The following is a 210,030-nucleotide window of genomic DNA, read 5'->3' on the forward strand; positions in this document are numbered from 1 at the left end:
TTATGCAACTTGATTTCTTGGCTCCTTTTGTTATGGCTGTTCAGATGTAAGCTAAGGGAAACGTGATAAGGCAGACTCATGTGTGGAATGCTCAGACCTTGAGTCCTTTGCACAAATATTTTTCTGTTTGCTAAAACAAAGCATGCTGTTACTTGGTTTAGTAAAGCTTACTTCTCAGACATGAATTAGTACAAGGGAATGAAGAGAACATTTGTCTTCCACATCCCCCCCATTTTTTAGCAAACAAAAAATATTTGATCAGGGAGAGTTGAGTAGGAAAGGGTAGGAGAGGAGGATGGAGTGGAGTGGGCGGAGGAGTGTGGGGTGGCTGTGCTGATCTGAAGCATTTTTCTTTGTGTAAAAAGTAAGCCTTTGCCATAGAGGCAGTAAAATACTTGGATACAATGTATCTTATCAAGGAACAATACAGCAAGCTACAAGCAGGAGAACGATTAAAGCAACTGTAAGAGAGATGAAAACTGATTTAAGCCATTTAACCAGGTTGAGTGGAGGTGTGTTCTGACTCAGGACCCACAACAGTGGCTACAGCTCAGCTAAATGAGCCACCAGAAACCTGCAAACAGGAACAAAGCACAAGAAGTCCCCGGTGACTTGAAAATAAATCACCCTAAAATGTCCAAATATTGCTGTTCTTATAGCTGAAAGTGCATACAATTTTACTATTATGTTCTAGAAAATAATCTGTAGGAAGAACAAAATCCAGCTTTCTTTCAAGCGTGCTTTATATAGCGTCTTTCATACATTTATCAGTCCATCCATTTTCTAACCCACTTCAGTTCAGGGTCATGGTCATCTGGCACCTATCAAAGTTGTGGGCACTGGAACCCTTGAACTGGATGCCATCCTATCACAGGGCACACTCGTTCACATGTCCATAAGAAACACCAGGCAAAAGTAAATTATCCAGTTAACCCAGTATTTACATCTTCAGGATATGGCAGCAAACAAGGATACCACAATCAAGGGTGCCATCTTTGCAATGTGAGATGTGAATCCAAGCAGGCAGTCCCTCAACTTTAACAGCATGTGGTGTCTACAGCAGAACTTGGAACGGTCCTCTCCACCGAGGGTGATGCCAATGTTTCCTTCGAGTATCTCTAACCAGAATCCAGGTTCCTAATGGAATCGGGGAGTCCTTTGATGGAGGACTAGTTCTCCAGGCCTGATTCACCTGCTCGTGGACTTCCTTCAGAGAAGCTCGGAGACCTGTAAGACTGGAAAGAAGATCATTGTCCACAGTATGCAGTGTAACATTACCTATGACCATGCCGACTGGCATGGGCCATCCGGTCAGAATTTCGAATGGCAACAGCCCTAACTGCCATGTGTTCTTCCCCTTAATCCCATCAAGGCCAGAGGCAGAGCATCAGGCCAAGTTAAATTTGTTTGCTCACAGATTTTAGCCAATTTAGATTGCAAGGTACCATTGCATCGTTCCACAATACCTCCACTCTGGGGGTGGTATTTGCAATAATGATGCACATTTATCTGGAGCCAGGTGGTTAATTCATTTATAACGGAATTTACAAAGTGGGTGCCATTATCAGTTTGTAATTTCTGTGGTATTCCCCATCTAGGAATGATTTCCTTTATCAAAGCTTTTGCCACAGGTTGGCATCTGCATGTTTGGAAGGAAAGCTTCCACCCATCGGGAGAACACATCAACAATTACTTAACAGTATCGGTACCCTTTGATGGTGTTAATTCAATGAAGTCCATTTGAAGGTGTTCGAATGGACCCATTAGGTTAGGTGTAATGGCGGGACTTACCTGGGTGCCCTTTCCTACATTAAACTTTTGACATAATGCACAGCACCTGCAGAACTGCTCTGCATATGTAGAGAAACCTACAGCTTCCCAATGTTTTTCAACATCTTGAACCATGGCATCTTTTCCAGCATGGTCTAGGCCATGGGCGATTTTTCCATACCTGGGAAAGAAGCTTTGGGAGGAAAGGTTTGTTAGTTTGCTTATGGGTCAAGACTCCATCAGAGAGGGACCCTTCTTTGGACCATTTTCTCTTCTCTGTGTCCGTGGCTGCATTCTGTAAAGAAATAATTTGATTATCAGTGTCCTGGTCATTTCTCTGTTGGAATAAAAGATTGGTGTGTTATTATACGCAGCCCGTTTAGCAAAATGATCAGCTAATTTGTTTCCTTTGCTGACAGGATCCTGTTTTCCTGTGTGAGCTTGACATTTAACGATCGCTAGCTTTGATGGTTTCGTTATGGCCTCTAAGAGGGATTCTTTAGTTTTTATGTTGAATGGGCTTGCCAGTACTGGTCTTGAATCCCTGAGTTTCCATAATGCCCCATGATCATGGCAGACTCCAAAAGCATATCTAGAATCAGTATAGATAGTTACAATTTTTCCCTCTGACAACTGACAAGCTCGGGTGAGAGCTATCAACTCAGCTGCCTGCACGCTTAAACTTGAAGAAATTGGTTTGCTTCCAGCAGGTGGTCACCTTTGACCACTGCATAGCTGGTTGAAGGTGTTCCATTTTCCAATCATAAAGAACATCCATCCACAAAAATTATCTCTCCTGTTCCTAAGGGTGTTTCCTGTAGGTCTGGTCTAGGTTTTATAACCTTAGTTATTTATCATGACAGTTGTGGGTTCCCCTTGATTTTCAGTTGGAAGCAATGTAGCTGGATTTAAGGTGGAGCACCTTTCTATGGTAACGTTTGACAATGTACAGAGTACATTTTGTAGTGTATTGCCCTAGCAGTAGTGAGATGTGAGGTTTTAGCCTGTACTAAAATGGAGTGTACGCGTGAGGCACTTTTACCACTAGGGGCTCATGAGCACTATATCTGTACTGGCTAGCACGGCCTCTGTTGTGGCTGCTACAGCTCTGAGACAGGTTGGAAGTCCCACAGCCACTGGATCCAATTTTTCAAAAATAGGCTAAGCCTTTGTTTTTCTCCATGGAGTTGTGTAAAACTGCATTCATATATCCCCTTTTCGTCCACAAACAGAGTGAATGGACGAGATAGTCAACAGTCCCAAGCATGCAAACAGTAGGGCACATTTTTTTTTTAAGTCACATAGAGCCTTCCCAGCTTGATCATTCCATGCCACCTGACCAGAAAGGGGAGATCAGGGTGACCGCTAAAGTTTGCAAAAGCTGTGCTCTTTCATTGAAGTTTAAAATCCATTGCGGCAGTATCCTATAATGCCTAATACAGACACAACCTGTTGCTTTGTAACAGGTCTAGGAAGATTTTGAATGGTGTTTATACGATCGCTAGAGAGAGAGAGCTCTTGTTTCACAAGAAATGTCATGACCTGAATATTTCACAGTTGTTTGAATTAACTGCAGTTTTGTTTTAGAAACTTTGTGGCCATTTTCTGCTAAATAATAACAATTGCTGAGTATCCCGTGCACAATCTGCTTCTGTAGTACTACACATTATATCATCACATACTGTATCAATACACTGTCTTTATCTGGCCTTCTAAATTTTGAGCAAGAGCTTGTCCAATACACAAGGGCTACAATATATCCCTGAGGCATAACGGTCCATGTCCAACGGCGGTTTTGGAAAGGAAAAGGCAAACCAGAATTGAGAGCCAGGGTGCAAAGGAATAAAAATAAGTTAGCAAGTCAATAACAGAGAAATAACAGGCGGACGGGTATCGTAGAAAGAATAGTGGAAGGATTAGTAACAATAGGTGCCCTAGGAAAAACTGCAGAATTAACTTGTCGAAGATCTTGAACAAAAACGCCATGAACCGTCAGCCTTTTAAACAGGTAAAACGGGGGAGTTGACTGGAGAGTATTTAATTTGAATGATTGCTCCACGCTTCACGAGATCGGAATGTACGCGGAGATGCCAGCCTCTGCTTCTGGAGACAGAGGACACTGGGCGCGATGCGGGCGGAAGGACAATTTTGGGTAAATCACCAGTGGCTCACAGTGTGCTATCCTTCCATAATCATTTTTCCCCTAGGACCAAAGTGCATCGGAAGTGAGGAAAGCCAAGAGGGATATGAAGTCTGAAATGAAAAGTGGAGAGGGTGGGATGGCATAATGAAGGATAAAAAAGGTTTTGAAGCAAAACTTTAGTTATCAAATGATCTGAAGTATCAAAATACAACATGCAGCCAGTCCGTCCTATTGAGACATTGTTCCACCCATTCCCCAACTTCGACTCAGTGAACGGTGCTAGAATTGGCTAAAGAAACATGGGGAACCGAACCTCCTAAATAGAAAACACTTTGTGAATATGTGAAGTGCACTGACAGCAGCAACTTTGTTGGATGAGAAAAAATGCAAGGGATATGGAGGGTCTCTGGGCTAGTGCCTGAAGAGAGAAAAGATTCTAACCAAGGTGTGTCCACTTCAGAAGGGAAGTACTGGGCAGTGCAGTGGAGGGTGTTGGGGACTTGCAAGTGGGGAAAAGAATATGAGTGTAGGGCTTTAAGGAGAATGGTGTGTGAGGAGATGTTAAGGGTCCAGGCTGCAAAAGAGGGCTTAGTGTGGGGGGAGGTTTGGCACAGGATTTAGGAATAGAATAGTGAAACCCTCGTTTGGTTAGAGAAATAGAGAGGGAGAGCTTAGTCATCATCCCTTCCTAACAGATTAACAGGGCAGAACTGATTTAATTAAAAATGGTGCTTTAAAGTGGAACCACTGAAATGAAGCTGAACCGAAGAGGTTTAGACACCAGCAAAACATGAGGTTGTCCAGAAGCAGTAAGAACAGTCACTGTATCGTTCGAGGCAGACTAGAAAAGCAGTTTCAGTGCCATTCACCAGCAAAGTCAATAAAGGATCTGTGTCCGCATGGCAAGTGAGCAAAGGCAACTGAAGAGAGTGGCTGGGGTCCATGTGAAAGGAATATCCTCAGGTTCAGGTAAGGAAGGCGGGGGAGGAAGCTGATGTGGGCAATTGCAGCAGAAGTGTCCCATCGTAACAGGCAAGATGTAGGTGCTTGATCTGAGGGGAGAGGCGGCTGAGCAGATGAAGGATTCGGATTAGGAAGTAAAAATCCACGTCCTTCACGTCCTTGCCCCCTGCCTGAGGCAGCTCCACCTGCATAATAATTCATTTGTGCCGCGATTAACTTGGTCTGAGTGTCTGACTCTTTTTGTTTAGTCTGTCGTTCAGCATGCTCCGCGTGTCTTTTAACTTCATCAAAAGTGGCACTTTCCCATCCAAAATACAGGACGCGTACTTTATTTTGGATATCACTTCTGAGTCCTGACACAAAAGGAGGAACTGCTGCCTTGGCACGGTCGTCTGGGCTGTCTAAGCCAGAATGGTTTGTCATCAAGTCCTGAATGCGGTGTGCCCATTCATCTACCGTCTCATCTTTCTTTTGTTTGGCAGCTGAAATAAGGTACCAGTCGGTGCCCTTTTTATATTTTGCAGCTATTGCAGTTTGCACGGGTTCCCATTGGGCAAGGGAAGGACCCTCATTATTTTGTCCACGAGGCAATGCCTCATTCCACTGCCACTGTACTCCATTATGCTGCCCATGATTGACAGTAGCCCAAGTAGTGCCCCTCTTTCTGTGTAGCACCTGGGTCCATTCGGCCGCACTGGGTTTGTACATGTTGTCTAGTTGCCACACCTGTTCCATAAACTTCAACCCACTGATTACCTTAAGATCAGGCAATTCGGGCACTACGTCTTTCAGCTCTTGAACATCCCATTTACGATGTATCATTACAGTAGTGGGGTTATTGTTTCCTGTGGGTTGTGTGGGATCGTTTCGGGTGTTAGGGACCTCAATTAAACGGCATGAAAATGTGGGTGCTAAAGGTTTAGGGGACTTAAACGGGGTAAGGTTTTCAGGGGACTTATCTCTGAGGGTCTTGCTTCTAGCACGTTGTGAAATGGAGGGTTTTTTGTGTGAGCCTCCCATAGCCCCTAACAAGTGGCTGTCAGTCTCATCATCCGGATCTGTAAGTGAGGAGGGGTCGCACTAATATTGTTCATCAAAGAAATCATCAGTAACTGGGGCATCGGTAACCACAGGAGCTGTTGGGGCAATGAGTGAATGTGGCGTTGGAAGGGGTTGTGGGTAAAGTGTTGTGGTAGAAAGCACAGGATATGAAGGGTCTTTTTTATCACTCCTCTTCCTCCTTCCTTCATACTGGGGTCCCCGATCAGCCTGCACTTTCTGTAAAGCTATAAGCAGCACTTCCTTTTCTTTTCTATTCTTAAGTTCAGTAACTAAAAGCTCATTCCGTTTCTGTGCTGCTTCCAACGTACAGTCTTTAGTAACCAATTCCCATCTGTCATACATATCCTTCCGATAAGGACCTCCATTACAACAACCCTGTGTATTTCTGCACAGTATTTTTCTAATCTCCTTTATCTCACTAATATCCCCGGTTCCTTCCACTACGCCATCTACCTGCACTGTCCTTATTCCACTTTCTACATGCCATTTTAAAATCTAAACTTGTCTTCTTTTCAATGAGCTTTCTCGTGGACCCGCCTTTCGATAAAAAAATAATCCTCCTTACGTTAGGTTTTTAGGACTCTTGGGGGACTGTTTGGCTGGCTTACTATTTGTTTTTCCCATAGTGAGCGGCAGGATATCAGCAGAAAATGACTCAGCCCTCGATCAACCCCGTTCCACCCACCGTCCGCTCCTATTCCCGGATTACAGCTTCAGGTGACTTCGTGTCCGTTTATTCGCATTGGCAGAATCCTACATCAATACACACCGTGGAGTCCAGGATATAGAGGTTTTAACCCCGATCCCTTCATCAGACGGTTTGTATGCGTCAGTCTGCCAGGGTATTGTCTCCGTCACCTTAGCAACCCATTGAAACAAGAGTATGACCAGACAGCGGATGAAAAACTCGACCTCCCGTTTATTTAGACACACATTCTCTAAATACACCCTTTCACCCCCATTCCTCAAATTATTATAGGAGCGTGCCACTCGCCCCTTTCTATTCCACTTCACAGGGGTGACTAGCTAACATTCACACTGTGCCATATTCCATAGAGTCCCAAAGCCACTTTCCGTGAGTCCCTAGAACCCTCCTATGGGTTTGATACAGTATGCTCTCTTATTCTTTATTTTGCATATGTTTTTTTTTTCTTTTTCTTTCTATATTTGTATTACTTCTAGCACACCAGTTAAACTCAAACTAACAGGAATCCCCTGATCTACTCACCGTGACTCCGTCCACCTGCCTGGAAATGCCTGTCAAGTCTGCGAGGAGGAGATCAGGGACTCCCCACGCAGGAAACGCCCAAGGCAGGCCAATCCTACTTTTACCGAAGCTGGACCTGACCTGGCCGGAATCGGCTCCACCACGGTCCTCTGGACGATCCTGCCCGAGGAGCCGTCTCCTGCCCTACATTGGGCGCCAAAACTGTGAAAGAAGACTTCAGACCAGACAGCAGGTGGAATTATAAAGCAGCTTTATTTTTCAGTGTCACAGTGGGGTCCAGTTTTATACCTCTAGAATGCGTGATTTAATATCATTATAAAATGTAACAGTCAACACATTTATTATACACAATCCTTGAGCCCCTTCAACGGCCCTTATGCAACTCGATTTCTTGGCTCCTTTTGTTATGGCGTTCAGAAGTAAGCTAAGGAGCAACGTGATAAGGCAGACTCATGTGTGGAATGCATAGACCTTGAGTCCTTTGCACAAATATTTTTCTGTTTGCTAAAACAAAGCATGCTGTTACATGGTTTTGTAAAGCTTACTCCTCAGACATGAATTAGTACAAGGGAACGAAGAGAACATTCGTCTTCCACAGTATACGAACACGCGAGTTTCCCTTTCAGTTTGTGCGCGCCGATGATTTACGCACGTGTTCAGTCTCTCTCTGTGCATTCCCTGTGTAGCGAGCGAGAGAGAGAGAGAGCACATGAGTGAGACACACACACACACACGTGTGTGCGAGAGAGAGACACACACATGTGAGAGAGAGAGAGAGACACACACACACGCAAGAGAGAAAGACAGAGACAGAGACACACACATGAGAGAGACAGCAAGCGAGAGAGATACCATATTGTTTTTGTTGACCCTCTTTTCCACTTACAAAGCTAGTTTACTGTTTTTCTTTTAAATAAATACTCAAAAACATTTAACCTACTGATGCATCAGTTAATGTATGGTAATTTTATTGGTATTTATTTGATTATTGAAACTTACCAGCAGCTGCTGCATTTCCCACCCTAGGCTTATAATCGAGTTAATAAGTCTTTCTAGTTCTTGTAGGTAAAATTACGTACCTCGGCTTATATTCAGGTTGGCTTATACTCGAGTATATACGGTATTCTAAAATGTTATTGATCAGGTCCTGCCAGGTTTTTAAAAAGTGAGAATTTCATTTTTTCCTATTTCAGATAATATATAACATCAGTTACCCACTGATTTAAAAGAGGTGAGTTAGGATTCTTCCACTTGAGCAGGACAAGTCCTACGTGCCAACAGTGAAGTAAAGGCCACACAAAAACAGTATTGTACAGATACTGGACAGCAAGATTCTCAATAAGCGTTAGGTATGAACCGCAATGAGCAATATGCCAGCGTGTTTACAACGGAAAAAAAATTACTTAACAACGCTTTTGGACTTATCGTCAGGTTGCTTCTTTCGTTTTTTTATTTTCCTCCAGATGTTCCACCATTTGTTTCAGGTACAAGCCTCCAGCGTGATATTTCACATTTACCGACCGACAAGTGTTTTAAAGGTGGCGCTGAAGCTAAATGCAGTCACAGGTGCATGGGAAGGTCGAAAGAGAACTATAGGGGAGTCCATTTTGGATTAGTAGTGTAGGTGTGCCGTAATGTTTCCGTTTGTATCCTAGTAACCTCGAGGTTAGGTATAAATGTTTTTGTTGTTTTGTTATTTAGTGTTTTATTACTGTATGTGTATTTTATTGTTGGTTATTTAGATTTTTGCTCAAAGTGTATGATTTCCCCGTCAGGCCCATAGTAGTATCTCCCTGTGTTTAGGTGAGCTGACCATGGGAATTGAGAAGCCTTTATAAGTACAGTTGTGGCCACTAGAGAGGGAACGATGATTTGAGAAGAAGGGTTACGTTGTGGGTGGACACCAGACTAAGAGGTGCCTGGTGGCTGAGCTGTTGGTTGATGTTCAGGAGTGGGTTAGGCTCCTGAGAACCAAGAAGCTCCTGATTTTGTTTTTTTTTGAGGAGTTGCATTTATGATAGGAGCTGAAACAGAGTTCAGTTTTGTTTTATTTTAAGGCTGCTGATACCCTAACATGGAATAAAAGTGACTGCGTATATATCAGGGTAAGAGCCTCTGTATTTTACATATTTTGTTTTTTCTTCTTTGCATTTTCATAATTAGATTTGTTTTGTCACGGGATTATATATATTTTTTTTGTGCAACAATTTATATCGTTTTTTTTTCTCTATCTTGGAATTATAAAATTACCTTTTATTCTTGAACATCTGCGTCTCTTGTGCCTCTCTTATTACCCCCTCAGTCCTGGTCGGTCCCAAACTACTAGCATGCCATCTACTTTAGTAGATGGTTTGTGACAAAGGCTATTGCAGTTTATTTGTCTTTCTGCACTTTAAGCCCCTCTGTGAGGCCCACCAAACACAGCTGTTCGTGGATTAGGAGGGATTGGGACACCAAGGCTGTCTGAAAGGCACTTAAAGATTTTGATCCAGAATGATGTTAATTTGGTGCAGGCCCAAAACATGTGATGCAGTGAGGCTGGAACTTGATTGCAGTGTTCGCAGGTTGGATCTTATACTGGAAACATTTTGGACAATTTTAAATGAGAGAGATGTGCTCGATGATTTTAAGTTGAATGATTGTGTGCTTTGTGCCTATGGAGCTCGAGTGAATTCTGTGCATTGTTTCCAATCCTTTTCTGAGTTATAAAGTGAGAGATCCTTTTAAATGCTGTCTGAGTCCTTAAGACTGATCAATATTTTTTCTGGAATAGAGGGAGGTGGGAGGTGAAGAAAATTGGCCAGGTTTTGTTTAACAAAGTTTCTAATTTGAAAGTAGTGAATGAAATGTATTGCTGGAAAGTTACATTTGGAGTGTAATTGTTTGTAGTATGCAAAGACATCTATGTACAGATCTCTAAGTGATTTAAACCCAAATGTTTTCCAGACATTAAAAACTGCATATGTTTTGGAGGGTGGAAAAAAGGTGGTTTTAGTGCAGAGATGCCACAGATAAAAGCTTCTGTATCTTAAAATACTTTCTACATTGGTTCCACATTCTGAGTAAGTGAAGCACAATTGGATTTTTAGTATATTGGCGATGACTTGAACTTATTGGGGTACAAAGCAAGGAATATAAAGAGGTACTGCAGCATTTAATTTCTTTGCAGACCAAGCCTGTGTGTGTTTATCTATATGTGTCAATGTCCAGGTTTTTATAGTTTGTATATTTGCTGCCCAGTAATAAAGTTGAAGTTAGGTACAGCCATGCCACCTACTGCCTTAGGTCTTTGTGGGTCACCCTTTGCATACGTAGACATTTTGAATTCCAAATAAATGAGGTTGTAGTTGAATCTAATTTCTTAAAAAATGATTTATTGATGCATATAGGAATGTTTTGAAATAGAAAAAGAAGCTTAGGAAGGATGTTCACCTTGACAATGTTAATTGTTCCAGCTAAAGTGAGATGAAGAGTAGACTATCTATGCAAGTCTTGTTTATTTTTTTCCATGCAGAGCAAAATTTTGTTGATAAAAGAGTGTGATAGACAACCGGCAGCTCAACCCACCCGGGATGCCCACATAGTGGAAGGAAAGGGGAAGGCAGCCTCTTTGGGACACTACTTCCCCCAAGACGCTAGATGGCTCCCCTTGAGTGTAGCGGTGCCCCAGATTCCCACAGGGCATCCTGGGACTTGGAGTTCAGGTTCTCAGCCCTGTTGAGTGCCATGAGTGCTGACAGGGGCAATTGTTGAATCAGGCTTTCCCGGTAGCCCAGAAGTACTAGTGGATCATGAAGACAGAAGTCCCAAAGTACTTCTGGGCTGATTAAAAGAACTTGGCTTTTCCAGATGACCTGGAAGTTCTGGAAAGTCACGTGGGTGGAACAATGGGAAAACTTCTGGGTCAAAGACTATTTAAAGGACTGTTGGGAACCAAGCAGGCAAGCTGGTTGGGAGGTGTGGAGGACCTAGAGATAGAGAAAATTGTATTGATTGTTGTATTTACTTGCCTGTGTTATTGTGGCTGTGGTACTTAGGGCACACTATTTATAAAGGAAAAAAGTATTAAAATACTTCTTAGTGCTTTTACCATGTGTCCTGAACGTCTGTCTGTTAGGATTAAAAGGGCAACAGCGACTCCTAGTGTCCACAAGAGCTTTTGTTTACTAGTGATGTTTACCCCTCAGTATTTAAACTGATCTGCGTTGATAAAAGTAATGGTGTCCAATCTAATATTGTGTGCCTGAGAATTCACTGGAAAGAGCACACATTTAGTCAAACAAATTCTGAGACCATAAATCTTTTGGAACTCTTTAAATGCTGTTAGAACTGCAAGCACAGATGTTTGTGGGTCTGATATATACAGTACCATATCATCTGCATATAGAGAACTTTTCTGTTCAAGTCCTTCTCTGATAATCCCCTTTATCTCATAAACATTTCAACCGTGAACTCCCAGTGGCTCAATGGTGAAAGTAGTGGTAACAGGGGGCATCCTTGTCTGGTACCACGTTCTAGTTTAAAGTAGTCTGAATTAATTTTGCTAATACAAACTGAAGCTTCTGGATTGTTATATATCAGTTTGATCCATGCACAAATGTTCAGGTCAAACCGAAATTTCTCCAATGTAGTGAAAAGATACTTCCATTCAACCATTTCAAATTCTTTTTCTGAATCCAATGATAATAATATCTCCGGGGTGTTAGACTTAGTGGGTGAATATATTATATTAAACAGGCATCGAAGATTGGAAGCTAAATGTCTGCTTTTAATAAATCCAGTTTGGTCTTGTGATATTATCAAAGGCAGCACTTTCTCCATCCTTCTAGCTAGGACTTTGGAGAGAATCTTTACATCATTATTCAGAAGTGAAACTGGTCTGTATGATGCACATTGTAATAAATCCTTATTTTGTTTAGGAGAGATGGTGATTAATGCTTAGCCGAAAAGTTTGAGGCAGAATTTCTTTTTGTCTCTAGCTTCTGTAAATGTTGCTAATAAAAGGGGAGCTAGCTTAAATGAGAATTCTTTATAAAATTCGGAAGGGTAGCCATCAGGGCCTGCTGCTTTCACACTCTAAAGTGAGTTTATACCATCTTGTAATTCTGATAATGCCAGAGATTTATCCAGTTCCTCTGCACTGAGAGTATCTATTTTTGGTATCTGTAATGCAACCAGAAATGCATTAGATTGTGTCTTGTCTTCTTTAAACTGAGTAGAATATAAGGATTTATAATAGTCTCTAAATGTGTGCATCATATTTTTATGATCAATGATTTTGTCTCCATCTGTGTTGGTAACTGCTGAGATTGCATTGTAAACTTCCTGCTTATGCATTTCTTAGCCTTCTCTCCATGTTCATAGTAATGATGTCTTGATTTAAAAATGAGCTGTTCTGTTTCTTTAGTTGTCAAGAGGTTGAGCTCTGTATACCAGGCCTGTCTTTTCCTATGAAGTGCCTCATTTGGACACCTGGCATGTTCTTGGTCTGTTCTGGCAATTTCATTGGTTAGCTCTGATACCTTCATGGTTTCCAGTTTGTTTCTGTGGGAAAAACTGAGATAATCTGTACTCTTAAGAAAGCCTTCAGGGTTTCCCAGAGTATTCCTGCAGAAACTTCTAAGGGTTTATTTGTCTCTAGGAAAAATTAAATTTGCTTGGATTTAAATTCTGTATAGTTCTTGTCTGCTAATAAAAGTGGGTTAAGATGCCATCTGTGAGAGGATTATGTGGGGCATTGTGATTTTAGCTCCATGATCAAAGGGGTGTGGTCGGAGATAACAATAGCGTCATACAAGATTCAATTGTAGGCAAGAAATTGTTTTCTATAAAGAAATAATCAATTCTTGAGTAGCAATGATTCACTGGTGAGTAGAAGGAATATGCTCGAGTTTGGGTTTAGAAATCTCCAGGGATCTGATAAGTTGTGATCGGTTACAAACTGTGTAATTGTCTTTGAAGTGTTAGATGTAATTGCCTCTGTGGCAGGAGACCTATCTAGGTCTGGATTTAAAACACAATTAAAGTCATCAGCCATTATAATTTTATGAGTGTTCACATTGGGATTAGATGCAAATACATTTTGGATGAAGTCCATATCATCCATATTGGGTGCTTAGATATTTATCAAAACCACTTTACACTTAAATAAATTACCCATGATGATCACATATGCCCCTTCAGGATCAGATACTTCATGTGATGCCACCAATGAGATTGTTCTATGTATAAGAATTCCCACACCTCTTGTTTTTTTTTTTTGTAAAGCTAGAATGGAACATTTGGCCATTCTAGACTCTGTGCAGACAAAACTGATCCTTGCTTAATAGGTGGGTCTCCTGTGAAATACTAATTTAGCTTGTAGACCTGTTAGGTGAGAGAATACTTTCTTTCTCTTCAATGTGTGATTGAGACCTTTAACATTCCAGCTCACAAAGTTTTTTTATTTTATTTTTTTATTTTATTAATTTTATTACAATCAATACATAGCAATCAAGTTTTTACAAAAAAAAGAATTATGTTAAGAACAGATCGATCCCCACCCCTGAGAGAGAGAGCAAGCCAAAGGTGTAAAATTTAAGGCTTGTAAAATACCTAAATTAATAAATTCTCTGTGCTTTATAAACTTATTTTAAAATATTACTGATTAGATCCTGCCATGTTTTGAAAAAGTCTGTACAGATCCTCTAACTGAGTATTTGATTTTTCCAATTTCAAATAATATAACACATCAGTTTCCCACTGACTTAAAGAGGAGAGTTTGGGTTCTTCCAGTTTATCAGAATAAGTCTGCGTGCCAACAGTGTAGTGAATGCAATCACAATTTGTTTGTCCTTCTCCACTTTAAGACCCTCTGGAAGAACCCCAAACACAGCTGTTAATGGGTTAGGAGGGATTGTGAGTCCAAGGCTGTCTGAGAGGTAATTAAAATTTTTGTCCAGAATAATGTTAATTTGGTGCAGGCCCAGAACATGTGACCCAGTGAGGCTGGGACTTGGTTGCAACATTCGCAGGTTGGATCATGCCCTGGAAACATTTTGGAGAGTTTTAGTCGAGACAGATGTGCTCGATATATAATTTTGAGTTGTATAATTGTATGCTTTGCATATGGAGCTTGAGTGAATTCTCTGCATTGCTACTTTCCACTCCTTTTCTGATATATTAATTGAGAGATCATTTTCCCAGTGTCCTCTTGGATCTTTGAAAGGAAGGGATTGTAAAATGATTTTATATATTGTAGAGATGGAGTCTAACTCCTTGAAATTGAGCAATATTTTTCCAGCGTGGATGAGGGTGCAAGATGAGGAAAATCTGGAAGGTTCTGTTTAACAAAGTTCCTGATTTGAAGATAGTGAAAGAAATTTGTAGCTGGAATGTTAAATTTGGAATGTAATTGTTCATAGGATGCAAAGGCGTTGTCTATATAAAGATCTCTAAGCAAGTTAATTCCAAATTTTTCCAGATATTAAAAACTGCATATGTTTGTGAGGTTGAAAGAGGTGGTTCTCTTGCAGGGTGCCACAGAAGAAGCTTCTCCGTCTTAAAATGCTTTCTACATTGGTTCCAGATTCTAAGTGAGTGGAGCACAATTGGGTTATTAGTGTATTGCCGATAACGTGTGTTTATTGGAGCACAGAGCAAGGAATACAAAGAAGTACTGCAGGATTTTACTTCTATTGGGTCCATGCCTGTGTATGTTCTTCTATTTGTGTCCAGGTTCTTATCGACTGTATATTTGCTGCCCAGTAATAAAACTGGAAGTTAGGTAGAGCCATGCCGCCTTCTGCCTTTTGTCTTTGTAGGGTCGCTCTTTTGATGCGTGGATGTTTTGAATTCCAAATAAATAAGGTTATTGTTGAATCTAATTGCTTAAAGAATGATTTATTAATGTATATTGGTATGTTTTGAAATAAAAAGGAGCTTAGGAAGAATATTCATCTTAACAGTGTTAATTCTTCCAGCTAGTGTGAGATGAAGGGTTGACCATCTATGCAAGTCTTGTTTAATTTTTTCCATGCAGACGACAAATTTTGTTGATAAAGAGCTTTATGTTTACTTGTGATGTTTACCCCGAGGTACTTAAACTGTTCTGCAATGATAAAAGGAAGGGTATCTAATCTAATATTATATGCTTGAGAATTCACGGAAAGAGTACACTTTTATTCAGATTAATTCTGAGACCAGAGAGCTTTTGAAATTCTGTGAGTGCTGCTAAGACTGCAGGCACAGAATTTTCTGGGTCCGATATATACAGTACCATGTCATCTGCATATAATGAGATTTTCTGTTCCAGTCCTTCTCTGCTAATCCCCTTTATCTGATCAGTATTTCGACAATGTATTGCCAGTGGTTCAATGGCAATTGCAAACAACAGTGGTGACAAAGGGCATCCTTGTCTTGTGCCACGTTCTAGTTTAAAGTAGTCTGAGCAAATGTTATTGATGCAAACTGAAGCTTCTGGGTTAGTATACAGTAATTTAATCCATGCACAAATGTTGGGCCAAACCCAAACTTCTCCAAAATAGTAAAAGGTATTTCCATTCAATCATGTCGAATGCTTTTCTGCATCCAATGATAATAATATTTCTGGGGTGTTTGATTTAGTTGGTGAGTATATTACATTAAACAGGCGAAGATTTGAAGATAAGTGTCGGCCCCTAATAAATCCAGTTTGGTCTTGTGATATTATTGAGGGGAGCACTTTCTCCATCCTTCTAGCTATGATTTTAGAGAGTATTTTAACGTCGTTATTCAGAAGTGAAATTGGTCTGTATGATGCACATTGTAATAAGTCCTTATTTTGTTTTGGAAAGACAGTGATTAGTGCTTGGCGAAAGGTTTGTGGAAGAGATTGGTTATCTCTGGCTTCTGTAAATGTTGCTAATAGGAGGGAGCTAGCTGAGCGGAGAATTTCTTGTAAAACTCTGCAGGGTAGCCGTCAGGGCCTGCTGCTTTTCCACCTTGGAGTGACTTTATAGCATCCAGTAATTCTGATAATGACAGAGGTTTATCAAGTTCCTCCACACTAAAAGCGTCAATTTGTGGTATCTGTAATGTATCCAGAAATGCATTAGATTGTATATTGTCTTCTTTAAACTCAGTAGTATATAGGGATTTATAGTAGTCTCTAAAGTGTACATTATATTTTTGTGTTCGATGATTTTATCTCCGTTCAGTGTTAGTAATTACGAGATTGCGTTATACATATCTTGCTTGTGAATTTGTTGCCCTAAAAGCTTATTAGCTTTCTCTCCATGTTCATAATAATGATGTCTGGATTTGTAAATTAGTTGTTCAGTTTCTTTAGTTGTCAAGAGGTTTAATTCTGAATGTAGAGCCTGCCTCCTCTTATGTAGAGTCTCGCTTGGTAGTCTGGCATGTTCTTCATCTATTTTAGTAATTTCGCTTTTTATCTCTGCTACTTTCTTCGCGGATTTATTTCTGTGGGAAAGATATGAGATAATCTGTCCTCTTAAGAAGGCCTTAAGAGTTTCCCAGAGTATTCCTGCAGAGATCTCAGGGGATGTATTTGTCTCTAGAAAGAATCGATTTGTTTGGATATAAATTCAGTACAATTCTCGTCAGCTAATAGAAGCGGGTTGAGGCCATCTCTGGGGTGAGTGTATGGGGCTTAGTAATTTCAGCTCCAAGATCATAGGTGCATGATCAAAAATAACAATAGCATCGTATTTACAAGATTTAATCTTAGGCAAAAAGTTATTATCTATAAAGAAGTAATCAATCCTTGAGTAGCAATGATGTACTGGTGAGTAGAAAGAATATGTTCTTGAATTTGGGTTTAAAAACCTCCAGGGATCTGATAAGTTGTGATCAGTTATAAACTTTGTAATTATCTTTGCGGTGTTAGTTGCCGTTCCCCCTGTGGAGGAAGTCTTATCTAAAAGTGGATTTAAAACACAATTAAAGTCCCCAGCCATTATAAGTTTATGAGTGTTCAGATTGGGAATGGTGTGCTGTTATGGGTCCACAGCTCGTTGAGCAAAGGCCATTCATTTTAAATAATCACCGCACCAGGCGCTTCGTGAGGGGGCGTTGTTGTAGCGAGCAGCGGGGCAGTCGTCGATGTGGGCGTTTCTCACCGCGGTGCACAGGTGAGGAACTGCCACATTTGTGATTGCTCCGTGGCTAATGCTACAGCTGTGATGGCCCCTCACGTTTTAAAAAGAAGCGCGAGTCGGTTGTGGAGGGGTAAAAAAAGGAGATGAGGACGGAGGTTACAGGGAGCGAGGAAGGAGGCGGTGCGTGAGTGTGGTGGCTGCTGATCGAGCGCTCGTGGGCAGCTGCAAGGAAGCTGGGTGTTAGGCTGACACCGAGGCGTTTGAGTTGAGGTTGCTCCCGCTGAGTGACCAGGTAGCGGGAGTGCCTAGAGGAAAGCGACGAGCCGCAGAAGGCCGTGGAAAAGCAGCGGAAGTCGGGAGGCTTGGTGGTGGAGTCCCCAATGTGTGCGTCCTGGCTATTGGGGTAATCAAGTCTCGGGGACTGGGATGAGTGCCATACCGAGCCAGGGATCGGGAGGTCTCCAGTCTCGAGTATGTAGAGGAGGGCAGCTGCAGAGAGCGTCTTGCCTGCTGCTAAGCCCAAACGGGATAAGCAGGTGAGATGCTAACAGAAAAGAAGCACCAAGCTTATTTGTTGTTGTTTTTAAAGACAGCTTCCTGATCGTTTTAAACCTCGTTGTTTTTAAGAAGACTTTTTCTAATGGTTTTGAATCTCCACGTTTTCATTTTATGGATTATTTATTGAATGAACTGCACTATTTATGAACACTTTTTTTTGTTGACTGTTTTTAATAAAAGCACTGTTGCACTTTTACCTTCCCCTTGCTGGAATTATTTTCCTCCACTGACTAGCTCACTCGGTTACATTATCGATGGTGTTGGGTTCAAGGGTTCCCAAACAGCCATGGGAGCGTGGAGCCTGAACCCACATCATCACAAATGGATGCAAATAAATTTTGTATAAATTCCTTATCATCAACATTAGGTGCATAAACATTTATCAAGATCATTTTACAGTTAAATAAGTCTCCCATGACCATTACATATCTCCCTTCAGGATCCAATACTACATCTGATGCTACAAATGGTACTGTTCTATGTATGAGAATTCCCACCCCTCTAGTTTTCTTTGTAAAACTAGAATGGAACATTTGGCCAGTCCAGTCTTTTTGCAGCGGAACTGATCCTTGCTTATTAAGTGGGTTTCCTGTAAAAATACTATTTTAGCATTTAGACCTGTTAGGTGAGAAAGTACTTTCTTTCTCTTTAATTTGTGATTCAGGCCTTTAACATTCCAGCTTACGAAGTTAACTGTCCCATCATGGAGACACTGATTCTGAGTTTTTGATGTCATTTTATAGTCTTAACTGGAAGTGAAATAGTTTAGGTCTTAATTTCCTATTTCCTCAAGAGTTGTTGCCATGCAGCTTATTATTACGTTGATAGTTATAATTATAAAGATTGAGATGATAGATTAGGTATAGATCAAGCCTGCTCTCATTCTCTCCCCCCCTTAACCCCCGACCCTCCCTTTTTGCCTCCCCAAGTGAGGCTAAAACCCACTTCACGCAGTCCCAGTCCTCTGACTTACCCAGAGACAGAGTATGTCCAAAGCACAACAAGCCCCCATGCAGTGGCGCTTTAGGGTTAAAAGATAGAGATATCTGTTACCAATATAGTCTTTAAAAGAGGAAAAAAAAAATGTTTGCACTTAAGATATATATATAGTCTTCAGCAATTTTAGTACATTAAGATGATACCCCAAGATAATAAACCCAGGTGATGGTGTTAAAGATGTGTCCAAAATAAGCATAACAAGTCTTAATGCAGTAATAGCAATAACAGTAAACCAAGGGTATGATATAGAACAGTCTCGTTTAGGGTAGAGATGAAATAATTAGAAAAGAAAATGAGAAAAAAAAAAGGGAGGAAAAAGTAATTAAGCACAATAAGACATAAACATATAGCGCCCTAGTAATAATAAGTAATAATAAAAATATATGAGAATATATGCTGATAAAAAACCCGTATTTTAAAACGAATAGATCAGACAGTAGATTATTAATCCTAGCATTATCATTTACCGCCATGACTCCCTATTATGTATCAGAATAGTCCCGGGATCAGCTTTCTTAATTCATTTTCTGCTCCTTCCTTGCTAGTGAAGACATAGAAATGACCCTGCCATTCCACTTTCAGTTTTGCCGGATACAGGAGGCCGTATTTGACATTGGCTTGCCGAAGCCGCTGTTTAATATTATAGAAGGCTGCGCGTTTAATAGCTGTTGCCGGAGAGAAGTCAGGAAGATACGAATGTGATTATTTTCATATATAATATCTTCCTTGTTTCTGAGGAGTGCCATCACCTCTAGCTTAAATGATAATCGTTCAAAACGAACTATAAAAGATCTTGGTCGGGGTCTGATGGTGTTTGATCGCGTGCGTAAGCGCTGCTATCTCAGATTCTGCTTTAAAGTCGCCCCCGATTATTTTAGAAAAAAGTTCAGCAGCGAATTTCACAGGGTTTGAACTTTCTCAATTCTCCGGCAGGCCTTCAATTCTGACATTATACCTTCTACTCCCATCTTCTAAAGCAGCCAGTCTGTCTCCATGTTTTTCTCCGAGTTTTTTACATTCGGAACTGACATTTACTGCTCTTTCCTCGGCACTGACAGCTAAATGTCCGGCCTTATCGATCCGATTCGTGAATGTCTCCTTAAGATGCTCCAATTGATCAGCAAGCGAGCTCAGTTTAACCAAGTTTTCCTGAATGCGCTCTTCAAGTTTACCCAGCACCTGTCGAAGTTGCATCTCTTGATGTAGCCATTCATTGGCCTGTTGGATTTCCTGTCGCTGCCATTCATTGGCCTGTTTCATCTCCTGTTTCAATTCCTGTTTCAGTCTCTCAAGTGCCTTTGCCGTTGCTTTCTCATTAGCCTTCTCGCTTTTCTTTATATCTTGCGTGAGCTCAGCGAGCAACACTTTCAATTCAGATAGCTTAATTGTGTCTTCTTGTACCGTAGATGAAGCAGCAGACTTTGCTGAAGCCGGTGCCCCTGCTGCTCCAGGCCCGCGTAATTGCGTAACTGAAGCCGCGGACTTCCCGGCCCTTTCCAATTTCAGGTGATCTTCTCCGATCAGCGAGCTACCCACATCTGCACTCACAATCGCACCTTCGCTCCCCCTTTCACTCTCAGCCGGCGACGATGTAGCGGACCGTGGTCCCGAGGAGTCTGTACTTTCGCCCATCTGATCCAGGTCCGTCTCTGATCTTAAACTGGGGCTTGCTGATCGCAGCTTGGATGTAGCTTTAGTTTTCGATTCTTTCGATCCCCCCTTCTTGTTGGCCATGTTTATATGTGCTTACATATACTGTAGCGGTCCCTCTCGAGTTGAATAAATACAGGATATCTCAGAATAATAAGCAAATAATATGAAAAATAGCACCACTGCTAGCGGAGCTCCACTTCAGACGTCCATCTCTCGCATCGGACGAGACCAACTCCCAGCTCACAAAGTTAACTGTTTGGTCATGGAGACATTGCTTCTGAACTTCTGCTGACATTTTGTAGTCTTAATTTAAGATAAGACAGCTTTGTCCTTAATTTCCACTTTTCCCAGGAGTTATTGCCATGAAGCCTATTGCTATGTTGGCACTTAAACTAATAAGGATTAAACAGACAGATTAGAGATAGCTTGCTCTCTTTCTCTCCCCCCCTAGTCTCCCCAACCCCCTCATTTTGTCTCCCTACGTGAGGCAATACCACACTTCACAAATTCCTCTGACATACTAGAAACAGAGCACATCCAAAACATAACGAGCCCCCAAGCAGTGGAGTATCAGGATTAAAATAGAGATATCTATTGACAATACAGTTCATATACTATAAGCATAAAATATAATCTTAAACAGTCTTGAGAGAGTAAACCCGGGGAATGGTGTTAAACAGTAGCCCTGGATAAGCATAGTAAGCCCTAATATAATAAACCAAGGGTATGATGTTAAACAATCTCCTTAAAAACATAAATATAAAAAAAAAAATAAAAAACAATTTACACATGCATACATATACGCATATAATTGTAATTAAAACATAAACAAAAAGTGGCCAAGAAGGAAATAGAACGTATAATTAGGATACCAGTATCATTGCAAGCAGATCAAACAGCCAGTCAAATCTTCTTTGCCATGTCAGGACAGAATGCGACTCACAATCGTGTTTCAAAAAAGTGTCAGGATCAGTTTTCTTAGCTTTTTTTCCGCTTCCTCCATAGAAGTAAAAATGTAGAGCTTGCTTTGAATGTCCACCTTCAGTTTGACAGGATACAAGTGGCTGTATCTGACCTCAGCTTTCCATAAGTGCTGTTTAATGTTGTAAAATGCATCGCGTATAGCAGCTGTTGAGGGTGAGAAATCAGGGAAAATATGAATATGGTTATTTTCAAATATAATCTATTGTTTCAGTCTGAGAACACTGTAAGTTTTTAAAACGTACAATGAGAGTCCTAGGTTTAGAGGTATTTGATTCCTGTATGCTGTAAGCTACTGCTATCTTGATGTCTAATTTGAAGTCCTCTCCAATTATTTTAGAGAATACTGTAGTTCAGTTATGAATTTCACTGGCTTTGGACTTTCACGATTCTCAGGGAGATTCGTTTCCAAAATTATTCCCTCTGCATCTTTCTTCCAGTGCAGCAAGTCTGTCTCAGAGTACTTTGCATTTGGAATTTGCAGCCATTGTTTTTCTGTCAGCGGTAGATGCCAGTTATTCAGCTGTTTCAATACGAGTTGTGAATGTTTGCTTAACGTCTTCCAACTGAGCGCCAAGTGCTCTCAGGTTATTCTCAAACTTAGGTGCATTTTCCTGTATTTGTTCCTCATTTTTTTCTATCATATCTTTAAAGGTTGCCTCAAAGCTATTACTTAAATGTTTTTTCTGGTCTTTAATATCCTGAAGCAGCTTGTCTTGTGTATGTCCTTTATTTCTTTCCTTATATTATTTATGTCCTTTTTCCTTATATCTTTTATATCCTTCTTTATATTATTCTTGAGCACCTTTATGTCCCCTCCAAGAGTGGTGGCTATAGAGGTGATTATTACCTTCAGCTCAAATAGTTTGTTTCGGTCTTCTCTGTGCTCAGCGGGTGAAGTGGCAAGCCCAGTTAGAGTCGATGTTCCCAGTTTATGAAAGGTAAACCAGTTACAGTTTCAATTAATCTTCTGGAATCGCCAAGCTTTTCTGGCCCGACTCGCTTGCACATTCGTTCCTACTTTCAGTTTGGGCTGGGGACAATGCAGCAGCATCAGGTCCCAGGAAATCTATGTTTTCACCTATCTGTTCCAGGTCAGACTCTGACAAGCCGTACCTTCAGCTTGGACTTGATTCCTGTCTATGGTTTCAATAAATCTTTAGCTGTCTTTTCTGCTTCTTTCTGAGTCCTTTTTCTGCCACTCATGTTTATATATGCTTGCATATACTGTAATTGAGCCTCCTCAGGTTGAGTAAATACATGATACTTCGGGATGATTAAAAAAAAGAGAAAAAATAACACCGCTGCTAACGGAGTTCTGCTTCAGATGTCCATTTTCCATAACGGACGAGACTCAGACAATGAAGACTTTGATGAGAATACCCATCCAGCACCCAAACTGAAAAAAATGTGGGAGATATACCAGGCCATGGTAGTAAAATTTCAGAGCATTTACATTCTGGACTGTAATGTCAGCATCGATGAAAGTGTTATGGCTTATAAGGACAGACTGTCATGGATACAGTACATCATGTAAAAAAGAGCAAGATTTGGCATAAAGTTTTACAAGCTTTGTAAATCTAAAACAGGGCACATTTGGAATTTGGTTGTGGAAAGGGTTTATGTCTGCTCTGATGTACAATCAGTACGGCGTTGCTATGTCATCAGTGCCGTCTTTGATAGATGCTCTGCTGAATCAAGGTTACTGTGTTACCATGGACAATTTTTATACTTCACCAGAGCTATCTGACATCTTGCTGCAAGGAAAGACTGGCGCATTTGGAAAAGTGCGTCCCCACTGTCATGGCATGCCTGAAGACTTTGGCAGAGCTAAATGACAGTGAGGTGCGCTAGTAGCTTGGCAAAAGGGTAAAGTGCTTGTGCTAAAATGGAAAGACAAGAAAGATGTTTGTCTTCTTAGCACCGTACTTAATGCAGCTACAGTCACTGTACAGGCAAAAGGCAACAAGTCGGTTACAAAGTCTTGTGCTGTGCTCAAATACAATAGCACGGTGGACGGTGTTGATCGTGCAGATTAAGAATTGACTTTCTATCCTGTTATGTGGAGGCAACAAAAGAAATACTACAGAAAGAAATTTCATCATCTGGTGCATTTGGAATATATTCATCTTGCACAAACAAAAATCTGGTAAAACAGTGTCTCACGCAAACTTTCATGCTAGCTTGTAGAACAAATCATTGTCACACATCCACCGTCCACACTACCGCCAAAGAGATGCAGTCCACCCAGCACATCGTGGATCAATCCAGAGCGTCTTAATTGTAGACATTTAATTGATTATATATCTCCAACAGAAAAAAGAAGAATCCAACTCATACCTGTGCAGGGTGCTGTTCAAAAATTGATACATTTGGAAAGAAAATCTGAAAAGAAACAAGATTATTGTCCTAACTGTGACGTGGGATTGTGACTTTCACTGTGCCTTAACGTTTACCACACGAAAGACTCCTTTTGAGATTATATACTGTTTTGGCATTATTAGTAGTAGTATTATTACTGTTATTATAGTTTTTGTTATTGTTCATTTCATATAAAAATGGCACCCTGCATGGGATTGGATTCCTGCCTTGTGTCCTGTGTTGGCTGGGACTGGCTCCAGCAGACCCCCGTGACCCTGTATTCAGATTCAGCGGGTTGGAAAATGGATGGATTACTATATAAAAATGTATATTTTCATGCAAAATGGGTTTTATATTTTTTTGGAATTAGATGCAATGCGAAGAAGGTTAATTCCTGTTGAAAGAACACAGAAGCACAGGTTAAGGGTTGGGGAGCATCCCTGTATATCGTTGTAGCGTCCAGTTCAAAGTAAGGTCAAAAATTAATCAAACATTCAACAAAATAAAGATCATTCCTTTTATACAGACAGTGGAGGTGCAATTAACAGGGAGGAAATGCGGAAAATAGTGGAGCTGACTTTGATTGTATTGGCCGAAGATGATGTCAGAAGCGAAGGTACAGAACTGAGGTCATCAAAGGGAAGTCTGGAAGTGTGGTGACTCCACCGAGCTGGATGAGGAGTCTTTTGTACAGAGAGGATGTGATGATTGGTAGGACTGCTTTATTCGGTTGTTTTTCTGCAGAATTGGTTGGTTGTTAAGAGTGTATAAAAAGACGTTAATGTCAATATTCATTCAAAGCATGTCAGAGTATTTCCAGCCAGTGACTAAACATGGAGTTCCTGAATATGTGACTGAAACAAATGTGAGGAGTGTTGTCAGAGATGGTGGATGATGACACTTTCAGAGTTTTAACTCAAGTTTTAATATGAGCCCATTTGGGAAATGTTTATGACTTGAATTAAATCAGCATTGATCAATGCATCAAATTGAAGTCTTGATTGTTTCATTTTAATTTTGCTGCTACTCCACTGTAGTAATAGTAGTAGTAGAAGTAGTAGTATTAATAATAATAATAATAGTAAACTGAGAGCTTCATCACAGCCACTTAAGACCAGGGGCATCACTAAAACACAACAGAAGTGAAAATGTGCATACGCACAAAAAATTCAGATGCACAAAACTGTGCGTAAGTCAACTTCCACGCAACTTCTGCTAAATAAATCCCAGTCAGAATGAAATGTAACACACATGCACATGTCTGCCACCCCACTCTGACTCCACCCAGAATTTAGCATATTTTAATATGCAAATCAATATAAATATCACCATCTGTTCAGTGTTTGGTTAAAAGACAATGCCAAAAGCACGTAAAAAAAGAATTTAAACAAATGTGACATGGAGGCAAGGAAAAACTTACTATTTGTTGGCTTAAGCAGTGGTACAAATGATAAAAGAAAGTTGATTGAGTGATGCGGAGTGGCAGAGACACTTGAAGTTTAAAGTTCATAAAGTTGCACAGTGCTCGATATAAAAAAAGAAGTAGGCAGATATTAAAGTCGCAATGAAAATGTGAGTTATAGCCCACGTAGTGTCATATGGCAGCATATTAGGTACAGAGGAAAGAAAAAAATTGGGACACAGTAAAGAAAAAAAGGTTGAAATGTCGACCTTAATCTCGAAAAATCCACTTTAATCTTGTAGTTTTATTTTGTCATTGAAGTTGAACATCGTAAACTTCGTCTTAAAATCAATGTTTAATTTACTAGAGTTTCCCAGATCCCATTGTAACTAAAGTAGCACCTTAAATGTTTTGTACTTTATGTGTTCTATGTGTTTGAATTACTATGTGTTTCTTAAACAGAGTTTCTCTTTTTGAGCACACAGGCACTGATCTCCAAATGAAATACATTGCATTCAAGATATTACAGCTCCCTGAACATTTTAAAATACTATGGTGTATATTTGATATCATTTTCACGATGAAATGCAAAAAAGTATATATTGAACATGTGGGGGTACAATGGCACACCGGTAGTGATGAGCTGGCATCCCTGTCAAGGGATTGTTCATGACTCTCGCAAGGTGCTTGCTGGGATGTGCACAACCCTCGATGAAATAATTTATTGCAACAGAACTGTGTCTGTCAAACTTACTAACCCCCAATTCCTGTCCTTACTTTTCATTCTCCAAGTACCCAATCGTCACACGATCAGCTCTGTAATAGATGTTAAGCCATCTGTAAACAAATCACCAGGCCCAGATAATATTTATCCTCGTGTTCTTAAGGAGGCTAGTGAGTTCAGATATAAACCCTTGACACACATTTTTAAGAAGTCACTGTGCACTGGAGAGATTCCAAATGACTGGAAAATGGCAAATATCATCACGTTATATAAAAAGGGTGACAGGGCAGATCCAAGCAACTATAGGCCAGTAAGCTTAACATGCATCACAGGAAAATTAATGGAAGGAATTATTAAGGATAAGATTGAGCAACACATGGCAAGGACAGGAGTTATTCTGAACAGTCAGCGTGGGTTCAGAAGAGGGAGGTCGTGTTTTACTAACATGTTGGAATTCTATGAGGTTGCAACAAAAGCATACAATCAAAGTGGAGCAGGTGAGATTATTGATGTGGACTTTCAGAAAGCATTTGATAAGGTGCCACATGAGAGGTTGGGCATCAAGTTAAAAGAAGTGGGAGTTCAGGGTCATGTTTTTAGATGGGTGCAGAATTGGCTCAGACACAGGAAGCAGAGGGTGATGGCGTGAGGAACCTCATCAGAACTGGCCAATGTTAAGAGTGGTGACCAGCAGGGGGCAGTGCTATTTTTACGCCTTAACGTGTGAAGTACAAGTCACAGGAGGTTCTGCTGAAGTCTTTATAATACACTGGTGAGGCCTCATCTTGAGTACTGTGTGCAGTTTTGGTCTCCAGGCTACAAAAAGGACATAACACCACTAGAGAAGGTCCAGAGAAGAGCGACTAGGCTGATTCCAGGGCTACAGTGGTTGAGTTATGAGGAAAGATTAAAAGAGCTGAGCCTTTACAGTTTAAGCAAAAGAAGATTAAGAGGTGACATGATTGAAGTGTTTAAAATTATGAAGGGAATTAGTCGAGTGGATCAAGACAGTGTCTTTAAAATGAGTTCATCAAGAACACGGGGACACAGTTGGAAACTTGTTAAGGGTAAATTTCGCACAAACATTAGGAAGTTTTTCTTTACACAAAGAACGATAGACACTTGGAATAAGCGACCAACTAGTGTGGTAGACAGTAAGACGTTAGGGACTTTAAAAACTCAACTTGATGTTTTCTTGGAGGAAATAAGTGGATAGGACTGGCGAGCTTTGTTGGGCTGAATGGCCTGTTCTCGTCTAAATTGTTCTAAATGTTCTAAATGTTTAAATTAAGTTAAAATATATGTATTTTGATGGAAACCAGGGCATCAGTGAGCCCAAACCCTGAAATGAACATACAAACACAGTCCCGGGTTCAAATAAAGGTGGGTTTATTCACCAAAAATCCTTTTCACAATTGCAAAAGCACAAAACACAGGTTTCTCTCTCCAATATACACAAAATCTCTCTCCTTCCACTCTTACCAATGTTCTGCCCTCCTCCAGTCGAGTGCTGCTTCTCTTCCTCCCAGTTCAGACTTGCCTGACCAAGGGAGTAAGGTCCCTTTTATTAAGAACCTGGGAGTACTTCCAGTGCCAGCGTCATTACCTGATGGAAACACTTCCAGGTCATTCAAAAGTCCATCACAGCAGAGAGAGTGTCTCCCTGTAGCGCCCTCTTGTGGCACCCAGTGACTCTAGCAGGGCTGCTCTGCCAGACTACATCTCCTTGAATGCACTCAACTGGGGCCGATATCCGGGGCTGTTGCTACCAAGCATGCTGGGGGAGTAACAAAAACCCAGCAATATTTTTTTCCTTTAAATGGGATATCTGTCCATCCCTTCTGGTTCTTCCTTCTGTGCTTGCTCCTTTTCTTGTACCTGGCCAGGATGCTTATCTGTCCATTAGGAGTCTCCCATCCAGGCAAGGAACCATCCCCTCTGCTGGCCAGGATGCCCATCCAACCCATGTGGCATCTATACTGCATAATGTAATGTACATACTTTAATGCGTTTCATCTTAAAAATTATATCAAGTATACAGTACATCCTAGTATTGTAACAGCACAGAGCTCAAAGAAGATGAAATGTAAATCAACTTAGAAGTCAGTCGTCATCATCTGTAAATATGCACATTCTTCTATTGAATTGAAATCCTTTATTGTTATTGTATGGTACAGTGAGAGTCAATATGCAAATCCTCCATAAACTTATTTTCTTATAACATGATAAAATAATAACTAGCTGATTGACCAGTGGCTTCGCTCACTGAATGTAGGAGCTGACGGGGCACTTGAAGTGTCACAAACAGTCCAAGAAGAGAGGACGCCGCCTGAAACTGCAAAGCTCTTGACCCAGCGGAGCAGCCCAACATTCCGCGCCTCCGAGCGTCCACTTTGTTCTCACGACTCCTCGCCGCTGAAGGCGATGTCGTCTTCACATTGTTTACAGCTTGCCGCAGTTAAAAAGTAGAAAGACATGAAGCTGTTTTCCTCATCTCTTCTACTATCAAGTACTGCCAATTAAAAGAAAGTTAGAATGTGGCAGTTTCCGCGACAGTCACGCGGACGAATAAATAAAACCTCTCTGTCAGAACATGCCTGGCAGCAGACAGCTGAGCGCTGGAGTCCAGAGAGGAGGGCTGGGAGAGGGCGACACGTGACGTACTTCTATGGGATAGATCGGCTTGTTTGTGTAAACTTCTTTTCAATATCAGTAAAATAACTCTCACATAAATAATAACAATTCGTAAAGACGACAAAAATGGCGTCCACAAACGAAATGATTAGATCCTGTATTATAATATGCTCTGTGATCATACGTAATTTCCGTTTCGCGTGATCATACGTAATTTCCGTTTCAAATGCGAAAAGAATTTTATATATATAGATAATAATATGATAAAAAACAATGAAAAATATACAATATGAAAAGTACAATATACATGTACATATAGTGGAGATACTGCAAATGGTTCATAAAGTGGTTCAGCTTGTGCAATATTACAGCTCTAGTGCAAGTTTACAGTGAGGTGATTGTAATTCTAAGTACAAACAGTTCTACCAGGAGCACCTGATGGACTGATTGAGTGCGTTTAGAGCTCTTGGGGTGAAACTGTTTCTGAACTACGAGGTACCTGCAGGAAAGGCTCTGAAGCGTTTGCCAAATGGGAGAAGTTCAAATAGACTGTGCGAATGGCTGAGGTGGCGTGTGCTATAAATGTTGTCCAGGGAGAATGTTGTATCGCAATAATCCTCTACGCTCTCGACACAATCTGCCATAGAACTTTCCAATCAGCTGCTGTACAGCTGTGATTCAAAACTCAGATACAGTGGGTTAAAATACTCTGAGTGGTGCACCGAGAGTAACAACACTAAAGCAGCTGTGGTATTTGGAATAGCTTGGCCATTCCATGCACCATTATATTGTTACAGGTTGATTACAATTAGGTCCCTTAAACTTATAAACGATATTCGGTTAATTTCAGTGTATCTGATAAAGCCTACGTCATTGATGTGAATCTAAAAAAGAAAGGGAGACCACATAGAAACGGTACCACCGCTGTAACGCTGGGTTCCGCCAGTCTGCAAAACCGAGCGGAAAAGTGCGTACGCATGATTGGGCGTGGCATTACGCCAAGTTTAGTTTTTATACTTCTCGAAGTGTGAGAGGAAATGGGCATACACAACATTTTTGAGCTTGAACACCCAGCACCATCAGAAGCATGTGGTGGGCATATCAGTCAACAGCAAATGCCACCTGTGCTACATAGTGTTCATAGTGTAATAGTTACACCATGGTCTGTACATACAATTATTTGGCCAATATCTGAGTGTTCCAATGGCAGACATGGTTTTTGTGACTGGAGAAAGTGGTCAGGTGGTACAAGGCTGTTCACTCATATCATATCATCACTGGGAATAGGCCAGATATCGTATTCTACGAATGTTTCCAGCAGGGGGCGGACACTCCCTGCGAGTATGTTTGTTAGTGATTGTAGCATTTTTACTTAACCAAAATCCATCTTGGTGGGCGGCAGGGGCCCATGCCCGGCCGGGACACCCCTTCAATATATGTTCCGGGGAAGCAAGCATGGGCTACCCAATACCTCCCCCAGGACACTAGATGGCATCCACCCTGGGTTGCAGTGGTGCCTCAGTCTTCTGCAGGGCTTCATGAGAATTGGAGTTTGGTGCAGCCCTGTTGGAATCCGCAGGTACTGCCAAGGGGTGCTGCAGCAGGAGCTGCTGAGCCCTTATGGGCAGTGTTTTCACCACACCCGCATGTGCAGCCAGAAATGGGCAAACAAGCACCTGGAGCACTTCTGGGTGCCTTATAAAATGAACCAGCAACCACCACTCAGGGGTCAGAGTCAGGAGAAGAAGGACAATGCTTGCCGGGAGGAACGGTGGTGAAGAGAGAAGGATTTATTTTGTGTTGGTGTTTTGTGGTGATTGTGCTTGTGGGACTGTGTTGTGTCTCTGGGTGTGGGGAAGACATAGTCCACAAACAAAGAAAATAAAACATTAATTTGGTTTTATTAGTGTGCCTCCCACGTCTGTGTCAGGTCCAGCGCCTATATAGTGCCTTTTGTCACACCATATAGACATTGTCTAGGTACAAGTAGTAACAATGTCATCCATATGTCAATAGATTAGCTTCCATGTTCAGAGCAATTGAGCTTTAATACTTTCTCTACGGTCCAAGATTCCCAAAATAAGATCCTGCAATCTCCAAACATGAACACAATCTTTTGAGGGCATAGTTTAAACAGAAGCCATGATACAGTCACTGCAGCATCATAAACTGATCTCCGGAGTTGTTTCCACTTGTCTCCTTCCATCTCCCTGTCAGGTTTCTTACATGGTAGTATTAATCTCTCTCTTTTAGCTGGTTTGAAAATTTTGGATAGTTCAGCTGTGTCAGTTCATGGCTTTAGTTTTTTGGTGAAAATCACATACTGTGGGACAAACTACACAGATCGCAGTGACGCACTTCAAACCTTTAGCTACAAAGACAAGAAGAGCAAGTTATGCATCTTCATAAATGTGACGATCCCATCAATGTGACAATATCCTGAGCAAAGGAGGCTGAGAAAATGGTCAAATATAAAGTCCTTAAATCAAAGTCAGACAAATGTGGAACATGAAGACAAGAGTGGCTCCAATAGTAGCAGGTGCCCTGGGAACCATCAAGATTGGGTTTCAAGAGCATCTGGACAAACACCCATATAGAGTCAGCGTGAAAGAGATCCAGAAGATCACACTTCATGGTATGGTCTGTATTCTTAGATGAGTCCTTAGCTGGACAATGAACTGAGTTCAAAGCCTAAGAGGTCTGGATGACCTCTGGCTAACATACCAGCATGTCTCCATGCTCGGAGAGGAGAGTGGTAATTATTATTATTATGTTACTGCTCATGAAAGAGGAGTTTGACCAACTGTTTAACTGTTTAATCAGTCTCATAAGATTAAAAGTGCCGGCTACAAACAAAAGGGCTTCCATGGTGTATAGATTTGGCCTTTTATCTCTTTTGATTGCGTTTATCTAGTTTCTTCATTATGTTTCATCAGTTGGACAGCTGTTGGGACTCGGGCACGGATGTTTTTGAATTTGAACTCAAAAGGCCATAACAGAAGCTCTTCTCTTGTTATTCTGCCATTGTTTAAGGTAACTGGGAGAGAGTTTACTGGTTTCACAGAAGTGCAAAAAGGGCTAATTGGTTCTAAAATTACTTGAATGTAGGTGAGGTAATTTAAGAAATGGAGACAGGCAGTCAGACTTCTTAATTCTTTTTGCCATATTTTGATTTAACTGTAAATCAGTTAGTGAATGATTTGTTCAGCATGACCATGAAATGTTACAATAGTCAACTGCGATGAAATAAATGAATGAAGCAACTTTTCAAGATCCCACAGATTCACAAAAAAAAAGAAAAACTTAATTTTCTAATATTCTAAGCAAAGGAATCATTTGAAAAACCTAGAAATGTGACATCCAGAGCTGAGGAATTATCTTTTAAACAGATTTAAAGTGTGGATGAATTCAGCCAAACTAAAATTCAGGCCTTTCTGGATCATCGGAATTGCCTTACCGTTCATCAAGTTACTACCCAATATAGAAAACATTTTTTTTAGATTGAAAACACTTTTCTCTAATCTCAATTCTGAATCATTTAATTGGTAACATCATTTCAGTGTCCTCAACATAAAATGAAATCACACTCCAGAATAAGCTCTCTTAAAGAGAACACAGTGCTGGAGACCCTGCACATCCATCAGATCACCCCCTCTTGTTTATTGCACAGAAGACGTTTGCAGCAGACAGTCTAATAAGATGGTAAAATCTTTTCGTCCTCATATGCCAAGGGTTCCAGTTGTCTTTCCCATGGACAGGTGAGCACAGCAAGACACCAAGAAGAAACACAGAATAGAGAAGCGTTAGTAATGGCTCATATTGTACATTCTTAAACTAATGACTACCAAACAGAGTTACTGTATGCACAGCTTATGGGCAGCTCTAGTCAGGGTATGCCAGACTAAAATTGTGAGTTTTCAGCCTGAAACAGAACTGGCATCTCTTAGAGAAGGAGGCAGGTTAATCAACAGCTCCTACTCTACTGTTTGTTTTAGTAATCATTAGTAGGATGCCATCTTGAGATCATAATTTGTGCTCTGGTTTGTATGAAAAGGTCAGAAAGAAAAAAAGTAAGGTTTCAGTTACTTTAACCTTTACATGTAAAGAGGGGTATTTTGAAATCAGTTATGTGATTTTCCCAGCTGCACATCAAACAGGTTGAGCAGCCTATAAATAGCACACCTTACAATATTAGAATAATTTTCAGGAGAAATGTCATTCAGCCTAGTAAGCGTGTCATTCCCTTTCACCTCATTTTTCAAAACTGATATCCATTTGAGTTTCGAAGGTCCCTTCAGTTCTACTAGCCATCAAACTGTTTGGCCACTTATTCAATGCATCTTTCTAACATTTGTGTAGATTTTAATGTGCCCTAAATGAGATTCTGTCTGTGTTATTATTGCTATTATTCTTGTGTCCTTATTTAAGAACTCATTTCAATTTAACAGCCATCTCCTTTATAATTTTAATGGAATAAAATTGGCTAGCCTCCAGACCTTAGGAATTACCCCCATGTACAGTGGTGTCTGAAAAAATACAACAAGGGTATCTCTCCGTACTCCATAACTCCCTTAGATGTTTTGTGATAAATATTATCTGGTCCTGGTGATTTGTTTGATTTCAGCCTATTTAATCTCAGCAGCTCTTCTCTCTCTACAATTTCCAGATTCCTCAGTACCTCCTTAGTAGTCCCTGTTACCACTGGGAGGTTTTCCACTTCCTCACATGTGAAAGTTTCAGAAAAATGCGAGTTTAAAGCATCTGCTATTTCATTGTACATTTTATTTCACCCTTACCACTCCTAATACTCTCCACCTAGTCCTTAACTGTCCTTAACCTCCTTAGCATTACATTTTTTCTCAAAAAGTCATGTAAAAAGCATTGCCATGAAAAGTCGCATAATTATTAAATCTGATCTTTGTACTGTAAAATGTGCAAAACACTAAAAGTCAGAAGGATAGGACATATAATGGTACAAATAATAATGAATAATAATAATACAAATAATGGTAATACCATATATATTGTCAACATGTGACGTCTCTGTGGTATGTTTTGAAGCCCAGTGAAATACACAATCCAACAGTAGCGCAATTCCTTGCAGATTTTCTTTCCAGTCTGATCAGCTGTTGAACAACACATAGCACACATTCGACTGACATGAGCATTATTTTTGGATTCATAAGACTCACTTTTAATTTCACTGCCTGAAGACAGATTCACTTTGTCATCACTGCTTGTGTCACTGTCAAGAGCCTGCAACACCTGGGCTGCTGAAAATCATTTCTCGCAAGATGCTCTTATGAGACTAGCATGAGATGTGTCTGCACCATTGCCCAGGTATCACTCTGGCCTGTCACTTATACAAGACATGCCCATATTGTTTCCAGAGCAATGTTCAGCACTAACGCCAATGGCACTTTTACAGCTCGTGTAATCCTCAGGTCTAACGCTTGTGCGAGATGTGTCTATACAGTTGCCTGAGTGATGCTCATGTCAATGCTAAGGTTAACTGTTCTCTTTAGTTGCCTTTTGTATTTTCTACTATGTTTCTCCTAAACCATCTTTTTCTCTTTCCCATTCTCCTTTTAATCATTTGTTCTCATGCTTACAAATGCTCTGTGTTTACCACAGATGTTATTAGTCTTTTACACCTTACACAGCTCTTTTTTTATTTGTAATTTATTTTTAGCTCCTTACTTGTCCATTGAATATTCCATATAGCCTGGACCGTCCCACCCTTAGAGGATGCCATATTTCTTGCATTTCTTACCATCCTGACACATCTGAATAATAAACACTGTTATGTCTGTTTATAGACTATAGCTCGGCATTTAACACTGTTGGACTGTCAAATCTGACCACCAAACTCCTCAATTTAGGATCCTCTGCAGCTCACCCTCTGCAGTTGGATTTCCTAACCAACAAATCTCAGCCTATATGAACTGGCAGCACTGCATTGTCCATGCTGACCCTCAACACTGGCACTCCACAAGTTAGTGTGCTGAGCCTACTTCTGTAGTCTTTGTACACCATCAACCGTGTATCCAGACTCTGCTCCAAATCCATCATTATATTTCCTGGTGACCCCCATAGGCCTTATTACCAACATCGACAAGATGACTTACAAAGAAGAAGTCTGCCTGCTGAATCAGTGGTGCCAGGACAACAATCTGACCTTAATGACAACAAAACCAAGAAGCTGAGCAGAGACCTCAGAAAGCAGAAGGAAGACCACCCTGCTTTCTACATCTAAGGGGATGCTGTTGAAAAGGTGGGCAACTTTGAAGTCCTTGAAGTGACCATCACCAATGCCCGGAAGTGAGCACAACACATTTTATCTCTTGTCAAAATGACTGCACCTCTTCTTCCACAGATTTCACCAGCTGTCCTCATGAACCCCCACAGGTGCAAAATGAAGTCCATTTTCGACACATCTTGTAAAGTACTGTAGTGAGTGGACAGGGTCGCTGCTGGCCAAATGGGTGCCCTAAGCAGAAATTTACTTTTGTGCCCCCTCCCCCAAATATTACGGAAGTAAAAATAAGATAATAAAAAAAACACCTACTATAGGGGCCAAAATAGAACTTTATTCAAATAAAAGTAAATACATAAATAAATTGTATCATTTATAAATTACAATTGTAGCTCTACAGCAAAAAATACAAACTAAATACATATACATACTAACTAAACATTTATAATAAATAAAATAAACAATAATAAACTGAAATAAAATCAACACTGTCATCTGCTGGAGCTTTCCAAAAGTTCAACATTTACAAAGGCACACTTCTACTTTTTCTTGAGGCAAAGTCGTAAATGAGCTCTTCATATGATAAAGCCTTTGCTAATTCAGAGTTGATGCTGACAATTGCCAGACCACTCATGCACTCTTGTGCCATAGATGAGCCCAAGGACGTTTTGATGAGATTCATTTTAGAAAACCTTCGCTCAGCAGAGGCAACAGTTACAGGGAGCGTCACTGCTATGCGCAGAGCAATCCAGAGATTTGGGTACAACTCTTTTAGGTGGTTGTCATGGAGAAGTGATAGCATCTCCAGAGCTGTTGTGAGTGGTGGCAACTGTGGAAGGTTTATGATTTCTTGAGCTAGCTCTTGACCATCAATATCAGAACCTCCTTTTTCCACAGCAGTCAATGTCTTCTCTACCTCAGTGCAGTGTTTCTGTAAAGTCTCTTTTGACATCCCTTGAACTTGGCTGAAATGAAGCAGAACTCCAAATCTGTCTTTGACCTGAGTGAAAATTTAAAATCTCTCTTGAAGTGATGCCAAAGCAGAGTCCACTACACTATTGAAAAAGGTAACCTCAAGCTTTTTGAGGGCATCACTGATAGGCTCATCTGCAGCCTCATAGGCAAAATGCCTTTTAGTGCTTCTCAGCCTTTTCTCCTTAAGTTCAGGCTCTGTGTTTAGGATTTCACAGAGTTCCTTTGCAGTTGACTGAGCATCCACAAATCTAGACTGTCTGTATTTCATGAGAGAATGTTTTGCACTCTCAATGAGTCGAACAGCAACATCCAGTTGCATTAAACTGGACTGAAGCATCTTGTTCACCTGGTTAATATGTGTTAAGATGTCAAACCATACAACAGTGCATATCAGAAACCTAAATGAAGCCATTTCTTCTGCAAAGGCTTGAGCCTCTACTTTGGCAACTGGATCATTCACAGCTTGCCTTGCCTCAATAAGAGCATTTCTGATCTCCTTCACTTGGTGTCTGACAGCTGTAATGCTTTGCAGTCTGCTTTCCCATCTTACATCACTCCAAGACTTCAATGTGAGATGGACATGCTTCAACAAGATGTTCCATCGTTGTGTAGCTCCTGAAAAGAATGTGAAGAGTTTCTGCACATAACCAAAGTAGCCAACAGCATCCTTAGATGCCTTTGCTGCATCTGCTATCACACGATTCATTGAATGTGCTCCACAAGGTACAAACAGAGCTCTTGGGTTTTGCTTTAGCAGTCTCGCTTGCACTCCTTGACTTTTACCTTTCATATTAGCACCATTATCGTAGGCCTGTCCTCTGCAATTTTCAAAAGGAATCTGAAGCCCCTGAAGCTTGTCCAGTATCACATTTGACAGATTCAAGCCAGTGGTTTCGAAGATCTCCACATATACTAGAAAGTATTCTTTAACCTCTGGCTTTGGCTCCAAGGCCACAGTCCGCAATATAACTGACATTTGTTCTTTATATATTAACAGAGGTGAGGGCACGCGCGTCATCACGTGTGCTTAGCCTACTCTGCGTTCACCGTAAAATGCAATATATACGTTTATATTTTTGTTTATTTGTATATGTATATTATTAATATTCATTTATTATTATAATATATAAAAACAATTTTTGAGCAGCTGGGATGGTGCCCCCCTGGGAGTTGGTGCCCTACGCAGACTGCGTACTCTGTGTATAGGGAGCGGTGGTACTGTGAATGGAGTAAGCCGCACCGAGTTAGACTGGCATCCAGCCACCTTCTATTCAGGACATGTAGAACACTCACTGCCTTAGAAAGGCAAACAGGATCATTTAAGAGCTGTGCCATCTTGCGCCAACGCTTTTCTCAGCCCTCACAATTGGCACTCACACCACTCAAACCACAAGTCATAACTGAACAACCAATCAACAGCACTGTAACCAATATTATTACATAACAGATGTTGTGAATATAAACAAATATTTAGAAATATGTCCTGGGTATAATTGTATATATGGGTTCCAGGCTGTGTATTATTTTTGTTGTGGGTATTTATGTTTTTCTCGTGTTGTATTATTATCAGCTCTTCTGAGGATGTACAGTATAGAAGTAAGGATGTCATTGTACCAGACACACTTGACAATAATCTTCATGAAAAAAAAAAATAATAATGTCAGTAAGGAAAATTGCATAAGTTAAAAAAATCAAACAATTCAGAATGGATACTAAAGTAAAATATTTAAACAGTGGAACTTTTCAGTCTTTGTGTATTTTTGTCCTTGTTTCTTGTTATTTGCTTGTGACTACATATAGCTTCCATCCATCCATCCATCCATCCATCCATCCATCCATCCATCCTCTTCCACTTATCCGAGACGTGTAGCTTCCACAGATCCATGATTGTCACTTTAATTCACTTATAGTTACTTGCCTCCAGTTCCTTCTGTTTCTTCTCCCTCATCAATACTTGAAGTTGATTACATGGTGTGTAATTTGAAATATTTTTTGGCTGAAGTACATGGTCAAGGACTTTAGGTGATTTGCTTGGTTATGACTTTAGTCAGATGTTTAGATTCTCAACACAACCCGCTTCACTACAGCCTCACATCTCCCAACCACCAACACAGTAGTAGTGTGAGCCATTGATCTGACACCCAATGATGGCTTTTAGTCAACAGCTGGCTGATGTGATAGAAAAAGCTGGTGGAACTCTCTGCCGTTTCAACATTTTTGTCCTCCTCCTCCTCTGTTCCAGACACAATCACAATATTACAAATTCTTCAGAGGGCAGGAATGTGAGGAGATTCCTGTCCTAGGGTGTCCAAAAGTGTACTGGTGTATTGAATTTATTCTGGAGACAGGGAGGCAGCGGTTCCCCTTGGAAGTGAACGCTTGTCGTGAGAAGTGGCGGTACGCACTAGTAAGCAGACATTAACTGCTGGGAGCCCTAATGGCAGAAATGAGACTGTTATGAGTTACTGTAATATTTCACATAGTGTGTCTTACTATTGTTATAACGTTTCAGATTATAGTCTCTGAGAAAACAACATGATTATGACTAGTGGTTGGCTTTCATATTAGGATGTTAGAACTGTTATGTATTAAAATGTGCTTATGTGTTTCACTGCTGGTTTTGTTGTCTTTGTATTATTATTTTTCATATTTTTGAGAAAGCCCTGAAGTCAGAGATCATTTTTATTATGTAATATTTATAAGCTTTTACTTCTGTTTAGATTTTCTGTTTTTTTGATTGCTTCTTGCCTTGTTCTTTTGGATTCTGCCTACAGATTGTGTATTTGGGATTGGTTTTCTGTGAACTGTGAATCCTTTAGCATTTTTTTTGGTTTGCTAGTACATTTTGATCCTTTTTGTTATAAGGCAGGTGTAGATAGTTATCTTCCCCCTTGTGGGGCTTTTTCATAGATTTTTAGACATATCAAGTTGTTTTGCTAGCTCTCCATTTTTGGGGCCAGCTTCAGTTGAAGCCAGTAGGAAGTATTAAGGGCCCAGCTGTGTTAAGGTGCTCCTCTGCTGAGCAGGTTAGTGAAGGTCCCGGCCTGGTCCTTGGCTAATTTCCACCCCTTTCATGTCCATCCACCTGGACTCTCCCCTTCCTGCCAATTGAACTCATAAGCCAGAGATGAGCCATCTTAGTCTGTAAAGACTACTTCACATTTACTGTGTGTTTAGTTTGTATTTTCTCATTCAGTTACATGGAGTCACCAAGGTAGTGCCCCAAATCTTTATTGTTGTTTGTGTCCTATTTACACATGTCAAGAACTATTGTGATGAGAACAGGCCATTCAGCCCAACAAGCTCGCCCATCCTATTCACCTAATTGCCAAAGATGACATCAAGTCAAAATTTAAATGTTCCTACTGTCTAATACACTACTTGGTAATTTATTCCATGTGTCTGAGGTTCTTTGCATGAAGTAAAACTTCTTGACATTTCTGCCAAATCTGCCTTAACAAGTTTCTGAATATCTCTCTGTGTTTTTAATGCAGAGTTTATTTTAAAGTAACTGTCTTCATCAACTGTAATTATTCCTTTCATTATTTTAAACACTTCAAACACATCCCTTATTAATCTCTGTTTACTTAACCTGAGAAGGCTCAGCTCCTTCACTCTCTCCTTAAAGCTCAGACCTCTTAGTCCTGGATTGAGCCCAGTTGCTCTTATCTGGACTTCCTCCAGCGCTGCTATTACTTTCTTGTAGCCCTGAGATGAAAACTGCATGCAGTACTGTAGATGAGGCCTCACCAGTGTGTTAAATAACTGAAGTGCAACCTCCTTTGTAGTGGAAAGATTATGATATGTGTGGAAGAATAATTTTAGGGCAACATAGCATTCATCTTAAAGAAATAGCATAAAAGGTTAATAAATGTTGAAAATCAGATAAAGGTCAAGTGAACAACAACAAGTGCACTGAAATATAAGAAGTAGTTTAGGAAAAATACTGAGATGGTCAAGTAAATAAAGAATGTACCAGAAGAAAGGTGGATGTGATATACAAAATGTACTGAAGGATGACTAAGAGATCAGCAGATGTCCTATAAACCAGAATGAACTGTCTTTATATGCACAGAAATTTCAAGAGTCGTGTTGTAACTCAAAGGTATAAGAAGAACCAGAATAGAATATAACAGACTTATTTTTTATAAATCATTTGGGTGTAAACCAGTGAACAAACCAGAGTAAAATGTATGTATTGATTAACACATTATATGTAAATTCAGTAGTTTATAAAATGAACCTCTATTCTGTGTTTCTCTGACCATTCTGATTATTCTGACCAGGCTGTAACAGACTGTCCATCCATCCATCCTCTTCCGCTTATCCGAGGTCGGGTCGCGGGGGCAGCAGCTTGAGCAGAGAGGCCCAGACTTCCCTCTCCCCGGCCACTTCTTCCAGCTCTTCCGGGAGAATCCCAAGGCATTCCCAGGGCAGCCGAGAGTCATAGTCCCTCCAGCGTGTCATGGGTCTTCCCCTGGGCCTCCTCCTGGTTAGACGTGCCCAGAACACCTCACCAGGGAGGCGTCCAAGAGGCATCCTGATCAGATGCCCGAGCCACCTCATCTGACTCCTCTCGATGCGGAGGAGCAGCGGCTCTACTCTGAGCCCCTCCCGGATGACTGAGCTTCTCACCCTGTCTTTAAGGGAAAGCCCAGACACCCTGCGGAGGAAATTCATTTCAGCCGCTTGTATTCGCGATCTCGTTCTTTCGGTCACTACCCATAGCTCATGACCATAAGTGAGGGTAGGAACGTAGATCGACTGGTAAATTGAGAGCTTTGCCTTACGGCTCAGCTTCTTTTTCACCACGACAGAGCGATGCAGAGCCCTCATCACTGTGGACGCCGCACCAATCCACCTGTCAATCTCACGATCCATTCTTCCCTCACTCGTGAACAAGACCCCGAGATACTTGAACTCCTCCACTTGAGGCAGGATCTTGGAGAGGGCAGTCCACACTCAGCTGCGAACCGCTCCAGAGAGAGCTGAAGATCACAGCCTGATGAAGCAAACAGGACAACATCATCTGCAAAAAGCAGTGACCCAATCCTGAGTCCACCAAACCGGACCCCTTCAACACCCTGGCTGCGCATAGAAACTCTGTCCATAAAAGTTATGAACAGAATCGGTGACAAAGGGCAGCCCTGGCAGAGTCCAACTCTCACTGGAAACGGGCTCGACTTACTGCCGGCAATGCGGACCAAGCTCTGACACCGGTTGTACAGAGACCGAACAGCTCTTATCAGGGGGTCCGGTACCCCATACTCCCGGAGCATCCCCCACAGGATTCCCCGAGGGACACGGTTGAACACCTTTTCCAAGTCCACAAAACACATGTAGACTGGTTGGGCAAACTCCCATGTACGCTCTAGGATTCTGCTAAGGGTGTAGAGCTGGTCCACTGTTCCGCGACCAGGACGAAAACCACACTGTTCTTCCTGAATCCGAGGTTCAAATATCCGACGGACCTTCCTCTCCAGAACCCCCGAATAGACTTTTCCAGGGAGGCTGAGGAGTGTGATCCTCTATAGTTGGAACACACCCTCCGGTCCCCCTTCGACGTGGTCGAAGTTCTGCCGAAGGTGGGAGTTGAAGCTACTTCTGACAGGGGACTCTGCCAGCCGTTCCCAGCAGACCCTCACAACACGTTTGGGCCTACCAGGTCTGACCGGCATCTTCCCCCACCATCGAAGCCAACTAACCACCAGGTTATGATCAGTTGACAGCTCCGCCCCTCTCTTTACCCGAGTGTCCAAGACATATGGCCGCAAGTCCGACGACACGACCACAAAGTCGATCATCGACCTGAGGCCTAGGGTGTCCTGGTGCCAAGTGCACATATGAACACCCCTATGCTTGAACATGGTGTTCGTTATGGACAATCCGTGACGAGCACAGAAGTCTAATAACAAAACACCACTCCTCCCAATCACGCCCTTCCAGGTCTCACTGTCATTGCCTACGTGAGCATTGAAGTCTCCCAGCAAAACGAGGGAATCCCCAGAAGGTATGCCCTCTAGCACCCCCTCCAGAGACTCCAAATAGGGTGGATACTCCAAACTGCTGTTCGGCGCATACGCACAAACAACAGTCAGGACCCCTCCCCCCTCCCGAATGGCAGAGGGAGGCCACCCTCTCGTCCACCGGGGTAAACCCCAATGCACAGGCTCCAAGTCGCGGAGCAATAAGTATGCCCACACCTGCTCTGCGCCTCTCACCGGGGGCAACTCCAGAGTGGTAGAGAGTCCAGCCCCTCTCAAGGAGATTGGTTCCAGAGTCCAAGCTGTGCGTCGAGGTGAGTCCGACTATATCTAGCTGGAACCTCTCAACCTCGCGCACTAGCTCAGGCTCCTTCCCCTTCAGAGAGGTGACATTCCACGTCCCAAGAGCCAGTTTCTGTAGCCGAGGATCAGACCGCCAAGGTCCCCGCCTTCGGCCACCGCCCAACTCACACTGCACCCAACCTCCTTGGCCCCTCCCATAGGTGGTGAGCCCATGGGAAGTGTAACAGACTGTTTTTGATGAATGCTCCCTTCAAGGCATTTTGCTGAGGAGTAATTAAAAGATACAATGAACAGCTTTTCTCCTGCCTGATAAATGATTTGTGCTGTTAGGGGATGTTTGTTTCTTTCTTTAATAAGATGTTAAATTTTTACCACATATGTAACCTAACATGTCTTCTGTACACTCTTTGGATGTAGACAGTGACCAGTCCACTATGAGTCCCAGGTCCTTCTCATGTGGTGTGCTTTTAAGCTTCAAACCTCGTATTGTGTATTCAAACCTAACATTTTTACTTCCTACATGTAATACTTTACATTTACTGACATTAAATTTCATTATCCACAAGTGCCATAGTCTGTATGCTCTCCAGGTCCCTCGTTAGTTTAGCTGGTTCTCCATTATCTGCATGGTATCATCTGCAAACTTAACCAACTTATTGATTTTATTCTTGTCTGATCATTTATGTACAGCGTATTAAAAAAGAAGTGGCCACAGCACTGACCCCTGCTGGACACCACCTTCACATCACCTAATCCTGATAATTTTCCTCTCACTGTCACCCTTTACTTTCTGCGTTTGAGCCAACTTGGAACCCATCTACTCACAGCACCCTGAATTCCTATGTGTTTCCTTTAACTACTAGTCTCTCATGGTAGACCTTATCAAAGGCTTTCTGAAAATCTATTAATCTATCATATATGCACTGCTCTGATTGTAGCCTTTTGTTGGTTCTTTATTGAATTCCAGCATATTAGTGAAACATGACCTCCCTCATTTGAACCCAACGTTTAGTATTTGCTAACACTCCTGCTCTTCACATCTGCTGCTCGATCTTCTCTGCAATGATTCCTTCCATTAATTCACCTGTGATGAACATGAGGCTTACTGGGCTACAGTTACTGGGATCAGCCCAGTCACCCTTTATACAACACAGGATGTTTGTTTGTTAGCCTCCAGTTCAGTCAAATACAAAGGTCTTCTTCTTTATATGATTTAGAAGTGAATTATTCTGTTGACATTGTAACATTGTGTTTCATGAATGTTACAGGAAGAAGAAATCTAACTGCTGTCAACGTGTACTGGAAAGTGGAGATCAAAATAACTTTTTGGAGATGATGGAATTTGAGGTCTACGTGTCCTTACACTGGTATAGCGAGACACTGAGGACACTGGGACGCTTGATGAAACAGTCCGTAGAGAAGGTTGACGTCATATTGGATTCAGTATTCAGTCGTGACTCGCATGAAACTTTCATCTGTTTTGTTTCAGAATGCCTGGAGAAGATGGCTTCCGTTCAGTGAGTAACGTGAAGTATTTTTGTGTTATTCTGCTCACTCCCAAGTAATTAAAACACAGTAATTTAGTAAAATGACAATTCAGAATGATGGAAATAAGTTTCAAACACGATTTGTCCCCAAACAAAGGAGTCACTTTGTGTTGTGGGCTCTCCAGTCAAAAGATCCATCACAGCACAACACAAACCGTTCACTCTGTAAAGTGGGTTTGGACTCATGAAACTTGCACAGGAGAAGTAAATCAATTCAGTGTGTTCAGTCAGGCTGGGGTCACAGGGCATGCTGGGTAGCGACTGTCTCTAAAGATCTTCTACCTTGATGACAACAAAATGGTGAAGGAGAAAAAGCTGACAATGCAGGACAGAATAAGAATTGAAAGAAATTAAAAGTCTGGCAGTGGTCTTACAATGAAACCCACCGCATAACCACAGCATTCTGCTGATCATGTGATCCTTCACCATCAGGTGGCTGATATCAATGGCCAAACTTATGACGCACAGGGACAAACAGTCAGACTGCTGCCATCACAAGCACATATGATTTTGTGCAGAAAACATCAAAAATAAATGTAGTAAATTTAAAGTTAAATAGGAACATAGGAATAGTCAGTTTAATAGTTCAGGTACCCTATAAGACAATATTGTTCATGAATAAATAATTATAAGGACAAAAAATATGTTCAAATGATGCACAAGCAAGCAAAATACAAATTGAAAATCAATAAGAGACTAAAACTGTCAGGTTTTGATGCCAGACATAATAAAATGAAGCAGTTGGTGTGGTGTCCTGCCTAAGGCCCTGGATTGGACGTTGAGGACATCAGCTGTTCAATTGCTGCCTGTGCCGGTAGCTGGATCTGCATGTGGTGGTAAATAAAAATATTAGCATTAACAAAAATTTGGATTCCCAGTGATGGAGATCAGCAAAAATAAATGGATACACACTACTGAAAAAGTCCATTGTGATCAAATAGCTGGACCATTTGTATAGAAAGGGATTTGAGTCCCCTTAGAACGGAAACAAGTCAAATGTTACTGAGGAGATCTGAAACTGAGAGAGACGTGAGACTGAGGGTGTGCGAAAGACCACCGGTACACGTGGTAACATGACAAAGAAGTTGAACTGCAGGTGTTCTAGTGATGGGCATCAGCTCAGTTGTCATTTATGTATAATTTTGTAAATACAGCACCTTCATAAAGTCTGTGGACCCTTTTTTACATATTCTGTTATGTTGAAGACTTGTGCTAAAATCATTTAAATTTGTTTTTCCCACATCAAGTTACACTTCATCCATCCATCTATCCTCTTCCGCTTATCTGAGGTCAGGTCGCGGGGGCAGCAGCTTGAGCTGCCGGCTGCCTCCAGAGACCCACAGGACAAAAAGGTCCTATAGGACTCCTTCTTCCGCTTGACAGCATCCCTCACCGCCCGGTGTCCACTAATGGGTTCGGGGATTGCCACCTCAACAGTAGAGGCACGGAACATGGCCCATTCTGACTCAATGTCCCCCACCTCTCTCGGGACGTGGTTGAAGTTCTGCCGGAGGTGGGAGTTGAAGCTACTTCTGACAGGGGACTCTGCCAGATGTTCCCAGCAGACCCTCACAACACGTTTGGGCCTACCAGACCCGACTGGCATCTTCCCCCACCATCGAAGCCTACTCACCACCTTGTGGTGATCAGTTGACAGCTCAGCCCCTCTCTTCATCCGAGTGTCCAAGACATGTGGCCGACACGACCACAAAGTCGATCATTGAACTGAGGCCTATGGTGTACTGGTGCCAAGTGCACATATGAACACCCTTATGCTTGAACATGGTGTTCGTTATGAACAAACTTCTGAGCACAGGAGTCCAATAACAAAACACCACTCAGGTTCAGATCGTGGGGGGCCATTTCTCTTCCAGGTCTCACTGTCATTGCCCATGCGAGCATTGAAGTCTCCCAGCAGTACGAGGGACTCCCAAGATGGTATGCCCTCTAGCACCCCCTCCAGTGACTCCAAAAAGGGTGGGTACTCCAAAATGCTGTTTGGCCCATACGCACAAACAACAATTAAAACCCGTCCCCCCACCCGAAGGCGGAGGGAGGTTACCCTCTCGTCCACCGGGGTAAACCACAATAAGCAGGCTCCAAGTTGGGGGCAATAAGTATGCCCACACCCGCTCTGCGTTTCTCACAGGGGACAACTCCAGAGTTGTAGAGAGTCCAGCCCCTCTCAAGGAGATTGGTTCCAGTGTCCAAGCTGTGCGTCGAGGTGAACCCAACTATATCTAGCTGGAAACTCTCAACCTCGCGCACCAGCTCAGGCTCCTTCCCCTTCATAGAGGTGACATTCCACATCTCAAGAGCCAGCTTCTGTAGCTGAGGATCGGACCGCCAAGGTCCTCGCCTTCAGTCACCACCCAACTCACACTGCACCCGACCTCCTTTGCCCCTCCCATAGGTGGTGAGCCCATGGGAATGGGGACCCATGTTGTCTCTTTGGGCTGTGCCTGGCTGAGCCCCATGGGTGCAGGCCTGGCAACCAGGAGCTCGCCATGGAGCCCCACCTCCAGGCCTGCCTCCAGAGGGGGGCCCCGGTGACCCACATCCGGGCGAGGGAAAACGGCATCCAAATTTTTTATTCATCATAGAAAGTCTGTTGAACCGCACTTTGTCTCATCCCTCACCTAGGACCAGTTTGCCTTGGGTGGCCCTACTAGGGGCATAAAGCCCCGGACAACAGAGCTCCTAGGATCATTGGGACATGCAAACCCCTCCACCACGATAAGGTGACGGTTCGAGGAGGGGCAAGTTACACTTAACACCCCAAAATCACAAAGTGAAAATCAGATTTTGGAAATTATTGTCAATTTATTAAAAATGACAAACTGAAGTATCACATGGACACAAGTATTCAGTCCCTGTTCTATGACACTTGCAATGTGGCTCAGACGCTTCATGTTCTATTGATCATCATTGAGATGTTTCTACTCCTTGTTTGGAGCCCACTTGTGGTCAAGTCATTTGACTGGACATGAGCAGGAAAGGCACACACCTGTCTATAAGGGGTCTACAGGTGAGCAAAATCCAAACCATGAAGTCAAAGTAACTGCCTACAGAGATTAGGGACAGGATTGTGTTAAAGTGCAGATCTGAAGAAGGCTGCAGCACTGGAAGATCCCAAAGGCACAGTGGCCTCCATAATTCTTAAATGGAATGAGTTTGGGACCACCCTGATTCTCTTACCAAAGTGAGCAAATGAAGGAGATGGGATTCAGTAAGACAGATGACCAAGAACTCGGTAGTCACTGTGGCTCATCTCCAGAGAATTGTGTGGAGATGGCAGAAACCTCCTGAATGTCAACCATCACTGCAACACTCCACCAATTTGATAGAATGGCCAGAGAGAAGCCTCTCCTCATTAAAAGACACAAGGACACAAAAAGCCAAATAAAAGACTCTCATACTGTGAAAAGTAAGATTGTCTGATCTGATAAAACCAAGGTGCTGTTTGGCTTCAATTGTAAGTGTTACATCTGGAGGAAACCAGGTGCTGCTCATCAGCTGTGCAATACCATTCCAGTGGTTGAGCAAAGTGGTGGCAGCATCATGATTTGGGGGTACTTTCAAAGGCATAAATAGGGAAGTTAGTTAGGGTTGAAGGAAACCTGAAAGGAGCAAAGTACAGAGATATCCTTAATGAAAACCTGCTCAGAGCACTCTGGACTTTAGAGTGGGCTGAGGGTTCACCATCCAGCAGGTCAATGACCCTTAGAACAAAGCCCAGACTTGAACCCAATTGAACATCTCTGGAGACACCTGAAAATACCCATCCATTGATGGTGTAAATGTGTGGACACTAGGGGTCACCCTCGCCCCTTTAACCCCAACAGACAGACGCCGGACAAAGGTTAAAAATACCAAAAAGTTGTTTAATTTCTTTTTTTCCTTCTATGAAGTGCCCACAAACACCACAGCCACAAATAAACAGGCAAGAGAAACACCAAGTACAATAATATTGTAAATTCTCTCTTTCTCCACAACACCTCCCAGCAAGCTCTGTCCTACACCTCCCGACTCCTGGCTCACCTGCTGGTTTCCTAATAGTCCTTTAAATAGTTCTTGACCCGGAAGTGATTCCGTTCTTCCGATCACATGACTTGTTTGCACTTCCGGGTCAGATGGGAAACTCAAGTTTCTTCTTCAGCCCGGAAGTACTTCAGGGCTTCCATCCTCATGATCTGATTGTACTTCTGGGCTATATAGAAAATAGAGGTCCTTATAAGTTTCTGCAGCATCCCCAGGTGGTGCCAAAGGCACCCAGCAGGGTTGTAATACCGAACTCCAAAGTCCATAATGCCCTGCTGGAGTCCAGGGCACCATTATACTGTACTCTGTCATCTTAGGGGAAACAGAGTCTCAAATTAGTTACCTTTCCCCAACCTTCCACTCTTGGGGCATCCCGTTGAACTGTCGGCCATCCCTCACAATGGTTTCCACCCAACTGAAGAGCGTGAGGGAATCTGCATAGAAGAATGGCAGAAAATCCCCAAGTCCAGGCGTGCAAGTTTATCATGCCAGACCTAAGAAGACTTCAGGCTGGAATGGCTGCCAAAGGGACTTCAACAAAGTACTGAGGTCTGAATATTTGTGGTAATTTGATATTTCAGTTCTGTTTTTGTTTGTTATTCTGAAGTATTCAGGAAGTCTGTTTCCTTTGGTTAGGTTTTTTTTTATTTTGTAATATTTTTCCTTCTTTCTGTTTGATATTTGTGACTTTAAGGGCCTTATCCCACTTTGGAATCTCTACAGAGTGTAAGCCTGCCTTTTGATTTTGGGCCACGCTACCTGAGGTGTTGACACAGAACATAAATCAGAAATTCTTTTCCATAATCAGTGACTGGTTTGTAACAGACCAGTGAGAAGAGCTGCCTGTCATTCTGTGGACAAATGGGAGTGAGTAGAGGTGATTGAATCATTAGGGTCTAATAATCTGAGTAAAATACATTTCACAGCGTTGACTACACAATAGGGCGAATTTAGAGGGGATGTTTTAAAGTCTTAAAGAGAGAAACGACGCAAAGTGCAGAAACTGTTGACGAGCAGTGGGATCAGTTTAATGCTGAACTTCATAATGTGCAAGGCAAACACATCTCAAAATTTAGAAAAAAACAAAATCAGAGTAAGAGCAAACAAGAATTCAAAAGAAGAAATAACAGAATATAAACAGGTTCTGTTGTTCATACAGGTCAAAATATTTAGTGCTAACTGTAGGATGTATGAGCACATGAGGGGGAAGAGAGGAGGGAGCGGGGAAATTAGAAATGAAAAATGACCAGAAGCTGACTGAACTCCTGAATGGTTACAAGAAAATGGAGCGAGTAGCACTGCTAGCACAAGGGGCGAGTAATCAGAATTAAATACTATATGTTGCACATTAGGGCGGCGCAGTGGTCAGCGCTGCTGCCTTGCAGTTAGGTGACCCAGGTTCGCTTCCCAGGTCCTGCCTGCGTGGGTTTCCTCTGGGTGCTCCGGTTTCCTCCCAGTCCAAAGACATGCAGGTTAGGGGCATTGGCGATTCAAAATGGTCCCTAGTGTGTGCTTGGTGTGTGGGTGTGTGTGTGCCCTGAGGTGGGCTGGCGCCCTGCCCAGGGTTTGTTTCCTGCCTTGCGTCCTGTGGTGACTGGGATTTGCTCCAGCAGACCCCGTGACCTTGTAGTTTGATTATAGCGGGCTGGATGATGGATGGATGTTGCACATTATCTTGACAAAGTGAAGATTTTAGAAAGTTTTTGTGTATGTGAACTGGTGTATTTAATAGACTAAATGGGCCTACTCTCATTTGATGATTTTTAAATTCTTATGTTGAAGATCAAAGGCACATTCACAGTAAACTGAAAGTAAACCCTTGGACTGTGACTTTAGACAAAATCCTCTGTTATTGTCCACTGTGAGCGTCCACCACCCTGAGGTGGTGCATAGACCTCTGATGAAAACAAACATTTCTAGTCACTCTGTCGAGATTATTGAAAGGTTCTTCAGTTGATGAAGTTGTTTTCATGTCAGACCTGCAGCACGATAGTTTTGCCATAGTTAACATGCAAGAAATGTAGCCTGCTGGTGGCCTTGCCACTGTCAGTGCTATGTGGGGACATACATACAGGGCATGTGGACATACATATCCTGTAAGGTCAGGCACGTCACTGCATCACTGCTCATTGTAAGAAGGAATTGAAGCCCAATTTTGGCCCCAGCATCCCCAGATGGTCCAATTCATGTGTCAAGTTGCCTGTGTCACAGCATGAGTTGTTTATTGAGACCCAGTTTCAGAGCCAGAGATGTGAGAGTACATGAGTAAGCTGTGCAATTCCTTCATATGTAGATAATAATAATAGCAGTGACATAAATAATGAAAAATCAGCCTCAGCTTACCAAGGTTGTGTGTTGAGTTTTGTCTGCTCTGCTCATCTGTCACCACTGCCAGGCTCTATAGAGTAAGGCCAACTTCTTAAATTTCTGCTCAATAAAGTCTTGCATTGAGAGGATCTCTTTGACTTTAAAGGACTTTATGTTTTCAAAGTGGACGTCCATCACTCTTGTGCTGACCTGCTGTCTCCCTGTAAAGAAACTGTCACACTGCTGAGCATTCATACTGCACTTTCTGACAAGCACACAATATCTTCCTAATGCAGGGTGTTATGCTATCTGTACTTTTAAAAAAACTTCTGAAGAAATAAAATTATAAACTGCTCAAAAAATTAAAGGAATACTTTGAAAACACCTCAGATGTCAAAAGGGAAAAAAATCCTGCTGAATATCTTTACTGCTATGGACTGATATGGTAATGTGTTAGGAACAAAAGGAAGGCACATTGTTTGATGGAAATGAAAATCATCAACCTACAGGGGGCTGAATTCAAAGACACCCCAAAAATCAAAGGGAAAAAATGAACAACATTAGAACAATCTAGACGAGAACAGGCCATTCAGCCCAACAAAGCTCGCCAGTCCTATCCACTTGTTTCCTCTAAGAAAACATCAAGTCGAGTTTTGAAAGTCCCTAACGTCTTACTGTCTACCACACTACTTGGTCTCTTATTCCAAGTGTCTATCGTTCTTTGTGTAAAGAAAAACTTCCTAATGTTTGTATGAAATTCACCCTTCACAAGTTTCCAACTGTGTCCCCGTGTTCTTGATGAACTCATTTTAAAATCCAAGTCTCGATCCACTGGACTAATTCCCTTCATAATTTTAAACACTTCAATCATGTCACCTCTTAATCTTCTTTTGTTTAAACTGTAAAGGCTCAGCTCTTTTAATCTTTCCTCATAATTCAACCCCTGTAGCCCTGAATCAGCCTAGTCGCTCTTCTCTGGACCTTTTCAAGTGCTGCTATGTCCTTTTTGTAGCCTGGAGACCAAAACTGCACCCAGAACTCCAGATGAGGCCTCACCAGTGTGTTATAAAGCTGAGCAGAACCTCCTTGGACTTGTACTCCACACATCAAGGCGCTATATAACCTGACATTCTGTTAGCCTTCTTAATGGCTTCTGAACACTGTTGGGAAGTTGATAGCTTAGAGTCCACTATGACTCCTAAATCCTTCTCATAAGGTGTACTCTCGATTTTCCGACCGCCCATTGTGTATTCAAACCTAATATTTTTACTTCCTATGTGTAATACTTTACATTTACTGACATTAAATTTCATCATCCACAAATCTGCCCAAGCCTGTATGCTATCCAAGTCCTTCTGTGATGATATAACGGATTCCAAATTATCTGCTAATCCACCTATCTTGGTATCATCTGCCAACTTCACCAGCTTGTTACTTATATTCCTATCTAAATCATTTATATATATTAAAAATAGCAGCGGCCCCAGCACTGCCCCCTGCTGGTCACCACTCTTAACATCGTCCAGTTCTGATGAGGTTCCTCACACCATCACCCTCTGCTTCCTGTGTCTGAGCCAATTCTGCACCCATCTAAAAACATCACCCTGAACTCCCACTTCTTTTAACTTGATGCCCAACCTCTCATGTGGCACCTTATCAAATGCTTTCTGAAAGTCCAGATAAATAATCTCATCTGCTCCTCTCTGGTCGTATCCTTTTGTTGCCTCCTCATAGAATTCCAGCCGGTTAGTAAAACACGACCTCCCTCTTCTGACCCCATGCTGACTGTTCAGAATAACTCCTGTCCTTGCCATGTGTTGCTCAATCTTCTCCTTAATAATTCCTTCCATTAATTTTCCTGTGATGTTTCATGTTAAGCTTACTGGCCTATAGTTGCTCTGATCTGCCCTGTCACCCTTTTTATATAATGGGTTGATATTTGCCATTTTCCAGTCCTTTGGAATCTCTCCAGTGCACAGTGACTTCCTAAAAATATGTGTCAAAAAGTGGCAGACAGGCTAGTCCATTTTGCCAAATGTTAATTGCAGCAACTAACATGGTACTCAGTAGTTTGTATGGCCCCCATGCGCTTGTATGCATACCTGACAACATCCTAATGAGATGACAGTTGGTGTCCTGGGGGATCTCCTCCCAGATCTGGACCTGGGCATCACTGAGCTCCTGGACAGGCTGAGGTGCAAGTAAGGGTTGATTTGATGTGAGGAGGTCAGTTAGATGGACACTGTGCTGTTGCAGAGGCGGATTTTATTCTTGTTTTTTTTATATTTTATTGTCATTTTCAGAAACACTGTTTTTTGGTTTTTTTTTTACTCTTTCTTTTCTTGCTTCATTCTTTTTAATACAAATTTGTTCACAAACATCACAGCATACATCCTGCCTTCTGAATTCCGTGGATTTCTAATCATTTCTGTTTCTTTCCAGTTTTTCAGGTGGTTGGAATGACTTTACATTTTGGAGTTTATGTCGCTTATTTCAACAATATGAAGCTGAGAAAGGAGACAGCAGCCTCCCGCACCTCATCTCTTTGTTTGCTCCTTTTCCAAACGATGTGATCTCAACAGAGTTGGACTGGATTGATAGAATTAACTTCAGATTTATAAGACAATGTCTACAGAATGAGGTCGTAACCCCACAGCACAAAGAGGCTTTACAAAGTCTTGAGCAACTCATAATCCTCAGTCTTGAGGAGGCTGTAAGGTACGTTTTAATTACTGAGCACTAAGATGGAGGCAGAACTCATTTGAAATGGTGGTAGATACTGTATACGGTGACTGAGCAGATCTGTTGTTTCGTGTCACACTGTGTGTGTCTTTTTGTTATCGATGTCTTTTTCATTCTCATATTCTCATCTTTTGTTCCCCTCCACCACCCTGGTGTTATTTTCATTTAAAACCGGCATGCTCTGCACTCATTTTTTTTTCTTTTTTCCTTCTGTCCCTTGTAATCTCAGTTCTGTCTCTTCACTCTTGTTGGAGATGTTACAAACATACAAAGCTGTTTCAGTTCCCCTGTGTCTTCTTTATCATCTTCATTTCTTTTGAGTTGTATGCCATAGCCATTCTTTTAATCTTATTAAGTTTATTCATGAATAAGTCTAAGCCAACACTTTTATCCTCCCACTTTAAATAAATTAAATTTAACTTGACTCTGCCCTTTTCTACACTTTTCTTCATTTATTTTCTGTCCAGAGGCTTTTCCATATTTTTACAGCACCAAGAAAATGCAAAACAAAAAGTCAAAGAGACCCTTCCGTCTGTGAAGAGCTCAATGTGAAGTGTGACGGTTTCATAGTCAGTCAGTCTTTCCGTAATGCAAAGTAAAATCTTGTTAGTTTACTTCTGTTTTCATCTTGGCTCATATTTCTAAGAGATGGTCTTCATTTATGACCTCCCATCTCATGGAATTTGTCATGACACATTCATCAGGAGTCACTTGATGAAAAATAAACATACCTTGTACTTTCTTAACCTTTTTACTTTTCTTCACATCTTTATTTCTCTGTCTTAAAGGAGTGGTCTGTAAAAATAATAAACTTAAGGACAAAGTCATGGTGTTTCATGTTTTACCTAACCATCTGCATTGTTTTATGAGACAATAATGTCCACTGCTGAACTCCATCAATACTTGTGACTGTATGGCTGTTCCTGACTCTAACATCATTGTCAAGTTTGTTGATGGCACAGCTGAGGTAGTCCTGACCTCTGATAACAATGAGTAGGAGAGTCTGTCACACTCGTGTCGGGAGAACAGTCTTCTTTTGAATGTTAGCAAGATAAAGGAGATGATTGTGGAAGCAACAACAGAGGCACTACCACCCTGTCAGTGTTAACAGAGCTCAGGTGGAAAGGATGGACAGTTTCAAATCTGTCAGTGTTCACATCACAGAGGACCTAACCCTGTCCAAACACAACAACATCCTGGTAAAGAAGGCCACCTCAGACATTTCAGAGATTTCAGGCAGTCCTACCAATTACTAAAGAACTTCTACACATGCACCATTGAAAGTTTTCTGACAGGAAGCATTACCTCCTGGTTTGGGAGGAGCACACAACAGGAAAACAAGGCTCTCCGTAGAGTGGTGTGGTCATCTGAAGGCATCATTGGGTGTGCACTCTTTATCTTCCAGGACATCTACACCAAGTGATGTTGGACCAGAGCAAAGAAAACTATCAGTGATGTCAGCCAGCCCAACAATGGCCTCTTTTCTCTGCTGCGATCTAAGACGAGACAAAGACCTCTTGCACTTTTGAGTTTAAGTTACACTTAGTTTAACCTTTGAGTTACATTCAGTCCTATTCCTTCTGTTTACTAATTCATCCTGTTATTACTTCATACACACACAGACACAGACAACCACTCATATATATATAGTGGTAAAAAGCACACATCAGACTGAAAAAGGTTTGGGGATGGCCACCCTGTATACTGCAAAATATGCAAAAATAAAGAAAACACGTCTTTACAGGTGGAGTTCAAAATGGAACTGGCTAACAAATTAACAACTGAGCCTTAAATATGGTGGAGAGAAGGAAGAGGTGGAGTCAAGATGGCTGGAACAGGAACTGATATGGTGGTATGATGGATTCTGGGTATGGGAACTGCCATCATCAGTGTTGACCAGAAGTGACATCAACAGTGGGTGGACTGGTGCTGATGTCATCAAGAGGCTGGGTCTTTGGGTGAACTGCAGATAAACAAGAGGGTAGAGGATTAAGTGAGACTGTCAACCCCTGGTTTAGCTGACAAATATCAGTATTTGAACCTGTTAACTGTCCCCAGATGTGTACATACTGTATATTGTGACAGATTGGGCCCGCTATCGCTCCCTTGAACCCCTGTCCATGACTCCAGACACCAGATAAAAGTCCAAATGATGACTTTATTAAATTGCCACAGTGCACAAAGCACCCTCTCCTCCACTATACTCATACAATAATCAATAACAAATACAATAATACAATCCTCCAACTCTAAGACGCGTTGCCACCCTTCCACCCAGCTCAGCTCGCCGTCTGGGAGCTCCCACAATCCTTTTATATTCCCTGACCCGGAAGTGTTCCCAATCCCCAGTCCATGTGATCTTGTATCACTTCCGGGTCAGGTAAAAAGTCCTTTTCTTCACCCCAGAAGCATGTCATTCCCCTTGTCCATGTGACTCAGACGTACTTCTGTGGCGTAGGGTAAATAACTGTTGTTTCCCCCTGCAGCGTCCCCTAGCAGCGCCCATGGCATCCAGCAGGGCTGCATATAAAAACTACAATGTCCATGATGCCCTGCTGGTCTTCGGGGGACCTCCATACTGCAGGGAGGGCTCCACCTGACGGCATGGGGGTATTGGCCGGGATAAACGGCCGGCCATACACCACAATATATATATATATATATATATATATATATATATATATATATATACAGTAATTTGATAAAAGGCTCACACTGAGGCACGTGTAAAATATAACACAGACTTTATTTTTTCTTCACCTGTGGGGCACGTCTTCCCCCTGAACCCCACAGGCATAACACAGTCCCAAAAACACTAAATACTGAAGTAAACACACTCCAGTTTGGCAACACCACTCCTCCCTGGCAACCTCCTCCTCCTCCTCCTGATTCTGGCTCCTGAGTGGTGGTTGTTGGCCCTTTTTATAGCCCACCCAGAAGTGCTCCTGGTGCTTGATCACCTGCCTCTGATTGCACTTCCTGGCGGGGCTGTAATGTTGTACAGGCCGGCTCAGGGACCCATGCAGCGCCCCCTGGAAGCCACCCCAGATCCCAACAGGGCTGTGGAGAACTCCATCTCCCATGGAGCCCTGCGGGAAACGGAGACAGCATCGTTAGCCAGAGAGGCTGCCACCAAGTGTCCTGGGGGAGGTACTGAGGAGCCCATGGTTGCTCCCCCGGAACATACGTAGAAGGTACCTGGCCAATTGCCACTATATATATATATATATATATATATATATACTTGTAATAAATTGTAAAAATATATTATATATGAGCTAAAAATTCTGTATATTTTCTCCCTTTTGGACTTTTTAATGTCCCACTGTAACTTTGAAGCTGATCTAGTTTATCCATTTTAACCCTGTCTGTTTCTAATTGCATCAGTCATGTATGTGGTATTACATTTTTCCCTTCCTAAATCTCAAAATTGTTCCCCATAACTTCATAAGTTCTAAGTATAATTATCAACAACTACTTGATCAATGTCCTATTTTCCTGTTTTTAAATAACTATGATTTCTTTCTTATGCAATAAACATTAGCTATATTAACTTATTAAAAATGTTCCTAGCACTGTATCTCGTCTTTGATCAGATCATTTATTATAGCGTTTGTGGTGACACAGACAGCACAAGTATTTATTTCAAAACTTCAACAGTTAGTACTTTATATTGCAAATGACGTGTATAACAATAACCAGAGACAGAGTCCTACTACAAACCACTATGCTTGAAGTCGCAAACAATATTTCACTGCTCTTTCTAGTATCATGGACTTCTTCTTGCACTGCCTTCACATCTTTCTGCACTCTCCATCTCACACTTACTCTTTGTGAGGTGGGTTCAAGTTTATTTTCTGGCTGATGTAAAAGCAGAGAAGAAGAGAATTTAGAAATGGAGCAAAGGAAAGAGAAAACTGTAGTCAAACATTTGGGCTGAGACAAAACCAGAAGAGGCAAAAATCAGAAGAACAAAGTCCAATACACTAATCAATACTCCAAACAGTAGCCAAGTGTGGGACGTAAACCTTAGAAGGAAAGCTTAGAAACACTTGGAAAATTGTTTAGGAATGTCCTGAAATGTGGAATGTTGGTAACATCTCTACAGTCTTTCTTTTTTAAATCCTCTACATGTTTGTTTAAAAGTGGAGAAGCGCCATTCTGTGTTCTTCTGGTAGTTTGTCATTGTAGACCCTTAGTGTTGCATGTCCTATTTCATTTCTTCTTTATGTACTTTTTACAAATACAATAAATAAATAAATAGAAAAACATTATTATATGTATAAAAGTATTTTCAAACTTTTCATAGTTAGCAGATTTAAACTAATTTTTTATTCTATGAACATGTGGCCATTTGTAAAATAAAATATATAAGCCTTGCTGGTGTTGTCAGTTCATAAAAGAAACTTCAGTGGCTCAGTGTGACCAGTGCTGGTGTTTTTACAGAGACGTTATTTTTTAAAATAAGAACATGTGTAATATCTTTATATCCTTTACAGGAAGGGTTTCCTAAGTCACGCTTGCTGTTACAAATATGTCATGGACTGTGGAAACCAGTGGAACTTCAATGAATATTTGAGGCTCATGAACAATGAGGTCCACGTGAACCCAATCTGGTCAGAGAAGACACTGAAGACAATGAGTGACTTTATTAAACACTCCTCAAAAAGAGTCAACATGATACTGGCCTGTGATGGTTACTGTGAGATACGTGAAAGATGTATTCACTTCTTGTCAGACTGTCTGGGTTGGACGTCCTCTATACGGTAAGTAATGCAAAATGGCAGTCTCCCTGCTCTTCTCACTTCTTCTTTTTCATTTTTTTTGTCATTTTTGTGCTTCAGCCCAGCTCCCAGGTGCACAGTCTGATGTACACCTGCACCATTTAAAGATACAGAGCAGAATTATCTGGTTGATGCTTGACTGAGGCGATCTTCTTTAATATTTTATGAATTAATTTAGCATCTATTTCATATTATTTTTTGTGTTTTGGAGGATTTGGCAATTTGGAGAATTCATATTTAGGGTTTACATTTGTTAAAATACTTCACTTCTTATTGTGATATCATTTTGTTTTTTGTCAGTACCTCCCTTTTGGATTTAACTTGTATGTGGTTTCTAGCTACATTGCTGTGAAGAACAACTGGAGGTCGTGACCTGTGATGTCACTGTGTGAGAATATAAAGGTTAGGGGTCATGCACTTCCCAGTTATCTAAGGAATCTTTCTCAGTGCTGGTCCTTTCTGTTTACTGTTAAAAGCCGAACCTCCATGTGTTGGTGGTGAGATGCATCCAGTATCAGACTTGGAGAAATGATGAGTCAGTGCAGCACTGGGTTCAGTCTGCAGGCTGGGCCACATTCGAAGGCTCTGTGTTATTGTGGTATTTTCCTCTACTTGCACTTTACATGTTTTCTTTATGGATAAGTGCACTCATAAGATTCATTACTGTGTTGGTTTACTGTCACTCCTTAAGATTAACACACACACACACACATACATAGATATAAGCATACACATACCTCAACAGTGCCCTATGAATGGCGCACACACAGCTGGTTAATCTCTAGCACTTTAAACCACACAAGTCCCTTATGAATAACACACACACAACTTTTCACTCTCTTCGCGCTTCAAGACACTTACTTATTATTGGCACAAACAACATACAATGTTTTAAATATATCTCAGACCTAAATATTACTTTTGTCTCAAGGAATATATTCAAACATAAAAAGGATCAACATCCCTGATTATCGGCCATTTATCAACCAAGAATGCCTTACTTGATGTCCTGTTCCCCACTACTGGGTGGAGCTCACACCCTCATCCTTAATAAACCTTGCATCACAAAGCGTATGGGAAACCTCCGACTGCCCCAGGTGCTGTTAATAAAAATTACCTTATTATTTTAATCACTCTAGATATGAAGACACAGTATAGAAAATTAAAAGCAACATAGTATTTATTAAAGAGCAATAATACTAATAGAGTGAGCATTAAAAGGAAATGTGATAGCAAACTCTGGATATATATATATTGTAAACTGGAGGGGTGATCGCAACCCAAGAGGACACAGACGCCCCTGGGAAAACCCCTGAAACACAGTCTACCTTCACATTGCTCCTTACCCTTCTCACTTGCGCTATAATGCGTAATAAAGCCCTCAGGCGGTACTCCGCTTATTTAAAAGCCTTGTGCAGCGCCTGTCAGTTTTGAAATTGATTGTTTTGCTTTTATCTCTCTCTGACATTCTCTGTTCCTAGCGGGACTGTCATCTCTGACTTGTCATGGAGTATGTTTAAGTTTTTAAAAAAGAGACAAATGTTTGTTTGCAGTGTTTGAATAAAATTCCTGTTTTCTACAACCTCCTGTGTCTCTGTGCAAATCTGTGACCCAACCGTGACAACATATATATATATATATATATGTATATATAAGTCTTTAGAGTTAAAGATGTCAAAGATGAATGTCTCAGACAGCTTGTGATCTAGCACTCGAAGTTGTTTAAGAGATGCTTTGTTGATGATCAGGTGAAAACGGCTGCATGTTACTGGCATCCTCTTCTTATTTCGCTCTTCTGTCATCGCTGTTTCCTCTTCTCCTGTTGTGCTTTACACAAGGCATATTTATTATAAAATTCTATGCAGGGGTTTTGAAACAAATGATTTTTAGATATTCCTATTGGCTGGCTGTCAATATGATGGATGAATTCACTCAGACTCATATTTGAAGAAAGTTATTGCTGATAATCTATGTCACTATTGTAGCTGCATAGTCATCTCTTATTTTAAAATAGTCCGTCAGTCAGTCAATTTCCATCCCGCTATGTCCTAACACAGGGTCACGGGTGTCTGGTGGAGCCAATCCCAGCCAGCACAGAGTCTTTGCTTAATTTTTCATACATATAAATAAACAATTCAATATGATTTGGAATGCACTGAAAAATTAAAAAAATTAAATTGGGACAGGATTTTAACACTTATTTGTAAAACTTGCGGCTGCATTATCACCCCACTATGGCTTAGCGCCTGCTCAACAAAGTAACTGATGCAGGTGCTGCCACTTTGAACAACAAGTAAGAATCCATTTGGTTTGAGGCCTGTTCTGACCATCGCAAATACCCAAGTAGCGTTCAACTTTGATCTTTTGTGTGCTTTGTATGGCATGTGGCAAACAGCCCTGATGAGCTGCATAAACTACAGTCCTCATGTCTGTCTATTTCAATTTAGATTTTCTGTTTAATTAAAACATTCAAGACCTGTAAGGTGTTATTTATTTTTATTATCTCTACTGTATTTCAGTAACAACCCCCAACCCTGGAGTGTATTAGGCAGAATGGAGAGTGCCTTGTTATGTTACAAATTTCAGTTATTTTATTTTACATTTTAAATTGGCTTGCAGTACTCAAATTTGAACTGGGTTAAAAAAAAAAACGTCTTGCATGAGAGAAATTTCTTGCACATACCGACAATAAATTAGAGGGAACATTGGTCACAAATGTACTATAATGTTAGGATATATCCATTAAGGAAAGGGAATCAGGCTCAAGAGCTGCCTGAGCATTTGCCATTAGAAGACTTTAAGTGTCAGAATGTCCAACAACATATTGCACCAGAAGCTCTTAGAAGGGCAGTATAAAGGGTCTCTCGTACTCGTCTTTTATACACAAGCCTAGGGGGCATTTCCCTGCTACTGATGAGGTATACTAGACAGGGAAGGATAATAAGGGGACACACTCAGTTGCTACCTTTCACTGTTTCCCTTCAGAGTGGAGGAAGAAAGTCCAGCACACCACTGATGTCATTTCCCCCCATTTATCATAAATCCCACCCCTTCCAGTCCTCTCAAGATATAAACAGCCTGTCAAAAGACCAGAATTCAAAGTTAAGATGAATAGAAGGATGACTGAAGATCCAAAGAAAAGTTGGGGATTGCATTAAGCAGGAGACACACACTACCTGGGAAGATATTCATTAGAATTGTAGCTATATATATAAGATATCTGTCTATTATAATAAAAAAATCTTGGGTCGATACGTGATCTTCTCGGATGACACTTTAACATCCTGCAAGACAGGGCAGTGAGACAAAAGAACAGCTGCTGTTACAGGCTTTTAAATGATCGAACACGCAGCTCAGCAGCAAGAAAAACAAGCCAGCAGCTGATCCATCCACTTCTTCATATTGTGTGTTCAGTCTCCCCCATTCACAAAGCGAGTGGCAGAGACTCAAAGTGGCTGGCACGTAGCGCGCTCCTGGGGGGGGAGAGGGGATGGGCATAATTGTAATAATATATAATTGAAGCTGTGTTTTCCCAAAATTACCAGAGTTCAGCAGCTCTAGCATACAAAATGGGATTCAGCAAAAGCCTGACACGTTGAAATGATTCCACAGACAAAATATCTTCGTTTTTAAAAGCTTTAGTAAAAATTCAAAGTACAATAGTTCACACAAAAAAGAAAAAAATTAAATAGCAAAAATCAGAAAAGTCCTTGTTTAAGAGAAGTTCTGTTCAAAGCTTATAAATCCTTTTTCATTTCTAATCGTTACAAATTACTTTGAAACATTTCTGAACCATTTCAAAACGACGGTCAGAAAACTGTATGCCTTTCCCATTTCTAAGTTGAAAATGGGTCTTTTAAGTCCCTGAGTACTGGGACCTGTTCTAAACAACAACTGACTCACTTATCACACTGTATCTTAGTTATAGCAAGAAGTTCTATCTCTTATTAACTTACAGGGGGTAAAAAGCTAAACCATTGTCTATGACTATGAAAGAAATGTATATTCTATTCAAATTAAACAAATGCGAACTTAAAGCTTTAACTTTCTAAGATTGGCTCTTACATTTCCGGCCCCTAATAGGCTATGCAGGAGTAGAGACAGTTACTTTACTTCAGTTTGAGCCAACTAACTCTATTTCTACATTAACGTTAGTTTTCAAATCACTAGCAATAACCCTGCAAACAAACATTTAAAAACGTCTTATTTCAAACATTGACTGTTTCTTGAAGCAGGCACAGTTTATTCACGGGTCTGTCCAGTGTGCTGGTTTTTGTCTGCACACAAGCTCTTCTGACTGCACCTTTGGCATCTGCCATTGTCTTGATGACTCAACCCATTACCTAGTGTAGCAGTAGGGGGCGCTATTGCTCCCTCAAACCCTCAGGTACCACGCCAGAAACCAGGTAAAAGTGCCATAATTATTCTTTTTATTATAATAATAACATGCACCAAGCACCCTCCACTCCACACTATTCATAAATAAACCAATCACAAATACAATACTCCAACAATAAATCAATCCTCCTCTCCCAGACGCATTGCCCTCCTACCACCCAGCTCAGCTCGCCGTCTGGGAGCTCTCACAGTTCTTTCATATATCCTGACCCGGAAGCGTTCCCAATCCCCAGTCCATGTGACTCTCAATCACTTCCGAGTCAGGTACAAGTCCTTTTCTTCTCACCCTGGAAGCACGTCGCTCTTCCTCTGACGCACTTCCGGGTTATAGGGCACAGAGAAGTCTTCGGTCCTCCCTGCCGCTCCCTCTTGCAGCCCCTGTGGTATCCAGCAGGGTCTTGTATAAAAATTACATAGTCCATGACTCCCTGCTGGTCTTTGGGGCACCTCCATACTGCAGGGAGGGCTCCATCTGGCGGCTTGGGGGACATGGCCGGGATAAACTGCCGAGCACAGTCCACACTAGGAATTGCCAGGTGCAACATCATCTTCAATTAAAACAAGTATTTGCATATTTGAGTATTGGCAGATACACTTTAGACCAGGGCGGCACGGTGGCGCAGTGGTAGAGCTGCTGCCTCGCAGTTAGAAGACCCGGTTTCGGGTTGGCACCCTGCCCAGGATTGGTTCCTGCCTTGTGCCCTGTGTTGGCTGGGATTGGCTCCAGCAGACCCCCGTGACCTTGTGTTCGGATTCAGCGGGTTGGAAAATGGATGGATGGACTTTAGACCATCTTTTCCAAAACAGATCAGCCATGTACTGGACTTGCTTCCAGCGTCTTTGAGTGTACTGGTCATTTCTCGAAAAGAGTCCAGAAGGCATGTCGGGTTGTGTCTTCAGTAACAGCAAGTTATTGGGTGTGAGTGCTCCAAGTCTTTTGGGTCATCTGATGTCTTTGTGAGGGGTCTGTTATTGATAATTGATTCCACTTCCCTCATCACTGTTTGATGACTTTCATCATCAAATGTTTGTCGGTTAAGTATGGAGTTTAGAATCTTTCTTATGTTTCTGATTTGTCTCTCCTTGATGATAGACTGATGGTGGATTGAAAATCATTTTGATTTCTTTCTTCATCATAGCTTTGCTGATTTGCTCCAACAAAATTTGCTCCATTATCTCAGTGCATGATTTTAACTTGTCCTCTTCGGCACATGAATCAGCATATGGTATGAGTACAAGAATCAGTGTCTAAGCTGTGTGCCATCTCTATGTGTGCAGCTCTGGTTGTTAGACAAGTGAAGATTACTCCGTACCTCCTGACCAGACCTCTTCCTCTTTTGACGTGAAAGGGACCAAAATAATCCACTCCAACATTAGTGAATGGTGGTTGGTTGGATACCAGGCAATCTTCTGGCAAATGTGCCATTTTTTGCTTACCTGCTTTTGCATTGTATCTTCTGCATGTTGAAATGATTTTTCTGATAGCTGAGTTTGCTTGAGGTATCCAGTATTTTTGGCGTAACTGTGCGAGCACATAGTTGCGCCCAAAATGTCCGATTTGTTTATGAATGTGCTGCAATTTGAGAGAAGCAACATGTGAATGCTTGTGAAGAATTGTAGGATGTTTAGCTTCTTCTGGCATTGGCAGCTTTGCAGAGTCTCCCTCCAACTCTCGGTATACCATCTTGTATGATCGGATCAAGTTTATAGATTTGGCTGTTCTTTTTTTACACAAGCCTTTTTCTTTAAAGACTTTAATTCTTCTGGAAATTCTTGCTGTTGACTGAGATGTTTAAGCTCTGTTTCAGCTTTAACTAAGTCTTCTAGAGAAATTGGGCTTGGTTTTAAGGTCAGTTTATATCTTTTCATGTGCTTTGTGATGAGTGATTTTTGTTCGTCTGGATTATTTTTTGATTGACTGACTTCTAGCTGAAATGTGTAGCAGTTTGTCTTTAAACCTGAGGAGCCAAGCCACTGCTTTCTTCAAGCGATGCCAATCTGAAAAGTGGGTTATTAGTTTGTTGATGGGCTTGGTCGCCTCCTCTATTCTTGTCATGTTAACTGCACAAGTTTTAACTTCTGGATCATCTTCAAAGAGTGAATCGTTCAGTTGATCTGGTCTTTTTGTCCTTTCATGTTTGGGTTTCAATAAGAAACTTGGGCCCTGTGACCATGTGGTGCTTTTGAGAAAGCTTTCTTTGTTCAGCCCTCTGGATGCTTGATCAGATGGATTAAGAGTAGATGTGACAAAGGTCTTAAATTGAGTACTTTCATTTGAAATGTATTTTAGCACTGTGGTGCTGTCAGGCTGAAATGTAGATTCTTGTAAGGACAGTTGAAGCTCACCTTTTAGTATTTTGTCCATTTTGACTGCCACAACGGCTGCTGTCAGCTCCAATTTTGGAATCGTGACCTTCAATGGTGTAACTCTTGATGTGCCCATCAGGAATAAACAATGCTTTTTGCCTTCTTCATTGCTCAAGACAAGGTATGTGACAGTGCCATATCCATCTTTACTGGAAACCTGAATTTTTGCCCAGTTTTCTCTTGAGACCAATAACACACTGTCCAGCTATACAACGGTTATTCAGCATTTTAAGTGTTTCATCCTTCAAAGGCAAATTTAAGCAATAGTGGCCACCTACCAGACTTGTAGATTCTGAGGCTATGTGCACGAACCTGATGTCCTCCTGTGACATCTCCTCTTTTTCTTCACAGCTGCGCTCTGGAAAATCTGTGTTATACTGCTGCAGCAACATATCCTTAATTTCTGTTATTGACACACCCATCCAAGTGCAGTCTTCATAGCGTGAGGTCCACCTCCTTGGCTGGGTTTGATTCTCGACCACTTGAAGATTTCTGGGTAATTGATTCCTATTAAAAGATCAACTTCAGAGTAAATACGAGATAGACATACCTCTTTAAGATATGCCCACTTATCGATATCCTCTTGTAGTGGAATACTTTCTCTGTTCACTGGAATGGAGACCTGGGTATAGACCTTTGGCAAATCAATATATTCATCATCATTGAGACCACAGACTTGAAAGTTTATATATATATATATATATATATATATATATATATATATATATATATATATATATATATATATATATATATATATATATATATATGGAAGAGAAGGTCTATGATACGGTTTGCATATTTGCAGCTGGAGATCCACAAAGGGAGAAAATGAATCACGTGTCATAAAGTAGTTTTCTATTCCTGAGCTTTCAGCCCCTGCCAGGAGCCTTCATCAGAGGATAAGGCTTAGACTTACAAAATCAAAGGCAATATATAGCAAAAGATTGCGTTAAGTCATTGTGGTTTGGGGCGGTATTGGGTGTAAAGTCTTGTTTATTATGAACATGTTCTTCTTAAGTTTGCATATGCTGGATTTATGTCCAAGTGTCTGTTGATGGCGTTCTTATTTGATAATCAGGATTCAGCCAGCTCTCTGGCACTTTTCATACTGGCCTTGAATTTTACTTGTACATTGTCCCAGTTAAATGTATGTCCTGTTGATTTAGTATGTGTATAGATCAATGATAGTGAGTCCTTTCTTCTGACGGCGTTGCGGTGTTCCTGTATGCGTGTTGTGATTCTTTTTGATGTTTGCCAATGTATACCACGAACTACATGGAATGCTGTACACTGCGTTTCATGTTTCTGCTGTCGATTTCTTGTTTTTAGCATTGAAGAGGACCGTGCGCAGATTGTTCGTGGGTTTGTGTGCCATTCTGACGCCTGACTTGGCCAGGATGCGCGCTGCACCTTCAGACACCTTGTGGTGATAAGGGAGTGAGTGCCAGGTGGGGTGGGGGTTCTGATTCAAGTCGATTGTTTGCTGAATTTTTTGGCGTCTTCTGTGTAGGCTTCGATTAATAAATGTTTTTGAGTATCCATTTGAAGTGAAAAGATGGATGAGAGATAGCGTCTCTCATTCATTTTTGTTTCCTTCGTATTACAATGGGTGTGGACTCTTCTGAATAGAGTTTTAGCACAGCTCCATTTATGAGATACTGGGTGGTTGCTGGCGAAGTGTAATAGATAGATAGATAGATAGATAGATAGATAGATAGATAGATACTTTATTAATCCCAAGGGGAAATTCACATAATCCAGCAGCAGTATACTGATACAAAGAAACAATATTAAATTAAATAGTAATAAAAATTAAAAGAATTAAAATAAAATTAATGTTAGCATTTACTCCCGGGTGGAATTGAAGAGTCATAGTGTGGGGAGGAACGATCTCCTCAGTCTGTCAGTGGAACAGGACAGTGACAAAAGTCTGTCACTGAAGCTACTCCTCTGCCTGGAGATGACACTGTTAAGTGGATGCAGTGGATTACTCATGATTGACAGGCGTTTGCTTAATGCCCGTCGCTCTGCCACAGATGTTAAACTGTCCAACTTTAATCCTACAATGGAGCCTGCCTTCTTAACAAGTTTGTCCAGGCGTGAGGCGTCTTTCATCTTTATGCTGCCACTCCAGCACACCACCGCGTAGAAGAGGGCACTCGCCACAACTGTCTGGTAGAACATCTGCAGCATCTTACTGCAGATGTTGAAGGATGCCAACCTTCTCAGAAAGTAAAGTCTGCTCTGAGCTTTCTTACATAGAGCATCAGTATTGGCAGTCCAGTCCAATTTGTCATCCAGCTGCACTCCCAGATATTTATAGGTATGCACCCTCTGCACACAGTCACCTCTGATGATCACAGGGTCCATGAGGGGCCTGGGCCTCCTAAAATCCACCACCAGCTCCTTGGTCTTGCAGGTGTTCTGGTGTAGGTGGTTTGAGTCACACCATTTAACAAAGTCTTTGATTAACTTTCTGTCCTCCTCCTCCTGCTCACTCCTGATGCAGCCCACAATAGCAGTGTCATCAGCGAACTTTTGCACGTGGCAGGACTCCTAGTCATATTGGAAGTCTGATGTATATAGATTGAACAGGACCGGAGAAAGTACAGTCCCCTGCGGTGCCCCTGTATTGCTGCACACAATGTCAGTTATAATATCTTGTCTGTGTAGCATTCTTTACGGTAAACACTAGTGGTCAGGGTGGCGTCATTGTTTCTTTCGATGTAGATGTCCAGGAAGCTGATATGTCGCTAGCGTAGCAACACCGTGTCCTTTAATTATTAACAATATACTGTAGATTATTTAAATGAAGTTAAAGTTTTATCTGTATAATATAATCAACATATTTTGCTGCCTCCCCGTGTCTGCGTGGGTTTCCTCCCACAATCCAAAGACATGCAGGTTAGGTGGATTGACGATTCTAAATTGACCCTAGTGTGTGCTTGGTGTGTGGGTGTGTTTGTGTGTGTCCTGCGGTGGGTTGGCACCCTGCCCAGGATTGGTTCCTGCCTTGTGCCCTGTGTTGGCTGGGATTGGCTCCAGCAGACCCCCGTGACCCTGTGTTCAGATTCAGCTGGTTAGAAAATGGATGGATGGATGGATATTTTGCTGCATTTCACCTTAAAAATGATATCGTCATCATGTGTAAATACGCGCTTTATAAAGTGGCCCAGGTTGTGCGATATTATAACTGTAGTGCAAGTTTACAGTGAGGTGATTGTACTTATAAGTCCTAACAGTTCTACAAGGAGCAATTGATTGAGTGCGTTTATAGTTCTTGGGATGAAACTGTTTCTGAACCGCGAGGCCCGTACAGGAAAGGCTTTGAAACGTTTTGCAGTGGCTGAGACAGCGTGTCCTTGAAGTTGTATACCGATAATGCTTTTTCCGATCAGCTGCTGCTGTGATTCCCCACTCAGATACAGTGATAGAAATACTCCGAGTGCTGCAGTGAGAGGAATATGGAAGAAGATGATCTGCTGTGGTAACTCCTAATGGGAGCAGCTGAAAGAAGAAGAAGAAGAAGAAGAAGTGAGAATAACAACACTAAAGCAGTTATGGTATTTGGAATACTATGGCTGTTCCCTGGACCATTATATTGTTACAAGTTAATTACAATCAGATGCGTTACAATAATAAACAATATGCGGTTAGTTTCAGTGTATTTATAAAGCCGCGTCAGGAAAATAAGGAGTAACCACACAGGAACAGTAGCACTGCTTTGACGCTGGGTGCCGCCAGTCTGCAAAACCGAGCAGAGAACTTGCGTACGACAAGGCATGAGGTACCGTGGAAAAGTGCGTGGCTTTACGCCAAGTGTAGGTTTTATACATCGCGATTTGAACGTGGAAACCTTCTTATGCAACATTTCTGTGCGTACGCACCGTTTATACATGAGGCCCCAGGTATTTTTGAGTTTCTGAGTTCACCAGTGCTTGCTTTCTTTCTCAGGATGTACCAAACTATAGATTTTGCCACTCGTAGTATTGTAGCAATTTCTCGGGTGGGTTTTTTCTGTTTTCGCAGCTTAAGGATGGCTTCTTTCACCTGCACGGAGAGCTCCTTTGACCGCATGTTGTCTGTTCACAGCAAAATCTTCCACATGCAAGCACCACACCTCAAATCAACTCCAGGCCTTTCATCTGCTTAACTGATAAGACATAACGACGGACTTGAACACACCTGCCCATGAAATAGTCTTTGAGTCAATTGTCCAATTACTTTTGAGCCCCTGAAATGAAGGGATTGTGTTCATAAAATGCTTTAGTTGCATCACATTTTTAAGCAATCATTTTGTTCAACCCACTGAATTAAAGCTGAAAGTCTGCACTTCAACTGCGTCGGAGTTGTTTCATTTAAAATTCATTGTGGTAATGTACAGAACCAAAATTAGAAAAAGTTGTCTCTATCCAAATATTTATGGACCTAACTGTACATTTTAGACCAAGCATTCTTTTCATTGCATCTACTTTTAAGAGTGAAAAACATTATTATTATTATTATTATTATTATTATTATTATTATACTTTCTGAGAAGGTTGGCATCCTTCAACATCTGCAGTAAGATGCTGCAGATGTTCTACCAGACAGTTGTGGCGAGTGCCCTCTTCTACGCGGTGGTGTGCTGGGGTGGCAGCATAAAGATGAAAGACGCCTCACGCCTGGACAAACTTGTTAAGAAGGCAGGCTCTATTGTAGGATTAAAGTTGGACAGTTTAACATCTGTGGCAGAGTGACGGGCACTAAGCAAACTCCTGTCAATCATGAAGAATCCACTGAATCCACTTAACAGGATCATCTCCAGGCAGAGGAGCAGCTTCAGTGACAGACTTTTGTCACCGTCCTGCTCCACTGACAGACTAAAGACATCATTCCTCCCCCACACTATGCGACTCTTCAATACCACCCGGGGGAGTAAATGCGAACATTAATTTTATTTTAATTCTTTTCATTTTTATTACTATTTAATTTAATATTGTTTCTTTGTATCAGTATACTGCTGCTGGATTATGTGAATTTCCCCTTGGGATTAATAAAGTATCTATCTATCTATCTATCTATCTATCTATCTATCTATCTATCTATCTATCTATCTATCTATCTATCTATCTATCTATCTATCTATTATTATTATTATTATTATTATGTTATTGTTAGTATTACTTTTTCCAGTTTGATTCAGAGCTCTTTATATTTAGACATTTTTTTTGTGCACACAAACTGTTCTTTCATTTTGACCAACTGCTTATAGAATCAGTATTAATTAGTCATTTACTCAATACACAATAGATGACTTCAACAATTTCTTAGTTTTTTCCTTTTATTTAAATATTACCCTTAGGAACAGCTTACTAACAACACACTTTTTGGTGTCTCACATTAGTGTTGGGAGTGCATTACTTTAGTTTTTTTTTTGTGTGTCAGCTGCACTGTAAGGTAAATGCGGCGCAGCCCATGGCGGTGCTTTTAACAGATGGACAGATTTGCATTATGTTGAATTGTGGTGGGCCACTGCTCGTCGGTGCCAATGGGTTATTGAACTTTTATATTGCTCTTTTGGTTAGCACAGAGGTTATGTCTTTGCAGGCTTTATTGACAATAAAGCTGCTCATTTAACTGACTGAATGCTGGACCCTGTTTGATTAGTGATGAGGTGTTATGTGTCCACGTAAGTTTCTCAGTTATGTGCACACCGAGGAACTTGGTACTCCTAACACCCTCCACATATAAACCGTTGATGCTGACTGGGATGTGGGCAGGATGTGATCTTCTGAAGTCCATGATTATCTCTTTTGTCTTGTCGACATTGAGAGATAGATTGTTGTCTTCACACCATGCGGACAGCCATTCCACCTCATCTCTGTATGCTGTTTCATCATCCCTGCTCATCAGGCCCAGCACCATCGTATCATCTGCAAACTTGATGAAGTGGTTGGTGTTGTGCATGGCTGTGCAGTCGTGAGTCAGCAGGGTGAAGAGCAGTGGACTAAGCACACAGCTCTGTGGTGCTCCAATGCTCAGTGTGATGATGCTGGAAGTGTTGCAGCCCATCCGAACTGACTGGGGCCTCTCTGTCAAGAAGTCCAGGATCCAATTGCAGAGGGTGGTGTTCAGGCCCAACCTGCTCAGTTTTACAACCAGCTTTGGAGGGATGATTGTGTTGAAGGCGGAGCTAAAGTTTATAGCATCCTGGCATATGTGTCTTTTTACTCCAGATGTGTCAGGGAGAGGTGAGGGGCAGAGCATATGGCATCCTCAGTTGACCTGTTTGAGCGGTATGCAAACTGAAGAGGAGATTAGTCTTTATGTGTGACATGACTAACCTTTTGAAGCACTTCACGATGATTGCCGTGTGTGCAACTGGTCGGTAGTCATTCAAGCATGTCACTGATGACTTCTACGGCACTGGTATGATGGAGGTCGACTTGAAGAATGCTGGGACTGATGACTGGCTCAGAGATGTGTTGAAGATGTCTGTGAGGACACCAGCCAGTTGACTGGCACATTCTTTGAACACATGACCAGGTATCTTGTAGTTTGTAATTGTCTGAATGCCCTGCCACATACGACGTGTGTCTTTGGTGCTGCTGAAGTGTTTGTTAATCCTCTGCGCGTATGCCCAATTAGCTCTCCTTATAGCGTGAGACAGGTTGGCTCTTGTCTCCAGATCTGAAGGCAGCATTTCTTCTCTTGAGCAGCTTGTGCACTTCTCTTGTCATCCAGGGCTTTTGGTTGGCTCTTGTGGTAACATCCTTGGTAACAGTAACATCCTTTATGCATTTGGAGATGTAGCCAGTCACAGAGTCTGTGTACTCCTCCAGATTGATGAAGTCACTGTCCATAGCAGCCTCCCTGAAAATGTCCCAGTCTGTGAATTCAAAGCAGTCTTGGAAAGCCGAAACAGCACCAACCTGCCACACTCTTATGTTCTTGCAGGCTGGTTTAGTGCGCTTCAGTAGGGACTTGTATGCAGGAACCAAAAACATGCTGATATGATCTGGGTAGCCGAGGTGGGGTGGGGTAGGGCCTTGTAGGCGTCAGGAGCGCTCGTGTAAACATTGTCCTGACAGCCTCCTCCTCTAGTAGCAAACTTCACATTCTGGAAGAATTTTGGGAGAACTGACTTCAAGTTGGCATGATTGAAGTCTCCAGCAATAATGAAAAATGCCTCAGGGTGCGTCATTTTCAATTTGCTGATGATCTCGTAGAGTTCCGCAAGTGCCTGGTTAGCATTTGCGCTAGGCGGGAGGCAGACTACAACCACCATCATGCAACTGTACTCCCTCGGCAGGTAGAAAGGTCAGCACCTTACCGATAAAACCTCTATCAGTGGGGAGCAGTGTCGTGCAACTGAGGCAGTGTTTGTACACCACTCTCTGTTCACATAAACACACAGTCCGCCACAGCGTGTCTTACCGGACAAAGAGGCGTCTCCATCCGCTCAGAAGATGGTCAGTCCGTCTAGCCGAGTCTGCAATGTTTTCCTGGAGCGATGTCTCAGTGAAAATAAAGATGCAGCAGTCTCTTATTTCCCACTGCTTGGCCCGCTGCAGCTTTATGTAATCCAGCTTGTTGTCCAGCGATCGGACGTTCACAAGCAGAATGGCTAGTATCGCAGGTCTGGTTGGGTTAGTTTTTAGCCTTGTGCAAACACCGCCACGTTTTCCGCATTTCTGCTTCTGATTGCTGCACTTGCATTTCCTCCAGCTCAGCTTCTCAAGCTGCTGAAGTAAGCAAAGACTGTGGAGCGCCTCTGTAGCCTCGCTGGATATTTTGGCGCAGTTTCTTCAGAAATCGAGCAGGATTTGCCGCTCGTAAATGTTTGTCTGTGTACCACTATTGCTTAAATCTACTTTTTTTCTTATACTAGTTGACAAAGACGAACAAAGATTAACACTAAACACCACGGACTCGGGAGCTCTGTAAGTCGCAGCAGCCTGCACGGGCGCTGCTTTCTTAATTTGATTTCACTATGGGTTTAGATATTTGTGATTCTGCAATCCTAATTTGATGTTGTTTCTCAAATTCATTATGTATTGACCTACTCTCACATCCTAAACTAAAGCACATATGCAAACTCTATCTATTGAAACAATGTTTAGGAGTAATGACTGCACTACCTGGGTGTAATGACACATCGGTGTCACTGGATATAACAAGACCTAAAGGCTGACACACCTTGGTCCCCGAGAATAATCTAGACCCATGGAGGCTGATAAACCTTGATTAAAGTTATTTTACAATTCCTATAATGATGTCCTCTTTGCTGAGGTGTCCCCCTCAGCCTGCTGACCCTGTGGGCAAGACAATGGCATTCTCTCCATATTAGGTGCCACGTAACTACTTTATTAATCAATTTCAAAACAAAATCTTATTCAAAAACTGGGTGCGAGCCATGGTTAGCCTAACATCCATGACTATGACTATTATTGTATATGTACTATCATTACATGACTATGCCAATTATTTTATTGTAGAAGGTGCCCTATTGTGTGCCTAATTTCATTTTCATATTCTTTATTACTATACAGTCCATAGACCTCAACACAGTATTGTTATCATTTGGATTGTTTATAAATTTTAATACCTTCAGGAACGTTTTTAAAAACATTTTTTAATCCTGTTAAGGTTTTGGATCCTAAAAATTAAATCGCACCAAATACATCATAGATGACAGCAGCTGTACTAACTAGGAGTCTTAGCAGTGTGTCTGGACTGCCACTTATCTCTTTCATCTTAGTAAACTGACTGGCCTCTGACCCGTCACGGTCTCTGGACAGATGGAATGAAAGAGTCAGAAAAAGACTTTGAGTTTCTCAGAATGTATGGCAGTCTTGGGCCAATGGGACATGACAATGTAGAACTGACTCCCCCACCATGTTCAGGTGTCATGCCCTTTGACCTGTTTAGGCATGACTTATAATTTTGTGACTTCTATCAGCTTTTTCCTGTAACCCACCGTTAGGTCAGACTTAATTTTTTGTCTCTGTGTGTTTACAAGTGGCATGTTGAGGTTCTTAGTTCTTAAATCCCACCATCCTTGTGTCAAGTGTCAACAGAACTTCAGACACACCAACATGTTGGTTATTTAGTGCTTTTGTAATAAACTGGGACTGCATGATTGCTTTTCCAGTCATCCAGACTGCTGCTCTTTCTTAAGTAGTCCTCCAATAATACAACCTGAGGTGTTCCACCTTGGTTATGGATATTTTAATGTTCCTCACATTAATTTCTTATTTTTTTGGACAACACATGGTTAGCAGCCTGAATTAGAAGCTCTGTAAGAGAGCTGTAATGAGAGCAGGGCACCAAGCTCAGTGTAATTCCTACCGATGAACTCCTTTGATAATCACATTGACTGCACACCTACATGTCCACTTCTACTTCAAGTCTATCAGACTCCAGGTCACCATGGTCTGTTCTCTAAGAGGTCTTATAGAAATGTCTTTGTAATGCATGTTTTTATCATTTCTCATTTCAGTTTTTTTTTTTCTTTTTTCTTAGTTTTTCTACAGGATTTAATGAGAAATCATTCATAACCATGATGGAGTTGTGTCAAACGTATGATGGAATTACAGGAGGCTGCAATCTGTATGAATTTGTAAGACTCTTTGGACCCTTGCCAAATAAGGTGGACTTCAAAGACACATCTTGGATTAGTCAGGTGGACTTCAGATTTTTACAGAAGTATCTTAATAAGGATGTAACACAATGGTACACGTACAGTGACAGTTTGTCAGCCCTGGATCAGTTCATTATCAGAACCCTCTTCAACATTTCAAGGTAAGTCAAAATGAGTTCTGATAATGTACTATGAACAGTTTGAGCCTTAACCCACCTACTTTTAAGACTGATTATTACAAACTGCTCACCTGGTGAGGGGATATCAGGGGTAGAAGGGACATCACTGAAAGGGTCAGTAGTGGTCACTAATTAACTGACAGCCCCTGCAAAAAGAGGACTACCGAGACACCAGTTGGAGTCCTCTGAGCCACCACACGACACCTCAGCTATCCGTATCTAATTAGTAATTGAGGGACAGTATGTGTGAGGACATGTCGCTCTGTCATTATGGATGCTGCTAGTTATGACAGACATGCTGTTTATAGTTCACCTTCATAGCTATCAGACTCCTCTTCATAGGCAGGGCTGAATGACACTTTGAGGTGTTTATCTGTTTTCTGGACCTTCTGGTGATGGACATTGACTGATTTTAAAAACAGAGGCAAAATCAGAAAGGTGGAGGAATGTCATCTGCATAAGAGAGAATTTAAATAGTAACAACTTCATGTAGAAGATGAGCCACATTAGCGAGGAGATGTGGGTTCAAGTAAAAAACCTGTGGGAAAATATGAGGTTTGTAGTGTGCTGTAGACTCCCAAAACATAGATGATCATCATACATATTTAGAGCAAAACAAAAAATACGTCTAAATGATGTTATTATACTGATGGGGGCCTTAAAACCCTACAAGTAGCACAGAATAGAGTGCAGGAAGTAGAAATAATAATACATTACTGTCATTAATGCTTTAATGGTTAATCAATATGTGACATGTGTCTGGTCACACTTACAGGTAATTTAACCTAGACACCATTTAATTATCCGACTACATCACCCAGTTTTATTAAGAGACTGGGAACTCCTGAAATTTACCAATAATAGCACACAGGTTTATTTAAATTGGGCGGTGAGTAAACACACAATGAAAGACACAATAGTAATTTCAGGAAAAGCAACAGTAACTTCTATTACATCAGACAATAATAAGTACATTAAAAAGATAAATGAACATAAACAAAATCTAACAGTATCAGGAAGAAAATTCCTTTTTTTAAAAAAAGGAAAACACACAGTCCACACTCTAAAAGTCGTCAAAAAACAGAATTGGAGGATACAACCTTTAGTGGTGCAGAGTCCAGTTTGCGCATTATGATACCCCAACACTTAATTGTTCAGCTGTCCACCGATGCACTCTGTTCACCAGACACTCGTTTCCCAACAGAAGTTGTGTCAAATTGTTGAATCCCTGTCAGCGTCTCTTCATCGTTCCTTTTTTTTTCCACCCTGGGCTCCTTGTGTTGCTGTCACCTAGGCACACCTCATTTCTCGTCTGCCAGCTTTGCTTGGTCCTTTCATGCGGCTTCCCTCTGTCGCTGGAACCACAACTGGCATCTCCTTGTGGAGCTGTCTGTTCTTCCCTAGAAGTAAGTGCTGTCGTCCTTGTGCCTCACGTCGTGCCAGCCAAGTACCCGAGTCTGCCAGTGAGCCTCTGTGCTCTCTGCAAGTCTTGGCAGTGTTCTCAGTGGACCGTCCCTCCTTTTGCCTTCTCCTGGCCAGATCTTAAATCTCCTTCAGTCCCTGCAATTATCAGTTCTGGACAATCAGATTAAACAATGGCACATCTACATTTCCTGGGTTTAACAGATAATGAAAACACAAGTCAACAAAATATATTGTTACCAACCATTAATGAGAACAGATCTGCTGTTTAGAAACCAATATTGTCAAACATGTTAATTGCCAAGTCAGGTAAATACAGACATCCTCCAAGGAAGGAGCAGTTCTGTTATTACAATTTTGTATTCTTTGTAATCTCAACCAGCCAAAAACTTCAAAGCGGTGACTCTTTTGCAAGACAGTAAATACCGATATCCTGTGGACAGCAATCTCACAATAATCAGTTACAGGATAACCCAGGAAATTTGCCTTTAACTTCTCGCCTCAGTCCAAACAATGGGTGCCTATTGCCTGTTCATCTGTTGGGCTTTAAATGTAATATTGACATGTTTCTTTTCCTAAGAGAGAAATGGAATGACACAGTGTACAAAAAATGTCCCCCTCTGACAAATAGACTTGCAAATAGCAGATGCCCTAAACTTACATTTTTCTGAGGTGTTCACAAGTGAGCAAGTGGATAACCTCAGAGCAGTAACAGGGACTACTAAGGAGGTACTGAGGGATTTGGAAATTGTAGAGGGAGAAGTGCTGCTCAGATTAAATAAGATGAAATCAAACAAATCACCAGGCCCAGATAATATTTATCCTCGTGTTCTTAAGGAGGCTAGTGAGTACATATATAAACCCTTGACACATATTTTTAGGAAGTCACTGTGCACTGGAGAGATTCCAAAGGACTGGAAAATGGCAAATATCATCCCATTATATAAAAAGGGTGACAGGGCAGATCCAAGCAACTATAGGCCAGTAAGCTTAACAAGCATCACAGGAAAATTCATGGAAGGAATTATTAAGGATAAGATTGAGCAACACATGACAAGGACAGGAGTTATTCTGAACAGTCAGCATGGGTTCAGAAGAGGGAGGTCGTGTTTTACTAACATGTTGGAATTCTATGAGGAGGCAACAAAAGGATACGATCAAAGTGGAGCTTATGATATTATTTATCTGGACTTTCAGAAAGCATTTGATAAGGTGCCACATGAGAGGTTGGGCATCAAGTTAAAAGAAGTGGGAGTTCAGGGTGATGTTTTTAGATGGGTGCAGAATTGGCTCAGACACAGGAAGCAGAGGGTGATGGTGCGAGGAACCTCATCAGAACTGGCCGATGTTAAGAGTGGTGTTCCACAGGGGTCAGTGCTAGGGCTGCTGCTATTTTTAATATATATAAATGATTTAGATAGGAATATAAGTAACAAGCTGGTTAAGTTTGCAGATGATACCAAGATAGGTGGATTAGCAGATAATTTGGAATCCGTTATATCATTACAGAAGGACTTGGATAGCATACAGGCTTGGGCAGATTTGTGGCAGATGAAATTTAATGTCAGTAAATGTAAAGTATTACACATAGGAAGTAAAAATATTAGGTTTGAATACACAATGGGCGGTCGGAAAATCGAGAGTACACCTTATGAGAAGGATTTAGGAGTCATAGTGGACTCTAAGCTATCAACTTCAAACAGTGTTCAGAAGCCATTAAGAAGGCTAACAGAATGTTAGGTTATATAGCGCCTTGATGTGTGGAGTACAAGTCCAAGGAGGTTATGCTCAACCTTTATAATGCACTGGTGAGGCCTCATCTTGAGTACTGTGTGCAGTTTTGGTCTCCAGGCTACAAAAGGACATAGCAGCACTAGAAAGGTCAGAGAAGAGCGACTAGGCTGATTCCAGGTCTACAGGGGTTGAATTATGAGGAAAGATTAAAAGAGCTGAGCCTTTACAGTTTAAGCAAAAGAAGATTAAGAGGTGACATGATTGAAGTGTTTAAAATTATGAAGGGAATTAGTACAGTGGATCGAGACTTGTATTTTAAAATGAGTTCATCAAGAACACGGGGACACAGTTGGAAACTTGTTAAGGGTAAATTTCACACAAACATTAGGAAGTTTTTCTTTACACAAGAGCGATAGACACTTGGAATAAGCGACCAAGTAGTGTGGTAGACAGTAAGACGTTAGGGACTTTCAAAACTCGACTTGATGTTTTCTTGGAGGAAACAAGTGGATAGGACTGGCGAGCTTTGTTGGGCTGAATGGCCTGTTCTCGTCTAGATTGTTCTAATGTTCTAAATGTTTTAATTAATTATTGTCACACGGTCATTTTGAAACAGAAATATCCAGAGTCAGACAACAAACAAAATTCGAGCAGAGGGCCATATTGAGTGCAGGGCTGCTACACAGCAGCAGGGTAGAGCTTTTCTTGGGTGTAATTATGATGAGTCTAAATTTCATATTTTGTTTTTCTTTATTACAGGTTTCCAACGTTGACTTTTTCCTTTAATGATTTATGATTAGGAAATTAAACTTCTGACTCTTAAAACAATGATGCTAATGAAGTCGGTATTCTAATTGCAGGTTTTTCTTTACAGTCAGGTTTGTACTTTTTCACTTTGTATGACTTTCTGGTTGCTTGTTCTTTCTGATATAGAAGTTCTGACAGTCACTGGACACAGTGGTCCTTTTGTACAGTTTTATTATTAAACGTGTCCTGTTCTTTTCATCGTTCTCAGGTGTTTAATGTCTCCTTCAAGAAAAACTTGAGTGTCACTCTCTGTGTGTGGTGGTTTAAGTCAGTAAGACCCTCATTGATAGACACGGCCACATTTAGATCAGCAGCACCGCGGTGGTACCAAAGCTCTGTGGTGTCCACCTCAGTGTCGACTTGTAAGCCATCACAATAGTGAATACGTAGATTAGGTATGCATGGACCCTAACCAATCACAGTGTTTCTAGTGGCAGGTCTTCTATGATTGACACATCTAACTTATTAGAACAATTCTTATCTTAAACATGTCTTTTGAGGAAGACAAAATATTATTTGTAAGAAAACAACAAAGCATATCAGCAGAATCATTATAAGGTCTGAAATGTTCTATTAACCTTGTACTAGTTTTTTTAGCCCGCAAAATATTAATTTCAGCAAATATGATGTCATTATTGCTACCACAAATAGAATCAGTCCTAATAGTTGCATAATGGGGACCTGCAGGAGCCAAAGTAATATGTGTGTTGGAGTTTGGAGAGTGTGAGGAGTACTGAAGTAGCGAAAAGGAGGCAAATCATGCCAGTTTATTAAAGGAAAATGAAAATGACTACCATCTTATGCGGAATAAAACAAATAATGGAGAAGAAAGTGGTCTAAAACTGACAAGAACCTCACATCCAGTGTCCAAGTTGAGGGGGCACAAGGAAGACTGAGTCTGCCATCTGTGATAATCAGCCTGACCACAGACAGACAGACACCGGATGTCAAATGCCACACACGTTTATTAAAACTATTTACACGTTCCAAACAGTCCTGCACACACACTGTGCTCCAGCACCAAACACCTTTAAATACGGGTCTTTAAATGTCCATGGCCCGTCTTTCCTCCTCTCGTCACTGGAGCTTCGTCCACCTCCAGCACCCGGCTCTCGCTCCCCGACTGTAGGAAGGTGGCCCCCTTTATAGTCACCCAGATGTGCTCCAGGTGCTTGCTGATGACCTTCCGACGGCACTTCCTGGTGTGGCGGAAGTGCCACACTAGCACTCGGAAGCACTCCAGGCGTCCCTGAAAGGTCCTTCCTCCACCTTCCCAGGTATGGCAAAAATGTCGATCTCCTGGGCTCTACGACGCTCGGGGAGCCCCCTGGCAGTGGCCATGGGCCCCAGTGGGTTTGAGCCTCCTTGCTCAGTCCCCGTGGTCCCCTCATCTTCCAGGGCAGTTGTCCCCTCGTGGCCCGGGGCACGTATAGAGCACCTTACGGTCCTTCCAGGCGTCCTGGCTCGGTCTGGCCCCCAGCCTCCTGCCACACATCCTATACTGTTTTCTCAATCATCTTTAAGTTATTACTAACAGAACAGACATATGCGTGCAGCAGTCCTCAACCTAGCACAACCTCTTCCTTGTGCTGCGAAAATCACGTATAGTGCCTTGAAAATCTAAAATACCACAATATGAGGAACTGCCAATCCATAGGAACTTAACAATATTCAAGAAATTCAAGAAACGAGAGGAGGCCATTCAGTCCATTTGTCACTCATTTGTTTAGCTAATAGCTCAGCTGTCCAAACATCTCATTCAAAACCTTATTAAAAGTCGTCAAGGTGTCGGCTTCATCTTCATGGCTCAGCAGTTTGTTCCAGGATCCCACAACCCTTAATGTAAAAAGTTCTTTCTGGCTTCAGTCCTAAATGCACAATTTCCCGGGGTGTCCACAAGTACACGAGTCTCCATTTAGTCCTCAGAATTTGGCTGCATCTGCATTACTGATGTCTGTGAGAATTGTGAAGACCAGGATGAGGTCTCCATGTCATCTCCTCTGCTTGGATTAGTCAGGCTTATTTCTCTGAGTCACCTCAACTCTGCTCTGTTGTGTATTCTTTTTAGTTGAAGAAGCTAGCATGTATTTCCATTAAGACTTTATTTATCTAAGATGGTTTCATTTATCTAAATATAGTGTTGGTTCATTTTAAATTTCTTCTGTCTTATTTGTTTTTGTCTGTGTGTTTGGTCAAGTGTCAGATTGATGCTGGCCAAGTTTCGCATTAACTGAGCAGCAGTACAGCACAGACTCGGAGTGACTTTGAAACACGCGGCTTGTTATAGTTGACTGAGATGAACAGATCTGTGACACTGGTTGGCGTGTGACCACAGAACTCGAGTGCTCGTCACTTCATTGACTATAAAGACACAGCAACAGACACGGGACAGAGAAATTCAGTGAGGTAACAGAGAGCCAAAGTGGGCAGCAGCATCCTAAACTGCATCCTCTACCTCATCAGAAGACAATGGAGAGCGGTGAAAACTGCCAGTATACTGACCCTCATCACAGTACCCGTGACATCCCATCAGCTGCACCCTGGACTAACTGTAACCAAGATAAAGCAGACTGATTAACATCCAGCTTTAGTGCATTACAGTAATCTGATGGTGAAGTAATGGAAGCATGAATGGCTACATAAGAGTCCTTGAATCTCCTTGGTATTAACCCCTAGAATTGCTCGGGCTCAGAATTCTATGCAATTACGGTTATTCCTGAGTCAGAATTGGGGTGACAGTAATGTGGATAAAATTACATCATGCTGAAGAAAAAAAAAAAAAAAAACATTACTTTTAGGTAATTCATCAATATTCATGAGTAAGGCGGATCCTTCAGCTAAAGCACAATGGCACATAATTGAGAACCTGTAAAGCCAGCTTTGGAAGAAATTGAAATGGACTATTAGTTGAATTAAGTGATAGTGATGGTCATGAGACGTAGACATGGATTAGTGAAACTGATGCATATGGTACTCTTTTGACCGAACTGTCATGATATGCCTGGTGACTTTTTTGTTGTTTTTCCTGTTTTTAAAAAGGACCTTTACTTTGGCAATAAAAGGGTTGTTTATTCCAGTTGTATACCAGACCTTGGCGTAGAGTATATCCATATATTGTAAGGTAATGCATCTATCCAATGTTTATTTGATTGCATCAGACTGTTCTTAAATACATTGAAGCCCATGTTTCAGATAAAGCAGGTGTCAATTGAATTTGTCTCTGGACTCCTGTTAATTGTTGTGAGTGCTGCTCTGCATCAAGTCTGCTAACCTGAGACACAACAGTGACTGGAGTCAAGGATTGGGATTGCAGGTCAATGTGAAAATGGCTAATGTTGCTACTACAGCTTTGGAGTTTATAGAGTTGGAGGAAAGTTTTGTAATTTTGAAGAGAGGCTTGAAAATTTCTTTGTGGCAAATTCTATTGCTGAGGAAAGGAAAATGGTGGTGTTCCTGAGTGTAACTGGAACAAAGATGAAAGATGTCATAGCACTATAAACCACAAAAGAAATTAGCTTAGACCAGATAACTGCCATGGTAAAGGAACATTTTGAAACAAATGGAAGATAGTGGATGAATGTTGTTTTTTGCAGCAGAAAACAGCAAGGTATGGAATCTGTATCACAATATATAGCGGCTTTAAGGGGACTGGTGGAACATTATAAGTCTGTCACAACCTTAGGAGAACAGTTGAGAGACCAGCTAATCTGTAGGTTGGCTAACAGGGAGCTGCATTGCTAAAAGACGCTTATGAAGAATTGTTATCCTGGGTGAAGATGGTGGATATCTGCAAAAATTATGAGTGCACCATTGCCAGCATGAAACAGTTTCAACTGGTAAAGCCATTTAATACTGACAGCTTGGTTGCCAGGCTAAGAATAAAGGAGATGTGTTACTGTTGTTTTGAGCCATAAGCCTAATATGTGCCAGTTCAAGGGTTTTAAGTGTAACAAGTGTGCAAAAGTGGGACATTTGGCTGGCGTTTACAGAAGCAAGTTGGTGAACGAGCGGCGTCATTTCCAGCTCTTCGTGGGTGGAGTTCAAATGGTGTGAGAACGAAGATACAGCAGCTTCATTGCCATTGGACTCTCTCTGGGGGGTCGGAGAACATGATGGACTACCGTGAGATGAATAACAGGGCTAATCATAAATCGTATGCTTTTCCTGAAATGGCAGGAAATGCGAATGTGAGGAATTTAATTACTTCCAAGGGTACTCTCGGCATGTTTCTTCTGAGAAAGCAGCACATTAAGGAATGGACTGAAAATGGACATAAAGGATGGTTACCCGTGGTGCATGAATTGTTTGTAGTGTACAGTAAGTATGCAAAACACTATGATGTTCTGTTAACACTAGAATCCCTGAAGTCTACGAAAAAAGTCATAATCCCAGCTCACCTTAAATTCCTTCGCACCTCCTCATCAGCTTCTTTTGTTTTGCAAATGTGTCGATCAGCACAAGCAGCAAACAGCCCGCCATCCCATCAAGACGGAGCTGAGTGTGTTGCAAAACTCTCAGAGCTCAAGTCTGTTTATCTGGGTGTGAGGTGCCTGGAGATGTAGAGGGTAAATAATATATTGTTATTTGGAACACATGCATTTCATGTGTGTTCTGTGTCTACAATGATCTGGGTAAATGTAGGATGGCAGAAAACGCGAGGCAAGAAATGTTGAACACATAACTAAAACAGAAACAGTGTTAAAAGGTATCAGTGTAAGAATCAAGATGCAAATTAATGCAGCTTCTGCCATATCAAGAATTTCAAAGAAACTGTACTATTCTAAGTTTAGCAGGTTTTCATTTTGTCCACTGGATGTTGTTTTAAAAACTTATACATCAGAAAATCTAATAGTTTTGGTTAAGCTACTTGTAAATCTAGGAAATGAAGCGAAACCAATTCAGTTGCCCCTACTCATTGTAAAAGGAGCTGGGGGTGCTTTAATAAACCTCATCTAAGACAAATAGCTTTGGTATATTTCAGGTAAGTGATCAAATCAAGCCATTGCAGCAAAAATATGGTTGTGTTTTCAATGGAGGAATGGGGTTTGTAAAAGGTACCCAGGCCATACTCTATGTACTGTACCTGACAATACTTTGACGTCCCATCGAATAAACTCACTCAGGAGCCGTTTCCAAATGCTGACTGGCTTTTTATTGCATATGCCGCAATATAAACGGTGCCCTACCGCTGCCTGTTGTCTGGGTCATGGGGACACCTCCAAAATAACAAAGACAATTCACCTTCATCCTATCTACCTCTCTTAAACCGTTTACTTCATTTTCCCACCTGAAGTTGTCCTCCTTTTAGCTTCAGCCACCCAACTACCACTACCTCCCCTTTTCATCACACACGGTCAATTAACCCGGATCCCTGTCACTCCGCTCTCTCTCTCTCTCTCTCTCTCTCTAGGGAGGTGCCCCAAGCCCTTACAAACAGTGTTCCCCCAAGACTCCACCCCGACACTGCTTCCATTTCCTACAGCCCATGCAATGGCAAGACACGTCACAATACTATTCCAAAATATTGTAAGCCAAGCCCTGTGCCCTATGCAATTTAGTTATGCAGCGGATAAACAGCTGGACCTCATAGTACAACAAGGAGTATTCACCCCATTATCGTATGTTGAAGGGGCAGCTCCTGAAGTCAGTTGGGAGTTGTATGTACTTGTGGGGACTATAAGGTCACCATTAACCCATGGCTATCAATTCCTCCTCTATTCCCCACACTCAAGATTTGCTAATGGTAAAAGGTTTAGTAAAATTGATTAGCACAAGAATATCAGCAAGTTGAACTGGATAAAGAAAGCATCCATCCATCCATTATCCAACCCGCTATATCCTAACTACAGGGTCACGGGGGTCTGCTGGAGCCAATCCCAGCCAACACAGGATGCAAGGCAGGAAACAAACCTCGGGCAGGGGTCCAGCCCACTGCAGATAAAGAAAGCAAGACATCTTTTATAATTAATACACACAAAGGACTGTTCTTGGTAAACAAATTACCCTATGGAGTAGCCAGCGACTCATTTTTCATTTTCCCAGTACATAATGGGCATTGTTTCATAAGGTCTGAACGGAGTGATCTGCTATTTGGATGACATTTTGGTTACCAGGTGTGATCTCGAGGAGCACTTAAAGAAACTGGAAGTTTTGCTGAACTGGCTAAAGCAATATGGGTTTAGGGGTAATTCAGAAAAGTTCTCATTCTTTCAGAGTCAAGTGAAGTATTTAGGGCACATCATTGATAGTGAAGGAATAAGGCCTATGAAAGCCTAGCTGTAGTGTATTATGACGAAAATTTTATTCCCAACCTTTCTACACTTATTATCCCATGACAGAGTTACTGCGGATAAACAAAAATGTCTGTGGCCAGAGCAGGTGCATTCAGCTTATGTGAAAACCAAGCAGAAACTTTGTTCAGAAACATTACTGGTTTATTTTGATCCAAGCTGGCGCGTGTCCTTAACCTGTGGTGATTCAACTCTATGGTGTGGGAGCTGCTGTTGTACACAAGTATGTAGATGGCACCGAGAGACCCATTGCATATGCTTCTCAGACACTCAGTCTGGGCCGAGCAAAACTATTCACAGATCAAAAAGGAGGTACTTGCTATTGTTTTGGTGCTGTTAAAATTTCATGAATATCTTTATGGCAGAAAATTTGAGTTAGTCCCTGATCACAAGCCTGATGCGTATATTACTCTATGACCGAACCGTCATGATATACCTGGTGAATGTTGGATAGGACTTTTTTTTTTGTTTTGCCTCTTTTTAAATGGTACTTTTATTTTTGCAATAAAAGGGTTGTTCATTGCTGTTGCATACCAGACCTTGGAGTAGAGTACCTGTATATCCATTTAAGGAAATACATTTTTCCAATGTTAATTAAATTGAATCAGACTGTTCTTATATATATATATATATATTGAAGATCATGTTTGAAATAAAGCAGGTGTCATTTGGACTTGTCTCCAGACTCCTGGTAATTGTTGTAAGTGCTTCCCTGCATTAAGTTACTTACCTGAGACACAACAGAGACTTTGATTGTGTAAAGCCGCAATTATGTTCAAATAGGCATGTGGTAAAAAGAAAAAATAATTGAGATCACGTAGAACGATTAGAAAGACGTTTGCCTCCGAAGCACTGTTCACAATGCAGCACTGTCAATGTTCATGTCAATGGAAAGGTGGAAATTGCTAAGCCTTGCACTGTGGTGGCCTGCAATAACACAAATGAAGGCCTCAATCAATTAAATCAGGTACTGATATTCCACTCTCTCATGTTCAAGCAACAGAAAAAATATTACAAGAAAAGTGTACAGAGAAAAAACACTTCTACCGTCATGACTGCAACATCATCCTTTGTGTTGGTGACTCTTTTGAAACTTGTCACACAAAGAACACATACCAAATCTGCATTGATACAACATGTTATTTTCATGTTTCTGTTACACATAATAACATTATGAAGACACAACGCTAAGGGGGCTACAGAGAGAAAAGTCCGAGATAACAAAACCTGCTCCTGACAGCTGACTTTACCTGACCTACAGTTGGAGCTCTGAATCAACAGTCAGGTGTGTGTTGCACTCCTAAAACCTCAGTTGGAATGTTTTAAATTATCGGCATTGCTAAGCACAATTTCCTCACTTTTACTTTCATTTACCTGACAAAGCTCCCTGTCATAAAGGCTTCGATCTTATCAACAAAGTCAACAAGAGGCTGCATTCATTGAGAATCCCCAGAAGTTAGAGACGGATAAATGTCAATGCCATCTTCATAACAATGGTACAAATTATTGTGCTTCTTCTGATGTGTGCTAAGAGAAGCATAGAAAGTGTGAACAGGAGTGTGAGGGACTCCACTTGCCAATGAAGCAGCAGTGGAAAAGCAGACGACCTCTCTGAGATACAATGTGGCGTAATCCACTTCAAACCTGATCCTTGGTTACCAAGCATAAGCATCAGGCATCTCAACAAAATGGAATGATTAGCTGTATCAAAAGTTGAACACAAATCCAAAAATCATAAGACAGCATATTTTCCTGAATTAGTAATAAGGAGTAAATCATTCGCTTCCTGGGTCCTCCCTGTGTGGAGTTTGCATGTTCTCCCCGTGTCTGCGTGGGTTTTCTCCCACAGTCCAAAGACATGCAGGTTAGGTGCATTGGCGATTCTACATTGTCCCTAGTGTGTGTGTGCGCCCTGCGGTGGGCTGGCACCCTGCCCAGGCTGTGTTTCCTGCCTTGCGCCCTGTGTTGGCTGGGATTGGCTCCAGCAGACCCCCGTGACCCTGTAGTTAGGATATAGCGGGTTGGGTAATGGATGGATGGATGAGTAAATCATTGATCACCCATTTAAGAGCAGACTTTGTGCTCTGATTTGTCATAAAATCCAAATCTACCCAACTCTGTGGAGCACAAATCAAAAGAGATTATGGTTAAGTTAAATAAATCACTAGTTTGCCCACATCTGGAGAACTTAATGAAGTTTTGGTCTCCAGGCTTCAAAAAAGACAAAGCAGTTCTGGAATTCCAGAGAAGAGAGACTAGGATGATTCAGGGCTACAGGGGATGATTTATGAGGAAAGATTAAAAGAGCTGATCCTTTAAAGGAAATAAGAGGAGATCTGACTGAAGTGTTTAAAATTATGAAGGGAATTAGTGCAGTGGATCAAGATGGTGACTTTCAAATGAGTTCATCAAGAACACGGGAACGCAGTTAGAAACTTGTGAAGGGGAAATTTCATAAAAATAAATTGGGAAGTTCTTCACACAGAGAACCACAGACACTTGGAATAAGTGACCAAGTAGTGTGGTAGACAGTAAGACTTTAGAGACCTTCAAAACTTGATGTTATTTTGGACAAATTAGGTGGTGTCACACACACACACACACGCTTAGGAAGCAGCCAATAAGTCCTAAGGTGAGTGATATTTTGCGAGATAAAAAGTTGATAATATATACTAATGCCCCCCTCTCTCCATCTACAAAAACAAAGAAGAAAAACAATAATTCACCTATCATACTTCCAGCTTCACAAAGCTTCACAAAATGGCCACGACTCTACACAACAATCCATCGATAATGTCACTTCCAGCTCTACCATAAAGACATCACTTCTGGCCATCCCCGATGATGTCACTTCCATTTTTGTCATTTCTTGTCATGACCATTTCCTGCCACCATTTTCTGCTATATAAACTCCATTGTAACCAATGTCTCTTGTCGAATGTTTCAAGTTTTGAATTCTTTTAGCTTCATTTTTGCATATTGTCCACCAAACATTATACGGGGATATTCCCCAACTCTTTTTGAGTATTCCTGCATATTTATTTTTATTGCAATTTGCGTAGTTGGCAGGAAATTTTTGTCCCAAAGATGTCTGAGAAACAAAACCTCACCACAGTCCTCACCGCCATGATGACCGAGCTACAAAATCTCAAGATCCAGATGGGTGAAACGAGAACTCAACTGGCAGAGGCAGTAGCTCGGGCAGCAACGGCAATTAGGATGGAGAATGCTCGGTCACTACCCCCCAGCTGACTTACTTGACTGAGGGGGATAATATTATTTTATTATGAATCTTATTTTCTCATTTTTGAAAGAACCACTAAACTAAATGCATGGCCAAGGTCGGAGTAGGCCTACATTTTGGCACCCTACTTGAAAGGGGAAGCACAGAAGGCTTACTACGATTTGTCTGAGGAGCAGGTCGTTAATTATGTAATATATATATATATATATATATATATATATATATATATATATATATATATATAAAATCGGAGGTGTACAAACGCTACAACGTCTCAGTGGCACAGCAGGTGATGGAATGGCAGGAGTGGAGATTCAAACCCAAGAGACCCATCAGAACACAGTACTTTGAGGTCTGGGGAAAAGTCGGGCGCTGGCTACGGCCAGACATTAATAATTCCCAAAAAGTGATCTTCCTTCACTTTGGAAACTATCAGGGAGGTTGCTAAGTTAGTGCAAATCAAACATCTAAAGACATTGGTCTATCACCCATAAATGGATAGGTTAGTGGAATAATTCAATCAGACTCTAAAAAAATTGTTACGCAAGGTAGTTAGCAAGGATTGGAGAAACTGGGATCAGTTGCTTCCCCTCTTGCTCTTTGCCTATACGGAAGTACCTCAGACCTCTACGGGTTTTTCTCCTTTTGAATTATTATGTGGTCGACAACCCCAAGGTCTATTGGATATGTTAAAAGAAGGCTGGGAAGAAGATGTCCTTTCCTCCTCTAATATTTTGGAATATATCACGCAGTTACGCGATAGGTTGGCTAAAATTAGGCCCGCTTTAAAAGAACACTTACAGAAAGCTCAAGCACCGCAGGCACAATATTACAACAGAAACACCAACCTACGGGAATTCTTCCTGGGGGATCGTGTTATGATGCTAGTTCCCACTTCTCAATCCAAATTGACCCATTGGCAAGGCCCTTACGAAATTAAGGAAAGAACAGGACTCATCGATTATTTGGTAAAACAACCTAATCATCGTTTGAGTGAACGTGTATACCATGTAAATTTGCTAAAGCCGTGGAAGAACAGGGGCAATGATCCCTCCTCAAGATAGCCATGTTCCCTTTTCATTGACCATCATTACCTTAATTTTGGACCTGATTTGTTGTGGAAACAGCAACAGGAGCTAGAAACTTCTATCCTGTCTATCCCGGAAGTGGTAAGCGAGCAACCAGGTTGCACTGTTCTGATTGAACGTGACATCATTTCTGACCTGGGAGTAATTGTCAGATAATGCCCATATCAGCTTCCCAGGGCAAAGAAAGCGGAAGTGGAGTTGGAAGTAAGACATATGTTGGACCTAGGGGTAACTGAGGAAAGTCACAGTCCTTGGTCCAGTCCTATCATATTAGTTGCACAACCTGACGGTTCGTGGAGGTTCTGTAATGACTTCTGATGACTCAATCAGCTCTCCAAATTTAATGCTTATCTGATGCCTCGAGTTGATGATCTCCTCAAACGGCTAGGTAATGCTCAATTCCTAACTACCATTGATATGACTAAAGGGTACTGGTAAATTCCCTTAACGGTTTCCGCCAAAGAAAAAAAAGCCTTTAGTACACCTAGTGGTCACTAGCATTATACGGTTCTTCCATTTGGGTTGCACGGGGCACCTGTGACCTTCCAACGTCTGGTAGGTACACTGTTACGGCCCCAGAATTCCTATAGTGCCACTTATTTGGATGACATAGTTATCTATTCCAGCACCTGAAAAGAACATATACTCCAGGTTACGGCTGTTTTCTCTACACTTGCACAAGCAGGTCTTCATATTAACCTGAAGAAATGTTTTTTTGGATTGAAAGAGGCCAAATACTTAGGCTATCTGGTGGGAGGGGGAATAGTTAAACCACAGTGCTCCAAAATTAATGCCATTCTCAGTTGGTCCTCTCCGGTAAATAAGAGGTGGGTATTATTTCTTAGGTTTGGTGGGGTACTACCACGTTTGTCCCTCGTTTTTCAGAGAGAGTTTCACACTTAACAGATCTGACAAAGTAAAGGGCACCTGTAAAGGTGGTTTGGACGAAGAGACAGAATCTGAATTTTGTGACTTGAAGATGGCCTTAACGTTAGCATCTATATTGAAAACGCCTAACTTCTCTTTTCCTTTTATCCTCCAGACTGATGCATCAGACACAGGACTTGGTGCCGTATTGAGCCAATGTATCGATGGTGCTGAACTCCCCGTTAAGTACATCATTGAGAAACTGCTAGATAGAGAGACCATGGGCTTCATGTATAAACGGTGCATACGCACAAAAATGTAGCGTACGAACGTTTCCACGCTCACATCGAGATGTATAAAAACTAAACTTGGCATAAAGCCACACACATTTTCACACCAGCTCAATCCCTGGTGTACGCAAGTTCTCCACTCGGTTTTACAAACTGGCAGCACCCAGTCAAAGCAGTGTTTTCCCTTTCTTTTTTAGATCCACATCCCTGACGCGGCTTTATCATATACACTAAATTTAACCGCATTTTGTTTATTAGTTTAAGGCATCTGATTGTAATTAACTTGTAACAATATAATGGTCCTCGGAATGTGTCACACACGGGTGCTTAGGAAGCAGCCAACAAGTCCTAAGATGAGTAATAGTCTGCAAGATAAAGGGTTGATTATATGTACTAATGCCTCTCTCTCTCCATCTACAAAAACAAAGAAGAAAAAAATAATTCACCTACATACATACCAGGTTTCACAAAAATGGCCATGACTCCACAATCCCAGCACAACAATCAATCTATGATGTCACTTCCAGCCATCATCGATAACGTCACTTCCATTCTTGTCATTTACTGTCATGACCATTTCCTGCCACCATTTTCTGCTATACAGGTGTTGGTCATAAAATTAGAATATCATGTCAAAGTTGATTTATTTCAGTAATTCCATTCAAAAAGTGAAACTTGTATATTAGATTCATTCTTTACACACAGACTGATGTATTTCAAATGTTTATTTCTTTTAATTTTGATGATTATAACTGACAACTAATGAAAGTCCCAAATTCAGTATCTCGGAAAATTAGAATATTGTGAAAAGGTTCAATATTGAAGACACCTGGTGCCACACTCTAATCAGCTGATTAACTCCAAACACCTGCAAAAGTCTTTAAATGGTCTCTCAGTCGATTTCTGTAGGCAACACAATCATGGGAAGACTGCTGACTTGACAGTTGTCCAAAAGACGACCATTGACACCTGGCACAAGGAGGGCAAGACACAAAAGGTCATTGCTAAAGACGCTGGCTGTTTACAGAGCTCTGTGTCCAAGCACATTAATAGAGAGACGAAGGGAAGGACAAGATGTGGCAGACAAAAGTGTACAAGCAATAGGGATAACGCACCCTGGAGAGGATTGTGAAACAAAACCCATTCAAAACTGTGGGGGAGATTCACAAAGAGTGGACTGCAGCTGGAGTCAGTGCTTCAAGAACCACCACACACAGACATATGCAAGACATGGGCTTCAGCTGTCGCACTCCTTGTGTCAAGCCACTGTTGAACAAGAGACAGCATCAGAAGCGTCTCGACTGGACTAAAGACAAAACTGCTGCTGAGTGGTCCAAAGCTATGTTCTCTGATGAAAGTAAATTTTGCATTTCCTTTGGAAATCAAGGTCCCAGAGTGGAAGAGAGGAGAGAGGAGAGGCACAGAATCCACGTTGCTTGAGGTCCAGTGTAAAGTTTCCACAGTCAGTGATGGTTTGGGGTGCCATGTCATCTGCTGGTGTTGGTCCATTGTGTTTTCTGAGGTCCAAGGTCAGCGCAGCCGTCTACCAGGAAGTTTTAGAGCACTTCATGCTTCCTGCTGCTGAAGAACTTTATGGAGATGCAGATGTCATTTTCCAACAGGACCTGGCACCTGCACACAGTGCCAAAGCTACCAGTACCTGGTTTAAGGACCATGGTATCCCTGTTCTTGATTGGCCAGCAAACTCGCCTGACCTTAACCCCATAGAAAATCTATGGGGTATTGTGAAGAGGAAGATGCAATACGCCAGACCCAACAATTCAGAAGAGCTGAAGGCCACTATCAGAGCAACATGGGCTCTCATAACACCTGAGCAGTGCCACAGACTGATCGACTCCATGCCACGCCGCATTGCTGCAGTAATCCAGGCCAAAGGAGCCCCAACTAAATATTGAGTGCTGTACATGCTCATACTTTTCATGTTCATACCTTTCAGTTGGCCAACATTTCTAAAAATCCTTTTTTTTTTGCATTGGTCTTAATTGATATTCTAATTTTCTGAGATACTGAATTTGGGACTTTCATTAGTTGTCAGTTATAATCATCAAAACTAAAAGAAATAAACACTTGAAATACATCAGTCTGTGTGTAATGAATTAATCTAATATACAAGTTTCACTTTTTGAATGGAATTACTGAAATAAATCAACTTTGTCATGATATTCTAATTTTATGACCAGCACCTGTATAAACTCCATTTTAATCAATGTCTCTTGTCGAATGTTTCAAATATTTGATTCTTTTGGCCTAATTTTTGCATATTGTCCATCGGATATAATATGAGGATATCCCCCATCTCTTTTTGAGTATTCCTGCGTATTTATTACAGTAAATAAGACTGGCAAGCTTTGTTGCACTGCAAGGCATTTTCTTGTCAAAATGTTTTTAATGATTTATTGAAATATGCAGTCATACAATCTTTAAATTGTTTTTATTTTACAGGCATGACAGGACGTGTTACAGTGACATCCGCCAATACATTCAACAGAGCAGAAATGTGAAACTTTCAGATAAGGACGTCTTTGTATCCTGCAGGTGGAATAAAGAGATGCTGAACAGTGTGATGGACTTCATAGAGTGCTCCTCAACTCAGGTTGACATGATGGTGGACTCCATATTCTGTGGAATGTATGATTTCATTGACCATGTATCTAACTGCTTAGATAATATATCCTCCATCCGGTAAGTAATGCAGGACATCTGCAGTGAGGTCAGTGTTGGTCACTCATCCTTTTTATTCTCTTATTCAGTTAAACATATTCATTAAACCTGAGCCACCAACATAAAGCAAAATGGTTACCTCAATCCAGCCATCTCCTAAATGCATCTCCCAATTTCTAAATACTGATTTTCTAGTTCAGTCTTACACAAAGCCTCAGCCTAAGAGTCCCAAGGCAGTAGGAAATCAAGGATGTGAAGCCATTGCATAACATTATTACTTTCTTATGTTTGAGCTTTAAATGTCCATCTTGGTCATCACTGACCCAGCAGAAGGAACTCCCTTTGCTTTTAATCTTTTTTCTCACATCATTGAACCAGAGGGGCACCAATGTGTTGGGGGCATATCAGTGTGTTAATTGAGGATAATTTAAACTGGACAATGGTGTGGCATGGAGTTTAGAGCAGGCCAGGTTTAGAACTGTACATGGGGGCAAACAATTGTGTATAAATAAAAATGCATAGTAATGTAAATACTATCCTAAAGATTAAGTGCGAAAGGAAAATTAGTAACACATTAAAAAAGATAGAAGTATTAAAAATAAAACAAGTGAGTTGGAGTTGAATTTAGCTGAACATATTTATGATATTGTGGCAATAACAGACACCTGCCTAAGTAACAAAGATGGCAGTAAGTAGAACATGGAGGGTTACACATTTATTAGGAAGGATTGACAGGACAGAAAAGAAAAGGAGGGATTGCCATTTATGTCAAAAAGAATTTAAATGCAAGTCTTCTTCAACTGAACGATGAGCCCCATCTTAGTGAGGACATCTGGCTTTGTTTGGAAAACATTACTGAAAGAGGCCTTACTTTAGGAGTGTGTTACAGACCACCCAATGCAGACAGTAATTTGAATGCACAGCTGTTTAGTAATACTAAAAAGGAAGGTTTACAGGGTGACAGTATAGTCATAGGGGACTGCAACTACTTGAATATTAACCTTATAAATAGTAGAGCACAAGAGCAGGAGTTTTTAGAGTTTTTTAACACATCAATGTGGGGTGAAGCCTGTCCAGATTTAGTGTTTTGTAATAATCAGGATAGAACTCAGGGTCTAGAGGTCTGCTAGAGTCACATGACCATAACATAATACAGTTCTCAGAGTTTTTTAAGAGAGCAAATACAAAGACTAAAACTGTTAAGTTTAACTTTGGTAACGCAAATTTCAAGCAGGACCAAAGTCTAAAGAGGACGGACTTGGATATGCTGTTAACCCTTAAACCGCCACATACTTAGGGGTTAATGAATCCCTGGACACCAAATACTTTTTTGCTGCACTTTAAGTAAACGTCACAATTCACAAACAAAAAGTGAAATTAAAGTTAAAAGGTTTAAAAATGTTTTACATGTAATGCAAGTCACGTACATATAGTACCTAAATTTAAAATTAGTAGGAAATTAAAAAAAACTCTGTAGTGGGTTAATAAAGAGTTGAAAAAGGAGCTGCCAAGGAAAAAACAGACCAATAAGGCATATAAGACTAATAACTCCACTGTGATTCATAGCGCGTATAAGTAGAGGAGGGCAAACATTCAGAAGGATTTTAGGGACGCTAAAAGGCAGATAGGAATGTAATGGGCGAAAGATGACCCTGAGAGATTCTTTCAGCATTTTAATAGTAAAAGAGCAATCAAGGAGGAGGTGAAAAGCATCAGAAATAGTAAAGGAGTATTAAAAGATAGAGACAGCGAAATAGCCGCTGGTCTAAACTCATAGTTTTCTGTGGTCTTCACCTGTGAGGAAGTGGATAACATCTAGGTGGTAACAGAAACTACTAAGGCGGTACCGAGAGATTTGGAAATTGTACAGGAGAAGAGCTGCTCAGATTAAATAGGCTGAAACCAAACAAATCACCAGGACCAGATAACATTTATCCTTGAATTTTAAGGAGGCCAGCAAGGACATATATAAAACCTTGACACATATTTTTAGAAAGTCACTGCGCATTGGGGAATTTCTGAAGGACTGGAAAATAGCAAATATTACCTTGTTATTTGAAAAAGGGTGACCAGTAGGAATTATTAAGAAGAAGACTGAGCAACACATGGCAAGGACAGGAATTTTACTGAATAGTCAGCCTGGGTTCAGAAGTGGAAGGTATTGCTATACCAATATGATGGAATTCTCTGAGGAAGCAACAAAAGGATACAGCTAGGGGAGAGCATATGAAATTTTTGCACAGGAAGCAGAGGGTCATGGTGCAAAGAATCTAGTCAGAATTGGCTGATATTAATAGTGGTGTTCCACAGGGGTCAGTGCTGGTTTCACTGCTGTTTATAATATATGTAAATGATTTGGATTGGACTATAAATCACTGATTACGTTAGCAGGTGATACCAAGCTCAGTGGATTGGCAGACAAACTGTAATCCAATGAATCATTACAGAAGGACTTGGACAACAGACAGGCTTGGCCAGATTTGTGGCAGATGAAGTTTAATGTCAGTAAATATAAAATATTACATATATGTGGTAAAATATGAAGTTTGAATACACAATGGGAGGTCTGAACATCGAGAGTCCACCTTATGAGAAGGATTTAGGAGTCGTAGTGGACTCTAAGCTATCAACGTCCAGCCAGTGTTCAGAAGCCATTAAGAAGGCTAACAGAGTGTCAGGTTATATAGCGCCTTGATGTGTGCAGTACAAGTCACAGGAGGTGACGCTCAAGATTTATGACACACTGGTGAGGCCTCATCTGGAGACCTGGGTGCAGTTTGGGTTTCAGATTTATTGTCTCAAGTGGTGTTCACAGTAAAATGAAGAACACACTTGACCAAGTCCATGACAGCAGGCCGAATTTCACCTCATAGATAATGTCAATTATAACATCATAATAGGTAGTAATGGACGCCACAGTGATAGTGCTGCTGCCTCACAGTAAGGAGACCAGAGTTCATGTCCTGGGTCCTCGTGTCAGCATGAATTTCATCCGGGTGCTTCAGTTTGCTCCCACAGTCAAAAGACAGGCAAGTTATGTGAACTGGTGACACTGAATTGGCCCAAGTGTGTGTGAGTTTGCCTTGTGACAGACTGTCGCCCTGTCCAGGGATTGTGCCTGCCTTGTACTGTGTGAGAAAAGTAACAGTTAGTGATTGGCAACACTGCACAATCCGGTTTGGACTCATACATTTTTCAGATGAAGGTTCACATGAACATTAAGGGGAGTGAGGAGTACGTTTTTTAAATGCATTGTGACTAAACACAGCCTTCGGTGACACAAAAAGACGTACCTGTGCACTGCATTTCACAGGGAGTGTTTGTGATTTGTGGCTATCAGGACATTCACAAACCCACGTCAGACTGTGGAGGATGCTGTCACCATGATGATAAGTGGTAAGGACTTTATTAGGGTGTGCCTGATGTAAGTGATGAAAAGGATCTACCTGCCTGTGTACCACCACTGACGGTGTGTTTCTTATCGCATTCATTATGTTCTCTAAACTCACGTCGAAGCAGTTGGTGTATGGACCTCTGATGGAAGCAAGCAACCCACCCTGTCGAGATTATTGAAAAGGTCTTCATTTGGCCATAGTTACCATGCCAGAAATGTAGCATGGTGCATACTGGTGGCTTTGCCTCGGTCAGTGACGTGTGGGGACTTGTATGTCATGTCGAATGCTTAAATCGCTGCTACTATGGAACGCACATGCAATTTAGCATTCGTGTATAAAACCAGTGGTTTGATCGTCTGTATTTGTCATGTTACCTTTGTGTCATGTAGCACAGTGGGGTATTAGGCCATGCGTATCCTGTGAAGTCAGGCACAGTGCTGCATCTCTGCCAACTATAAGAGGGACTTGAAGCCCAGTTTCAGTCTCATTGTCCTACAATCGTCCCATTCTTGGGACATGTTGCCTGTATCACAGCATTAGCTGTCGATTGAGATGAAGCTTCAAAGGGCTGAGGTGTGTGAGTGGGTGAGTAAGCCATACTACTCCTTTATATTTTGATAATATTAATAGCAGTGACATAAATGATGATAAATTGAGCACAGCTTACCAAGAATGTGTGAGTCCCACAGTGAGGTGAACTGTTTGGTTCAAAGGACTTTATGTTTTCAAAATGGGTGTCCATCACTCCTGTGCTGACTTCTACTGACCTGCTGACTCCCTGCAAAGAAACTGCTGGAGGATTCAAACTGCCCTTTCCATGAAGAATACAACACCTTCAAGAAGCAGGGTGTTGTGATATCTGTTCTTTTTAAATATTCCCCAAATAAATACACCTTTTTGTCTTTTCTTAGATTTGCAATCATAGGACTTCAGAAGATATTCTTAATTTAAAATGTTCTCAATAATGGTATTTTTATGATTGTCTTTTTCAATCTCCAGTGATGTCGCCACCGTTTGGTCAAATGTTGCTATGACAGGAGGTTATGTTGTTAGGTTTGTGTCCCCAGAAGACGCACTGAATGGCATCAGCATGTGGCAGACATTTAAACTCTCATTGTGCAGTTCACTTTATCTGAGTTTGTGGATTTTGGCTTTTTGATCCTGGTTTTCTATGTGGCTTTGATTTTGTCATTCCTGTTGAATTAGTCATTTTGTTAATGTCTGCCAAATCACACATCCATCCACAGTGGATGCCATGTGGTCTGTCGCCCAAGAGTCAGGGAATGCACTGATGAATAATTGGCTGTAATTAGCTGTACCACCACTAGAACTCCTGGATGTCCAAAGCTATTTGTCTGTTTTCTCCCAGAGGTCAAAGATTTGAGCTCTGATGGTGTGACCAGGGGTACATTTCCATTTGTCACACTTTTCAGCAAAAATATGAGGGGTAACCCCATTAAGTGCCAACATTTTTGTTCAGACTTTGTAATCATTGATATGCCATTTATCTAAGTTTTAGGACAGCATTTCTCAACCTTTAAGTATTGGCAACCTGAGTTTTCATAACAGTTTTAATTGCGCTCCCCTAATGTTGTTTTGAAAGAAGCCCACTAATACCAATTTGTTGTTTTCGCGCACACGTACCGGTCCCGGGTCATAACAGCGTTCAAAGTCTCGTCTTACCGATGATATAAACCATTTTGACACACAACAACCACAGCACTGACACAAAAGCCTTTTTTACAGAGAAGTACATACTTTTAAGAGTTGACTGTGCCTACCTTTGAAGACCCACTGCAAGTCAAACATCAATATTTCCGAGCAGTATTGATCCCATTCTGTCCGTAAGGCTCCAGCGAATATAATCCAGTAAAACGATTAGGTCCAAAACACACGATATATTCTCAAAGGGACAAAACTCCAGAAAACGTTTCATAACTTGAGACCACCTACGTAATTTTTTTTCATTTCTATTGATCATATCAGACGTAATTTGTTTCTGTCGGCGATAACCATGCTACAGCATGTTACACGGAAGTGTTGGCTTCTGATTGACACCTAAGTTGGCCAATTACGACGGGTCTGGGGTTGACTGGCACCTCGTATAGCCAACGAGTGTCACAGACAGCTGAACGATGACGAAAAACTCCAAACCCTGGTAGAATCTACCAGTTTGATTGGACACTGTGAGTGACACTCAAAACTTACAGCCAATGAGCAGCCGAGCATTTTGATATGTAACTTGCTATACTTACTTGTAAACAAAACGATTGGAGCAGCGCGAAGGTGGCATTTGTGCCAGTCTGCAGAGTTGGTGCGTGGTTGTTTATTGTGATTTCGCCAAGTTTTTTCGCATTTTAAATATGAATAAAAGTAGAAGTTTAAACGTAAATACACTCTCGATTAAATAATAGATGCATGTACGCGGCGTGAAAGTATTCAACCGGCCCAATAGACGTCTAATGGCAGAGAGCGACTTGTGCCACGCCCTTGTGCTTTCTGCCTGCTAGTGATTGCTGCCATCAAGTGGCACATGGAAAAACGCTGAGCTGTGTTGTAACAGTTTGTAAAAGAAATATATATAGTTTGTGTGCATTTTATAAAAAAAGTAAAAATAAAAATATAAATATATTTTTGGCCCATAAGACTTGTATTGACTATTTTTACATAGAAATGTGTATTTTTTATTGTTTGTATTATTTTTATAACTAATAGAGTGACACTGTGTGTAGATATAGATTCCTTTAGGTGTAAGCTTTCAGTAGAGCCCTCATTGATATCTGTGGGTTGAAGCATTCAAAAGTTATTACACTTTTAACATACGTTCCAAAATGTGGATAATGGTCCCTCTAAAAAGCCCCTGGGCATGCCCACATAAAACTGGTGTCAAAATGTCATTTTTACAGGTATTCTTTTCAAATTTGAAATCTGAGTAGTCAACAAGTTACTCTGTTGGTACATAGTGTGTTTCTGTCCCCACCTACCTACTGCAGCTTTATTTTCCTTTATTTTCATAAAAAAACTTAGGCGAGAACAAAAAAATTCGTTTTTTTTGTGAGTTCTAATGTGCATAACTTTTGATCAGTCACACCTACAGTGATTCTGACTACTAAGGGTGAAACTAGAGAATGTTACCTTTACAAAGAGACCAGACATGTGTTTATACTCCAGATAGTTCAATAACAGCAATGATTCTAATTTGGAGAGGTCGAATTACAAGCGATTTAGCAAAAATGACCCCGCTTGATAAGGGGTTAATGATATATCATAGATGCATATTTTATTATACCTACTTAACTTTTATCGACATTTATCTAACTCTATATTTATTGTTCTAGTATCAGAATGTAGTTTAAGTTCATTTGTTTTGGATTCAACAAATGTATTTTTCATATTTTCGATTCTTGTTTCCTTTTTTTCACATCTTTGTGCCCCCCTTTTTGTTACTTCTTGCCCCCCTAGGGGGGCCCGTCTCACAGTTTAAGAACCACTCTTAGGAGATCTTGAGTGCTTTGCCAGATAAAAAGGGTTCTAGTATGTGGGCCCATTTATGTTCTGGCTGGCATCATGTTACAACAAGAAGTTGCACCTCTGTGCCATTGCAGCGTCAGAGGAGCAGCACGAGTAGCTGTGTTGGCCAAAAGCTCTTTAAGTCACTAATTTTCTTCAAAGGTCCATCTGGCTGCATCTTGCAGCAGTAGTGGTGGTCTGCCATCTGTAGCTAAAGCTGACACACCTGATCCTCAAGCCACTGAATGGAGTCAATGAGGGTCTTGATAGTCATTACTTTCATCATTGTGTAGCCAAAATCCTGACTACTATGTCACTGTAAAAAGAAATAAGTATAAGATATGAAAGTTTTAGCAGTCCCAGCCTTTATAAACTCAGTTTAATTTGCTTGCAGATAAGTTATAAAAATAGAAGAAAAGATTGATCACTGCAGTCACTTGCTATTGTAGTAATGTTGTGAGTCCAACTGTAGAGGATGTCAACTCCGTCCAATGCTGGACTGTCAACTGAATGCCACTTCTGCTTGCAGTCATCCTTATTGTTAGGCACTCTACAAGGGATGGGGACAGTGGATGTAGCAGAAGTGACGTTGTACCGCTCCTTGAGACCCTTTTCTCACCCCCAGAGTGGCAGCAGAAGGACAAAAAAGAATAAATGATCTGGAGCATGTGTTTCTAACATAACTTCCTACTAGCCACAACAACAAGTGCGGAGCATGCAAACCAGAAGCAAATGTAAGAATGGAAGGAGAATTGTTTTTGTAAATACAGAAAATAAACACAACAAGAAATCAACTATTTACAAAATCCCACACTGTGGTGCAGCTCCACACAAGAAATACAAAACGCCCAATAAATAAGCCACTAATACAGCAATAACAGTAGTACACAGTAGTAGTTCATTAATGTCCATCAAACAACTTAATGTTTTTTATTTAATGTCCTGTTGTGAGAGGATCTCACTGAGCCATACTTCTAATCCAGGGAAACATTTTATCACCCACCATCTCATCAGACAGGCCCGCCAGGCCTTCTCCAAAATTCACAATCTAAAAAGAGAAGGATCCCCCTTTTCTCCAAGTCCTTTAGCTGTCTGCAGAAATGAACCCGGGTTCAACTGATCACTTCCTGTAGGTAGGTTGGGTTCCAAATTTCAAGTGACTTTCTCCACAATCTCTCTGGTGCTGCTGTTTAACCCTTTGAGGTATGGTCAGCGGTACCCTTTAAAGGTCTTTGGGCCTTCTAGATTGGTGTTCCTTCCAAAGTAGTCCACAAGCTTCCTCTACATACTCAGTTGGTCTTTACTATTTACAGAAACAATGAAAGATACAAACAGATGCTGACATCAAGTCCCCATGAAAACTGTCACAACGTCATACTCCTGAGATGTGCTCCTATACTCTAGGGCTGTAATGGAAAGGCTTGTCACCGACTCTGCTTCCTCTGCACTTTCCCCTAGTAAAGTACTCAAGATGCCCACATGTTTGATAGTAGAGGCTGAATATGTTTTGTCTGTGTTAAAATATAAAGTCCATATTATTGCTGTTAATGTTCTCCTTCTCCGTGCTTCATCTTGGGTCCTTTTCTCTCCGTCTCATTTTAACTCACCAAAGACCTGACATGAGTGTTATGGCTGAAGTGCCAGGGTTTGTGCTGCCAGCTCCCTGTCTTCAAGTGAACTCACAATAAACTCAGGAGTAAAACAAAAACAGTTGTCTTTTTAAGAAGCACCTGAAAGTTTGCATTCAGTGTATTCTACTAAGGTTTGGTTTGGCTTGCACACGCTCATGTGTTTGATTCCACACATGAATACTGTACTTGTAACACTTGTAGAAAAACACTGGCCATCTTTATTTCACAGACATTTAAACACAAACTCACAGGGAGCTGCAGCCATTTGAAATGGTAGGACACTTTGACAGGATGAGAGACATTTGTGTTTAAACTCAGATTCTCGTTTCTCATATCCTGTTGGCATTGGGGTCAGTTGTGCTTATCCTGAGCCTCCCTGATTGGACTGTCATTTATTTTTAGTCATTTAACTTTTAAGTTCTCCTCTGTAGTAGTAGGGTGTTGTACCATGTTAGCCATTATGGATTTAACGAGAAGTCAAACAAAATGACTCCTTTAATTAGCTAACTAAAAAGATTACAATATGCAAGCTTTTGAGGCAACGCAGGCCAATTCTTCAGGCAAAATGGAATCAAGAAGGGACCCAAGTTGCCTTGAAAGCCTGCGTATTTTAGTCTTTTCGCTTGACTTCACATTGTAAGTTATCCTCTGACATTGTAAATGAAGAATGTATCACTTAACAGCAGAAACCAAACAATATCTGAATCAATGGGCCCCCCATCGAGACGCTAAATAGCCTACATAGGACAATTCCTGTGTTATCCTTTAATTTTCATGAAAATGTGTAATGCTGGACATACAAATACACACAGAAACAGAAGTCAGCGCAGGTTTATTTATGCAGACACACAGAAGCCACGTATCCCTGTTTGTCCAGGTGTTATCACAAAAGCCTGACATAAATTTAAAAGGACATGACTGTGTTTAGGCTAAATATGATAGTCGATCTCATAAGGAGATGTGACTCAGCAGTGGGGTGATTACTGCTGACTAATTGATTACCTTAAATAAAAAGTGAAATTGTATTTGAAACCTGGCCTTTTTTTAATCCTTTCTTCACCACATACAATTTCCTGTGTTTGGAATTTACCATTTTTTTTGCATACCCCAACTTGCTCTCCAGAGAGACAGAGAGAGAAGCTTGTGGTCGGAGTGCAGGGTCAGCAATTTGTACAGCACCCCTGAAACAATTGCAGGTTAAGGGTCTTGCAAAAAGGTCTAGCAGAGTAGCATTCCTTCTGTCACTGCCATGATTCAAACATTCGACTTACCTGCCCAGATCCTTTAGCCATCGTTTTATCCAATACAGGTAGTCCCCAAGTTTCAGACATCCGACATATAATTTACGAACGGGGCCACAGCTGCTCCTTCATCTGTCTGGGGGATGCAACACAGGCTCCTCAGTAACTGCCGCTCCATCATCTTAGGCCTGGGGATGCTGCCAGCGGTGGATGGATGGAGGCTGGAGGGGTGCAGTTTCGCTGCTCACGCAGTGTGGTGTCCCTCGGGCAGCTCCAGTTGATGAATGGGGTGGTGGGGCCTGCACACCATTCATTCTCAGTGGGTGGCTGGGGGATCGACAAGCAGTGACCCAGGATCCATAGTCACCGGGGCCACAGCTACCACTCGTGTGCAGGACGGTGGATTGATGGGGCAGTTCACTGCCCGCCCACCATGCCACTGCGGCTATTGCTTCTGACTGGACGGAAGGCTGGATGGGACAGAGGGGAGGCGTTTCACTGCCTGCCCACCGCACAGCCTTGCGGTGTCCCTCAAATGGCTACCCTGTTCATTCTTGGTGGGTGGCTGGTGATGCTGCAAGCGGTGACCCAGTTGTGGCTAAACGGAGGGCATTGAGGGTGAATGGGGCGGTGGGGGGTCAGTATTGTAGTGTGCCTTAGGTGGCTGCCTGTTGAATGGGGGTGGTCTTGGGCAATTCACTACCCGCCTTTGGCCGCACCTTGTTCACTCTCAGTGGACGGACGCTGCAGGCAGCATACTGTACGCAAGTGGAGGTGACTGTGTGTTTGGCGAGTGATGAATTGCCCCTCACGGCCCCCATTCATTCTCAATAGCAAACCTGCTTGTACTGTTATGTACATAGCAGGAAGTTGTGTCTCGTTCAGTACACCAGACGTGCTGGCGAACGGTGCCTTCCTGCTGTGATTGCGTATACAGTGCTGTGCAGAAGAGCTCATCTTAACCTTTTGTCTTCACCCTTCAACAATGAAACACAAATCTGATGTGATACACAAAAGTGCTGGTGATACAGTAAAGAAGACAAAAACCATCACCATGGAAAATAAAGTAGAAATAATAAAAAGGTAAGAGAGAAGTGAAACTCCATCATTCATTGGCAGAGCACTTGGTTACAATTAGTCAACAATAGCATTTATTAAAATAATGAACCTGTTCCAACTTACATACAAATTCAACCTAAGAACAAACCTGTCTCGTACGTAACCCGGGGATTGCCTTTAGAGGCTTCTTTTTCTGAGCACTTTTGGTGCCAACTTCAGATAGATAGATACTTTATTAATCCCCAAGGTGAAATTCCCATACTCCAGCAGCAGTATACTGATAAAAAAAAAATATTAAATTAAAGAGTGATAACAATGCAGGTATAACAGACAATAACTTTATATAATGTTAACATTTACCTCCCTGGTGGAATTGAAGAATCGCATAGTGTGGGGTCTCCTTAGTCTGTCAGTGGAGCAGGATGATGACAGCAGTCTGTCGCTGAAGCTGCTCCTCTGTCTGGAGATGATCCTGTTCAGTGGATTCTCTATAATTGACAGGAGTCTGCTCAGCGCCCGTCACTCTGCCACGGATGTCAAACTGTCCAGCTCCGTGCCTACAATAGAGCCTGCCTTCCTCACCAGTTTGTCCTTCTTCTTTATGCTGCCTCCCCAGCACACCACCGCGTAGAAGAGGACACTCGCCACAACTGTCTGGTAGAACATCTGCAGCGTCTTATTGCAGATGTTGAAAGACGCCAGCCTTCTAATGAAGTATAGTCAGCTCTGTCCTTTCTTACACAGAGCATCAGTATTGGCAGTCCAGTCCAATTTATCATCCAGCTGCACTCCCAGGTATTTATAGGTCTGCACCCTCTGCACACATTCTTCTCTGATGATCACAGGGTCCATGAGGAGCCTGGGCCTCCTAAAATCCACCACCAGCTCCTTGGTCTTGCTGGTGTTAAGGTGTAAGTGGTTTGAGTCGCACCATTTAACAAAGTCCTTGATTAGGTTCCTATACTCCTCCTCCTGCCCACTCCTGATGCAGCCCACCATAGCAGTGTCGTCAGTGAACTTTTGCACGTGGTAGGACTCCGAGTTGTATTGGAAGTCTGATGTATGTTTGGCTGAACAGGACCGGAAAAAGTCCAGTCCCCTGCGGTGCTCCTGTGCTGCTGACCACAATGTCAGACCTGCAGTTCCTGAGATGCACATACTGAGGTCTGTCTTTAAGATAGTCCACGATCCATGGCACCAGGTATGAATCTACTGCCATCTCTGTCAGCTTGTCCTTAAGGAGCAGAGGTTGGATGGTGTTGAAGGCGCTAGAGAAGTCCAGAAACAGAATTCTTACTGCAACACTGCCTCTGTCCAAGTGGGAGAGGGATTGGTGTAGCATGTAGATGATGGCATCCTCCGCTCCCACCTTCTCCTGGTATGCTGGCTTCACAATTGAACGTCTCTGGTTCTCTTCTTTAAATTGTGAAGGATGCCTTTAATTGATGTACTTTTACTTTATGAGGCTCAGACCAACAGGTCACGTGGCTTTGCTATTGAGAAGTTGGCAGTCTGCTACTGTTGGGAGCTGGTTGGCCAACAGACCCTGTTGCAATCCCAGTGTTCATTTCTGGTCTCTCCGTTTTGTTTGTTTCTTCTTCTTCTTCTTGGCCTGTCCTGCTGGTCTGTAGCGACTTCAGTAATTTCTGATACTTTAGCGACGTCTTTTTTACGCAGCATGGTAAGGGTGGAGTTGATTTGAGGAGTCAGTTAGATGGAGGACTGTTGTGTTAAGGAGATGGATTTTATTCTTTTTTTTATATTTTTTGTACTTTGACAAATAACGATTTTTTACTCTTTTATTCCTGTTTTATGCTTTAGTTTTAATTCAGATTTGTTCATAAAAATCATCACAGCATACATCTTGCTTTCTAAATTCAGTGGATTTCTAATTAATTCTTTTCCCTTCCAGTTTTTCAGGTGGTTGGAATGACAGTACATTTTGGAGTTTATGTCGCTTATTTCAACAATATGAAGCCAGGAAAGGAGACAGCAGCCTCCCGCACTTCATCTCTTTGTTTGCTCCTTTTCCAAATGATGTGATCTCGACAAAGTTGGACTGGATTGATAGAATTAACTTCAGTTTTGTGAGGCAATATCTCCAGAATGAGGTTGCAGCTCCACAGCACAAAGAGGCGTTACGAAGTCTTCATCAACTCATAATCAGAAGTCTTGAGGAGGCCGTAAGGTACATTTAATTACTGAGCACTAAGATGGAAGCAGAACACATTTGAAATGGTGGTAGATACAATGTGGCTGAGAAGATCGCGTCAGTTTCTGTTGCTTTGTGCCACGCTGTGTGTTTCTCTTTATCATTGATGTCTTTTTAATTCTCATGCTCTCATCTTTTGTTCCCCTCTGCCACCCTGGTGTTACTTAAAACCGGCCATCTCTTCACTCCCTTGTGATCTTCAGCTCTGTCCTCTTATCTTTTGTTGGAGACGTTACAAACATACACAGCTTTTTCAGTTTTCCTGTGTCTTCTTCAACATCTTTATTTCATTTGAGTTGTATGTCATAGCGATTCTTTTAATCTTATTAAGTTTATTAGTGAATAAGTCTAAGCAAACACTTTTATCATCCCACTTTAAATAAATTAAATTTAACTTGACTCTGCTCTTTCCTACCATCCAACCAGTAGATAACAAAGGCTACTTTGGTCTCATGAGAAGCATAACTCTGTGTCTGAAGATTGAAAACCAAGCAACACTGATTTAAAAGCTGACTGTATTGCCTTAGGACACCAGAAAAGGCAAAGAATCTCAGGCTATTTGACAAGACTGAGGCCTACTAGATTTTTATTTTCACTGAACAACAGACAAATACATTGCATATCCAGTCATGGTGTGTTCCTGTTTTACTAAGCTGTGCTGTTCTCTGCCTTATATTTACATACAAACTATGAAATGAGCCTAACTCCATTTGCATGGCAATACCACTATAGTGCATTCCTAAACGACACAAGTTTGGAACAACCAGGACTGTTCCTAGAGCAGAGAGTCAAACTGAGCAATTAGTGGACAATGGACTGGTTAAGAGAGATGACCAAAAAGCTGATGGTCACTCTGACTGAGCTTCAGAGAAACCTGTGTGCAAATTGGAGAAACTGCCAGAAGAACAACATGTCCATGTCACACTCTGCTGATCTGGTCTTTATGACAGAGTGACCAAGCAAAAGCCTCTTCTTCCGTACTGACCCCTACTCTCTCTTCTGTTTCTTTTTCCGTTTTTTTGTGGTGGCGGCCTGCGCCACCACCACCTACTCAAAGCATCATGATGCTCCAACATTGATGGACTGAAAGCCAGAAGTCTACGTGACCATCATCATCAGGTCCTTCCATGAAAATATGATGATTTATGTTAGGTAGAATGCCCAGAGGGGACTGGGCGGTCTCGTGGTCTGGAACCCCTACAGATTTTATTTTTTTCTCCAGCCTTTGGAGTTTTTTTTTTGTTTTTTCTGTCCACCCTGGCCATCGGACCTTACTCTTATTCTATGTTAATTAATGTTGACTTATGTTTATCTTTTATTGTGTCTTCTATTTCTCTATTCATTTTGTAAAGCACTTTGAGCTACATTTTTTTTGTATGAATATGTGCTATATAAATAAATGTTGATTGATTGATTGATTCTCAGTCAAAGACACATGAAAGGCCACTTAGATTTTGACAAAAAGCACCCAAAGGACTCTCAAACTGTGAGAAGACAAATTCTCTGGTCTGATGAAACAAAGATTGATGTCTTTGTCCTCAGTTCTAAGCATCACATCACTAGGACACCAGACCCTGCTCTTCACCTGCACAGCACCATTACAGCAGTGAAGTACGGTGGTGGCAGCATCAGGCTGTAGGGCTGTTTCTCCACTCAGGTGACTTGTATCATAAATTAATATGACGCCTATTCCAAGGAGACAATAAAGGCTACTTTGGCGTTATAAGAAGCATAACTCAGTGTCTGAAGATCGAAAACCAAGCAACACTGATTTTAAAAGCTGACTTTATTACCTTTAGATGCCAGAAAAGGCAAAGAATCTCAGACTATTTGACAAGACTGAGGCCTACTAGATTTTTATTTTCACTGCCCCTGCATTGATCAGCCAGTTTCTTTGACTCCACAATTAACTGATGAAGAGGATGTTCATTGTTTTGTGTTTTTGCAGTCTTTTTCTAATCGGTCTTCTAATTGAACTGACTGTAAAAAGGGAAATCGGTTAAAATAATAAAGATGAGAATCATGAGGACAAAGCAAAGGTCAAAAACCAAAAATCAACAAGGCAGAAACATTAGAGGCAAATTGTAAACCAAACGTCATAGTCAAGGGGCAGAGCTTTGTTACAAAATACTAGTAATCAAAGTTCAAAGCAAGTAGTTGTACTGGTGGGTATTTTAAGGTGATGTTTATAACAGCACAATGATGACATCACAGGTGACGTAACCCTGCAGCTTCACAGTAAATTCCCATGGGAACAAATATTGCAACACACCAATTAGCAGCACGGTTCTCAAAAAGAAAATGGCCTAGAAAATGAATGTAAAAAATATATCACTTCTAAACTGAAGCTCTAAACAAAATTCTGATTTTAGAAGTTGATTCTTTGAGTGTTAAAATCCCCAGCATAAAGTCAAAATTGATATTCCAGGTTCAGGGAAACCCCAAAAAAATAAAAAGGCTCAATACATAGTAGACACTTGTAAGAATAATACTCCTGCATGTTTTGGTTCTGCCTCATCTCTGTAAATACGCATCTCATGTTCAGGTCTTTAATGTCTGCTACGATCTGAGACTGATTTTCACAAAGGCTCAAAGCGCCTCGACTAATTTCATATTTAGTTGATTATTTCAAGTATCTTTAGAATGTCTCTATCATGTTGAATGTGTGAGACTGAAAGTCAAAACTGGGAGATTCAACAAGCCACACACAAAATGAAAAGAAAAACTAAAAGTCAAAAGGAAACAATCAAAACTGGGAAATGTGGACACATTCAAAACACTCATCAGACTCACAATGAAATCAGAATCGCAGATGGCATCACGTTATAGTGAGGACAACACATCACAACCATCACACAGTGAGAAAAACCACAGGAAGATGTTAAATGAAAATACATGTTAATAAATTAACATTATACAATAATGAAGACATAACTACAAGGTCCATTACATCAGCATTATGAACATAGGGTTTGAAATTACAAAGCTGTTGATCTTTACTGTTTTATTTTTGAGCTAATGAGCACCTGATGACATAAAAGGTAGCGACTTCTCTGTGCAGCAGACAGACTTTCAGCGAAAAGTGGGAGAGGCGGTGATCCTAAAAACCAGGGGTCTGACTGATAGCACCATCAGCTTTAGTTTTAAGGGTCTGTAGATATGATTTAATTTAATCACTAGTGATGAACTTCTAAAATATTATGAATCCCCAGAGTCCATTAATTCTTGTTTATTTTTTATTAAACTTTGCACCATAGTGCTCAGTGAATTCTTCAACAGTGTTGGACTACAAACCTCCACCTCACCAATGATAAGTTTTGCTGATTTTACAGAATATTCTGCATTGTACTTACAGTCAGCAGCAATATGTCCAAACTCTACACAAATGTATCTGCAGTCTTGGACAAAGGTTTACACCAACATCTAAGTCATTGTGCCAATTACGTCATGAGGTGCCACTGTCTAGTGATGGATTATCGCATCATGAAATTGGTGTCACAAAATGGCAACTCACATTAGGAAACAAAATGGCACTTGTGTTCAATTCAAAACAAAACAATAAAATTAATTACATTTCACACAAAATAACATGCAAGTTCACATTCATTAGAGTTAAAGCTTTGATAAAATTAATTTGTCCCCAATAAAGTGAGCACCTGGCTGTGTTCTTTCCATCTCATTAGCAGAGCCTGCAGGTCCTCTAAACACACAGAGTGTTATTAATTTATTATCACAAAGTCAAGGTTACTTTCCAATGGAAATCCAAAGCTGCACTTCTAACTGCACACAATACTCTGCAGCCTGCTTTGCCTTTCAGCCTTCCCAGAATACACTGCACTCCTGTTCAGCTTGTCAAGTCTTTCACGCCTTAGGCCGCCTTGTACTGGAGATCTGTCAGCTGTAAAGGTTCAAGTATCTGCCATACACATCTGAATCATCACAATCCACTGTAGCAATTCTTGTATGAACAATTAATCTGCTGTTCAAAAGGGTCTGACTACAGTTACCCACCACACCGACCTTTATGTAGGGTGGGCTTTCTAGCTTTTAAAGAGCTGATGTCAATAGGGCCCTCATATGTTCTGAGCCCCTACAATAAACACATCACTTTTCAATTGTACTTCTCTTACATTTAATTGTTCTCTTTCACCATCCATAAGATCTGCAGGATGAATGACAACACATAATGATAGAAAACATTCATGAGAAGCATATTGTTAAAAATGCTTCTTTGACTCATCAGCGGCTTTAAAACTTACAAACATTCTAAGCAATCAGTCCGTTTATAGTGCCAACTATAATAGCGAGGATAATGTAAATAGTAAGGTGGAAAGATTTAATACTAAAGTGAGAGCTGCTGTTGACATAGTTGCACCTGAAAAGACAGTGAAAAAATCTTCTAGCATTGTTATACCATGGAAGACCCAAAGAGTGTCTGATTTAAAGAGAACATGTCGTAGAGCTGAGCGTCAATGGAGGAAGACTAAACTAACTATCCATTATGAGATATTAAAAGTTAAAATAACAGAATACAATAACACTGTCCGTCTTGAGAGGCGCTGCTATTTCTCTAAGATTATAAATAACAATGCTAGTAATCCCAGAGTTTTATTCTCTATGATTGATTTAGTCGATTAGTTTAGTCTGTTAAACCAGGTAACAGAAAGGAATGCCTCCAAAATACTTCCAGTGTAACCTGTCAGGCTATTGCTGTATTTTCAAACAAAAAATTAATGATATTAGAAATAACATAGTATATCTCCCCAAAACTGTGGAACATCCTAAGCCCCAGCATCCTGTTATAAACAAATTAAACTCTTTCACCAGGATAGATTTACCTGAATTACATAGTATAATCTCGCAACTGAAACCCTCCACCTGCGTCCTTGACCCAATACCAACAAGGTTTTTCAAAGAAGTATCAGGCGTGCTAATTGATAATATTCTTGACATAGTAAATTCGTCATTAGATACGGGGGTCTTTCCAGACTGTCTTAAGACTGCTGTAGTTAAACCCCTTCTTAAGAAACATAATCTCGACCCCCTGCTTTTGAAAATTTTAGACCCATCTCTAACCTGCCCTTCTTAAGTAAAATTCTAGAGAAGGCAGTCATTATGCAGTTAAATGACCACCTCAATAAACATGCTATTCTTGATAAATTTCAGTCAGGTTTTAGAACAAATCACAGCACAGAAACTGCACTCGTTAAAGTAGTAAATGACTTTGGGTGAAATGCAGACAGAGGCCATTTATCTGTTCTCATCCTCTTAGATCTGAGTGCTGCATTTGACACCATTGATCACAACATTCTTAGAAATCGCCTTAGTCAATGGGTGGGCCTCTCTGGCAGTGTCTTAAATTGGTTTGAATCCTACCTGGCAGGGAGAAAATTCTTTGTTAGTTGTGGTAATCACAACTCAAAGACACATGATATCCAATATGGTGTTCCACAAGGCTCTATCCTGGGTCCGCTGTTATTCTCAATCTACATGCTTCCGTTAGGTCAGATTATCTCAGGTTACAACGTGAGCTACCACAGCTATGCTGATGACACACAGCTGTACTTATCAATAGCACCTGATGACCCGACTCTCTCGATTCACTAACACAATGTCTTACTGGTATTTCTGAATGGATGAATAGTAATTTTCTCAAGCTAAATAAAGAGAAAACTGAAATTTTAGTGATTGGCAATAATGGATACAATGAGGTTATCAGAAATAAACTTGATGCATTAGGATTAAAAGTCAAGACGGAAGGTAAAAAACTTAGGGGTAACTGTTGACTGTAATCTGAATTTTAAATCACATATTCATCAGACCACTAGGACAGCATTTTTTCACTTAAGAAACATAAAAAGTTAGACCTCTTATATCACTGAAAGATGCTGAGAAATTAATTCACGCTTTTGTTTTCAGTAGACTAGATTACTGTAACGCACTCCTCTCAGGACTACCCAAAAAAGACATAAATCATTTGCAACAAGTGCAGAATGCAGCTGCTAGAATCCTAACTAGGAAAAGAAAATCCGAACACATTTCTCCAGTTTTGATGTCACTACACTGGTTACCTGTGTCATTCAGGATTGACTTTAAAATTCTGCTTATGGTTTATAAAGCCTTAAATAATCTGCTCCATCTTATATATCGGAATGTCTGACACCTTATATTCCAAATCGTAACCTCAGATCCTCAAATGAGTGTCTCCTTAGAATTCCAAAAGCTAAACTTAAAAGAAGTGGTGAGGCGGGACGGCCTTCTGCTGCTATGCACCTAAAATCTGGAATAGCCTGCCAATAGGAATTCGCCAGGCTGATACAGTAGAGCACTTTAAAACACTGCTGAAAACACATTACTTTAACATGGCCTTTCTATAACTTCACTTAATTTAATCCTGATACTCTGTATGTTCAATTCATCATAATAACTATTCATGGTGGCTCTAAAATCCGTACTGACCCCAACTCTCTCTTCTGTTTCTTTTTCCGGTTTCTTTGTGGTGGTGGCCTGCTCCACCTCCACCTACTCAAAGCACCGTGATGTTCCTACATTGATGGACTAAAAGGCAGAAGTCTACGTGACCATCATCATCAAGTCCTTCCATTAGAACCCTAAATACAATGAGGACTGATCATTTATGTTAGGTAGAATGCTTAGAGGGGACTGGGTGGTCTCATGGTCTGGAATCCCTGCAGATTTTATTTTTTTCTCCAGCCGAGTTTTTTTTTTTTTGTTTTTCTGTCCACCCTGGCCACCGGACCTCACTCTTATTCTATGTTAATTAATGTTGACTAATTTTATTTTCTTACTGTGACTTTTATTTTTCTATTCTTCATTATGTAAAGCACTTTGAGCTACTGTTTGTATGAAAATGTGCTATAGAAATAAATGTTGTTGTTGTTGTTGTTGTATCTGGTCGCAGTTACATGTGGCTGAATTCTAACACCATTTGCTGGACTGTTGCCATAGCCCCACATAGTAGATGTGTTTTCACATCTTTTTACAACTCTCAGTGATAGCTCTCTTTATCTTGGGTCAACCATTGTGAGACAGGTTGAGGTTTCTGGTCTGAAAGGCAGAGAAGAAGAGGATTTAGAAATGGAGCAAATGAAAGAGAAAACTGCAGTCAAACATTGGTGAGTGAACACTAAAAGAGACGAGAAACACCAGAAGACTGGGAACAGCATCTCAGCAGACTTTCATCTTCAAATTCTCTCCATGTCTGTTAAAAGTTGGATAAGCACCATTCTGTGTTCTTCTGGTGCTTTGTCAGTGTAGTCCTTAAATGTCATATGTCCTCTTTATTTCTCCTTTATTTACTCTTTCAAAAACAAAAAATCAGAATAATGTTACTGTTTGCATAGAATTATTTTTAAACATGTCACAGTTTGCAGGTTTCAATTATTGTAGTGCTCATTTTACTTGGTGTTGCTCATCTGGCCATTTGTAAAATAAGATATTTAAACTTCAGTGATGTTGTGCTTTTATCAAAGTGAACTTCAACGGCTCAGTGTGACAAGTGCTGATGTTTTTACAGAGATGTTATTTAGTAGGAACTAACAGAATGTCTGCAATGTCTTTATATCTTTACAGAGTGGGACAAATAAGGTACAGTTGGCATTATAAATATATGGTGGATTGTGGGGACCTAAACGACTTCAATGAATCTTTGAGACTCTCAAACAATGAAGTCCACGTGAACCCAAACTGGACAGAAGAGACGCTGAAGACAATGAGCTGCTTTATAAAAAGCTGCTCAAGTAAAGCTGACATCAGATTGGATAACATTGGTGATTACCCTAAAAGAAATAAAAGATTTGTTCACTTCTTGTCAGACTGTCTGGATTGGATATCTTCTATACGGTAAATAACCTGACAGATATTTATTTTGGAAATAATGCTTTTTGTCTCTGTTCTTCTTTTTAATTTGTGGTGTCATTTTGTGCATCAGCTTCTTCTCACTGGTGGACAACCTGACTTTTATGGCCTCAAGGGTTTCCAAGCACACAAGTCTCAAAATATCCCATAAATGTTAAGATTAACGCCAAAAATCATCTAGTTACACAAGGGAAAAGTTGAATCTTTATAAATTAAAAAGCTGTATTATCCACAAAAATGCTCTGTAACAAAACAAGGTCTGAAGTGCATAAGTCAAAAAGGCAATATACGCAATTCCAAAAGGCAATCATAATTCCCAAATGAAATCCAAAAGATGAGGTCAAAACTAGAACAAGATTAAACCCAAGAGAACACATCACACCACACCACGAGTGCATTTGAATGAACCGCAAAGGACTGTGGGCTGCCCCCACCTTAATAGGGTTGTGGACAGTCTCTTGACATTGATAGGTAGGTGTCACCTTCTTCACACTCTGTACTTTTGGATTGATTGGTATCAGTGAGTGTGTTTAGTTGAGTCTTAGCATGTTTTTTAACAACAACAACATTTATTTCTATAGCACATTTTCATACAAACAATGTACTGTAGCTCAAAGTGCTTTACATGATGATGAAAGAGAGAAATGACAAAATAAAATAATTAAAATTAGGGAACACTAATTAACACAGAATAAAAATAAGGTCTGATGGCCAGGGACGACAGAAAAAAAAAAAAAAAAAAAAAAACTCTAGACGGCTGGAGAAAAAAATAAAATCTGCAGGGGTTCCAGGCCACTGCCGTACCCCTCTAGGCATTCTACCAAACATAAATGACCTCAATCAGTCCTCATTGTATTCAGGGTTCTCATGGAAGGACTTAATGATGACGGTCATGTGGACTTCTGGCCTTTAATCCATCAATGGAGGGACATCATGGTGCTTTGATCAGGTGGTGGTGGCTCAGGTCGCCACCACTGAAAACCAGAACAAGAACAGAAGAGAAAGTAAGGGTTAGTAACGGATTATGGAGCCATCATGAATAGTAATGATAACTAATTGAATATACAGAGCATCAGCATTTAACTAAGATGAAGCTATGAGAAAGCCATGTTAAAGTAATGTGTTTTCATCTCTCCATCCATCCATTATCCAACCCGCCATATCCTAACTACAGGGTTACGGGGGTTCTGCTGGAGAACAAACCCCGGGCAGAGCGCCACCCCACCACAGGGCATAATGTGTTTTTAGCAGTTTTATAAAGTGCACCACTGTATTAGCCTGACAAATTCCGATTGGCAGGCTGTTCCAGATTTTAGGTACATAGCAGCAGAAGGGTGCCCGCCTCACCACTTCTTTTAAGTTTAGCTCTTAGAATTCTAAGCAGGCACTCATTTGATGATCTAAGGTTACGATTTGGATTATAAGGTGAAAGACATTCCGAAATTTTAGATGGAGTGAGATTATTGAAGGCTTTGTAAACCATAAACAGGATTTTAAAGTCAATTCTAAATGGTACAGGTAACCAGTGTAGTGACATCAAAACTGTGGTGATATGCTCGAATTTTCGTTTTCCTAGTTAAGATTCTGGTAGCTCCATTCTGCACTCGTTGCAATCGATTGATATCTTTTTTGGGTAGTCCTGAGTGGAGTGTATTACAGTAATCTAGTCGACTGAAAACTCAACATCTATCAGTAGTATTTTTCAGTTAATAAAATTTTGTCCTCCAAGATTTAAATAACATCCATCCCTCCTTTCCATTCCCAACCCTGAGTCCCTGGGTGAACATTTGCCTATACGTCACAAGATCACACTGTTTTAAAATAACATTAGCAAATATCTTTAACAAATAATCAAACTACTTACATACTTACATGATTATGTGTGTGACATCCCTAAAACTGACAATTCTGTGTTATCTGTGTATCTTTATCAGTTAGCTTAAAAATGGGTTCTGCAATTATGGACAGATCACCAGGGGCCTCATGTATAAACGGTGCGTACGCACAGAAATGTTGCGTAAGAACTTTTCCACGTTCAAATCGCGATGTATAAAACCTACACTTGGTGTAAAGCCGCGCACTTTTCCACGGTACCTCATGCCTTGTCGTACGCAAGTTCTCCGCTTCGGTTTTGCAAACTGGCGGCACCCAGCGTCAAAGCAGTGCTACTGTTCTTGTGTTATTACTCATTATTTTCATGACGCGGCTTTATAAATACACAGAAACTAACTGCATATTGTTTATTAGTGTAATGCTTCTGATTGTAATTAACTCGTAACAATATAATTGTCCAGGGAACAGCCATAGTATTCCAAATACCATAACTGCTTTAGCGTTGTTACTCTCACTTCTATTTCTTCTTCTTCCTTCAGCTGCTCCCGTTAGGAGTTGCCACAGCGGATCATCTTTTTCCATATTACTCTCACTGCAGCACTCGGAGTATTTATATCACTGTATCTGAAAGAGAATTATCGGTATACAGCTTTAAGGACACGCTGTCTCAGCCACTGCAAAACGTTTTAAAGCCTTTCCTGTACAGACCTCGCGGTTCAGAAACAGTTTCATCCCAAGAACTTTAAATGCACTCAATCACTGCTCCTTGTAGAACTGTTAGGACTTATAAGTACAATCACCGCACTGTAAACTTGCACTACAGTTATAATATCTCACAACCTGAGCCACTTTATAAAGCGCGTATTTACATATGATGACGATATCATTTTTAAGGTGAAATGCAGCAAAATATGTTTGTTAAATTATACAGATAAAACTTTAACTTCATTTAAATAATCTATATTCTTCACTGGGAGTGTCGTGAAAGATAGAATAATTAAACATGTACTACGAAGATATTTCAATGTTCTTTAAACGTTTTGAAGAATCGGCGCTAAGCTTACAGATGGCTTAACGTTTATTACAGAGCTGATTGTATGGCGATCGGTTACTTGGGGAAAGAAAAGCAAGGACTCTTGGGCGCCACCAATATATATTGAATATAAAACAGAAAGAGAAAATAACAACACAGTTAAAAACGCAGCGACAAATTTCGACAAAAGATAAATGCTTGTCATGAGCACGAGGCTCATGAAACACATGTTTAATAATGTGCTTTAGCTCCTATCATCATGAAAATGACATCACGTATACATCTCAGTATTTTAGTTATTCAGAGAGCTGTAATATCACGAATGTAATGGACTCTGTGTCCAGTTGGAGGAAGAGAGCCAGTTTAAGAAGCAAGTAGTGATTCACAAACACAGATCACATACGAGTAGAAGATCAAATACAAAACAAAGCATTTAACGTGCTACTTTAATTACAATGTGATTTGAGAAACTGGTTAATTAAACGATTTTAAGATGAAGTTTATAATGTTCTACTAAATGACAAAATAAACTACGTGATTAAAGTGGAAATGTTGAGATTGAAGTTGACATTTCGTGCTTTTTCCCCACCGTGTGCCTTTTTTCTCTGTACTCTAATAATCTTTCATATGACACTCAGACAGTGGGCTTACAACTCTTCTTTTCACGGCGACTTTGATATGTGACTTCTTTTTTATTTCCAGCACTGTGCGATTTTGTGAATGTGAGCTTTCAAGTTTCTCCAACACGCTATGTCACTCGATCAACTTCATTTTGTTGATTATACCACGGTTTATTTGAACAAATAGTATGTTTTTCCTTTGCCTCCACTTGGTATTCGCTGAAATTCTTATGTTTATCCCCGTGCTTTTCCCATTGTCTTTTCACAGAAGGCTGCACTTAAGGGCGATTTATATTGATTTGCATATTCAAATAGGCGTAATTCTGGGAGGATTTGGGGTGTTACATAATGCGCGTGCACGAGCGTTAGTTTTCACGCTGATCGGGATTTAAGTAACGGAAGAACGTGGAAGTTGGAGTACGCACAGATTCCTGCATCTGGATTTTTCTGTGCGTAAGCACATTTCGGCTTTTGTGCTTACGCCATGTTATAGTGCGAGTTCTACGCACGGCGTTATACATGAGGACCCTGGACCAGATAACGTTCATCAAAGAGTTCTTAAGTAGGCTAGCGAGTGCAGATATAAACCCTTGATGCAAATTTTTGGAAGTCATTTTGCACTGGGCAAATTATGAAGGAGTGGAAAATGGTGAATATCATTTCATTGTATAAAAAGAGTGACAGGGCAGATCTAAGCAGCTATAGGTCAGTAAGCTTAAAATGCATCACAGGAAAATTAATGGAAGGAATTATTAAGGAGAAGATTGAGCAACACCTGGCAAGAACAGGAGAGTCAGCTTGGGGTCAGAAGAGGGAGGTCGTGTTTTACTAACAGGCTGGAATTCTGTGAGGAAGGAACAGAAGGATACGATCAAAGTGGAGCAGATGAGATTATTGATGTGGACTTTCAGAAAGCATTTGATAAGGTGCCACATGAGAGGGTGGGCATCAAATTAAAAGAAGTGGGAGTTCAGGGTGATGTGTGTCAGTGGGTGCAGAATTGGCTCAGACACAGAGGGTGATGGTGAGAGGAGCCTCCTCAGAACTGGGTGATGTTAAGAGTGGTGACCAGCAGGGGGCAGTGCTAGGGCTGCTGTTATGTTTTATATATATATATATATATATATATATATATATATATATATATATATATATATATATATATATATATATATATAAACGATTTAGATACGAATATACTGTAAGTAACAGGCTGGCTACGTTTGTAGATGATACCAAGTTAGGTGGATTGGCAGATAATCAGGAATCTGCTGAATCATCACAGAGGGACTTGGACAGCAGACAGGCTTGGGCCGATTTAATGTCAGTAAATGTAAAAGTATTACACATAGGAAGGAAAAATGTGAGGTCTGAATACACAATGGGAGGTCTGGAAATTCAGAGCACATGTTGTAGCTGCATTTAAAACAAGTTACCAAAGTTCTGCAGCTTTAAATTTGCTTCATAGTACAGTTCTGGTACTAACGTGACACATTTTCAAACAATTGCACAGACCAAATATCTTTGTTCTAAAAGTTTCAGTAAATTTCAAAACAAAACAATTCACACAAAATAAAGAAAAAAATTACATTAAAGAAAAGAAAGGTTCTTGTTGAAGGAAAGTTCTGTTTTAGGTTCACATGTCTTGATTCCTTTCTCTCTAAGTTTGGTCATACATTCATCCTTTTAAATGTTTCCTATCAAAACGGTTAGAAAACCGAATGCCTATCTGCTATTTGCAAACTTGTCTGTCAGTTCATGTTAGCAATGAGGCGACTCCCTAACTAGCTTAATGAACACTCAGTTTTACAGATAAAGCTAGGAAGGTTCTTTTTCATATTAACTTACAAGAGGTTAAAGACTATAGCATATTGTTAAGTAAGTATAAGAAACTGATACTTTATTATTGATATTAAATTATTCTAATATTAACATTAAACACTCTAAGACTGGCTCTTACACACTTTAGGAGAAGGAATTAGGAGCCGTTGTGGACTCTCAACTACCAGACAGTGTTCAGAAGCCATTAAGAAGGCTAACAGAATGTCAGGTTATATAGCGCCTTGATGTGTGGAGTACAAGTCACAGGAGGTTCTGCTCAGGCTTTATACAACACTGGTGAGGCATCATCTGGAGTCCTGGGTGCAGTTTTGGTCACCAGGCTACAAAAAGGACATAACAGCACTAGAGAAGGTCCAGAGAAGAGCGATTGGTCTGTGTCCAGGAATACAGGGATGAGTGATGAGGAAAGATTAAAAGAGCTGAGCCTTTACAGTTTAAACAAAAGAAGATTAAGAGGAGACCTGACTGAAGTGTTTAAAATTATGAAGGGAATTAGTCCAGTGGATCGAGACGGTGACTTTAAAATGAGCTCATCAAGAACACGGGGACACAGTTGGAAACTTGAGAAGGGGAAATTTCACACAAACATTAGGAAGTTTTTCTTTACACAGAGCACCACAGACACTTGGAATAAGAGACCAAGTAGTGTGGTAGGAAGGAGGACTTTAGAGATTTTCTAAACTTGACTTGATATTATTTTAGAAGCATGAAGTGGACAGGACTGACAAGCTTTGTTGGTCCATATGGCCAGTTCTCGTCTGATTGTTATAATGTTCTACAGTTCTGTCTAACACCACACAACCTACAAAATGGAAACGACTTCAGTCATAGAGCGCTACACAAAAATAAGTTATAATCCACTGTATTCTATAAGATATGTGTAATTTTTAAGCACTTTTCCTATTTTTCCTTTTTATTTCATTATTTATTTATTTTTTGTTATTATAATTCCATGTTTAATTTCTTGTAAAGCACTTTGATCATCCTTTTGTGTAAAAAAGTGCTGTAGAAAGAAATGCTGTGTTTCTCTCCTGATTTTTTTTTTTTTTTTTTTGTTTCTAGTTTCCTAGATGGCTTCAATAAATGTACATTTTGGTGGATGTGTAGTTTCCTTCATAAGTACAAAGATGTGAAAGGAGACAACAGCCTTCCACACCTCATCTCTTTATTTGCACCCTTTCCAAAAATGGTGCCTCTCCAAGACCGTTGTTACTTCTCTAACTTCTTTGATTTCAGTTTCCTGAGTCAATGTCAGCAGGACAAAGTCACCATTCCACAGCACAGAGAGGCTTTCCAAGATCTTCGGCGATGTGTACTCAGCAGTCTTTTGGAGGCTACAAGGTATGTTGGCTTACTGATCAGTCGAGTTTGAGCAGACTATAAAGAGTGATGGACACCTTTGACACTCCCCACTGATGATGTGCAGATGGACAGCGTGACTTATTCTTGGTCTGGTCACATAGGTGCAGAGTGATGCTGTAGTAAGTTCACATGCAGATATCAACAATTAAAATGGTTTGTCAGCTATTTGGGTGAGATGTTTCAATCGAATTCAATTCCATAAAATTCAATTTATTTTTGTGTTGTACTTATCACTGAGCACAGACTCAGAGTGTTTTCAAAAGTTTTGAGGTAAAATACAATTACAAACTTTATAATTACAAAATACACACACATAAAATACAGATTAGGTTAAACACACCATAAAACATAGGAAATTAAAATTTAACTCAGTCAGTCATAACAGACGAAGTCTGACACAGTGACAGTATTCAACTCATTTCTGTTTTTGACCAATCTTGACTGCTGGATATTTTTAAAATCGAACATGTCCTCCTATCCTGTGTGATTCTTGTGTCTTTGTTCATTCAGATGCTGCTAGAAATTTAAATTTCAAACCTGCCACTGAATGTTGTCTGGAGATTAGCTGACAGTCAGGACCTCCATTACCTTACATTTACATTTAGTTGACTCCAAAGCAGCTTCCACAACTGAGATAGAGCTGGTTACGCTTTTTTTGGTTTTCCTATTGTTGCATTGGCAGGTGAGGTGACTTGCTCAGGGTCACACGGTGTCAGCAGTAGGATTTGAAGTCACAACCTCAGGGTTTGAAATCAGAGCATTGTGTGGATGTCTGCTTTCAACACATATTCAGGCCGCTATATATATTTAGTTATGCCATATGGTTTGGCTCATGCGCCGGCTCTATTTCTATCTTTCCTTAAGGATATCTTGTGTGATCTTTGAGGTCATTCAGTTGATGTATTTCAATGATATCTCAGTCTTTTCTAAAGATTCCATATCTGATGCAGCTCATGTAAAGGAGGCTTTCTCACGTGTTAGTGAAAATAACTTGTTTGCTAATTTTGAGAAATGTGAGTTTCAGCAGACTTCAGTACTGTTGTTGGGTTATCACATCAGCCATTCTTGTATTGAAACAGACGCTGTTTTGTTAGGTTTCCAAATTTTTAGTGTTGCTTTGTAAAGAATTTTTATCCCCAGAATGCTCCTATTACTGCACTCACTAAGAGAAGCACCAAAAGATTTTCTTGAACATGTGAAGCCCAGCAGGTGTTTGATAATCTAAAGACTTGATTTATGTCTGCTGCCATTTTGAGACCCCCTCACCATTTCAGTGGAGGTCGATGTGTTTAGTGTCAGTATGGCAGCTGCGTTATCTCAGCACTTGCTGGATACGGACAAAGTACATCCATGTGCTTATTTTTTGAAGACACAATCTGCTTCTGAGCAGAACTATGATGTGGATGATTGTAAAATGTTTCCTTTTAAATTAGCTTTAGAAGAATGGTGACATTGGCTGGAAGGTACAGCTCTGGAGTTTTTTTATCTTTTTAGTCTGTAGGAATATTACTTACGTGAAATCTGCAAAGTGCCATAATGAAAGACCAGCGCGGTGGTCCTTGATTTTTCAGTCAGTTTCTCTTTTTAGTATCTTATTACCTTGTTGATGATCTGAAAGAAGATGCAACTTCCAGACTGAACACGCCTGATGTGGTGATATTTGAACACAAACCTATTAGTCCACCTTCAACAGTTTAGGAGCAACAGTCATAGAATTGCTAGAATATTTCTGGGAGTCCCTTCACTCATTGTGGTCCAGTTCTCTGCCACCTCCTGAGACACCTGAGTCATTTGTTCCTGAATTGGCGATTTGTAGAGTTTCAGGTGGAGTCATTCATCATTCTTTTCGGTCACCCTCATATTTTTAAGACTTTGCAATTTATACAACAATATTTCAGGTGGATGAATTTGGCTAAAATGTTAAAGTCTCTGTGATGGTATGTGACATTTGTTTTCATTGTAAATATTTGTTGCACCCGCTTGCTCTTACCATATGGCCTTGTGAGGATATAAAGGTGGATTTCATTAACTGATCTGCCAGTCTCTAAGGGTAATACTTGGATTTTATCCTTGTGGATTGTTTTCAAAGTGCAATCATTTTATTCTTCTGTTTCCTTTCTCTTTCACAAGGAAATTGGTTCAATTTTTTTATTTCACATGACCTTAAATTACACAATGTTCCTATTCCTCTTCTTTCTGGTAGGGGTCCCCAATTAATGTTTTGACTCTAGAAGGCGTTTTGTAACAATACTGGTATCCAAGTTAAAGTCAACTTCAGTCATCATCCGGAGTTTAATGGATTATCAGAAAGAGTTGATAAGGACCAGGGAGAGTTTCTGTGTGGCATTCTAAGCTTTTTTCAGCCTAACATGAAGAAGATGATTCCTCTTTCAGAATTTTCCAGAAACATCTTATTTAACTCCTCCCTGATTTTACTACCATTGGAGAGTCAATGTAGTTTTAAACCACCAATAATTTCGTATGATACCACTGAGTTCCTGTCTGTCAGAATTCGTGAGGCCCTTCCATTCTCCCATACTTTAGTCCAACTAGAAATCAAAGTCATTGGTGAGAACTTCTGATAAAAATATGATGATAAGAGAAGACGTCTTCATCCCAATATTTAGATTGGTTAGAAGGTCTGGCGCATGACTTGAAATATTCATCCTGCATATGTGGTCCCAGCTTTATCAGTCCATATTCCATTCTTAAAAGTGTTACACAAGTTGGGTATATTGTGGCTTTTCTCAGTCATTTTCAAACTCACACCTTATATCATGATGTTAAGACTTGAGTCAGTTCACATGTGTTACTTTATATTTGCTGTTAAACCTCCGTCTATGGTGGGGCATCAAGAATATAGAGTACAGAGATGTTTGGATTATACGGTTAGAGGTTCCAGAGTGGACAAGCTGATACACTGGTGTGGTTATAGCCAAGAGCAGCCATCTTGTGTTAAGGATGCCCTGTGCTCACTGGCTGATTTCCACAGTTGTTTTCCATCAAAGGAGGAGAGTTATGTAGTATTATGAAGGGTGACAGCTCTCACTCGGAGATCATTTGGATTCACCAGTCAGCCTATACTGTGTGTCTCTGGGAAGGTGGTGAATTAGAACAGACAAAGACATTGCATATCCAGTCAATGTGTGTTCCTGTTTTACTAAGCAGTGTTGTTCTCTGCCTTGTATTTATAAACCATGAAGCAGGCCAAACTCCGTTTACATGGCAATACCACTATAGTGCATTCCTAAAAGGCAAAAGTTTGGAACAACCAGGACTCTTCCTAGAGCTGTGAGTCAAACTGAACAATTAGTGGACAATGGTCTGGTTAAGAGAGATGACCAAAAAAAGCTGAAGGTCACTCTGCCTGAGCTCCAGAGAAATCTGTGTGCAGATGGGAGAAACTTCCAGAAGAACAACTTGTCCATGTCACACTCTGCTGATCTAGGCTCTATGTCAGAGTGGCCAAGTAAAAGCCTCTTCTCAGTAAAAGACACACGAAAGACCGCTTACATATTGACAAAAAGCACCCAAAGGACTCTCAAACTGTGAGAAGACAAATTCTCTGGTCTGATGAAACAAAGTTTGACGTCTTTGTCCTCAGTTCTAAGCATCACATCAGTAGGACACCAGACCCTGCTCTTCATCTGCACAACACCATTACAGCGGTGAAGTACGGTGGTGGCAGCATCAGGCTGTAGGGCTGTTTCTCCATTCAGGTGATTTGTATCATAACTGAATATGACACCCATTCCAAGGTCTTTTCATCCAAACAGGAGACAATAAAGGCTACTTTGGCCTCATGTGAAGCATAACTCTGTGTCTGAAGATCAAAAACCAAGCAACCCTGATTTAAAAGCTGACTGGATTACCTTAAGATGTCAGAAAAGCAAAGAATCTCAGGCTATTTGACAATCTGAGCCCTACTTGATTTTTATTTTCACTGCCCCCTGCATTGATCATCCAGTTTGTTAAACTCTAGAATTAACTGATGAAGAGGATGTTCAATCTTTCGTGTTTTTGCATACATTTTCTAATCGGTCTTGTAATTGAACTGACTGTAAAAACGGAAATTGGTTAAAATACTTAAAAATGAGAATCACAAGAAAGGACCGAGTCAAAGGACAAAGCAAAGGGAGAAAAACAAAAGTCATCAAGATAGAAACAAATCGTAAACCAGAAGTCATAGTCAAGGGGCAGAGCTTTGTTACAAAATACTAGTAATTAAAGTTCAAAGTAAGTAGCTGTACTGGTGAGTATTTTAGGGTGATCTTTGTACCTGCGCATTGATGACATCACAGGTGACGTAACCCTGCAGCTTCATAGTAAATCTTCATGGGAACAAACACTGCAACCCACCAAGTAGCAGCGCAATCCTCAAACAGAAAATGGCCCAGAAAAAGATGTTAAAGAATACATCACATCTAAATTGAAGCTCTAAACAATATTCTGATTTTAGAAGTTGATTCCTTGAGTATTAAAATCCCCAACATGAGGTAAAAATTAAAATTCCAGCTGGGAGATCTGAACATGTTCAAAACACTCATGAAACTCACAATGGAATCAGAATTGTAGATGGCATCACGTGACAGCGAGGACAACACATTATGGTAACAGCCATGCCACAGTGAGAAAAATCACAGGGAGATGTTAAATGAAATACACGTTAATAAATTAACATTATACCAAAAATGAAGACATAAGTACAAGGTCCATTACATGAGCATTATGAACAAATTAGGGTTTGAAATTACAAAGCTGTTGATCTTTACTGTTTTATTTTTGAGCTAATGTCCACCGGATGACATAAAAGGTAGCGACTTCTCTGTGCAGCAGACAGACTTTCAGCGGAGTGGGAGAGGCGGTGACCCTAAAAACCAGGGGTCTGACTGATAGCACCATCAGCTTTAGTTTTAATGGTCTGCAGATATGATTTAGTTTAATCACTAGTGATGAACTTCTAAAATATTATGAATGCCCAGAGTCCATTAATTCTTGTTTATTTTTTATTAAACTTTTCACCAGAGTGCTCAGTGAATTCTTCAACAGTGTTGGACTACAAACCTCCACCTCACCAATGCTAAGATTTGCTGATTTTACAAAATGTTCTGCGTTGTGCTTACAGTCAGCAGCAATATGTCCAAACTCTACACAAATGTATCTGCAGTCTTGGACAAAGGTTTACACCAACATCTCAGTCATTGTGCCAATCATGTCATGATGTGCCACTTCAAGTGACCCACCATCTAATGATGGATCATCGCATCATGAAACTGGTGTCACAAAATGGCAGCTCATATTAGGAAACAAAATGGCATTTGTGTTCAATTCAAAACAAAACAACAGTAAAATTAATTACATTTCACACAAATTGATATGTAAGTACACATTTATTAGAATTAAAGCTTTGATAAGAATAATTCATTCTCAATAAAATGAGCACCTGGCTGTGTTCTTTCCATCTCATTAGCAGAGCCTGCAGGTCCTCTAAACACACAGAGTGTTATTAATTTATTATCACAAAGTCAAACTTGCTTTCCAATGGAAATTCAAAGCTGCACTTCTAACTGCACACAATACTCTGCAGCCTGCTTTGCCTTTCAGCCTTCCCAGAATACATTGCACTCCCGTTCAGCTTGTCAAGTCTTTCACACCTTAGGCCACCTTGTACTGTTAGATCTGTCAGCTGTAAAGGTTCAAGAATCTGCCATACACATTTAAATCAACACAATCCGCTGTAGCAATTCTTGTATGAACAATTAATCTGCTGTTCAAAAGGGTCTGATTACAGTTACCCACCACACCGACCTTTATGTAGGGTGGGCTTTCTATCTTTTAAAGAGCTGATGTCAATAGGGCCCTCATATGTTCCAGAGCCCCTACAATAAACACGTCAGAGGTGTGACCAGAACATCAAGTAAGTGGGTGGGCATTTGGCTTGTCTGGGGGTGCAAAAAATATCCATCCATCCATCCATCCCCATTTTTGTAGGGGGATCAAATAATAATAACAACAGTTTTATATAACATATAAAAGCAAAAATTGTGGCATAAATCATAACCTATTTTTCAATTAAATTAACAGAGGCAATGGAACTTGTATTATTATTTTTTGTGAACAAATACAGAACTACATCTACAAGGTAAATACCAATAAAGTCAAATGTATACAACATATGAGAGCAAGAACAGAAACGTGGCTCATTGTAGTCATTAGGGTGGCTATAGGATATCAGTTTCCAGTGTTTAACCAGGATATTATCTACAGGACAAGTCTGAGGTTACTCTTGGCAAATTCTGAAATAAATTCATTCATGTCGATTTTCTGGGATGTTTTTCTCATGTGCCAGAATGACTAAATTTCTCTTCCTTGAATGCAGCATTGTTCAGTGGAGTGGAGTGAGAATGCAGTTCAAAATAGAGAAAGAGCTTTCACATGCGGCTGAAGACACACCAATGATGAGTGCTGTGACATATAGCGAATGCAACATAGGGAAGGCCTCTTTGTACTGCTGAATGCATTTGCATGCTTCAGAGAGATTAGCATCAGCTGGCAGTTTATTGATCAACATTGCTTTTGCAACAGCAATTTCATTTTGCAAGCTCATGCTGTTTTGCTCTGTGCTTGCAAGTGCCTGAAGTGGTTTCAGGAGAGAATGATCAAGAAACAATTCTGATTTTGGCAGGAGAAGCGATGTGGCCCTCAATAATTCAATCTTGTCTCCATTTCCATAATAACTCTATTAAGAATGCCGAACATGGCCCTTTTAAAAGTCTGATTAGGAGCAATTTGTTTATCAGAGTCACCATGCCTGAGCGTGGACACGACAATACTATCATCAAGCTGTGAATTAACCCTACTTTCACACTGAGAGAAATGCTCCTACCAGAATGAGTCACATCTCATCTCCGTCACTGTGGCCAGTGACACTGTCACCACCTCCCCAGCCGTGCACAAGTCCACTGCATGTGCCTGTAGAATTGCATTAGATGGTTTCAGCACACCAAGCACATGAAGGAGGAATTTTCCTGTATTGAAGAAATTCTGCTTTTTTAATTGGGTCAAAAGACCACATGCCTCTATGCAAATATCAAAAGGGGCAGTGCCAGTCTCTGCTACCTCTGAGAGAATCCCCCTTATAGCTTCCTCATTGTTGACTTTGTGACATCATAGTGACTGGTCCATCATATTTCTAGAAGTCTTTTCAGTGTGGGTGTATTGTATGTGTGTGAAACATAATGTCTGTGACAAAATGTGTTCAATGAATTTGACCAGTCAAAGAACTTCTTAGCCAGAGGTTCTGATTCCATTGCATGTATCACTGCTAAATGGAGGTGGTGGTGGTAGCAGTGTACATATGGAATGCACTTGTGACAAAGCCTGGGCACCACCCCTTGCCCCAGACATCATGGCAGAAGCACCATCAAAAGCACTGACACACTAAATTGTCTGGGCTGTAACCTAATTCAGAGAGATGTGACAGAATTTGGTTACAAATATACGCAGCATCAAGCTGATTCAGTTCAATTAAGCCAATCAGGTGTTCTTCAGGCATGGAGTTCTGGACAAATCTAATCACTACAGACAAATTCTCAATGTCACAGCGATCCCTGGTACCATCACTATTAATGCAAAGTCTAGGAGAGTCAGCTTTTTTATATTTGGTCCTGATATCTTTTACCACCATTTTGGCAAGAGTCTCAATTATTTCATTTTGAATTACATTGGATGTGTATTTTGCGTTGTCTGGGATGTATTTTACAATTTCTGCAAGTTTGGCATCTTTTTTGATTGTGTAATCAAAGAACTTAAGGAAAAGTCCCTCCTCCCCACCTACGTGATTGTGACCACACTGAGCCAGTTCATTGACTGCGAGGAACTGAATGGCCTCCCCAATTATTTTCACATAATATCTATAATTTTCTGTCTGGGTTGGACCCAGTAGTTGAACTATGCTTTCACCCGTCTCTGTCCGGTGCCAATACTCTTGCCATTCAGACATGGCTCTGACGTGCGGGATACTAGACGCGTCTTTTTCTAGAGCTTTTTTTCAATTAGTGTAGCCGTGTTTGGTGAATATGTCCTCGCGGTCCGAATTGGAAACACTAAACTTGCAGCAGGCAAAGAAAAAGCTGGCATCACAGACAACAGAATATTCAAACCATGGTCGAGACTGATACCAGCTTGCACTAAAGCATCTGAGTGTCTTTCCGAATGCGCGCTTGGGATAATTAATTAACATGGGCTGGGATGGGCTATACATATTTAAGTCAGGCAGACCGGACTGTATATTTTGTTGAAGGCAGAGGTTTGGAGTACCCGACACGGGCGCAGAGCTGGAGGATTGTGTAGGCTTATCTACATCTTTTGGCGTTTCAGTTCCCGACGTGGGTGCGCTGTGCTCCGTGTCTGCTTTTTAATAAACCACCTATGCATAGCCTTTGGTGTTACCAACCAGAAAATAAAATAAGAATGGTATGTATACGCTGTTTTAATTAAAGAATGCGGTGAACAGGTTCAAAACGTGCTGCAAAATGTGCGGAGAAGTAAACTGTGAGCAGCACGGTGCCTGTCTAGTGGAGGAGGCACTGACAGATACGCCCCAAATTCAAACGGGCCACTTGGAAAGCAACTCAGTTTTGAAAATCAAATGTTATTCTTCTCCAGAAATTTTATTGGACAGACAGAGCATTTCGCAGGGTGGGCACGACTTGTTTCTGCGGGTGCAGTGCCCACCCCAGCCCCCCTGTGGCCACGCCTCCGAAACACGTCACTTTTCAGTTGTCCTTTTACACTTAATTGTTCTCTTTCACCCTCCATAAGATCTGCAGAATAAATGACAACACATCTGGTCGCAGTTACATGTGACTGAATTCTAAAACCATTTGCTGGACTGGTGCCATAGCCCCACATAGTAGATGTGTTTTCACGTCTTTTTACACCTCTCAGTGACAGCTCGCTTTATCTCGGGTCAGCCATTGTGAGGCAGGTTCAAGTTTATGGTCTGAAAGGCAGAGGAGAAGAGGATTCAGAAATGGACCAAAGGAAAGAGAAAACTGCAGTCAAACATTAGTGGGTGATCACCAGAAGAGATGAGAAACACCAGAAGACTGGGAACAGCATCACAGCACACTTTCATCTTCAAATTCTCTCCATGTCTGTTAAAAAGAAGAGAAGCGCCATTCTGTGTTCTTCTGGTGCTTTGTCAGTGTGGTCCCTAAATGTCACATGTCCTCTTTATTTCTCCTTTATTCACTCTTTCAAATACAAAAACTCAAAATAAACATAATGTTTGAAGAAGATTATTTTTTAAAAAATGTCACAGTGTATATGCCAACTTCTGTATTAACGTTTTGATGTTCATGTGTTAATTTGAAAATATGTTAAATATATTTTGAGTTCGAGATTAGATTATATATTAAGAATAGGGCTAGATAATTATTTGGTTCTAATGGGGTATTGTTACTTTAAGTAGGGGTGCTGGGTTGTGGGAGTTATGGGAATCAGGAAGTTATTGTAAGTTTGTGTGTGGATTAATAGGGCTTTGGAAATGCACGGTTTTCATTCCAGTTTCATTTTGACTGTGGAAATATATTAAGTGAAAAATAAACATTGTTTTTATATAACAGCGGAGTGGATTAAATTTGAGACGCTAAGGACTGGACACATGTAAGTTCCTGCTGTAGCCACACGTTTTGTTTTACACCTTCATTAGTAAGAAAACCCGTCTCCAGGTGGAATACACGAGTGAATTAAAAGATCAGGAAACATTCATCGAAAAAAAAGAAAATCAATCTGGCTCTCCTGTAAGTGTATTCCATCTTGCCTATAATATTAGTGAAGGAAATAAGTGGAGTAAAGAACGCTTTAATGGACTATTTAACGGCTATTGTATTAATAAATGACATTAGGAATCCTGTTGTGAATTACAAAGTATATAAGAAGGAGAAATAAGGAATAAGAAAAGGATTCAGTCACAGGGGGAAAACGGCAAGTAAAATTAACAGCCAAGGCTATGGAGGAGGCTTTACTAAGGCAAATAGGCTCAAGAAGGTTTAAACTGGGTCAGCTTACAGGAAAAAGGAATGAAATGCTTAATTTAATGGATGAGGATGGTAATATGGATGTGGTCAAAACTAGGCTGTTAGCCGAGTTTAAAGAACATTTTGAAGAACTTCATGACTTAATATCTCTGTTCAAACACTAGTACATCAGGCTGTGTCAGAGGATGAAATGAATAAGGATCAGCAGTACTGGTTTGAGCCCAAAGCAATTTCATTCAATGAATTTATGAAGGAAGTTAATATTTGGATTAATGAGGTATTGCAACGCAGAGAAGAAGCAAACAAAACGAGTGAAGTCTGTCCTAGAGACAACATATCAGTGGTATCATCTAGCAAGTCTAAAACAAGTTCTATGCATTCTGCAGCATCCATGGCTTCCTCTGCACGGTTAAAGGTAGAGCTGGAAAAGGAGGAGTACTGAAGAAAAGGCAGGAAATTCAACTTAAGGCTGAAAGAAAACAACTTGAACTGCAGGCTGTGCTCGCTGCTACTGATGCATAGCTTAAGGTTTTGCAAATTATATGAAGAGTTACAGACAGCAAGTGATATACATGGTGAAGCTGGGAAAAGATTTCTTTCTGGCATAGTTAAAATGAACAACAGGATTCATATGACAAGTTTTATTTACCGCCTGTTTCAATTAGAGCTTGTCAGTCTAACAGTACAGTGAGAGGGGATGCAGACAGATCGGGGTCACACACTGGTGCTGCTGGACAATTGGAAGGTTCTGTGAATTCAGAGGCTTTGTTTGCTGTAATACAAGGACAGGATGATATTACAGAATCTTTTGTAAAGCAACAAAGGTTGTCTACATTACCACCTTTAAAGGAGATCCTCTGGATTATCGACTGTTTATCAGAGCATTTGAACACAGCCTGGAAAGTAAAACAGACAACAGCAGGGATCAGCTGTACTTTATGGAGCAGTACACTAGTGGCCAGCCCAGAGATTTAGTTAGAAGTTGTCTTCACGTGGACCCAGAGCACGGTTACTGTGAGGCCAAAAGACTCCTGAAAGAGCATTTTGGAGATGATATTGCATACATAGATAAAGCTTTAAATTGGCCTACCATTAAAGCAGAAGACAGTGCTGCACTTCATTCAGATGGCCTTTTTCTAACGATTTGCAGTAGTGCAATGACACATATTGAATATATAGAAGAGATGGACAATGCTGCTAATATGCATGCAGTTCTTTCTAAGCTCCCATATAAGTTGAGAGAAAAATTTAGGAATGTGGTCTGTGATATTCAAGAAAAACAAAGGCGCAAGACTACATGTAAGGACATTGTTGAGTTTGTTAACAAACAATTTAAAATTACATCACACCGATTGTTTGGGGACAAAATCAAAGGGCAAACAACGTCTACATTAGACATCAAGTCAGAGAACAGGGAACAAAAGAAACTTTATCACTGCAGCAGCACAAGTGAGTGACCACAAGGTTGATGGCAAAGATTTAAGCTCAAGCAAAAGAGTTCAAACCACTCCGAATGTTGTTTAATAAGCATTGCCTTTATTGTCAAGGTAAGCAAATAATGGATCAGTGTTAAAAAGAAAGAAAAGATGGATTTTCTCAGAAGCAAGGGCCTGTAGTTGCTTGAAGCCTGGGTATACAAGTAAATCCTGTGAGGAGAAATGACATTGTAAACTCTGTACACTGACACACACACACACCCTACACTGTTGCACATAAAAATTAAAGATAAAGCAACACATAAGGAAGAGGATCGAGAGGAACCCAAGATGACAGTGATCAGTGGATTTGTGGATACAGAAAGTAGAGCATGTGCCGCCACTGGGGCCGGGGACACAGACAGCATTCTTGCCGTTGTTCCAGTACAAGTAAAGGCAAAGAAGGGCAATAAGGTGGTTACTTCATATGCATTCGTAGATCCAGGCAGTGAGGCATGTTTCTGCACAGAAGAGCTTATGAATGAGCGAAACATTTGTGGACAAAAAATAAAAATTCTATTGACCACCATGGGAGAGCAAAAGGTTGTTCAGAGTAGCGTAATAAAAGATCTGGAGGTGAGCAGTCTCAGTAATAACAACTTCATTGGTCTCACAGAAGTTTTATCTCAAAAACGAATCCCAGTGAACAAAGAATAAATGGCCTCATCTAAGAAGATTGGAAATCCCAAGCATCAATGCAGAAATAGGACTGCTGATTGGTACTAACATACATAGGTGGAGTGGTGGCTCTGAGGCTTGGGATCTGCACTGGTAATCGGAAGGTTGCCGGTTCGAATCCCGTAAATGCCAAAAGGGACTCTGCTTTGTTGGGTCCTTGAGCAAGGCCCTTAACCTGAAATTGCTGAGCACTTTGAGTAGTGAGAAAAGTGCTATATAAATGAAAAGAATTATTATTATTATACCAAAGGCATTAGTACCAGAGGAGGTAATCCACAGTGTAGACAAAGGACCTTATGCTGTGAGGACAGCATTAGGGTGGACAGCGAATGGACCACTGATAGAGGGCAGCAGCAATGGAACAAAAAATGGAATAAGGCATATATTGTCAAATCGAATATCTGTGGCCAGACTCAAAGAACTGTGGCGTCAGCAGTTCAAATATGACTTTCCAGAAGGTAGCCACGAAGAACAACTGGACATGTCAAAGGCAGATCTCCTGTTTATGGACAGAGTGTATAAGTCATCCCAATTAAGAAATGGACGCTATTGTATTGGCTTACCATTAAAGAATGCAGAAGTGATTATGCCTTACAATCGCACATTAGCTGAACAACATGCACTAAATTTGAAAAGGAAATTTCATGAGGACTATCTCACCTTCATGAATGATATGATCATTAAAGACTATGCAGTAAAAGTTCCAGATAAAGACCGCAGTCGCAGAGATGGAAAGGTGTGGTACATTCCTCATCATGGGGTATACCATTCCAAGAAACACACACACAGACTCGCGTGGTATTTGATTGTGTGGCTCCATTTCAAGGGACCACACTAAATGGCCAACTTCTTCAGGGGCCAGGCCTTACTAGCACACTGACTGGTGTTATTAAAGGTTTCGCCAGGAATCTGTTGCATTAATGGCTGATGTGGAAGCCATGTTCCACCAGGTTAATATTCCTTTAAAGGATGCTGATTTACTTTAATTATTATGGTGGTCAAATGGTGACTTTAACTGGACTTTGAAAGAATATAGGATGTAAGTGCATTTGTTTGGAGCCAAATCTTCATCAAGCTGTGCTAGTTATGCTCTCAGATGATGTGCTGAAGACAACAGGCATTTATTTGATGATACAATAGTAGACACAATTTTGCAAAATTTTTAGATGATGAATATCTAAAATCAGTTGAATCTATGAGACATGCCGTGTCTCTATATCACAATCTGAAAGCTATCTGTTTGATAGGAGGCTTTAAATTATCAAGGTGGGTTAGCAACAAGCAAATTGTGTTGGAAAACATCCCTGAAGATGATAGGACAAAGAAAATAAAAGACCACAATCTTGATCAAGATTTGCTTCCTATTGAAAGAGCTCTAGGGGTACAGTGGTTTGATTTAAAGTTGACATAAACACCAAATCCCTAACCAGGAGAGGTTTACTGTCCATGGTGAGCTCTATATATGATCCACTAGGAATCTTGGCACCAGTGATTTTAAATGCAAAGAGAATTTTACAAGAATTATGCAGGAGGACAATAGGGTAGGATGACAGCAGTGGTCCAGATGGATGAAAGATCTTCATCTGTTAGGTGAATTTGGATTTGACCGATGTTTCAAACCAGCATGCTTTGGTGAAGCTGTTTCTGCTCATTTGCATCTTTTATCTGACGCTAGTGAAGTAGGGTATGGCATAGTCACATACTTAGTTCAACAGAACAGTAGCAAACAACTTCATTGTGCCTTTGTCACTGGAAAAGCTAGAGTTGTGCCACTAAAGCCCATAACCATCCCACGACTAGAATTAACAGCAGCAATTTTAGCAGTGTGCATAGACAGAATGCTAAGGAAAGAACTACAGCTGCCATTAAAAAATTCAGTACAGCAGTAATTAAGTATATTAACAACGAGAAAACAAGATTCCTCACATTTATAGTTAACAGGGTATCAGCTATCCTACAGACTTCAAGGGTGTCTCAATGGAAGTACGTGAACTCACAAATGAATCCTGCTGATTATGCATCTAGGGGCCAAAATGTGGATGTCTTTATGCAGAACAAGGTTTGGCTGTTTGGGCCTAAGTTTCTTACCAAACCAACCTCTGAATGGCCGGAATGTCATGAACCCTTGGAAGACCTAATCTCAACAGACCCTGAGATAAAGAGACGTTTTTTGGTTAATTCTGTTGTGGTTAATGAAAAGGTAGATACAGTTAATCAATTAATGGAGTATGTGAAATAAACACATATATATAGTGCCCGACTCGACACAGACAACACTAAGGCACATGTAAAACTCAGCAAAAGACTTTTATTTCTTTCTTCAGCTGGAGGACACATCATCTCCGTGAACCTTAGAGCCACAACACAGTCCCAAGCACAGTAACACAAACCATAACCCTTCTCTCTTTCACCACCACTCCTCCACAGCTTTGTCCTCCTTCCACCCGATTCTGGCCCTGAGTGGTGGTTGCCAGTCCTTTTTATAGCCCACCTGGAAGTGCTTCAGGTGCTTGATCACCTGTCCCTGATTGCAATTCCGGGCGGTGCTGTAGAGTTGCCCATGCTGGCTCTGGGATCTATGCAGCACCCCCTGGCAGCCACCCCAGCCCAACAGGGCTGTGGAGAACTCCATCTCCCATGGGGCCCTGCAGGAAATTGAGGCACCATCGTCTGCCGGGGAGGCTGCCACCAAGCGTCCCAGGGGATTTACTGAGGAGCCCATGGATGCTCCCCTGGAACATATGTAGAAGGGGCGTCCCAGCAGGGCATGGAACCCGACCACCTGCCACAAGTACTTCTCCTCATGGATGCGACTTAAAACTGCAGTGGCCTGGTTCCTTAGATTAAAAAGCATGTTGCTTAACCAATCCAAAATGAGATAGGAGCGAAGAGAAAGTATAATAGATGAAGTACAACAAAAATGCCAGCTGCACCAAAGAAAGTTCACTCCTCAAATGAAACTAAACAAGACAAATCTTACAACTGATGAGATTATGCAAGCTGAAATGAAAATTATCCGTCATTGTCACCTAATAAAGTATCAAGAGGAAATCTCAGCACTACAAAGGAATGAGTCTGTTAAGAAGAGTAGTAACATATATAAAAATTCGATACTTCAAGATGGAATTCTTTGTGTGGGAGGGAGACTCAGTCAATCAGCCATGCCCGAGGAAGCCAAGCATCCTGCTGTCATGGCAAAAAACCATCATGAGTCACAGTTAATAATGCAAGAGATTCATACACAAATAGGTCATGGTGGGTGCAATCATATACTATCTTAGTTGCTTCAATGGTACTGGATTTCCCATGCTAATCCTTTAATCAGAAAAGTTTTGTCCAAGTGTACAAACTGTTGCAGGTTGCATAGCACAACTAGTAACCAATTAATGACAGACCTACCTAGAAACAGAGTCCTTCCAGATCAACCACCATTTATTAGAACTGGAGTGCACTACTTTGGTAAATTTGAAATCAAGCGTGAAAGAGATATGGTGTCATATTTACCTGCTTAGCGATCTGGGCAGTTCATATAGAAGTAGCAGCTTCCTTGGACACAGACTCCTTTATTAATGGCCCTTCGACACTTTATTGCCAGAAGAGGGCAAGTGTTAGAGATGCATTCTGGCAATGGAACTAATTTTGTTGGAGCTGAACGAGATTTGAAAAAGGCTATCCAAGAGTGGAATACTATAAATAGAAAATATTTGGCTTCAACATGGCATCAGATGGATATTCAATCCCCCTTTTGGCTCCCATCATGGAGGAGTATGGGAGTGTATGATTCGTTCCATCAAAAAAGTTCTCAGTGCCACTTTGAAAGTTCAGCACTTGGATGAAGAAGGGCTTCATACATTATTTCGTGAAGCTAAATCAATATTGAACAGTTGACCCATAACTACACCATCTGATGACCCAGATGACTTGGAGACTCTTACCCCAAACCATCTACTTCTATTGAAAACAAAACCACCTATGCCTCCTGGACTTTTTCAGAAGGAGGATCTCTACTCGTGTAGAAGATGGAAACAAGTACAGTACACGGCAGATCTTTTCTGGAAACGATGGACTAGAGAGTATTTATGTTAAATATATTTGTAGTTCAGGATTAGTTTATATATTAAGAATAGAGCTAGATAATTATTTGGTTTTAATGGGGTATTGTTACTTTAAGAAGGGGAGCTGGGTAGTGAGAGTTATGGGAATTAGGAAGTTATTATGTGTGTGTGGATTAATAGGGCTTTGGAAACACACAATTTTCTTACTGTGTCTGTCATGAGTTTCATTTCGACTGTGGAAATATATAACGTGGAAAATAAACATTTATAAAACAATAGAATGGATTAAATATGAAACACCAAGGACTGGACACGCGTAAGTTCCTGTTGTAGCCACACGTTTTGTTTCACACCTTCACACAGTTTGCAGGTTTCAGTCAATGTGGAGTTCATTTTACTTGGCCATTTGGAAAATTAGATATTTAAACCTCAGTGATGTTGTGCTTTTAAAAAAAGGAAATTCAAAGGCTCAGTTGATGTTTTTACACAGATGTGATTTAGTAGGAACTAACAGAATGTCTGCAATGTCTTTATATCTTTACAGAGTGGGACAGATGAGGTACACTTGTTATTATAAATGTATGGTGGACTGTGGGGACCTGAACGACTTCAATGAATCTTTGAGACTCACAAACAATGAAGTCCACGTGAACCCAAAATGGACAGAAGAGACACTGAAGACAATGAGCTGCTTTATAAAAAGCTCCTCAAGTAAAGCTGACATCAGAGTTGATTACATCCATCAATACAGTGACATAAATGAAAGATTTGTTCACTTCTTGTCAGACTGTCTGGATTGGATATCTTCTATACGGTAAATAACCTGACAGAAATGTATTGTAGAGTTAATGTTCTTGTTTCTGTTCTTCTTTTTAATTTGTGGTGTCATTTTATGTGTCAACAACAACATTTATTTCTATAGCACATTTTCATACAAAAAAATGTAGCTCAAAGTGCTTTACATGATGAAGAAAAGAAAAATAAAAGACACAATAAAAAATAAAAATAAGTCAACATTAATTAACATAGAATAAGTAAGGTCCGATGGCCAGGGTGGACAGAAAAAACAAAAAAAAAACTCCAGACGGCTGGTGAAAAAAAATAAAATCTGTAGGGATTCCAAACCACGAGACCGCCTGACCAGTCCCCTCTGGGCATTCTACCTAATATAAGTCAAACAGTCCTCTTTGTATTTAGGGTTCTAACGGAAGGACTTGATGATGATGGTCATGTAGACTTCTGGCTTTCAGTCCATCAATGTTGGTGCATCATGAAGTTTTGAGTAGGTGGAGGTGGCGCAGGTCACCACCACAAAGAAACCGGAAAAAGAAACAGAAGAGAGAGTTGGGGTCAGTACGGATTTTAGAGCCACCATGAATAGTTATTATGATGAATTGAACATATAGAGTATCAGGATTAAGTTAAATTAAGATTAAAATTAAGTTATAAAAAGGCCATGTTAAAGTAATGTGTTTTCAGCCGTGTTTTAAAGTGCTCTACTGTATCAGCCTGGTGAATTCCTATTGGCAGGCTATTCCAGATTTTAGGTGCATAGCAGCAGAAGGCCGCCTGCCCGCCTCACCACTTCTTTTAAGTTTTGTTCTTGGAATTCCAAGGAGACACTCATTTGAAGATCTAAGGTTATGATTTGAAATATAACGTGTCAGACATTCCGATATATAAGATGGAGCAGATTATTTAAGGCTTTATAAACCATAAGCAGTATTTTAAAGTCAATCCTGAATGACACAGGTAACCAGTGTAGTGACATCAAAACTGGAGAAATGTGTTCGGATTTTCTTTTCCTAGTTAGGATTCTAGCAGCTGCATTCTGCACTCGTTGCAAGTGATTTATGTCTTTTTTGGGTAGTCCTGAGAGGAGTGCGTTACAGTAATCTAGTCGACTGAAAACAAAAGCGTGAATTAATTTCTCCACATCTTTCAGTGATATAAGAGGTCTAACTTTAGCTATGTTTCTTAAGTGAAAAAATGCTGTCCTAGTGGTCTGATGAATATGCGATTTAAAATTCAGATTACAGTCAACGGTTACCCCTAAATTTTTTACCTCCGTCTTGACTTTTAATCCTAATGCATCAAGTTTATTTCTGATAACCTCACTGAATCCATTATTGCTAATTACTAAGATTTCAGTTTTCTCTTTATTTAGTTTGGGAAAATTAATATTCATCCATTCAGAAATACCAGTAAGACATTGTGTTAGTGTATCGAAAGAGTCGGAGTCATCAGTCGCTATTGATAAGTACAGCTGTGTGTCATCAGCATAGCTGTGGTAGCTCACGTTGTAACCTGAGATAATCTGACCTAACGGAAGCATGTAGATTGAGAAGAGCAGCGGACCCAGGATAGAGCCTTGTGGAACACCATATTGGATATCATTTGTCAGCTTCTTCTTAATGGTGGACAGCTTGACTTTTATGAACTCGAAAGTTTATGAGCACAAAGTCCCAAAATATCCTATAAATGTTCAGATTAATGTCAAAAACCCATTTAGTTACACAAGGGAAAGTTGAATCTTTATAAATAAAACAGGTGTGTTATCTACAAAAACACTCTGTAACAAAACAATGTCTGAAGTGCATAAGTCAAATAGGCAATATACGCAATTCCAAAAGGCAAACATAATCTCCAAATGAAATCCAAGAGGTGAGGTCAAAAAACAGATCATATGTTCAGAAATCCAGAAAGTCAAAAAGACACAGAGAATAAACCCAAGAGAACACACCACACCACAAGTGCATTTGAATGAACCGCAAAGGACTGTGGGATGCCCCACCTTAATAGGGTTGTGGACAGTCTCTTGACGCTGATACGTAGGAAGCCCCACCACTTGGGGAGCACCAGAAAAAAACACATCACATAGTAAATGATACTTAAATATAAGATAACTACATTATTAACATAAATAACACAAAGTGTAAGAGATTAGACAGACCATGTTAAAGAGCTGTGGCACCAGCCAGTAACTCTGTATAACTGAAAAGCAAAAAACCAAGCAGCACTAGTAAAAGAATGGCTTTTCAGACTGGACTTCCACAGTGAACTGACTTCAAAATGGCCAAACTTCCTGTTATATGTTCTGTCAGCAGGAAGAGGCAGGTCCAGATGGACGGTTGGCTTCTGTTTCTTTATTTTTCTTTGAACATTATTAAACAGTGCTACTCAGTTTTACAGGTAAAGCTTAGAAGGTTCTATTTGATATTAACTTACAAGAGGTTAAAGACTATAGCATAATGTAAGTAAGTATAAGAAACTGATACTTTATTATTGATATTAAATTATTCTAACATTAACATTAAACACTCTAAGACTGGCTCTTACACACCTTAGGAGAAGGACTTAGGAGTCGTAGTGGACTCTCAACTGCCAGGCAGTGTTCAGAAGCCATTAAGAAGGCTAACAGAATGTCAGGTTATATAGCGCCTTGATGTGTGGAGTACAAGTCACAGGAGGTTCTGCTCAAGCTTTATAACACACTGGTGAGGCCTCATCTTGAGTTCTGGGTGCAGTTTTGGTCTCAAGGCTACAAAAAGGACACAACAGCACAAGAGAAGGTCCAGAGAAGAGCGACTGGTCTGAGTCCAGGAATACAGGGATGAGTGATGAGGAAAGATTAAAAGAGCTGAGCCTTCACAGTTTAAACAAAAGAAGATTAAGAGGAGACCTGACTGAAGTGTTTAAAATTATGAAGGGAATTAGTGCAGTGGATCGAGACGGTGACTTTAAAATGAGTTCATGAAGATTACAGAGACACAGTTGGAAACTTGAGAAGGGGAAATTTCACACAAACATTAGGAAGCTTTTCTTTACACAGAGCACCACAGACACTTGGAATAAGAGACCAAGTAGTGCGGTAGACAGAAAAGCTTTACGGCTGTGCTTCCCAAACTCGGTCCTGGAGACCCCTTGTGGCTGGAGGGTTTTTGTTCCAATCATCTTCTGTTTTTAATTGGACTCCTGAGCTAATTAAGTGAACTGTGATTTCCCAAGTTCTGTGTTTTGGGAATAATATAGAAATTAGAAAACTAAGTTTGGTAAAAAATATATATATATATATATATATATATATATATATATATATATATATATATATATATATATATATATATATATATATTAAAATGTACCATGCAGTTATATGGCAATAATGTATTTTTTTTCTTTTTAACAATGCTTTCATCTTGATTTTCATTCCACTTTTCCAGTTGTTCTAATTGTTTAATTAATCCCTTATTTACTAATTAGTGGGTTCTGATGCTAAAGTAGTTGCAGCCTTTGATTATTCCATGTTGTTTGTCTGGGTGTCTGCTCTGCTCATTTTTATTTGTCATTATTAAGATACAACAAAGGGGGAAAACTGCACAGAGAAAGGGTAAAAATATAAAGAAATCAACAAAAGAGAGTTAAGTATTTAAATCTATAGCAAAAGCAGAAATATTTCTAAATGTCTTATAAATGTAAATGTAATTCTGCTGTGCTTTTCTGAATGTAGAATAAGAGAAAAAAATATATCAGCTACTGTAATTAAATAAGCTCAATTGTTATCAGGTGTTGTCACTGATTAGGAATTTGTCTGGAACAAAAACCTGCAGTCATAGGGGGTCTCCAGGGCTGAGTTTGGGAACTTTTGCTTTAGGGACTTTCTAAACTGGACTTGATGTTATTTTAGAAGAAGTAAATGGACAGGACTGGCAAGCTTTGTTGGGCTGAATGGCATTTTACTGTCTGTTTGTTCTATTTTTAATATTTTATTGAATTTATTAAAAACAAATAACATTCCATACAAGCAAGTCAAATTTTACAAAACTAAGTTCAAATCAAATCAACCCCCATCGTGAGAATGATTGCTAGACCAACAGAGTAAAACTTTAATAGTAGGAAATATAAGTAAATAAATTAATAATACAATTAAAAAGAGAAGAGAATCCACTGCCACAATTTAAATGTTTATTCTAAAATGTTACTAATTAGATTCTGGCAGGTTTTTAAAAAGTTTTGCACAGATCCTCTAAGTGAGACTTTGATTTTTTTCCAATTTCAAATAGTAAATAACATCAGTTACCTTAAAAGAGGACAGTTGGGATTCCTCCAGTTGAGCAAGATAAGTCTACGTGCTAATAGTGAAGTAAAGGCAATCACAGTTTGTTTGTCCTTCTCCACTTTAAGCCCCTCTGTGAGCCCACCAAACACAGCTGTTAGTGGATTAGGAGGGATTGGGACTCCCAGGCTGTCTGAAAGGCATTTAAAGATTTTGGTCCAGAATGATGTTCATTTGGTGCAGGCCCAAAACATGTGACCCAGTGAGGCTGGAACTTGATTGCAAGGTTCGCAGGTTGAATCTCACCCTGGAAACATTTTGGACAAGATGTGCTCGATAGATGATTTTAAGTTGAATAATGGAGCATATGGCGCTCAAGAGAATTAAGCGCATTGCTGCCTTCCATTCCTTTTCTGAGATGTTGAGTGAGAGATCCTTTTGCCACTGTACTCTGGGATCTTTGAAATGTTTTTATATGTTACCGAAATGCTGTCTGAGTCCTCAAGACTGATCAATATTTTTTCCAGAATAGAAGTAGGTGTGAGGTGAAGAAAATTGGACAGGTTTCTTTTATCAAACTTTCTAATTTGACGGTTTTGAAAGAAATGTGTTGCTGGAAAGTTAAACTTGGAGTGTAATTATTCATACTGTAATTATTCATAGGATATGAAAACGTTGTCTATGTACAGATCTCTAAGTGATTTAATCTCAAATGTTTTTCAGACACTGTGGTGGGCTGGTGCCCTGCCCAGAGTTTGTTCCTGCCTTGCGCCCTGTGTTGGCTGGGATTGGCTCCAGCAGACCCCCATGACCCTGTAGTTAGGATGTGGCAGGTTGGATAATGGATGGATGGATGTTTTTTAGACATTAAAATCTGCATACATTTGCGAGCGTGGAAAAAGGTAGTTGTAATGCAGATGTGCCACAGATAAAAGCTTCTCTATCTTGAAGTACTTTCTGCACTGGTTCCATATTCTGAGTGAGTTAAGCACAATTGGGTTGTTGCTATATTGGGGATGACTTGTATTTATTGGGGATACAAACCAAGGAATATAAAGAAGTACTGCAGGATTTTATTTCTATTACAGACCAAGCCTGTGTATGCCCATCTATTTGTGTCCATGTCCAGGTTTTTATAGTTTGTATATTCACCACCCAGTAATAAAATTGAAACTTAGGTAGTGCCATGCCACCTTCTGCCTTAGGTCTTTGTAGGGCCTCCCTTTGGATATGTGGATGTTTTATATTCCAAATAAATGAGGTTATGGTTGAATCTAACTTCTTAAAAAATTATTTATTGATGTATATTGGAATGTTTTGAAATAGAAAAAAAAGCCTAGGAAGGATATTAACCTTATAAATGTTAATTCTTCCAGCTAAAGTGAGATGAAGGTTAAACCATCTATGCAGGCCTTGCTTAAGTTTTTCCATAGAGACGGCAACATTTTGTTGATAGAGGGCTTTATGTTTACTCGTGATGTTTACCCCAAGTTATTTAAACTGATCTGCGATGATAAAATGGAAGGTGTCCAATCTAATATTGTGTGCTTGAGAATTCACTGGAAAGAGCACACTTTTATTTAAATTAATTCTGAGACCAGAAATCTTTTGAAATTCTGTTAGTGCTGTTAAGACTGCAGGCACAGTATTTTATGGTCTGATATATACAGTACCATATCATCTGCATAGAGAGAAATTTTCTGTTCAAGTCCTTCTCTGATAATCCCCTTTATCTCATAAGCATTTCTACAGTGAGCTGCCAGTGGCTAAATGGCAATTGCAAAAAGCAGTGGTGACAAGTACCACTATCTAGTTTGAAGTAGTCTAAAATAATACTGTTAATACATACTGAAGCTTCTAGACTGGTATACAGTAGTTTGATCCATGCACAAATGTTCAAGCCAAGCCCAAATCTCTCCAATGTAGTGAAAAGGCAGTTCCATTCAACCATATCAAATGCTTTTTCTGCATCCAATGATAATGATATATCTGGGTGTTTGACTTTGTTGGTGAATATATTACATTAAACAGGCGTCGAAGATTAGAAGCTAAGTGTCAGCCTTTAATAAATCCAGTTTGATCTTTGTGATATAACCGAAGGCAGCACTTTCTTCATCCTTCAAGCTAGGACTTTGGAGAGTATCTTAACGTTATTATTTAGAAGTGAAATTGGTCTGAAGATGCACATTGTAGTAAGTCCTTGTTTTGCTTAGGAAAGATGATAATTAATGCTTGGAGAAAAGTTTGAGGTAGAATTTAATTGTCTCTCCCTTCTGTAAATATCTATATATATAATTCACTAAGGCAAGACAACCATGAAAAGCACGCCGGAAGGGGCGTGGATTCACTAAGCCGCCGACAAGTGAGACACCTATGGCGCACGCAGGAAGGAGCCACGCCCACCAAGTCGGACGCGAGGACACAGAAAAAGTGGCGTCATTTATATTCGTCTGTCGTGGAGGCCACTGCGGTGCAGGTCAGGTTAATGTCATGTTCATGTCATGCACCTCCGAGCTACGTTGACTGTTCATAGAGGCATGTTTCTCGCGGAGGTGAATCGCCATATGCAGTGTGTGAAACGGTTTGCGAGGGGTATCTCATGGGATCCTTAAAACATTCCTTTACAACTGAGGTTAAAGCACAAGTAAGTAAGCAGTCTTTAAAAACCGAGTTTTCGGTTACAACGCATGACCGCTTGCACCATAGCAAACTGTTTTACACACTACATACAGCAATTCGCATCCGCGACAAACATGCGTCTTCTTAGATGCTCCTGCAGGAACACGGAAGACGTTTTCCTGCCCACCAACACTCCTTTTTCACCGGCTCGCGTCTACCCTTGCTCTCTATGCATTCACACTGCCTACCCATGTGACCGGACGCAAAAACTCACCGACCAGTTAGCCCCTTTCGTCTGTGGTAGGAGTCCACATGCACGTCTAAGCCACGTTGACTTTTCATTATTCTTTTCGGTTTCGACACCAACCGCGTCCACCTTGAAAAACCATGCGAAAGGAACAACGAAGTCCCGCCCACAAACTCTACCCCTCCTCCCACGTGCTCAGGAACGCACCACAGACCACTGCCCGCCAAGTCAAACAGCTCATCAAACACATACTCACTCGCTTTGGTCTGTGCTCCGGTCCAAACCCAGCTGTGAGCCACGTTGACTATTCTTTTGCCCTCCATGGCTGCCACTTCAATTGTATTTCATGGAAACAACACTTCTTTCAATGTTATAGAAATTCCTGCTTCAGGTAACTGTTTGTTTCTGTCAGTCGGGTTTTTTGGAGAAATGTCATTGACGAAACTGTTGCTCATAACAAACTGTTTTACACGCTACATACAGCAATTCGCATCCGCGACAAACATGCGTCTTCTTAGATGCTCCTGCACTTTGTACACACACCCCCCCGTGGTCGGGTGTCTTGGTGAATTATATATAGAAAGGCAGCCAAAACTGCACAAAGCAATAAAAAGTCTACGTGAGTCACAGGTACGGTTACCACTTTTAATACAAACAAATAAGCGGTCGGGGTCCAAATTCTTAGAGGGACAAGTGGCTTTCAGCCACGTGAGATTGAGCATTAACAGGTCTGTGATGCACTTGTATGTCCGGTACTGCACGCACGCTACACTGAATGGATCAACGTGTGTCTACCCGGCGTGGGTAAGCCGTTGAACCCCATTCGTGATGGAGAGCGTGGCTTGCAATTGTTCCCCACGAACGAGAAATTCCCAGTACGTGCGATCATACGCTCGGACTGATTACGTTCCTGCCCTTTGTAACCCGCCCCCCCTGGTCGGGTGACTTGGTGGATTATATATAAAAAAGCAGCCAGAACCGCAAAGAACACTGAAAAATCAACGTGGAAACCGACTGAGGCGGTGTTTGGAAAATTAACAGTCAACGTGACTCACAGGTGCGTGTGGACTGTACACAGACAAAAGTGACTCAGGTAGGGAGTTCGGGGCGGGCACATAAGCGGGCAGTGCGTACTGAACGAGCGCCGTTCAACCCCATCCTTCGCTTTGGACGGCGCTCCTCCGGTTTTCAGTCACGGACAATTGTATGTTGCTTCGTGGCGTACATTGTTGCAATGTTACTTTTCTTGGTGGTTTATTAAATTACGGATTTTTCAAATGTTTATTTTTTCCTCTGTGCTTAAAAATCATTTAAAAAGCGGCCTGATTATGCGGCGTATGCTACGCCGTGGGTTGGCTAGTTGCTAATAAAAGGGGAGCTAACTTAATTGAGATTTTATTATAAAATTTGTCAGGGTAGCCATCAGGGCCTGCTGCTTTCCCACTCTGAAGTGAGTTTATAGCATCTAGTAATTCTGAGAGTGCCTGAGGTTTAGCCAATTCCTCTGCATTGAGAGTATCTAGTTGTGGTATGTGTAATCCATCCAGAAATGCATTAGGTTGTGTCTTGTCTTCTTTAAACTTTGTAGAATATAAAGATTTATAGTAGTCTCTACATATATGTATTTTTTTTTTTAAGGTCAATGATTTTATCTCTGTCTGTGTTGATAATTGCTGGGATTGTATTGTGAAATTCCTGCTTCTGGATCTGTTCAGCTAAAATCTTATTGGTTTTCTTTGCATGTTCATAGTAATGATGTCTTGATTGAAAAATTAGTTGTTCTGTTTTTGTGTGATTATTCTGATGTTCTGCACTTCTGTCTAACACCTTACAACCTACAAAATGGAAATGACTTCAACCATAGAGCGCTACACAAAAATAAGTTATAATATGCAGTATTCTATATGTATCATTTTTAAGCACTTTTCCTATTTTTCCTTTTTATTTCCTTATTTATTTTTCTTTGTTATTATAATTCCTTAATTTACTTCTTATAAAATACTTTGATCTCCCTTTTTTGTACAAAAGTGCAGCAGAAAGAAATGCTGTGTTTCTCTCCTAATTTTTTATTTTTTATTTTTAAATTTTTTTTTGCTTCTAGTTTTATAGATGGCTTCAATGAATTTACATTTTGGTGGATGTGTGATTTGCTTTGTGAGTACAAAAGAGTGAAAGGAGACAACAGCCTGCCACACCTCATCTCTTTATTTGCACCCTTTTCAAACATGAAGCCTGTCCCAGAATATGATGAAGATGAATTCATTGACTTCACTTTCCCGAGTCAAAGTCAGCAGGACAAAGTCACCATTCCACAGCACAGAGAGGCTTTCCAAGATCTTCGGCGATGTGTACTCAGCAGTCTTTTGGAGCCTGTAAGGTATGTTGGCTTACTGATCAGTTGAGTTTGAGCAGACTATAAAGAGTGATGGACACCTTTGACACTCCCCACTGATGATGTGCAGATGGACAGTGACTTACTGGTCACATCGGTGCAAAGTGATGCTGTAGTAAGTTCACATGCAAATATCAACAATTAAAACGTTTTGCCTGCTATTTGGGTGGGTAGTTTCAACTGAATTCAATTCCATGAAATTCAATTTATTCATGTGTTGTACTTGTCACTGAACACAGACTCAGAGTGCTGTCAAGGGTTTGCAGGTAAAATACAATTACAGACTTTAAAATTACAAAATGCACACACACAAAATACAGATTAGGTGAAACACACCATAAAACATGGGAAATTAAAATAATTTAACACAGTCAGTCGTAACAGACAAAGTCTGACTCAGTGACAGTATTCAACTCATTTCTGGTTTTGACCAAATCTTGATTGCTGGATATTTTTAAAATCCAACATGTCCTCCTATCCTGTGAGATTCTTGGGTCTTTGTTAATTCAGATGTTGCTGGAAAATTTATTAGTGTCAAACCTGCCACTGAATGTTGTCTGGAAATTAGCTGACTGTCAGGACCTCCATTACCTTACATTTACATTTAGTTGACTCCAAAGCAGTTTCCAACAACTGAGATAGAGCTGGTTACGCTTCTTTTGGTTTTCCCATCAGTTCATTGGCAGGTGAAGTGACTTGCTCAGGGTCACATGGTGTCAGCAGTGGGATTGAAGACACAACCTCAGGGTTTGAAATCGAAGCCTTGTGTGGACGTCTGCTTTCAACATGTCATCAGGTCACTAAATATATTTAGTTATGCCATATGGTTTGGCTCTTGCGCCGGCACTATTTCTATCTTTCCTTAAGGATAGCTTGTGTGATCTTTGAGGTCATTCAGTTGATTTATTTCAATGATATCTCTATCTTTTTAAAAGATTCCATATCTGACGTAGCTCATGCAAAGGAGGCTTTCTCAAGTCTTTGTGAAAATAACTTGTTTGCTAATTTTGAGAAATATGAGTTTCAGCAGACTTCAGCACTGTTGTTGGGTTATCACATCAGCCATTCTTGTATTAAAATAGACACAGATAAGGTTTTGTTTTGTTAGGTTTGCAAATTTCTACTGTTGCTTTATAAAGCATTTTTATCCCGTGGCTGCTCCTACTACTGCACTCACTAAGAGAAAGACCAAAAAATTTTCTTAAACATGTGAAGCCAGCAGGTGTTTCATAATCTAATGACTTGATTCATGTCTGCCGCCATTTTGAGAGACCCTTGCCAATTTCAGTGGAGGTCGATGTGTTTAGTGTCAGTATGGCAGCTGTGTTATCTCAGCACTTGCTGGATACGAGTAAAGTACATCCATGTGCTTATTTATTGAAGACACAATCTGCTTCTAAGCAGAACTTTGATGTGGATGATCATAAAATGTTTCCTATTAAATTAGCTGTAGAAGAATGGTGACATTGGCTAGAGAGTACAACTCTGGAGTTTTTCATTTTTTTAGTCCATAGGAATATTACTTACCTGAAATGTGCAAAGTAACATAATAAGAGACCAGCGCGGTGGTCCTTGATTTTTCAGTCAGTTTCTCTTTTTAGTTTCTTATTACCTTGTTGATGGTGTGAAAGAATATGCAACTTCCAGACTGACCAAGCCTGATGTGGTGATATTTGAACACAAACCTATTAGTCCACATTCAACATTTTTAGGAGCAACAGTCATAGAATTGCTGGAATATTTTATCGGAGTCCCTTCACTCATTGTGGTCCAATTCTCCGCAACCTCCTGAGACACCTGAGTCATTTGTTCCTGAATTGGCGATTTGTAGAGTTTCAGGTGGAGTCATTCATCACCCTTTTCGGTCACCCTCATGACTTTGCAATTTATACAACAATATTTCAGGTGGATGAATTTGGCTAAAATGTTAAAGTCTCTGTGATGGTATGTGACATTTGTTTTCATTGTAAATATTTGTTGCACCCGTTTGCCCCTACCATATGGCCTTGTGAGGATATAAAGGTGGATTTCATTAACTGATCTGCCAGTCTCTAAGGGTAATACTTCAATTTTATCCTTGTGGATTGTTTACAAAGCGCATTCATTTTATTCTTCTGTTCCCTTTCTCTTTCACAAGGAAATTGGTTGAAATTTTTATTTCACATGACCTAAACACTAGAATTACCAGAGCCTACAAGAAAACTCGTAAATCCGGCCCACCTTAAATCCGTTCGCACCTCTCCATCAGCGTCTTTTGTCCTGTAAATGTGCTGATAAAGACAAGCAGCAAGCAGCCTACTATTCCATCCCCCCACCATCGCAGAACGTTCACAAACTTCTCCCAGCTCATGCCTTGTTTGATTATCTGGGAGTGAAGTGCTGGAGTCTTAGAGTTGAAATAATAGATTGTTATTTGGAACACATGCATTTCACGTGTGTTCCGTTTCTACAGTAATCTTTGTAAACACATTGTTAAAACAGAAACTTTTTCATACTTTAGTAATAAAGGTTACAAAATGTAAGCATAAACTATAGAATGTGTGAAGCCTGAAGTCCAAAGATCAAATAAACACTTTCACAAAAGGTTCAAGGATAAGACAACAGCTTCTGTGGCATAGCAGTAAGATTTGCTGACTTGTAATCAAGAGTCCCCAATTCAATCTAACTGCCTCCTGTATTTGCTGTTTTCAGTAGCGCGCTGCTCTTATTATTAATATTATACAGTACACACATACACTTGGTTTGTGTCTGTAACACACGGTGTACATTTATAGGACTTGTAAAAGTTACCATTTTATTTTCAGTTTTATTCTCTCAGTCACGATAAGTCATGTTAGAGCATGATCGTGATTGAGAGAATAAAACTGAAAAAACTAACTTTTACAAGTACAATAAATTTATACCCAATGTCCCATATTGTCACTCCATCTATGGAGGGACATCAAGAATATGGAGTACAAAGAGGTTTGGATTATACAGTTAGAGGTTCCAGAGTGGACTACCTGATACACTGGTATGGTTATAGCCAAGAGCAGCCATCTTGTGTTACGGATGCCCTGTGCTCACTGGCTGTTGTTTTTCATCAAAGTGGGAGAGTTATGCAGTATTATGTAGGGTGACAGTTCTGTACTGGGGCTCAATCATGGAAATTCTCACTCAGAGATCATTTGGATTCACCAGTCAGCCTATACTGTACATCTCTGGGAAGGTGGAGAATTAGAACAGACAAAGACATTGTATATCACATTATGGTCTCTTCCTGTTTTCCTAACCTGTGTCGTAATTCGTAAATGGCAAAAGTTTGTGTTATGGTGTATAAAATCTACAAATTACCATATTTACTCCTGTACCACTCGCCCTCGTGTAAGACGCGCACCCTAATTTTTACAAAGAAAATCAGGAAAAAATCTTTTGCCCCGTGTACGACACGCATTGTGATTGTGTAGGAAGCGAGTGAAGTTGGAGTAAGACACTGACGTGAATAACTGTAATGGAGAATAATTATGTCTTGTTTAATTCTTTCTGTACATGATACAGTATATTGTACTAACTGTAAGCAGTACCCCTACTGCAGAACGTTCAGTGTTTGTCACACCATGCTGCGAAAGGTGGGAATGACAAATAGCCCTGTGAAATGAGAAAAGAAAGAACCATATAAAGACAATCGGTAAAGGACTGTAACGGCAAGTGGAAAATTATTGTGCTCACCAGAATATTCCAGTTTAATCATTATCTTCTGATTCGCTGCTGGATTCGCCACCGCTACTGACGTCCCATGCGGTACACGATACGCCGCTGCTTCTGTCTGCCTCCCGTGCGTACCAGGACACTCTTGTCTCCGACTGCATTAACAGTAGTGTTTGAGGGGTTCTCAAAATAAACTGGCGTTTGATCCGGATTACGGATTTGGCCCATTAAATACATTTTCTGCTGCTTCAATTGAATAACGTATTTTTGGAAAGCTAGTAGATTTTCTTCATATGCGTCTGGTAGACACTGCGAAATGGTCGTGTGGCGTCTTCTGGATTAGCCATTCCTTGTCATGAAGAGAGTAACCCATCCGCAGCTTGCTTTGAACTGAGTGATGGGTATTCCACGTTCTTTCGCTATATCACAAGCTTTCACCTGAATCATTTCCGTGGACACTGCATATCCAAGCTGACGCCTGCCTTGAATGTAATCAGCGAGTGCAACTTCAACTTGTGGGAACTGGGTAAGTTTTCCGCGAAATGCCCGTCTGTTTATGTTGCATGATGAAAGTTTTTCTTTCTTCTGTCGCCAATCTTGAACACATGACTCTGGAACGCCGTACTTGCGACCTGCTGCCCGATTTCCTATCTTCTCTGCTTCCAAAATCACTTTTAGTTTCTCTTCCGCCGTGAAGAAGCGTAAACGCTTACTATCCATGCAGAATGACGACGCCAAACTGATTCAAAAACAAACCTACCCCCCTACCATATTCCTCGTGTATGACGCGCACCATTTCCTCGTGTATGACACGCCCTTGATTTTCTAATGCTCATTTTCGGGAAAAAATGTGCGCGTGGTACACGAGTTGTATTATCGTGGTATTTCCCTCCACTTGCCCTTTACCTGTTCCCTCAAGTGTAAGGGTTCTCGTCAAGTTCGTTATCGGGTTGGTCTACTGTTGCACTTTAAGATGAACACACACACACACAGATAAACACACACACAGACCCTAACCACAACAGTGCTCCATGAATGACACACACACGCTGATTAACCCTTAGCACTTTAAACCACACAAGTGCTATAGGAATAACAGCCTGTCATTCAGCACTTCAAGAGACTTACTTATTTTCGGCACGAACAACAATACGATGTTTTAGTGATATCTCAGACCTAAATATTACTTTTGGTCTACAAGAATACATTTAAACATACAAAGACTCAGCACTCTTGACTATAGGCCATTCATCAGCCAAGAATACCTTCTTTATCGTATCTGTCCCTTCTGTTGAGTATAGCGCTCTTCACTCTCAGCCATATAAACCTCGCAGCACGGAAATAATGGCAAAAATCCGGCTGTCACCAGGTGCTCAAAGAAATCTAACTTATTACTTCAATCACTCTAGACATTAAGACAAAGCATTGAAAGTTAAAAGCAGCATGGTATTTATTACAAGAATAATAATAATACCACAAGAACAAAGAATACTAGAAAATAGGTAGTGATAGGAAAGTCTGAATATATATAGTCTTTAGAAAAAGCTTACGAAAAAGTTACAGATGACAAGGATGAATGTCCCAGGGAGGCGTTTGATTTAGCAGTCGGTGTTCATGATGCCTTTCTGACGACCAGGGCCGTCTTCGTTCCTCTTCTCTCTCTTCTTCTCCCTTTGCTTCTCTTTCTTCTCCCTTTGCTTCTCTCTTCTTTCCAAACCAAGGCATATTTATTATGAAATGTCAAGCCTTGGTTTCAAAACACATGCACCTGATTGGCTGGCTGTCCAAATGATTGATGAATTAATTCACTGTCTGTTTTCCCACACAACAAAACCTTTGATGTACTGAGAAATACTAGTTCTTCCTGTCCAGGCTATAAAGCAAATTGTTGTTCCAGATGTCCATCCATCAATAGCCTGAGGTATCACTCAGCATCCTTTCCCAGGCTATAAAACCAAATTAGCATGAAGCTATGAACAAGTGTTATAAAAGTAAGGTGTAAGGGAAGAAAACCTGCTTTAATTTGTTAATTTCATCTGTTGTCTTGTCTTGAACAAAATATAATGGAAACCAAAATGTACAGATTTTATACACCATAACACTCCACCCCTATTTTGGTCAGACAAACTAAAGATGAACTGTGAGTCCTTCAAACCCTTGGCCGTCCGGGTTGGTAGTGTGTTCCCACGCCCTTCCAGTCGCCTCCTACTGCCCAAGTACTCAGTCCCTCAAGCAGATTTGGCTCACCAAGGACATTTGAAATACTTCACAGCTCCTACAATTAGCAGAAAAGAAAAATTTCATCAGCAGATGCAGTTCTTACACTAGGATCCCATCAGATATACCCCAATATTTGCCATTGTCATTTCATAATGATTCCATAAGATGATTCTGAATCTTTGGCTAGTTGACTCTAGTAATTCCTGTGTTCTGTTACTTCTGCAGCTCTTGTCTTTATTTCTTCAAATGCCAAAGATGCTGTATGCAAGATGGAAGCTGGATTGCCTAAATCTTAAACACCTATTCTAAGTTCAAGTGGTGTGTCAATTCCAAATTAGTGTCTGCCACATTACTGTGTTTCACCTAAACAATGGTAACTATTTACTCCACCCCTGGACCCCTAAACACAAGTCCATCTATCTAAGCTACAATTCTATACAAACAACAGAAATGTTTTTTATAATGTCTTTGCATCTGATAACTAAATACTTGGTCTTAGGAAGGAACACGTTTCCTCAGATGAGGCCTTCATCTCAACTATCAAATAAACCAAAGTAATTTCCCCTGCTCAATTTATTCAATCAGTAGAGAGATCCGACTGCCACCAATTCTGGCCAGAATAAATTGGGACATCCTGTATGGGGCATCAAGTGTCTTTCCATCCAACAGATCACCACTGGAAGATGCACCCAACAGGTGGACACCCTCTCCTGTTCCCTCCTTGAGCACTAAAAATATTTTTGGCTTATTCCACTACTTGGTGTTCATATGAAATGCCTCCTTCAACTCTTAGTGTCCTTCTCTAATGTGATCACTTTCCCATTCAAAACTAAAAATTAACTATGACCTCCTGCATTGTACATTATATTACATTTCCATAGTGTCATATGAATTTATATGATAAACTTTACAGTTCTGAACTTTAATACCTTATACAATGTAGGATACCAGTTTGTCAAAAGGCCCAAAACTTCTCTAAATTTAGTTGCCCTATTTTGTTCTAAATTTTGTTCAGCTTTACTTTGTTTTTTTGTAGCACACATTATTGGACCAATTTACTCACTAAATAATTACATTAACAAAACTGCAAATCTAACATTCTAGTTTAGAATTCAAAGCTGAAATGTATCTAATTAATTTAGCTTTAATGTCCAGTTCCTTATGTTATATTCCTGGTTTTATGGTTCCTCTGAGACATGCACTTCCCCCAGTTCCTAACTATGGTAGCCATAAAAGGCACACCAGGTGTGAGGTGGTTTGTGGCGTGGTGGTTAGCTCAGCTGTAGTTAGAGTGGGACCAGCCTGGTGGAATCACAGAACTCAAATGCCATTGCCACCCCTTCAAATGTAGCAAATGTTAAGTGCACCCTGAGCACAACTCTTTGGAAGACCACCAGAGGAATGCTAACTGCCTCCTCGCTGAAGCATCACTTCCACAGTCACAGATACTGTTGTGCAGCTCCCTGCAGTGCAGCTTCTTGCCTCTAAGTGACTAAGATTATAGTCTTTAGGGCATCCAGCACTCCATTTATCCCCCTCTTTGTACTCACTTAGCACATTGCAAGCTTCTTTACTGCTTTTCCACCACTGGTCTTACACTCATGCCCCTTTACACCTTTCCATCACCCACAAAGCACAGAATATCTATGACACCCAACTAATGGGCCTCAAAAGGTGGAGGAAAATAGCCTGTTTCAAAGTGACCATTAAAACACAAGACACTATATTGACATTTAACCCACCCCAGAATGGACATCACTTTAAATCACCTAGTTTAGCCTAGTGGGCTATACACATCAATATACAGGCTACAAAAATTAAAACAAATGCAAAATAAGGAATTAACCTATCTGTCTAGGCCTTTTGGACAAAGTGATTCCCTCATAGTCTTTTGATTGTCTTGATCATTGTTCTCCCTTTGGGTCCTATGAAATCCCTACAAATGTGTCCTAAACTATCCTGTCTTGCCCTTAGAAACCAGCTTCCCTCTGCATGCAGTACATCCCATGTTATGTGCTTATGGAAGAGAACACTTAGCTTTTATCTCTCAGTGTCCAGGTGTCTTTTCCTCAGTCCAGTGCTCGACAATGGTGGTGATGATGATGCAGTCCTTTGGCCTCTTTCAGCAGAATTCTGATGCTTGCTTCAGGTCCTAGTATAAAAACTTTGTCGCACACAAATTCAGTCCAAACATAAACAGTTCATTCTGGTTCTAAAAAGTCTGTAGAAATGGATGCAAAACAGTTTTTCTGGCTTTCAGTCAAATCAAGTCTTTTGTCCTTTTTTCTAGCAGCCACTGTTTCTCATTTTCTGGATGATGTTCTTCCTAGACTATTAATCCAGACCTTGTTATCAGGTGTAATTATTAATAGTGCTGCAACTTGCCATACTTTGTCCACAACCAGAGTGAATGAAATAATATTAATTTCTAATTGAGAGAAGAGAGAGTGCTCACATATTTTATTAAAATGTCTGCCTTCTGTCCCTGCTCCACAATAACTCCTAGAGCTCTTTACCTACCAGACAGACTTAACAAATATGTGACACCTGTCTTTCTTCCTGCTTTGGTGATCATGTAACAAAGACCCTAAAAACTACCCAGCTGTTAGTGTGAATCACAACAGGCCTTTCTGTATGTCCTTCTTACTATCAAAGCAACAGCTTTCAACTCAGCTCACTAGCTACATTTTCCCTACATGCTGATGCCAGAAACTGGATGGTAAGCCACTGCCTTCCATTTTCTTATTCCCCAATATGAATGTGCTGCTTGTAATACCAATTTTGTTTTCTAAGCAGCACTAATCAACATGGGCTTTGAAAGGTGTGTTACAATAACCAGCTTCATTTCTACTGCTGTTGCTGGATGTTTCACTGCCCTATAGCCTGTAACAGCTGTTCACCTTTAAAGTTATAAGGATCGATGCTACTTCAGTGTTAAATGTAAATCAAAGTTAAAAACGTGCTTTTTCCTTAAAACAAGGGTCAGTTTGTGCAGATCTACACTCATTCCGCTTATCTCATTTGCAGGGGACCACCTTTAAAACACTGGCCTCAGGGGTTTTCTTTCCACCCCTCGCTGAGACCTGACAACTGCTCCTCCCCGCTGATCTCTGTTGCTGCAAGCCGCTCGCCTCGCTATCATAAAACACCTCTGCCTGTTTCAGCCTGCACAACAACCAGCATACTTGAATGACTGCCTCCTGTCCCATCAGCAATCTGCTCTGCTATAAACTGCTCCGGTGTGCAGCGTAACAGCTGCGTGTCTTGCCTTTCAACAAAAGCGGCTTCTTATCAGCAAGCAAATATGAGAGTGCAGCGATCTGTGACAAACTAAGTTATCCTGCATTTATCTCCTGTTTCTCAGGGTCAAAAGACCCCGAAATCAAAGCACACACTTTAACACTGAGTGATCGTTGCTTAATCTGTGTGGCATTCTCTTTATACATTTCTAAGTGTACTGCTAGCTGCTTGCGACTTTTGGCCATCTATTTCTCATCTGTCTTGCCTCCACAACTAACTGCTTTATAATAATTAACAATACATAACCTGTCTGACCAGCAGACAAGTGTATGTTTTCTATTTTAGCCGCCTTTGCCTCCACTTTATGCAGAGACGGCTTCTCTGCGTCTTTGACTAGCGCAACGGCCTGCGATTCTTCACTCTCTACACCCGTTGCAGTTAAAGTTGTGGCTGCTGCCTCCGTTTTTAGCGGAGAAAACACAGCTGTAACAGCTGATTCTACCGTATACCTAAAAAACTTTACAAATGCTGTTGATGCACGCTGACATGTGCCGGCTGTATGCCAGCATGCGATTACAGCATATTTGCCGCCTGTGGACGATCCATCCCTGTCTTTGAAAAATGAAACCAAACACACAAAAATGCAACACATGATTACTCCGTTAACCTGCCGCAGCGCCAAAATGTATTATCGTAGTATTTCCCTCCACTTGCCCTTTTACCTGTTTCCTCAAGGGTAAGGGTTCTCGTCAAGTTCGTTATCGGGTTGGTCTACTGTTGCACTTTAAGATGAACACACACACACACAGATAAACACACACACAGACCCTAACCACAACAGTGCTCCATGAATGACACACACACGCTGATTAACCCTTAGCACTTTAAACCACACAAGTGCTATAGGAATAACAGCCTGTCATTCAGCACTTCAAGAGACTTACTTATTTTCGCACGAACAACAATACGATGTTTTAGTGATATCTCAGACCTAAATATTACTTTTGGTCTACAAGAATACATTTAAACATACAAAGACTCAGCACTCTTGACTATAGGCCATTCATCAGCCAAGAATACCTTCTTTATCGTATCTGTCCCTTCTGTTGAGTATAGCTCTTCACTCTCAGCCATATAAACCTCGCAGCACGGAAATAATGGCAAAAATCCGGCTGTCACCAGGTGCTCAAAGAAATCTAACTTATTACTTCAATCACTCTAGACATTAAGACAAAGCATTGAAAGTTAAAAGCAGCATGGTATTTATTACAAGAATAATAATAATACCACAAGAACAAAGAATACTAGAAAATAGGTAGTGATAGGAAAGTCTGAATATATATAGTCTTTAGAAAAAGCTTACGAAAAAGTTACAGATGACAAGGATGAATGTCCCAGGGAGGCGTTTGATTTAGCAGTCGGTGTTCATGATGCCTTTCTGACGACCAGGGCCGTCTTCGTCCGTTCCTCTTCTTCTTTCTCCCTTTGCTTCTCTTTCTTCTCCCTTTGCTTCTCTCCTCTTCTTTCCAAACCAAGGCATATTTATTATGAATTGTCAAGCCTTGGTTTCAAAACACATGCACCTGATTGGCTGGCTGTCCAAATGATTGATGAATTAATTCACTGTCTGTTTTCCCACACAACAAAACCTTTGATGTACTTTGAGGTACTAGTTCTTCCTGTCCAGGCTATAAAGCAAATTGTTGTTCCAGATGTCCATCCATCAATAGCCTAAGGTATCAACTCAGCATCCTTTCCCAGGCTATAAAACCAAATTAGCATGAAGCTATGAACAAGTGTTATAAAAGTAAGGTGTAAGGGAAGAAAACCTGCTTTAATTTGTTAATTTCATCTGTTGTCTTGTCTTGAACAAAATATAATGGAAACCAAAATGTACAGATTTTATACACCATAACACGAGTAAATACAGTATTCTCTATATTTTTATAATATTTTGCTCAATCCCAACAAGATGAATTCAGATGCAGGACACTTGTATAGGGATTATAATAAAAAGGCATATCCTCTTCCCTTACACCTCACTTTTATAACAGTTGTTCACAACATAGTGCTAAATTGATTTTACAGACTGGGAAAGGAAGACTGAGCCAATACCTCAAGATATTGATTACTTTATGTATGGACATCTGGGACAACAATTTGGTTTACAGCCTGGGAAAGGAGAACATGCCGATGTTTTAGGCAACATCAAAAAAAACTTTATTATCTGGGAAACGATAGATTAAAGAGTTTGAGCAGAAGTCATCAATCATACTGACAGCCAGCCAATCAGGTGCATGCAACAATCATGTGCTGTGAAACCACTGCATGAAATTTTATAATAAATATGCTTCGTTTGAAAGCAACGTCAGAAGAGAAACAGCGAAGATGTAAGAGTGACATCAGAAAAGAAAACAAAGACACGTGTGACAAATTTTCATTCAATCGTCAGTTAACAGCATTTTAAGGAACATCATTTGCTAAATCAAACGCTGCCCTGGGACATTCATCCTTGACATCACCTATTCCTTTCAGTAAGCTTTTTTTTAAGACTGTTGTATCCAGACTTTACTATCGATCTTATTTTCTATTACTTATTATTGTTCTTTAATAAATATTAACTTGTTTTCAGCTTTCTATGCTTTGTCTTAATGTCTAGAGTGATTGAAGTTATAAGGTAGATTTCTTTGAGCACCTGGTACAGCCGGAGTTTTGCCATTGCTTCTGTGCTGCAAGGTTTATTAAGGCTGACGGTGAGAGCTCCACCCAATAATAGGGAACAGTATGTAAAGTAAGGCATTCTTGGCTGATAAATGCTGAGCTTTTCTATGTTTGGATATTTTCTTGGAGACCAAAAGTAATATTTAGGTCTGAGGTATATTTAAAACATATGTTGTTCATGCCGATAATAAGTAAGTCTCTTGAAGTGCTGAGAGAGTGCTGTGTGGTTTAAAGTGCTAGAAGTTAACCAGCTGTGTGTGTGTCATTTTTAGGTCACTGTTGAGGTTTGGGTCTGAGTGTGAGTTTGTATCTATGTATTTGTGTGTAATTATTTAGGGTGTGGGAGCAGACCAATCCAATAACAAACTTGATAAGTGTAAGGGGTAAACAGACAATAACACAGTTTGGAACAACCAGGACTCTTCCTTGAGCTGAGAATCAAACTAAGCAATTAGAGGACAATGGCCTGGTAAAGAGAGGTGACCAAAAAGCTGATGGTCACTCTGAGTGAGCTCCAGAGAACCTGTGTGCAGATTTTGAGAAACTGCCAGAAGGAAAACATGTCCATGTAACACTCTGCTGATCTGATCTTTATGACAGAGTGGCCAAGCAAAAGCTTCTCCTCAGTAAAAGACTCATGAACGGCCGCTTAGAGTTTGACAAAAAGCATCCAAAGGACTTTCAAACTGTGAGAAGCCAAATTCTCTGGTCTGATTAAACGAAGATTGAAGTCTTTGGCCTCAGTTATAAGCAACACATCACTAGGAAACCACACCCTGCTATTCACCTGTACAACACCATTACAGCTGTGAAGTACGGTTGTGGCAGCATCAGGCTGTAAGGCTGTTTTTCCACTCGGGTGATTGGCATCATAATTGAATATGATGCCAGTTCCAAGGGCTTATCATCCAACCAGGAGACAATAAAGGCTACTTAGGTCTCATGAGAAGCATGAAGATCAAAAACCAAGCAACACTGATTTAAAAGCTGACTGTATCACGTTACGATGCAAGAAAAGGCAAAGAATCTCAGGCTGCTTGACAAGACTGAGGCCTACTAGACTTTTATTTTCAGCTCCCCTTGCTTTGATTAACCAGTTTGTTTGACTCCATAATTAACTGATGAAGAGGATGTTCACTCTTTTGTGTTTTTGCAGACTTTTTCTAACTGGTCTTGTAAGGGAACTGAATGTGAAAAAAAAAAAAACAAAAAAAAAAATCAGTCAAAATAATTAAAGCATGAGAAACAAAGCAAAGGTCAAAAACTGAATGTCAGCAAGACATAAAAGTGAGAGGGAAATCATAAACCAAAAGTCATAGTCAAGGGGCAGAGCTTTGTTACAAAATACTAGTAATCAAAGTTGAAAGTAAGCAGTTGTAGTGGTGAGTATTTTAGTGTGATCTTTGTACCAGCACATTGATGACATCACAGGTGACGTAACCCTGCAGCTTCATAGTAAATCCCCATGTGAACAAACTTTACAACCCGTGAATTAGCAGCGTGACCCTTGTGAGCGCTGAAGTCGGAAACAACGGAAGAACTTAAACCCAATTAAAGTAAAAATAATTTCTTTATTCTTAATTCTTGGTGAGTAGAGAGAATGTGAGACTGCCTCTTTCCAACTCAGTCGACTGATTTGGGTTTTAGCAGAATATCTAAAGTAAACCTGTTCTCTCTTTTATATCCTAGAAAAGGAAAAAACCCTAGCAGTTCATTCTGAGGTTATACATAGCTTAAGGTTAAATCTTAATTTATGACATACTGGAATGTCCTAAAACATGAAACAAACAGCCATTTGCATTCCTAAGGAATACACCCTTCTAATTATACACACTTAGAATCAATTTAAATATTCGTATAGTCCATTAAGATCTTACATTCTTCACAGGGTCTTCTGATAGTATCAGAGGTCAGCCTTTCCTATAAATGATAAAAGTTAGTCCCTTAATGCTGTGCACACAGCCCAACTCCTTTTCTGCATAAATGAGGAACAAATCATATAGCTCTCTGCAGCATGATCAACTCAAAACATAGTCCTTGATATCTGTGAGTTAAATAATAATGTTTTCTCTTCCTCAGTTCCCCCCTTTGCACATAAAATGTGCACATTAATAATAAGACTTCTGCATCATCAGAGTTCAGGAAAGGGTTGGCAAATGGAAGAAAAGGTTTGTACTGGGAGTCAGGGTCAGCACTGAGGAGATAAACCTTAGTAATGGAAGCGTTAATAAACCTTTGTAGAAGGGCTCAGATGCACGGGATTAGACAGCAACCCAAGAACATGAAAACTGCCAGAGAAATAAGGATAGTTATGAGAATAATTTTCAAGAACTGAACCAATCTTTGGAAGAGTTAAAAAAAGAGTCAGGTGTTCCTGAGTGTTCTGCTAATTAGATAGATAGGGAGGTAAGGCCAGCTAAAGCACGGGTAGATTATTGGGAAGGGATACAACTAGGAGATTGGGTTTAGCAGTGGCACATGCATAACAAGAATCTGTTCTTAATTGTGTAACAGTAACCTTCAACCACTTATATCACAGATTATCCCCTAAGACAAAGGGAATAATCCCTTGACAGAGTCTCAACATAGAAAGTCCAAAAATAGCAACAGCTTAATGATTCAGTCCACTTTTTACAGTGAGAGATGTGCATTCAAGAAAAGAGTCCTTCGTCCATCACGGCATGTGGGTGCAGATAGCAGCACCTGGAATGGTTCCCCTCCAGCTAGGTTGATGCCAATGTTTCCTTCGGGTGTCTCTGACCAGTATCTAGGTTCCAAGGGGAATCTGGAACTTCATCAGTAGGGGACTGGTCTGCCAAGCCTTGTTAACTTGTTTGTGGACTTCCTTCAGGGAAGCTCGGAGACCTGCAAGACTAGAGAGAAGATCATTGTCCACAGTATGCAGAGTAACATTTCCGATAACCATGCCAACAGGCATGGGGCATCCAGTTACAATTTTAAATGGCGACAGTCCCAACTGCCGATGTGTCCTTCCTCTCAACCCCATCAAGGCCAGGGATAGAGCATCTGGCCAGGTTAAGTTTGTCTGCTCACAGATTTTTTCCAATTTTGATTTTAGGGTACCATTGCACCTTTCTACAATACCTCCACTTTGAGGATGGTATTTGCAGTAATGATGCACATTTATCTGGAGCCAAGTAGTCAGCTCATTTATTACAGAATTCACAAAGTGGGTTCCATTATCGGTATGCAGTTTCTGTGATATTCCCCATCTTGGAATGATTTCTTTTATTAAAGCTTTAGCCACAGTTTTTGCATCTGCATGCTTAGAGAGAAAACTTCCACCCATCGGGAGAACACATCGACAATTACCAAGCAATAACGGTAGCCTTTAGACGGTGTTAACTCAATGAAATCCATTTGGAGGTGTTCAAAGGGACCCATTGGGTTAGGAGGACGGCGGGGCTTACCTGAGTACCTTTACCTACATTAAACCTTTGGCATAGTGCGCATCGTCAGCAGAATTGTTCAGCATATGTAGAGAACCTGTGGTTTCCCAATGCTGCTCGACATCCTGAGTCATAGTGTCTTTTCCTGCATGATCCAGGCCGTGTGAGAATTTGCCATTCCTGGAAAAGAAGCCTTTGGGAGGAAAGGTTTGTTAGTTTGCTTATGGGTCCAGACCCCAGCAGAGAGGGATCCTTCTTGGGACCACTTTATCCTTTCTCGGTCAGTGGTAGCGCTCTGTAAAGAAATAATTTGATTATCAGGTCTTTGTCATCCTTCTGTTGGAATAAAGACTGGTGTGTTATTACAGGCGGCCTGTTTAGCAAATGGTCAGCCAGTTCATTTCCTTGGCTGACTGGGTTTTGTTTCCCAGTAATGGGCTTGCATTTAAGTATTGCCAGTTTTGATGGTTCTGTTATAGCTTTAAGAAGGGATTCCACTAATTTCTGGTGTTGTATGGGCTTACCAGTACTGGTTTTGAATCCCCTTAATTTCCATAATGCCCCATGATCATGGAAGACTCCAAAGGCAGATCTGGAATCTGTGTAAATGGTTATGACTTTTCTTTCAGACAACTGGCAAGCTCGAGTGAGAGCTATTAGCTCAGCTGCTTGTGCACTTAAACTAGAAGAAATTCAGTTTGCTTCAAGTAAGTGGTCTTCCTTGACCACTGCATAACTGGTGGAGAGTGTTCTGTCGTCCAATCCCAAGGAACAGCCATCCTCATAAAGAATTTCTCCTGTTTCTAGTAGAGTTTCCTGGAGGTCCGGACTAGGTTTAGGACCTTTGTTATCTCATCCTGGCAGTTATTTGGTTCCCCCTCTCCCTCAGTGGGAAGTAAGGTAGCTGGATTTAGAGTTGAGCATCTTGCAATAGTGACATTTGACAGGGTACAGAGCACATTTTAATAGTGTATTGCCCTTACAGTAGTGAGGTAGTTCACCATGTTTCCCTCACTTGTTCATGCACTCTCTGTAAGGCACTACGCAAACCTGCAAGCCTTTTCCTACATTAAATCTTTGCCATAATGTAGACCTCTTACAGAACTGATCAGCAAAGTTAGAAAAACCCCGGGCGTGACAGTATTGTTGCACCTGTGCCATCATTGCATCTTCTGGAAGGGTGGGCCAAACCATGCGCAGCCTTTGCAATTCCTAGAAAGAAAGCTTTTGGGAAAAAGGATGTTTAGTTAATGGATGGATCTAAATTCCTTTCAGAGCTTTATCTGATCCCTTTTCTGCAACGTCTTTATCTCCTTTTCCGTTGCTACAGTTCGTAGAGATAATACTGCATCCTTGTGTGACTCTTGTTCCTCCTTCTGTAATAGAAATAAAGAAGTTAGTGGTGAAGTAGGATCCTGGGTGGCTTTCTTTGCCCACATGTCTGCTTTGCATTTCCCTCACTTACTGGATTCGTCTTCCCTGTGTGAGCTTGACACTTCACTACACAAGCGCACCTGTCAAATGAGATGTTTTTGTCTGTACTAAGATGGAATGTACAGCATGTGGTACCTTAACAGTTAATAAACTCATGAGAACAACATCTGAGCATGCTAATATGGCCTCTGTTATTGCAGCAGCTGCTTTTAAACAGGCGGGATTGTAGCGCCACTGGATCCAGTTTTATTTGTTATATTATTTATTATATTTTTTTTAGAATAGTATCTGACCGGTCATTGTCTATTTCCTTGTTGTTGAGTTAATACTGCAGTCATACACCCCCCTTTCTCGTCCACAAACAGAGTGAAAGGACGAGACTACCATAGTCCGGAACTCTTAACGCAGGCAGACATCAAAATTTAGTTTATATCAGTTAAAGCCTTCTCAGCCTGCTCCATCCATGAAATTTTATCAGTCAAAACCAAATTAAAGGTCGCTAATTCTTGGAGTGGCTGTGCTTTTCAGCAAAAAAAAAAATCTTTTTTAACCCATTGCCGGCAATATCAATATCATAACATTCCAAGAACAGACATAACTTGCCGTCTTGCAGACTGTGGCACATTCCCTGAAGTCAAATCATGACTCAGGTATTTCATTTTCTTTCAACCCGTTGCAACTTTTTCCGAACACTTTGTGCCCGATTTCCGCTAGAAAGACCAACAAAGCCTTTGTGTCTTCTTCGCATTATTCCTGAGCCTCAGAACATAAAAGCAACTCATCTACATATTACACCAGACACCACCCCCCTTTGGCCAATAACCTTTCAACTTTTTATCTTTTCTAGTTCTTGTCCATACACACACGAACACGCGCACACACACACACACGCACACACACACACACACACAGAGCCTCTGTATATCCCTGCGCATCACAGCTCAGGTCCAATGCTTCCCTTTAAAAGTGAATGCGAACCAGAACTGAGACTCAGGGTGTACAGTAATTGAAAAGAAAGCATTCACAAGATCAGTAACAGAAAACCACATAGCAGTGGCGGGACAGTACAGAGAATAGTGGAAGGTTTGAGACTATAGGAGTCCTAGGGTGTATAGCAGCATTGACTCCGGAGGTCCTGAATGAATCGTCATGAATCATATGCTTTCTAACTGGAAGAATAGGAAAGTATTGGATCGGAATAATAGCACCCCGCTTAACTAAATCAGCATAAACAATTGTAATACCGGTCTCAGCCTCAAACGAAATAAGAAATTGTGCACAATGTAAACGGAAGGATGACTTTGGGAAAATGACCAAGGGTTCAGCATGAACTATTCAGACAAAATATTATTTCCCTTGTACCCAGAGAGATGAGTGGAGCAAATCTAACTAAAAAATTTTAAGGGTAAACAGCATGGGTTTAGGTGGAGAAGTGAAAGATAAATGACAGAACGGATCGGGTTACAGGTACAACTAGTTCTACTGCTATTTTCTTAACAGATCTATCTAGGTGAACTAAATGTTAGGTCCCACATACTCCCAATCCTCCCCTTCTGGACATGCTATTACCAATTGTCTCACATTATGCCACTGAAAACGAGAGGATTTAGCAATGAGGATATGTGGTAAAACCACTCCAGAAGAAAAGCAATTGTTGTAAAAAGAGAAATACTGCTCCAGCCAGTTTTGCTGAGATATAACAGTTCGTTAGGCAAATAGTCTTTTTTTTTCTGAAAACAGCAGCTGAAAAGTCCAAGTCAAACTTCATCATAATACAGTCCAAAAATCATGCAATACAGTAAAATGATTTTGAATACTGTAATCCAAGAGGAACCCAGGACAGCAGAGATTTTTGCTGTTTTGAGGCAAACATGAACAATCAAGGCAGCATACAAGCATGTAATGGTGGTGGTCAGTGCAAGGGCGGTGTGCTGTTCTGATGCAACCTTCACTCTCTTATTTGTAACTGAAATGCAAAGGCACAGGCGGACCATCAAGTCTTGTCAAAGTTCACTGGGCATTAGGGCTGATATATTTTGCTTTTATTTGTGCTCGTAACTGTCCACTGAACACTGAACTGGCCACTATCAACCCGCTGTCGTCCCAGAGACTCTGTCCATTGCACTCTCACATCATTTCAGCCTGAAATGAGCTTTCCTTCTAAGGACCTGAATCCATTCTGCAGTATTTGGCTTATATATGTCATCTAATTGTTTCTTCATTGTCATGAACTGGTTCAGCAATTCCTGCACCACCTCTTTTAATTCTTGCAGGTCCCAGTTTCTTTGCACCATGAAGGTGGGACAGTTTTAATCTGAGTCAGGCTGTTGTACATTATATTGCGAAAAGGCACTTGTATTAATGGTGCTTGAAATTCCATCCTTTCATATTCATGTTTTTGACCCTGAGGGTCAGAATCGGGCTTATTAGGTATCCCTTTCCCGCGTCTTCATCCTCTCTGGCTGAAACTGTTCATTTTTAAAATCATCGGGACCATCTTCTTCCTCTCCCTCATTAATTCCTCAAGCTGCCCAAGGGGTGGTGATGGACTATTGTCCTCAAAGGAGTGGACACGCATGCTGACGCTAAATCAAGGTATAATCTCTTCTTCTTTTTATTTATATTATATTTACTTATTCTTCCTTCTTTCATCCGGACTTTTGGGACAGTTCTTGCATTATCAAGGACAACTTTTCTTTTCTACAATAAGTTTAATTTGGCTTTGCAGTCCCTCATTGCACTTCTGCATCGCTTTCAGGGCTCTATCTTTAATTATCAATTCCCATCTATTAAAACATTTCCATTTTCTCGACTAGAGCACCCTCGTGCTTTTCTATATACAATCTACCTAACTTCCTGTATTTCACTCATATCACCAGAGCCTTCTACTGGCCATCTGCCCCTGCTCTGTTCATTCCACCGTTTACAATTTTTATTTTTTAAAATCTAACCCTGTTTTCTGTTCTATGTAGTGTCTTGGAGAGCCGCTTTTTTTTTTCCCTTGGTATGTTTTCCGAAAACAATAATCCGAACAGAGGCTCCTCATTCACACCCTGTTTTGTCAATCTCTTTCTTTAGCGAATTCCCGACCGGGAGGTACTTTCCCTTTTTATTAAATTTCCACCTCTCCCTTCTAATTATAAGTCTATTTAAGACTCCGTCTCATTCCAAGAGGCGCTCTAATCGTTACGTCCCAGTACCTCTCCGGACGGTAAAGCAATTGTAATCAGCGGTCACCGATCTTATTCCTGTCTGCAATTGCACCTTCACTCGGGTTCTCCAACGAAGGAAACTGTTCGGTGCCAAATAAACAGTGGAAGTAACACCGAGGAAGACAGGAATAGTTCAATCAATTAGTCTTTATTCAGTCACAGATGAGTACGTTGATTCATGCTTTCTGTTTCCCAAAGGAGTTGTAACCGGTTTGCTATTAGTTTTCCCCATGGTCAGTGAGTTTTCCGCACTCTTTTTGCTAAACCAGCCTCAATTGTCACTTCACTCCCGGTCCCTCCTGTTCCCTGGTCCACCGGGACGATCAACCTGATTAGCGGACTGACAGTTTCTCCCGAAGGCCGCTGGTTACCGCTGTTTAGGTGATCATTTCCTGAGTGACCCGTTGAGTTCAGAATATAACCAGACCGTTAGAGCAAAGAGTCCCGCCCTCCCGCAACAGTGCTTTTTCCCGATCACGAAATGTTCAGTTATTTATCTATTCTTCCCACTCCCTTCCTTTATTTTACTTTTAAGCCTCTAAGAGACTTCTTCTTCATTTCCTAGGGAGTGTACTAACTCATGTCCTTAACATTCATAATCTTTACACTGTTTTATTTCCGAGAGCTTATCTATACATTCCGGTCCACTCACTGCCTGGTTTCTTTTCCCCGGTCGGACTCCTCGGTCTACTCACCAAGAATTTTTTCCTCCCGCCTGGAAGTTCCCAGTTTACTCGACTTTCAGGAAGAATCAGAGGAGGTCAAGGATTCCCCATGCAGGAGTCGCCCGAGGCAGGCCAGTCCTAACTTTTCGGATCTGGTCCTCCCGACCCGCCGGTGTCGGTCCTTTACCGGTCCTCTGGACGATCCTGCTCAAGGAGTCGCTGCGTCTCTGCCCCACGTTAGCCAAAACTGTGAGCTGAAGTCGGAAACAACGGAAGAACTTAAACCCAATTAAAGTAAAAATAATTTCTTTATTCTTAATTCTTGGTGAGTAGAGAGAATGTGAGACTGCCTCTTTCCAACTCAGTCGACTGATTTGGGTTTTAGCAGAATATCTAAAGTAAACCTGTTCTCTCTTTTATATCCTAGAAAAGAAAAAAACCCTAGCAGTTCATTCTGAGGTTATACATAGCTTAAGGTTAAATCTTAATTTATGACATACTGGAATGTCCTAAAACATGAAACAAACAGCCATTTGCATTCCTAAGGAATACACCCTTCTAATTATACACACTTAGAATCAATTTAAATATTCTTATAGTCCATAAAGATCTTACATTCTTCACAGGGTCTTCTGATAGTATCAGAGGTCAGCCTTTCCTATAAATGATAAAAGTTAGTCCCTTAATGCTGTGCACACAGCCCAACTCCTTTTCTGCATAAATGAGGAACAAATCATATAGCTCTCTGCAGCATGATCAACTCAAAACATAGTCCTTGATATCTGTGAGTTAAATAATAATGTTTTCTCTTCCTCACCCTCAAAAAGAAAATGGCCTTGAAAAATCCCCAACATGAGGCCAACATTAATATTCCAGCTTCAGGGAAACCTAAAAAAATCAAAAGATGCTCAATACATAACAGACATTTATGCAAATAATACTCCTGCATATTTTGGTTCTGCCTCATCTCTATAAATACGCATCTCATCTTCAGGTCTTTAATGTTTGTTACCGTCTGAGAGTCTCTCACAATCATCACAAATGCTCAAAGCACCTCGACTAATTTCCTATTTAGTTGATTTACTTGAAGTATCGTTAGAAATTTTCTAACATGTTGAATGTGTTGAGTCACATCATTGGAAATTTACTACCAGCAGGTCGACAGTGAAAGAGGCCCAAAGTCAAAACTGGGAAATCCAACAAACTGTACACCAAACCACAAATGAAAAGAAAAACTAAAAGTCAAAAGTCAAGAATTAAAAAAATGCAGGTTGCTGCTAAGTAGAGAGTCACGAGATCCTGCCAAATTCTCCAGTTGCTACCTGTAGGGAATGTAACCAAGCGCCAAACCCCAGACACAATTTTATAGACCCAAATCCATGGTTCAAAGATGAATTTATTTAAAGAAAAACCTCAATGGAGCCCCCTTTTATGAATAAACAATTCTCTTTCTTCCTTATTCCTTCTCCTTTACTTCTCTCCAGGGCCTCATGTATAAACACAAAAATGTTGCATAAATGTTTCCACGTTCAAATCATAATGTATAAAACTTAAACTTGGCATTAAGCCACGCACATTTCCACGGTACCTCATAACCTGATGTACGCAAGTTTTCCCCTTGGTTTTGCAGACTGGCAGCACCTAGTGTCAAAGCAGTGCTACTGTGTAGTTCCTGTGTGGTTTATCTTTCTTTTTCAGATCCACTTTACTGATGCGGCTTTATAAATACACTGAAATTAACCGCATATTGTTTATTAGTTTAATGCATCTAATTGTAAATAACCTGTACAATATAATGGCCACATAATTTACTCTCACTGCACCACTCGGAGTATTTATATCACTGTATCTGAGTGGGATATCAAAGATCTACAGCAGCTGATCGGAAAGAGAATTATCGGTATACAGCATCAAGCACACGCTGCCTCAGCCATGCACACTGTTTATTGAACTGCTGTCATATGGCAAATGTTTTAAAGCCTTTCCTGTACGGACCTCGCGGTTCAGAAACAGTTTCAACTATAACTGCACTCAATCAGTCACTTGTAGAACTGTCTGTACTTATTAGTACAATCACCTCACTGTAAACTTGTGATACAGTTATAATATTGCACAACCTGAGCCACTTTATAAAGTGCATATTTACATATGATGACGATATCATTTTTAAGATGAAATGCAGCAAAATAAAACTTTAACTTAATTTAAATAATCTATATTGTTAGTAGTTAAACATGTGAGGACACAGTGTCGCTGCTCTAGCGACGAGCTGGCGCTCCATTCACTGATTGTTCCTGCCTCGCACCGTATTCTTGCTGGGACTGGCACGACACTGGAAGGATAAATGGATAGAATAATTAAACATGTACTACGTAGATATTTCAATGTTCCTTAAACGTTTTGAAGAATCGGCGTTCTAACCTTATAGATGGTTTAACGTCTATTACAGAGCTGATTGTGTGGTGATTGGGTATTTGGAGGAAGAAAAGGAATGGCAGGAATTGGAGGTTAGTATGCTTGAAAGAGACAGTACTGCTGCAATAAATTATTTCATTGAAGGTCGTGCACGGCACAGCAAGCATCTTGCGTAAGACATGAACAATCACTGTGTTCCCATGTTTAATAACATGCTTTAACTCCTACCATCATGAAAATGGTATAAAGTATACATCTCAGTATTTTAGTTATTCAGAAAGCTGTAATATCACAAATGTAATGGATTCTGTGTCCTGTCGGAGGAAGAGAAAGTCTGTTTAATAAAGTATCTATCTGTCTATCTGATTCACACACACAGAGCACATAGAAGATCAAATATAAAGCGAAGCATATAACGTGCTACTTTAGTTACGATAGAATTTGAGAAACTAGTAAATTAAACGATTTAAAGATGAACTTTATGATGTTCTACTTTAATGACAAAATAAACTACGTGATTAAAGTGGAAATTTTGAGATTAAAGTTGACATTTGGTGCTTTTTTCTCACTGTGTGCCTACTTTTTTTTCTCTGTACCCTAATAAGCTTTGATATGACACTAAGATGGTGGGTTACTGACTCGCCTTTTCATGGGCGACTTTGATATCTGACAACTTGTCTTTATTTCGGCACTGTGTGACTTTGTGAACTTCAGCTTTTGAGTTTCTCCAACACTCTATGTCACTCGATCAACTTCCTTTAGTTGTTTATCCCACTGTTTAAACCAACAAATAGTATGTTTTTCCTTTGCTTCCACTTGGTATTCGCTGAGATTCTTCTATTTTCCCCTGTGCTTTTGCCATTGCCTTTTCACAGAACGCTGAGCTTAAGGGCTATTTATATTGATTTGCATATTCAAAGAGGTGTAATTCTGGGAGGAGATGGGGCGGGAGAGCAGGTGCGTGCACGTGCGTTACTTTCCACGCTGACTGGAATTTATGTAGCGGAAGTGTTGGCCCATATTTATGCATCTGGATCTTTTTGTGCAAAAGCACATTTCTGCTTTTGTCCATATGCCATGTTAGAGTGTGAATTCTATGCACGCCGTTATGCATGAGGCCCCTGGGCACATTCAAAATACTCATCAAACTCAGAATGGAATTAAAATCATAGATGGGATCACGTTATAGCAAGCACACCACATTATGATGATGACCATGCTACAGTGGGAAAAATCACAGGGAGATGTTAAATGAAAGTACATGTTAATATATGAACATTATGCCATAATGAAGATGAAAGTACAAGGTCCATTACGTCAGCATTATGAACATATTAGGGTTTGAAATTACAAAGTTGTTGATCTTTACAGTTTAATTTTTGAGATAACTGGATAACATTAAAGATAGTGACTTGTTTCTGCCCCAGTCTGACTTGCAGCTGATTGGGAGAGATGGTGTACTCTAAAAACTCTCATCTAATTGAGTGGACCATCAGTTTTAGTTTTAAGGGTCCACATGATGATTTACTCAGTGCCAGGAGTACAGAACGGACCTGCTCTATCTGCTCTTTCCATGTGCTGGAATAGATGGCAATGTCATCTAAATAGGCAGCACTATGGGAATTGTGGGGTTGGAGAATGCTATGCACGAGACACTGGAAGGTCTATGGAGCCCCGTGCAATCCAAATGGGAGAGCACGATACCGCCAATGGCCCCTAAGAGTGCTAAATGAGGTCTTATCCTTAGCAGAGTCTGGTAAAGGACTTTTCCAGTACCCTTTCATCATGTCAAGTGCGGTGAAATATTGAGCCTTCCTGACCCACTTGAGGAGTTTGTCCACTCACAGGATCAGATAAGCTTTGAGTTTATAAACTTGATTAACCCTGACAAAAGTCATTGAAAAAGCATCAACTTCTGTCAGGGTTGGGACCAAGACAATGTGGCTAGGCCAGGGACTAAAACTTTTCTCTGTTATACCAAGAAATAGCATTCTCTTGATTTCAACCTCTCTTTGCCACAGGGAGGTGATAATGACCATTATCAGACAATGACTGCAGGTTCAGGATAATGTCATTCGCAATTTCAGAAGTTCTTCATGGCCACTCACCCAACACTTCTGGCCCTTAAGCTCAGCGTTCTGTGAAAAGACAATGACAAAAGCACGTGGGAAAATAGAAGAATCTCAGCGAATACCAAGTGGAGGCAAAGGAAAATCTTACTATTTGTTGGATTAAACAGTGATATAAACAACAAAAGGAAGCTGATCGAGTGACATAGCGTGTTGGAGAAACTCGAAGGTTCAAGTTCACAAAGTCGCACAGTGCCCAAAATAAAAATTAAGCTTTCAGATATAAAAGTTGCCGCGAAAAGGTGAGTCATAGCCCACCATCTGAGAGTCATATGGAAGCTTATTAGGGTCAGAGAAAAGAAAAGAAAATAGGCACACAGTGGAAAAAAGCTCGAAATGTCAACTTTAATCTCAAAATTTCCACTTTAATCACATAGTTTATTTTGTCATTAAAGCAGAACATCATAAACTTCATTTTAAAATCATTTAATTTACTAGTTTCTCAAATGCCATTGTAACTAAAGTAGCACATTAAATGTTTTGTTTTGTATGTGATCTTCTATGTGCTCTATGTGTATGAATCACTACGTGCTTCTTAAATGGGCTTCTTCTACATACGACAGGACACAGAATCCATTACATTTGTGATATTACAGCTCTCTGAATAATTTCAATATTGAGATGTATACTTGATATCATTTTCATGATGATAGGAGTTAAAGCATGTTATTAAACATGGGAACACGGTGGTGCAGTGATAGTGACGAGCTGGCACCGCATCCAGAGATTGTTCCTGTCCCCGCAAGATGCTTGCTGGCCGTTTGCGACCTTCAATGAAATACTTTACTGCTGCAGTGCTGTCTCTTTCAGACACACTAACCTCCAATTCCTGTCCTTCCTTTTCTTTCTCCTAGTAACCAATCGCCACACAATCAGCTCTGTAATAGACGTTAAGCCATCTGTAACCTTAGAACGCCGATTCTTCAAAACTTTTAAGGAACATTGAAATATTATTGTAGTATGTGTTTAATAATTCTATCCATCTATCCTTCCAGTGTTGTGCCAGCCCCAGCAAGAATACAGCGCAAGGCAGGAACAATCCCTGAATGAGGTGCAACCTTGCCACTAGTGCTGCAACACCGTGTCCTCACATGTTTAATTATTAACAATATAGATAATTTAAATGATGTTAACATTTTATCTGTATAATATAATAAATATATTTTGCTGCATTTCATCTTAAAAATGATATCCTCATCATATGTAATAATGCGCTTTATAAAGTGGCTCAGGTTGTGCAATATTATAACTGTAGTGCAAGTTTACAGTGAGGTGATTGTACTTATAAGTCCTAACAGTTCTACGAGGAGCACATGATGGACTGACTGAGTGCATTTAGAGTTCTTAGGATGAAACTGTTTGTGAACCGCGAGGTCCGTACAGGAAAGGCTCTGAAGTGTCTGTCATATGAGAGAATTCAATCAGCTGCTGTAGAGCTGTGATTCCACACTCAGATACAGTGGAATAAATACTCTGAGTGGTGCAGTGAGCAGCTGTGGTATTTGGAATAGTTTGGCCATTCCGTGGATAGATAGATAGATAGATAGATAGATAGATAGATAGATAGATAGATAGATAGATAGATAGATAGATAGATAGATAGATAGATAGATAGATAGATAGATAGATACTTTATTAATCCCATGGGGAAATTCACATACTCCAGCAGCAGCATACTGATAAAAATTATTGTATTGTTAAAGGTTAATTACAATCAGATACCTTAAACTAATAAACAATATGTGGTTAATTTCAATGTATTTGATAAAGCTGCATCAGGATGTGAATCTAAAAATAAAGAGAAACCACACTGGAACAAAAGCACTGCTTTGATGCCTGATGCCGACAGTTTGCAAAACCGAGCAGAGGGATTGAGCTGGTGTGAAAATGTGCATGGCTTTACACTAAGTTTAGTTTTTATACATTTCGATGTGAGTGTGGAAACGGGCATATACAACATTTTTGTGCATATGAACCGTTTATACATGAGGCCCCAGGTGTCCTGTCATTCCATGATTTCAACAAGTTGAAGTAGCATTGTCGCCAGCTGTTCAACAATTCAGGCCATTCTTTTTAACCAAATAATCAACCAGCGGATTGCTCTCTTTAATTTAATTTAATTTATTTTAATGGCCCTTGCCAATGTGACGGTAATTTAGAGTAGGAATTGTGAATAAGAATCATGACCCAGTCTCTGGTTTGGAATTCACAAGACCACCATTATAATAGTGAGCTTGTGCTGATTGTGCATGCTCCATATGCTCTTTCAGCATTGACCGAATGGTTTTCAAATTCATCGCATAACTGTGCAATATGCTCAAGAATGTTGGTAGAAGGGAGTTCTTCTTCCACCCATCCTTCTTTTAATATGTCCGTATTCCCTAGGCTGTTGTTCATATAGTAATTCAAAAGGTGAGAAACCCATGGATGCTTGTGGGACCTCCTGGTATGAAAAATCATGCTGATCTCAGTTCCTCCCAACCTTGCTGACCAACATGTGTAACATTTGCATGAGCATCTGATAAATCGCTCTACTAAACCATCAGTCTGAGGATGATACACTGAGGTTTAACATGCTTAATTTGGAGTAACTTGGCAACCTCCTTTAATATTGGCAAGGTGAAAGGTATCTCCTGGTCTGTTAAGACTTTCTTCTGATGCCAACATGTGCAAAGACCACTACCAGTTCCCATATGATATTCTTGGAATTGGCCAGTCTCAAGGTAATATCCTCGGGTACCATATAGCAAAGTCAACATGCAGAGAGTTCAAGGGGTCTTACAATGTTGACTCCTATGCATTCAAATTGTATGTTGATAAACAGACGGAAATGAGAGGAGCATGGTCCTCCCAAGGAATCTTCCATAATTGACATTCTGGGCAGGAAGCACAAAAACAGCTGACATCCCCATTAATTCCCAACCAATAGAATCATAGTTTAATCCTTTCTAACATCTTTTTGGTTCCCAGGTGGTCATCTGGGAGATGAGTGTTTGCTAGTTCCCAAACCTGCCATTAGTAAATTTGAAGGACTAACAACAACAACCTCATTTCACCCTCATCCTCAGACACACATTGCAGAACATCATTTTTAAACACAAAGTGTGGGTTCAGTTGTTCTTTTTTTATGTTCTCTTTTGAATGAAGATGGAGTTTGCCTAAACTGGGAGAGTGGGTTAAGAGCGACATCAGTGGGCAGGGTGATGTTCTGTGACATCTTTACTTCATTCTTTATGGAGATGTCAGTGCAGGAGGCTTTCAGTGGAGTTTTAGTCATTGTGAAACACTTGCAGTTGAGTGTGTAATGGTCTGTGGGTCCAAGTGTTTTATCACGGCATGCAGCTCTGACATGTGGAGCTTCTCACACAGTATTAGAAGGCTTCAGATTTCTGTCTTTTTCAGAATTGGATGACATTTTTGCCTCTTGCACATGCCCTATTGAGTTGGTCTGGATGTCTTGTCACAAGAAAATTATTAAATGCAGGTCGCTGCCAAGTAGAGAGTCACGAGATCCTGCCAAATACTCCAGTTATGACCTGTAGGGAGTGTAACCAAGCGCCAAACCTCAGACACAACTATACAGACCCAATCCCATGGTTCAAAGATTAATTTATTTAAAGAAAAAACCTCAATGGAGCCTTCTTTTATGAAAACACAATTCTCTTTCTTCCTTATTCCTTCTCCTTTACTCCTCTCCAGGTCAGTGTTGTCCTTCTTCTCCTGACTCCAACTCTCCTGGTTGAGCTCAAGTGACTTCCTTGTACCCAGGGGTACTTCTGGTGCCGCCACACTGCATCTTGGAAGCACTTCCAAGTCAGTCATAAAACAAGGAACACTCCTTCGTGCATTTCCATGCGGTGGCTCCTAAGAAATCCAGCAAGGCTGCCCATTGAAACTACAACTCTGATCCAGCCCTGCAGGTGTGCACATGGGAGATCTACCCGAGGGATTCTGCCAATCTGTGACCGCCATAATAATATAAAAGAACTTTGTTTTACTTTTGTCCTTTAAGCCAGAGATTTACAGGCACCCTCTCTTTAGAAGGGCACTGCTGAATATTTTGAGACTTTTGAGGCTTTCAATATTTAAGGGTACATTTTGGGCATGAGTAGGCTGAAAAGCATGTCAGTAGAGTTTGGTCCTGGGCTTCCAGGGGTGAGGCTGCATTGGAGTTCAGTCGCAGTGGACCAATAATCTTGTTTTTGGTTATATTTTTTGTGTATGAGGTTCAAATTTCAGTTTCACAGTGTAGCACCGAGTGTCAAGTTGAGGAGCCTGGTGATGAGCTGTGGTGGTGCCACTAAATACCGACATGTACTCTGCAGACACGACTGCGGCCTAATGGGTTTCAATATCCTAATGTGGTCTGAAAATGTTGTTATTTATACTCGGCACTCCTGTTTTCTCAAAAACATCTCATCATCTGGGCAGTTTCTTTAAAATGTCATTAATCTGTTATGTAACTTCACCTGTTTTTTTATTTAACAGCTGCCCTGAGAGAGTCCTGTTGACCTGCTCTAAACTCCTGTACACAGGAGGCCAACGTTTGGCAAAGCTCTTTCTAAAAAAGTTGGGTCATACAATTGAAATAAAATGGAGTCGTCTGAAGAACAGCTCCTGTAAACATCTGGGGAAATTAATGTCTCATTGTAGACGAGATCTGAGTCTGACGCTGACTCCTGAAGCCATAACTTGGAGAGGACTGCAGCTGTTGTGCAAATCATGGCAGCATCTTCAAACACTGAGGTATGGTGTGCTGTGTGCAATTTACAGAAAGAGTTCTTGATACATTTGGATGTATGAAAAGAGAAATCTGTTTAGAGTAAGAATGTGCAAATCTAAAAGCACCGTTCATGTGGTCAGAAGACTTTATCATATTTTCATCAAAGTCAGTTTGTTCAGGTCAATCACAGAGCACTAGAAAGCAGATAAAGTCAGGGTTTATACTTTACATATTAACTGTGCATATTCTTAAATGTCACAATTATTGAACAAGTGACCTTCAGTTCTCAGGGTCTGTTACTTTTAATACAAACACCTCCAATGGCCGATTCCTGTCTTGTGAATACACATCTTAACTGTTTTTTCTAATTGATAGTTCATCTCTTTTAAATCCTAGAATAAATGAAGTCACAACTAAATTTATTTCAAAGTTAATAAGGACAAAAAGAAAAGAAGAATCTGTCACAGTAGAAGAGATGGTCATCCTCAGGAGTCGTCAGAGGTCCACAATTCACAGACCACATCTTATTAGTTATCTGTCCATAATCCTGAGGCACTGGACTGTCAACCAATTGGACCTCAGTGACTGTGAGCTGGATGGACACTTTGTGACAAACCTTCTGAGTCTCCAAGACCACATGAGTCTCAGGTAAGTCACGCTATGTCTGGGTGTCATTTTTACAAGAACTAACTAAAGTGTAATGGAAGGGCATCGATGTCTTGTGTACCTCACTGGCTTAACTGGTTTACTGCTTTCCATAGAGTTCCTCTTTAAATGAAATATAAATATCAAAAAGTAAAAGGTCATAGGCGTGATTAATGAGTCCTGAAGAACACTGAACAGAAGTTCACACAAACATTTACCACCGTTATGCAGGTTATAACCTACTGTACTTACTGGCACTGCTCTTATGTATCATCACATGCCTCTGGATTGGCAGACTGGGGTGGTGGTCTCCCTCTTTAAGAAGGGGGACCGGAGGGTGTGTTCCAACTACTGAGGGATCACACTCCTCAGCCTCCCTGGAAAAGTCTACTCGGGGGTTCTGGAAAGGAGGGTCCGTCGGATAGTCGAACCTCAGGAGGAACAGTGTGGTTTTCATCCTGGTCGCGGAACAGTGGACCAGCTCTACACCCTTAGCAGGGTCCTGAAGGGTGCATGGGAGTTTGCCCAACCAGTCTACATGTGTTTTGTGTACTTGGAAAAGGTGTTCGACCGTGTCCCTCAGGGAATCCTGTGGGGAGCTCCGGGGGTATGGGATACCGGACCCCCTGATAAGGGCTGTTTGGGCCCTATACAACCGGTGTCACAGCTTGGTCCACATTGCTGGCAGTAAGTTGAACCCGTTTCCAGTGACAGTTGGGCTCCATCAGGGCTGCCCTTTGTCACCGATTCTGTTCATAACTTTTATGGACAGAATTTCTAGGCGCAGCCAGGGCATTGAGGGGGTCTGGCATGGTGGACTCGGGATTGGGTCACTGCTTTTTGCAGATGATGTTGTCCTGTTTGCTTCATCAGGCCGTGATCTGATCAGGATGCCTCCTGGACGCTTCCCTGGTGAGGTGTTCCAGGCACATCTAACCAGGAGGAGGCCCCAGGGAAGACCCAGGACACACTAGGGACTATGTCTTCCGGCTGGCCTGGGAATGCCTTGGGATTCTCCTGGAAGAGATAGAAGAAGTGGCCAAGGAGAGGGAAGTCTGGGCCTCTCTGCTCAAGCTGGTGCTCCCGCGACCCGACCTCGGAGAAGCGGAAGAGGATGGATGGACGGACGGAAACTTTACAATTATAATGCAATAAATAAATGTAGTGGTAGAGTAAATCTCAAACTACTCAATTACATTATACTGCACCACTACAACAGTAAAGCCTGTCAGTTACAGTACATGCATAATAACTTTAATTATCTATACTAATAAAAGGCAAAGCCCTCACTCACTCACTGACTCACTCACTGACTCACTCACTGACTCACTCACTGACTCACTCACTGACTCATCACTAATTCTCCAACTTCCCGTGTGGGTGGAAGGCTGAAATTTGGCAGGTTCATTCCTTACAGCTTCCTTACAAAAGTTGGGCAGGTTTTATATCGAAATTCTACTCGTAATGGTCATAACTTGAAGCAGTTTTTCTCCATTTACTGTAATGGAGATGAGCTTCAACGCCGTGGGGGCGGAGTTTCGTGTGACATCATCACGCTCCCACGTAATCACGCAGCACATAGAAAATCAGGAAGACCTCAAAAAAGCGCTGAAGAAAACATGCATTATATAATTGAGAAGGCAGCGAAACAATAAGAAGCGAAATGAGTCACATATACAACCATATTCATGAGTTCTGCTACTTCGGAAACAAAGCACGATGTAAACCTAAACTTTAAATTAAGTTCATAGACAGGCTGCCGCTGGCGTTTGTAATTTAGTGCCTGCCCATATAAGGTCAGTCAGCGCCAATCCAATAGCAAACTGCCACGGGTAAATATTCATGGGTTAAGGACTGTGCTTATGCAGAGGAAGATGAGATGGTCAGGGTGGTGTTTGACACAAACTCAGCTTAAACTGCGAGAAAGTTGACACAAACTCAGTAAACTGCGAGAGAAAGTTTTAAGTGCCAGGACTAAGGTAACATTAAATACAGCCATGGACATAGCACGAGATGGCACCAGCACAGCTGGGAACCTTCGATGCATGTACACCGAGTGGCTCACGTGAACTGACGCAGTGCACAGATAAAAAGCAACAGTTCCAAAGAGCTGAACAAAAACCGAATTACACAATTGAAAAGGCAGCAAAAATAGGAAGCGTCTCATAAGCATATTCATAAATGCAGCTACTGTGAAAACAAAGCACACGGTGGAAAAAGTCAATGTCCCGCTAAAGGAAGACAGTGTAAAAAACCCGTGCATGCAGTGTGTCAGGTCTCAGATAAAGAAGAAGACGAGCTGTTTATTGATGCAGTAAGAAACGAATCGATGAATGAAACCTGTCATCTTTACAACGATTGACAAACACGGAATGTAACTTGAACACAACACATCCTACAAATACGAACCTGATTGAAAGAAATAATGATAATCAAATCTTTGATGACAGCAACACTCAGTAACACTCACAAAACAAATACTGTATATTGACAGTCATGTTACGCTATTTTTAAAATGTTCCCTTTTCTTTTCTACCTTTTAACACACTACTTCTCGCTATGCGACGCTGGGTATATATATATGTATATATATATATCCCGCTCTACATACTCGAATAATGGATACTTTATTCGCCATCAATGATTGTTTTGGTAAAGCCATACTCAGTGTATTCATTAGATGAACGGTAAAAAAGTAAGAGCGAGGGGAGGATGACTTATTGAGGCATGCAGGCTGTAGTGCGCCAACTCTATCTAAATTGCCTGATCACATTTGAAAAAATATATCTTTTCAAGTTCTATTTAGTCCATATGTGTCAAACTCAAGGGCCGCGGGCCACATCCGACCCGGCGTGTAATTATATCCGGCCCGAGATCATTTTATATACTGTATTATTGTTATTAAAGCCCGGGTATATGAAGCGCTGATAACACAATAAACTACAGATCCCATAATGCAGCGCTTCAGCTGCCTTGCCAACACTTACCGCTTACTACAGTTATTGCGCACTGAGTTTGCACGCCGCTTTGGTGACTTTGAAGAACAAAAAGTCCGCCTACATGCGCCTCGAACCTTGTGCATGTTTGGTAGCACATATCTGTGTGAGAAGCTCTTTCCAGTGATAAAGAATAACAAAACAGCACACAGGAGTCGCCTCACTGATGAGCATCTGCAATCCATCCTGAGAATCTCCACAACACAGAACCTCACACCAAACAGAAACGAACTTGTGGCCAAAAAGATGCCAGGCGTCCAGCTCTAAAATGACATATGAGCAAAGACAACTGAATGATTTGATTTTTATTGCACGTAAGAGCGGGAGTCAACCGTTTTAACAAACAGTGTATTGCACTGATACGAAATAGCTGTGTGTGTATATATGTAGATATGTATGTATATGTATATATATGTTTATATATGTGTGTGTGTATGTATGTATATATATATATATATATATATATGTATTTGTGTGTATATATGTGTGTGTATGTATGTATATGTGTGTATATATGTGTGTGTATATATGTAGATATATATGTATGTATATATGTGACAACAACACTCATCACTCACAACAGTGACAAAACAATTACATTGACAATCAGGTTACGTTATTTTCAAAATGTTTCCTTTTCTTTTCATTGCTTCTTCAACACACTACTTCTCTCCGCTGGTATTTTGCTAGTGAATTAATATACTGCACATGTATAAGAGCACGTCTCATGATAAACATCATTTATAAAATTAAAAGCAGACTTCTGACCACCAAGGCCAAATGTCCACCCACCCTCGCAGCCAGCTTACAAGTTCAGGCTCACAAGGTGAAGTCCACAGTTATACAGATGGCATGAGTGAAGTGCATTGTGGACATCTGCTGCCGTATTGGTTTGCAGTTTCTTATTCCATTAACAAAAGCCGTCAAAGAAGCAGAAGAACCAAGGGAGACAGCAGGACAACGAGAACAGAAGAACTGAACTACCTAATGGCTGCCAAGCTTCTTTACTTTAACATGAAACTAAGAGACGTGTCTGTAGCATATCTGAAGAACTCTGACATGGGAGCTCCAGGTGGATGAAGTGAGTCTTCAGCATGGATTAAAGTTTCTGAGTGCAGTGGGGTGTTCCTTATTAAAGCAAGAACATTGTTTTACAGTTTTGGGGTCCTGGAGCTAAAGGCTTGACCTTTAAAGTGTTTTAATAATCCTTAGAGTTTTTGGAAGATGAGCATCTTGTATTTGTAAAATAACCTTTGGATGAACGAGTCCACCTGGTCCACCGTCCGGCGTCTCAGGAAGGGAAGCAGTGCAGTGTCAACACCGATATGGTGGGGATGGTGCGCTGCTTACCTCGACTCGGGACGTTGTGGGTCGGTGGGGGGAGTACTTCGAAGACCTCCTCAATCCCACTAACATGCCTTCCAATGAGGAAGCAGAGCCTGGGGACTCTGAGGTGGGCAAAAAACCGAGGTGGCAGGGCCCCGGGGGTGGATAAGATACGCCCGGAGTTCCTTAAGGCTCTGGATGTTGTAGGACTGTCTTGGCTGACACGCCTCTGCAACATCGCATGGATATCGGGACAGTGCCTCTGGATTGGCAGACGGGGTGGTGATCCCCTCTTAAAAGGGGACCGGAGGGTGTGTTCCAACTATAGAGGGATCACACTCCTCAGCCTCCCTGGAAAAGTCTATTCGGGTTCTGGAGAGGAGGGTCCGTCGGATAGTCGAACCTCGGATTCAGGAGGAACAGTGTGGTTTTCGTCCGGGGCGTTTCCAGTGAGAGTTGGACTCCAGGCCTGCCCTTTGTCACCGATTCTGTTTATAACTTTTATGGACAGAATTTCTAGGCAGCCAGGGTGTCAAGGGGTCTGGTTTGGTGGACTCAGGATTGGGTCACTGCTTTTGCAGATGATGTTGTCCTGTTTGCTTCATCAGGCCATGATCTTCAGCTCTCTGGAGCGGTTCGCAGCTGAGTGTGAAGCGGCTGGGATGAGAATCAGCACCTCCAAATCCGAGACCATGATCCTCAGCCGGAAAAGGGTGGAGTGCCCTCTCAGGGTTGGGGGGGAGATCCTGCCCCAAGTGGAGGAGTTTAAGTATCTCGGGTCTTGTTCACGAAAGTGAGGGAAGAATGGATCGTGAGATTGACAGGCGGATCGGTGCGCATCTGCAGTGATGTGGGCTCTGCATCGGTCTGTCGTGGTGAAAAAAGAGCTGAGCCGTAATTTAAAGCTCTCAATTTACCAGTCGATCTACGTTCCTACCCTCACCTATGGTCATGAGCTATGGGTAGTGACCGAAAAGAACGAGATCGCAATACAAGCGCTGAAATGAGTTTCCTCCGCAGGGTGTCTGGGCTTTCCCTTAAAGATAGGGTGAGGAGCTCAGTCATCCGGGAGGGGCTCAGAGTAGAGAGGAGTCAGATGAGGTGGCTTGGGCATCTGATCAGGATGCCTCCTGGACGCCTCCCTGGTGAGTTGTTCCGGGCACGTCCAACCAGGAGGAGGCCCCGGGGAAGACCCAGGACACGCTGGAGGGACTATGTCTCCGGCTGGCCTGGGAACGCCTTTGGGATTCTCCTGGAAGAGCTGGAAGAAGTGGCCGGGGAGAGGGAAGTCTGGGCTTTCCTACTTAAGCTGCTACCCCCGCGACCCGACCTCGGATAAGCGGAAGAGGATGGATGGATGGATGAACGAGTGAATGCCTTGTTAAGTTGTATTAAGTAAACACTCTGTTAAGAGATGTTAGCGGGCTGGCGCAGCACATGACGATATCACCAGTGTAAGTTGGCACCGGCAGGCTTTTGTTCGTATGTATTCTTACAGCACCTTACAACACAACCAGCTTTGAACTGACTGCTCAACTACTGTCATTATTAAAGTGAGAAACATGGTGTCAGAAGTTTAACCACACAACTCCGAAAACTAAAAAGGCACTGCTTTCTTTTTACATCCTAAGCCCAGACAAAGGCTGCGCCACTTCAAATCAATTTAAGTGAGTAGCCACACTCCTCCTGAACTTGTCCGTGGCAATGGCTACATACATTCCACCTATAACTGGAATTAAAAATCAGTGGTGACCTCGGCGCAAAATGGGATGTTTTGAGGTCAGAATTTGTGATTATGCCATTGCTATTGAGCTCAAAAGGAAGAATGCCGCAAATCAAACCGTCATATTGCGGAGTATATATGGGCGCCGAGTGCAGAAGTGTCTATAAGCACAACCTGAATCTTTCAGCAGCGGACCAGACAAATGTAACGTCTATTCTAAATGCATCGGTGGGACACTTTAAACCAGCAAAGAATGTGATTTATGAATGCTATGCATTTGGGAGTTGCAAATAGGAGGAAGGGGAGCCATTTGACAGTTTTCTTACACGGGTTAAAAGTAAAATCTGCCACCTGTGAGTATGGAGCATTAACAGACAAATTTATTTGCAATAAAATCGTGTTGGTATAGCAAATGAAGCAATCTGCAGGCGGTTATTACAAGAGAGAGATCTCACCTGGCCATGGCCCTGGAGACATGTCGATCAGCAGAGCACACTGACATGAGACTTTGGTCGATGGAGGATAAACCCTCCATGATAGTGTTAATGCCACTTCAAAGCAAATTTCTAGGAGGCTGTTACCCACACGCAGAAAAGCAAGCAAGTCAGTTTTCAGGCTTGGATATAGATGCCCAACATGCAAATATTATGGCAGTCCACATGGATGAGGGAGGGAGCACAGCCAGCATATGGAAAGACATCCAAATTCTGTCAAACAGCTGAGCACTTCGCTAGAGTGGGCCTGAAAAGCAAGAGCAGACAAATGGAAGGGAAACTCCTTATCATTGAAGCAGAGGTAAACCAAGCAGGCAGCAGTGCTGATAATGAGGTTTATCCTACTGAGCGCATTGGGCACTATGGAGAAGTGGTTTGTTACACTGCAGCTACACAAGAAACCATAACAATGCCAGTTAGATTCTGGGGCCACCTGCAATGTTATGTGCTTAAAGGACAAAATGACACGAGCACCAAGAGCTAAACTGCATCCCCCAAGTTCAAACTGTACTCGGGTCAAACAATGACCTCCTTAGGACACTTTGACACAGAATGTCGTAAGCACAGACTGGAATCTCAATCATAGAGGGAGCCAGAAACCTCTACTGTCAGGCTCAGCATGTGAAAGGCTTGGCCTAACGTGTTTACAATTCCAGCAGAGCTGGACCTCACAGACAGAGCCCCTCGCCTGCTGATTAAAATGTATCCTGATGTCTTTTCAGGACCAATCGACTGCCTCCCAGGCACCATACATTGAACCTAGACAGGTTAGTACAGCCAGTTCAATGTTCCCCACGTGATGTGCCAGTTGCTGTGAAGGATGATGTTAAAGCCCAGCTTGCCAAATATGAAGCTGACAGTCATATTGCCTCGGTGTCTGAACCGACTTATTGGATGAGCAACGTGGTAATTGTGAAGAAGCCTGATAAATTGTGGGTCTGCATAGATCCAACATTTCTGAATCAAGCACTAGGACGTTCTCACGATATTATACCCACTCTGGAGGATGTACTGTACAAACTCCCTAAGGCTAGGCTCTTTACCTTAATGGATACCAGAGATACCTTTCTCCAGTGTAAGCTAGATTAGGAAAGTAGCTTCATGACCACATTTTGGACTCCCTGGGGCCAGAAGAAGCTTCCCTTTGGTGTTAGCATTTCACCAGAAGTGTACCAACTTAAGCAGCATGAGTTGTTGGCAGGGCTCGCGGGTGCGGAGCCAGTCGCAGATGACATCCTGATTGTGGGTTGTGGCAATACTGATGTCAAGGCTAATAAAGACCATGACGCTAAGCTGCTTGCTCTAATGGAGCGAAACGTCAACCTGAGGCTTAGCATTAAGAAGTTGCACCTTAAAATGCTGAAGTTCTCTTTCATGGACACGATATCCAAGTCTACCATAAAGAGAAGACCGAATGAAAGTAAATCCAGAGGGTGCACTACAAGGTGCAAGCCACTCATAAGCCTCAAGAATAGAAAGGCTAGATTGGACTTTGCTAAAGAACATCTAAAAAAGCCAGCACAGTTGTGGACAAAACATTCTTTGGAGAGATGAAACCAAGATCAACCTCTACCAGAATGATGGGGAGAAAAAAGGATGGAGAAGGAAGGCGTGGAACAGCTCATTATCCAAAGCATAGCACATCATCTGTAAAACACAGTGGAGTCAGGCAGTGTGATGGCTTGGGCGTGCATGGCTGCCAATGGCACTGGGACACGAAAGTGTTTATTGATGCTGTGACACAGGACAGAAGCAGCCGAATGAATTCTGAGGTGTTCAGAGACATACTGTCTGCTCAAATCCAGCTCAATGACGTCAAATTGATTCATGATACAGATGGACAATGACCCAAAACATACAGCCAAAGCAACCCAGGAGTTTATTAGAGCAAAGAAGTGGCCAAGTCTGTCACCTGATCTTAACCCAACTGAGCAGGCATTTCACTTGTTAAAGACTAAACTTCAGACAGAAAGGCCCACAAATAAACCGCAACTGAAAGACGCTGCAGTAAAGGCCTGGCAGAGCATTAAAAAGGAAGAATCCCAGCATCTGGTGATGTCCATGAGTTTAAGACTTCAGGCTGGCATTGGTTTTCAACCAAGTATTAGAAGTGAACATTTTATTTCCAGTTATTTAATTTGTCCAATTACTTTTGAGCCCCTGAAATGAAGGGATTGTGTTCAAAAAATGCTTTAGTTGCCATTGTTATGCAATCGCTTTGTTCAACCCAGAATTAAAGCTGAAAGTCTGCACTTCAACTGCATCTGAGTTGTTTCATTTCAAATTCATTGTGGTGATGTACAGAACCAAAATGAGAAAAAAGCTGTGTCTGTCCAAATATTTATGGACCTAAATGTCGCTCAAAGTGCTTTACATAATGAAGAAAAGAGAAATAAAAGACAAAGTAAGAAATAGAATAAGACAACACTAATTAACATAGAATAAGAGTAAGGTCTGATGGCCAGACGGCTTGGAGAAACAATAAAATCTGCAGGGGGACAAGGCCATGAGACCACCCAGTCCCTTCTGGGCATTCTACCTAACATAAATGAAACAGTCCTCTTTGTGTTTAGGGTTCTCATGGAAGGGCTTGATGATGATGGTCATGTAGACTTCTGGCTTTTAATCCATCAATGTAGAAGAAATTTCTTGTCAGCACAACTCCAGTTTTGTGATACTATGATGTGTCTAAACCTGTTACCATCCAAAGCGATTCAAGCCAACACGATCTAGGCTGTTGGCTCATGCAGGAGTGTCAGCCCATTGCTTTTTCTTCGAGAGCATTGACTTCAACTGAGCAAAACTATGCACAGATAGAGTAGTGTTGTGTTTGCTTGCCAGCATTTCCACCACTACTTACATGGCCAAGATCAAATCATAACAGAAACGGATCTCAAACCTCTAATCTCAATTTTTAGTAAATCCCTTATCTATGCGCCGAAACATTTTCAGAGTATGCTGCTTGCCCTCCAGCATTACAACCTCAAAGTGGCATATAAAGCAGGTCCTGAAATGTTTTTGAGTGGTGCCCTCAGTAGAGCCACTACAGCGGACACAAACAGAGGTTCAGGTGAAGCAAGGCGCTCAGTCTGTGCACTACAGCAGGAGCAGTTTGATCTCGAACACTTTAATCAGGCCGATTATCTCAATGTCATGGATCAGCACCTTATTCAAATAAGGCAATACACGGAAAATGACAAAAACCTCCAAGAACTTAAATCCACAAAACTAACGGGCTGGCCAGACCTGAAAGAAGAGACCAACTTAGCAGTCAGAGAATACTGGCCATACTGGGAGTGTGCCAAACATTGTGCTTTGTAAAGGTCAGAGAGTGATTATCCCAAAATCAATGCACCCAGAAATGTTATGACAGATACATGCAAACCACATTGGTGGGGATGCCTGTTACAGACAGGCCCAGCATGCAGAGCGAGATTAAAGACTTTGTGAGCAAATGTACAGTCTGCAATGAGTACGCTATAGAGCAGCAAAAAGAGACAATGGTGTCTCATGAACTTCCTACCAGATCCTGGCAAATCATCAGCATTCATCTCTTCCAGCACAACAATAAAGATGTTTGGCTGCTGGCTGACCACTATTCGGACTTTTGGGAGATTGAGCTCTCATCTGATTTGGCTGCAGAAACAACTATTAAATGTTGTGAGGCCCGGTATGGTCAACCTGATATAGTAATCACCATAATGGGCCCCTGTTTGTTTGTTTTCAATTCAGACGCTTTGCCGCAGCATTGCACATCCGCCCCACGACTCCCAAAGGCTAACGGCAATGCTGAAGCAGCTGTGAAAATAGCAAAGAAACTCTCAAAAGCACTGCGTGGCGCACCAACGCCTGGAAGACCATACTTCTGTGGCGTAACACACTAACTGAAACAATGGACAGTAGCCCAGCACAGAGTCTAATGTCCAGGCGCTTGAAGACTGCCCTGCCAGTTGCCAATGCATTGTTAGAGCCCAGTGTCATGACAGGTGTAGTGAAGAAAACAGATAGCAAAGCTCACATATGATCGCTGTGCAAAAGATCTCCCCGAGCGCTCAGTGGGGGAAGCCATTTGGATGAAGTTGCCCCTGCCAGGTGATCAAACAAGCATCCGGAAACTGGGATCCTGTGTGCAGAAGGTAGGCCCAAAATCCTACTTAATAGGTGTAGATGGCTCCCTGTATCGCCGGAATAGAGTGGACTTGGAGCCAGCAGAGTCTTCTGTGCAAAATTCAGATTTAAAGACCAGGACCTTCAGGAAATGGCAAGGCAGAGGTACAGAATAGTAATAACACCCCCTCTACAGGACTCCTGAGCTGATGGTAGTGATGCCACCGAGCACAACATACCATCGTCATCTCACGCTTTGGTCGAGTGTCCAGGCATCCCAACAGATTCAATTTGTGATGTACCCCCCGCTTTGGCAGTTATTTCTCAATCATTTTTTCCTATTTGTATGTTATTACTGCAATTATATTGATTGTTTAAAAAAAAAGTATATGTACGTATATATATATATAGACATAGACATGCTGTGTTTATATTTGATGGCTAATTTTGTTCAGAAAGGAAAGATGTTAAGAGATGTTAGTTAGCGGGCTGATGCAGTACTTGATGGTGTCACCAGTGTGAGTTGGCATCGGCAGGCTTTGGTTTGTGTGTATCCATACAGCAGCTTATAACACGACCAGCTTTGAACTGACTGCCTATAAACAAAAAATATAAACATACATTATTTAACATTTCACAAAGAAACAGAATAAATGAAACAATATATAATCAATTGCGTATTTCTCAACAATTGTAAAGATTACCATTTTAGAGATCAGCGTTTGCCTTCCATTATTTCCTCACAGTTTCTCCATATATCCTGTATTCTACGTCATTACGTCCCCTACGTGTGGAATGATTTTGAAGTCTAGTGATGGGAGGTCCGGCTCTTTTGGCTCAGCTCCCTTAGAAGAGTCGACTCTTACAGCCCCCAAATGGCTCTTCATTTAGTATCACTCAGAGCCTTCTATTTTAGCCTAATTTAGCAGTTATGAATAGTTTGTGTGTTGGTAATGTGGACACTTTTTCTGTAACGTGTTGCTTTCTTGTGACTGAAGACAGAGAGATATAATTAAAGTTAGTAAAAAATCTTTTATTGATACACACCAGGCAAAGGTTAAATAACAGAGAAGCACAGTCCTAGGACACCACCCTTCATCTGCTCCGAGGGTCGTGTCCCATATTTTATAGGGCTTTGTCTTATGACTTTAGTTACACAAGTATTTCAAAATATTAGCCTGAATCAGCACTACCAGAAATCTAAAGGTGGAATACATCTGTTAGTTTCCTTAGTTTGGGGCTCGATGAGTCCACTCTTGTGGTTTTTGTGTAGTAACCTTAAAACAAGAAGTAGCACTTAGCACGCATACTTTGGGCACACAGGGTCTGCATGGCTCTTGTCGCGTACACCAGATTGATCAAGCTGTTTTGTATTTTTCTACATTCCCCCCTTTTGAACAATCTGGGCGTATTAAGGGATAAGGGAAAGTTAGACGGCGGAGGTAAGAAGTAGGAAAAGAGGAGGAGAGGGGGAAGGGGATGAGGAAACTGAAGAAGCAATTTGGAGTATACGTTCAGGCCATTCCCATTGTTCCTGTCTGCCAGTACAGGGGGCAATTGCACAAAAGTCAACCTGGAATGAGGCAGTTTCCTCCACCTGGAAAGTCAGTGTCACCCGTGAAGTGGATAATGGAAGGAAAAACAATGAGTATGTTTATTAAGGGTGCCATCTTTGCAGTGTGAAGCGTGAATCCAGGCGGGCAATCCTTCAACCTTTACGGCGTGTGGTGTGGGCAGAAGAACTTGAACGGTCCTCTCCATCTAGGCTGATGGCAATGTTTCTTCCGGGTGTCTCGAACCAGAATCCAGGTGCCAAAAGGAATCAGCGAGTCTTTAGATGGAGGGCTGGTTCTCCAGGTCTGATTAACCTGCTCGTGGACTTCCTTCAGGGACGCTCGGAGACCTGTAAGACTAGAGAGAAGATCATTGTCCACGGTATGCAGGTTCACATTTCCTATAACCATGCCAATGGGCATGGGTCGTCCGGTCAGAATTTCAAACGGCGATAGTCCTAATTGCTGGTGTGTTCTTCCCCTCATTCCCATTAGGGCCAGGGCAGAGCTGTCTGGCCACGATAAATTGGTTTGTTCACAAATTTTTGCAAGCTTGGCTTTTTAGGGTGCCATTGCATCGTTCTGGTCATTTCTCTGTTGGAATAAAGAGATTGGTGTGTTACTGTATGCAGCCTTTTTAGCAAAGTAATCTGCTAATTCATTATCTTTGCTGACAGGATCCTGCTTTCCTGTGTGAGCTTGACATTTAACGATCGCTAGCTTTGATGGTTTAGTTATGGCTTCTAAGAGGGATTCGATTAGCTTTTGATGTTGGATGGGCTTGCCAGTACTGGTCTTAAATCCCTCAATTTCCATAATGCCCCATGATCATGGCAGACTCCAAATGCATATCTAGAAACTGTATAAATTGTTATGATTTTTCCTTCAGACAGCTGACATGCTCTGGTGAGCGCTATTAATTCAGCCGCTTGTGCACTCACACTTGATGAAATTCGATTTGCTTCCAGCAGGCGGTCCCCTTGGACCACTGCGTAACTAGTTGAGGGTGTTCCATTTTCCAATCGTAAAGAACATCCGTCTACAAAAATAATTTCTCCAGTTTCTAAAGGTGTTTCCTGTAGATCTACTCGAGGCTTTACAACCTTTGCTGTTTCTTTATAGAAATTATGTGGTTCGCCTTTTTTATCTGTTGGCAAAAGGGTGGCTGGATTTAAAGTGGAGCATCTTTCAATCGTGACGTTTGCCAGAGTACAGAGTACATTCTGATAGTGTATTGCCCTAGCAGTAGTGAGATGTGAGGTCTTAGCCTGTACTAAAATGGAATGTACAGCATGAGGCACCTTTACTGTTAGGGGGCTCATGAGCACTATATCGGTCCTGGCTAGCACAGCTTCTGTTGTGGCAGCCACAGCCCTAAGGCAAGGCGGAAGTGCTCCAGCCACTGGATCCAATTTTTTCAAAATATATGCTATTGGCCTTTGTTTATCCCCATGTAACTGTGTTAAAACTGCATTCATATATCCCCCCTTTTCATCCACGAACAGAGTGAATGGACGTGAGAAATCCGGTAAGCCTAACGCAGGAGCTGAGGATAGTGCGCTTTTCAAATCACAGAGAGCCTTCTCAGCCTGCTCGTCCCATTGCACTTGACCAGAAAGAGGAAGGTCAGGGGTGTTTGCTAGATTTTGTAATGGCTGTGCTCTTTCAGTGAAATTCAAAATCCATTGCCGGCAGTATCCTAAAATGCCCAATACAGACATAACCTGTTGTTTTGTGACAGGTCTAGGAAGATGTTGAATGGTGTTAATACGATCGCTAGAGAGAGCTCTTGTTCCATTTGTGATGTCATGACCTAGATATTTTACAGTTGTTTGAATTAATTGCAATTTAGCCTTTGAAACTTTATGTCCATTGTCCCCCAGAAACAGTAGTAATTTTTAGTGTCCCTGCACAATCTTCTTCTGTAGCACTGCATAACATAATATCATCTACATACTGTATTAATGTACTACCTCGGTCTGGCCAGAACCCTTCTAAATTTTGAGCAAGCGCTTGTCCATACACACAAGGGGCTTCAGTATATCCCTGAGGCATGACAGTCCATGTCCAATGGCGGTTTTGGAAAGTAAAAGCAAACCAAAATTGAGAATCAGGGTGTACAGGGGAGAAAAGAAAGCATTGGCTAAATCAATCACTGAAAAGTAACGAGCAGAGGGAGGGATTGCAGAAAGAATAGTGGAAGGATTAGGAACAATAGGGGCCCTAGGAAAGATTGCAGAATTCACTTGTCGAAGTCTTGAACAAAGCGCCATGAACCGTCAGCCTTTTTACAGGTAAAATGGGGGAATTGACGGGGGAATATCTAATTGGAATAATCGCACCGCTTTCACAAGATCAGAATGTACGGCGGAGATGCCAGCCTCTGCTTCGGGAGACAGAGGATACTGGGCACGGTGCGGGCGGAAGGAAGATTTTGGGTAGATCACCAGAGGCTCACAATGGGCTATCCTTCCATAATCATTCTTACCCTGGGACCACAGTGAATCAGGAAGCATAGAGAGCCAAGAAGGGGAAGTAGTTTGCAATGAAAAAACAGAAAAGAAGTGCGGCACAATGCACGATGCACTAAAAAATCAGTTTGGAGCACAACTTTAGTTATCAAATGGTCTGAGGTATCAAAATACCTGGGGCAACATGTAACCAGTCTGTTCTATTAAGACATTGTTCTACCCATGGTCCGATTTCCGCCCAATGAACAGTGCTTGATTTAGCTAAAGAAATATGGGGCACTGACCCTCCGAGATAAAAGATACTCTGTGAATATGTAAGATGTACAGATGCAGCAGCTTTTGTGGATGAAATGAAAATACAGGGATGTGAAGGGTTTCGGGCAGGTACCTGAAGAAAGAAAAGATTCCAGCCAGGGGGTGTCTACTTCTGCAGGGAAATATTGAGCAGTGCAATGTAGGGTGTCAGGGGCTTGGAGATTGGGAAACAAGCAGGAGGGAAAGGAGTGAAGGGCTTTAAGAAGGATGGTGTGTAGGGAAACATTTAAAGTCCATGCTGCAAAAGAGGGGTCTGGGCGATGGGCAATTTGGGACATTAGTTTTGGGGTGGAGCAGAAGAATCCTTGATTAGTCATGGAGATTGAAAGAGAGAGTTTTGTCATAAGATCCCGTCCCAGTAAATTGACAGGGCAGAGTTGATTAATCAGGAATTGATGTGACAAAGAAAAGCCTCCTGATCATTGTTGAACCTGAAGTGGTTTCGAGACTCGGAGAACATGGGGTTTTCCAGAGGCTGTAAGGACAGTGACAGTTTCGTTCGAGGCAGGGACCGTAGCCAAAGAGAGTGGAGCGGGTGGCCCCGTGTCCACAAGGAAGGCAGTTTTGTGCCATTTATGAATAAAGTCAGTAATGGATCAGTTTCAGAGTTATGAGTCAATAATGGTAATTGAAAAGAATGGCTGGGGGTCCCTGCGCTGTCCTATGTCCAGTACTGCTGGTCCGTGAATCAGGAAAAGGAGAGGAGGTGGAGGAAGAGGGAATCGTTGACGCTGGGGCATTCTCGCCGGAAATGCCCAGTCTCTCCGCATTGGTAACATCGGTATGGAGGGCCACCTGACTGATGTGCAGGGGAATTGTCAGAGTCTGTGGTCCGAATCGGAGAGAATCCGCGTCCTCTACCTCTTGCACGGCCCCGGGTACGGGGATTGAATCCACGTCCTCTGGATTGAGGTCCTGCAGTGTAGTAGTTTAGCTGAGCGGCAATAAGTTTAGTTTGTGTGTCAGACTCTTTTTGCTTCGTCTGTCGTTCAGCGTGTTCTGCATGCCGCTTGACTTCCTCAAAAGCGGCAGACTCCCATCCAATGCAGGAGATTCGGACCTTGGACTGTATGTCAGGTCGCAGCCCTGATACGAAAGGAGGAACAGCCGCCCTTAAGCGATCTTCGCTTGTTCTATGCCAGAGTGAGTGGCCATTAGATCCTGTATGCAACCCCATTCATCGACTGTCTCATCCTTTCTTTGTTTAGCTGCTGAAATTAAGGACCAGTCTGTTCCCTTTTGAATTTCTGTTTCAGATTTTCCTTGAGTCCGCCCCACTGTGTTTGGAAATCAACCTCTCCTCCCCTGTCCCTCTCCCCGATGTAAAGTCTCCCTCCAGGTCCAATTAACCCCATTATGAGTCCCATGGTTAACGGATGCCCAGGTGGGACCCAATTTGCGGCGTAAAACTTGAGTCCATTCTGCTGCGTTTGGTTTGTATATGCTATCAAGCTGGTCGAGTTGTTCGATGAACTTGTCCCCACCTTTCACTTTAGGATCATACAGTTCTGCCACTACATCCTTCAATTCTGTTATGTCCCAAGTGCGGTGTATCATTACAGTGGTGGGGTTCTGGGGGCTAGCTGGCTGGGACAGGTCATGACGAGGGTTTGGAACTTCCATTAATGGGAAGGAATAAGAGGGGCCTGCAGGTTTGGGAGAAGAAGTAAAGACAGGGGCAAATAGTGAAGAGGTTGGGGGGGCCGAAGCGGAAGGAGGGCCATGACTGCGGGTATGTCGGGCAATGGGAACAGTGGAAGTAAGTCTGGTTTTGAGTTTGGGTCAGGAGGGGCTTTTGATCTTTCTTGTCTGACCCCTCGTCTTCCTCGGGTCGAGAGGGATCGTAATGATATTGTTCATCAAAGAATGCTGCTCCAGATTGTTCATCAGGAATTTGGGCATTTAGGGGATGTGTTGGGGCGGGTGGTGGAGCTTGGTACGGGGGGGACAAATGACTGGGTACAGCGGATCCCCTAGACCCTGTTTCTTTTCTTAGTTGTATGGGATCCTGATTGAGTGGCCTCTTTCTGAAGGGCTAATAAAAGCTCGTCCTTCTCCTTCCGGACCTTTCCCTCATTAGCTCTCAATACCTCGTTCTGTTTCTGCATTGCCTCTAAAGTCCTATCCTTAATAACTAATTCCCACCGATCAAACATGTCCATTCGATCGCCCACCATTACAACATCCTTGTGTATTTCTGCATAAGATTTTTCTAATTTCCTGAATTTCACTTGCGTCTCCTGTCCCTTCCAAGCCAACGCCCTCCGCTTTGCTTATTCCACTTCTTACACGCCTTCTTAAAATCTAACCCCATCTTTTTCTCTATCAATTTTCTAGGAGACCCATTTTTTCTCGCCGTCTTGTTGATCCCCCGAAAATAATCCTTCTAGCATTAAAGACTTTGAACCCTCGCGACACTGTTTGGCAGGCTTGCTGTTATGTGTTCCCATTTTTTCCCTTGCTTTTTCCTCCCGATTGCTGTGACAGATTTATTCCCTCTTGTCATGTCCTATTCTCACTTCTGTCTTCAATGAACTATTAGTTTTTCTGGGCGTGCCACTTCACCCGTTGCCAACGTTCCCCTTAATATTCCCAGAAGTGGAATACCATAACTTTCCTTCGTTACTGTCACAGTGCACGGCGAAAGCAAATATTTATTTCCAGTCACGTACTTGTTTATTATTCCCCTTGTTTTATTAAACTGTTATTCTTCTATTCCATTCTTTATCCTCCATCCAATGTAGTTATTCGGGCTTTAGGGTGTGCCCGCGGGTATTTTGCTAGTATCTATATATATAATTCACTAAGGCAGGACACCCATGGAAAGCACGCCGGAAGGGGCGTGGATTCACTAAGCCACCGACAAGTAAGACACCTATGGCGCACGAAGGAAGGAGCCACGCCCACCAACTCCAAGACCATTGCATATGACAACAACTCGCAGAGCCACGCCCACCAACTCGGACACGACAACACAGAAAAACCGGTGTCATTTATATTCGTCTGTCTTAGAGGCCACATGCACCTCCGAGCCACCTTGACTGTTCACAGAGGCGTGTTTCTCGCGGAAAGGAATCACCATATGCAGCATGTAAAACGGTTTGCGAGGGGTACCCCATGGGATCCTTTAAACAATCCTTTACAACTGAGGTTAAAACACAATGAAGTAAGCAGTCTTTAAAAACCGAGTTTTCGGTTACGACGCACGACCACATGCACCACGGCAAACTGTTTTACACGCTACATACAGCAATTTGCATCCGCGACAAACATGCGTCTTCTTCACTCACGGACAATTATATGTTGCTCTCTCCAGAGTTCCATCTTTTTAGACAACTGTGTCTTTCCAGAAGTGTTCAACCATCAATAAATAATTATGTGGCATTTGTTATGCCGCGGGTTCACTATTGTGTTGTATTTTGCTCTCTCCAGAGTTCAATCTTTTCACTTACTTACTGTTGTATTCTCACACCAACCTGTTTTAGGCAACCGTGTCTTTCCAAAAGTGTTTAGCATTCAATAAATAATTATGCATGTGTGACAGTTTAGGGCTTTTCTCGCACCCTTGTACCCTCAGACCACTTGTCAGACACCAGATAAAAAGTCCAATTATTATTTATTATAATAATAATGTGCACAAAGCAACCTCCTCTCCACAATACTCAAACAAATACACAATAATCAATAAACCAATCCTCCAAACTCCCAGACGCTTAGCCACCCTGCCTCCCAACTCAGCTCGTCTGTCTGGGATCTCCCACAGTCCTTTATACTCCTTGACTCGGAAGTGTTTCTGAGCCCTCAGTCCATGTGATTATCCAACACTTCCAGGTCGGGTAATCTTCTCTTTTCTTCAGCCCGGAAGTACATCATTTCTTCCGTTTCCATGATTGTGAAATACTTCCGGGTTATAGGGAAAGTATAAGTCTCTGGGCCTCCCTGCAGCGTCCTATTGGTGGCCCCCATGGTATCCAGCAAGGCTGTGGTGAAAAACTCCAAGTTCCAGGATGCCCTGCTGGAATTTGGGGCCCTTCCATGTTGCAGGAATGGCTCCATCTGGCGGTTTGGGGTTGTTGGCCGGGATACACGGCCGGCAATCCCTCACAGTTCCCTCCCCTCAGTGAAGCCCAGTGGGGCGGAGCATTCAGCCCCATGAGGGACGCCATCCGCCAGGAGGAGTTTCCGGTCGAACCTTGGCTGAACCTTGTGTCTCATTCCCTGGAGAATCTAGGGGGAATATTATTCTGAATCGACATCTGGTCCCCCACTCTCCAAGGACAGTTTCGCCAAATGTGGCCCGACCTTCGGCATCCGTAGCACTGTCTCCTTCCTCCTGTTATTCTCCCCCTGTGGGACTGAAAACAATTTGGAAAAGTTAGGTCCGCCCCTTTTCTTGCTGAGGAGGAGATCCCTGCTGCATCTAAAGTTTCCAAATCTTTTCTTTTTTTGTTAGGAGACCCCCGTTTTATTTTTGGGATCTCCTGTTTGATCTGGGGGATTTCCACAATCTGAGTCTCTCTAGTTAATAAAAAGAGACCTTTTCCTGTCTGCACCCCTCTTGATTTACTTACAACACGGGCCAGGGTCTTCAGGGCCGAATCGCTCCGTAAGACAGCACTATCCAGCTGCTTCGGATAGATCGACCCTTGCCCCGACCATAATGTCAACGTTCCGGCCTCTCTTGTAGGGCACGCAGTGGTTTGGCACCCGCTATTTATTAAAAGTGGGCCCGGATCACACTGCGTCCCTATTACATTATATACGGTACCGGCATTACCTGCCTGTACCACCAAATCATATAATACGGAGGCTCCGACTGATCCGCCGCAGGTACTCACTCACCTTTCCTTAAAGGCGCTTCAGCCGCTGCTCCCATCTCCCCAACAATCTTCTTAATCGCCTCCAATGTCTGCAAAATACTCCATACAGGCTTTATTAATGTTTTGAGTTCCCGTACGTCAATAATATCAGTTAATTCGGCCGAAGGCAGGTTCACTTCCTTATTCACCTTACCTGTCGGCCGGGAGCCAATGAACATGTCTGCTCCTGGCACGTGCTCTGACGGGTTCCGCAAGGGAGCCTGGAACTTGGAGTTCTTTATGGAGGTCCGCGGTGCTGCTTTTGGCTGACTGCGATCCATCTGTCTCAGTTTATCGACGGACCGATCAGTCATTTCCCGGACTTCCTTACCTTTTTGTAGGGAAAGCGGTGCATCGCTCACTTCCCTTTTCCCTTTCGGAAAAACCAAGTCTGTCTTTTCTTGGGCGAAGCCACAAACAGCTGGACACGGAACATCACCTTTCTGGAATCCCTCGTGGTAGGTCACGTGTCCCTAGCCGGCACCCGTAATGCAGAAGTCTTGCGTTTTATTCATTTGCCTGAATGAGAGCGCGCCATCGCCTTCGGGATTTTCTTCTGCCTCCCGCAGAGCCTCCGGATGGACATCTGGGAGGTATGTGCGTGGGACAAAATGTGTTATTTTAAAAAGATTTTCAAACCCTTCCCAGGCACATACCTCCTTGAAGTCATCCTCGTCCGGATGCTTCTCCTGATTTGCATAGCCACTCCATAGCTCGTCTTGAGCATAGGCAAAGTAGAACTTAGAACTTTTTCTTACCTATGACGTCCTTGGTAAAGGTGGGATTTGGCAATTTTTCTCGTATGTTTCTCTTGGGGTATTCTGTCCACAATCCATCCATCCATTGTCTAACCCGCTGAATCCGAATACAGGGTCACGGGGGTCTACTGGAGCTAATCCCAGCCAACACAGGGCACAAGGCAGGAACCAATCCTGAGCAGGGTGCCAACCCACCGCAGGACACACACAAACACACCCACACACCAAGCACACACTAGGGACAATTTAGAATCGCCAATCCACCTAACCTGCATGTCTTTGGATTGTGGGAGGAAACCGGAGTGCCCGGAGGAAACCCACGCGAACACGGGAGAACATGCAAACTCCGCGAGGGAGGGACCCGGGGCGAGAACCAGGTCCCCTAACTACGAGACAGCAGCGCTACCACTGCGCCACCGTGCCACCCTCTGTCCACAATCAAGTTTTTTAATTCAGGTCCTCTGCCAAACTGACGGCCAGAGAATCCTGCCGAGACTACGCCAATTGTGGCAGTTTAGGGCTTTTCTCGCACCCTTGTACCCTCAGACCACTTGTCAGACACCAGATAAAAAGTGCAATTATTATTTATTATAATAATAATGTGCACAAAGCACCCTCCTCTCCACAATACTCAAACATATACACAATAATCAATAAACCAATCCTCCAAACTCCCAGACGCTTAGCCACCCTGCCTCCCAACTCAGCTCGTCTGTCTAGGATCTCCCACAGTCCTTTATACTCCTCGACCCAGAAGTGTTTCTGAGGCCTCAGTCCATGTGATTATCCAACACTTCTGGGTCGGGTAATCTTCTCTTTTCTTCAGCCCGGAATTATATTATTTCTTCTGTTTCCACGATTGTTACAGGAAAAGTATAAGTCCCTGGGCCTCCCTGCAGCGTCCTCCGGTGGCCCCCATGGTATCCAGCAAGGCTGTGGTGAAAAACTCCAAGTTCCATGATGCCCTGCTGGAATTCGGGGCCCTTCCATGTTGCAGGGATGGCTCCATCTGGCGGTTTGGGGTTGTTGGCCGGGATACACGCGGCCGCAATCCCTCACAGCATGAGATTGAGCGTGTGTCTACCCAGAGATAGTGGGTAAGCCGTTGAACCCCATTTGGGCTGCAAACCGTGGAATTCCCACTAAGTGTGACTCATATGCTCCCACTGGTTACATCCCTACCCTTTGTACACACACCCCTCCCAAATCGCTACTACCGTGGTCGGGTGTCTTGGTGGATTATATATAGAAAAGCAGCCAAAACCGCACAGAGCAATGAAAAGTCTATGTGAGTCACAGGTGCATCTGGACTGTGTAAAGACGACAACGACTCAAGTGACGAGTTGGAGGTGGGCACATGAGCAGGCACTGCATACTGAACGAGAAATCAGCAGACTAGCATGACGGAGGGAGCGGAATGGACGTCCTTCTCCTCTCCTGCCGTTCCACCCGCGCCTCAGCGCTGTCCACCCCATTCCTCCATCTGGCAGGAGAAGGCATGATGGCGGTCCGCCAGTTTTCAGTCATGGACAACTGTGTGTTGATGCTGCTTTTCTTGCTGATTTATTACATTACCGATTTTTCAAATGTAAATTTTCTCCCTGTGCTTAAAAATCATTAAAACACCGGCCTGATTATGCGGCGTATGGTACGCCGCGGGTTGGCTAGTTAAGAATATTAACTTAGACTCTCTTTCCTCTAGTATTGATTCCCTTATGGACATTGATAATTTATCCACTCCTGAAGAACTGGTCTCACACTATAACACTGGACCTAATGGTATTCTTAACTCTGTTGCTCCATTTAAAACTAGATCTGTTTCTTTCTCCTTTTCTGCTCCCTGGTTCAGGCCTGAACTTCCGATTTTGAAAGCCAAAGGCCGACAACTTGAACGTTATGTGAAAAAACTGGACTCTTTGTTCACAAAGAGATGTACAAAAACCATATACTTTATTACAAGGACTGTATTGCTCAAACTAAATCTAACTGTTATACTCTCAGGGCTTTTCTCTTTTTCTCTTGTTATTTCCTCCAATGAAGGCAACACCAAGTCATTGTTTTCACTACTTAACAATATCACACAACCCCCGATTCTTTACCTTCTCACCTTTACTCAACTGAATTTTGCAATTCCCTTATGTCCTTTTTTAATGAAAAAATCCAGAAGATTGTTCAGTCTCTCTTTATGGATTCCTCCAGTACTTCATTTGAATTTCACCCACCAACTCACTCATTTTCCTCTTTTCAGCTTCCTACTTTCTCAGAAATCTCAGATCTCATCTGTAAATCTAAGCCATCCACCTGCCAACTGGACCCTCACACTACAGTTCTGGTCAAAGCCTCCCCTCTCTGGTCCCCCTTATCTCTACTAAAATCCACTCTTCTCTCACTACTGGTGCTGTTCCTTCATCTTTTAAAACTGCTGCACTTACCCAATACTGAAAAAACCTGCTGCTGATCTGACTAATTTCAGTAATTTTCGTTCTATTTCTAATCTACCCTTCATTTCCAAAATTCTTGAAAAACTTCATTCTCATTTATCTCAAAATAATCTGTATGAACAGTTCCAGTCTGGTTTTCACCCCCTCCATAGTACAGAAACGCCACTTTTCAAAATTACTAACGACCTCCTAATGGCAGCTGATTCTGATTCAATTCCTGTTCTCATCCTCCTTGATCTGAGTGCAGGCTTTGACACTATTTGTCACATGACTCTTTTCAATAGATTATCTTTGATTGTGTCACACTTGGGTCACAGATTTGCACAGAGATACTCGGGATCGTGGAAAAAAAGAAGGAATTTTATTCAAGCACTGCAAACAAACATTTGACACTTCAAACTTGCTCCTTGACAAAGATGGCTGTTTCGTCTTTCAATTAAAGGTTACATGAGTTTCTTCTTCTTCGAATGTAAACGCGTCAGGAGCAGAGGCAGTCTGAGAGAGAGAGAGAAAGCAAAAGAAATCAATACCAAATCTGACAGGTGCTGCGCACGGCTTTTTAAGTCGGCGGAGTACCGCGCAAGGCTTGTATCTCGCGTTATAGTGCAAGGTTAATGAGCAATGCGAGGGTAGTCTGTGTTTCGGGCTCTATGGTTTTCCCAGGGGCATCCGTATCTTCTTGGGGTGCGATCAGCCCTCCAGCTCACACCCTCCCCCTCAGCTTTATTCACATTCGTGTGAATCAAGCGACTCTCTGTACCAAGTTCATGTTCATGTAGTCGTGATAATACGCCTGCGTTGACGTGTTCAGAACCTGGTCGGTGCTTTACTGTGAAACTATAAGGTTGTAAACCCAGAAACCATCTCATTAGACGAGAGTTTGTATCTTTCTGTCGGTACAACCACTGGAGTGGAGCATGATCAGTTACCAAAGTGAAGTTTCGTCCCCACAAGTAATATTGAAGTGCCTCCACAGCCCACCTGATTGCCAAGCATTCTTTCTCAATTGTAGAATAATTACGCTTCTAGGAAGTAATTTCCTACTTAAATATGTGATTGGATGTTCTCTCCATCAAAAATCTGAGACAACACTGCCCACACCAAATGCACTTGCCTGTTTGCAAGATAAAATCTTTTGTGAAATCCGGGTTTCTTAGAACCGGGTAAGAAGACAATGCTTTTTTTAAATCGCTGAAAGAACGTTCGCAATTTTCTGTCCACAAGATAGGTCGGTTTTTCTTGCCTCTAGTAAGTTCTGTAAGGGAGCAGCTCTATGTGCAAAATTTGGAATGAATCTTCTGTAGTAACCAGCAAGCCCAGAAAGGCGCGTACCTGTTTCTGTGTCCCAGGTCTCGGATAAGCAAGCATTTCTTCTATTTTCCTTAATTGTGGCCTAAGTAAACCCTTGCCCATAGAATAGCCTAAGTAATGAGTCTCGGACATGCCCAGTTTACATTTTTGGGTTAGCAGTAAGGCCAGCCTGTTCCAAGCTTTCAAGAACGGCTTGAAGCCGCTCTAAGTGTGTTAGCAAATCATTGCTGAAAATCACGACATCGTCAAGATATGCCCCAGCATATTCAGAGTGAGGACGAGGATCTGATCCATCATGCTGAAAAGTTAGAGGTGCCCGTGAAGACCAAATGGGAGTCTTGTAAATTCATAGAGTCCGTCAGGAGTCGCAAATGCCGTTTTCTCACAACTGCTAGCCTCTAAAGGCACCTGCCAATAGCCTTTCGAGATCTAGCGTGGAGATATAGCTCGCCTGACCCAGTTTTTCCAACAGTTCATCGACACGGGGCATGGGATAAGCATCAATTTAGAGACCTTATTCAAGCGTCTGAAATCGATACAGAACCGAACCGAACCGTCTTGCTTTGGGACTAATACGACTGGGCTGCACCAGTCACTTCTACTTTCACGAATTACACCCAGTGTCAGCATCTTTTTACCTCTTCAAGACAATATTTGCCGCTTCCGTATCCGAACGGCCGCATCTGTACGCGAACATCAGGTTCAGTGGTAATTTTATGTTTTGTAATGTTAGTCTTGCCTGGTAAATCTGAAAAGACATCAGTGTTCCGTTCTATCAAAGATAACAGTTCTGTCTTTTGCGTGTCAGTAAGATCGTTACCAATGGTAACATCGGTCTGAGAAACAGCAGCCAAGGAAGTGTTAACCTCTTGTCGGTCGTGCCATTCCTTCAAGAGGTTAATGTGTAAAATCTGGAATGGTTTGCGCCGCCGGTATTCTAACCTTGTAATTTACGGACTCACACGCTCCTCAATAATGGCGGGCCCTGCCATTTAGCTAAGAATTTGTGTGGATCCGAGGGAACCAGTACCAAAACACGATCGCCAGGTTTGAACTCACGGAGCTTTGCTGCCTATCGTAAAGACGCTTCTGAGTTTCCTGTTCTCGTTGTTGGTGTTCCACAGCAATAGAGGAAAGCATAGAAATTCTGTCTTGCAACGAAATTAGTCGATCTGCAAAGCTTGGACCTTAGCTGCTCTCTGCTTCCTATCCATTCCTCATATACCACATCCAGGATGCTCGCGCCGCTGCCAATAACAACTCAAGGGACTCAAGCCAGTGGACGCCTGTGGTGATTCTCGCACGCGCATACAAAACAAAAGGTAGGACAGTGTTCCATGTTGTGGGATCATTATGAGCAACTCGCCTGATCATCTGTTTCAATGTTTTGTTAAATCGCTCGGTTAAACCATTCGTTTGAGGATGGTAAACAGTAGTACTCAATTTCTTAATAGCAAAGCTGTCACACAATTGTTTCATCACAAGAAGTGAAAGGTGTGCCTTGATCAGTTAAGATTTCTCTAGGGATACCAATACGAGTAAAAGTTTCACATAGTGCTTTGGCTACAGCCAAAGAGTTGGCCTTTTCAGCAATCATTTCTGGATATCGTGTCGCATAATCAACCAACACCAGCAAATATTGGTACCCATCCTTAGTCTTAGGTAATGGTCCCACAATATCTAATCCCACACGCTGAAAGGGAACTTCCAATATGGGCATAGGACAAAGGGGAGCCCGAGGAGGCTTATAAGCAGAGACGATCTGGCAGTCTGGACATGAAGTACAAAATCGTTCAACATCTTTTCCCATATTAAGCCAATAAAATCGTTTTGATAACCGGTCTCTAGTTTTGTCAGGTGCCCCCAAGATGTGTGAATGTGCCAGATGCAAAACAGTTTCTCTATGTGCTTCAGGTACCACCAGTTGTTCAATAAATTCCCCCTCCAAATGATCTGAGATCACTCTGAAAAGGCAACCGTCCTTTTCTATAAAGTGTGGGGTTTTCACACCCCCGGAATTACGCTCTTGGTAATAAGAGTCATTAGCAGAGCGAGCCTGTTTAAATGCATATTCTAATGAGCTATCAGTATGCTGCAAACGCACAAAATCTGATTGTTCGTTAACACTCGGTTTGTGTTCGAGGCGTTTGCAATCTGGGAAGATGTAGAAGGAGCAGCCCATTCTGGAAGATTGTCGGGGTGACCTCCTCCGTCGCTGGAGAGATCGGGTTCAATTTCTAAGTTGGGATTTAAATTTTCACCGCCGCTACCAGTTCTTTGTCTTGGTTTTCTTCTTCTCCCCCCCCACTAAGTTGCATATTGGACTGATCTACTGGTCCCTGACATTTATTAATCAGTTTAGGAAAAAGGGCATTTCTCCGTCCTATGAGTAATGGCCATGGGCAGGAATCTGACACTGCAGTCCAGACTTTAAAATGACGACCCCTGTAAGTTAAAGGAAGAAGTAATGTTTGATAAACTTTAACATCACCATGTACACATCTTATTTTTACAGTCTCACAGTCTCTAAGGAATCTTTCATCAAGACAGTCTCGTCTCACAATACAAAGTTCACTCCCCGAATCTAACAATGCTGAGATTTCTCTGCCCCCCAATTTAACTGGGACAAATAATCCATCCTTTCCTTCCGGCGAACATGTAATATTCAAACAACAAACCTCGGCCAGTCCAACTTCCATCGACTGAGCTGGAGACAGATGACATTCTCTTGCCAAATGACCGAGTTGATTACATCGGAAACATCGACGGTCGGCGCCGCTGCCAAAATATCCTCTGCGACGTCCTCGTACAGCTGGTGCAGCTTCACCAGAAACTGGCATCTCTGTTACGACCGGGTTCCCCGGAGGCCTACCTGACCCCATTTGATTTTCCTTTCCACCAGGTTGTCGATGTTGCTGCGCCGATCGAAGTAACGAGGATGTCCAGCGCTCGTTCCCTGTTTGCGAAGAATTGGCAAATCCACCATCACCGCTTTTCCTCCAAGTTGCTTGTGAACCTTCCAGTCGTCTTGACATAATCGTTAACGACTCAATATCATGACGTAGAAATTCATCTCGAATAACTGTTGGTATACTGTTCAACAGTATATTCATTACCACTTTCTCTATGACTCGCTCCATCTCACTTCCCTCAAACCAGCAGGTCACTTTATGTATCAAATCTTGAATTTGCGCACGGATCGGGCCATCCATATTCAGCTTCCAGCTGTTTAATTCGAACCCTTTTGCCAAAAAAGTCTTAGTTTTACGTAAAACCACTTGGTCTTTCAGGAACTCATAATCGCCAAACTTGTCTCTGGGCACTATGCGTAAAGAGTAAAGAGCATCTCCAGATAAAAAGGGCGTGATTATAACGGCCCACTGTCGTCTGTCCCATCCGAGCATGGTTGCGACTTGTTCAAAGGCTATCAAGAACATCTCCGGGTCATCGTTAGGGCCCATTTTCGTTAGTATATTCTTCTCATTTTCAGGTAGAGGTGGTAAAGGGATGTACGGTTGACGGTTAACAATTGGAACATTCGGATCACGAATATGTTGTTGATTTCCCACAACAGGAATCGTAGGGATGTCATCTTCCGAATCAGCTGGGAGTGGAATACTTTGAGCCAATTGGTATAAATAATCTTCAGCATCCATCTGTGCAACCACTCCTGGTACCACTTGTCACACTTGGGTCACAGATTTGAACAGAGATACTCGGGATCGTGGAAAAAAAGAAGGAATTTAATTCAAGCACTGCAAACAAACATTTGACACTTCAAACTTGCTCCTTGACAAAGATGGCTGTTTCGTCTTTCAATTAAAGGTTACATGAGTTTCTTCTTCTTCGAATGTAAAGCGTCAGGAGCAGAGGCAGTCTGAGAGAGAGAGAGAAAGCAAAAGAAATCAATACCAAATCTGACAGGTGCTGCGCGGCTTTTAAGTCGGCGGAGTACATGCTACAGGCTTGTATCGTAGCGTTATAGTGCAAGGTTAATGAGCAATGCGAGGGTAGTCTGTGTTTCGGGCTCTGTGGTTTTCCCAGGGGCGTCCGTATCTTCTTGGGGTGCGATCAGCCCTCCAGCTCACAATTGGCGTTACCCACGCTACACTAGACTGGTTCAGATCCTACCTCTCAGGCCGCACTCAGTTTGTTCAGCTTAAAGCTTTCACATGCCAACCCACCACTGTTACTTCAGGTGGGCTCTGTTCTGGGGCCGCTCCTTTTCATTATTTACCTCCTTCCCCTTGGTAATATCTTTCCTAAATATAACATTACCTTCCACTGTTATGCTGATGACCCCAGCTCTATCTCACTAGAAAACCTACTGCTTCCTTTCCACCCTCCTCACTTACTGATTGCATAGCAGAAATCATATTTATATTTTGTATATTTGCACAATTGTCATATGCTTGTTATATGCTGTCGTATTTTTGAATATTTGCACAACTGTCATATTTTTGTATATTTTTGCACAATTACTATTTTTCTCTTTTTAAATCTTTATTGTACTGTCTTTATTTCTCTTGTTGCACTAAACATGCCAATGACATAAGAATTTCCCTCAGGATGAATAAAGTTCTTATCTTTACTTCAAACTTTCTTAAATTAAATAAGTGACAAAACTGAGGTTCTCCTCACTGGTACAAAATCCACATTATCCAAAACAGATCATTTTTCATTTGTTATTGATAATTCCTCTGTCTCCCCTTCCCCACAAGTGTTATCCTTGACAGTACTTTATCCTTTTAGTTCCACATCAATAACATCTCCCAGTTTGCATATTTCCACCTGCATAACATTAATCGTATTCGCCCCCCTCACTCCCCACACCACTGCTATCCTTGTTCATAGCCTCGTCACTTCTCGTCTCGATTATTGCAATTCCCTTTTCGTTGGTCTTTCTGGCAAATCTTTTTATAAGCTTCAACTGGTCCAGAATTCAGCTGCCCCCCCATCATTACTAGAACCCCCTCTATTCACCATATCACTCCCTTTTTGCAGCAGCTTCATTATTATTATTCATTGGCTTCCAGTTAGGTTCCGAATTCAATTCAAAATTCTCCTACTAACTTTTAAGGCTCTCCACAACCTCGCCCTCCATATCTGTCCGACCTCCTTCATGTTGCCATTCCCTCCCTCACCCTTATATCCTCTTCCTCCATCCACTTGATTGTCCCCTTCGTCCGTCTTACCATCATGGGGGGCACAGCATTCATTTGCTTTGCTCCCCAGCTTTGGAACTCACTGCCATCTGAGCTTAGAAATATTGAATCATTTTCACTTTTTAAACCTAAACTTAAAACTCATTTGTTTAACACTAGAATTACCAGAACCTGCGAGAAAATTCGTAAATCCAGCCTACCTTAAATCTGTTTCCAACTCATCCGCCAGTGTCTTTTGTCCTGTAAATGTGCTGATCTTGGAAAGGTTCCCATTTGGGTAATGATGGAGACATACTTTGTACCAGAGCACCTTAGGCCAAGGATCTGAGTCTGGGGACATAGAGCATAGACTATGGAAATCGATTATCTATAAGGCTCAAAACGTTTCTAGCAAACCATCATGTGACTCAGAAAGGAAAGGTAGGAATTAACTCAGATTGGACTCAAAAAGTGGAGAAGTGCTGACCTGGACTGAGGATGTTGTCTGGTGGTGGAAGGACTATATTTTAGAAGCTCCTGAATCTGACGCATATGCTAGAAGCTGGTGGGGGATTGATGCCCATTTCCCTGAGGGAGGCCGCTGAGGTAGTTAAGCAACTACAAAGTGTCAAAATCACTAAGGGTGGATGAGATCCTCATCCAGAAATGCTGAAGGTTCTGGACGTTGTTGGGGTGTCATGGCTCACATGCATTTTCATTGCTGTGCGGTCATCAGGAGTTGTGCCTCTGGAGTGGCAGACTGGGATAGTGGTCCCCATTTTTAAAATGGGAGACAGAAGGGTGTGCTTCAACTGTTAGGCTTTGCATTCCTGAGCCTCCTTGGTAAAGCTTATGCCAGGGTACTAGAAAGGAGACTCCTCCCAGTCATGCAATCTCAGATCCAAGAGGAGCAATGTGAATTCTGTCCATGATGTGGAACAGTGGACAACTCTTTACCCTCATGAGGATTCTGGAGGGGGCATCGGAGTATGCAGAATCTATCTATATATGTGTCGTGAACTTAGACAATTTGTATGACTGTGTTCCATGAGGGATTCTGTTGGGTGTGCTGGGAGAGTATGGGGTTCCAGGGCCCTAATAAGGACTATTTGGTCCCCGTATAATGACAGTGAGAGCTGTGTCTGCATATTCGGAAAATATCAGAACCGTTCCTTATGGGTGTGTTGGACTCTGCCATGGCTGTGCTTTCTCTCCTATCCTGTTTGTGGTTTTCATGGACATGATACCAAGGTGCAGCTTGGGAAGGGAGGACGTCCAGTTTGATGGCCTTAGATCTGCTTTCTGCAGATGACATGGTCCTGTTGGCTTCATTGGGTTGTGGACTGCAGCATGCACTGGGACAGTTTGCATCAGGCATAAGGATCAGTGCCTCCAAATCTGAGGCCATGGCCCATAGTAGGTAAAAGGTGGACTGTCCTGTCTGAGTTAGAGGTGAGTGACTGCCTCATGTGGAGGAGTTTGGGTACTTTGGGTCTTGTTCATGAGTGAATGGAAATGAATGGTGAGACATGGATTGGGGTGGCAAGCGCAGTTATGGAGTCACCATACCAATCCGTAATGGTAAGGAAGGAGCTGATTCAGAAGGTGAAGCTTCTCGATTTACCAGTGATCTACATCCCTACCCTCACCTATGGTAATTAGCTTTGGGTTATGACTGAAAGATTGAGACAGTAGGTACAAGCAGCTGAAATGAACTTTCTCTGTGGGATGGCTGGGCTCTCCCTTAGAGATCGGATGAGAAACACAGATTTCTGAGAGAGGTTTGGAGTAGACCCTGACCCTGATACAAGCAGCTGGGAGGAGACCCCAGGGAAGACCCAGGGCTTGCTGGGAGTCATAAATCTCCCAGATGGCCTCAAGAACACATTGGGACACCACATTATGAGTTGGCAAGTCGGCTGGGAAAAAGGATGTATGGGTCTCATTGCTAAGACTGCTGACCCCTTGGATTCGGATATGCGTTGGAAAATGAATGAATAAATGAAAATCAATACTTGCACTTTTCTAAACTGATAAATAAATGTTTGTCCCTTAGCCACCATAATACTTAGATATGCTGCACATAATCGTGCAGATCTTTCAGAAAAATAAGAATATCATCAATGTATACCAACTTGTAATTGCCCTAAACATTACCAGATATGTCATTCATGAATGACTGCAGTATAGCAGGAGCCCTGGCCAGTCCATATGGCATCACACAGAATTGCGTCCATCAGCAGCACTGAATACTCTTCTGTACTCGCCACCTTCTTGAATGCGTATCACGTTGTGTGCCCTTTGTAAATATAACTTAGTAGATTTGCTCGATCCTGTAACCTGACTAAGTAATGCAGACATGACGGGAGTTGGTTATTTGTTCTTTACTGCCCCAGTTGGACTACTGGGTGGATCTATAAACCCGTTTTCTAAATTACTTTATTTATGTGTCTCCATTATCTAATCTCAGCTTAGACAGTATAGGACAACCATACTTACTGTGAGGAGGCAGATTTACAGACTTTTGTTTAATTAATGCATCCTGAAAGTCTTAATAATCTTCAGGGTATTTGTTAAAGTAATTGCACTGTAATATTGGAGTTTGAATTTGTTTTAAACAGCGTTGTTCACGTTATGTATTGCACTGTAATCTGCTCTTGTTTTTCCTGTCAGTCATGTGGTTATGCAGCTGGAGCCAAGAGGACCTTAAAGTACCCAAGGAAATGTGTGAATTCACTCCTCAAACACACTTTGTTTCCACATCTAATGCCTCAATCTGCACACTAATAGTCAGACTCTAAGTTCCCAGACTCCTTTTCAAATCAGATGACGCCACCTGAAGCTTTCTGTTTAATGGGACTTCTAACATCTACAGCAAAGCAGCCCTCAGAGTTTTCTCCAGCTCCTGAATCAATTAACACCAATACTTCATATTCATTAATTATCAGTTCTAAAGTGGACCTGCATGTCAAACCCCATCTTTATCCACAGTCGAGTATTATGATGAAATTATCAGATTTGCTTGATATAAAACCCTCCAAGACTGATTTCTGAGAAACGCATTTGCGTTAGTTACCCCCATGCCTGTCCTTCAGCTTCTGAATGTCAATGGCTAACTCTGTTATTTGGATGAACGTTGAGCCATACAAGTCTAAGAATAAACTAGAAAGCTTTACCAGAAGTAAAGAATCGTAGTGAGAATGTCAGAAACTAAAAATAGTGAACAGAGCCAAAGCCAAACCATTAGGCGTAAATCTTAAGTGAGAGGCAGAAAAGAGTTCAAAACCAGAGATTCTTTCAAATGCTCAAACTAAAAACAGCAGGGGCCTCGTGCATAACGCCGTGTGTAGAACTCACA

General features: G+C 41.3%; 2 protein-coding genes across 2 annotated transcripts; both read left to right on the forward strand.

Moving 5' to 3' along the window:
- The first annotated feature begins 43,401 nt into the window (after nucleotides 1-43,401).
- On the forward strand, nucleotides 43,402-119,816 carry LOC120521528. Its single transcript, XM_039743095.1, has 8 exons — nucleotides 43,402-43,592; nucleotides 52,413-52,688; nucleotides 57,212-57,478; nucleotides 73,772-74,050; nucleotides 92,274-92,513; nucleotides 105,241-105,516; nucleotides 113,134-113,330; nucleotides 119,809-119,816. Exons 1-8 carry the CDS (start codon nucleotides 43,408-43,410, stop codon nucleotides 119,814-119,816), a joined length of 1,728 nt encoding a protein of 575 aa, XP_039599029.1. The 5' UTR covers nucleotides 43,402-43,407.
- Nucleotides 119,817-119,926: 110 nt separating this feature from the next.
- LOC120521527 lies at nucleotides 119,927-177,215 on the forward strand. The gene is made up of 4 exons (XM_039743093.1): nucleotides 119,927-120,087; nucleotides 136,904-137,173; nucleotides 176,295-176,552; nucleotides 176,926-177,215. Exons 1-4 carry the CDS (start codon nucleotides 119,933-119,935, stop codon nucleotides 177,179-177,181), a joined length of 939 nt encoding a protein of 312 aa, XP_039599027.1. The 5' UTR covers nucleotides 119,927-119,932; the 3' UTR covers nucleotides 177,182-177,215.
- The last annotated feature ends 32,815 nt before the right edge of the window (nucleotides 177,216-210,030 follow it).

Source organism: Polypterus senegalus, unplaced genomic scaffold, assembly GCF_016835505.1.
Source record: "Polypterus senegalus isolate Bchr_013 unplaced genomic scaffold, ASM1683550v1 scaffold_2361, whole genome shotgun sequence".
Taxonomy (NCBI): Eukaryota; Metazoa; Chordata; class Cladistia; order Polypteriformes; family Polypteridae; genus Polypterus; species Polypterus senegalus.

Excerpts from the sequence above, each read along its gene's own strand:
- LOC120521528 (XM_039743095.1), top strand. The coding sequence starts at position 43,408 with ATGATGGAATTTGAGGTCTACGTGTCCTTACACTGGTATAGCGAGACA. Across the intron at positions 92,514-105,240 it reads GATAATATATCCTCCATCCG|TTTTTCAGGTGGTTGGAATG; the intron begins GTAAGTAATGCA and ends TTTCCCTTCCAG. Across the intron at positions 105,517-113,133 it reads AGTCTTGAGGAGGCCGTAAG|AGTGGGACAAATAAGGTACA; the intron begins GTACATTTAATT and ends ATATCTTTACAG.
- LOC120521527 (XM_039743093.1), top strand. The coding sequence starts at position 119,933 with ATGGTGCCTCTCCAAGACCGTTGTTACTTCTCTAACTTCTTTGATTTC. Across the intron at positions 137,174-176,294 it reads GATTGGATATCTTCTATACG|CTGCCCTGAGAGAGTCCTGT; the intron begins GTAAATAACCTG and ends TTTATTTAACAG. Across the intron at positions 176,553-176,925 it reads CAGCATCTTCAAACACTGAG|AATAAATGAAGTCACAACTA; the intron begins GTATGGTGTGCT and ends TTTAAATCCTAG.